General features: G+C 44.9%; 26 protein-coding genes and 2 non-coding genes across 65 annotated transcripts in view; 15 read left to right on the forward strand and 13 right to left on the reverse strand.

The window, feature by feature from the left end:
- LOC117893424 (actin, larval muscle) overlaps positions 1 to 16 on the reverse strand; it is a 1,863-nt gene extending 1,847 nt beyond the window's left edge. Inside the window, exon 1 of the mRNA XM_034800041.1 lies at positions 1 to 16. This exon is cut by the window's left edge and continues 111 nt beyond it. The gene's annotated coding sequence lies outside the window, so the exon portion shown is untranslated.
- Positions 17 to 2,464: 2,448 nt separating this feature from the next.
- Positions 2,465 to 12,083, reverse strand: LOC117893668 (delta-1-pyrroline-5-carboxylate synthase). The gene is made up of 11 exons (XM_034800358.1): positions 11,833 to 12,083; positions 8,557 to 8,721; positions 8,354 to 8,494; positions 8,179 to 8,286; positions 7,920 to 8,087; positions 7,657 to 7,845; positions 7,391 to 7,589; positions 6,619 to 6,860; positions 4,026 to 4,509; positions 3,688 to 3,966; positions 2,465 to 2,815 (listed from the first exon to the last, which is right to left on the reverse strand). The coding sequence occupies exons 1-11, from the start codon at positions 11,926 to 11,928 to the stop codon at positions 2,550 to 2,552; spliced, it is 2,337 nt and encodes a 778-aa protein (XP_034656249.1). The 5' UTR covers positions 11,929 to 12,083; the 3' UTR covers positions 2,465 to 2,549.
- A 2,755-nt stretch (positions 12,084 to 14,838) lies between these two features.
- LOC117894305 (chitin synthase chs-2) lies at positions 14,839 to 20,842 on the reverse strand. The gene is made up of 10 exons (XM_034801272.1): positions 20,757 to 20,842; positions 20,404 to 20,657; positions 20,139 to 20,308; positions 19,940 to 20,066; positions 19,661 to 19,867; positions 19,422 to 19,597; positions 18,737 to 19,345; positions 17,726 to 17,975; positions 16,151 to 17,380; positions 14,839 to 16,092 (listed from the first exon to the last, which is right to left on the reverse strand). Exons 1-10 carry the CDS (start codon positions 20,795 to 20,797, stop codon positions 14,939 to 14,941), a joined length of 4,218 nt encoding a protein of 1,405 aa, XP_034657163.1. The 5' UTR covers positions 20,798 to 20,842; the 3' UTR covers positions 14,839 to 14,938.
- Positions 20,843 to 22,345: 1,503 nt separating this feature from the next.
- On the reverse strand, positions 22,346 to 24,916 carry LOC117894475 (organic cation transporter protein). Its single transcript, XM_034801576.1, has 6 exons — positions 24,339 to 24,916; positions 24,035 to 24,284; positions 23,870 to 23,973; positions 23,044 to 23,813; positions 22,801 to 22,982; positions 22,346 to 22,736 (listed from the first exon to the last, which is right to left on the reverse strand). The coding sequence occupies exons 1-6, from the start codon at positions 24,566 to 24,568 to the stop codon at positions 22,530 to 22,532; spliced, it is 1,743 nt and encodes a 580-aa protein (XP_034657467.1). The 5' UTR covers positions 24,569 to 24,916; the 3' UTR covers positions 22,346 to 22,529.
- Positions 24,917 to 25,770: 854 nt separating this feature from the next.
- Positions 25,771 to 28,006, reverse strand: LOC117893454 (solute carrier family 22 member 3-like). The gene is made up of 6 exons (XM_034800072.1): positions 27,553 to 28,006; positions 27,260 to 27,497; positions 27,087 to 27,190; positions 26,252 to 27,027; positions 26,009 to 26,190; positions 25,771 to 25,950 (listed from the first exon to the last, which is right to left on the reverse strand). Exons 1-6 carry the CDS (start codon positions 27,762 to 27,764, stop codon positions 25,774 to 25,776), a joined length of 1,689 nt encoding a protein of 562 aa, XP_034655963.1. The 5' UTR covers positions 27,765 to 28,006; the 3' UTR covers positions 25,771 to 25,773.
- A 134-nt stretch (positions 28,007 to 28,140) lies between these two features.
- Positions 28,141 to 35,380, reverse strand: LOC117893453. The gene is made up of 7 exons (XM_034800071.1): positions 35,210 to 35,380; positions 33,534 to 33,852; positions 31,453 to 33,463; positions 30,978 to 31,382; positions 29,464 to 30,919; positions 29,314 to 29,407; positions 28,141 to 29,250 (listed from the first exon to the last, which is right to left on the reverse strand). The coding sequence occupies exons 2-7, from the start codon at positions 33,829 to 33,831 to the stop codon at positions 28,910 to 28,912; spliced, it is 4,605 nt and encodes a 1,534-aa protein (XP_034655962.1). The 5' UTR covers positions 33,832 to 33,852; positions 35,210 to 35,380; the 3' UTR covers positions 28,141 to 28,909.
- Positions 35,381 to 35,528: 148 nt separating this feature from the next.
- Positions 35,529 to 38,460, forward strand: LOC117894418 (DNA polymerase eta). The gene is made up of 3 exons (XM_034801429.1): positions 35,529 to 36,036; positions 36,100 to 36,596; positions 36,663 to 38,460. Exons 1-3 carry the CDS (start codon positions 35,605 to 35,607, stop codon positions 38,416 to 38,418), a joined length of 2,685 nt encoding a protein of 894 aa, XP_034657320.1. The 5' UTR covers positions 35,529 to 35,604; the 3' UTR covers positions 38,419 to 38,460.
- Positions 38,461 to 38,701: 241 nt separating this feature from the next.
- Positions 38,702 to 41,968, reverse strand: LOC117894422 (solute carrier family 22 member 3). Its single transcript, XM_034801465.1, has 5 exons — positions 41,469 to 41,968; positions 41,144 to 41,387; positions 40,117 to 40,220; positions 39,104 to 40,054; positions 38,702 to 39,045 (listed from the first exon to the last, which is right to left on the reverse strand). The coding sequence occupies exons 1-5, from the start codon at positions 41,696 to 41,698 to the stop codon at positions 38,991 to 38,993; spliced, it is 1,584 nt and encodes a 527-aa protein (XP_034657356.1). The 5' UTR covers positions 41,699 to 41,968; the 3' UTR covers positions 38,702 to 38,990.
- An 8,493-nt stretch (positions 41,969 to 50,461) lies between these two features.
- LOC117894419 (poly(rC)-binding protein 3) lies at positions 50,462 to 136,066 on the reverse strand. 33 transcript variants are annotated; one of them, XM_034801460.1, is made up of 12 exons: positions 101,644 to 101,997; positions 93,040 to 93,084; positions 72,327 to 72,996; positions 63,109 to 63,165; positions 62,925 to 63,041; positions 62,735 to 62,828; positions 62,503 to 62,666; positions 62,306 to 62,425; positions 59,120 to 59,260; positions 56,595 to 56,679; positions 56,255 to 56,540; positions 50,462 to 52,103 (listed from the first exon to the last, which is right to left on the reverse strand). In XM_034801460.1, exons 3-12 carry the CDS (start codon positions 72,423 to 72,425, stop codon positions 52,019 to 52,021), a joined length of 1,248 nt encoding a protein of 415 aa, XP_034657351.1. In that variant the 5' UTR covers positions 72,426 to 72,996; positions 93,040 to 93,084; positions 101,644 to 101,997; the 3' UTR covers positions 50,462 to 52,018. The 33 variants fall into 33 exon arrangements, with proteins under 33 accessions (XP_034657351.1, XP_034657348.1, XP_034657349.1 ...); XM_034801444.1 differs by lacking the exon at positions 50,462 to 52,103 and adding an exon at positions 54,168 to 54,960 and having other exon boundaries at positions 56,255 to 56,489; positions 101,644 to 102,002; XM_034801441.1 differs by lacking the exon at positions 50,462 to 52,103 and adding an exon at positions 54,168 to 54,960 and having other exon boundaries at positions 56,255 to 56,525; positions 101,644 to 102,002.
- A 3,151-nt stretch (positions 136,067 to 139,217) lies between these two features.
- LOC117894250 (prisilkin-39) lies at positions 139,218 to 139,774 on the forward strand. The gene is made up of 2 exons (XM_034801203.1): positions 139,218 to 139,575; positions 139,666 to 139,774. Exons 1-2 carry the CDS (start codon positions 139,248 to 139,250, stop codon positions 139,734 to 139,736), a joined length of 399 nt encoding a protein of 132 aa, XP_034657094.1. The 5' UTR covers positions 139,218 to 139,247; the 3' UTR covers positions 139,737 to 139,774.
- A 613-nt stretch (positions 139,775 to 140,387) lies between these two features.
- Positions 140,388 to 144,612, forward strand: LOC117893094 (delta-1-pyrroline-5-carboxylate dehydrogenase, mitochondrial). The gene is made up of 8 exons (XM_034799524.1): positions 140,388 to 140,514; positions 141,901 to 142,069; positions 142,134 to 142,607; positions 142,663 to 142,834; positions 142,903 to 143,090; positions 143,149 to 143,371; positions 143,443 to 143,810; positions 143,868 to 144,612. Exons 2-8 carry the CDS (start codon positions 142,005 to 142,007, stop codon positions 144,100 to 144,102), a joined length of 1,725 nt encoding a protein of 574 aa, XP_034655415.1. The 5' UTR covers positions 140,388 to 140,514; positions 141,901 to 142,004; the 3' UTR covers positions 144,103 to 144,612.
- Positions 144,613 to 145,591: 979 nt separating this feature from the next.
- On the reverse strand, positions 145,592 to 148,969 carry LOC117893093 (nucleolar protein dao-5). Of its 3 annotated transcripts, none has more exons than XM_034799521.1 (4): positions 148,787 to 148,966; positions 147,186 to 148,562; positions 146,911 to 147,087; positions 145,592 to 146,010 (listed from the first exon to the last, which is right to left on the reverse strand). In XM_034799521.1, exons 1-4 carry the CDS (start codon positions 148,883 to 148,885, stop codon positions 145,858 to 145,860), a joined length of 1,806 nt encoding a protein of 601 aa, XP_034655412.1. In that variant the 5' UTR covers positions 148,886 to 148,966; the 3' UTR covers positions 145,592 to 145,857. The 3 variants fall into 3 exon arrangements, with proteins under 3 accessions (XP_034655412.1, XP_034655413.1, XP_034655411.1); XM_034799522.1 differs by having other exon boundaries at positions 145,875 to 146,636; positions 148,787 to 148,969; XM_034799520.1 differs by lacking the exon at positions 146,911 to 147,087 and having other exon boundaries at positions 145,875 to 146,636; positions 148,787 to 148,965.
- A 911-nt stretch (positions 148,970 to 149,880) lies between these two features.
- On the forward strand, positions 149,881 to 151,605 carry LOC117894560. The gene is made up of 4 exons (XM_034801684.1): positions 149,881 to 150,208; positions 150,277 to 150,642; positions 150,704 to 151,397; positions 151,465 to 151,605. Exons 1-4 carry the CDS (start codon positions 149,994 to 149,996, stop codon positions 151,579 to 151,581), a joined length of 1,392 nt encoding a protein of 463 aa, XP_034657575.1. The 5' UTR covers positions 149,881 to 149,993; the 3' UTR covers positions 151,582 to 151,605.
- A 430-nt stretch (positions 151,606 to 152,035) lies between these two features.
- LOC117893732 (small integral membrane protein 8) lies at positions 152,036 to 152,550 on the forward strand. Its single transcript, XM_034800456.1, has 2 exons — positions 152,036 to 152,247; positions 152,316 to 152,550. Exons 1-2 carry the CDS (start codon positions 152,149 to 152,151, stop codon positions 152,472 to 152,474), a joined length of 258 nt encoding a protein of 85 aa, XP_034656347.1. The 5' UTR covers positions 152,036 to 152,148; the 3' UTR covers positions 152,475 to 152,550.
- Positions 152,480 to 157,465, reverse strand: LOC117893731 (eukaryotic translation initiation factor 2A). Of its 4 annotated transcripts, XM_034800454.1 has the most exons (5): positions 157,214 to 157,465; positions 155,324 to 155,355; positions 153,956 to 155,120; positions 153,623 to 153,891; positions 152,480 to 153,285 (listed from the first exon to the last, which is right to left on the reverse strand). In XM_034800454.1, the coding sequence occupies exons 1-5, from the start codon at positions 157,219 to 157,221 to the stop codon at positions 152,813 to 152,815; spliced, it is 1,947 nt and encodes a 648-aa protein (XP_034656345.1). In that variant the 5' UTR covers positions 157,222 to 157,465; the 3' UTR covers positions 152,480 to 152,812. The 4 variants fall into 4 exon arrangements, 3 of the variants coding, with proteins under 3 accessions (XP_034656345.1, XP_034656346.1, XP_034656343.1); XM_034800455.1 differs by lacking the exon at positions 155,324 to 155,355 and having other exon boundaries at positions 157,185 to 157,465; XM_034800452.1 differs by lacking the exon at positions 157,214 to 157,465 and having other exon boundaries at positions 155,324 to 155,381.
- A 1,855-nt stretch (positions 157,466 to 159,320) lies between these two features.
- On the forward strand, positions 159,321 to 166,607 carry LOC117894857. The gene is made up of 5 exons (XM_034802114.1): positions 159,321 to 159,697; positions 165,165 to 165,355; positions 165,495 to 165,652; positions 165,776 to 165,959; positions 166,032 to 166,607. The coding sequence occupies exons 1-5, from the start codon at positions 159,662 to 159,664 to the stop codon at positions 166,213 to 166,215; spliced, it is 753 nt and encodes a 250-aa protein (XP_034658005.1). The 5' UTR covers positions 159,321 to 159,661; the 3' UTR covers positions 166,216 to 166,607.
- A 710-nt stretch (positions 166,608 to 167,317) lies between these two features.
- LOC117893786 (serine/arginine repetitive matrix protein 1) lies at positions 167,318 to 171,326 on the forward strand. The gene is made up of 4 exons (XM_034800530.1): positions 167,318 to 167,730; positions 167,810 to 169,080; positions 169,193 to 169,848; positions 169,915 to 171,326. The coding sequence occupies exons 1-4, from the start codon at positions 167,719 to 167,721 to the stop codon at positions 170,958 to 170,960; spliced, it is 2,985 nt and encodes a 994-aa protein (XP_034656421.1). The 5' UTR covers positions 167,318 to 167,718; the 3' UTR covers positions 170,961 to 171,326.
- Positions 171,327 to 171,859: 533 nt separating this feature from the next.
- Positions 171,860 to 173,758, forward strand: LOC117893369 (40S ribosomal protein S4). The gene is made up of 6 exons (XM_034799962.1): positions 171,860 to 171,942; positions 172,176 to 172,209; positions 172,338 to 172,596; positions 172,658 to 172,755; positions 172,987 to 173,158; positions 173,398 to 173,758. The coding sequence occupies exons 2-6, from the start codon at positions 172,207 to 172,209 to the stop codon at positions 173,649 to 173,651; spliced, it is 786 nt and encodes a 261-aa protein (XP_034655853.1). The 5' UTR covers positions 171,860 to 171,942; positions 172,176 to 172,206; the 3' UTR covers positions 173,652 to 173,758.
- Positions 172,780 to 172,923, forward strand: LOC117895909. Its single transcript, XR_004648982.1, has one exon. It is a non-coding gene; the product is annotated as a small nucleolar RNA psi28S-3327 (small nucleolar RNA).
- Positions 173,188 to 173,331, forward strand: LOC117895910. The gene has a single exon (XR_004648983.1). It is a non-coding gene; the product is annotated as a small nucleolar RNA psi28S-3327 (small nucleolar RNA).
- A 1,213-nt stretch (positions 173,759 to 174,971) lies between the features above and the next one.
- LOC117893368 (syntaxin-12) lies at positions 174,972 to 176,767 on the forward strand. Its single transcript, XM_034799961.1, has 3 exons — positions 174,972 to 175,115; positions 175,393 to 176,137; positions 176,223 to 176,767. The coding sequence occupies exons 2-3, from the start codon at positions 175,474 to 175,476 to the stop codon at positions 176,399 to 176,401; spliced, it is 843 nt and encodes a 280-aa protein (XP_034655852.1). The 5' UTR covers positions 174,972 to 175,115; positions 175,393 to 175,473; the 3' UTR covers positions 176,402 to 176,767.
- Positions 176,768 to 177,142: 375 nt separating this feature from the next.
- LOC117893372 lies at positions 177,143 to 177,656 on the forward strand. Its single transcript, XM_034799965.1, has 2 exons — positions 177,143 to 177,327; positions 177,392 to 177,656. Exons 1-2 carry the CDS (start codon positions 177,240 to 177,242, stop codon positions 177,619 to 177,621), a joined length of 318 nt encoding a protein of 105 aa, XP_034655856.1. The 5' UTR covers positions 177,143 to 177,239; the 3' UTR covers positions 177,622 to 177,656.
- Positions 177,657 to 188,619: 10,963 nt separating this feature from the next.
- LOC117893371 lies at positions 188,620 to 189,687 on the reverse strand. Its single transcript, XM_034799964.1, has 4 exons — positions 189,543 to 189,687; positions 189,363 to 189,482; positions 189,026 to 189,306; positions 188,620 to 188,947 (listed from the first exon to the last, which is right to left on the reverse strand). Exons 1-4 carry the CDS (start codon positions 189,642 to 189,644, stop codon positions 188,800 to 188,802), a joined length of 651 nt encoding a protein of 216 aa, XP_034655855.1. The 5' UTR covers positions 189,645 to 189,687; the 3' UTR covers positions 188,620 to 188,799.
- Positions 189,688 to 189,972: 285 nt separating this feature from the next.
- LOC117893370 lies at positions 189,973 to 191,030 on the forward strand. The gene is made up of 3 exons (XM_034799963.1): positions 189,973 to 190,264; positions 190,328 to 190,752; positions 190,815 to 191,030. The coding sequence occupies exons 1-3, from the start codon at positions 190,106 to 190,108 to the stop codon at positions 190,984 to 190,986; spliced, it is 756 nt and encodes a 251-aa protein (XP_034655854.1). The 5' UTR covers positions 189,973 to 190,105; the 3' UTR covers positions 190,987 to 191,030.
- A 287-nt stretch (positions 191,031 to 191,317) lies between these two features.
- LOC117893373 lies at positions 191,318 to 192,220 on the forward strand. Its single transcript, XM_034799967.1, has 3 exons — positions 191,318 to 191,513; positions 191,570 to 191,973; positions 192,040 to 192,220. Exons 1-3 carry the CDS (start codon positions 191,346 to 191,348, stop codon positions 192,218 to 192,220), a joined length of 753 nt encoding a protein of 250 aa, XP_034655858.1. The 5' UTR covers positions 191,318 to 191,345.
- A 23,767-nt stretch (positions 192,221 to 215,987) lies between these two features.
- LOC117893529 (fumarylacetoacetate hydrolase domain-containing protein 2A) lies at positions 215,988 to 217,083 on the reverse strand. Its single transcript, XM_034800172.1, has one exon. It carries the CDS (start codon positions 217,066 to 217,068, stop codon positions 216,016 to 216,018), a length of 1,053 nt encoding a protein of 350 aa, XP_034656063.1. The 5' UTR covers positions 217,069 to 217,083; the 3' UTR covers positions 215,988 to 216,015.
- A 9,258-nt stretch (positions 217,084 to 226,341) lies between these two features.
- Positions 226,342 to 227,388, reverse strand: LOC117894607 (serine/threonine-protein phosphatase PP1-2-like). Its single transcript, XM_034801758.1, is given in 3 exon segments — positions 226,342 to 226,436; positions 226,439 to 227,061; positions 227,113 to 227,388. Coding segments are annotated over 3 exon segments (918 nt in total). The 5' UTR covers positions 227,340 to 227,388; the 3' UTR covers positions 226,342 to 226,368.
- Positions 227,389 to 243,617: 16,229 nt separating this feature from the next.
- LOC117894308 (leucine-rich repeat-containing protein 15) lies at positions 243,618 to 247,119 on the forward strand. Its single transcript, XM_034801275.1, has 2 exons — positions 243,618 to 244,080; positions 244,498 to 247,119. Exon 2 carries the CDS (start codon positions 244,627 to 244,629, stop codon positions 246,886 to 246,888), a length of 2,262 nt encoding a protein of 753 aa, XP_034657166.1. The 5' UTR covers positions 243,618 to 244,080; positions 244,498 to 244,626; the 3' UTR covers positions 246,889 to 247,119.
- Positions 247,120 to 278,772: the final 31,653 nt, after the last annotated feature.

Below are 278,772 nucleotides of genomic sequence, written 5' to 3' on the forward strand. Positions count from 1 at the left end.
CAATTGTTCATCTAGTAACATGTTGATGAATTTCGCGTTATGCTACGCTTGAGGGGATCAGGCATTCACAGCGAGGGGGGTGCGGGCGCCGGCACGGATACACATCATTTGGATTGTATGCGAGTGTTGGTCATTTTGGGGTATTTTGATTTTCTGTCTGCATTTGATGAGCAATTGATGGGATTACATGTACACATGCTAAGTAATCTTTGCGTTTGTTATTACAGTTTTAAACTGCTCTTTGGAATTTTCTAGCACACTGCAGGCACACTCCGTTATACGCCTGTACTCTGGCTACCCACCACCTTTCGGTTAGTTACGCTATCTCGCTTTGCCCTTTACTCTTTACGCTCAAGCCGCTCTCTGAGAGAGCTCCGAAATTACTCTCTGAGCTTTGCTGAGGGTCAGGTCTTGCCCTGCGCTACCTGCTACCTGCGCCTAACGGGAAAAAGAGCATGCAAATAAATCGTTTTGCGCTTTATCCAGTCACAAATTGAATGTTTATGAACTCTTTATTGATATGGTAGCTTATACTCTCCTCTAAATCTTTGAGGCAATTACTCCCACATGCATTAGGGTATCCATTTGTCTCCATTCGTCAAAAGTGTTCATCATTTAGTTTCTTTTCGTTTTAGCTAAATTATGTCGGCTGCTGTGTTTTTGCCAGCAACGTCGCGGACTTCCACACAGAGAGGCGGGCATGGGTACCGCAACACACAGAAGAGGGAAATATGCGCCAGGACTTGTATAGTCATCTGTTGTTGTTATATTTTTAAGTTTTTATATAAATAAACCCCCGCAAAACTACAAAGAGAAAACAAACCAACAAAAAGAAAGGCAGCTGCAATATGAACAATGTAGGCATTTTCCCTCAGATGCAGTTTTGACGTCGCTGCATAGGAAAATTGTGCCAATGAAGAAGAGAAGACATCTCGATGCTCGCGGGCTCGGTCTCCGTACCACTCAGTCCCTAGATGGCGTGGCCCCAAAGTTGTCGCCCAAAAATGCAGCCAAAGCATTTACACATGATAGAAAATGTTGACGGCGTCGTGTGGATTTCATTGGATCCATACATTTAAAATAAAATAAAATTTGTTTCGCAAATATATTTGTGCTCTCAGCAACCCTGCTGCGAAACCCAGAGGGATGGTGCAGAGATGCGGCGATGCAGCGGTGCGGCGAGTGGTTTTGGCTCACGGCAATTTCTCGCCTGTCTTCTGATATCGCTCGATCTTAACGTGGTATTAGCCACAAGATTAATGCCTGCTATTCTAATTAAGTGGGCCCCAGCGAGGACTGCAGTGCTGGGAGAGAGCACACCCATTCTCATTCCGCTTCCGATTCCCATTCGCAGTCGCTGTCGCTAGTCCCTGCCCATAAATGGGTAAACTTCTCCCCGGTTAAGTTGCTCAAGTGCTTCGCAACTACGGCGGAGAACTACGTGCTACGTGCACAGATCAGGTACCGAGAAACTTTCACGTATCATTGTCTGTACGCGCGTCGAGCAGTTGAAAGAGGTAAAAATTATGCTCGCCCTGCACTGCCCTGCCCTGTACACGTTAAAAGAACGAGTTGCAGTTGCCCCCGAGGGGGAAGAAGTAGATAAACAAACAGGGTTGCTCGAGCAGTTCTAAGGAGAGCATCGTAATTGCTGCCGCTTATGTTCAATCCGCCCTGGCCGAAGCTGACCCCGTCTTCAATTTGGGATAGAAGTTTAGGATAGAAGTGGAAAAGCCCGAAAAAAAGTTTGGCGCGTTGACAGCTCCACAGCTCCACCTCTAACCTTTCAGCACGCTCAATGCAGCGCCAGAAACTTGAGGCAAAGCGAAAGAGAAAGCGCTAAGAGCTGCAGTTGGGAAACGGACAACGGGTAACGGGTAACGGGCAACGGGAAACTTGCCCCAGTGAACATAAAAATTAAAATACCTGCCACGCGGTTGCATACCAAGTGGGGAGGAGCTGCAGCGTGCAGTTCACTTTTCTTGGCTAATTTATGATTTGCAATAGGAATACACATATATACTCACAGGGCTTGCGGAAGATTCCAACTTTAAGCGTAATTCTTGGGTGCGAGTACTTTTCGGTTTATTTTATTTTCATTTTCCGTTCCATCTCCTTCTTCGAGAAGGTGCGGAGGAAGTGGAGCTGAACTCGCGCTGAGAAAACTTTCGGAGCCCAAGACAAGGGCTGACAGTTTTAACTACCCCTGGCAGCGCCTTGCACACCCTTGCCCGCCAGCCAGCCAGCAACTTCCTTTACTTTATTAATTACACAAGTTGTCTGGGCAAATATTTTTCACTCAAATTAATTTCTCCCATGTGGCCACGACGGCAGCTGTCATCAAGGAAAAACGGGGACATGGCTCAACTCCACCTCCATCCGTACTTGCACCCCCATGCCCATCCACACCTGCAGCTGCACCACCGCCAAGTAATTACCCTTCACTCAAAATGCACTCCCAAAATCATGAGGCATACTCGTACATTCTTCATCAAAACACGAATCCGAGCACTTAAAACTATATACAATTTAGATTAGATTGGTGAGCCCTAGTCGTCCAGGGGCAGGCTCTCGTGCAGCCACGTGCGCTCGCCGCCCTCTGCAAAGTCCGCCGCGGCATGATCCTGGCCATTCAGTATCCACTTGGTGGTCAGCAGCCCCTCCACGCCCACGGGGCCGCGGGCATGGATGCGTGCCGTCGAGATGCCCACCTCGGCGCCAAGGCCGAAACGGAAACCGTCCGCGAACCGGGAGCTGGCATTGTGGAACACACAGGCGCTGTCCACGCTGCCGAGGAAGTGCTTGGCTGCGGCATCTGCAGTGGGGAAATGGAAATAGAAATTGTAGAAATGGCAGAAGTGTGTAGAAATGTGTGGAAATGCAAACACGAGAGGGAAAGTGTTGAATAAAATTAATTTCCCAAATGATTTAAATTTGTTGTGGCAAGCAAAGCAAAGACCGGGGGCGTTATGGTGACGGGGAAAGGTGGAAGTATGTGGTGCATGCATGCAAAAGTTCGCATGCAAATGCTTACGTAACTTGAATTGGGACTGGGTTTTGGGTGTTTGTGTTTTAGTTTGTTTTTTTGGCAAAGGGTTTTCACTGACGAACTGCAAATGTAATTACTGAAGTCTGCAGTCTTCCTTAAAGATTTCCCCTCTTTCATTCAAAAGTAATGGGAACATTCATATTGGGAACATTCTAATTGAGTTGCATATTTAAGAGTCGTTTTTCGAGTGAGTAAAGGAGGGTTTACCTTCACCATTTAACATTAAGCTAAAGTGTAAGTTTGTACTCCTAAGTACCATTTCCTCCAGCGACAATAACCATTATGCAAGTCTCACCCATTGTGTTCCCAATTGAATTACGGTCGCAGTTTGGAGACCACCTGCCGCGTCGCATATAAATCGCATATTTAAAGGTTCCCCTAATTCAGCTTATGGCTCATGCTCCAACCAACTCTAAAACCAACTCATCTGCAGCAATAACCATTATGAGTGCTCGCTCTGCCTCCAACTGGCAGTGGAAAATACTCATTACCTCCGAACACACAAATCAAATGTGAATGAAAGGGGGGGCCAGGCCATAATGGGAGGGCGGAGGTCACGGACTTGGGCTAAACAATTTTTCTGCTTCGATTGAAAGCAATAGAAATTAATTTTCAATTTGTCGAGCGTTTCGTTTTACCGTTTTCCGTAACAATGACATCGGTGTGGCCGCTGCCATATGTATGGATGTGATTAATGGCCTCCTCCAGGCTGGGCACAATCTCGATGCAGCACTCGAGGGCACCGTACTCGTGCCTGAGGCTCTTGGCCGCTGGCGGGCCGAAGGTCAGCTGCTGGTTTAGACGTGGGCCGGCATTGATTTTGACGCCCTCACGCTTCAGCATGTTGCAGACATCCGTGAAGATGTCGCCACTCATCAAATCCTCGTGTATGAGTAGAGTTTCCATCGCATTGCAGGCTACAGACATGATATAGGTTAAAGTGTGCAACAATTGGACAGCCGGAGAGCTCGCTTACCCGCTGGATAGTCGCACTTGGCATCGCGTGCAATGTGCAGGGCCTTCCGTAGATCCGCGTCCCGGTCGATGTACACATGGCAGACACCTTCCGCATGGCCCAGGACGGGAATGTGCAGAGACTGCTCCTGGATGCTACGCACCAGCTCGGAGGAGCCGCGTGGAATAATCAGATCGATGTGCTTCTCCATTGACAGCAGATCGCTGATCTCCTCGCGCGTGGAGACCAAGGAGACGGCATGCTCGGCTCCAACTGTGGCCAGTGCCTCCGTGACCAGGTCCATGAGCGCCCTGTTGCTGTGGGCCGCCTCCTTGCCGCCCTTGAGCAGCAGCCCGTTGCCGGAGGCCATGGCCAATGCGGCGACTTGGGGCAGAGAGTCGGGGCGCGATTCGAAGATGACCAGGAGGACGCCAATGGGAACGGTGACCTGTTTCAGCTCCAGTCCATCGGCCAGTCGAGTACGGCGCAGGACTCGACCCACATTCTGGAATGATAGCAAAACGGAATAAGAGAGTGAGAGAGAGAAGGGCAAAGGCAAAGCCAATCGGCAATTCAGCATAAATCGCATAACGTATACGCCATGTGGGACCGTTGGTCATAAAATAACTCGATTTCTTTTGCGACACTCCCACAGACAGGGAGGCGCCCCATCCACCCACTTGATTCACTGGGCCTGCCCCGCATTCGGATTCCCCGGCGTCCATTTTGAGGCGTTACATAAATCAAGACGCTCATCGCGTCGTAATCTTTATTTATTTTTAATGGCCTGCTGTCCAACGCCCCCCGCACCAAGGAGGTCCTTCGCTCCAGGTCCCTCTCTCACCCATGCCATGAGAAATCTCTAGAAAATTGGCTGCAGATAACATAAAGAGATTGCGGAATGGGTCTGGTCTGCTCTGGCCTGGGATCCGTGTCTGGGTTCGGGCATGGGTTGCTCCTGACAGCAGTTGACTGGCCTTGTTTGCATAGAATGGACCTCATATCCTTACAGGCCACACGCCTTCTCTGCTATTGCTCCTCCGTCCCGTGTTTAACCATTAAACTCAACTTGGGCGCTGAGTAAATTTGGTTATATGGTCATTATTATTGACTTTGGCATTGTAGGGCGCAAAAACTTTAAATTATATTTGCAAAGGACAATTGGATAAGTCATGGCTGAGCTGGGCTGAAGTGGAGAAAGTCCGGGCCATGGACAAGTTTATTATGGCCCAAGAAATGTGTAAGAATCAGAGAACTTTATGATGGCCAAAAAGGAGGAAATTGAAGAAATTGCTCTTGTTGTTGTATTATTAGAAGTTGTTGTAGGATCTCGGAAACTGTTCAGCATTTTGGTGGGGGGATTGGGGGTACTCTATACCAAATCTGTTGGCACCTCCCGAACCATTCTGCCATTCTATACATTTTTATATTGGGCCTCCTTTTCGTTCAGTACTTATTTTGCAATAAAAACTTTTTATATGAACTGTAAGTAGTCTGGGTAATTGAAATCTGAAGGAGTGCCGAGCCTGCCCCTGCCCCCCTGTTTCTGCCCCGATTCCATCATCCCACACTCAACTTTCGAACGGTTCAGCCCAGAGGCCAAACAATGTCCGCGGCGGCATTTGGTAAATGTGGGTACAGGCGGAAAAACAGAAACACTTTCCGCGCCATCCGAGCGACATTTATTGAGTGCGTTATGGATTTTCTGTATGCCCAGCCAGCCAGCTCGCTACGGGAAATGCGGGGAATACGGGGTACTGGGTACGAGTGTGTTTTTGGGGTCGAGTTCGCCTTTTTTATGATTTTTCACGCTGCCGCCATTTTGTGTCACAATTTCGCTTGCCATTTTTACAATAAACTCATGTCCTGCCCCATCCCGCCAGCCCTCCCACTTCCCCTGCCCACCCGCCTCAATGGAAAAAGTTTTGCCAAAGCAAAAAAAAGCAAGCGAAGAAAAACTTTTTGCGTTTCCGCACAATCACATCCAATAAAACGGTTGGCTGAGAGGCGGTGGTGTGCTCCCTAGTCATGGGTCCCCCGTTATTCCTACCCCAACAATATTCGATCAACTTTGTCTGGGAATGTGCGGGGGTCTTTGGCAGCGAGCTAATGTCATCGGCAAGACACCCAACGAGAGGGCATACAAGGAAGCTGTCTTTTATCTTCCACTTGCTTAGCTTCTCGTACACTTACAGGACCCGTTCCCGGGGCTGGACCAGCACCAGCACCGGCAGCTCGTCCCCCGTCGAACACTTTAGCTGCTGCTTGCCTCGTCCTGGGGTGTCAATTTTTGTTCAAGTGTAAAATTGCTTAGAGATTTCATAATGTTGTTAAAGCGCTGCAAACTACAAAAACTGCATATGGCTCTGGGAGTGCTGCAGTCCTGGCGGAGTCCTCGCTCTTTGTTGCAGTCCATAAAATGTCCATTTTGCCCGGGGGAGACAAATCCACTGCAGGAGCAGCTAACTCAATTTCCGAGTCTGGCTGATTTTTCGACATCGCAACAAATGCAATTTGCTCGAACTCTGCGAGGGGTCAGCTCTGTGTGCCGTTTGCTCTTTGACCTGCCCCACAAAGTGGCTGCCAAAACGGACTGTAATTAAGTTGGTCTTACCTTGTGACTGTCCTCGGCGATTTGCTTGAGGCCAATGGCCAGGTTCTTCAGCTTGGCCGCGTTCAGGGAGAGGCGCGAGAGCAGCGGCTTGGCCAGGCCGTTCTTCTGCGCCTCGGCCAGGTCCTTGGCATTGGCCTCCAGGATGAACTTTTCGCGGCTTACCAGCAGATCGGCCAGGGTGTCGACGGCGCTGGCTCTCTGTGCGGGTGTCAGGGCCTGCATCTGACGGCTTCCGGTGCGAGCTGAGCGGCAGAGAGAGGTGAAATTAACAACAGCCAAAACAAGTTGCAGCTGTCTAATTAACAGCCACTTTGGCAGCCAACTGCTGCAGCAAGCTCTAATAACAATTAAATTACATTTTACGCAACTAAAAATAGCAACAGCAGCCCAGTCCCTGACCCTAGAATGACCCACTTTACCACCCACCCTCCTGCGTCTGCCTGTCTCGGCTTGTTTTGACCGTCTGAGGGTGTAAGCCGTAATGGCCATTAGCCCGGGCCCCAGCCACTTGTCATTCGTTGTTAGAGCGATGCTGGTAACCTGCTGCTGCCACGTTGAAAGTTTCCAGCCAACCCGCTTAAAGCCTTCCTCCAGTTGATTGGCAATCAATGTGGTCGGATGGTCGGATGGTCGGAGGATGAGCAAAACCGCTAATTATAGCCGGAGATTCCGTATTTTGCTAGAGTAAAGCCCTCGTCCATTGTCTAGCCACATCATTGTCTGAGCAACGTAGTTGTCATGACCGTAAGCCGGATTGAGTCTCCCCACTTACCATTCTCGGCCATCACCTCGACGGGCACAGCGTTGGTGCTGTGCTCCGTGGCCTCCGTGAAGAAGGTGCCCACCTTCCTGCCGCCAATAATGGTCTTGATGGCCTTCTCCTGCATGCCATTGCATATGACTACGCTGACGCCACGATCCAGAGCCCAAGTCGCGGCCTTCACTTTCGAGTCCATGCCGCCAGTTCCCACCTGAAGCGGAGAGGGAGAGTTGGATTGGATACTGGATAATTTAGTTGGCAAGGATCTGCTGGCACACCTTTGACTTCTTGCCGAACTCGATGCTGTTGCTGTCGTCGCTGCTGTAGGTGTGCATCAGCTTGGCGCCATCCTCCCACGGGGGCTTGTTGTAAATTCCATCGACGTCCGACATGAGGATTAGCAGATCCGCCTGCACCTCGGCGGCCAGCATGGCCGACAAGCTATCGTTGTCCTTAATGGGAATTCCCTACAAACACACAAACAGAGAATGTACTTGGTAACGTGTTCTGCTCTGGCAGATAGGAAGGACAAGCCACTCACCCGCCGTGCTCCGCCTGCTGGCTCATCGTCACGTATAAACATTGGCGGCGACACGGCATCATTCGTATTTATGATGGGCACAATATTCAGGCTAATTAATTCGGAGAGTGTGCAGAAGAGATTGTTGCGTGTCTCCTCGTTGTAGAAGTCCGGCTTGGTCACCAGCACCTGCCGAACGGAACAGAACAGAACAGAACAGAACAACAGCTCATGGTAGTCGTAATCCCCTACCCTAATTACGGGTGCACTGTCCACGTACCTGTGCTATCTTGACGCCATACTGGGCAAACATTGCATCGTAGAGGGACATCAGACCCGATTGGCCAACGGCAGCCGCTGCACGCGGCTCCAGGGTGGCGCCATCGAACTAAACCAGTCCGATGAGTGGATTAGGTGAAAAGTGACTGGTCAATGGGGATGGGGAATATGCTCACCTCCTTGCCCTCCTTGGGGTTGAGTGTTTCGCGCATTGACAGTGACATGAGCAGCTCCTGTGCAAGCTTCTGCTTGCCAAAGGCCACCGCTCCACTGGTGACCATCATCACCTCGCGACCCTCCAAATGACATTCGGCCACCTAAACAAGGCACCAGGTGTTGGTAATGCGGGATCATCTCTGATTCTCCACTCCACACTCACCTGCTCCACAATGGAGGCGAGTCGTCCGAGGGCCAGTCCGTGGTTGTCCTCCCGCGTGATGACCGCGCTGCCCAGCTTCACCACCAGACGGCGGGCATACTTCAGTTGGCTGCGCTCCGTGAATGTGGGATGGGCCTTCTCCAGGCGCCGCTCGGGTGACACCAGCTGCAAAAATCGTAAATCGTTGGCTCTGGTTCTGGTTCTGGTTCTGGTTCCGTACTATCGCTGACAATCAGCTGACAAATACACGAGTAAGGTCGTAAATTACGACAGCAATGGCACCGGCTTTGGCCATAAAAACAACAAATCGAAATAAATGGCAATCCAATTAATGAAACACTTCCCCCTCGAACGCGTCTGTAATCAGTTTCTATAATCAGCCAAACTACGACTGTAAAACGGGACCCCCATAATGCGAGGTTCTCGGTGGGGGGGTGGAGATGGAGGTATTCGAATTTCTAATTATTATGCGTGTTAATTGCTTTTTTAGCCAGCGGCGCGTGGCCGAAAAGTCAGTTTAGGCTGCACATCCCCATAACTGCATAATCAAATGAAAATTATGCCTAATTGAATTGCACAACTCTGACATGAAAGTCGGCTCTCGTGGCGCTAATTAAAGCGATTATCTCACCGGACTTTAAAGACTCATCAATTCAAGTGTTTATTGTCGACATTTGATGGGCATTTGCACTTCCAGGAAACGGAAACTTCCCGGAACACTTCCCGGAAAAAGGCGGAGGTCAAGGATTGTGTTTTCCTCACTGAGGTGTAATTTCGAGCGTAATCGGATTACATTGCCAATTTGAAAACAAATGCCAGACTGATAAACAGAGTGAAGAGATAAGATTAGGTGGGCGGTAGAAAATGGTAACAGCAGGGCCATCATTATCAACTTTTGGCTGACTCGCCCAGCCATCCATCCATCAGTCCATCAATCAAACAGTTTCCACAGGGCTGCAGTTTTTTGTGTGTCAGTGGTCCGTTTCATTTTGATTGCCCTTCCGTCGCAATAACATCAAATCAGCTTTGTCTATTCACATAACTCGGCGTCGTCTGTGTCGTTGTCGTGTCAATTATGTCGAAAAAATCAACTCTAAATTGAGGCGTAAATACTGTGATTCTGTTACATCCAGCTCGGACTGACACTCGCGATGAGTGGTGACAGGTGCAGGAGCGTAAACCCTGCTCTGACACTGTCAGAAACTGGGAAATGTTCCGTTTGTTTGCTTTAGTCAATTGTTTGGCCATTTACAGTCTGTTATCGCAAAGAGGCACGCTTGGCCGTTGTTTTTTATCAACCGAGTGCGAGTATCGCAAAGCAAAGACCTGCCCAACAAACACGAATCAGAATCAGCCAAATGTTTTACGAGCAATGGACAATGTCTGACACACACCCAACACAATAATATTATGTCTGTCTCATGGCTCATGCGTGATACCAAAATGCAATGAGTCGAAGGTCAAGTTTCGTAGTACGAAATGGATGGATTGTGCTCTTATCTGGTGTCTGCTGGTTGCCTGAAAACGCGATGGCATTTGAATTCGAATTATCGAGCAATTAATGCGAACATCCCACACATCTTTCCGAATTCCACTCCAAATCTAGATGTTGGCAGGGGTAGCGTCCCGGACACATTGTCGCCTGTCCGCCTGCCGCTGGCTCTGCCTTTTGCGCTCTGCTTTTTGTGGGTTTCCCTCTCTGTTCCCTTGCTGTTGCTCTTTTTTTATGATGTGCCCGGTACACGCACAGCGACGAGTGAGAGTCCGGACCGAAGGCGCCATAACTGCCAACACGTGTCAAAATGAAGGGACTCAATGGTGGGGCAGTCGGCCAGCTCGGAAAGTGTGGTGGAAGGGCACACGAACGACCCTGACCTAGGCAAATCGTTTCGAGTGTCAAAGGCTGGGCCTGATGTCGGACATATGCAAATGTGTGGCAGGCAGAGAGAGAGAGAGACAGAGAGAGGAAGCCACCGAGTATGGCCGAGCCGAGTCGAGTCGTGTCCTTGCCTGAGGGGCATCAGCAGCACAAATGTTGCTGCATATTTAAAAGGGGTTTTTAAGTTTATTGTACAGTTCCCCCTCTACCACTCCCTCCCTCTCTCTCTTTGCCTGCTCTGCTCATTCTGTGGAAATACAATATTTGCACTTTTAGAATTTATTTGAACACGTTCTTCCATTTGCCTGACCTCTGAACCCATCCCAATCGAGAGTCCGAATCTGGTCCGGCAGCTGTCATGCTGTGACAACATTTTATCAGCTTGTCGGGACAATCTGTACCCCTCTGTACCCCTCTGTACTCTCCCTCTCCTCTCTCCGACGATGCCTGTTTTGCATGTTTAGGAAAATCAAACCGAAACTGTAAATGATTTACAGCCCATAGCTCAGAGCCCCCAACTCTAACCCTGAACACCACCCCGATCGATGGCCATTCAATTAGCTCCGGCCCCGAATTTTTGATGGCCCATTTTGGCCCAGTTTATGGCTGGGGTTAGCTCCGTTAGAACGAGAATGAGAACCCTTTCAAGCTGTTGTCGGCGGTCGGTCGTAAAGACCATAAAGGGAGCTCTTTATACCAGCGCTGGCTGATGGGGTTTTGTTGTTTTGATTGGCCTCTGATTAGATTTAAGTGCGAGGCAAAATTTTCCAATGGCACTAAGAAGAGTCCGCCTTATCCCTCTCCACCCTCTCCCCTTAGTAGTAGCAGCTGCTAATAAGTAGCTTACGTAATCAAAACAAAGCACTAGGCGGGCCTCAACTGGGGAGTCTCTGCTTAGGGCAACGGAAAAGGAGACCAGACCCCAACCAGGTTCACGCCCAGACGTCATGCCTCGGGCCTGCTGTAATTTTCCCCCTCATTTGGAATCAATTTGAATCTCTGCTTATCGGTCAACTGTCTGGCTGGCAATTTCTTAATACACGTAAAAAAGAAGATCGAATACATTCATAAATGTACATTCTGTGGTCTGGGGAGGTGTTCTTTGTCGCTGCCAAAGTCCAAGAGGCTTAGAGCCGAAGAGCTGCAGGGGCTCTATGTATGTGCACTGCGGGTACAATAATCTCTATAAGCAGAACAGCCAGACAGGCAGGTATGAGTATCACAGCGGGTTCCCACAGCGGTTCGAACCGCTTCATCTAAGCACAAAGCACTGATAAAGTCGGCGAGTCGAAGGTTCATTTGCACTCTTAAAATTCCGAGACGGACTTTGCATTATTGGCAATTTTTCCATCTGAGTTTCACTCGTAGATCTTTTCGGTTATATAAATCACACTCACTGGCTGCCGGGGTCCATGGGAGCTGGCAGCTCGCCACACATTGCTGGAGAAGCTGTTGCGCAGGGCATGTGCCACATTGAAGCTGTTGCGCAGCATTTTGTGCTCGAGTAAAGGATGTATTCAGTCGGGGGAATGGAATATGTTGAGTATATCACAGATTGAAACAAGAGGGAAAACACGCTCGAACGGAACCGCACCGCAACGCCGGACAAGTTCTACTGAATTGAACGGAGGCTAGTTCGAAATTGGATTGAGGGACTGACTTCTGACTTCTGTGGTGTGGCGTTGTCGCTTGTGGCTCCTGATAATAGGCTGCGAACATGTGTAATTGTAAGTGTTCATTGCGATTGCGATTATAGCAGCAGTTCACTCCCGCACTCTCAGCCCACACCTCCTATCTCTCATTCATTCACGCTCTCCAGCGCTCACTCTTTGCAAGTGTTATCAATCAGAGCTCTCTCGCTCTCTGTTTGCCGAAGATAATGTGTACCGTTTGACCATGCTCAAGTCGAAGAGGGAGAGAGAAGTAGTGGGACACTTATCAAGTGGGGCAAGTGGCGCGAAGAAGCTCGTATCTGAATGTTGTTCAGTGTTTTGGCATCGCTTTGGGGGCATCGAAAATCAATTTTTAATTGAAAGTACTGCCATTCCTGATAATACACTCAACACTCTCCTCAACTAGATAATCACTTGACGCTTCATTTGGCATTGTTGAACACTGAATTGCACATCAAACATCGCCATGGAAATCACCTGCCTGCCACTCAGCTGTAATTGCAAATCATTATAAATACAGACTGACAGACAGAAAGACAGACAGACAGACAGAGCAGGAAAAATATTAATTAACTCTGCTGAAATGCGAAGTTGTTTATTTGAATGAGAAGCTCCCGAGGAAAGGGCAGTGGCATAATCAGTGCATATTGTGCTCCAATGTCCTGCAGCCTTTCATTTAATTATTTTCACAAAGCAAGCAGCGGCAACTACAGCAAAACAGTGGAGGAAACGACTAGCCGTTGCCCTGTAAAGAATGTTTCCCCACCAATGACATGGCATACTCTTGCTCGAATCCTGACAAAAAGCTGCTGCTGCCAGCACACCCGGACACGGCATTATTTTCATAATTAAATGACATTAAAAACTTTTGTTTTGTTGCCACTTTGTTGCTGCTCAGCGGTGGCCCCCGAGCATAGTTGCAACAACTGAAGCAGCACCCAATCCCCGTTCCCCCATACCCCTCTATTCTCTTCTCTGCTCTGCTCTACTGTCCTCATCCAGTCCTGTTCTGTGCTGTCGTGTCGTGTGTATTGTCCTCGATTGCAATTGCAATGCATAGAAAAGCCATAAAATACAAAAGCAAATGGCAAAAGGCCCCCGGGGAAGGTGGTTCTGGTGATGGTGCTGCTGCTGCTGCTTCTGCGGCTCGACTGCAGCTGGGTTGAGTCTCGGTGGAGTCTCGCTCTGCCCGGGGTCAGATAAGTGCAAAATTATGTTCCCAGGCGTTGGCTCCGGCCTCTCTGGCCTCTCCCTGGCAAGCTGGCAAAAAACTGGCAGAAACTGGCACAAGTTTTTCAATCGAATTTTGCTGTTGTTTATGGGTCGTCGGGCTTTCCAGTTTCCGTGGCGCTTTGTTTTGCTGCAGGTCGAGGCACGAGCAGGAGTAGAAGCAGTGGCACTCTATGAATGTCTATGAATGGGAAATTTATATGCCTCGTGGCCAGCACGAAGAAGCCACATTACGCATACGCCAAGTAGGCCAGGGGCAGAAATAGTTGTCAAAGTTTTTGGTTTCTTCAGCAAGAGCAATCGGATCCCTTCGGCTAAGGCTGGCAATTGAAAATTGTCATAAATTGCAATAAATTGTCATAAATTGCGTAATGCCTTGCAGTTCTTGTGCGGATTCTGTTTGCTGCTGGTTTTTCCACTCCGCAAGCCACAAAGGGAAAAACGCATTCAAGTCTGAAATTGTTTGCACTTTGGGCATGGCATACAAATGGCTGGTTTTTGGTTATTGTTTCATCTGCCTGAATGAGCTTCTGGGCTGACTCTGGCTCTGCCTGGCTGCCTCTTCGTCAAAGAGTTTCCCAATTAATTGATACCGGGATTACATGCTCTTCTTTGTGACTACGGACAAAGGGTGAGCAGGGACCACCAAAGTTGTGGTGCATTTCCATAACTCTTCTACTATCTATGGGCTATCGTCTAATCGATATTCCCTGGGCACCCTCTTCCATTTGACCAACTGAATTCATTACTTAGTCCTGTTCTTACATGCCTCCGTCTCGTCTTCCTTCCAGTCTGCACCGCGCCAGCACTTGGGGCTTGGGGGAAACCAAAGACAATCCACATCCTGCGGCCATAAGTTCGTCCTTGCCGTAGCTCCTGCTTGTCCTGCTTCTCCCTCTTTTAATATATGCGCATTTCCTAAGTAAGTCCTGCCTGTCCTCGCCGTCTTCGAAGGAGTCCGCTTGCCACCCGCCTGTCAACTGGTTTTCTTTTTTTCTTTGCCAAGGCAGTGAAAAATTCACTTACAAAACACTTACGCCGACACCTTGCCACGCCCACGCACACACGCCCACACACCGCACACCGGACTGGAGCAAGTTGTTGGTAGGAGGGAAGGAAGACGGGAGAATGGCAAAACTTGTGCATTGCTGCAGAAACTTCATCAAATCCGAGCTAATCACACTTTGATTTGCATTTTGTAACGAAGCGGAGCGGAGCGGAACGGAGCAGACTTGCCAAGCAAAAAGCGCATTGCCACCACGAGGAGGAGCACTTAGCTCTAAGCGTTGCCTCCGACATTGATGGATGAAGGGCAGGGCATCCCCACTGCACCCTCGGTATAGTGGTGCATCTGGTAATTATGCTAATGAGACGTCTTCAGCTCTCCAAAGTATAAGCCGGGGAAGTGGAACTGGAAGTGAACTTGGCTGCGTCTGCCACTTGAGTTAAATGCAATTAATTATATTTTTATGCCACCAAGACACCAAGTTGAGGCACTCTCAAGCAGATACATAAAACTATACGAGTATGTAGGATAAAGATACGAGTAGATATTGTAGATAGTTGGAAGATTCTCTGGGTAATACTTGTGTGTTGCAAGCTAGAACTCGGTGTGCTCGTAGCCGCCATTGTCATAGAGCTGCATGCTACTCCGATTGCCGAAGCTCACCTTCTTGGCCAGGGGCAGGGGGGGTGGACGTGTGCCCGTCTTGGGTGTGGGTGTGCCCCCCGGCGTGGCAGCTGCATTGAACTTGGCCACAGAGCGACGCTCCTGGAGCAGCTTCACGGACTTTCGATTGAGCGCCAGGTTCTTGAGGTTGAGATCGTCTTCGCCGAAGAAGCGACGCTCAAAGTTGAACACCAGATTGATGTAGTCGCTCTGCTGCTTGTTGCGTGTCTCGTGCAGCCGGAAGATGGTCTGCCGCCGCACCATGCTCTCCCTGTGCTCTCCATCGGGGTCCAGCAGCAGCTCGTCGTAGTGGTGCTCCTCCTCGTCGTCGTCGAAGAGTCTCTTGGGGCGCTGCAGGCGCCTGGCTATGTTGACGGCGCTGCCCTTCAGCTCCAGGGCGGCATCTGCGTCAGTGAACTGCCCGCCGGAACGGAACCAGTCCACCTGGGTGGTGGCCAGCAGCTGGGACATGGTGGCAAAGCGGTGGAAGAACATGGCAATGAACTGGATGATCAAAATCAAGCCAAAGAAGATCACGAAGCACAGGCCAATGGGGTCCAGCTCCTTGTACTGTCGGTAGATGCCAACCTGCAGGTTATCCCGATCGAAGGACACAAAGTCCGTGGGGTCAATGGGCCACTTGAGGTGGAGGAACTCCTTCTTCAGCTGCAGCAGAAACACGATCAGCACAAAGATGGCGTTCACCATCACAAAGGCAAAGGCGATCATGTTCCTCAGCTCCCGCAGGCCGTCGGCCATGGACTGCTTCTGCTCGCGGCTCAGCTCGAGGGGCTTGAGGTACTGCTTGATCACATCCTTCCAGAATCTCTGCTCCATGAGCGATATTTCCCCCAGCTCGGAGTTGATCAGCAGCGGATCATTTAGCCAGCCCGGCAGATGGATCTCCGCATCTTTCTGCGCCTCCTTGTCATCGTCCTTGAGCACAGGAGCCTCGCGCGTGCCCCACGAGACATCGTTCATGTTGAACACCGAGTAGATCATGAGCAGCATGTACATTGAGGGAATGGTGATGTAATAGATGACGCCGCAGAGCAGCGCCCAGAACTCCTGGGGATGCATAAAGCCTTCAAGAGAAATTCAAACTGATTAAGAATCCTTTTTACGCAAAATTGTGGTCCGCACCTGCAATTGTGATTTGCACTGCCACCAGCAGGAAGAAGAGCGAGGCAGGAGCCAAAGGACCATCCTCGAGGATCTGCACAATGATGCCAATGAGGACAGCCATCATGACCAGGCAGTAGAGGGCACTGATCACGAAGGCAATCAGCAGCTGGAACTTTTGCTTGAGATACACGCAGGACAGAATGAAGAAGAGGATGGGGAAGAAGTTCCACAGGAAGGCGGTCCAGATGTTGATGGTGAAGACAGCCACCAGAGCGCCGACCATCATGAGGAAGATGGTGCCGGGCCCGAGGACAGTGCCGATCATCAGCATGCCCTGATACCACACGTACATCGTGGATATCGAGTTGTTCTTCTGCACCACGGTGTCCGCATCGGCCAGGATGTCAAAGATATTCGCTATCGTTGAGGGTACCCAGCGACGGCGCTGATTGTAGAACTCGTTGAAGCTCTCCGGGGCGTGGGTGTAGGCGTCGGAGGCGGCGCAGTACTCCACACGGGAGCCGGCCTTCAGCAGCAGCGTGCAGAGCCAACGGTCCTCGCCCTGGTCGTACTGCACCATCTTCATGGGCTCCGATGTGACCAGCGTGTAGCGCTTCATCACGCTGTTCTCCATGAGGGCGCTGGCCCGGAAGAGGCTGAAGCAGCCGGGGCTGCACAGCACGCAGCCGATCACGTGCTCCGTGGCCTTCTGCAGCCAGTGGCCGATGGCGTACTCGAAGCGCTGGTACCACACCATCGGACCCCTGCCCACGGGATGGATGCGCCCACAGGCGGCGCCCAGTTCGTCCACGGCCTTCATGCGGTCAATGAGCAGCTGCACGGCGCGCGGCTGGAAGTCAATGTCTCCGTCCAGGGCCAGGATGAATGTGTTCTCCGCAATCACAGCCTTGCGACGCGGCGACAGCTGCTCCGTCTCCATGATGCGGTAGCCCAGCAGGTAGTACATGTACATGACCTGCGACCAGCGCTTCTTGTGCCGGATCTTGTCCTTGTTCTTGAGGTGGGCCACCATCTTGGTGCGTCCTGGCAGTGTCCACACCAGACGGCCCCCGTACGGGGTCTCTATCTTCAGTGGCGGCCTCAGCCGGACGTTCACGCCGTACACCTCAAAGGCGGCCTTGTCTATGGTCCGGGTGAGTGTCTTTACGTACTCGTTGACTGGCGGGTTTCGTTTGTTCTGGCACTGACGCGGGTCCAGCACAAAGGCGTCGTCAAAGAAAATGTTTGCTGCGAGGAAACGAAAAGAGAAGAGGGAAATTGGAGGCGGAATTAGACAGATCGTAAAGTTGTCGCAGACACTTGCAAATGCCGTTCTGGCTTTGGCTTAATGCCATTTTGGCAAGCGCGGAAATGAAGTCGCCAAATGCTATAAATAGGAGGAGAGCCACGGAGTGCCGAGAGCCCGACTACAACTTATTCCATGCAATTCCTTGCATAAATTTCCGCTTTGACACATTTAATGTATGCAGGATGCAAATGCGGAGTGGTCGATGGAGCATCTGGAGGGATTCGCTGTTGGTTGCTGCTGCTGGTTACTGGTTGCTGCTGCACTTGACTCGCACATTTACATACTTTCCAGTTCGTAGTATTCATCGTCCGCCTTGCCGCCGTTTAGGTGTGTCTTTGCCATGCGGCGTGCACATTGATCCTCATCCAGGCGGACAATTGATTTGAGGAACTCCATCATCTCCTCCTCCGTCTCGTGCCACATTGTTGCGCAAACAATCAGTTGCGGTATCTTGTCCTCCTCCAGAATGTCCCTGCTAGCATTCAGCTCTGATGCCAGAGCCATCACCGGCTCCCTGGGTGTGGTTAGGTCGCTCTGTTGGGAAGAGAGAGAAAGAGGTTTAAGGGTTTAGTTTAAGCTCTGAACGATTGCAGTTTGATTTCAAGTGGTTTTGCCCATCAAAGGGGTATTTGTGCAGGGAAATTGTTCGCAGCTTTGATGGGGCATCCACCCCTCTCGATGTTCGCTTCTTTAAAGGAGTGGATCCGACATCTCGTTTGCTTGTCCTTGATGACAGAGAGGACGCATTACGAATGCACATAATTCGCTGGCATTCTAATTTATGCCCTCGAAAACTCTCAACTCTCGTGCCCTGATTTTAATTACTTTAATGTCTTTATGCTGGCCCTTTTCGCTATGGAGTGGAGGCCCGAAAACATACAGCCAAGCTGAAGCACTTTTAATTAAGTTTACACCCACCGAAAATCCCCTACAACACACACACACCCACACACGCACACGCATGAAGGGGTGGAGTGGGGAGTGGGAGAAAGGGAAGCCCGGGAAACGCAAACATTTCCTGAACTTTGCAGTTTCCCCGTCATTTAACTTAATTACATTGCCTGGCATTTGAAGAGCAAAGCGCACATCTCTCCTCCCTCCCTCCCGATGAGTAGTGCCATCAGTCCACGTGTATCTACCAGAATAGTCAAAAAGTCCTCGAAATAGTTAGATGTAGCGCGGAGGGGATGCCGTCCCAGTGCAAGTCAGGAGAGCCTCCGCCTGATTACAATAATTCATACATGCAGCCCGTTCCTTGGGCACAATCTGATTGGCAAAGAGTGGCAAGAACCCACCTTGATGGCTAGATATTCCTCGCTCCAGTCAACAATCCTTCGGTTCATCATGCCGCACTGATCCACCAGCAGGCCGCTGTACCAGGGACAAACGAAAAGCTTCTCTGTCTGGGCGTTCTTGTCTTGGCGAGGCTGCCAGATGTGCAGGCACGTCCACACCTGGGCCAGCCACCACAGCGGCCACATCCACAGGACGTAGTCCAGGCAGCTCTGGCCCAGCTCCTCCAGGCTGCCAGCCAGCGACTGCAGCGTGAGGTAGTCCGGGATGAGTCCGTGCAGCGAGCAAGGATTTGCCGCACGAAGGTAGGCGAGGAGGGTGGCCAGAGCTACGGTCGCCGGCATGGCCAGGGTGAGGGGCAGGGCGTAGCTGAACTCCTGGATCTTGATTTTGCAGGCAAACTTGCCAAAAACGTGGCACAGGTACGCGGCCGCCACCTGCACCATCAAAGCGTACACCACCGCATTCGGATTGGATTGCATCGTGTACTGTGAGGCTCTCGACTCTGTCCTGATAAACGAGCTGCCGTTGCCGTTCTCCTGCGACGCGGAGGATTCTGTTAAATGTAGTGCATCGAGGTCGTCGCTTCTGCCACTGCCGCTGCTGCTCTGCTGCAAGTGCAAGTGCATCGAAAGTTGACTCGCGATGTACTGTAATGAGCATCAGGATTCAGTGGTCTGCACTCACCACCAGGGTTATGAGATGGGTTCGCCAGGCGTCCAAGAACAGGCTGAAGTACTCCAGGAAGTTGTGGCCGTGCAGGAGGAAGGCCGTTGTGGCAAACACCAGGACTTTGAGCGGTGCCAGGTAGAGGTACGTGTGGTAGCGAGAGCGGGTGCAGCGGATGGTGCGAATGATGTAGGCTGATGGATGATACAAGGATGAGAATCAATGGAAATCGGAAGGAGGGGAGAGCGAGCACTCACCAATAGCCTCGTGCGTGTTGGAAAAGTTCTCCCACCAGCGGAATGAGACGAGCAGCAGGGGAATGGCCAGAAGCTGCACCTCCAGCTGAGAGCTCATCGATGGCCAGAGCAGGAAGACACTGCCCAGCGCCATCACGGCCAGAATGGAGAGGGCCAAGACCAGACTGTCCACCGACTTCCAGTGGATACGGGTGCCCGTCAGCAGATCTGAAGTGTGGCAGCAATCAATTTAATTGTCATCGGTCCCAAGACCACAAGATAAGATTCGCCGTGACTCACTGAGCAGGGCGGGCACAAAGCAGACACAGCAGCCCAGCATCGCTCCACGCGTCAGATCCAATGCTGGCAGCACGGTGAAGGTGAGCAGGGCCAGGCCGACGACGTGCAGCAGTTCAAAGAGGGTGACCTGAATAGAACCACAGCAGGAGCTTATCAATCACCGTCCGTGCGGGTTCCTTGCCCCCCAACCAACACTCACCAGAGCCACTTCCAGTCCGCTGGGCCGGTGCTCGCGCTTGAACATGCAGATGCGGAGGGCGCGCAGGAAGGTGAGCACTTCGGGGGCGGCAAAGGCAAAGATCAGGGCCCACACCCAGGCGATTTGTTCCAGTTTGTTGGGCACGGCCACCACCTCGCCGTGCAGCAGAACTTTGGATAGAGAGAAAGTTTCGCCATCAGAACACAAAACACGGAATCGATGGCAGTGGATGGCAGTGTAGGGTGGTGGAGGGGCCTTGACTCACGGTATTTGCTGCAAACATGCACCTTGGTAGCGGCGCTGCTTCCGCTGCCACTGGTATTGCCAGCCATATAGAGATAAAGCAGCTTGGCCACCACACTCGAGGCCAGAACAACGGCGAAGACCAGGAGGAAAACGAGCAGCTTGAAGAGCTTCAAGAAGAACTGCAACGTCTTCCAGTCCGCATCGGAGCCGCTCGTCTTTTTGGCGGGGGGGTCCTGGAAAGAGTCCCAGAGTGGCTGCTTATCGCGCTGCTTCCTGGAATCAATCGATTGTGTGATTGTAATGGGTGCTAGTGTACTCTCACGCGTATCTTATATATATGTTTATTAATATTTATATAAATTGGTGTCCTACCTGGCACGCATAATGTAGTCGCTTTCATAGTCACCGCTCATGTCTCTCTGCGACCATCGACAAATCGGAACTGAGCGAAAGACAACACCTCTCTGGAGAAGCACTCACCCAAAGCGATCGATCGATCGGCCATCCGATCGGGCCATCGATCGTCAGATAAGGTTTCATCGTCGTGGACGTAGTCGTGGTCGTGATGATAGCATCGAGAACTGATGCGCGTAAGTAGTCAGCAATTAACTAGCAATTTCTACCAAGATAAGAGCACCTCTGAGACCCGATACCCGATACCTGAGGCCAATCTCCTCCCTATTATTCAATTGCAATTTCCATTACTCATAAACAAAATCACATTTGCCATTCATAAAGTGAGACACAGGCACAGTATCTACATACATACATATGTACCACGGGTAGTGTCAAATGCTTTTAATTGTTCCCTTCAATGTGCCGTCTATTTTTGGGGCGTTGGTCTTTTGTTTGTTTATTGCACCAATGGGCCAAGATGTTTATTGTCATTGTTTATTGTATGGCATTACCTTCACCCCGCCACGAGCTCTGCATTGCTAACAAATGCTTCGAGTACTCGTTTGCTCGTTTGGAAGGGGAAAGGAAACCACTTGAAGTGCAAAGCGGTTCTATCATATACTCGGAAACAATTGTGAGCTGTCAATGCGGAACTGCATTTTATTGTCAATTGACTGGTTCCCAGGGAAATCAGGTACTTCGCAGATCATGCCTTGGCCCCATGGTGATGTTAAGGACAGATGGGGGACCTGCCCAGGCACCATCCATCTAGAACTGCTCTTCTGAACCACACAAAACTTTGGCAATTGTGTGAGGTGCAAAATGAAGAAGACTTGGTGTCGTTTTAGGGTTTCGGGCCATAATTCTGAACTAAAAATAATTTGGTCACCCCCACAGAGATAGAAAGGGACAGAGAAAATTATAGTGAGAAAGAGTGAGCAAGTCTAGACATCTCTCTAAATTTTAGAACGTATCTACATGGGTTTTCAAAATAGGAGTAGTTTAATTTGTCACTTTTCTAGTCGTACCCCATGCGAAAATAAATTCACACAAATTCTACCTATTTCAATTCCCAACTGATTACCAAAGAGTGAGAGAGAGAAAAAGAGCCCTTGACCTGCTTCCTTGTTATCAACAAATCTGGCTCGTAGACCTACTTCGATCACGTTCTTACATTTGTCCCTAGTTAGCCAGATTCCAAATGGCCAATTTCCGCCGACTTTTTTGGGATCACTTTTGAGGAACAAATATTTTTATCCGATAAACTTATTAGATTGGACATGGATATGGAATGGATATTTAAAAAAAAAGCAATTTGTTTATATTAAATATATTATACATATATGATGTATATTATATTAAACAATAAAAGTTATAAAATTCAAAAACTATTCAAATGCATGGAACTACACTGAGATGTAATAAACAGTGTGCATCTTTGTATATTGAGATTTTACATTTTACACTGGCGCCCCCACCCGGAGAGTAGCGTAAGTTTAAAAGTTGGTGGATTTCCTTGCTATGAACAATCCACACATGTAGAATGTATGTAGAAAACTTGAATATAAAATGTAATTTTTATTTGTTGTTAAAATGCTGTTGTCTGTGAAATAAAATCGACAATTACCTACAAAACCTAACTAAAACATAACGAAATTAACAAATGCATCATTGGCTTTCCTAAACTTAGGCTACGAAATCTTTGGCGCTTTCTCGGACAGCATGGAACAAACACCGGACGGACGTAGATCAACACATCTTACGCGCTCGAGGACCTTCTTCTTCATCACCCACAACAGCCGGGCCCCTGCGTTTTGCCAGATTAAGGTCTCGCGCCTCCTCCATGGTGGTGGGCAGCACCTTGTCTGCCGTCTCCGGAAATGCCAGGGTAAGAACTCCGCTCATCAGAGCAAAGCTGGCAAAAAGAATTTGCGGTGCGTAAACGTAATACTTGGCCTAGATAGAGTGAGGAATATGTCAGACTGGTTAGATGGTGGATTCAACTCCTACAGGTACTCACCAGAAGAGGAGTTTGGGGAGCCAGCATGGAGCCAATGCGACCCACCATGGAGCAAAGGGAAAGCAGACTGTTGCGCACATTGGTGGGGAAGATCTCGGAGGTAAAGAAGTACAAAATCTGGAAGCTGCAGGTGATGGCTAGCTTTCCAATAAGAAACAATGTGAGAGCACCAGCGTAGTTATCTGTGCAGAAGGAAGCGATGTTTAACTGTCACATTTGTACCTGAATTTATCGGTAGCTTACCTTCTGCAATGCCTGCGGAGGCGCCCATGCAGATCGCACAGAGGAGCATCGAGGCACAAAGCGAGTATCGTCGGCCGATTCGATCCATTATGATCAATGGGAGAAGGAGACCGGGGATCTGGATGAAGCCGTTCAGCATGAAGTTCGTGTACTTGTTGCCACCCAAGTTGACCGAGTTGAGGCTGAGTCCCAGGGCGATCAGAGTGTGGGTGAACCAGCAGAGGCAGCAGTTGAGAATGCGGAGCGAGAAGAATCGTACGGCTTTCATTATGGGGTACTGGCTCTCGTTGGCCTGACTTAGCTTCTGGCGATTGGTGGCCAGCAGCTCGTCCAGCTGCTCATCCGGCAGGGGCCGTTTGTTGATGCGCGCCGCACGTCGCAGCACAGCAGCTGCTCGCTCCTCCGACCCCTGGCTGAGCAGCCAGCGCACGCTCTCTGGCAGTACCCACAGGAACAGTATCTGCAGCACAGCAGGGGCATAGAGTACACGAAGTAGCCAGCGCCAGTGCTGGACCTGCGAGGCCAGGAAGCCGAGGAAAGCCTCACCCAGGGAGTAGAAAATTGTGATGATTGTGGCCGCAGCCACGCGACGCTTGGGGCCAACCAACTCAATGGCCAACAGGAAGGCCGTGGGAAAGAGTGTGCTGCCCACGGCCATGTCGAGGAACTCGAAGGACAGGAACATGTAGTAGTTGGTCGACAGGGAGCGAATAACACCCATGAGTGCACTCAGTGCGCCAGCAATGGCCAACATTGTTCGGCGTCCATATCTGAAAAGGCAAATGGAAAGTTCCACAGTAATCTGAAAGGATCTCATTAAACTTACCGATCTGCAAAGAACCCGCCAATTGGTATGCCCACAAACTGTCCAACATTGTTGATGGTGCCCACCATCGAGAGCATCCATTCATCCTTGCAAAATATGCCAAACTAAGGGAGGGGGAAGTACAATTAAGTAACGAAACTCTTATCCAACATAAAACATGCAGACCTCCGTGGAAATGGTCTTCTCTTCATCCCTGAACTTGAAGTCGTGGCCACAAGTCTCCGTCTCTCCGTTGAAGTACTTCGCATCACAGTACTCCCCCGATGGATCCGTGAAGGGAGCGTAAACCTCCTGCGTTACATTCGCCACATAGCGATGGCAGTCGTCCCAGGCGGAGCTTTTGTAGGGAACTGTAAAGTTCAGCCAGCTCTCCTCGTAGACGCTAGCGGGGCTATCGCATTGAGTGATGTTGCACCTAAAAAGAAGGCTCAAATTATACAGGTTTTGTTTTCAGTTTGAGTTCACGCACCTGTGCACCACTGTGCTCGCGGTAAACACATATGAGATCGAAAAGAAGGCGTTGAAGAGCATGGGAACGCACAAGAGCACATAGTTGATGATTTGATAGCGTCCAAACTGGCCAATACGCACGAGAATGGCATCCAGTGAGTTATCTCCGTCGCTCGGTTTCGGCTCTGCCTCCGCATTTCCGTTGCTCGCAGCCGGAGAGGCGCCGTTTCCCTCCTTTTGATTTGGCATTGTATTTCAATTGAAAGTTTTTCACGGCACGTGGTTGAATGCACTTTTAAGTGTGGGTCTCCGTGCGACGCGTGTTTTATAACTTTCGGTCTGGCTATTGGAGACTTTAGCCACTTTACCAGCAATATATTTTATTTATAGACATCGACACTCTGGAGCGTCTCGCTGCCACACACTGACTGATACTCGTATCGCTGTGCGCGCACCACATCAACCGATTGAGTTTGCTCTCCGTTGTGCCCCTCGGAGGTGCTCTCTCGGTATGGGTAGCTTGCTCTGTTTTGATTCGCCTCCAACTATAGCTACACCGCATGGCAGAGAGTCGTACTTTCTACTCTCCCTCTGGAATTGCTCTCACATTTATTACTTGTAATCTGTCTGCTCTCCTCCACTGGCCTGGCGCTATCGCCGCTTGATCTGCTCCTATCTGGGTCTAATCGGTCCCACTCCGAAACTATTTGCTCTTCACAACTTTGTGTGAATAAAAAATTACACCCTAATCGTAGCACACGTTTAATTCTGAATGGGTTTAGCTGGACATTATCATCCAACTGTTGATATCAATCGGGCATTGTTTGTTCCATCAGACGGCTAGACATTCTGTCTGAGTGACGGGGGAAACAGCTGTTCCCGTCCGCTGGCCGATGGCTCGACTGGGTCAACAAGTTGTCTGGCTGCATGCGATGACTGTGTCCTGTCCTCAGGGAGCGACAGTGTTTGGCTTCACACTTGATTTGTGCAACCCTAAGATGATTAGATGAGGAAATTGAATACACAAATGACTGGAATGACTGACAGTCAATTTGTTCACTTCCATTGCCCAGCGGAGACTGATAAATCAATGATAGCTGGCGATATCAACCCATTGAAAGCGCAATCAATGGGAAGGCTCGTGAATTATTGACGGTTTGTAATTGAAAATATGAGTACTCGTATTTGATAGAAGGAAGCGAGCCATAAATCGGTGATAAGTCGTGGAAACAACAGTCACTGCTGATAAGCTCCGTTGAGGCGCACTCAAATTTAATTCAGCAAATTCCCAAATTATTCTATTGGCAATTCGATCGTTAAGTCTCACCATAAAAAATGTCTAAAAACTGTCTGGCTTCTTGTTATATTTATAAATGTTTTATTGCCTTTGATGATCGATCAGATCAGATTTCTCGTCTCACTGATTCGCCGAAAATTCATTTGTGGATTTACGATTAAACGGCACTTTTTGTTGCCGGGGGCTTTGGCATGTTTCTGTCGAGGGAGCGTGCCTCCTCCAGCGTAGTGGGCAGTGCCTTGTTTGTGGTTTCCGGAAAGTACAGCGTGAGGCAGGCGCAGACAAAGCCAAAAATGGCAAAGAGAAAGTGGGGAGAGTACTTGTAGTAGGGAATCTGCAAGAAGAAAGGGTCTTTAGCAGGAACAGACTTGCGGGAGCGGGAAACCACTCACCAGCAGAGGAGTTTGGGGAGCCAGCATGGATCCAAAGCGACCAACCATCGAGCAGAAGGAGAGCAGACTGTTCCGGCAGCTCGTGGGGAAGATCTCAGAGGTGAAGAAGTACAAAATCACAAAGCTGCCCGTTGAAGTCATCTTGGCCATGAAATATAGCACTGAGGAGGTAACCGGGTAAACTGGAAAAAAGATTCAAAGCTTAGACAGTAGTTAAAGTGAACAATTCGGGGAAGAACTTACCTTCCTGCAGGGCAGGCACAGCCAGTAGAAAGATTGTGCAACAGGCCATGCATGAGGTCAGAGCCCAGCGACGGCCAATGCGATGCATTATCATTGTGCCCAGAAGGGAGCCGGGCAGCTGTATGAACCCCATCATGCTGAAGTTCTCGAACTTGCTGCCCGAAAGCTCGCTGGAGTTCAGGCTCAAGCCGAGGGCAATAAAGGTGTGGGTGAACCACACGAAGCAGCACTGGGCAATGCGCCAGCCCAGAGCATTAACAATCTGCCGCATGCTGTAGTGGCCTCCTGCGGCCGTGGACTGAGCCACGAGCTTGCGGTTGGAGCGCATCAACTCACTCAGCTGCTGCTCCGACACGGCTTTTCGATTTACCCGGGCCACTTTGCGCAGAATGTTCATGGCGTCCAGTTCCTTGGACTGGCTAAGCAGCCAGCGCACACTCTCCGGCAGCAGGCAGATAAAGATCAAGTGCAGCAGTGCCGGGGTGTAAAGCACGCGAAGCAGTACCCGCCAATCCCTGATGTAGTCGGCCAGGTAGCCCAGGGCAGCCTCGGCCAAACCATAGGTGAGGGTGATTGAAGTGGCAGCCAGCACGCGGTGCTTCGGGCCAACCAGCTCGAGGGCCATTAGGAAGGCGGTGGGAAAGAGAGTGCTGCCCACGGCCATGTCCAGGAACTCGAAGCCAAGGAAAATGTAATAGTTTGGGGCATGGGAGCGTGCCAGTCCGGCGAAAGCGCTGAGAATTCCACTTATGACGAGGAGGGTTTTGCGACCATATCTAGAAGGGGGAGTATCTTCATGTTAGAAGGTTTCTTCAATCGACTCGAAGTCACTTACCGATCTGCTAAATATCCTCCAAGGGGTATACCCACAAACTGTCCTATGTTATTGACTGTGCCCACCATCGAGAGCTTCCACTGATCGGCGCAAAAGATTCCAAACTGTCAAGGAAGAGAAAATATTGTTGGTTTGGTTGCGATTTAAGATCCCATCACCATCCCAATACCCACCTCGCTTGCTATGGTATGTTCGTCTTCTGCCAGCTTGATGCCTGCCTCACAGCTGATCAGGCGACTCTGATTAAAATTGCTTTCATTGCACGCTGCAGCTGCAGTTACAGTGTCAATGTCAGAGCTGAATGCAAAGTGCTCACACTGAGCCCATGCGCCATGGCTGTTTGGGGTCGTGAAGTCTAAAAATGAAGCAGAGTAGCTGCTGTCCAGGCTGTCGCACTGGGTAATATTGCATCTGCGGATGATTTGTGTGGGTTGGCGGCTACTGACAGACTGTTCCTTTCACTCACCTGTGGTCCATAATACCGGCGGTGAATATGTACGAGATTGAGTAGAAGGCATTGCAAATGATGGGCAGGCAGAGTAGCAGATAGTTGGTGATCTGGAAGCGACCAAACTGTCCAATCTGAACGATAATCGTATCCAGTTGGCTGTCCTCCGTGTTGGATGTCGACTCTGGCTTTTCCCGGACCACGTCCAGCTCGGGCTGCAACTTAAGCATGCTGCTGATAGCACCGTCTCGGAGTGACTGACTCGGCCACCCAGCCTCCACTTGGAATGCCGCACGCTCAACTCTCTTAATTGGCAAAATTATTCACGCCACCCGGGGGGCGTGGATCTTCCCCCAATGGTTTCCCTGTGCGTTTTTTCTCACGTTTCAATTACCTAGGCGTCGGGTCGGACAGGCAAAGCACGCTTGCAAAGAGCGCTGAAAACGGCGGGCAGAGCTTAATTGCTGGATTAAATAATACTTAGGACTAGCTGTAACCTGAGAGGCGTCTGCGATTTACTAGTAATCTGCGACTGCTGCGGCTGCGGCTGCAGCTATGGGTAGGTGATTAACCTTGCCGCCTTATCAAGACTTCAATGGAGCCATTGTAATGTAATTATGTTTTTATTGTTCAGATTCAATGCAAGAATTAAAAATATCACTTGATTTTGTTTTTGTTGTTGTTGGTGTGTGTGTGTTCGAATGTGCTTCTGTGTGTGTGGGTAAATAGAGAGTGAGTGAGATAGCTAATATGTGTATAAATAGAGTAAAAATACCGACGTACATATGTACATATGTATGTATGTATGTACCAATTAGAGTATTAAAGCTTCGTTCAAAGGAAACTCGGGCCATAACATTACGTACAAATACAAATTCAAATACAAATACAAGTGGACTTCCTTCCAAGTTAATCATTACTCTCTAACCCTAACTGGTTTACTATGGCCAATAACCCGCATCAAAGCGGACTCCAGCGGAGTTTTCTGTACAACCTACAGGAGATACTTCAATCGTCCGCCCTGCTCCGTAAATCATTGCTACAATAATTATCAAATGTTGCGTTTGTGTCAAACAGAATGTGTCAATAAATAATGCGATCGTTATGGTGGTTTACGAGTCCTACAACTACAAATTACATATTAAACATACATGTGGTATGAATGGGATGCATATATATATCTATAAATGGTGCCCTCTATACGTTCAATACATGAGATACAAACAACAACGTTTTTGTGTTGTTCTACCGCCTGCCCTGCTACATTAATATCAATCAATCTTATCATTTGCAATGTGATAATTCCGTTTGTAACTAGTTAAAATGGGACTACCGACTGTGACAAGCTGCTATTCCCTGGTGTTCAGCATACAGATTACAGATTGTACATGGGATTGCTGGTAGCATCGAACAACTGTGTCCCCGTCGACTCGATCATGGACCTTAGGGCAATGCTTCGTTGTTTGGCCACTGCCTTGCGCAGTGTGAGTTCGAACACATTATCCTCGTCGATGTTGTCCATGGGCAGATGGTCCCTGCCCTCGGCAGACTCCTCCGGACCCTTGAAGACGAGCTCCTCGTGCTCATAGAGAACGCAGGTTTCAGCAAATTCCTTGGCAAAGTATTGCGCTGTATTCCGATTTTGAATAACCTCGCTGGGAAAGCACTGAAGCAGCTCCTCAAAGCTCAGCTCAGCCACCAGATTGTTAAGGATCTCTGCAAGTCAGGATGGTTAGAATGCGTTTCCTTAAACAAAGACTATATATATGACATGTGTACCTGTTATGTGGACTTTCCAGTTGGGCAAAGCATCTTGCTTGCTGAGAATTTTGCGCAATAGACTCTCCCAGTGTTTGGGTGTAAAGCCGCAAGACTAAAAGTAAATGTATTTTAAAATCTACTTTGGCCAGAAACCTCACCTTTACACACCTTTCCATACTGCCATAGATAGGCGGGACAGAAGCTCAGCATGTAGTTAATGGCCAAGTTCTTTGGCAATATGATCACCAAAAAGCTATCTATGCCCATCAAGTGTGGCGTCTTTTGAATGAAGGCCAAAAACTCCGATATAATCTCTCGATCCACTTTGCTGGAGGCCAGCAGACTTTGAATCTTCAGGGTCAGGGTCAGCAGCTCGTTGTGCCAGCTAACAAAGCGGACCTTGAACTCGCCCTCGTCCTTGCTGGGATAGCTGAAGTCGCTGCGTTCAAAGGGCGGCAAGCGGTTCAGATACTGAGGACGCTCCAGCAGACAAGGAATGGGTCGTATATAGGATTTGATGTGGCGGTCGTATTCCTCGCCCTCAGGCAGTTTGTAGTCGGGTATGAATGGAACGTAGATCAACTTGCCGGCCAGGGGATCGTTGGGATTCCTCACCATTGGCTTGGGACAGTAGTTCGGAGCCATGCCCACCATATAGGAGATGCACTCCATGCGCAGGTTGAGGAAATCTTCACGACTCGACTGCTGCTCCACATCCGCGGATTGAAGATCCGTAATGAGATCACTGAGTGACTTTAGTCGGCCCATGTACATGCGGAAGAGGATCTTAAGGCCCTTGAGATTGGTAATGGCCAGATCGTCGTCCGGCTGGGGTTGCGAAAGCGAGGCATTTGAGTTACGCTTCTGGAATGGCGACGACTGCTGTTCCTGCAGCTGATCGTAGACTATACGCTGCTGCCTGCCATTGATCGATAGGCTCGCCGATCTCTCTTCTTGCGCCGAGCTGGCACACGAGCTGGACAGCGACTGGGCATCCGCCTCGCTGTGCAGCGATGGAGCCCGAGAGCTGCTGCACTCTTCGTCATAATCGTCATCCAGCTGGGGCGGCGTCTGCGACCGAATCTCTTGAGGCTGCAGCGACGAACTCACATCGTAGAGATCATAATAATACACTTGCAGAATACTGACAAAAACCTTTTGAGAGGTCTGATAGCCCTTCTGACCAATGTGCGAGGCAATGTAGTTGAGGAAGAGTTGAAGCAGCACATCCAAAGTCAGGCTGTGTTCGATGCAAAGTGCGTGAATGAAGGCATCGCTGATGGCCTCAATGAGGGCGGGCTGCTCGTTGGCCAGCAGAATGGTTTCACAAAAGTCCGAAAAGGATACGATGGCATTTTGCGTGGGCGTGGAGACACTTGGGGGCTTGCATTTCCCACCGCCTCGACGGGTTTTCTTCCTGGAGTTTGATGTCTGCTGCTGGTCAGCCTGCTGCTGCTGCCGTCGCTGATAGATCACAGTGCTGTCGTCAAAGAGCACATTCTTGTGCTTGATCAAAGCCATGGCCAAGGTTCGCCTGGTCGACTTTGCTATGACTTCCTGGGCCAGCAGATAATTGGACATGCGGCAAGCAGTCACAGCCAGCAGTAGGTTTTCATCGGGTGAACTGCAAGATATATAGTTATAGTTGAAATACATTTAGATTATGTAATTGGCAGCCTTACAGCGTGTTCAAGTATTTGAGATAGTTGATGAGCTCTCCGCTCATGGTGTCCGCCACTACGGGGGAGCACAGCATGATCTGTGGTATATCCACCGGGGCGTGCTTGATGAACATATTGAGAAACTCCAGCGAAATAGGCACCTGCTTGTACCCCTGCTGTAACACTCGGGCCGGGGTGAAGTAGGGCCGCACAGTCTGGTTCAGGAAAGCGGACCTCAAGCGATCTGTTCCCAGGCTAAGTAGGAACAGTTTCACAGTGTAGATGAGGCCCGCCAATTCGGCTGTTTCCACATCTTCCTCGTTGTCCATGAACTGCTGAATGTAGTTGTTGTAAATGTCCACCAGTTGTATCTGGCACATCTTGTAGAAACCCGTTGCCTGCAGATAGACCTCTTGCCTACTGGAACTGCAAGGGGAAAGAGGTGGGAATCAAACCGATGGAGGAACACTCATTGAATGGCACCACTACTACTTACCGTATTGAGAAGTCGGCCAATTTTCTACAGTTTGCTGTAAACATTTTCCTCAGCAGCTGCTCGCGCTCCGTGCCCACCCGCTCGCCCTGCAATGTGAGGCTCAGGCGCAACATGACATGAGCCTCCTCCATGAGATCATAGAAATTCGAGCTGCTCGCACTGCGATACGAATCGGCAATGCCCTCGAGATCCTCGATAACGTGCTCCACTCGGGGCACCTCCAGGTTGTAGAGGGTCCACTCATTGGTGACCGTTGAGGACTGAGCAGCGCTGCTGCTCCTCAGAAGGCTGCTGTGCTTGGCCTTTGCTTCGGCCAGCAGTCTGGCAGCAATATTCCGCTTGACCGCAACCGTTGTTGTGGCCACTTCTCCCGTGCTGCGACGCTTGTGCAGCTCCAGTGCGGCGTTGGTGATGAGCACCAGCTGGTCCCGATTCACGCAGACAAACTGAACGTGCATGAAGGCAGCGAGACCCACGACAGCGATGGGCGTGGTAATGTCTGGTGCCGACTCCTCGGGGAAGATGCCACCAATCGAGGGATACTCGAAGCGATTGTGGAAGAGCTTGTGGCCTATGCGCGAGGTGTGCGTCTCCACAGACTCCGAGGTGACCGCAAAGACCACATAATCGTTGATGTGCACCTGGATGACGGGAGCTGTGAAGCTATAGCTGGCCACGGGCTTCTCGTTCTCACTGTACCATTTCCCCTGAGCGGAGAACTGATACAGGTAGCCGTCCACGCTGCTGGCCACCAGGAGAGCATGGCCTATGCACCGTTGATGCTGCGAAGACTTGAGGGTCCTGCGATTGACGTGCTTGAAGGTCGTGACGGCACTGGGCACCTGCTGGTTGCCCATATCGTACTCATCGTCCTCCAGGTCTGTCCCCTGGCCACTCCTCTGGTAGATTGCCTTCAGATCCAAGCAGCGCAAAATGTCCAGAATTCTGGGCTGATGCTCGGATGTTTTCATGCAGATCTGCAGCAGCTTTCTCACATCATATTGCACCGAGGCGTCCTCCAGATGATTGCCCCCTGCGATGCCACGCACATTCATGGCCTTGGCTTCGTTGACGAGTTTGATTTTGATATCCCCGGCTCGCTGGGGTGTGATAGTGATGTCCTGGTTGTCCTCTGACGCACCATTCTTTCCACAGCTGCCACCATTATCGCTCTGATCCCACTGTGAACGAAGCTCCGGCTCAAACTCGCGCCCATACGCGTTGTTCACCAGCTTGGCGACGTTAAAGTCCAACGGAGATCGTCCGGGCAGGGCTCCATTCATTGCCAAGGGAGCTTTGCCACTGCTTGTCGACTGCATGGAGTCGCTCTCACAACTCTGCTGACTGTGGGTGGAGCTAACCACTCCTCCGCTGGCACTCGCCTTGCTGCCCAAGCTCAAGGACTCCGAGAGCGGCTCGTCTCCACCGGCACCTCCGCCATAGTCATTGTCCAAACAGCTCAGCTCCTGCCCGGCGGTTGTCTTGCTGTTTGCCAGAGCGTCAATCACCTTGAAAGCCACACAGTATCGGTGACTGAGGCATGCGATGACATTCTCCGCCAGGCACAGGCGCATTGGCACAAAGTTCAGCTGCACAAAGAACTTGAAGGGCAGAAAATCGATGAATGCGAATCGGGGCTGAGTGTTCTCGTGGACACACTGCGTGTACTCGTACAGATAGATCCTGTCCCTGCTGCTCACTATGATGTTGCCAGAGGTCTGACAGCACTGAACCAGCTCGGGGGGACTGCGCAACGGCAGCTCAATCACATCGATGCTCTCGATCAGCGGCGTCTTCGGCGTTGTCATCGAGGCTATCCTGATGGTGATGGGCAGCTCGTTGAGCTTGCTATCGGGGAACTTCCAGAAGTTGGCGTAGATTCGGACAAACATCTTGGTGTCATCCTCGGAGCAAACCGTATTGCTGTTGCTGCTCGAAGTGCAGCTAATGGTCGAGGATGAGTGCACTGGGCTGCCAGCCTGCTCCTTTTCCAGCGTCAGCAGATACTTGCCTAAGCGGGAACAATCATTCAAATTCAATTTAAATTTGTATTCAGAGCAGCCACAGGAATCCTCACTCACCCGATTCGCAATAGATCAACTGCACCACCTCGCCAACGGTGGCTAGCGTGTTTCTTACCGGCAGGCGCTCATCTCCTCCTCCAGCAGCATCTCCACTGATTGCCTGCCCGTCATCTCCATCGCCAGTTACATCCTCCTGCTGCTGCTGCTTCCCGGCAATGTCATAGATCTCTATGAACTGCTCCGCGCTGCTGATGGCAATCCGATTGTTGCCAATCAGACTAGCTGCCAGGATCTCGCCATTGAGGGCATACGTCTGCTGCCTGGCAAAGTTGTAGGCCTGCAGGATCTTCACCATGGCTGCTGGAACTGCTGGTCACTGCAAGAATCAGGAAATACCTTGGGTCAGGCTCTAATTCGAAATTCCACAATCGCGACTACAACGCCCTGGGCAGAGTGACTTCATCGCCGGACGCACACAGACTGTCTGCTGACGGTGAATCAGTCCATTCTCCACTACATCAGCGATAGCTAGAGCGAGTGCGAACGCTCAACTCAGACTGGGGAGTGGGAGTGGGTAAGCAGACCGCTTAGCGGGGGCTCGCTAAAGTGGTTGTTGATGGTGTACGGTGTACGATGTTTGTGTGTGTCGGTATGTGAGCATGTAAGCCATTAGCATAATTGTGCGTTTATGCTGGAGAGAGAGAAAAAGACACAGAGGGAGAGCTGGGAACACGGAGAGAGCGCTAGGCTACCGGATGTGAGGGAAGAACATTGATGATGATGATGATGATGATGATGATGATGATGATGATGATGATGATCATTGGGTATGCAAGTCACAAAACAGAAGCCCGATTAGTTCAGAATAACAATGATTATTAAATGTATTCCCATTGATTCGTATTTAGTCAAGTTTCAAGGTAGAATATTACAACAGGTCAGTGCTGCACCTTTCACTTCCGCAGGAATTCACGCCGTATCCTTTTCAACCTCCTCCTTCCCCCCACCAAGAAAAAACAGACAGGAAAATAGGTCACAGCAATATACACAGCACGCCCTGCCTCCCCAACTTGACTAAGGTTGGGCCCTGCGACCATTTCGATTCGGATTCCGACGCTTCTACTACGTGCGTTCCCCTAATTAAGCCATAGAGAACCGAACACACATACCGACTGCTCTGCATACCCTCGGTGGCATCAATCAAAACGCCGGCAAGGAGGTCAAAAGGTGCGAGCCTAAACACGGAGAGAAGGAATACCGGAAGTAGAGCAAGGCACGCCATAATAGAAGTTATTTCTGGCTGCTTGACCAAATCAATAAATCCTACGATAATAATCCGTGCATTAACCCAAATGAACCTGGGAAGTGATCAAATGAGGAGGAGGAGAAAGAGGAGGGAGGTCGAGGTATGCCAATACGAAGGCACACACAACAAATGCAAATGAAGCCGGCAAGGGGCAAGGGCAGTTCTCTCCGACTGCTTTGCCATTTATTAGTATACCCTAGGAGCAGGAGGGTGGGGGTGTGGGCGTGCGTGTGTGTATGTATGTAAATTGCATTTTGGCAGCGGCATTCAGTAAAAATCAATAATTTTGCGGCTTGCCAGGGATTTATATAAGAAACGACAACACACTGCACTGCTAAACCGTTCATTAACTTCTTTTAAACATTATAAACAATCTAAAAGCATGTAAAAAACAAACAAAAATGCTGAAAATATTGTAAACACGCACATTATTTTACCGCTTCCTTGTTGTCGCGGTTTTCGAAGTTTTTTGTCCGTTTTCGAGCATCGGTTTTCAGACCGCATTGCTCAAATTTAAAACTCTCCGCCCGCACATATTCTATTTATTTAATTAACGAGATTTGTTTAAAAACATTTGCCAATGCCATTAGGGATGTGTTAATTGTTGCCGTTTTTACTGTGAGTATATTTGTGAGGGTCAGAAATCGAAAGCGGTCACACTCGTTCTCAACTGTTCGGTATATTTCGGTATATTTCCACAATTGGCCCAAAATAACTAAGAACAAATCCGCGAGGTCACACTGGATGGGATGCCAGATGCAAAAAAAAATTGCGGGAACTTGTTGAGTGCAGAATATTTACGAATTTTCACGAAATGAAAATATGAGCACAACTCGCAGCCATGTTAGCATGCAAAACAAATACGACCGGGTGGTCCTGCTGGTGGACATGGACTGCTTCTTCTGCCAGGTGGAGGAGAAGCAGCAGCCCGAGTACCGCAACAGGCCCCTGGCCGTCGTGCAGTACAACAAATGGCGTGGAGGCGGCATCATTGCCGTCAATTACGCAGCTCGGGCCAAAGGAGTGACGCGCCACATGCGTGGGGACGAGGCGAAAGAGCTGTGCACCGAAATCGTGCTCTGCGAAGTGCCGAACATCCGGGAAAAGGCGGACACGGGCAAATATCGCGATGCTGGCAAGGAAGTAGCCAATGTTCTGCAGCGCTTCACGCAGCTCCTCGAGCGTGCTTCTGTGGATGAGGCGTACCTGGACATCACGGACACAGTGAATCTCCGCATGAAGCAGTTGCAGAGTGTAAGCATAATATTCCTGCCGCATAACATATTCTTTCACTTTCACTTGCATCTTTCTATGTAGGGAGCCTTTGCGTTGAAGCCCCAGGAACTGGTCAACACCTTTGCCGTTGGCTATACGAACATTGGGGACTATGTCAACAAGATAACGAATCGGTTTGCCAATCCCTACATTGACGATGAACGTTTTCAACTCGCCTACGACCAAAACGACTTGCCCGCCGTCCGCCAGAGCGATATTCGTCTCCTGATCGGAGCCTCCATAGCTGGAGAGGTGCGTGCAGCAGTCAAAAAGGATACTGGCTATGATTGCTCTGCGGGCATAGCTCACAACAAGATCCTAGCTAAGCTGGCGGCAGGCTTGAACAAGCCCAACAAACAGACCATTCTACCGCTGGCGGAGATCCCGGGGCTGTTCGATTCGTTGCCAGTGGGAAAGATCAAGGGTTTGGGCGGAAAGTTTGGCGAGGTGCTCTGCGAGACTCTGGGCATCACATTTCTAGGGCAATTGGTTAAATACACCGAGGCAGAGCTTCAGCGAAAGTTTGATGAAAAGAATGGGTGAGACCCTCCCCTCCCTCGCAGTGAAAGTCCTGAAGGAACTTATTTATTTTTTTGTCATTTCAGCTCTTGGTTGTTCTACATCTGTCGCGGAATCGATCTGGAGGCGGTGACTCCACGCTTCTACTCCAAGAGCATTGGCTGCTGCAAGAAGTTTCCCGGACGGAACAACATCACTGGCTTAAAGTCGCTGCAGCACTGGCTGGGGGAGCTGTCCACCGAAATCAATGATAGGCTGGATAAGGATTTCATGGAAAACAACCGAAAGGCCAAGCAGATGGTGGTCCAGTACGTCCAGGACATTAATGGAGAGGAGGTGGCCAGTTCTAGGTCCACCTCCATAAATAACTACGATCAGGAAACGTTGGCCAAGCTGGCTCTGGATCTGATTAAGTCGAATACGAAAACGTTCCTTAAACCTGGAAGCGATGCAGCTCTAAATAATTCGGTCAAGTTCCTTGGAATGAGCGTGGGAAAGTTTGAGACCATTTCCAAATCTCAAAATAGCCTGCAGAATATGTTCGCCAATCAGGCGGCGAAAAACAGGCGAGTGAGTGGCGAGGAGGCTGTGCAGCAGCCGAAAGTCCAGGTGGAAGTCAAGCCCAAGCCTACGGAAGACTCCAAAATGAAGAGTTTTTTTGCCAACTATTTGCAAGGAGCCAAGAAAGAAGAGAAGAAGCCCGCTGACCCTGCTCCTGTGGAAGATACCCCTAAAGTATCAGCAGGAGCGCCGCCCAAAAAGAGTTTTTTCGAAGAGTACAAAGAAAAACTGAAAGCCGTTTCCACGACTGAAGGAGCTGCTGAAGGGTCCTCGTCCACGCAGACATCCACGCCGCCAGAGTTGAAGGGAAGCTTTTTTGCCAACTACCTAAAGCAACAAAATGCGTCCAAGGAACAGCACATTGAGGCGGCTGCCGAAGGTCAAGGGGATAAGGAACAGACTAAGACACAGGAGCTCGAGGCTGCAGCCGATAATAGTTCAGACATGCAGGGACTGGCCGAAGAACTGGACGCAATTGAGGCTAGCCATTCCCAGGACTTCGATGAAGATACCATCGAAGATGAAACCCTCACATCAAAGGCAAACACCAGTGTGCCACCAGAGGAACCAACCTCAACGTATCAGCCACTCACGGAAGAAGAGCTCAAGCCATCCACATCCAAGCGTAAATTTGATCACCTCAACAGCTCCTCGACAAGCAGCTATAAGGAGTGCTATGCCGAGTACGCCGTGCCCGAGATACGACACGATCTCCTGCCCATGGTCAAGTGCGATCAGTGCGGAGCCAAAATTCCCGACGATGTGAAGGCCCTGCAGACACATCGCGATCATCACTTTGCCCAGGAATTGAGTCGCCAATTGAGAACCGAGCAGCGTGAGAAGAGACAACTCAGCCCCATGAAGACTTCGCCCAAGCCGACGCCGCCCAAAAAGCAAAAGAAGTCTGTTGGCTCGGCCAGTGGAGGCTCCTCGTCCTCCTCCACTGCTCCCGCCAACAGCATAGCCAAGTTCTTCAGTGCGAAGCCACCTGTAGAGCCGCCTTCGAGCAACATTCCCACTCAACAATGCCCCGAATGCAAGGCCTACATCAAGATCGAATGTATGCCCGAGCACTTGGACTATCACGTGGCCAGGAGTCTCCAGCGAGAACTCAACCAGCAGGATCTGCGCACTCGAGCAGCAGCACTCGGCAAGCAGAACAGCTCTCCGGGCCAGGCCAAGAAGCACCAGAAGCAAAAGCAGCTGAATGCCACCATAGCCAACACCTCCGGCAGGGGCGGCAGCAAGCCGATTACCCAGTTCTTTACACAAACCAATTAATTGTTCAATTTAACATTAAGAATTAAGAATTCCAAATCAAAACATCAGTATACGATTGTATCTAGGCCTAAGATAAATGGATAGCCTAAGGACGGACCAACTTCAGTTTCAATACATATTTTTTTTTTGTTACATCAAGTATTACTGCCATATTGAGGATCTATTTTGAACTATGAATTTTTTGTTAATTGTATTTTTTTTTATGTTCTAGCCTTAGCCTTAGCTTTAAGATTGAACTCCAGTGTTGACCATTAATCACTCTGCAATACATAAATCGATTGCGTTACCGCCCAGCAAAACTCTTGCTTGTTTATTGCTATATTATACGAGTAGTTAGTATGAATTATTCTTATGGATATTATAACAGTTTAGACTTTAAAGATAAATGTCTTTGTATTTGCAGGCTGCCCTAGTGTCTATGCTTATTACTATGATTTACGGAACAACTTGGCCTGGCTGCTCGGACTGTGTCTTTGCGGGTTTCTTCTTCACGCCAATGGCATCCGCCTCCTGCACTGTGGTGGGCAGGACCAAGTTAGTGGTTTCGGGGAAGAACAGGGTAAGACAGCCACTCAGTATGGCTGCGCCCGCAAAGAGCATGGCTGGAGCACTGGCATAATACTTGGCCTACGAGAGCAAAGGGTAAGAATTGGGAAATTGAATGAAGAGATGACTAAATACTCACCAGAAGCGGCGTTTGGGGGCCAGCATAGAGCCGAATCTGCCCATCATGGAGCAGAAGCTGAGCAGACTGTTTCTCAGATTCGTTGGATAGATCTCCGAGGCGAAGAAGTAGAGCACCTGGAAACTGGCCGTGATGGTCAGCTTGCCGACCAGGAAGAGCACCAGCTGCAGCACGGGCTGATCTGCGCCAGCGAAAATGGTGCCGATGCAGCAGACGCCACTGAATATCATAAGACCGCAGAGGGAGAAGCGCCTGCCAAAGCGGTCCATGATGAGCAGCGGCAGGAAGAAGCCGGGAATCTCCACGAGCGCAATGTAGGCAAAATTGTTGTACTTGTTGCCATCGAGCAACACCACATTCAGACTGAGTCCATAGTAGACCAGCACATGGACGATCCAGCAGAAGGAGCAGTTGGCTATGCGCCACTTGAAGTTCTTGAAGGCCTCGCGAATCGGGAATCTGCTCTCCGCCGACTGCTCCAGCTTGTCCCGATTGGCCAGGATGAGCTTGTCCAGCAAGCTATCCGAGAGCTTCCGCTTGTTTACCTTGGCCGCTCGACGCAGGATGCCCTTGGCCCGGTCCTCCTTGCCCTGGCTGAGCAGCCAACGGACGCTCTCCGGCAGGATCCAGAAGTAGGCCAGCAGTATCAGAGAGGGCATGTAGGTGATGCGCAGGAGAATACGCCAGTCGGGGAAGGCCTTGGCAAACATGGCCAACGCCACCTCTCCCACCGCATAGAAGACGGTGATGACACTGCAGGCCAGCACCCGGCGCTTGGGTCCCACCAGCTCGATGCCGATTACGAAACAGGTGGAGTACAAAGTGCTGCTCGTCATGTTGTCCAGAAACTCAAAGATCAGGAACCAAATGTAGCTGGGCGAGTAGGAGCGAACGATGCCCAGCACGGCGCCCATAATGCCGCCCAGGGCGATGGAAAAGCTGCGTCCATAGCTGCAAGAGAAACACAAAAACTCAGAGGAGGTAGATCAGAGCTGGGGATTTTCCATTCTCACCGATCTGCCACATATCCGCCAATCGGAATGCCAAAGAACTGTCCCACGTTGTTGATGGTGCCGACCAGCGACAATTTCCATTCTTCATCGCAGTAAATGCCAAACTGCGAAAAGATTCCATTCGAAAGTCAGTCCTCCTATTCGTTACATTGAATTGTAGCCCTAATTTGCTTATGAATACTCGTATGAGTATCTTGAAAATAATTCGCTGTTCCCATGCTGGTGGGGTGGCCGGGTGGCAGTCGCCGTGGCCTGACTTGAGGGGTACTTATCTGTCAGCTACTTTTCTGCCATCCCATCCCATCCAATCCCATCCCATTCACATACGTGTCCAATTGGGTGATAAAGAATGTCAGCACATCAGGCCACTTGAGCAACCCGCTGCCCACTTTCTACAAGTGCGACTATGTATGATTATGATTACGATGACGATAAGGGAGATCAACCTTCACACAAGAAGAGACCCATTAAAACTGACCGTGAAAACTCTCCTATGTTTATCTTGTGCGTATGTTGTTTGGGGAAATTCTGTTTAACTTTGGATCTGTACAATGGAATCTCTCTCGCGCTCTCTCTCTCTCTCTTTGTTGACTCAGCTGACTGTGCGTATACTCAATAATAAATATATTGCTTTGCTTCAATACCTCAAGCACTTTACAACCACTTAAAGCAATCCCATGTAGACTGCGGTAAACCCATTCGGGCCCCGACTGAGTGCCCACTATTTGATTAAGATTGTAAAAGACTCAAAGCGGCCATGTAGGCAAGTGTTTAAGTCATAGTTTAGTCATTGAACCCGTTCTGATTGTCTGTTCTTAGGTATGCGAGGAGAGCGCCACTTCGATGCGCTTCTGGCTTCCCCTTTTCCCGGCTGTTGGTACAGACCGGGAGACATGTGTGCCGTGCAATCGTCTGACTTATTATCAAAGTCCAAGTCAGCCAGCGTCTGGCATACGTTTGTCGTAGCACCTGATAAGGCATGCGGAATGCACACCCCCCTCATTGCCGGAGGCACTTTGATACTCACGTCATTGGAAATGGTTAGCTCCTTATCGCGGAATACGAATTTATTGTCGGGACAAGATTCTGTTTGTGCGCCATAATGCTCGGCTTGGCATATGTCCTCCCCCGCGGACTGGTTCCACTGGGGCAGCTGGTCGTTGTTGTAGCGGTTGCACTGGTCCAGATCCTTGCCGTTCCGGGGAATGCTGAACTCAGTCCAAGGCTCGATGTAGGCGCTCTCGGGCGAATCGCACTCTGTAATGTGACATCTGTTGGTGGTTGCGGAGAGTTCTATTTTCGGTAGCACACAACTAACCCACAACAAGGTCGCGGCATGGCATTAACTTCACCTGTGCGTCACAGTGCTGGCGGTGAAGACATACGTCACTGAGAACATGGCGTGGAACATCATGGGCAGGCAGATCAGCATAAAGATCATCAGCTGGAAGCGTCCAAACTGACCCAAGTGCTTCAGTATGGCATCCAGGGTCACTTCTTCCGGATCCTTTGGTGGCGGTGGCTGCGCCGGTGGTTGCACCTCCACAACCGCCTCTGCCGGTGGCGCTTCACTGGCTGCCATTTCCTGATTGTTGCTTATTTATTGACTTAGGTGATTGGGGGGCACAATTACACGCGTTTTGGTTTATTTCTGCACCCGCGTTGCTTCTATTTCGGGTATTTTCATTTACGAAACATATATGTAAGTAGATTTATTTTTATATCCGAAGCCAAAAACTTTAACGATGTGCACGGGACAGAATCGCGCAACGAACTGCCATCAGCGAACACCGATCGGAGATCCCGTAACGATCCAAAAGCCAAACAACGAACGAAGCGATCGCGATCGCAGCTCGCAAACGAATGAAAAGCTCGCTCCACCGTCCAACTGTTGAGAGCTTCGACATACAGCCGAATACACGACTACGAAAACAGCCTTGATAAGGCCTTTTCAACGATTATATGGACCCTATATAGGCTCGTTCGTTGGCGCTCCGGGCGGTGTGTCGGTGCTGGATTGGTTGCGGTGAAAGTGGATTACCGGAGTGGAGTTTTGTATAGGGTGACGGGTAGACAAAGTCCAAAAGAAGCGGTCTTCCAGCCAACTTCCTCTCCACATTCTGCTTTTCCTCTACTGGCTTAGTGGGTCAGCTATTGGAAACATTTCCACTGGTCACGTGTCGCCAACGTGATAGTTCCATAATTCTTATTTAATGCCAATTCTTTTGCCAGACCTGCTGAGTAGATGTAGATCACTTTGGCCGAGAGCCAAGCAGTCAGGCGAACGAACTTGTCGCACGACTATCGCAATCTATGTATATTTATATCCATTCATTATCATAATCATGACCAGGGGTAAGTATTTTTGAATTAATGCAACTATTTTCCAGAAATAAGGGTATTTTGTTCTCCCCAACTTAAATCGAGTGTTCCCCAATCGAAAGCATTGAGCCCAAACCGGTTACAAGTCAGTATAGTACATGTCGGGAGAAACCATATAAATAATAACTTTAACTGCTTTCTGAGATCTAATTGCTATGCAAAAAAACTGAAACAGAGACACACAAAATTGGTTTTGCTTGAGATTTTAAATGGGTTTTTTTTTCAGATCGTGCTGCGGCTTTTAAACGTAACGGCAGCGCTCGGAGATTCCTAGTCAGGTGTGTTAAGCTGTCAAAATACAATTAAGCGAAATTCCGTTTTGGCTCACAGATTCCACTTATCGGAGGCAATTAACAGCTAGCAAAGCGTTGCCTGACAAAACTGAAACCAAATTTGTTTACTTTGTTTCACTTTGTTTATACATTTTTATACGTTTTGTTAATTTACGAGCATGGCTAATTTGTTGGAATTTTATGAATGAAGTGCGGTGGCCTTTTCGGCAGCCATTGTTGCCCCGCACATGTGTTTGCTTTGATTAAATCGAAACCCGGTGACAACGTGTCGTATGCTCATTATGATTATTATCGGTGTTTTATGACATTGTCATTGTTATTCTTTTTCAGACCTTCACTGAGTTGTGAATTGTTTATTAATTTAATCAATACATCAGAGAGGCTCTGTCTAAAACTAGGCCAAAAACCAGCTGAAAAGGGAAATGCATCTCCATTGTACGAGTATCCTCCCATGCAGAATTTAAACAACAGTTCGTCCTTTATTTTTGAATATATCTAAACACATACCTTTATTTAATGAATTCAAAAATTGTGTTAAATTCTCGTTTTGTTTTTCTGTTTTCTTCTTCGCTTTTACACTGTCCATGCTTCTTGTGGTACATTTTCACACATTCAAATTTCTGCAAATTTTCATGACTCTCACACAGATACCCTGTAAGAGGGTATCTCTAATTATCCCAAACGCTTCTGTTTATTCATCTGTGTGTGTTTTTCTTTGCTATTAATTTTATTTATTTTTATGTGACGTTTTTTTATTGGTTTTGTTTTGCTTTTGAAGTAAAAATTCGACTCAAAAACATTTATTCAAAAGAACGCAAACACATTTATGTATGTAGCCTTCAAAAACCTTTCTTCACTTTTACATTTCTCTTTTGTTTGTTGGGTAAATTTGCAAAGTGTTTTCTCCGTGTGTACTCTCTCTTGATGTATTTCTTTCATCATCGTTTTTTGTTTGTTTTTTCTTTTTATGTTTGAGATATGATGGATGATGATGTTGTTTGGTATATGGCAACTAAATTTATTTGCTTACATGGTTTTTTTTATCAACGAAAATATTCTTTAGCGATATATATGCTTTGTATATATATATATAGATGTATATTTATATATATGGGTGTGTATATGAGTTGTGAATAAATACATATGCACTGTTAATAATAACCATAATCAGTAATCAGTTTAAATGATTTCACTTAATAGATCCATTTAATTCTATAAATTCAATTATAATGCACTTAACTTTGCGTGTGAGAGTGTGTGAGTGTGTCGTTATTGCACATGTTTGTATCAGTGTGTGTCTGAGTGTGGGTGTCGGGGTCACCCCCGAGGGATGCGATGCCTACGTTTGCCTGTGTTTGGGTGTGGATAGTGTCTGTTCTGTTCTGTTCTGTTATGATCTTGAATCGTGTCCTGTTTTTCGGGGATTCTTTTGCACTCTATGTTGGATCGCACGTACATACATACACATTGAGTTTGTCCTCCATTTATATGTAAATACTTTTTTAAATATAATTTATATAGAATTGTAAATATGTTGTAAATAATGTTTGCTTTTCGAGTTGTATTTCAGTATTTTGTTTTTTCTTGCTTTGTTTATCTCTCAACTCGTTTTCTTGTACATTTTGCCATTATTTAAGAATTCTTTAATACCTTTTTGTGTTGCTTATTGTATGCTGATTTTTGTTTTTGTTCAATAAATGTTCAATATGTTATGAGTGAGTGTGTATGTTGTGTTGGTTTGTTGGTTGATTGGTTGGATATAATGTATCTATGTAACTTATGAAGAGGCTCGTCCATAGAGCTGTGATTTGTCTGACTGAGAGCTGTGGTCTATGTGTAGCCTGATTAGATCTGCCTCTGCCTCTGCCTCTGCCTCAGCCCTGGACAGTCCGTCCTATTCACTTCTACTCGTAGTGTATTTTAATGGGGTTTATCTTTGAGTTTTTGTTCTTTACGTTTTTTGTATAGAGTCGTAATACACATTTAAGAATTATTTAAATATTATTGTTGTACACAGATAAACAAGATTAATTTCACTTACGGCTTAACTTTACGTTTACTTTGCATTTGCATTTGCCTTTCTAACTCTCTGTCGCTTCTTTAGTGTGTGTGTGTCTTGTGTGTGTGTTTTCCATTGATACTCGTAGGATGCAATCTAAATGTTCCTGTTCTCAGTGCTGCTTTCATAGTCTACCATCAATCTCTGAACATCCTGTGATTCATTCCTGTTCGGGTTCATCTGCTGTTTGTTTTGCTGTGCGAAATAATCGTGGATCTTGGCCTGATCTACATTTACGTGGGTTTACCTAGCCTCTACACTACACTACACACTTTGCTTCACATCAATAACTAAGCGGTGCTGAGTGCTACTCGTACTATCTGTCTGTCTCCATCTCCATATCCAACCTCTGTCTTTGCCTCTTCAAGATCTCATCGTGTCCATTTTGAAAGTTTCCCAAAAATTGGTGGTTCTGAAACCAACAGTTTGTTTGCTTTTGGTTGCTGTTAATGTTTTTGTTTTGTTTTTTGTTGGTGTACTTTTTATAACGTTGAAATGAAAACGATTACGCAAAAATTTGCACTAAAAATTGGCACTAACTTTTGGTTTTGTCCTTTTCCCCTTTTTGGTTTTTGTGTGTTTTGTTTGTTTGTTTGTTTTGTGTTTTGTTTTACTTTTACTTTACTTTAACCACAATAATAACGCAAATACATTTGATTCATTTTGTGAATATGGCTTAAATATATATTTATCCAAAAACGTTTCTAGGCATTTTCAACTTGTATTTTTATAGCCATAGCCCCTCTCTCACTATTATGCGGACATTTGTCGTGTTTGTTTGTTTTTTGTTATTTATTGAAGCTCTAGTTATATGATTGCCTTGCAGTTTTCTTCAACTTGTAAATATGTTTAGTTTTCCTTAGGTTTTCTTTCATTTTCATTTTAACTTTCATTTCTCAATTATTCATTAATTTATTTTCCGCTTACTTATGTGCCTCTGTGGTGCCATCAATCGCAATCCAATTCTAGCAAGGTACCCGCAGCTTTGCGCAAGCAACGCGTTGCACTCTAAAATGCACCAACAAAGTAGACATGAACGGGAGATACTTTTTTAGTTATAAAATATCCATGGCACACCTACAGGTTGCCACTTCATTGCATTCTAGTTTGAAAAGTGATATTTTTGTGTGCTTCAAATCATTATACATAAGTACTTTCGCTGCTGGTTCTACATGGTAGCTACATACATGAATTCTATACAAATTTATTTGCCTGAAAGCTTGCAACGAATTCTGCGGGAAAATCAATGTGGGAAAATGGGCTGGGTGCTTGGGTGTTGTTCTCAAATCCAAATTCGACTTGAATCTGCGCGCATCGCATCGTTTTGGCACTCTTTTGGCAATTAAACTGCGAATACAGCCAGATTGAATTGAGTTATTATTCTTCGGAAATGATACATAAGTCATTGCCTACACACATCTAAATGGTTTAGTACTGATTTGTATTTGTATTTATCTTTTTTTGGTATTTTGGTTTGTTTAGTTTTGTTTAAATAAGCTCCTTTAAGTGCTTTGCCTTGAGCAAATGTAAATGTGAACATTTAAATACTTGTGTGAGTAGCTGTCAACTGTCAACTGTGAATCCATTGAAATTCGTATAATTCCTATGTGTTGTTCCCCCAAAAAAAGCAAAAAGAATTTACTTTGTGTGCTTCACGCGCTGTGATTTTGGCCATTTTCCATTGCTGTTTTTGGTAATCTTCTTCATAGTCTTCTTCATTCGAAATTACCATCAGCTTTTGCTTTTTCTTTTACCCATTGTTTGGCACAGTTTTCATGGTTTGTTTTTCTTTTTTTTGTATTTTGTTAGTTGTTGTGTTAGAGTTAAGTAGCCGTCTACAAACTTCGGGACTTAATTAAAATGTTTGCTTTGGTTTTTGGTTTTTACAATTTAATCTTATATTTAAAATATAAGTTGATCCCAATTGTTCAGTTTTATCAATTTTACGCTGCATATTCATTCTTTTCGTCTTCTTCAAAGATGAGAGTAAGAGAGATTCTTCCTACATTATAGATGCAAGGCAACTATTTTGCCCTATCCACACACATTTCATTATCATTTTCATTTCTGACTTGTGTAAGTAGAATACATACCAGGAAATATCCTTAGTTTTTCCCCATTGGGTTTGTTTTTGCTTTGAGAGATCATCTTCAACTTGATTAATACACATAAACAAACACACACACATATACATAAAAATTACGATTAAATGTAATGCGCCGATTCCATATTCATATCCATATTCATATTCATCCGGTCCATCCACTGGAATACCTCATACCCGATTATACTCAGAGATACATGCATACATTTAGTATTGGTATTGTCTGTCCGAACTATGAGACCCTGTTTTCTGTTGTAGTTTCTGTATATATGTATACATGCATGTGTGTATGTGGTAGTTAAGTTGATTGCTCTATATAGTTAATAAGTTAATATGCTCGATACTTGCTTCATTTTGTATTTTGCTTTTTGTTTTGTTATGCTGAGAAACCTTAGATGTTTCGTATATTTCTAGTGGCAAGTGCCGGGCCTTGTGGAGCCCTGGCCTTGCCTAGGTGTTCTATTTTTCCTCAATTTCTTCAATTGCTTTGATGAATTGGAATACACGTAGTTATATTTCCATCCGCCCTTCCGGGTATACGGCTTTCAAGATAATGTGGCAACAAAAAGGAATATGTAAGTATACTGGGTAACGGGATTGTTTGCACTGTCCAGAGGAAGGATCCTTATAAAATCACTCACTCCTCTTCCTCCTCCTCCTCCTCTGTTTTCTGATCCTGTCTTGCCTTGCGCAGATTACACGAGTTTGCTGACTTTTTGGTTGGCTTAACAATTTCTAACACCGATATTTAGTTAGTTACAATATATGTACACATACATACATACATGTAGTTAATATTTGCATTACTTAGACCCGATCTTCCCATTTCTCTCTCCCTAGCTCTGCTTCTAAATTAAAACTCTTCTCGTATAATTTCTTGTCTTGTTTTCTGGATATTAAATAAGAATATCTAAAATACCTTAAGAATTAGTTTCATTTTTATTTTATATATTTATATAAATATGATTTTGTTTTTTTTTTTTTTTTTCTTGTTGTGGTTTTCTTCTACATATACTTTTTCCCATAATCTTTTCCTACAGTTGCAGTTGCCTTAACAATGATCTTGCATCCAACCAACGGTTCCATCGATAGACCGATCAGTCCATCGATCGTTTCAAGTGCCTTAAATGCTTTTACTTTTGTTGCTTATTGTGTAGAGTTCTTCGACATGTATGTACATATTGTACATGTATGTAAAAATGTGAGCAAATACATTCAAGTGATTTGTAATTACACTGAGAGAAACATTTATATGTGTGTGTTGGATTGCTGTATGTGTATATAATTATAGCAATATGTTGGTTGTGTTTTTGCTTGTTGTATGGCTAATTGTTGATACTTATACTTCTGGGTCTCAGTGTAGGTAGGCATCCACTACGCGTACTGCAGCTAAGTAATCAAATTCAAATTCAAATTCAAATACAGATTCTAATTCAAATTCAATTTGAAGTGTAACGAAACGGGCACACACACTCGGACAGCTTTGAGCAATCGTGGGTCACCGTGTGTCGCTAAAAGGGATAAGTTCTTCTTGTGTCGGAATAGGTAGCGCATTTATAACTAAATTTATTATACAATAACTGTGTGCTCTCTCATCTTGTCCAATTCAATTGAATCCGATCCGACCAGATCAGATCAGATCGGAATCGATACGACCCGATCCGATCCGATCCAATCCAATCGAGCACATGTCGGGAAGTGTTCGTGAAGAGTAGGAGAATGGAGTAGAACAGTCACATGCCGCCCAGTGGCAGGCACAGTGGTGTGTATTGTGTGCCACTGGGTTCGCTCTGAGGGGGGGCAGGCAAGGCAGGCAAGAAGAAATTTGCTTGGTTTGGTTTTTAAGGCACCATTAAAATTGCTTTTCTTACACGTATTTTTCCTTTGCAAATTTACAAGTTGTCAACAAAATGTCGTTAATAATTACATTAATTACACGCATATTAGTAAAAATGTTTGTGAAATCAGTTTGAGCTATTTCTCTTATACACACACATACACATTATTTATTTATCCCTTTCGTTATTATCATATCGTACAACTAATCCCAGTTACCCGCTGTTTACCCTTCTGTACTTCTGTAGCCCATAGCTCTCGTCTTTCTTTCTTTTTTTTTAGTGTTTTTCTTGGTTTTTTTTCTTTGTAACTTGCGCAAAAAATTTACTAAATATTTCAAATACAATTAAATACAAGTGTACATAATAATAATAATATATTTAATTTATGTATATTTATATATAGATATATAATTTATTTATATATAGATATACGGCTTCTGTTCTGATTTCGCATTTCCGTTTCTCTTTCTCTTCACTCCATTCACTTCTCACCCAGTTCCAAGCCGCACCGTTTCCGATTGGGGAACCGAAGTGTTTTGGTTTCAAAAATGATTGCTTCAAATTGTTTGTCCTCAGCGAAATATATTTGTCACTAAAATCACGAAACTGTTTCGCTTGATATCGTCTGTCTATCGCCGCCATTGCCGCCCGCCTGCTTGTTGCTCCATTTCTGATCGTCGAGTGGTTTATAATCTTCGCGGAGTGGAGCTAGCAGTTGGAGGACTTGCTTTGCCCCATTATTGTTTACAAGTGGCATGGTTTTATATTTAATACTCTTTATGCTATTAACAATTTCCTGTAATCAAGTTTTTCTCATAAGTTTTCCTCTTTTGTTTTTCTCTTTTGGGTCAGCGAGTGGAAAAAGTCAAAGAAAAGGATACAAATTTAGAGTGTGTTGACAAGGGAAATCACTTTCTAATCAATTCCTCAAGTCAAAATATAGTCCTTGATATAAGATATACATATTTACTGGGGTGTTAGAGGGAAATCAAATGGGTGTGTATATAGATTGTTGATCTGGGATATGTTTGCCTCTATATGTATGCATTGTTTGATTGAGTATTTGTTTCTGTTTGCTGGTTAATATAATTATGTTGCGGTTAAATTGGTTTTCTTTGCAGTGGATATGTTTTCTTTTATGCTTTGTTAATTTCTCTTACTAAATAATTAATTTGTAGAATAAAATTTGACACATTTTGCCATTGCGCAAACTGATTCGCTCGATTTATCGCTTTCACCTGCCGCTTTTGACACCTTTGTCACTTAATCTCTTATGTTTGTGTATGTTTAAGAGTGTGGATGTGGGTGTAGTATGTTATGTGTGGGTTAGTACAAGTAACTGAATATGGGGTGGCTTAAAACTAGTTACCACACATGTGTGTCTTGATGATCTTTTGGTTTTCACTGCCCAGCCTATTAACTAAATTCGAATAAAATTAGTTTAATTTGTAATTTTAACATTGAAAATCAGTTTATTTTTGTATGTTTTCTTTTGTTGTTTTGCAATCGCTTTTGAATTTGCTTTTGCTTTTGTTTTTGCCTTTGTTTTGTGGTTGTTGTTTTTTAGTTTTGTTTTGCGTATAAATTTAACAGCTAATAAATTAAAATTATACTTTAATTTAAGCATAATTGTAATATATAATATGTAAATCCATTGCTCGTTTTTTCCGCGCTCCAGAAAAAAGTCTTTTTAATCGCCGCAAAAGTGCTTAAAAGTTATTATTGTAATTCGAATTGTTCTTTTTCGCTAATTTTTAGGTCTTGTAAATGTGGTATTAGCATTAAGCATTTTCACTAGAAACCGAACGAAAGAAACCATAACAATTTTGGATACAGACTCGTACGAGAGAAGGTCTGGGTATCTCCAATTTCAGAGATCCCATCCTTGGCTAGTTCGCATTTTTTTAAACTAATTTCGAATATGGGATATAGATAGATTGATAGATAGATATAGATAGAACGGAACGGAACGAAAGAGAAGGGATGGGATGGGTGGGGGTGTGAAAACTAGTTAATTAGTCCATAATCATTAAAGTGTAGTTTTAGTCGTAATCAATAAACAGAATCAATTTTGCACATCAGTCTAAACATATTCAAAAATCACAAATACAATTTCGATAACAATTACCATAATAGAAATAATAAAATAATGAATTATCGTATCAATATATCGCCGTCTCTATATATAATATATATGCATATGTATGTATACACATCTGAACAAACACAAACACAACTAACAAACGCATCGCTGCTGCTCAATTGTAGCGTATAAAACATACATACATATAATGTCTATTCAATCTGAATCATCTTTATTTTTTTGTGTCTTTCGAGTCGATTGTTTGTTGGTCTGCTTGTCTCTTTCCTTTCCTTTCCTATCCCTTCACTTTATGCTTAAATCTCTCTCTCTTCTTTCTCTCTCACTGTGTGTGTCTCTCTCTCTTGTGTTTCCGCTTGTTTGCTGTCCCGTTTTTTGGTCATGCTAATGCACAATTACTTGTAAATGGCTTAAAATTAACTGCATTCGAAATTGTTGCCTTCCATACTTTGCTTTGCCTTTCTTTACTTTACTTTCTTACATTTGCTTTCTTCTTGTATTTGTTGTATGCTTTTTGTATGCATTGTGGTTAATTATTTTATTTTGTATTCTTGTTTTTTCTTGGTTTTTTTTTGTTGTTTTTAGTTTATTTTGTCTTCATTTTGACTAAGCTTAGAATTAATTGCTGTTCTGTTCTTACTTGTGCGGGGTCGTCGCCCAAACCAAGGATGGTGAGGGGGGCTTCCCCGTTTGAAAACGGTTCAACATAAAAGTTCTTGTGTTTGATTTGCCTTTGCATTTAAAACTTAATCAAAAATATCATAATTAATAAGAATCAATGAATAAATATAACGCGTATGTATGGGTCGGTCTTCCTATGAGTGTGGTCCGTCTGTTGGTGTGGGTGTGGGTGTAAGTGTGTGAGTGTGTGTTTAATGTATGATTTTTCCAGACAGTATTCATATGAGAACTGTTCCTTTGTTTTTTCTGATTCATTCTTGATATATTGCTTATGATTTAAGATTTGACGTTTCCTTTTCGATTGCGGCTGCTGCTCCTCTACGTCCTCCTCCTGCGATTTCCAATGGGTTTGCTTGCGGCTGTTTGTGTTGTTGTTGTTGCTGCTTGATTGCTGGGTTGATTGTTGGTTGGTTGGTTTGCTGTGGTTGGTGTTGATTGTTTCACTTAGTGAATGGGTGTTTTAACAATTGCACTGGGCGCAATATAGTGATATCCGGGTATGGGCACACCAGCAGTCTCCATTGATATCCTAGAACGCATAAAGAGATGCATTAGTAAGACTTTAATTCAAAGAAATTCACGTTAAGGACACTTCCACCTCCCACCATATTATATCTGAGAAGAACCCCCATCTGAACGGACACGTACAGTATTTATGTATAGTTTTAGTATTCATTTTTCACTTTATTACAAACTCATGTATTTTCCATCATTGTTTTCTTTTTGCATATAAATAGAGTTTACTGGGGCTGCTCTCTTTCTGGTTGATCTCCCTGCATTGCGAGGAGGAGGAGCTACAGGTAAAGCTTTCTATATATGTAGCAGCTATAGAGCTGTGTGTCTATGTATGTATGTTTGTATGTTTATGTTTTCGTAGTAGAAGTCAAGAATTATTATTATTACATTCAAATATAAGAGGAGTTTTCGTGTTCGTTTCCTGTTCGTGTTTCAATGTCTCTGAACAAACTCTGTTTAAATATTTCATATATGTAAGTAGGGGATTGTATGTATGTATGTACGATGTATATGTATGTATAATTATGTTTTGCTTTATATATGTAATTTGGTTATAAAATCGTAAGCCCGCTGCTTAAGGTGTTACATATGGTGTGTCCTTTGTGTCTTAAATCTACTAGTAATAATAGTAATAATAATAATAATAATCATATGAAAATCATACAATTAATGGTTTACGCTTAGAAACTACAGTTATGTCGTGTACATTAAGGGTAGAGAAATTTCAATTTCCAAATACTTTTCAACATCAGTTTCGACCAAATTCAAAAACAGTTTTTTGTGTCTACAAATAATAACAATCGCATAAATACATAATAAATCAGGGGGGTAGAATAAAAATAGTGGGGTAAAACAATTGAAGACTTCAAGTCTAATACATAATAACGTTTTTCTTCTCCTGATTTCACCATCATCTTTATCTTTATCTTTATCTTCAACTCAATTCTTCTCTGCTGGCTCTTCTCTGTTCTCTCTGTGTGATTTGTTCTCTATTCAAATAGTTTGGTTTTTGTACGCTCATTGCGTGGATTGTGTCAATTAGAGCGAATTGGTCCATAAAGGTCGTTGGCATCCACACCCCCCGTGCCGAGGTTTGACACCGGAGGGCAGTGGCTCAACGCATTGGAATTTTTTGTTTTGTTGACTTCTTATAGAAGGTTCTTTTCATTTCATTTTGAGTTCACTTCATTTTTCATATGCTTTCGGCTGCTGCTTCTTGACAAATGGCTTTTGGGGTCTTTATGCTTACAATCTAGATATAAGTATAGGTATGCATGGATAGGTTATAGGAGTATACATAGGTATAGGGAATTGGTTTTTAGGGGAAAAATACATTGTGCTTAATAGCTAAAAAGAGTAAATGGATTATAAGATATTGGAGCGTGTGTTATATGTTACAATGAATGGCTTTGGGAAAAGGTTGTGGTGGCTAAACTATACTCTCGTTTCTCCTGCTCTCTATCGATATTCGACTTAGACTCCGATGTGATCTACTCGGTACTAACTATAAGTATAAGTATTTGCTTCGAAGAACTCTACTTGAGATGCGCTAAAATTTGGCAAATTCTATAATGTACGATATTAGTATGTTGTATGTATGTATATCCTCGTATATATTAGTTTGGATCTATAAAAAGGTTTTTGGGGGAGGGTGTGAAAATCTATAACTCCCCATACAAAGGGTCAACTAGGGTCCTTGGTCACTTGGTCAGTAAATCTTGATTGGGCCACTCACAGATGATGACTCTGTCGTCCTCCTATATATTCGATTCGCGTAATATTGTTCAAGTGCTTGCTTTCCTCTCCTTTCCGATCGATTAATAAGGTGTACGATAAATAGATACTATATAGCTGCCCTAGCTGGCGTTTCTATCCTTTGTTTAGTTAAGTGTTTCGAAAACATTGATAAATATTGCATAAGTCTATCAACTACTCGGATACTGTGGCTTCAACTATATGTAAAAATTGTCTTGAAATTTCGAATACGAATACGAATGCGAATATGAATACGAATGGGGGTGTACCCTATCAATGGGTACGAATAACTAAAGCGAATTTATACATTTGTTTGTTTTTTGTTTCTTCTTGTTCAAGAACCTAAACCCTAAAGCTTTCGCAACGCTATGCATAAATCATGCAAAAATCCTACAAAACTAAGCGACTATCAATCGTTGATCGGCCTCTCCCCTCCGATCCCTATCCAGGCCTGATCTGGCGGCACCTCGGGGCAGGCATCCGCCTGCTCCTAGTACGGATTAAATTTGTTGCGCTGCTTCTCCGACTCGACCCCGGTCTCGGCCTGATGCTGCCGGAAGCGCGCGTAGTGTCCCTTGCCGCGATTCACGCCGGTCGTCTGCACTGGCGGTCCGCCCGGCGAGCCCCCGTTGTCGTTTCCCAGCGAGGTGAGGCTCAGCAGATCGAGGGCGCTGAGGTTGGACAGAGCGCTTAGGGCGCCCGGCTTGGTCAGCAGCTGCAGGGCCGAGGCAAGGGGACTGTTGAGGGCAGCAGCAGCAGCCACCGGATTGATTCCGGAAGCGGTGCCATTCGGGGTGCCGGCGCTGCTCTGGCTGCCATTGACGCTGGCATATGAGGCGGAGACGCTGCCATTGCTGCTGATCGAGCTGCTGCTGCCATTTGCGGCGCCTGTGGGGCTACCGTTGCTGCCTCCTCCGGCTCCTGCTCCTGCAGCTCCTGCTGCTGCTGCTCCTGCGGCGAGGGCCACTGTGGTCAGGGCTCCGTTGGTGGCCGCGGCGGATGTGCCGACGGAGGTCCCAGCTCCGGGTACAGCTCCAGCACCCCCCACCGCAGCCGCTCCTCCGTTCTGCTGGGCCTGGGCCTGCTCCAGGAGATTGGCCTTCTGCAGCTCAACGCTGTGGATGAGGTTCGGTTAAGGTAGATAGAAAGAGAGAGAGAAAGAAAGGAACAAATTGGGATATTGTTGGTATTTGTTTTGGTTTTTGGGTGAGAGGTATTTTCAAAACATTTGGTTTATTTTTTCTTTTTCTTTTTTTTCGATTTTGTGGAATTGAGTTGGTTTTTTTAAATTCTTTTTTCTTTCTTTTTTTTAGTGTTTATGCAAAAGGTTAAGGAGGTTTTGTGTGGAGGAACGGTTCGGAGTTTACGGAGAGAGTAAAAGAGAGCTGTTTTTTAAGCTTTTTTTTGAGTTGGGGGTGTTTTTGGTTTTGGTGGGAGAGCGGCGTTCAAATTTTGGATGGTAGGATTAGAAGAACATAAGTATGGTTTTTTTAAGTGGGAGACTTGGACCGAAAGAGTTGGTATTTTTGAGGTTTTTGGAGGATGAACTGTGGTTGGGGGGATTGACGGTTCGGTTTTTGATTTTTGAGGGGGGAGAGAGGTTTTTGGAGGATAATTTTGGAGTTGAACTGCAGTTTGAAGTACCAATTGGATCAGGTCGGTCCAGCATTACGAGAACGAGAGAGCATGTATCTTTTTATTTGTCTTTTTTTCTGTTGTGTAAAAAGAGTGTGCTGCGATGCGTAGATTGATTCGAGCTGATGCTGAGATGCTGGCTGGGCCTCATCACACTTCGACCTTGATCATCCTCCTCCTCGGCTCTGGCTCTGGCTGGGGGCCTGCTGAACTGTTATATTATACATGGTTTTTTGTTTGTTTGTTTGGTTGGTAATACTATATATATATTGTACGAGTATCAGTTATACAGTTTGTTATACAAATCGTTATGCTAGAGTTCTGTGGAGATCTATGATCTAGGGTGGCAAGTGCTGGACATGAGGCTTCGCAGGGCTTACGACTTATAGACTACGACATGTGTGTTGTGGCTTAAGCTATGGTTATGCTAACCTTTGACCTCCCCCCTCCCCCACCCAAGCCTCGACGTCTGTTGAAACCCCACAGATTTGAACGAGCCGCCACTCCACTCCACTTCACGACCGATAGAGAGAGAGAGAGCTACCATGGACCGGTTACCGGTTACCGATGACCGACGACCTCCTTACACCTTACATACTTTTTTGGTCAATTAGCAAATCAATTCGACAAAATTGATATTGACACACAGACACACACGCATAAAAATAAACATAAAGACAAACAAAGACATACACACAGACGGTACAGAACAGTACAGTACAGTACAGTACAGTACATAAGGATATGACAGCACAGGGGCTCATTGAGACTCACCTCATATTGATTAAGTATTGGGCCAGGGCCACCGAATCCGGATTGCCACTAATGGTTATGGTGCGATCGGTATTGCCGCCCTCGCGCTCCTCACAATTGGAGATCCTGATCATGGCGCCGGATATCTGGCGGATTTCGGCAATCTTGGTGCCACCCTTGCCGATGATGCAACCGATCAGATCATTGGATACGGTCATCTCGTGCTGCTGCTGTTGGGCGCGGTTGGCGGCGTTGGCTGTACGCAGTTGCGACCCGGCCAGTGCAGCCAGGGCTGCTGGGGCAGAGCCTAGATTAGATTGGAAATCTGCCTGGCCTCTGATCGATGAAGCGCTCAACTCACCTGTGTGGTTGATGCCCCCAGTGCTGGCTGGGTTCATGCCAGCCAGGCCCAGGGCAGCCAGACTGGCCAACGGGTTCTTGGCCACCTGCTTAAAATAAATAGCAAAAAAAAGAACGGGGAGGAAAAGGAACATAGACGAAGAGCATCGATTAATGTGGATTCCATAATTCGTTTTAGGGTTAAATCTTAAATTCAGGGGCTTCATTGGTTATAATGTGTGTGTGTGTGTGTGTGTGGGTTGAAGTGTGGGTGTATAATATATATTCTTGAGGGGGGCTGTGGGTTCTGTTTCCTGGGTAGATCGGTTGGAAGGGAGAGAGAGATCACAACACAACGCGCGTACAACTTTCAATAACAGTTAACGAAAGGGAACAAAGGAAAATGAAACTGAAACTGAAAATAGAAGCGGAAACGGTTTGGGAACGGAACGGAAAAAGCATTTAACAAAAACAACATCAACAACAGAATGCAATAAGCAAAAGCAAAACGGAATAATCATTTTTTACTCTTTTTACATTTTTACACATTATTTTGTGTGTGTGTGATAGGCGTGTGGAATATGTTCTCGTATATATGTATGTACTATGTAGTAAGTTTCATGGAATAATGTTTCTCTGGTACATGGACTCTACGCAAGAATTTACAAGAGTTTATCTTACAAAATTTAAGTATACATACAGAGAGCGAAACGGAGAGAAAGAAATGGTTGGAAAAGCAACTATGTTCAGACATTTATTGGATATACAATGGATATACACCTCATTCATATGTACATATGTATAGTAAATGTAAATGGGAAGGGGGATGCTGTTTCGCCTTGAGACCTATAAATATTCTTCACAATCTGTTTTTGTGAACATTTCCCCTGGATCTGGAGCATCCTCAAGTTCTCCTATGCATGGCAATGGGTATGTGGGTTCTACTCATATTTTTCTCGTTTTTTTCCACCACTGACACCTACAGCAAATAACATATACATACATATGTAACTTGCAAACAACAAACAAACTCAGAGAGAGAGAGACAGAGGGACCCGCCGCGTGCATGATAAATAGTTATACAAATGCATATAAAGCTTTTCACACGACACACATGTGGCAGGAAGGGTGCGAGAACGAATGTAGCAGGGTGGACTCTAGGGCTGGGAGGGTACTGGGATATGCACGCGCTTTATAAATTAATCAAATCAAATGCGAACACTTGCGAATAAGTTTCGAATAAATGCATCCACAAGCAGCTCTCAAATCGAGTAGAGCGACAGTTGGGGGGACTGGGTCTGGTGCTGGGAAAACTAGAACTAAGAGAAAATCTCATATAAATCATACAATATTGAAATTGCTTTGTGCAGGAATGGTGCATGGCTGTCTGTGTCAGTGGCTGTGTGAGTGTGTGTGTGTTTGTGTTTGTGTGCTGTGTGTCAGAGCTTAGAAAACTTAAACTGAAATATTTATCAAAATGCAATTCGAAATTCCCCAAATGCAACAAATAAAACATGCGCCATGGAAATATTTTATGACCCAAAAATGAATTGCAACTCAATAAAAAAAGTTGAGTGCGAGACACATGACGGGGTATGGGTAACGGGGGGCAGGATGTGGAAGGGTCTACCAACAATGGATTACATCTGGCAGAAAACTGTCATAAAAACTTCTTCGACTGTGTGTGTTGTGGGTGTGAGTGTGTGTGTTGGAATATTAACAAACATTTGCGACTTTACACACTCAGTACAACAGCTAGACAGGAAAACAAGTTGAAACATTTCACGAAAACTACAAGAAACTAGAAAGGACAGTTCGGAGCAGGAGAGCGCTGGAGGAGTGGAGGAGTTGTAGTGGAAAAGGGGTTTACGACAGTAAAAATGCATTTGTTGATGACTTTTGTGGAGGGGGATGACGATTCTGTGTACTGTACGGCTTTCCATGTCCCTCTGTTGCCTGATTTTTAGTGTCGCTGCTGGCCAGTGGCAACTTTGTGGCCGAGCCAACGGCGGCGGCGGCGAGACACGGGACATGGGACACGGGACACTCGTGTGCTGGCCCCAATGCTAATGTTATTGAAATAACGTCGCAACGCTATGCTACTGGCGGGAGTGGGGGATCATAAAAGAAGTGCCAAAGGTAGTAAAGATGGTACACAACACACAAACTACTGAAACTTTAACGGTTGGGGGGGTTTGACTAGGGGAACGGGACAACAGCAATTGCTTACAGCTATGTACAACTATCTAGGGATTCATACAGAGAGGTTTCTCATACAGGCAGGGCAGGGTGTATATGGGGGTACAGAAAGATACAGGAGGGTACAGGTACAGCGGTACAGCAACATCATGCTCTGTCTGGGCGGGGTGGATTTGATTACAAGGGTGTTCAAGGGGGGATTTCGATTATATAGCAGTTTGTTTCTTTGATAGAGATTTTTTTTGGTGGAGTTGTTTGGAGATTCATTTTTTGTTGTTGTTGGTTTGGTTCGGCAGTTCTTTAACCATTGCGGAATTCGGAGGAGGAGGATGATATCTAAAAACTCACATCGGGCATTTGCTGTAGGTGATGGTGGTGTGCTGGTACCGCTCCTTGTAAATGTGCCCCCTTTAATAAAGGATCCGCTAAGCCTGAAATACCAGCATGTAGGCCGCCGGTAGCCAGGGCAAGTGGAAATACTGGACAGGTCTACGTTTTTATTTTTTTTTTTATTTGTATTCGAATTCATTCGATTGTGTGTTTGCGTGTGTGTGTTGTGTGTGCGGAGTAACAGTAATTTATTTTTTATTTTTTGGTTTCGTATTCGTTCGGTTGAAAATATTTTGCCAAAGAAGAAAGAAAAGTAGAAGAACGAAAGTTGTATACCACAAATAAATGCATTGCAACAATTTGATTAAATCTTAACGCTTGTAATTTGCTATTATGGAGAGATTTTTAAGCTTATCAAATACATAGAAATATCGCTAGAGAAACTCGGAAAAAGCTTTCGAAACGTATGTGTGTGTGTGTGTGTTTGTGTGTGCAAAGGGAGGGCTGGCGGTCAGATCGTGGGGCAGGCTTCGAGGGGGAACGCTCAACAGAATAAATGATAGTCGGGAGCGGAATAATAACAATTACAAATGAATACTAAGAGAGAGAGGAGAGAGTAACGGAGAGCGAGAGAGGGCAACTAGTGGCCCAGGGGAACTCCAAGGGTAGAGATATTAGAGAACAACTGTGCGACTAATGCCAAAAAGGTTAGCGGAGATGAAAATAAAAGGATCCAATCATTTCGGGTACAGATTAATCATTTTTTGGTGGTGCCCAACACTTATTCTGTGCATTTTTGCAACACTGAACCAATTTTCAAACTGTACCCAAATGGCCACCAATGGGACGTGTTGTCAGGGATTTTTACACACTGCACGCCGCCGCTTTAGGCCAACAAAATGGTAAACCAACACCAACAATAAGACCAGGAAGAGACACAGATTGAGGGAGGGAGAGAGAGAGCGAGAGGGGTTAAAGGGGAAAGAGATGGGTTCTACATAGAACTTGTTGTTGTTGATTTATTACATTCCTGGACATTAATTGAATTTGATGTGACAACAACAAAACTTTTTAGGTTTGTTTTTAGTTGTGAGGAAAAGTTTTTCATATTTGCTGTTGTTTTACTGGGCTGTCGAGTGGTGCACTGAAGGGACAATGGACAGAGGACGACTGTACTGCACGGAACGTAATGGAATGACACAGAACTATACTGTGAACTGGCACTGGACGCAAGGGGACTCTGTTGTTGTTTTTGTTGTAGCGCAAAATTGAATTTTGCGGGAATTTTAACAGAGTTTTAAACAATACTTATTGATACGGAAAGAGAGAGAGAGAGAGAGAATAGATAGAGAGAGAATAGATAGTGAGACAGTGAGAGATGTGTGAGGAGGGCTCGGGCAGGACGAATATTTGAACAGTATGTTGTTGCCGTAGTTGTAGTTGTAGTTGCTAATGGCATTGTTGTATGCATAGACACGAGTGTACTCTATGTAGTATTCGATGATTTGTTGTTTTTTGGCTGGACAAAATGTATCTAAATGAAGGCTGGGCTGGACTGGACTGGGCTGCTTCTGTTGTGTTTTTTTGGTTTGCGAAACTTTTGGCAAAAGGAAACTAAATAATTGCAAAATGTCTGTACTACACAGAAAATCAAGAGATCGATAAAACGCAGGATATATATATAGGTGTATATATACGGACAAAAAGAGAGACGGAGTTTGTTTTTGCGGGGGTTATAAAATAATTAGATTCGGTTTTTCTATTATTTATTGAAAAATGTATCTCGTTAGAGCGAAATCTGATATTTGTTGTCGTTTGTTGTTGTTGTGTGGTATAATTGGATAATTATGATAGATATGGTTCTTGAGTGGTTGATTGATAGATAGATAGAGGTGGTTGGTTGGTTGGTTGTTTGGTTGGTTGGTGTTGGACTAGTGTAGTTTTTGAACATACTTCTCCACACACGCTGCCAGCGAGCCCTCGTCAGAACAGAACTTAGAGACACACACAGAGATACAGATACAGAGAGAGAGAGAGAGTTGGAGGAGAGAGCCGAGACAGAGATGATACAGAGATTCAGAGAGAGAGAGAGAGTTCAAGCCCCCGCTCCCCGAGAGCCTTTTCTTTCTTTCTTTCACACAAAACTCACTCGCGCCTCCACTCGACTCGCCTCGCCTTGGACAAAGCCTCCTCCCCCGATTTTCTTTTTTCTCAGATTTTCGGGGATTTCTTTACTATTTCCCACACGACGACGACCGACTGTCGAAGTGAGACAGAGACAGATGCTGGCAGAGAGAGCCACAGAGGAGGCTCACTTGCTCGCTCTTTTAACCTGAGAGAAGAGAGTGCAAAAGAAACTAAAAACAAAACAAAAAAGAAATACATATTTTAAAGTTTATTTCATAAAATTGTTTCGTTAAGTTTAGTTTTTCGTTGAGTTTTGATGGCTGTAAAATCGGTTAACACATTAGTTCATTTGATCGTGGTGGGGTGTCGGCGGGGGTGTCAAAGGGTCACCACTTGGACTGGACTTGGACTTGGATATAAAGTAGATGAATAATCTCTTGGGTACGATGTGGGGGGATGAGCTTTGAACGGGATAAACAACTATGGCTGGGGTTAAGAGGGGCGATCAAAATAGGGGCACACAAGTCAGAGGTTCGGTTCGATTTGGGGAGGTTCTTCTCCCAAGAGATACAGATAGAAAGAGAGCTTCTTCAAGTAAAGACAGACAGAGAAAGAGAGAAGGTCGGGGTTTGCAAATCATAAAAGGGTTCAGTGGGATTCAGTTGGGTTCTACAGAGTGACGAGCATTGGGGGATAGTGAGAAAAAGTAAGAGAGACAGAGAGAAAACTAAAGAGTTATTAAAAGGCAAATAGAACAAAAAGATTTTGTGTATGTGTGTGTGCGTGTGTGTGTGTACAACGCGCAGAAACCAAATAAATAGAGAGAGAAAGAGAGACAGGTCTGGGGGGGTCTAGGGCTAATAGACACAACATTTGTTTAGCTGGTTTTTTATGTGAGGGTCAAGGGTCTGGGGGTCGGTTATAATAGAGAGAGATACACAGACAGATATAGCGAGACAGAGAGAGAGATAGAGAGAGAGATAGATAGCTGGCGATAGAGTGTGAGTTTACACAACACTGTTCATAGTCTAACAACACTGTTTTGTTGCGGAGTTGCCTAGTGCCATGAAGACATACCTCTTGTGTGGGCACTGCATAGTTGCCTTGAATAGTAAAGGCCTGTCCATTGGCCAATATAACAGGGCCAGTTACTTGCGGTTTTGGTCGATACGGTATGGTGGCACCGCGTGGCGGGGACTGTAAATAATTAAATGTTGGGAGGGGAACGAGTAATTAGTTTATGAGTTTCTTTAGATACTCCAGATGGCACTCACCTCCAACATGACAAGACATATCTGATAGATGCACTGGGTGATCTGCTCGGCACTGCCGCTCAAGGTAACCGCTCGCTCTGTGGAGTTGGGCAGCATTTCACTGGCCACCTGTATGGAGCAGCCCGTGGTCTGGCGTATTTCCTTGATCTTTGAGCCACTCTTGCCTGTCGCCGAATGAAACATTGATGAGATTTATCCACTGGTTAGATGTATCTGTCGCCTGCCCACTTACCAATTAACGATCCACATTGACTGGCGGGCACAATCAATCGTATGGGTATTTGAGTTTTGCCAATTTTGCCTGCATCATTGAACTGCGAGCACCACTAAAACGGGTCAGAAGTTAGTAATGTGAAGGGACTCAATGTTGGGTCTATCTGTCTCTGTTTCTGCTCGCTTTTGCAGTTTTAGCGCACACATACCTCTTCGAATTTCTTCGTGATGAGCGTAAATGCCGAAAAGATTGCATTAGTTGTACCAGACACAGTCACAATACGTTCCGGGCATGACCCATCCGATATATTAATTTTGGCACCAGACTGTGAATAAAAATACAAATAGATTTAGCCATCGGATTTTTACCTTTTATATTGATGGCAGACTTACCTCTTCACGAAATCTGTTGACAATTTCACCCTTTTTACCAATAATACTACCAACTTCCTGCAAATAAACAAAAGCCAAAGCATATGTAGTAGAATATCTTAAAAAATAAAATGAATCCCCATTCCCCACCCCATTCTCTTTTTCAGTTACAGATACATTCAAAAGCACTTTATTGTCTCTCGTTTTTTTTCTGTTTCTTTCACTGTCAGCCACTGTCAGCGACGATGCTCAAATTTGATTAAATATTAAGTGATATTATGCTGGAGCATACACAAAGGAAGGGAAGGCCCCCACACACACACACACTCACTCGCATCCATCCATGTGAGTGTGTAACTACTTTTGCATATTTAATTGCCACAAAAAGCAATCCCCACCCACTACCCAAGCCTACCCACTGTGGGCCACCAGAAAAAAGCCCAGTCAGTCAGTCGGTCGCCCATTCATCGTCTGTCCCATCTGTCCGTCAGTCTGTCTGTCTGCGGGAGATCATGAGAGTGGCAGTGGAAGTGGCAGTGTGCGGACTGGACTGTCGTACAGCACGTAATGAAATTTGCGGCCAGCGCATTTTACGCGTTTTAATTGATTGTAAATATCTGCACTGCCACACACACACAGCTCTCTCGTAACTGAGTTTGCAGCGTGCCAGAAACCAGAGTATCACAGCGGAAAATGGGAGTGCCCGTTGGTTTTGTCCAACAATTGAAACCTCCGATGCCCCTCCCCTCTTTTGGGGCTCAATAAATCAATCATTTTTAATAAGCACTATTATTGTACATCAATCGTAATATGGTGTGGTCCATTTCGCATGGCAGTTGACAGATTTCAAAAGTGGTTTCCACTTGCATAAAAGCGTGAAAGAGATTTACTAACGGGGGGACAGCTCCAACATCCATCTGCACTTCATGTTGTAAACCTAAATGGACATGTCCTTGGTGCTCCGAGATTTATTTTTCGACAACTTGGACCAGGCACATGCCAAAGTGCCCGAGAATGCAAAAAACAAAATACATAAAGTGGGTGGCCAAAGAGTCCACGAAATAGTGCTGATAAAATGTCTTCGCGATCGAACAAAATACACATAATAAGTAAACGGCCGAGACTCGAGCCAGAGATTGTTTAAACAGGCACACAAACCGTGACTCTGATGAGGCTCGAGACTGAGAATGAACTGAGCTAACAGTGTCATATAGGACACACTAGTGAATTGAGGAATAGAGGAATACAATCATTTTTTGGCTAAAAAACTGAAATGAAGACTTTAACCTTTGACTAAACCAGATTTAAGGTAAACTTTAACCGACTCCCCGTGAGTTTTTACTTTTAATTTCTTCTTTTTTGTTATCGTCTAAACATTTCAACATCTCTGGGACTATGGGTAATATTGATTGCCACGCTAAAATGCTTCTCTAGCCATAAACCATCGCAGCGGCAACCCTCACAGAAACACCCAAAAGTGCAGCAATCCATTCTGCTAGTATGTACAATGTACAATGTAAAATGTATTATGTATTTTTTGGTTCAGCTATGGGCAGTTTGCCAGATAAAATGCACAACTATGCTCTGGTATACTGGGGAAGACATTGAGCGAGGGAAGTCAGTTGCATCCTCCTTCCTCCCTTAACCTGGCATTATCCCAATTCCTCTGCGCCTTTTCGACAAAAATATTTATGCCTATGCCATGGATATTTATTGTACACAAATGTCAGAGCGAATTGGCATAATTATTGCCGCAATTAACGTTGAAAGCAAAACGAACGAGATTCCGAGTCTCAGTCGCCGATGAGTTTTTACGCCTGTCTGCACTCTCAGACAAATTTCGATGCTCTCTGGGTAATTTATAGTACAATTTTGCTACTGCCCATCTGTATCTGTATCTGTTTCTGTAACGGTATGAAGTGTATGAGTGTGGCCTAGAGACGACGCACAATACACCGCCAATTCCCATTTGCATTCCCCTTCAGGTTCATCTTTAGCTTGATGGCCCCATCATCAGCGCCTTGGACGCGGGTCGCGGTTTGCCTCATCATCATTAATAATGTGGCCAAAGTCGGTGCACCTTACCCTCTCCACATATCCATTCAATTATCCCCATTCCACGGCCAGAGCCAGTTCCGTTCTGAAGTTTTCGCAATTTGCATAAATCGGATCCGCCTGACATCGTTTGGCCTCTCCCCCACCGCGCTCTCTCTCTGCTATCTTCAATCATTACATTGAATAGGGGAAAATTTCGGTGACTTTCACTTGATTGATTCACTTGATGCACACACCCGACCCGAAAACTCCACTCACCGGACCCACCCACCCTTGCTAGCCATTTTCCGGACCAACAATTAAATGCTTCTCATTCTCCAGCAACAATGAACAAACGCATTTTGCATTCTCCGATTTCCAAAAATCACTCTGTGGTCAGAGAGTCGGAGAGGCTGTGAAGCATTTTAACCAGCCTTTTGCTAAATGTTTTTGGCTTTTGCTTACAGTAGGGATTCGGATTCGAATACCGATTGCGAATCGATTTGGCTGGAGGGTGGGAGGAGCTTTTTGTGCTTAAAATATGCATAGGAAAAGTTGACATTCCGCCCAAACACACAGCCACACAGCAGAGCGCAGTAGAGCTCAACAGGGAAGGCAAAAACTGTTTGAAAATGCAGGTTGGCATTGGACATTCCATGTGGTCCATAGTCCGTTGCGGTACGGCAGGGAATAAGTTTTTCGATTGTCCATTTTGCGTTTTCCATTTTCCCCCATTTTTATTGATTTTGTCAGGGGATTCTGAGATTAGGGGCCAAGCGTTTGGGTTCCCTCAGCTAACACTGATGTCAATTTTTGGGAGAATTGTTGTGGTCTTACGCCATGACTAAATGGGGTTTACAGGTTGTAGAGGAAATAAAAGAGAGCTCACAGGTACAGAGTAGTCCAACTAGAAGCTCTCTCCTACGATGCGTTCAGTGTAAAAGATGCCCATAAGCAAGAGAAATTAATACTGATTGAATAGATGGAAGATCAGGCAGGGGTAATATTTGAACATCTTGCAACTACTGGAACTACTTTTTCTCGGGTTGTAGATCCAATTAGATCTTTAAAATCTAGAATCATATCATTAGCCAATCATTATAAATACATGGGCATCACCATCATCTTTTCTCATAATAATCCACAGAATTCCCTGTGTTTTTTTTTTCGTTTTCCCACACAATTTGCAATCAAGCGCAAGATTTTGGATAGCTCCATTTATCACTCTGGTGGGGCACAGCGGAGGGGTTTTTGACAAACAATAACAGAAAAGGCATTACACCTAAGGCCCACCAGAATGGACAACGAACGCTAATTGTGGAGGCCACAAAAGAGACACCGGGAGTAAGAACAGAGAACCAGCGGGGGGAGGCCAAAGAGACAGAGGAAAGATACGAGTAGTTTTTGGTGTTAGTAGAGCAGACATTAAAGAAGAAAAAGAATATAAAGAAAGGGGGAAATACACAGAGAAAGAATGGAGAAAACAAATGACAAGCAAACGGCTTTCGAGCTGTACACCACCCCAGACGAAATACAGCTCCGTGGAGCATGACTCGTTTTTCACAGCTTTTTGTTGATTTTTGTTGATTTTTGTTGTAATGTTTTTAATGTGTGGCGGCGTTGAAAATTGTACAAAACCAAATAAATTGCACCAACAATGAACAAACACCAACAACAAGTTGCAACAACAACATCGACCACAGCAATCTCTGACGTGGATTGCAAAACCGTGAGAACCATTTATGGGAGCTGCCGCATGTTGCAAAGGAAAAATGCAAGAAAAACTTGCAACAAATGTTGGAAAATGCAATGTGACAAAAGGGGGAGTTGTTGGGGGGGAGCCAACGCGGACACATATGGCCTGATGTGGCACACATGTGCAGCCCCGTGCACCTCCCCCCCAACTCCATCCGATAAATCATGCAGCGCATTTTGTCGCCCTGCACATTTTTTGCTGCCACTGCCACTGCAGTTTCTGCTCCTGGCAGGCGAAACACACAACGAAAACAAAAAATCGTACAATTAAATAATTTAAAATTTTCCAGGGCCAAATGCAGGAGCGGGAACAGAAGATAGGACAGGTCAGGAGAGGACACACGCAGCTAGTGGCAAATTTTTAATTAAATTAAATAACAACAGAAACAGAAACAAGAAGAGGTGAGCCAGACAGGCAGCACTTTCAGCAACATGAAAGGGAAACTGCTGCAGTGACATCCATCAACAGGCAGTGGAGAGGAATTTTGCAATTCCAGTGGGAAAATTGGGAGACACAATTCTACACTGAATAATGATGGGTAATTCGTATTTCTGAATATAATCTACACTTATGAGATCATTGCTCTAGCATTAAAAGTGTTTCAGAGTCAGGTGTTCAAATAGCCAAAAGTCTTAGTCGCAGTTGCTGCCTGCGAAATTATTAATGTGCCTCCAAATATGTACATTTAAAACTTAATAGAATCCAGGGGATTAGCTACAGGCACTACTTAAATATCCCTAAATGAAATCCATTCCCCTCGTCCAAGCGTTTGCGTTACAAAACTTACACAGCCTTGCTCTCCATTTGAAAAATAGTTAAATTAGTCAAAAATTAGACAAGTGCTTGGGAAATGTGGCAGACTGTGCTGAAAATTCGCATAAAGGTGACTTCGTTCCCTTCTCTCCTCTCCTCTCCTCCCTGTCGCATGTCCCTTGTCTCTTCTGCTGCTGCTGCTGCTGCTGCTGTTGCTGTTGTCGACGTCGCGCAATTTCACTAATTAAAAATGCATGATTCAAAAATACAGCACCAACAATTGCAAATGCAATTGCAACTGCAACAAATACAAATATCTGTGTGTCTGCCACGGACAATTCTGGGCGAGAGAGCAACCCACATTTTCGGTTTCGTTTCTTTTCAATGCAATTTGCGGATGGCTGCCAAGAAAAACAAACGGAACAAACGGAGCAAAAAGGTAGAAAAAAGACAACAACAAAAAGGTGTTTTTTCCACTATTTCGCTGCACTCCAATGCATGACTGCAAAAATGTTTTTTTCTTCTATTTCTATTTCATTTTTATTGTTTTTTTTTTATATATATATATATTTTTCCATAAATTAATTAACTGCATCACGACTTTGGTCGCGTCTGAGTCTACGTCTACGACTGTGCCTCTGCCGCTGACTCAGGCTCCAGCGCTCTGTGCCTCCATCTCCATCTCCGTCTCCGTCTCCGATTTCGATTCCAAGTGACTGTGACTTTCACAGAGCACTGCAACAATTGCACTCGGGGCCCTAATGAGCCAAAGTTAATTAGAGAGACGCAGAAATATCAAAAAATACTTGAAAAACAATGGAAAATCTGGCATAGAGTGCCCTTGACATGCACCCCGTATGAGAGGGATCCAATCCCAGCCACTCCTCTGTCTGGTTCTTTGTCTCTTCTGCAGCTCGTTGTTATATTTGTATCTGTATCTTTATCTGGCTTGTAGATTTATTTGGTTATTCCTTCTCTTTCAATAAATAATTGCAACATTGATTGGATTGAGAATTTATGAGTACAGATGAGTGCAGGAGGGGGCGGCGGCCTCTGATCCACGATTCTTTTGGCAGATACTAGGAGTAAGGCAATCATGGCTCAAAGGTTTCTTCAATAATTAAATATTGCGAAATAACTCAACATAATTGAAAGGAAATTCGTTGAAATGTGTTTAGCTTCCAAGAGTTTTCTAGTTCTGTAAATCTCTGCGGAAATTGCATACTCGAAAATGGCTCTAAAAATACACTATTATATATATCTTTCCTATTAATTATTTTCGTTAAAAACCTATAATTTTTTTAAATATTTTCTAATTGCCAATAAATCTGTACAGATCCCAGCGTTACTTTCATTATTACCTAGCCCCAAACCTATCCCAACTATCAGATAAGCCTCTCTCTCTATGACTCCGTAATTATCCAAACACCCGAACCTACCGCAAAAGCTAGTCTCACAATTCCAAGTTCCACAATTAAAGACAATCGCAACGCGGATATATGTATACCCACAACGAGTCTCCCATCTCTCATTCAATTCCTGTATAATGCCAAATCGGTTGACATTATTTCGCTGCTGCTGCTGTTGGTTTATTTTCCTGTTTTGTCACTTGATTTGCATTGCCCTCAAATTTATTCACATCTAAATACGACGAACCGAACACACAGTGGGGGGTGTCGGTTCGCCAAAGCCGCATAAATCATGCTAATCTATAACTATCGATCAAAAATGAAGGGGATGGAGAATTTATTGCCCGAATCCTTGAGTGGTGCAGCACAAGGGGCACGAAGAAAAATGAAAATGAAGAAAATCTCAGAGAAAATGTGCAGAATTTACATTTACAAAATGTAAATACATATAGAGATACATATGTATGTATATTAATATCGAACATACATACATACATACATACATATACATATACATATATATTTATTTCTTGTGCGCAATTATTCATGGGGTTGGGGGGTCTGTCTCCTCTCTACGATCGGTAGTGTAGTGCAAAAGAGGGATTTACCAGGTAAAGCTGATTTCTGATGTTGGATTTTTTCTTTGTCTACTGTTTTGGCCCGCGGGCTGTCTGCCTTCTATTTTCGCCATAAATTGTCGCGTCTGGGGAGCATATTTCTCTGCCTTTTTGCCAATTTTCGGCTACACATCATGTAAAGTGTTCCCCCTCCCACCCTTTGGATGCGATGGATGCATTGGTCTGTCGCCTTATCTTCTGCACCTGTCGCCTGCCTTTCACACACACCACACCACAGCAGCACCAGCAGCAGCAGAACCAGAATAAAAATAAAAATCAAGCCAAAAATGTATAATTAAATCGATGCCTGCTGCCTGCCTGGGCATCGAAATCTGGCTGGGAATCAGCTTTACAGCATTTCAGCTTTTCGGATTTCGGCTTTAGCTGTAAACGGAGAATAAGGCTAAAAGATAAATGACAGCTCCAACACGTGCCCAGCCTGAGCGCCAGAGGCAGAGCCAGAGTGTTCTCTTCGTCCCCCTTCTCCCTCTCTCTCTTTAATGTATCTCAAGTGGCAAGCCTCTCCATCTTTTCATCTCATCTCTCAACTAACAACGACCACAACGATACGACGACTATCCGCTTTGAATTTGCGTGACAGCTTTTTTTTCTGAACTGTTTTTGTTGGTGGTGCTGGTGCTGCTGCTGCTGCTGCTGCTGCTTCTGCTGTTGGTGGTGGCTAACGTTGTTGAATAATAGTTTTTAATGGTTGTTGACTGTTATTAAATAAATAAGCAGCTATTTAGTGTCGGTTTTTGTTCCCCCTCCACTCCTCTGGCTTTTGTTTAACGCAGCTTTTAGCTTGAATGCTTTTGTGTTTATGAATCAGTGAAACCCAAGCAGGTAAGAGCCATGTGGCGGCAGAAGCTGCAGTTTAATGTGAAACGATACGATAACTACGGTCCGGAGATATCATTAATATTAACATTAAGCTGTACTGGACAACCGGTGACATCTATAGGGGTATCGCCCCTCCACTTAATAGGTTTTAAACCCGATGCAAGTTAATCATGGCAAGAATTTGCTATTTAATCGGTAGGTTTTTACCATTTAATTCTTGGAAAGGCGCAATGTTTTGTGAGTGTACTTAATATATATTTTTCTCTTAGGAAAATATTACGTATTGCCGTCGGAAAAAAAGATGTTCGTTTAGATTTTCATATTCTACATTTCATATCCTAACACTTTTATCAGTGTATTTTGTGTGCATGAATCAACTACGAAATTATTTTTGTAACGAGAGACAGCAATGGAAGAGAGCGGATCGGGCGTGAGAGGAGTAAATCTCGCAGGCAAAACGAAGATCAAGAGATAAGACAATTACTCGCTAAACTCAGCTCTAGGCGAATTGCTAAAAATAAAATAATGCAAAAACTAAAGGTTGAGTGTAGTGTGAATAAAATGGATCAATTTTTCTAGCTATCTCACTTTGATAATAATCATAACATCTTGATTCTTTCATCTGTTGCGATGACGCTTTCCTTTTGAGTACCAGAGTAAGTACTCTAGGGATTGTCCTGAACCACACAAGCCACAATTATCGCAATGTTTTGATTGAATCAGAATTAACAACAAAAACATTTGTTTGTGGGGGCTGGTTGGGAATTTAATCGAGATGTAAGTTATTTTTGGTTTCGTGTTTAAAAACGATTTTTGCCTTTGGGTTGTTTTTGTCGATGTTTGCATTGGGTGAAAATTGCTGGGGAAAAACAACATTTCACTTGATTGAAGTGCGCACACACACATACATAGCTCCTGGCTATGATTTGTGGTTAATTTTAACGAACAGGCAAACATTTTAATATTTAATTTTTAATATTAAGTATTTTTTCGACTGGTTTAACCCGTTGTGTGCCGCAGGCCTCCGTTTTTTTTGTATTCAAGGAGATCCCTCAATACACATTTTATTATTTATATTTCATTTTTTGTGCAATACTTTTGTTGTCATGGCAACAATTTGTACATTGATGCATTTTATTTGTTGCGTATTTTTTTATCACTCATATCTGGGGGAGCCGTAACGATTGTTTAATAGCCCGATGCCTTGCTTCGTCTCCTGTTTGGTTGTTTATGGCCTTTATATTTGTACCTATATATAGTACGTCTGATGGTATACATAAGTGTGTATGTATATTTGTACATATTACTTCATTGGGTCTCTGGGTCTCCCTCACTTTTAATTTCTTTTAAATGCAATGCCATAATGCGTGACGTGGCGCGTAGTTAATTTAAATTTGCATACAAAATGCACGCCGCGCCGTAATTTGCAAGTATTTTTACCATTGTTTGCTCTCTCTCTCTCCTCTGTGTGTGTTGCTGCCAGGTTTGCTCACGGCCTCTCTTCCCCACATATTGATTTCTGCTCAAAAAAAAAAAAAAAAAAAATGAGGGAAAAAGCGAAGCCCATAAATATTTAAGATGTGACACAGAACCCAATGGTGTGCACAAAAGCGTTTATATTTTAATAGGTATACACCAATCCGAAGGGGAGAGAATGTTGCTGAAGGGAAAGATAATGCGAAATGCCAGTTGTCAAGACTATTCCTCCCCTTCCGTGTCAGGGAATGATTTTCCCTATTTGGTATGCAAATTTAATGAAAGCATCATCTCGCATTTCAGCTTGATCTAAGAGTATCTCTGTATCTTATATCTTGTGTACGTTTTTCTTACCTTTCCTTGCATAATCAGCCTTATTGTGAGTGTCACCGATGGGTCCTCGTGCTTGATGGACGTACCGCCCGCACTGCTGCTTGTGTTATTGTCCTCCATGGTATCTATCTTGAAGCCTTTCTGTGTCTCCTCTTGCGTTCAAATATCTGTATGTGATTATCGGACCACCGATCTTTTAGCGGTCTCTTAGCTGTTAGTTGTTTGTCTTTTCTAGAGAAGAGGCGGCCTTGGTGTTGTTGTTGTTGCTTTGTTGTTGTAAATATATGTATAACTATATGCTATATACTGTTCATATATGATGATCAATATATACACTAAACATATAGAGGTTTTGGCTAATTTCTTGTGGTATTATCTTTATCTTTACTTCAAAATTAGATTGGTGGTGTCTTTTGCTAGTCGTACTACGTTTTGGTTGTTGTTTTTATTTTGTTGTTATTTTGTTCTTGTTCTTTTTTGTTGTTTCCTGGCTTAAGCTCGCTATCTCGTTTCCTCCGTTTGTCCAAAAAATGCAACAAATAATCACGGCTAAGATTTCTGTATTTGTATCTCTGAAGTGTGAAGAGTGCAGGGTATACCTCTTCTATATCTTTATGCTTTATGTTTTATATTTATTTTAGTGTTGAGCAAAAATACTGTCGCTTAGCTGCACGCATTTAGAATTCCGTCCCTGTAAATAAAAGAAAACAACAATTAGTAGGCGATAAATCATTTTCCATATTCGTTTCGAAATGCTAATTTTGCACTTAAGAATTTGGCAATTTGACATTTTTCCCCAGATAAATCGTGAAATTAGCCAAAGCTATTTCCGTGCACTCATTTAATCAAATTTTCGGTGTGCAGAGGAGAGCTTACTGCATCCGCGCACTGGTGCAACCAGAAGGCAGCAAGAGGAACCCCCAAAATAGTTTAAACGCAAAAGCCCGACAAGGGGAAGGCCCCAGCTAGCAGAGATCTCTAAGCAAAGGCTATCGCTCAACTAGCATCAAAGAGGTGACCCACTCAAAGGAATATGCAGCCAAAAGGTGACCACGATGAGAAACAGGACATCTGAGCCACAAGATCTCGAAAACCAGACGTAATTCCTGCCAAGGGAAACCCAAAGCAATAAAAGAATCCAGCAAAGGGAAGACGAACCTCAACCAAAATAACGAAAAGAACGTAAAAAACCACGTGGATGGGACTTTGCATCTTTCTCTGCCCAGTCCCTGTCCCTCCCCCTCGGTCGTTCTGTCCCTGCTTGTAATTTTGATATGAAATTCTTCCATTTCATCTTTTTTTGCGAGTGAATTTTTTGTTGAAACTGCGCCAAGTTTTTGTGCATGTTCCAAACGCGAAGCTGCGACGCAGATGTACCGTACATACATATTTACATATATACACTCATATGTTTACATATTTACATGTAATATTGATGTACTGTACTCTGGGTGCTGTGGTTGTTGCTGTTGTGAGGCATTTCTTACGCTTGAAATCACTTCATGTGCAATTTGGTACAGCACACACACGCAAGCAGAGCACACTCAGAGTCTTTCCCTCTCCATTTCTTTATTCGCCAGCCTACACCTCTCCTTATTTCCCTTCCCTCTTTTTTTTAGAGCGTACAAATTCCCAGCATAACTTGATATATGTACTGTATACGAGTATATGCAGATGTATGTACATATGTATGTACATACATACATACATAAATATGTACAAATGTTGTGCCAGCAGAAGCAGCAGCAGCAAAAAATCATTCCCGGGGGATACCAAAAATATTTGCGCAGACCAACGCAATGACTGCCAAAAGCTTCCTCCTCGCTGTCGCAGCATCCCCTTCCTAGGCAGCGGAGTGGTATTTTTTTGTATTTTTTATGAAATTATGCACACTAATTCCCCATGTAACGGTGTCTCGAGAGTCCACCTCAGACGGAGAGAGATAGCAAGAGCAAGAGTAAAAGCCGTACAGATACCCTGAGTCTGGAACTAACAAAATGCGCATAATTTTTGGGTAGATCTTCTGCACTTAACATTTGACAGGACACTAGCCACAGAGCACTAACCACAAAAAGCTCCCGACATTGTTAGGACCAATTTGAATTTCCCTCCAGGAGCAGCGAGTTCTGTCCAGCAGAACGGAGAACGGAGCACAGAATCGTCTCTCCTGCTGGCAAAAGGTGATTAAGGCACTCGGCAGGGCACTCCCTCCGCCCAACTATGATATTTATAAATGCAAATTGCTGGAATGGTGGATAGAACAGACTTTTAAGTGAGAGAGACCTGCACTACATAAAAAGGAATATTTTCATAGTTTTGCGGCGGTGTAAGTTCTACTGCAAGTTTTTGCAGGTTCTTGTCCGAAATGTTTTGCATTTTAGATGCTCCAAATAGGAATATGACATAATGTTCCTATTACTCTGAAAATCCTTTAAATGCACCCGCAATAACAGATTTCGTAGGAAAATCTTTTTTAAGAGTAAAGCAAATCTTTGATGTTATTTAAATTCTAGCCGATATCCATTACCATTAACCCGTCAAAAGGTTCAATCAACTGTCCATATGCCCGCATCAGAGATAGCACAAATTAGAAATTACAAATACCGCCTCTCTGTGTCCCCTCTGTGTCCACTCCGTGTCCTCTCCGTGGCACTTGGGCACCTCTTTGGGCTCCTTCGTTGTCGCTGGCAATATGCAAATTGCTCCACAGGTATGACAATGGAACCACCATTGAAAGCCAGTCACAGCTGCGAGTCCTGCCGTGCCCTGCCCGTCGGGGTCCTGTCGGGGACACCCGCAGCGATAACCCGCAAAAGGTTGCACACAATCACGGACCGCAAGGAAAGCGAAGCCGGAGGAGCAGGGCAACAGCTGGGACAACAATGACAGCTCCTTCGGTCGCACAATGGATACGCAGGAGACTCAGACTCCGACTCGGAGAAGGGGAGTTACGCCGAGAAGAAGTGTCCGAGAGTGCAATGAAATAATAGCTTCCCGTTACAAGAAAACGGCATTCTTAGGGTGCATTTGCAGACACAAAAAAATGGAAAATATCTGCCATCATCTCGCTCTCTTCTCTCTCTACCTCTTTCTGTGTGTTTTCTCTGTCTAGTAGGATGTCAGCTATCATTTCATTTCATTTCATTTCATTTCAACTCTCAACTCATTATCAATCATACGCACTGTCGTCTGTCGACTCCTTCTTTACTTTTTAATGACTTTTCTCTCGATGGGGAGACGGGGAAAAGCAGCAAAAGGAGGCGGAAGAAGAACGACGGAGGCAGCAGCATAACTAGTTTTCTTTTAATTAACTCCGACATATAAATGCCAATGTCTGGGATCTGGGAAAACCGGTTTGCTTTCTAATTTTCCTTTAGTTTTCCATTGGAGAAGACTGTCGTGAATCCATCTGTGTGTGTGTGAGAGAGAAAGATTTCTTTCTAATTTCCTGCCACACGACAAAACGATGACAAAAACAATGCCACAAATCACAAAAGATTATCCATCTCATTTGCCATTCATCTTTACTCCCTTTTTCTATCCATCTTAACTCCTTTTTTGTCTCTATCAAAGCTGCTGTTCATTTGAAATTTTAAACACATTTCCATTCTCAATTTCAATCAAATATTCTATCAGAAGTTTCAGTTCTGTTCAGGCACAGCTTGGGGCTGGCTGGAGGCGTAAGTTATGATTTAATCAAAAATATAAAACTGTTGCCTACTTTTCCTACTATTTTTCTCATAACTTGAAAAAGTTCCTCAATCTCCAGCAGAAGAAAGATGAGCCGCCGCCGTGTGCCACAGCTTTTGTCAACGATTTCTCTATCCTCCATTCAATAGCAGGAGAGTCTTTTCCTTTCTCGTTTCGGGGACAACTTTTTCAATTGAATTTTTTGTGTGGGCCTCTCCTGGAGACAATAAATGCTAAATGCTGTACGTGACACGTACACAGAGCCACCACATGAGGCAGTACAGAGGCTGAGACACCTTTTGGCCTTAAAAATGCTGTCATGCGTGGAGAGGAAAAACAGAGGCAGCAGGCAGAAGGCAAGAGGCAGGAGCCACAGCAACGGAGACTTTGTTGATGCCGCTGACTTCTTTATACGTCAATTTCATTGCGATGAGTTTTCCTTCCATTTATGGTTGGAAAATGAGGTGGGTCTCCCCAAGAACAAACATCAACAGCAGTAGACAGGAGGCTAGCACAGAGGCTCCTCTTGCCACAGCCACAGTCTCTCCTCTTGCCAACTCGTGTCAAGTTGTGGCAAAGTCAACCGCATCATCATCATCATCATCATCACCATCATTGTTCTCCTCCAGTTCGTCCAGCCCCACCTCCGTTCATTGTCGTCAGCAAACATTTTTGCAACAGTGTTCCTCCCACCTGGCTCCTGTCTCTCTCTCTTTCCCTCCCTTTCATGGATATGTATCCTTCGTATCCCCCTATCAGAAATTACTTTAAAAACAGGGCTTAATTTTCAAAATGAATTATGCACATGTGCAGCAGCCAGCAGCATCCAGCAGCAGCTGCTGTCCAGAGGGATATGCTGACCCCCGCCACAGGAAGGGATGTGACAGCAAAGAGAACGAGACAGAAAACTCATTAAATTGCATAATTATGTGTACACACTCACACACACACGTAAATACAAATGTATGTATGTCCCTGCCCTGCCCTTACTTCTGCCCACATATTCTGCCACAAATATTAATATTAATAACATAAAAACACTCTCAAACGAAACTTTCAAAGCTCGAAAATGGTCAAGGGTTACGACGGTGGCCCCTGCCTTTTGGGCCTATTCGTGGCTGTCCCTTGACTGCACTTGATAGCACTTCCTGGCTTCTTCTATTTTCTCCTTGGGTCATCATAATTTGATTTATGATGCGGTACCCAGCCCAGCCCACAGTCGCACATCCCTGGGGTGGAACTTTATAAGTATTTTTGAAATGCTTTCTCTGGCTTTCTTTTGCTTCCATTTCAAGTTGTGCTGCTGCGAAATGTGGCAGAAATATTTAATTGGCTCGCAAAAGAGCCAGGCGCAGCCCGAAATTATAGCATACTTCTGTGGTTTGGGAGGAGCAGAAAGCCAGAGGCTGTGGAGCAGATCTCTGTTGGTGGGCTGGGTTGCCATTGGCGAGGCGAGTGCCATATTAATTTGTGTCAAATAAGTGAAACGCAATTAAACGCACATGTCAGCGCATGGCAAATGGCCAATAGCCAGAAGGAGGCTGGAGGCTGAAGGCAGTAGGCAGTAGGAGGAGTGCCAAAAACAGCATATCCTTGGCCCCAACGCAACAATCGATACACAAACAAAGCTCCAGCTGCCTGCCTGCCTGCCAGCCAGCCTCCTGCCACAACAATAACCGGAAAGCATATGAGCATGGCCCAGTGGAATCCCTTAATATGATGACCTATTAAAATGACTCCATGCCACAATAATACTCGGAGGGGCATGGGGAATTCAACAATACCCAATATTTCCTTATAGTTCTCGTTATAGTTGGGTGGAGAGGGGGCTCTGAGCATCTTCTGCCCTGCCCCCTGCTAGCTATTGAATGGTAAAATGATATTCCCCTCTCTTGAGAGGCCGCCATGATAAAGCAATTATTCGGCATCAAGAGGAGGCAACCACCACAGAGAGGGGTGGGGCTATATATATACCTATAGGTGCGTGTGTGCGTGTCAGGGAAAACTCCGTCTAGAAATTGGTTTTGATTTCCTTTTGATTGTGTCACACAACACACACACAACAGCAACAGCAGCAGAATTTCTGGGTTACCCTCACACAGCATAGAAATAGTTGGAGGGAAATCCCCCAATTTAATTTCCAATTACTTTGGCTTATGCCTCTCCCACAGCTGCGTTCCCCTCTCTAGTGTAGATGGTACCTTCATTTGTGTGGCAGAGGATTTACATATCTGTGAGATACGAGATATGATTCCATTTAATAACTAAAACTAAACTCCGGGATTAATAAATAAATGATGGTGAGAGTAAATTATAAATAGAAATATAAATGGTTGTCAGAAAAAGGCCATTTTGATTTGATAAGCTGGGAAACGTATCTGCTCCTTTGCAGATACAAGTAGATTTTATCTGTGTATCTGGATCTCTAGCTTTACAAATATTCTGTGGTTCGGCTGCTGCTGCTTTTGATTCTGTTTTCTGACCCAGTCATCAGTTTTGGGACACTCTAATTAAATGTCACTTCTCCTGGCATTCTCTACTCTGACAGCCAACTATCCAAATACTCGGTCTGCATACTTATGCCACTGACTGTGTGTTTTGTGTGTATTTCTGGCCGTGTCACATATATCATCATCGTTTTGTCCTTCTCTTTGACAAAACACATGTCATCATCTCGTGGGGCATGCAATGATAAAGGATGCTGCTGGCTGCCACACAAAAAACAGAACAAAACAGAAAGGCAGGCAAAAAACCTGAGCCAACATTTTTTTTTTTTTTTTTTGTCACTCTTCTGTCATTGTTTGTTGCATTGTCTCATTCACTGTATATCTGCCCCCCTTCACCCCTACGCCCCTTTCTATGTGTGTTTGTGTGTGTGTGTGCTTCTGGCATAATCCTGAATCCTTAATCCTTCTACTTTATTGTGCATTTTACATTCCCTGCCATTCTCTGGCAGTCGTTTGGTCTACCAATATCTTTCTTTTTCTCCTTTCTTCCGTTTTTGTTGGCACTATAATTCGCTCTTTTTCAGCTTCTGTGGCTGGGTGTGCACAGTGTCAGCAGAAAGTTTGCCCCCCCACAACCCACAATTTAGGGGCTTGATAATAACTTTCATGGGAGTCCAGTGTTTCATTTGAATTCATGTTTATAATTCGACTTTTACTGTTGTGGGGTATTCAGTGAGCGGGGTCCATAACGTTTTTGTTGAAATTAAAGATAAATAAATTAAAAACAAAAATCATTAAAAGCAAAAGTATTATGTAACTATTCTCAGCGTATTTGGACCATTTTTCTGTGAATAAATCTATTCTTATTATTATTATTCTCAGCGATTTATGGTCAATCTTTTGTTGTTTCGTTTTCTTACTCTTCGGTTCTAACCCTACTTCAGTTACCGTTAACTTGCTGCCGCGTGAGTTTTTCATTTGCTTAATCGTCGAGTAGGCGCTGTACTTTTGTTGATGAGAGAGGATAATAGATATGAGGCGATTAGCGAAGTGGAAGTATCAGCCAATGATTTGCATTGTGTAAACTTGGACCAACATGAAGGTTGAGATTGTTGACATATTCGTACAGAATAAACAATTATAAAATCTATCAAATTATTCACGAGTTTTTCCTTAATGTTTCTGCTGCAGTAAACGTTCTCTCGGGATTGATCATATTTAAATAACTCTTATTTCCAAAACGCTTCCTTCCGAAAAAGTTCTTTGAAAATAGTTAAGTAATCTCTTCATTTTTCTTATTCTGAAACTCAGTTCATCCATCCAGTGTCTACCCAATTTTCTGCAAATTGATTTCTTGATAAGTGTCTTCATTATCCGTCGGCCAACCCATTAAAATTCTTTCCCATTTTGTTCGCAAATGGTCTGTGTTTTCCCCAGTTCTTTTCCATCCATCAGTTCTTTATGCATTATACTTCACCTATTTATACAGATATTTGCCAACTCTTTTCTTCATTTCTCGCGTTTTGCTTTTCTGTGTGTACGTGTGCGTTCGAGAAGAAATCTTGTTTAAGAAATTACCGCCGCCTTTGATGCTAGATCCCTCATGTCTCAGAAAGATGATGATTATGATGATTGCTGTGTCTATGAAGATGATGATGATGATGCCACACGGCAAATCGCATTTCATGCTTTGGCATAATCATCATGCTTTTGGTGCTAAAAAGGCGAATGCCCCCTGTGGAGTGTAGTACATAGTGGGGAAAATGGGTTGGCAGGGGGGCACAGTTGCAGGCTGTGTAATTTATGCGACTTGCAACGGTGCCTTTCCGCTACTGCAACAAACATGCAGCAGCAGCAGCGGCTCTGGGCCGCCTCCCGTATTTTCACTCAGTTGCTTGTTGTTTTTTCCCCATCTTGTATGTTTCTGTGTGTGTTTTTCTCCGCTTTTGCTGTTAATAAGATTTCTTCAAGCAGACGATGACGATGTCTCAAGACAGGTGTAGTATCTGCCACACAAACACTCACCTACAGGAGTATCTGTGCTGCATTTCTATCTGTCTGTCTGCCTGGCTGTGTATCTGTGGGTGTCTGTACTTCTTTATTTTTTTGCGTGGCAACATTTGTAATGTTTCGCCCCGTTGACGTCGGCGTTAATAAAGATGCGCCTCCGTCTTGGACCCTAACCCGCTGGGTGGAGCGGAGCTGTGGGAGAACGGACGGCGGTGTTGGAGGCAATGTGGCGCAGGGTGGCAATATGGTAAGGTGGCGTCTGCATTTTGCTGTGTCTATGGGTGGCCTACTTAATTTATGAGACGCGAGAATTCGTTGCAGCAAAGGTGAACAGAAGTGAGAGAGAGGAGAAAACCTAGGCAGATACGGATGAGGCAGCAACTGCTGATGCCACTGCTGCTTCTGCTTCTGCTTCTGCTGCTGCTGCTACATGCTGCAATTTGTAATTAGTGTACAAAGCGTAAATCTGCAGCTAAGGAAAATGTATCTGGCAGATACTTAGTGCCTCTGAGGCGACAACAAACGACAACACGAAACGGAACACAGCAGAACAGAACATCACAGACAATTTTATAGGGAGCATGGGGGGAACGACAACGACAACGTCATGTGATTGACCGCATGAGAGGCAGAACAGAGGCAGGGGTACTGTGGGTAAGGGTGCATGACATATCAGGGAGGAGACTTTTCTTAAGGGAAATTCTGATGTAGTTTTTGGAAGCGAGAAAATAAGGTTCAAACTGGTAATAATGTTATTTAAGCTTCCTATCGCTTCAGATACAGATCCATTGTAATAAGTACACATATTCACTCACATGTACATATTATTCGTATTTTATGCATCCAACTATACCTATATATGGATATATGTATCTATTATATCTATTTATCCACTTCTTTATTCTATCATTCGTTATTTCTTCATATTAAAAAAATTGAATATTCAACATTATTTCGATCCCCTAAAAGTATATTTTCACTAGAGGTCATATCTCCGGATTTTACCCAATTTTTAGTTATTAAAAAAATCGACTTTCTTTCTCTCTCTATTTCGCAGAGGAACACTTTAATGGGTGCAAAATGTTGCTCTCTAATTATGGGTTTCGCTCTGTGTATGATTATGATTTACCCGAAATTAGAGTAGTTAATTCCTCAACTCTCATCTCTCTCAGCCCATAGCCTTTGTAATTAACCCGTCAACGATTGTCAATCCGTTGGATGCATCCAATTTTCAAGAATGCCCGTGGGCACTGCCTCTCAGAAGTCGCACGCCAAGGACTCCATCAACTGGAATGGGGGCGGATGTGAGCCTCTAGCCATTAATTAGCTAATTGCTCTTGTAACTGACCGATCCGTTCGGATCCCCGTTTATCCACGCTTCTAATTTGATGAGAACTTTTTACCGGAGTATAATGTGCTCCTGTTCCCGTTTTGCTGCAGCTGGAATCTCATATCAACTCCCTCTCTCTATGCAGCAGCCGAATGTGTTGCAACATCAAAAGTATTTGTGGCAGCTTCACCTGCATCAAAAGTTCCCTACCTCTTCCCTCTCCCCTGTCTCTCTCTGTCTATGGGTCGACTGTGTGGTGTGGTCATATTTGTAGTTTTTGGGTGGTATTAGCTTACATAGCAACTGACGCAAAAACGGGTGTTGCGGTGGGTGGTTGGGCATGGAAATGGGTTGAACGAGAGCTTTTCATTCTCGGCTTTTATGCAACAGTGCACTTTGAAAAGTATCTGGCAGATACACAGACAAACAGGTAGAAAGTATCTGTCACTAGTAGGGTTTCCGACAATCAGCTACAACGAGAAGCAGAAGGCAGAAGCAGAAGGCAGAACCTGAGCCCAGGCACCCAGAGCCCACAGTCACCATATGAAAGTCGCTTTAAAGGGCATTAAAATTCATTTAGGTTGCCTCCTCCACCTCCACCTCTACCTATGTACATACAAACTCGCAAAACACCCATGGGGCATGCGGCAAGGGTTCCACATCGATATTGAAATTTATGCTACAGATTTAACTAATAATGCAGTTAAATCCTGTCAGAGCAGACCAACTTCTCGGCAGAAAGAGCGACAGAGAGCTGGCTGTAAGTAAAGCAATCACACGCTTCATAAGCCCAGGCAGACGCGACTCTTGTGTGCCCCCCACCCCGTGCCCGAGGGCTCGGTTAGGCGACGGGGCATGCCACGATGACTGGTTTAGTGGGTGGCAGAAAGAGAGTGGTGGGGGGCTGGTTTTACTGCAAACACAATTGAATAAGCGAGGCAATCAATCAAAATACAAAATCTATTAAGGAGCAGGAAAGACGCAGACATTTGCCCGAAGGAACTTTTCTCATGGGTGGGCCAGCGCAGTGATCGTACAGTGGGCAAAACATTGGAATTCTCAAACAAATAAAAGTAACAAAGTAACAAATAGAAACCTTATTGGTTGTGTGGAAATTAGAGCCATTAGATACGATAGATTATAGACTTTCACGATATCTAAAAGTCGATGCATTTATTTGTATCAGAGCTGACAACAGAATCAATTTATTATTCATTTATTTATTTATTTCTCAGCTGTGAATATTTTATCCTTTCGATACGAAAGGTTCCTTTCCATCCCACTGTACACGGAGCAGCAGGAGCAGACTTCAAGCTCAAAACTCTAAGCCATAATGAGGACGACAGAGACACCACTCTATTCCAATTATGGAGCCTTTGGAAATCTGGTTCGTTCATTTTCATCGAACGCGAAAGCGAAGCTAATTTAAAAATATTTCGAACCAAAGTAAATGACATAAATTAATAATTTCATCGCTTTTGTTGCTCCCAGACCTACCGCGCTCCCTCCGCATGACCCTGTCTCTCTGTGGCACTATCTGGGAGTCTGAAACAAAGTGCTTTCCATTTTAATTTATTAATTTAATGATGGGGGGCGACAGGAGAGCCGGTGCTGCTGCTGCTGCTGCTGCTGCTGCTGCCGACTGCCTGCTGTCGAGGATGCGAAAGAAATCGCCTGGCGAAAGCAAATTTTGAATTTTTAATTTAATAAAGCGACAAAAATGTTTGCCTATTGAAGAGAAAGAGCCCCCCAGAGAAAAGATGAAGCGGGAGTGCGAGAGCAATAGAGAGAAAGAGAGAGCTAAGAACCAAGAGGAAAGGATATTTAGCGCGACAGTCGTCGAGGCCATAAAATTTAAGGGAGACCCCAAAAAAGTTTCTCTTTTTGGCCCTAGCTATTTTTAGACACAAAAATATATATTACGGCAGTACATTAAACTCTCCCATGAAATGGGGGATAAGAGGATGAAGCAGGAGGCGAAGGAGGAGGAGGAGGAGGAGGAGGAGGATATGTGTGTTTGTGTGTGTGCGGCTTGGGGGCAAAACGACAAACGATGTCTTGGGGGCAAGTCATAATGCTTATTGGATTTGTGCTGCCCAGAAATATAATTATGGCTTAAAAAAGGCAGAGGACGCAGAACGCAACGAAAAAGAGGAATTAGGAATTTCAATTAAAGTGGCAACACAAAAAAGGAAACCAAAATCTACCAACAATTCCGGTTCGGGGGGATAAATAAATGTTTTAAAATTTAATTAAAACGCAGCGCATAAATAAGAAATTTGATTTTAATAAAGCGCACTTCTAGGCACTCTCCCAGGCACCACCACACTCTCGGGTAATGAAAATCCTGCTGCTGCTGCTGCTTCTGTTACTACCCACAGGTTTTCCCTTTTCCCCAAGCCTTTTGTTACTGTTTCGCTACCTTTTTCGCAACCTTTATGCTCGCATATATTTTCCCTCTGCTAAAAGTTTACTTTGCTTAATGAAACTTGAGCGAAACGCTTAAGGAAATGCTTGAAAAAAATGCTTTTGTTCAAAGTTTACTCTCTCGCTTTTGAAGAGAGGTCTCCAGGCCTCCAAATACATCTTACGGACTGGACAAAAGATACACCTTGTGTTTTGGTTGTGTGATTGATGGTTCTGTTTCTGGATTTTCTCGGTTCAGCAAATAGCATTGGACGAAGTGCCCCGTTCCGACCGTCTCTTTTCATAGATATGCCGTAAAACGTGAACTTAATTTTGGGCCTAAGCACCCTGAAGAAATGACAAAAATTCCAAAATGAATTTAAGACTCGCAAAACGAACGAAAAACCCCACTCAGAAAATACTCCACTGGAGAGAAGAGCGTTTCCAGGCAATTTATACAATTTTCCCAAAAAGAGGGCAATTGGGAAGAGGAAATTCAAATTTAAACAAATACCACAAAAAGTTTGATTTCAGGCCATCAGGGGGATGGGATGCCCAACCGCCATCCAAACCAAAAAACTCCTATCCACAGCAGCAGCAGTTATGCAATATTTTTGTATAACGAAAAATCACTTTTTGAAATAATTGACAGAGCAAAAATGCTGGTCCAACCTCCATATATGTACATACATATGTACATACATACATGCGAGTGGTAAAGACTCTACTCTCTCTCAAGAGAGCTGCCTGAAAAACTGCAAAACAAAAATATGGAGAGGAAGCAAGAGAGAGAGAACGGACACGAGAGGGAGAGTTGCAGATAAATGCAGGTAGAGGTTTAGCTGGTTAGCAGGAGGAACATCTACACTGGCTCTGGTTGGAGTTCCCTCAGGCGCTCTCCGATCTCCCGATACCCTTTAAGAAATGTTTCTCATTCTACGACAACTTTTAGTGTCGTTATTGTATTATTATAAGATTTCGGAAGTGTTCTTTTAGCTCCCGTGTTCTAAGGTTTTGTGTTCAATTATCTTACAAATCTTTTTAATCAAGGCAAGATTATAACCTTCTGGCAAAGTATTAAATCGGTTCAAAACCTGCAAATCCATGGGGTAATAAATCGCTAAAAACTATTTAACCCTGAATCGAATTCAAGAGTATGTTCGATTCGTTTCTCGTTTTCTAGGGAGGAAGCCTCCCAGGAATCTTATGGTGCTTCACTATAATGCAAGCACAGACACATAGACACACAGATGCACGCACACACACATACATTCGAAATAAATAGCATTTAGTGCATATTTAGTACAAGCAACGACAACATGAAAAGCCATGCCAAAAAAAATCAAGCAGAGAGAAGAAAGCAAACCAAACCAGACCACTGTGCCCCCTCCGTACACCGTCTCGACCCGACCGACCCGACCAGACCGGGGGCCAACATACATACCTGCCATAGCTCCGCCCACCCCCTCTGGCCAACTACCGGCTGTTGTGCATCGAAAAACGAAGCCAAAGCAACATAAAATGCATAGAAAAATGGAAACAAGAGATGGAGGAGCAGACAGAGACAGTGAGTGAGAGAGACGTAGAGAAAGAGAGCCAGCAGAAAAATGGCCAAACATGTTCTATGAATACAGAGGAAGAGGGGTGGTGGAGGGAAGGAGGAGTTGGATTGGGGCTAGGACCAGGAAAACTTGGCGTGCCTGTTTGCCATCAGAGGAGTTTTTGGAGTCAAAGTTGTGGAACCTGCGGGTTTTTCTTTCAGTCTTTCCATTTTTCATTGCCACAGTGGTGGAGGGGTGGATGGGAGGAGAGGAGGAGGAGGGAGCAAGATCGTGTGGTGGAATTGAAACTGGAAACATGTTTTCCTGGTTCAAGTTTAGATGCAATTTCTACTACCTGGCCGACCAAGCTGGAAAATATATCCGCTTCAGCAGCTGGTTGGAGATGTAGAGGCGGAGTTGGACCACATTTCAGTCAGACTCTTTCAGCGTTTTATTCAGTCAGTCAATCTTCCAGCCAGATACACATTCAATCAGACCATCAGTCGGTCATTCATTTCCAGCTACTTTTCGGAAGTTTCCAAGTTTTCTGCAGAAAACCCTTCAAGTGTTGTAGGTGGAGAAAGAGTACGAGAAACCAGAGAACATACAGCAATTAGAAAGAGCCAAGAGAAGTGGCGAGTGGGGAGTGGAATCAGGGAGGAGGCTGCCACAGAAAATGCCAAACATTTCAAGATGAACTTTAAGTTGTGGTTGTGCCAAACTTTTGGAGTAGACAGTGTTCCGTGTTTCTCAGTACTCAGCAGGAGTTGAGTGTGTGGAGGCACCACAAACTTTGACGGAGGCACATTTTGGGGGGAAATATGATATAATGAACTTTCAATCAAACAGTGAAAGGGCCATGCGGGCTGCACAGCTCTATCTTCTGCCCCGGGATAATCTCCTATTACCAATTTTAAGAGAGAGTATCTCTTTTTGCTACCCGCACTCCATGCTCTCTCTCGGAGAGCCAAAAACTTTGCCTTGCACTTTTAAGCAGCAACAACACTGGCACCCGTCCCACCCCCTCTGAATGTATGCATGAAGAACCGCCGCGCGAAACTTTAAAGAAGAATTTAATTATAGCCAAAGCTCTTCTCTCGGTGTTCCTCTCTGCTCCTGCTTCTTCTTCTTCCTCTTCTCCTGTGCTCCAAAGGGGGAATGAAATAAAAATTAAAATCATCAGCGGAGGAGCCCACAGCACAGCAGCTGAGGCTATAGCTGTCTACGGTTCTTCTGCTCTCTCTCTCTCACTCGCTCAATCTCCTCTTCAGCTGCTGCTGCTGTCGGTTGCCGCTGTCGGTTGGCTGCTTTTCGCTGTCGGGTTTAATGAACGGAAATCTCTGGCAAATATTCAATTGCTATACAATTCTGAAGCGCAGCCAGACGCAAATATATACATACATTCGCATAACACACATATACAGCATACAGTCATATAAACAGCAGCGAGTGGAAGTCAACAGACAAAGCGAGGAGCAGAGGAACAGCACTGCAGCGTAGGCCCCATGTGCAATGAATGTGCGTTCGGTGCCAAGTTGATAATGAAGTTTTGATAATGATAATGATGTTGCCCTACGGCTTGCCAGACGCTCTTCCACTCTCTTTCTCTCTTGTCTGCATTTGAAATTATTTCAAGTAGTCAACGGCTCTCCCAGAAAACAACCAAATAAAGTTGTTAAACGATGCGCCCACAGAGTACCCTTTAACTCTACTCAGCCAAAATGTGCTCAAAATGTATCCATAAGCTGCGCATAAAATTGTGTAACCCAACACAAATGTCAAACATATGAACATACATATATTTCAACTGTCGAATCCACCCGTAGCCTACCCCTTTCAGAAGTTGGTTAAACTCTAGTCCTAAAGCCAAAACATATTTATAGGCCGAGATGCTCGTACTTCTCCTCCTATCTCCTACTATCCCGCTCTCATTCACACTATGACGTTCCTGCTATCTCCACTCTTCGCACACATTTGCAATATTAATAATCTGCTTGCCATTGAAAGCCATACAAGGCGCGACTTGCTCGTACGTGTCAACATTCGACGCTGGCAGCGACGCGAACTGCAGCTGCAGCTGCAGACTGCAACTGCAGGCTAAAGCTAAAGCTGAAGCTAAAGCAGCGACGCGTCGCCTGGTGCGCTTGGTGCTGCATGCGCGACGGCGCATATAAATTTTGTGTTCTTTTTCGAGTGGTCTAGGAACTTTTACGCCGCTTTCCGAGTGGCATGCAACCCAACAATGGTGCACATGGTTAAGCGGCGGGAACTGCGGGGGTTCGGTGAGAGCACAAAGAAGAGACCTAGACATGCGACACAGTGGAGCCAATAAAATATAAAGTGTGGGAAAACGTTATATGTTTGAACCTACAAGTGAAATTTTAACAGTTAGAAATTTGTTGTCTTCATTCCGATTTGTGTCACGCCAGCAAACTGCTTAAAATGTTAAATTTTATTGTTATTCAGCTATTTTTGTTAAGAATTTCCCAGGTATAGTCCCACTGTACGTAGTGGTAGCCACAGAAATGCCTAGGCTTCTGTCTACAGTTGTGTTCCTATCTTTGCTCTCCCTGCCTGGGGCCTGTACCCTCCCATTCTCTCTCTCCCTCTGTAAATGCCAGGAATACCGGACTGCCCCTGTTCCTCCCAGTCTCTCTTCACTGCGTTTCTTCCCCTCTAGGCTGGGGGCTTTTGTGTCGAGTGCACAACAAATATTGTCGCCGGATAGGTCGGGAAATCAACGCACTAAGCACACTGCGCCCTGCCCCCCTTCTCAATGCATCATGCCACACTATTCCTGTATAGCAGACGCCGGCGGGGACAGCGTGCGAGCAAGACAACAACACAAAGTAAATAGTAAACCGAAATAGTTTGCAGGCCAAAGTAAAAATGCAAAAAAAAGCAGCAGCAAAAGCAAAGGCTAAAGCAAATCAAAACGCAATAAAAATAGAATGCAAAAAAACAGCTCTTTATCTCTCTCTCTCACACACACACACGCTCTCTCCTACTTTGGCTCTCTTTTGTGGTTACTTTTCGCTAAAGTTAAATTAAAGCTGCAAATTAAATGCAACAGAAAAGACAGAAGACAAAGCAGCAGAAGAGCGCACCAGAAAGAGTAAAAGAAAAGTCAGTCAGTCCTCCCTCTTCGCACATGGTTACCGGGGCTCTATAAATACACTCAAATGCACACATTTACACACAGAGATACAATGGCAACGTGTATGCGGCTATATAGCATTTATAAACTGATTAAATGAGTCAAAGAACCGGCAGAATACGACTAGGACCATAAATTGATAAGCAATCGCTACAAAGAGATTAATCAGCGTTCTGTGGAAGGGGTGAATGGTGGGGGGTTAAAAATATATGGTAATAGTGCACGATAATTACACTGCTCAACCGAAACAAAATGCCATTAGGGAAAGTGATTTATTCTGCCAAAACCAAAGAGAAAGATACATATAAATAAAGCGAGCAAGTGATAAGCTTTGGAAAAAGTGAATTCGATCCACAGATAGTCAGATATTTATCTATTGATCGATAAGAAATCAGCACAAATTAGAAACACATCGATATCGACTTATTCATACTACAAAATTCATAGTTCAAAACCTACCAAGAAATTTCTCAAGCATGACCAAAACGCTTTCATTATGCAATACAGGAAGGTCAAACCCCAGTGACCTTGAGATGAGCGCATCGCTCCACAAGGAGTTCACAGGTCAATCGTTAACCTCTCTTTCTTTCTTGCTCTCACTCATTTCAAATACAAATGCAAAATTATTCCAAACAACAGTCAGGGAGCGAATGGAGAAGAAAAAAAAGACAGATTAACAAATTGGGTATGTTAAAAATAAATAAAATGAACAAAAATTAATTCAAAATGCAGCAGAAAAAACAAACACAGCAGCAACAACAACAAAGCCATCACTTGGAAGGAAAGAGCAGAGACAGCAAAACGCGGGCAATGAACGCTTGATATACGCAAAAAAAAGAGCCCCAAGAAAAAACAAGAAGAGAAGAAGCAAGCGAAGATGAACCAACGGAACGTACACACACATGGACAGTGACTCGCTGCACATGTGGAAAGAAAGAGGAAGGAAGATGAAGATAGAGATGTTGCTGGTGGGGCGGAGAGGAAGCTTAGCATTTGATTGAGTTCGCAGTAGAATGAGAGGAGTGAATAATAAACAAGAGAAACATTGAATATTCGAATATGGTACCCGATCTGTTCTTCGGACTATAAACATTCGTCGGGTTAAGAGCATAAGGTATTAATATTTTCAGTTCTTAGAAGGTCGTACAGTGCTTCAATTATATCCAAAAACCCTGCCCACCGCTACTCGATACAATGCATAGAAAAATCAACTTTTCCTCTGGACTTAGGACATATCCACCATGTGAAATGCATATAAATATGTAATTTTTGGGCAAGAACAAGTCTGTTGGCATAGGTGCTCATGTTCCACTTGACGTATGAGTAATAGCAATTTTAAGAGAGGGAAAGAGATAAAGGGGGAAAACCCCAACTGGTTTTCTGTGAAAAGTTCAATGCGGCAATGAAGGAAAATATCATAGTTCAAAGCACTGGTATTTTTCGGTCGGATCTCTTTATCGCTCTCGCTCTCTCTCCTTCTACCGAGATGAAGGTCTTTTTCTTAACACGGCTCACCCTCTAGTTGCTCCATTTTCGGATTTGCTATCCAATTACCTTGTCACGGATACAGAAACAACAACAACAGTAAGAAAATCCCTTAAATAATTCACATTTCACTTTCCCTCTTCCTCTTTATATCGTATTTGCTCCTCCTTCTCTGTGTAAAAGTCAAACTATCAATTACAATTATGTGCACAAACGAGACAACAATGCAATTGCAAATAGATACTCGATGCTCGCAGATACAGATACCACTAACTCGGACAGATACATAGATACTCGTCGTACAAGCAGGCAATAGCAGCAGCAGCAGCAGCAGAAGCAAACAATTAGCCAGAAGTCAGCAGAGCACAAAAGCCTTAAGCAACTAAATCGAAAATAAAACGAAAGAGAGAGAGAAACTGTATGAGACTCACGGCCCAGAGGGGGGCAGAAAGATAGACGGACGGACGGACAGACAGACAGACACATGTGCCAATTTTGAAAAACGAGATACACTCACACACAAACCCAGGCGGAACATTGATACAAACAGTGGGGAGTAGGGAGGAAAGTGGCTGTAGGTTCAATATGGGGCTTGACCCAAGAGCCACAAAATCTCGCCACAGCCAAAAGAGAGAATTGGAGGCACCCAAGAACATGACTAAGCAGAGTAAATGAGAGGAAGAACATTTTGTACATCTTACAGAAACATCAAGCGTCGCTTTATGGCTACATTTTAGATGCCCCTAATTATTGGAATGTTTTACAACTATATTTATAATGATCCAAGGTAGAAGAATGCCTTTAATAATCCAAAGAGCATTGCCCTTTGTCTGATCCTATATCTGTGTGCCTATACATAACCTTCGATGCACTCGATAAAGCCAACAGTTTTGCTTGTTTTTCCCTCAATATTATTAACAAGATTCTAAAGAGACAGAGCGAGAGAGAGGATAGATAAAGAGTGGGAAAACAACAAAAGATACACAGAGCCAAGAAAGAGAGACAGTGAGAGAGAGGGGGAACGAGAACAAGACCTGTGGATAGGTAACAACATTTACGCTTCAATGCATCTATAAGATATTGTATCTGTACAGAATGCATGTGCTGCCTGTGGGCTGTATCTCTCTCTCCCTCTCTCTCTCACTCTGTGGCGCTTTTGTGTGCGCTTCTTCCCACTCCCCTCGCCCTTCCCCCTATTTATATAGCTTTTTGCTTGTTGAAGAAACTTGTACACGAGCAGCGGCTGTAGATGTACATAGCTGTATCTGAGTATCTGCAACCGGACAAAACGAAACGCAACTCAGAGCAGTTGCATCCTCCCTCCCGCCCTCCTTTCCTTCCCACTCACTCCTCACTGTCTATGCAAAAAGACATCCCCCCTTTGGGGTGGGGTAGGCGACTGATAAGATAAGAATGGCTGACACTTCCTCTTTCCCACTCTGCTCCCCGCCCCTTGTTGAGTAGGAAAAACATTGACAACTTTTCTATTAACGGTCCGTGCAATGCAAAAAGAAGCAGCAAAGGCAAAGGCAACCAGCAAGTATCTCTCAGTACGTTTTGTATCTACACAAAGAAAGCCTCCACACAAGCGAGGAATATGATTGGGGACAGGGCAGAAGGGGCTCTGTCTCGCTCTCCCTCTCTTTCTCTCTGTGTGTAAGATGCAATGAGGCGGCACAACGCAGCTACAAAAAAAGTCTGCAATTGATTGCAGCAAAAGTTAAGTAGATTATGATGGAAAACTTTTTGGGATGCGACGAGGAGGGGGGGAGTGGCCCAAGAGGCAGGACACAGGAGAGGAGGCTCTGCCGCTGCCGGATAACCACGAGCTGCTGCTGCCACTGTTGCAGAGAAAACTTTTTCCGAAACCAAAAAGAGAGAGAAAAACACACACGTACACACAGGAAAAACTAGTTTTTCCTTCGGCAGAGAAAAATGAATTTTCTTTCGCTTCAACCACTTTTCTTAGATATTTATTTGTGAGCCATCATCAAAGCTGGATGCCATCTCTTAAATGCCAAATAGATTCAAGACCACAAAGAGGGCAGCAAAATTGGCAGCTTCCTCTCGCTGGCTGTAAAGTCTGGCCGCAACGGAAATGGTTAACCGACTAAACTCCCGTCTGGAACCACTGTTATCTATGTTAAGTTGATTGCTGTAATATCGATTCCACTTCTAGTTTCTAGCCAAGAATAATGAAAAACTAATTGAGTTTTGGGCGTAAAGTTCACTGAACCAGAGGAAACAAAAGGCAGCGGAAGAGAACTCTGGGGAGATGAATTTGAACAATTTAGTCCCAAAAAGTCTCTTTCTCTATATACCAAATATAAACACAAACTTATGTGAAACAATTATTTTCCTATTCTCGCACATTCCAATCGCGTTACAAAATTGCGTGTTTCCCCCCAGCAAAAAAAAGAAGAGTCCCAATCCCAGCCTGAGTAATCGTTGATCTTGGGTGTTCGTTGGGGGTTCCATTGTTCTTCCGAGATCGTTCTATGCCCCGCTGCCCATCCGTTATGGGTTGCCCGCCAACGATTGGAAGATTGATTCCGTAATTACGAAAAACATCTGCTGCCGTCGAAAAAAAAGCATTTCATTTGTACGCCCCCAAATCTATTCCACGGTCAGCACAGCACTTTTATGACCCACAAAGAGAAAAACTTACACGAAAATTCTTTAGAGAGGGGAAAATCAATGCCCAGACACGTACCTGCAAGATAGAGAGAAATGAGAATAAATACAAGATTTACATGGAATTTAAATAAATAAATAGATGCACTGCTGTCTGGGAAACACTCCCACTAATTACCTACTAAATGCTAAATGCAGTCAATAATTTGTTCAAGTAAATGGGAAATAAAGTCTTCTTCTTCGGTGCTCGTATCTCAAAGATAAACAAACTCTGTGGACCGCCAAAAGATGAATTTATTGGGTATTTCTTTTCAAACAGCTGTTGGGAAAACCATTTTCAATGTTTAGTTTCTTTTCGACAGGAAATGGAAATGGAAAATTACTCCATAATGGAATCTAGAAGGCAGGAGGTTCGATGGGGGCAGGGCAACACCAGGAAGCTGCTCAGACATTCCTCTCACTCTCAGATTCCTATGCAGATTTTATGGAACCGGTAGAACCGACCTCAGGATGGGAGGAGGATACCCTTGAACGGGTACGTATCAACAGGGTATATGCATTTCCTTAATCATTTTATTGCACAAGTCAGCTGTTTGCCGTCTCTGATATAGAGCTACAACTGTATCTGGTATCTGTATCTGGTTTAGCAAGCCGCCGCGCCCGTTCTTTGACGTCACTTGGGGCCTCCAAAAAAAATAAAACGGAACTGGTAGCCAGACCCCTCTCAAAAAAACAAAAGACAGATGATGATGAACAGTAAAGTAAACCAGCACAGCAGGTAGCCATTTAGTCATTCATTCAGTCACTCATTCATTCACTCCATCTCCAAATGGTCAAGTGGGGCAGCAGCAGCAGACAACTCCAAAAATACGAAAAAATATAAACCGGACACAACTTCGTCTCTGCCTTAATTGCTTGAGCAAACTTTTATTGAGTAGCTCTGCTCTGCTCTCTGCTCTTCAGTGCGCGTCTCGCATGTCAAACATAAATAGAAAACACGAATGAAAACAGCTATCAAATGGGAAGACCGCAGAAAGAAGTACACTTCTTCCAGACAATCAAATGCTTTAGAAAGATTTTAAAGCACAAACTGTAAAGTTTCATGGGTTTATCTTAGGCACAACTCAAACTAGAATGAGCCTTAAAGGTGAGACAAGAGATCTTTGCATTGCCGAAAGCTTGAGACAAAATTAGTCGATTTTGTTCCTTCAGAATAAAATTCCTTAACTTTTGATACTTCTAACCATGACCCCCGTTAATATCCCCTCTTGTTAATAGTCGAAATACCCGCTTTCTTCTATGCCTTTTGAAACTTAAAATCAAATCATTAGAGAGGGTATATAATTATAAAGAAGAAATCAAAATCATGCTCAATGCCCCACCACCATGTGGGTCACAGAGAGAAACAATAAAATATGATTGTACATAATGTTGTATATAAAATAATAATTAAAAAATCGCATGTCTGACAGAATTTTTGACAAATTGTTGCCCCCGCGCAAAAATCTCGGAAAGTTAATGAACTTTTGGAGACGGACCGACGCATGAGCGCGCTAGAGATAAAGCGAGAGGGGGTACCCCCCAATCCACAAAGCTAATGATAATGCCACAGAACACACAGATACGCACACAGATACAGTTACAGTTACGCAGCAGCAGCAGATAGACATCTGTATCTGTGACTGTTTATAAAAAGCGCGTGCTGCCCCTCGCATAAAAAGATTTATCATCTAAAACTGTTCCGTCCAACCGTCCGACCAACTTTGTCTATGAATGAAAATGCCGACAAATAAACAAAATGAAAAGCAAAAGCAACAAACACAAATTTTAGTTTACTTCATCAAAAGCGAAAAAGAAAAACATTTAAAACGAAATAAACGGCAAACAGAAGGCGTTTTTAGAGAGCGGAGAGCAGCGCGGCACATCCACATCATAATTGTTTATCAAATAAAAAATAAAGCTGCAGAGAGTAAAACGCCATGTCTCTCTTTCTTTCTTTCCCTCTCTTTGGGTGATGCGTCAGACCCGTGTTTAGATAATTAATGGAATGGACTGAACGGTAGGGAAGGGCCGGCAAAAAGTGTTTACATTAAAACAATGGAAACATCATCGGAAAATAATTGCAGCAACAACAAGTTCGCGCGAAAAGGTTAAGAATGCCATCAAAAAAGTGACGCGAAAATAAAAGTGTGATGCGAGGGAGAAATGGAGGGAAAAGACGACGATAAAACGATGAGAAATGGAGGGATAAAAGGAGTGGACATGGAAGTGGAAATAGAAGGATAAATCTAAGAGGGAATGTAAAGAGATTAAAAAAATACTTGAAGGTAAATATAATCGAAAAATATTCCGCGCAAAATTTAATCAAAATCCTGCCTTTGAACAGCTAACAATTTCTTTTAATATTTAATCAATCAAAATTCCATGAATATATTCCGTGTCAAGATTCTGCCCCAAATTTGTGTTTATCTTTTCAACGTAAGCTGCCGTTTAAATTTCGGTAAAAATCGTTTTCCCACATGTTTTCAATAAAAAAAATCTGGTTGCGCCTTCAGAGAGAATATAAAATAATTATCAAGACTTAAGATTCATTTTTTCAGAAGACAAAGTAAGAAGGTCGCAGTAGAAGTTCCCTTGAGCCGATTGACTTTTAAAATACATTTCGCCAGTGAAAAGTTCTGTCTTTGTCAACAAAAAAATAATTATTAAAGAATCTCTAGCAAAAACTCTTAATTTAAAACTTTTCAAAGATAATTTTGTACACCTTCATTCAACTAATTATACAAAATGTGCCTCAAATGCTGAACAAAATTATTCTTCCATTGGAATAATTCAAATAAATAATCTGATAATTCCTGTGAATAAACTCTAAAATGTCAATTTAAAAATTAAAATAAATGAAGTAAGAAGTGCAGCATATCCCATCAATAATAATAGTGAGTTATCTTATTTCATTCGAAAAAAACAACTAAATGCCAGCTCAAGTTAATCCTGAACAATCACCAGTGATCTATTTCCATTACGCTATAATGAACGATTAATCATCAGATTGCCTTTATAATAATACCCAACGCCCAGCAATTGAAATGTTCTCATCTGCCCTGCCCCGCGGGCAGCTCGTTCCACCTCAACGCTGCTCATTTGCTCCGTCGAGAACAGCGGCGGCAAGCAGCAAGCTGCCAGCCCACACATTCGTTGCAGGGGCAGTTTAACTTAATAAAATTGTTGCTACGATTGAGTATATTTTGTTGCCGCTTTTGTATACTATTTTGATCGGGGGGAATCTCGGGCGAACATGAGATATTCCCTCCACTCGACGATCGTTCGGCAGTCGGTGTGCGATTTGCATAAACAGGTCGGGCGTTGATTTCGACCCGTTTAGAATTTGTTTAATTTGCTGACGTGCCAAAAGTTCTGCTTCCATATCGATGTATCTGTGAGATACATCGTGTATTTTTGGAGCAGCAACAGCAGCAGCAAAAGTGCGAACGCGATTGATACGTTGACATTTCGAATGAGACGGCGGCCGCGTATCTCTCTCTTGCCTTAATGCAGCGAAAATAAGTATCCAAGTATCTCTGAATTTTGTGTATCTGTATCTGAGCAATGCAACTAGCGACAAATTTGAAATATCTCTTGCGCAGGAAAAACTCTTGGGCATTTTGCTGCGACCGGAGTCTGTGTGTTTTCGGGCCAAATAAGGCTCCCACAACGATCCACCGAAATGGTCATAGCCGCTTTGCCTCTTTTCTCTCTATGGAAAAATCAATGATGGCAGTTGGCTTCGATGCCTTTTTGCGGTTGCCTCGACGCGCTGTTGGGTTGCACATCCATCGAGGTTTTGTTGTTGCTGTGTGGTAATTAGCAAAAAAGCAACAACAGCCTACAAAATTCCTAGAAATGGTCATGCCACTGGATGGATTGTCTGCAAGTATGTATCTCTGCAGCTGGATAGATGCTGCTGGATGGATAGATGCATTTTGCAGATGCGTTTTTGATTAGCAACAAATGATGTCCGCACATTCCATGGATGCATTCAACCAAGTCGGAGGCATCAGACTTTTCCTTTGAGAATATATGTATGTACATTTGTATGTATTTGCGGCTATCTGTCGGAATTGATGAAATTTCACATGTTTTTTTCGGTCGCATAGTAGAACTGGTTACCCACACATTGCAGATACAATTTGAGATGCAAATCAAACTGGTTGAACGATCCAACGCGTTCAGATTGCGCATATTTTGTGGATTGCGGATTGCGGATTGACTAGATACTTGAATCAGTTTTTGAATTGATAAATACTTCCTTGGTTCAAGTGACAGATGACAGATACAGATTTTACGGTGCAAAAGTATCTGCATTTGGATACGGTTTCCAGCTATCAACTGTAAACAGTTCTAAAGAGTAAAAGATATTTTTATATCTATTGCAGAAGGCATTCACGTGAGTTCTGGGACACCTTTGAGCAGTGATTGAGCAAAGTTCACCATCAGTTCATTAATTTAACATACAAAAGATAAAAGATACATTCTCATCAGCCTCAAAAGATAATTATTCAGCGTTCATTTAAATATACATCAGTCTTTTTAAAATGTCTCTTACAGATACTCCTTCCGTGCATTAAATACCCTTTTACCCACGGAAGATACATGTGTATGTAGCTCTCTTTTTTCCATTTCAACCTTCATACTTCAACCTCACAGACACATGTATTCACCGTCAATCCAGATACGTTTTACTCTCAACCACACGCCATTCTTCTTCACGTCCCCTGCCGTCGCTTCCCAGTCAAAAGTAACTTCCTGCCACACACAAGAGCTGCCCCAAGAGTCGACCGAGGAGTCCTTCACTCCTTTGACAAATCCGACAGCTGGCCCGAAACTGGGGAAAAAAGCAACGAGGAGTCGCAAAAGAATACACGAAAGAGTATCTCCAACCCCCAAAAAACGTAGCTCGACAACATAAAGCTTATGCTGCCACAGCCAAAAGGGGGTGGCAAAGGTGGCGGAGAGCGCGACAGAGAGAGAGAAAGAACGCGCAGTCATTATCAAAGCCCTTCAAGGTCTCAGAGATTTTTATGTTCAGGACACGCACACACACCACTCAACGGGAGCGCAAGGAGTGGGAGTGTGTGACGGGGAGGCAAGGGGTCTCCATATATTTTATGAAAATTAGGAGAACCAGCCAGGCAGGCACTGGGAGACGACACAGAATGTGGCCATAAATAAATGGTCTCGTTTACGACTTTGGACATTAACCTGTTAAATTTCTAATGTGTGTGTGTGTGCCTCCTTGCAACAATCGCCCGACCCCCTAAAAGGTTCTGCCTGCTGACTCCTGCCTGCCTGCTGGTTTCTCCCACAAGGATTCGCCAGCGCTTTTGCATATTTAAGCAGCCTCAGCAGAAGGAAAAGCCTTGGATAATCTAACATACTAATGTGTGCGAGAGGGTTTGCCCAGCACACAGACCTCGCCAGAATAGGCCCACAGACCAGAGACTCGGCTCGGGGATCCATTTCTCACTCGCCCGAGTTCCAGCCAGAGGCCCCAAACAAAATCAATAATGATTACATTTCCCTTGCATACAATATTTCAGCCAGAACACAGTAGCCAGCCAGACCCACCCGAGCCCTGTTGGGTGGTGAGGTGTGGGTTAAATGACATTTGGTGGCATACGCCAATTGGTTGGCAGGTCAGGTGGTTGCCTCCACCCCAATGCCCCTATGCTCCAACATATACCCCCTTCTGCCCGCAAGGAGAGTGTGAAATGACAAAAGACGGAAAAGCGGTTAAGTGGCAAGGCAGTCAGCAGCAGTACCAGTACCAGTACCACCAGAAGCCAAAAGCCAGCAGAACCATAGCCAAAAGCTCTACAGAAAAGCCTATGACCACTTCTGCAACTACAGTAGAGACCTGAACAGAAGTCTAACCAAGCGAAACAGAGACTTGAACACCCTTTTGGTAGGATGGCTGCTACTTTCTGTGTGATTTACTATTACCTCAGAAAAAGTATCTCAAGTAAAGAACTGTTGGTGCTGCTAGTCCTCTCTGCTATATCCTCTCTCTCTCAGGCCTCCATAATTCCAATCACTGCTAAGCGTGTGTGCACTGTACTGTCTCCCCCTTTCTCTTGCCAAAACGGGTTGAGTGCTTTTGGCTCTGGTGGGGCTTCGAAGCAAAAGAAATGCAGTGCATGGACTGCACCACCGGCAACAACAACAACAGCACCAGCAGCAGTGGCGGCGTGGCAGAAGCAGAAGATGGTGGTGAAGAAGAGAATTGCAATAAGTGGCGCGCAGGGTCAACGATAAGAGGAGAGCGGGACAGACGACGACGACGCCACTCAATGCAGTCAACGGCCTACAGACGACGCTGACGCTGGCGACGACGACTTAGCGACGCTGGAATCCTAGTCCAACCAGTTAGAAAATGCAACCAAAGGCAGAGTCAGAGGCAGACAGAGGCAAGAAAGTGCAACAAAGTACAGACCTCAATCTTCACATACAAACAACACACACACACACAGATAGACACCCCCTTTGGCACCCACCCACCTCTCTCTCTCATGACAGGTTGAAATCCAACGCAGCAGAACGAACGGAACGAACGAAACGAAGCGGTGGGGCATAGGCAGAGGAATGAGCGAAGCGACAGAGCAAAGTAAATGAGAAATAGCAAAGAAAATGCACACAGAAAGCACAAAAGCAGCAACAGCAACAACAACAACAACAAAGCAGGAGGCAGGGCAAACCGTTGATGACGTTGACGGGCTGAAGAGACGGCAACGGCGACGTCGCTGGCGACAAAGCACATGAACAAAATAGGCAGAGTGCGAAAAATGTACATGGAAAGGAAATGCAACATAAAGCAAAGGCACAGCCAAAGCCCAAACATGAAATGAGAAAAGGGGGCTGACAGAGAAGAGCGAGCCGAGATTGAGCGAGACCACTAGAGAGGTTTCATTCACAGAATAAAGATCATTCTAAGTGAGGAGGAAGAGAAGAACACTCGGAGAGTTTGAGCGATAAATCAGTCGGATATCATTTACAGAAAGTAACCGCAAAAGTTAGATGAGTTTCTTACAAATAGCAGCTCAAAACGAGGAAATACTATTTGGATGGAGTTCACAGTTGTGTAATGGATTCTAATTGGCTTTCCAGTACCTGATGAACAATAAATACGTGAATGAAACTAACTGCACTTCCATCCTCCTCCCACACGTTCTCTGGCCAACCATGAATGATATGCCGTAACAATAACAAAGCGAACGAGAGAGCGGCAATCGCGGACGTGGGACGTGTCCCACAAAGAGAGCGAAAAATTAAAATCTGTCGTCTTCCAGCGCCGCTGCTGCTCAAGTGCAACGAAGCAGCGACAGAGCCAGCGGCAGAGACGTCGGTTTTTGCGCCTTGAAAAGTAATCACAATTGAATTTCTTACTGGGATGAAAGCTGAATCTGCCTTGCCAGACTTCGATAAGAACCGTTTGTACATATATGTACGAACGCTTTTAAAAGGAGCACCCAAGAGCCCTTTCCACACCCTTGTCAACGCCCTTTCTTAGGACCCAAATGAAAAAATGTGCTTGCCAAAAATTGATTCGGGAATGCAAACAACAAAAAAGGGGATCAAGAGCATGGGAAGAGGAAAAGGAAAATCGCGCGCCACGCCAATTAGAAATTATAAATCCAACTGGGCGTCGCTTTACAACACTAAACGACGCCACACACAAACACACACACTCATGCATTCAGAGCCAGTTTGTCTGGCCGCAGCGCAATTGAACAATTGAGCATAAAGAGCGACTTGCGCTCAATTCTATAGAGCAAGAGAGAGAGAAAGAGAGAGAGTAGCGGCCGCAAAGACGCGCGTAAAACGAGACGCGGTTTGGTAGGGTATACACAGAGCATTTTGGCACTACTTAAGATTACTATCTAGGTTTATGTTCCCATTCAGAAAAATACCAAATCGTATGTCTGATAAGAGTAGTACACCAGGCAGTTAACAACAAATGGTTATCAGTAATTTAGATTTTAACACGGCTAATGATTCACACGGTATCCGACCATCGCATCTTTTCACTGTGCCCTTTCATTGTATTCTCGCTCTCTCGCACAGAACCCAAATGCAAGGCACAAAAGGAATTAACAATAACAACAGGCAAAAAACGTGAGAAGGCAAGTAAGAAAATAAAAGAAAAAAATAACGACAGAGCTGCCGCCAGCATACAAAAATCAATTTGGAGCGGCGTGGGGTTTGGAGGCGGCCGCCCTTGTGGATGGTGTTGGATCTTGTGGATGCTGTGCTCTGCTGCTGCTGCTTCCTTTATTTCTTTTTGCACAAAATGTAAAAAAACTGTATACACACACATACACTTACATTAAGAAACACACACACTCAGGCAGGCAGACAGACGACAGCAACACGCGACGGCTTTTGCCGGTTTGGGTAAGAATGCAAGGAATAAGAGAAGAGACGAAGAAAGAGACAGAGCGAGGGAGGAAGGGCGAGCTGAGACTAAAGAACGCTGCTTAATTTGTTGTTAATCAAACACAAAAGGCACACACACAGTAACCGTTTGAAGAAAAACGCACGCGGCAAAGTGATTAAAGGAAAAGTAATCAAAGTTTGAGCTCACGTTTTCTTTTGTGTTGTTTTTTTGCCGCTGCTTGGAGAACGCTACGTTTTTTAGTAACAATTTCGTTTTGTTTGTGGCTCTCTTTGAACTCTTTGTGTGAACTAGTGTGTTTGTGTGTGTGAGTGATTTGCCGCCTCTCCTTTGCACACTCTTTCTCGCTTGCTTTGGCTTTCCTGCTCGTTCGCACACTTTAAATTTGCATTTGCCGTTTCTTACTCGGATATTACTTTTAATTGCTATTACGAAACTTGCTCACTTTTCACTTGGCTCTTTAGATTTTACAAATATGCTTTCCTTCACGCTGGACACGAAACGAACCGGAGGCGCAGCAACCGTTCAATTCAAAAAGTTTTTTCAATTTGTGAGTGTATTCAAAATTCAAATGATTCCCTGATGATGGTTTACAAAAGCACATTCGAGAGCTTTCGCCAGGTGAGGGAAGCGTGAGGGCTTAAAAAAAAGCTCGTCGTATTTTGCATGGTGTGCTTACCTTGCCAAGGCCTGTTAAAACGAGTCAAATTGTCTCAAATGCAAGTGCTCATACCTGCAACGCAAAAACGAGTCGGTATTTTAGGTCCCTACATTTGTCTCTCTTGCTCTCTTATTTTGGGTGACAATTGGATTTTTAAAATTCAAGTACCGTTTGAGCACAATTGGGGTTCACGATTTGCTGAATTATCGGCTCTCAGAAATATACACTGCAGCTCATTTTTGCGTTACATGTATGAGCACAAAAATATTATTTATAATATTACCAGCAAACAAAGGCCATCAGCCCCTAAAACTTTAACAAAGTCAATTGATGAATGCATTTTTTACAAGATTGGCTACTTTTCGGGTCTGCTTTTTATGCATTGCTTACAAACGAAAAAAGTCTGACAAAAAACATGCATAAAACTTAAGTGGGAATGAAATGTTACGTGCTTTGATCACTTGTGGCTTGTCAAACATCCGGCATTTGTTTTCCCTATTTCCATTATTTAATGATATTAGTCCGTTATCCCAGCTGCTTTGAAAAATGAATAATGGCTTGACATGTTCTTGTCTATTCATGTTAATATTCTATATCTCGATCTGGTTACATTCTCGGTATCTAAAATGTTTCGTTGAGATAGCGCTACAACAGAGACTGAATAGTTTTAGTATAGATAGCCTGAGGTATGAAACATTGCCTCAATTCTTTAATATCCTTGTCCGTAAAGGTAGCGGAATGCTGCTCATTCCTCTCCCATGTTGGGGAACTGTGCCGCACTTCTCGCTTTATGTTGCTGGACGATACAAGTTTATGTTGCCAACGGTAAAACGTGGGGGAAATATGGGAAAGAAATGTAAATGTAAATATGTAATTGTATATCTGTATTTACATATTAGGATGGACTAAGTGCAGCTGTGTTGCTGGGAACCTAAAAGAGAGCGGCCGAGAGAGTAAAGAAAGTCGCCTCATGTTAGGTATTTAACAGTGCTCACTCGCTTGAGTGCGATTTTTCACTCACAAAATCTAGCTATTGGAAAACTCTGAGTGCGGTGCTGCTCTTTTGGAGGGGCAGACTATGGTTGTCTCGCTTGCACCGCCACATGCGCATGGTTGTCTTATTGAGCAAAGAGCAATAACATCGGAGTGTGAGTGTTCCTCCTGTTTTGCGTTTTGAGTGAGATAGGATTTTGTAGTTTGATTCTGAGTTCTTTTGCACACAACATTTCTGCTGTCTAGCCAGGATATTTGAGTGCACCCTAACATATCTGAGTCGAGTCGTTCCAAATTTTATGACTACAAATTTATCCGATCTTTAAGTAGACCTTAAGATTTGGATTAACTAATTCCTGTTTAAATATTCGACTTAAATATTTCTCCCAAATTGTTCGCTGTTAATAAATCTGTGGACATCTTTCATTCAGTTTTGACGATTATTGAATAATCTTTCAGATCTGTCCAACTCATGTTCTCCGTGTTTTTCTCAATTATGAAACAATTTCCTGATAATTTATGGAGTATTGTTATTCCTCTCTGGGGAGTGTAGTGCTATTCCCAGGAAAAGCTACAGCAGCCCACGATATTTCTTTGTATTCGCATTGCAAGGGCTTTAAAGGTTAACGGGAATTGCATTACGCGCACGTACTCGTCCCTCTCTCTCTCTCTCTCTCCGTCCCGCAGCCCACGTACGCGTGCAATTCAAATTAATGAGTGGGATTAAAACATAACGGTAAATTGGCTTCAAATTAAATTATGTAATTAATATTACGACAAATAGCAGGAAAAACAGCAACAACGTAAGGATTACACGCAAATATTTGCAGTTCATTAAAATAGAACCAACAGAAAAACCAAATAAAAGTATAAAAACTAATTTCCAATTAGAATCCAACTGCAGTTGCACTTTTCCCCGTCTCCCGTCTCGTCATCCGACACTCTGAAGGTCATTCGGGGGCAAATTAGTTGAAAATTGCAGCAAACACCGAAAGCAAAAGGTTTTCCTTGGAACAAATCAAATATGAACAAATAATAGTGATGGGGTAGAAGGGCGAGGAAATGGCAGGTCGAAGGGAAGAGCTCTTTCGGGGAAAGCTCAAATGAAAACGGGAACGAAAATTCAACAGAATGTGAAAATGGAGAAAAATAAATGCAATTATAGCTAGGATTTGGAAGCAATTTTACACACAATCTTCCTCATTCGTATAATCAGAGTAATTTCATGAATTTTTCCAAGTACGAGGGTGAACGATCGAACTATGACTGTAGCTGATGAAAAGGAAACATTTCGAAATTACTTAAAAGTAAAAATTGTACAATTAAAGATCAGAAGTTGGGAACATCAAGGTAAGGAATGGTATGAAATAAACCATGAGCACATTCGGCTCTACATATTTGTTCTCCTATAGAGGGTTCCGTGGCTACCAAGACAGAGGCTACCGTGACAGAGGTTTCCATAGAGAATTGGTTTTATGGGTCGCCACACTTTCGGATATAATCAAAATCCAGATGAGATTAAAAAATTAAGTCGTAGAAAAAACCAGAGTGTAGAAGACATATTCAGACTTGAAATGGCCACGAAAAGTGCTCTTTGCTTTCGCCTCTGAAATATTTTATTAAAATTGTTTTCTCTGTCAAGAAGGAGTTTATTTTACTTGCTTTTTGGTCTACAAAACCTGAGGAAATCTACGACTTAGTTGGCATTTATTCAAGCACAAACAAAATGTAAAACAAAGAACTACAATTATTCAAATTATATAACAGAGAAAGAGAGAGAGAGAGAGAGAAGCTGAGAAAAGCTGAAGCAAGTGGAAGGAATTTTCCACACATAAGCAGAATGCATAAATCCGATTAAAATAGTGCAAAAAATGCTAAACAATGTACAAAGTCTTGCCTCGGAACAGAATAGACTTTCTCTGCCATAAACCCCACAGGCATACATACATAAATACATACAAGGATGTACACGTATTTATTTGTACATAAATGTTTGTATCTGTGTGTTGGCAGAAATAACAAACACAAAAGTCAATTAATTGAATGAATATAAAGCAGGCTAAAGGTACAAAAGTTGTTGCATGCAAAAACTGCTGGCAAAAATCTGCAAAAATACTGTGTAAAAATACTTTAGTAAAAACTACTATAAAAGGCAGGGCGGACATTGGTCAATGGTGGGCGTGGCATTCGGAGAGAGCGGGAGAAAGGGTCGTGTGGCTCTCAGCCTTTGTTCGCTGAGTGTATGTGTGTGTGTGTGTTTGAGTGTGTGTTTGTAAAAACGATAAGTGCAAAACTTAATTAAATTTCATTTCAGGTGGAAAAAAATACAGAAACAAAAAAATGTACGCCACTCCTGGATAAGATGAACCTGATGCTCAGGACTGCCATCGCAGGAGCATCCGCATCCCGTTACAAGCGAAATGCATTAAGCCCCAGAGTTTTAATTATATTATTGTTAATCTCATTTGACTGCGTGTGTGCATGTTATCCCTTTCATTCCCACCTGAAACCTGAACACCGAACACCGAACACTGAGCCCTGAACCGCCCTGACCCCCTGACCCCCTGACCCACTCTGGCACTCTGTCGCCTGATAAAAAAATAATTGCATTTCCATAAATAACTGAAAGCCGAATACAACAACAAATAAAGTTAACGTGGAAAAACTTTGACACAAACCCACAAAATACAAAAACGTTTCTATGCCAAAAAGCTGAAAATCGTAGGAGGTGTGTGGGGGGAGGGGGGGCCTTACAGCTGAAAAGCGGGAAATTAGGTCGCTTTTGAATTTTGAATAAACTCTAATTGTCATGAAATGTGGCTAAAATTTTCAATAAAACCATCGATTGCCATCGATTTGGAGTCCTTTCCTGCCCCGTACCCCTACCCCATGCTGCCAGTGGAAGCGAGTCCCTAAATCAACTACGTAATCCACTCATTATCCATTTGGGATTATGCAAATCGCGCTGTCTATCGGATTCCATAATCAATTTAAATTTTCAATTCATAAACATTATTGGAGATTGCTATTTCTGGGTGGGAGAACCAATGGAGAGTGGATGGATGGACGTGAATGGAAGCAAAGTGCATAATCAGTGGAAATAATTCTTAAATTTTGCACAAACTATAGTTTTGCTTTCCAGCTTTTGTTCTTGCATTTGATTTTAATTATTTACCACACCGCATCCTTGTGTCCCTACTCCAGGAATGCTGTTCACCTTTCATAAGCTTTAAGTTCTCGGGTTCTTAGCATTTAAATGTAAATCTATTCGAGTGAGCCTCTTTCAGTGGCTTAGTGGTTGCTAACTGAAATGGCCAAAGCCGTGCTCAGTGGCAGGACCAAGAAAGCGGCAAGTTCATTTAACTAATAGCCAACAATTTATAACTAGCTTGAGCTGCAGCTCTCGCTCCCTTCGCAGGAGCCTGCCTCGGACGACACACAACTAATGGTCTCTGAACCACCTGAACTTGGGTCTACTGCGTCTTTGCCAAGCTGCTTTTCCCTTGCTTTTGCTTTTGCTTTTGCCTCAATGCGAATGTAGAGGCCAGACGAAGCAGGAAAACTAATCCGCTTAATGTTTTGCCTATCTCTTAAAATATATTATGAGCAGGTCTGGCCAGGGGACAGGACTTGGCTCGGACGGGACAGCTTCCTTATGTCGGCTGTGTGTGCTGGAACTTAGTCAAAGTATTGATAAGACTAAAAAGAAGTCCAAAAGCCAAGAAAGACCTCAACTTTTGGCCCTGACAACCAAAAAGGCAACGCATACGCACGCAAAATAAAGGAATGGAAATAAAAGTGTTGAATAGTGCGTGAACAAAAGTTTCCAGGGAGGGAGAAACTTAAGAACAGTTAAATAGTCCCCACAGACAGGGACAGAGAATGATGATAATGCGATCAGGACCGGGTGCAGGAGTAGGAGCAGGTCCTGGTACATGTGTGACTACATGCGAGCCTGTTAATTAACTAAATTGAAGGCAAAACTTTTGTGTCTGTCAAAGTGGAGAACGCCGCAAATTCAGAGAAAGATGAACAAGCGGTAGCTGGAGCAGACAAATTCCCCTAATAGATTATACAGATTCAGATTCAGCAGGAAAGCACAGACTTTGGGATACACTCATTGGCTTCAAATTAAAATTTATGGAAATATTCAGGCATTGATTTCACTTACTTTCTTAGCAAAATGTTTTCAATTGATTGTGGGTCTGTGGAAAGGAAAGAGAAAAAGAACGTTTGCAATTATTAAAAATCCCTTAAGATACAATTTAAGAATAGGATTATAGGATTATTATAGCTTCAAACTCAACCAAAATATATTTACATATTTGCTCTGCGATTTTTTGAATCTCCGTTTTAATTCAAATTTAAATACGAATCTTCGTGTATCCTTAAATCCTAGAGATCAGTGGAAATGTAAATAACTCGTCTAGAAATATCCATTAATCACAACCCCGTCTCCACTCCTTCTTACAGGTCGTTCAACATTTCCTTGATTGACTGCTCAGACCATAATTCGCTAAAATGTTTCACCACATGTTCACAGCAACTTCTAAGCACCCGAACCCCCCATTAATTTCCACCCAGATTTTCCACACACGCACCTCGCATTAAAGCAACGATTCCTCCTCCCACCTCCTCCTTGTCCACCTCCCTCCTTCAGTGATGGGCTTTAAATGTGCCACACGCAAAGCGCCATTTGTGTTGCATACTTTGCTGCGCTCGGGATTCGCATGGAAAATATGTATGTGAGTGCTGGAGTGTGCGGTGTGTGTGTGCATGTGTGTGTGTCTGGCACGCTTCGTTTGTGTATTTAATTTGCCACAAAATTGTATACACACAGCCGAAAAAATAAACTTCGGCGAGCAGCAAGTTGAAAATGTTGTTAAAGGCCAACTAAAAAGTTTTTAACCCCAAAAAGCAGAAAAGTCAAAATACAAAAAACAAGAAAAAGGATGAGAGAAACCCCTAAAGAGGGATAATATCCGTTGTGGTTTTCATCGGAGTTTCTACGAGTAAATATATTTGCAACATTCGCATTTTGCTGTATGGTTTATGCAAATTTGTTTGACTTGTCTTCACGCCCCAGTGGCCTCGGACAGATTAACAGTTCAATTAAATGCAAATATTTGAGCATTTTATTTGATATATCAATTTGTATAAATTTGAATGCAAAAAATAAAAATACAATTTATAAATGACAGAGAGAATACCCCTGAAAACTGTGAAAGAAAGTCGCAAATGCTCAGTCTTTTAATTAACTTTGAATATCTGGAAACAAATGAACAATAAATTCAAATTGAAATACAGTTGTTTTTAATTGAAATAAAGCAAAATATAATTTAAGAGAGAGCAAGGCTTCGATTTTGGGGAGGAAGCCGATAGCTACAAGTACCAATAGAAAATTCTATGGATTTGATATGGGGCCAAATACATCACAGAAATCATCCTTTGGCTATAAAGAAGCTTAATTCCGAACCAATTGAAATGCACCTGGTCTGTGCCGATACTTAATCTACTTATTTTCCGAACAATTCATCGAATTTTGGCATGCCTTAGGCTTGCTCTACGCATGTTTGTAGGCTCCTCCATTCAATCCCTTTCACTTTAGTCAATCGTATTCAAAACTCTTTCATGAGAAGACAATTCTGTGTCGAATTTTTAGTGTCTCCTTTTGCGGCAATCAGTTGTGAGGTCAGTTCATGAATATTTATAAATCAGTTTTATATGTGGCAAAAAGCAGCCCCCCAAACCCTTGGACCGTACCTCCCTGCCTTCTGCTGGTTATCCCCTGATGGAAAGGAACCTCAAAAGCAAATTCAATTAACCCTACAGACCGTAGAGAGCATCAGCAAATACACTCAACCAATACAAATACCAGGACGAGACAGACAGAAACCAAATGCTGCCACACCTCCTCCCTCTTTGCCGCTGTACTCTTAACCCTGCTTCGCCCTCCTCCAACTCCGTTCTGGGCCTCGACTGGACTAAGGCACGCGCCGAGAACTACAAATCCGCTTCAACAGACAAAAATTGAGATAGAAGTGGAGCAGGAGCAGGAGCTGGAGCTGGAGAAATGGCCGATGGGAGACGAGTAGAGCAAAGGATAGGAAAGGACAGGCCGAGAGACGAGACGAGATCCACAGTAACCACAAGGACACAAAGTAACTAATTATCTCGCCTTAACCCCTTGCCGACAGCTTCCTGCTGTGTTTGCTAAACCCTTCTCGTCTCAGCCACCGTTTTGTAGTGGAAAGTTCTCATGGAGCGTCGCACGTGGCTGGGAAATCGACCCAAAACAAAAAAAAGAAGCTAGGAAATTGAATGCAAACTCGATAGGTTTTTCACATTTGAGTGGACAATGGGCAGGGACCGCGGGTAGCAAGGGGTAGCAAGGAGGGGCAGGAACAAAGGAGAAAAAACTTTAAATGAAATGTGTCAAACGCCGACACATGCCGCGCGGAAAAGCGTTTTCCGAGGGGTTGTACGTAGGTGTTAGACGGTTGCTCCTGGACATGTCAGATCTTTGTTTTTAGGGGGGACAGCGGGTGGCTGTGTGCTTTTTCCAACAATCGATGGATAAATGAATATTTATCGATAACAAACAAAGAACTTTCCACCCTGGAAATTTCGACACAAAGTCAAACAAGTCCCCCAAAAAATTGGGGAAAGCTTCCATCGGGTCTGCACCAACTTCCTGCCGGGCTCTACTCGTACTCAAACATAAGCCAGACTTCCATCTGCAATCTCAAACGATGGATGGCTGGATGGGCTGCCAGCCATTATTTGGACAGCACTCGGAACACTCGGAGCGGAGCGGCGCACACACGAAATGAACATGGCCAACTACTGTTAAGGCGGGGGATTTGTGTGTCTATGTGTGTGTGGGTGTCTTTGAGGGGGATTCCCAGGATAGCAAATGGCACGAGCCATTGAGCTAACGATCAGAATTGTATCTCGCACGCATTTATTTGTATCTAAAGCTTACACACTAAGGACACTGAGAGAAGCGATGATAATAGGAAGACGAAGGAGATACAATTGAGGTCTTTCTTTGATGAAGAAACAAATAAAAAGACAGTGTTGAAAAACAAGTAGCATCGAGGAGTTTAACAGTGAATTATGAGGAACAAATACCAGGATCAAAATTCATTTGAATGTTTGGTATTATAATAATACCAATAACAAATTACCCAGTCTTTGGCAAGAAAGAAACAAAAACAATATATAATGCTTGGGCATGACAACGTCCATTCTGTCTCCGGGGCATCACGAAAAACCCTTTATGGCACAACTTTTTGCTGCAGAAGAAATCACCTACAAAAATTTTTTCTTGCTGCATTTCTCGCTGTGTACACTTCCGTGCACACTTGGACAATCGAAGCTTGAAATCGTCCCGAACGTTTAACGTCAAATAAAAACCAAGTAAATAATTTAGCAGCAGTGCCAAGGAGCAGTAGTGCCAAGGGAAGTGCTCCGAGTGGAACAACTTTAGCGTATTTATTTGCAATTTTCGCATTTTAAGCCGATAAAAGGGGAACGGACGAGACGACACTCTATACCCTGAGAGTGAGCGGGGCACTGTACAGTCTGAGTATAGATTGTAGCAGGAGGTGTGGGTCTGGTGGGGGTGTGACAGAATAAAATGACAAGCGTTTGACACAAGCACCGGAATATCCGTCAGTGTGGCGACGATGCGGACGACGCGGTGTCCGGACCAAAAGCACAAGTACGAGAATGGGACTGAGCAGCCAAGAGGGAGTGCAAGGCAGAGCCAGGACTACGGTGATGATGATGATGATGGACAAGTGCGAGTAGTATGAGAGGTGGTGCAGGGGAACTGTGTGTCCTGCGTGTGCAGTGTTTGCTGTCGTGTTACAGTGACATCCATAATACAAAAGGATGCTCCAAACCAGGCGAGCATCATTTCCCGATGCCATTTTTAGTTGTGTCTCTGTCGCTGTCCCTGCCGCAGTCTACGTCTCCGGAATCTGTCTCTCTCTCTGTGTCAACTATTCTAATAGTTCTCGCTCGAGTGTCCTGTCTGTGTGTGTGTGTGTGTGATTTACGCTGTTACGCTGATTGCAAGGATAATGCCAAAGAACTCTCTTCTCTCGCTCACAGGAAGCCTCCGCTCTTCTCTCTCTCTCTCTCTCTCTCTCTCTCTCTCTCTGTGCACCGCAGGATGTCTTCTCGGTGGAGAAAGAAGGTCCCTGCCAAAGCGGATGTTAACTTAAAGGTATTAAGAAATTGAATCAAAGTGGAAATATTATAAGAAAAAATACTTACGTATAGAGCAGATAGCAAGCAGGGAGGACGAGCAGGATATAGAGGAAGAAATGGCAGGATGACAGGAAGTGCATGTGGGCTTGCAGGAGTGGCGGATGCTGCAGTTGCATTTGCCGTTGACTAAGTGCCGCTCGACTCGACTCCACTCTCCTCTCTGACCTATGACGTTGGCTTTTAGTGTATTAAGAAAATGTCAAAGGAGCTGGCAGCTCAAGCCAGAGTCGAAGTCGAAGTCGTAGTCGATGTCGGAGCAGGTGCCAGCAGAGAGATGGCGCTGCCGAGTGCTGGCGGACTGGCTGGGGAGCACTAATACTCGTATATAATAATGCAATTTCATCCAGGGACGACAACGACAATGAACAAGTCGGATTCATTTGGCTTATGCCGAATGCCAGAGCAAAATTGAAAGTCTCTCACACAAAAAAATCAGCAGGAATGGTACAGCGAACGAAATGTTCTAAGCAAAAGTCAGGACCTCCCATATGAGAGGGGAATCTGCCTTTTAAGGCCATTATAATTTCCAGTAATTATGTATGTATATTCCAGCCACTCTGGCACTCCATAAACGGAATAAACAAGAGGGAGGGAATCGACCCAGGACAGTTCCATAAACCCAGCATAACAATTACGGCCATGTTTGTGCACACATAAATGTTGTATAAGCCAGGAATCCCTTGGAGTCCATCCAGGACTCTCATTGTGCATGTTCATACCTACATACATACATATGTATGTACATAAATATGTACATACCTGACAGCCCACCTGGCAGTCCCAAGTGCCTGGCTGGCCTGCACTTAATCTCCATTTGATGCCTATTTTTATTATAGATTTTCATATGCATTTTTATTCTGGCCATTTATTACAGCCTCCCCCCGGTTCCGGCCCGCCCTGTGTCCCCTATCCGGTCTCCCGTTTCCATTCGCCATTCTCCATAATCGTATATGCCATAAGCGTATTAACGCAATTCAATTTCGGGTCCTGGGTCCTGGGTCCTGTGTGCGGCGCCCAAAAACAACGACAAGGAACAAACACAGCGGCAGGCGGCAGGCGCTAGGGTGAAACAATGTAGATGGTGGCGCCACCTGCACAGCACTAGACAGAGATGGCAATAGCAAAGACGTGGCATGTGATTGATGGACTGATTGATGCTCTCTTACTGATCGTTCTGCGCATGATTGTTGCCTACTCAAGGGAGTAGCTGTTACATTTTGGAACAAATACGTTTTAGTATTAATGATTGTTTTAAGATATCAGAAACACTCTCACAAATGAAGAAAACTATCTGGTATTATTCATTGAAAAGTTGTCTGAAACCAACCGCTTTTTGCGGTAGAGTAGCACCTTATAAATTTTGCATTTACTTAAGGGAACGTGTTCTTCGCCTTCAAATGAACACAAAGGAACCAATGGATACTTTTATTCGATTCTTCAGTTGAAACTTTCGCTGGATGTTTTGATCTTTTAGTGTATTTATCCTGCATAATATTCTGTTAAAATTAATTTGGGAGTTCCTGTATGATTTTGAAAAGCAAATGCAAAGAATTTTTTAGAAATAAACTAAAATCAAAGGGAAGGACCTGAGTTATACAAAAGATCGAAAAGAAGGCCCCGAGTAAAACTAATCAAGAAGAAATTGAACGGTGTTTTGTATCCTACTTTTTAAACTTTCTTACAAAAACTATTGCAATAATCGATTATCCTTTGTGTTTGCCTTTGCCTTTAATTGTTGGCTCGATTTTAATCTTAATTGTGTTTAAATAAAGGGGAGACCAAAAAAGCAATAAAAGTGCCAGATTGACTGATTGGAGTGCAAACTTACAAGTAATCTGCTATTATAACAGATTATGATGCAGCAGCAGGAAATCTGAGAGGTCTAAAACCGAAGTGAGAAGCATTTACTGAGGAATTATTCGATGCATTGTCCGTCACACCCTGACTGCTGAAGGGTAAAAGCAAACGGTAAACGTATTAACTTCCGTTCACTTTTATAGGCACAAGCAAACATACCTATGCACACACCCCACACAACACACACACACAGGGACAAACGGGTCGCATGGAAAACTCTCTCGATGATGACCATGGCACATGCACACAGGGGAGAGGAGGAGACGAGCAGAAGGCGAGTGGTATGCCAGGTCAGGCGGCGGTGGCCTGGACATGCACAGAGACTACATTTGCGTGTTTGCCTAGCCAAGCCCACAGCAAAGGCTCATGCATATGCAGAAAGACGACGAGGAGAGAGGACGAGAGGAGGCAGAAAGGGGATGGAGAACAATGCTCGGGCTGCTGTGTGTTGGGAATGTTCGGTCCACGCCTTCAGGTAGCTGCAACTGACAGCCAGGAGCCAGTGCCCAGCGAGAGAGCCTGTTCAATTTTGCATGGATACCTTCTTGGTCAACAGATGGATGCGGACCTCTCGGGCGTGTAGGGTACTCCACTTTTGGGCTGCCGTTTTTTATGGGTCACCAGAGCGAACGCTCGGGAACAAAAACGAAATGAAAATATTGTGTCTGCCGTGCGTTAGACGTGTTCGATTGTGTAAGGCCTGGGCTGGGATTGGGATTGGGATTGGGCGATTTCCAATGATTGTTTGTGGGATTTGGGCCCACTCAGAGCAACGGGTTAAAAGTGGGAATAGTTTTCGGGTTGTGAGAGGATAAGCCTCGGCCTGGGTCTATTAATATTTCATCAAACTTTGGCCATAGTTTGGTTTATTGAATCAAGCGCACACAAAGCGAGCGACAGACAGCTTTGTGAAGAAGTTAAGATTTATATCAACTTGCGAAAGCTTTCATCTGGTTAAACTTGTGATGTTGTCAGGAAGCGGGGGAGAGTGGGGCAGAGTGGGCTCCATGTCAACTAAACTTATCAGTCGACTTCCGGTGTGTGCCACAACAAGACAAGACAACAGACCAACGCCATTACCAACAGCAGTACACGTCCACCCACATCGACATAAGAGTACGAGTACGAGTACGAGGACGAGTAGGAGTAGGAGTATGTGTTTGTATGGTGTGTACGTCCCCTTCCTTATACACAAGCAGAGAGAGAATGTCAGCCAATATCCTGCACAACATGACGATACAATGCAAACAATCCCCATCTACAGCAACACCTCCCTACCCTCCCTGCACGACCATGTAAACCAACTAATGAAACTGTCAACTGGCCGCAGCAGCAGGCATTGGAGACAGCGTGCGAGTAGAAGCCGGGGAAGAAGGTGGATTGAGCTGCAAACTGCTGCTGCTGCTGCTGCCTTTCACTTTTTCTACTCTTCCCTCTCTCTTGATGCCTTTCTTGCTGCTGCATAGCTGGGGGACAAGCAACAGGCCGGACCCATCAAAAAGGAAAGAAAAAGCTTCATTAAACGAGAACTGGGACTCTTAATTGATTGCCCAGTCAGCTTTTGATTAGCACTCGAAGGCTTAAAACTTATCAGCATCGTCACCACACGTCATCATCCCATATGCCACATGCCAAAGACAGAGCAGATCGACTTTTGTCCAAATTGAAAATTCAATTTCCATCGCACAATGGCCTACCGATTGGCCAGTGCACTGGGCCTGATTGAACATTTCCATATTCTCGCGGTATTTTTAGCATTGTCATAATCGGCGTCGAAGCTCCGAGTCGGGTTATGGAAATGGATTTTCCAGCCTTTCATGCCATACTCTCGTACTCGTGCTCGTGCTCGTACCCTTATGTACACACACTAGAGAGTGAAGAGTACATATGTATGTATGTCTATTATGCATAACCTCTCGTCTGACTCTGACTCTCACTCTGTCTGAGTGTAGGTGAAGGTGTGTGTGTGTTTGTGTGGGGAACAGCTGCTTTTATGCGATACTCGTTTGTATTGCCTATCCAAAATGTTCCAGTCATTGCCTTTACCCAGGTGAGGTTTCCCCAGCTCAGCCATTTAATTTGACAGGCGGATGAAGCAGCATTTCATGGAGGAAAAGGCAGGAATTGCTTATCGAGAGTGATCGATTTTCAGCGATAACTTATCGATAGCCCAATCTCTTGCAATTTCAACAGAAAAAACGCATTTTTTACAGCATTTAAAGGGTATTTCATCAACGACTCAAATTCATTTAAAGAAAATATGTTTTATGAGGCTCAACCTTTTGCGCGCATGCAAATTTATGACAGGTGGCAATGGGCTGGAGGCTGATGCTGTGCTCCGAAACAAAAGGTGGATGTGGGGGAGTGGGGGCGTGGTTATAGCGGATGTGTGCGGATATGTTTTGCCGCTTGAGTGAGTGTGTGTTTGTATGGGACCGGTTTTTTTCCCTGCTGCTTCTTCTATAAAATAAAAGAGTGGCTTTGTATGTTAGGGGCGATGCTGGCATCGGGGGTGGGGGTGTGGGTATGGAGCGAAGGCTTTTTTGTTTGGGTGGTTGAATCTGTCAACACGGTGTCCTGACACACACACACACAGAGTGAACACAGTCATACAGGCATATGCACACGGAAAGGCATTTGTTTGCTCATGTTTGTTGCATGTGTTTGACGTTAACGCGACACAATTAAGTCGCTGAAGTGCGCCTACACACACACACACGGACACGGATAAACACAAATACACTCACAGACATGCACACACACTCGCACACAAGTCAGCCATTACACATTTCAATTTTGAAGTGACACGAAGGCTGCCTGCCGTCAGAGAGCACTGGAGAGAGCACTCTGAGCTGCTGGAAATGCTTCATAAACTCGTGTGCCATCTCTCCCTGTAACATAACTTTCTTAATGAAATTTCAATTTATCTTCATCTGTGAGTGTGAGAGCAGAGGGACAGCAGAAAGTGAGAGAGAGAGAGAGAGAGAGAGAGAGAGAGACATGTAAATAACATTTCCTATGCCCCCATCCCATAGCATCCCAATGCCCATTTAGGACTCCCATTCGCATTCTCTCGCTTTCCACTCCGCATTCATAATTGAAAGCATTATATGCACACATTTTAATTACACGATTTGAAAGGATTATAATTATGATTATGATACGATTATGCAGCATACTCGCACTCGCACTCGTACGCGGTAGAAAAATCTTCAGGGCGGGTGCGGCAGCAAAAAATGAAAAGCTTTAAATGGCATTGGGGCTTAGGGCTGATGGGTAGGTAGGGCTTTCACTTGGCTTAGTTTTGGACCTGCCAGCAGCCTGTGGTTAAGTGAAAGTTGCCTTGAGACAAGGACAGTCGGATCGAGAGAGGGAGAGGGAGAGGGAGAGGGGGAGAGCAGTGCTGCACTTGATGGGAAATCAAGCATTGGCCTGATAATCAAGTGGCTTTGCATTGAGTGGTCATCGTAGCCAGAATCAGAACCAGCACCAGAACCAGAACCAATGACGACGTTGATGATGCTTTCAAGTGCCAAACTGAATTCCAAACTAATTGCTGAAGCACCTTTAAAGCGTACAGCTGTGAGGTTTGAGCCAAGACACGGCCATGACTCATCAACTGCTGGATGCTGCAGGGTGGAGCAGAGTCGCACGTCATCTAATTGCAACTCGAATCGGCCATCAGGCAACACGCTGTCATTTAAAGCCACTTTTAAGCACACACCCACACACACAGACAGACACACACAAGTCTAATTAGCAACTCATTAGCCAGCCAGACGATGCAACACAATGTGCCCCAGTGGCGGGGGCGGCACGTGGAATCAACGCTTATCAGAAAAGTGCAGCAGCCACAGCCAAAGCTCCAGCTGAGGGGCGGGATCCTCCCCTCCCTTCCCCTCCCCTCACGAGTTGATTGTCACGAGTGAGGAATTGTTGCAAACTGTCTCCTCGTTCCTTCCTTCCTTCCTTCCTTTCATCCTTGCTTGCGAAATAATGACATTTTCAGACTCGCATTGTTGGGTCCACTGAATCAGAGAGTATCAAACCGGACCACCGTCCGAGTGGCCGTAGAGACGGGCAGAGGGCACCCATTGACAAGGAACAGGGGCCAGAAGCTATCCGATAATGTGGTCAATGAGTGCCATATGCAAATCCTCTCACTCTGACTCTCTCGCTCTCCCTCTGTCTCTTTTAGCCACCGTTATTGTTGGCTGGCGGGGTGACAGGGTTGCCGCAGTTTCCAATTATCGATAAATAAGTGAAGTGAAGAGTTGGCAAAATTGTTGCCATAAAAAATGGCATGTAAATTCATCAGCTCCTGGGCACATCCCATTCCATCCCATTCTCGATGCTGATGCAAATTACAAAGGGAACAAGGAAACTTGTAACCACAGAGAGGGAGAGAGAAAAAATAGTCGAATAAAGAGTGACCTTTTAGAGATTTATATTAACTTTATTGGCTAGAAATTGGCAATCTATTGAAAGTGAATAAAATGGAAGAAGAACGAGCGTCCCTTTGGGTTCCCATGGAAGATCTTTTAGATCATTTTGAGTCCCATTCCGAGATAGAAACTGTACCCCTATGACAATGCCTAAGAACTCCTTCCAGCATATGTGCATGAGGTCATCCACTGCCGTTTCAGAACTGTAACGTACCCCAAGCGAATGAGCAACCCAAGTGAGCTGAAAAGGAAGTGGAGCGAAGGACGTGGTGTGGCAGGACATAACCAAGTCGATAAACAAAGGAGCAAACTTTGGTCCGGGCGGCATCCGTCCACATGAGCAGACGTTTTAATTTTATCGAACGGATGACAGGCGGGCGGCTGGACAACTAACGGAGTCCGGCAGAGTCCGGACCCTGGACCGGAGGACAATCGGGGGGCCTCTCGCAATTGAGCACGCTTGGCAGCGCAAATAAGTCCAGTCCAGTGCTGTTCGGAGGCGTTGCCCATTGGACAATGACAAAACCCCTATTGGAAAATGGTAAAAGCCAGCCAGCAACGGAGGAAAAACTCTGCATCTGCTCCTGCTCCTGCCCCCTGCCCTGCTCTGTTCTGCTCATGTGGGTGCACGGTCGTGTGTGGGGGGGCGCATTTTACAAGCCGCTGCTCCTTAATTTAAATATGTTTCAATGCACAAAGCTAAATTAAAATGTATTTATAAAAGCACAAAGGTTGTCAGTGCAGGCCAGTGGAAGGAGGGGGCGTGGCACGCGCGGGAACAGGAACAACAACCCATTTTAATGACTATTTTTATCAATATGCTGCTTGTCGCTGCTTATTTCACCTTTGGATGCGATGTGCTCTGCTCCGCTCTGCTCAACATGGCGTTAAGTACAAAATCCTTAAATATCCGTGTCACCGCGTGCCACAGCCACTGTACGCCCCCGACCTGCCCCTGGGCTTTGTGTGCACTTGCTTCATTTAACGGTGAGCACGGTTGCGGATCCCCTGAATCTACACCGTCTAAACAGTGTCAACCGCGAAGCCAAACCACAATTCCCCCGCTCCCGTCCACAGTCCCCACCCTTTGGTTCCAAAGCGGCCGCAGATTTTTGGACACTCTCCCGAGGTAATTAGGGGGCGGATGAAGAGACACAGCCCACAACCGCTTTGTGGCGGAAATGTGTGTCAAAGTGAAATGAGGGGATGCACAGGTCCACAGGGGACCAAGATGGACGAAATATTAATAGATGGATGTGCCAATGCAACATTCACTACGCAAAAGGCCATCAGAATTAAACGACATTCATAGCTGCACTTTAAGAGTGACTGAGAATGGGTACCGTTAATTACGGTAAATCGGCAAAGAGTGTGCCCTAGCCGAGCAGGTAGCGGAGCGACCGCGACCAGGGCGAAGGCTAGCACAAAAGAGAATTGAAGTGCCAGCTGCAGCGAACGTAAATGTAATTTGTTCCTGTTTCATTTCTTGTTCCCTTTTACCGCTATCCCGTGAATATGTGTAAAGACATTCGCGAAGCAGCAAAACCCCTTTGGCATCAATCGCAGCATAAAGCGCTGTCGATTCCAAGCAATCACATCACCACACAGATGTGTGTGGCAATCGCAAATCTCCAAAATGTTCGCCTCAATAAACACCTTTCAGGGGTATGCAGAGGCTGGGCTGACTAGCAAGAGTAGTTCAATTAGCGCAGTTAAACCAAGCCGAAGAGGGCCACAATTAGCAACCGAATCAACGGCGATCCATGGCTCTACCGCACCCCTTGGAGTTGGACAAACTACAGCCAGAGGCAGGGCAAGGAGGCAGGCGGACGGACGGGGCTGGCAGGAAGGAAGGAAGGAAGACTTTTCACAGCAGTTTGCAGTTTCAGAAAAGCAACTGAACCTCATAATCAGCAAGAATGCGGGTTAGCAGTGGTTCAGTCTGTGGTCGTTGGACGTGTAAAGCCGCCGCAGAGTCAGAGGCAGCCTCAGAGTCAGAGCCAGAGCCCTGGCCTGGCCAGAACCAGAGCTGGAGCCTGAGCTGGAGCCAGTGGCAGTGGCAGTGGCAGTGCCAGCTTCATGGCCGTTTAGGTTAATTTCCCTTTGATGATGATGATGATGATGGCATGTTTTGCGCGACCATTGAAGCATGCAACGTACTGGCTCAGCTCACTCCAGCAAACAGTAAAAGCAGCAGGGAGACCCCAGCCCCCAGACGGGGTGAGAAGGGAAGGCAAATGAATGCGCGCTTGAATAGTTCTCACCTCACGGCCCCCATCTGCCGTCGGAAAACTCCATTCCTTCCTCATTCCATTTGGCCTGCAATAAAATTAACTTTCAGTGGCTTCATAATAATCATGCTTACGTTTTCCTTCAACTCAAATAAATTTCCTTTATTTTGATATTTTTCCCGACCAGCCTAGACAGAGCAGAAACACGGGAGAGAAAATTGGACAGAGAAAAAAGGCCAACTCAGCGGCAAAAGAAATTGAATTAGAGTTGAAATTTAAATGGCAAAAGGCAGCCCAAAGAAGTGGATGCAGAAGCAGAACAAGAACCAAAGAAAAACCTGGAAAAAAACTGAAGAGGCAGGGGCACGTTGCAGCAGCAGGTTGGCGGTACGGTCCTGCCTTGTTTGTATATTATTTATTTTAATGATTGTGATTACCCGAAAAGGAGCGGAGCCCACAGAACCTACCAACAAACCAACAGCAACAACCAAAAAGCCCAACTAGGCGGAACACATTTTATTTTCTTCTTTTTTACCCCAAAAGGGCTCAGCCCAAAAGCGTGCTAGCAAATCATTTGTAGGGGCAGTGAGACAGAGTGGCAGTGGCAGCGACCGGCAGGATAATCAGTTTGGGGCATGCCAACTTGAAGTTTGATGCCAGCTCATGTGTTGGTGATGTGTAGGCTATATGATGGGGTAATTTGTCAAGTAAGAGGCAAAGGAGAGACAGGTGGGCTTTGAGTGGGAAAAGCGAATAACAATTGTAGATTGATATGCAATCGCTTAGCGAGGGAAATCTAATGGGAGCGAGACCGGGAGAGAGAAAATAAAGGAAAAAGCGAATAAAGGAGAGCAATTCTAAGACCATAGATAATGCTACGAAAATGTGTGAAAAATATCTGAAGTACAAGAGATTACTTACTAGATTTATCCTTAAGCATCCTTACTATCTGCGTTCTAAATCCTAATCATACAAACGCATAACATTTCTTTATTTCCTTCTTTAATTGCGTTTCTAAATTGCTCTTTATTTTTTTCCTGTCAGTAAATACAATTTGAAACATTTCTCCAATATTTACTTTTGCTCATCATTAAAATCTATATATAAAATATAGATATATTCATTTTATATTCATCATTCATAGCTTCCTCTTCTATAATAATCGTTTTATATCCCATAGGAAAATGTGCCTTAAGAGATATTTCGAGGAAAAATAATTTGCCTCTCGGTTTTCGGGGGACATTCAACAAATGTTTGATACTTGCCCCAAAGCATTTTATGATTACAGACACATCATAAAAACCCAATTTAGACCAGTCACGCCTCTCCACAACGCCCACGCCCACGCCCACACAGCAAACAAGTGCCCTCCCCCGCACACCGCCTGGCATCCCCCAAGATATTGACTGAAATCTCAGCTGCGGAAATATTGAAATCTAAAAAGCAAATAATTTAATTCGCTTAAACTTTCAGCCAGAGTCAGGATCAGGATAGCAGCGGCACGCTCTCTATGGCAGCAGGGGGCAGGCGGAAATGGAGGCATAAAGGGACGACATAGACAAGCCCCACATCCTGCCACAGCGGGAAGAGAAGGAGCGGAGGAAGCCACAGCCGCCATCAAATTTGAATTCGCAAAATGGGAAGCAGGTGGCAGGTGGGTTGTTGCCCGCTTGTGGGGGGTGTTTCTGTCACGCATTACCTAACCAGGAGGGAAAACGAAAACTCACTTCTCCTCCTCCTCCAAGACACTCAACGTTTTTAGCGCAAGCTGTCAAGAAGGAGAGACAGGGAGAGCGAGCGAGCTCGACACTCGCTGGCATACATGAGGACGGCAAGGCAGGTTCTGGTTCCTGGCTTCCTGGAAGGACCGACGGCGTGTCCATGTCTGTCTCTGCTGTCTCATTTGCTTTCAATTTTTATTTGCCGTGTTACAAGAAGAGAATAAAGAACAGCGAACAGAGAGCAGAGCAGAGTAGAGCAGAAAGAGCGACTCGAGAACAACGACAATGTTGCCCGCGAGGCATTTGACGCGTCGCAGAGTTTGCCTCTAAATGCTGTTGGGCCAGCACTTTAATGGCAGGGGACGGGGGTTGAGCGGAGGCTGGGGAGGGTGGGAACTTGGTCAGGTCCATCAGCCACCGCACCGCACCCCCCACGGGGCGCATCTCCACTTGAGAAGATAATTTTCACGGTTGTGTTTTGATAATGATGATGTGAAAATTTTCGTTGGTTTTCTTTATGACTAGGTGAAGGGATGAGAGCGGTAGTGGGGGAGGGAGAGCGGCGGCTTTGTTGTGACACTTTTTGGTCACAAAATTTAAATAGTTTGTCAGTTTTGAGCAGAGCAGCCAAAGCAGGAGGAGCAGGACTTGGGGGCTTTCACTTTAAGAAATGTCCAATTAAAAATCATTAAAAAATTGAGTAAAATTGCAGGAAAAAGGAAGACCTTGAGGGAGGTTTACTTCCTCGGTTGTCTACTCTGCATACCAAGCGCATTCCTTGCGAAAGTTGCCCAGCCACCAGCCACCACTCAAGACTGAGTGTCCTGCCTTGGCCCCGAGTCCTGGCTAACTTCTCCGTTTACATGCCATCAGGTTCTCGTTCAAATTTTATAGTCGCTCTCGCTATCCTGGCGATGGGATGGAGGTGGAGACGGAGACGGAGAAGGAGCTTTGATTACCGTTTGAGGAGCTGCATTTGAAATCAGTTTTAGTTTGCATGTCCTTTGGGCGCATAAAACGGAATTGAAATTGAATTTTTCGGACACTTTGATGTTTGCGTTGTTTGTTGTTGCTGTTGATATTCAAGGATAAACAACAGGACACTTAACGCTTTTCGGAGCATTTAAGGCCTGGGGAGTCGAGTGTCCTTCCATAACTGACATTCCGATTTGATTTCATTTGATTGACTGTCCGACTGACTGACTGACTGACTGACTGACTGCTCGACTAAGAGAGTGAGTGAGTGACTTGCTGACTGAGTGATTGACTGATTGCCTTGGTCCTGCCGATGGTCTGGCTATGGCTCTTCCTGCTCCTTGTCAAGTTTCTCCTCCGCCCACTGCCACTTTCCACCAACTGTCGTCTGTCATCTGCCTGGGGCCGCTCTTAGTGGGTCGGACTCAAAAAGCTTTTCTCTGATTATCACCATTAAGTGTCAATTCTAATCTAAGGGAATCCGGCTAAATGTTTAGCCCAAGGCAGTGGCCAGGGCTTTGGTTTTGACTTTGACTTGAATTTGTTGAGCTCAGTGATTAAAGTGTGGAAAATGGTGGAAGAAAATGCCCGGAAATTGCATATAAATCTGTGGTTATTTGTGGAAGCTTTAAGTGAGATTTAGTTGAATTTAATTTATATGAAAATGTTACATGTTTTGGTCTAAAACTCACTCCATTTATAAAAATACTATAATATAATAATATAAAATATTTGTGGTCGGAGCAATAGTAACGCACAGAAGGAAACGTTTCCGACCCCATAGAGTATACATATGTACATATGTATGTATACTATGTATATTCGTGATCAGCATCAATAGCCGAGTTGATATAGCCATGTCTCTCTGTCCGTCCGTCCGTCCGTCCGTCCGCCCGTTCGTTCGTCTTAATTAGCGCCTGGATATCAGAGACTAGAAAAGCTACAGCCAGCAAATTTCCCCCCGCCCCCTTTGAGTACCGGGTATAAAAGTTGTGACGCGTACGAAGCGTCTCGCACTTTTCTACTCATTTTTTATTTACTGTTGTTTTAAAGCCCTGCTAGTTTTTATTGTGTATTCTATTCAATGTTAGATCAATTCTATTATAAATTTGTATAATTTTTGTGTGGATTAATGTTAGATTTTTTGTATTTTAAACTCACCTTTTATTTGCACACGAATTCTTCAATTAAATTGCCAAATTTTCAATGATTTTTCATGCATTCATCTACATATTTTCACCTAACTCTATCTCTCTCTCTCTCTCTCTCTCTCTCTCTCTCTCTCTCTCTCTCTCTCTCTCTCTCTCTCTCTCTCTCTCTCTCTCTCTATAACCTTCTCTGCATCTCTTTCTGTCTTCTGTTTAATATGCAAATTACTTCGTTTCTAATTAAAATAACTGTGCTCTGCTTTTGGGGGTTTTCTCTACTTTTGTGCTACCTTTTTTTTGGTTGGTTTCAAAAACACATTTTGGCCATCCCAAAGTGTAGGATAGGGGAGTGTAGTGCCCGTCCTGGCAGCTTGGGGGATCTATTAGCGCTGGAATTGCAACAGCAGCAGCAGCGGCAGCATAGGAGGAGAGCAACAGCAGCCGCCCCAGAGGAGAAACGTTTGCGTTCTGTCTTTAGGATTGGGTTTTTCCCTCGTGCGTCTCTCGCTTCGTTCTGCGCTTTGAATTACAGCGAAATATTTTCCGCCAGAGTTTCCACAGTGCTTTTTACACGGCAATTATAAAGTGCTGCTGCACCACTCTCCTGCGACTGGGGTTGTGAAATTTAAAATAATTTATTTAAGTGCGAAGTGTGTGGAGCTTTAATGGGCTCGGACTGAGCTCTTTTGATGAAGTGGTAAATAGGAAATGGAAGGCAATAGCATCCCCTAGAACTTTGCAACTTCTTCTGGGAAAGTTTTAAAACCACAGCAAGAATGCCACACCAAATCCAATTCCAATTACTTTCGACCTCCAACTATTTAGCTTTAATTAAATGTACAATTTCCACGGCTATCCGCCAACACAGAACTTTCCATTTAATCTAAGTAATTAAAGCAAAATACCAATAGAAAACAAAGCCGGAAAACAAGTGAAAGAATCAGCGTGGCGGAGATGAGAGGAAATTCGATTTGGCAAATGGCTCTGGCCAGGCGCAGACAAAGCCAACAAAACCCTAAAAACATCTGCAACAAATCAATTATTGCAAACAACTTTCCAACTCCACATTGCCACCTCATATACCCGCTCGCATCCACACCATGTATTCGCTTCTTTTGTGCACTTTTACTTGCAGCTATTTTTATTGGATTTGGTTTCTGGTTTTTCGGCAAAGTCCGAAGAGTTTATCGATTAACTTTTCGATAAATTGTGAGAGTTGAGGGGAACAGGCAGGCAGACCACATGAAATTGAAATGAACCCATCCTGTGCTTCTTTCTGTTGGCATTCTGCTGGCCTCGTCTAAGTGATTTTCACTTTGCTCCCGAACACATATCAAAGGACTTTAAATCACAATTCAATTACTCTGCTGCCTGCCACACTTTGAAGCTCTTAAGAATTGTGGCAGCAGCAGCAGCAGCAGCAGCAACACTTGGGAGGGCGTGGCCAGGGCCTCCCACCTGAAAACCAACAGGAGAACGAGGGAGGGAGAGGAGCACCGCCTGGCACTGACAGAGTTCAGATGCTTTCCCAGGCTCTTTGAAGTGTTTGATTGTGGATGGAGCCCGAGCACACCTGAAAGTGGAGCAGCCTTCCACAAACAAAAGCCCAAAATCAATCCATGCAACATTTTGCATATTTAAATTAGCATCCCATCCACGACAGAAAATCAAGTTAAGTTTTCGAAACCAGCTCCAGCTTCAGCTTCACTCTTTTTTTGGAGGGGGGAGAGAGTCGCAGCCAGGGAAAATATTCAATTTTCAATTTACACATGGCATTTACCAGAGGTACGCAGTGGGGGAGAGGAGGGGGAAATGGGTTGACTCTCTGCCATGGCGAGCACTTACAACAACTTATAAATAGCCTCAGTCTGTGCAAATTTTCACATTAATTAAATTTCAGCAACGACGACGACAACGCAACCAGAACAGAGCAGAACAGAACCGAACAGACCCGCATGTGATGGTGTTGGTTATGGGGATGTGGGGATAGGGAAAGGGTACGGGTACGGGTACGGGTAAACACCACGACAACGTTGACATATTGAAGGAAAACGACAGATTTAGTACATAATATATAGACAACATATATGCTTTCGTTCAGCCACACAGACACAACAGAGCGGCAGGCAGGGAGGGAGGATGAGCGCATACGGCTAGGGCTGCATCTTAAGACCAGAAACCAGAAAGGAAATTTCGAGAATATGTTGGCCAAGAAAATTGTTAAGTCAGGAGAATGCTTAGAGAACAATGAGACATTGTAGAACGCGTAGAACAAAAGCCCTGGGAATGAAGCCCTGAAACTCAAATATTTACTTTTAAATTGATTTGTGGTTTAGATATTCAGACTCAGCACTCTCCAGCTCCCCGGAGGCTAAAATATATTTAATATCTATATAAAAAATTGTCCAACCAATTTAATAATTTATTGTAAAGTGTTATCTATTTAGATTATAGCTGACACGTAATTAAAATCCTTATTGCTGTTTAAACAAAGTGAATTATATTTGATTTTATGTATTTATGTGTCCAAATATTAAATCTACTTATGGCAGTGTTTCTATTTGAGAGAGTCCATAAATTCTGCAGCCGTTTGAATGTCAATCAAAGAACGCTTTGAATAAAAGTAGAAAAATGAAAAATCAAACTGCAGTAAAACGCATAATTGCCTCTCATTTAACAAACTGTGACTGTCAGTCAGGGCTACCTATTTAGTTTTTCCATACCAATCAGAGTCCCCCAGATCGCGAGATGCCTGGCTGAAGCCCCTCCCCCTTTTGGGTGGCACGGTGCTCGTATTTCTTTTTCCAGTTCTTGAGACATTTCCCACGGACATTTCACATTTTCCACAACTATGCTCCCAGCACCAGCCCCAGCACCAGCCCCAGCACCAGCCCCAGTCCCAGACCCCTACCTACCAATGAAGCTGAAAATGTTGCCATTGCCGTGGCATCATAAACCACTTCGCGTGGACCGAGCTGCATAAACATTCTCCAGCGAGAGTGGAGGCCACTCCAAGACAGGGTCGAGCAGGATGAGAATAGGGAGAATGTGACGCAAGAAGAGCCAGCAGAGATCCATCCAAGTTCTTGCCCCCAGCCCTGTGACAACTCGAGTGACGTGGAGGCAGGCAGTCAGGCCACTGCATTTGGCATAGAGAAGAGAATCCGCTGCGGTCCTCAGTCCTCAGTCCTCAGCCCCCCTCGCCAGTCTATCCGATCCGTCCCCGTCTCAACGGGAAGGGTTGGTTGAGGGGGACGGGTAGGGGCAGGGCTGTGGATTGTAAGGCTGGGAGGTAGGCACTTAGGAGTGCCATCGCTGTTGCCGTTGTCGCCATTCGCTGACGTCGTTTATTTATAGCTGCGATTTTTCTTTTATTTTTCGCTGATTTTCTTTCTCTTCGGCAGTTTTTCCTTTTGCCATTTACAATGCTACGCAAAAATATTCGAAATTTGCAAGTGCAGCACAAAAGCAGCAACAACAACAACAGCAAAAGCAGCAAAATAAAAATAAATAGCAAATTTATTTGGTTTAATTATTTGTGATTTTTCGGAAATGAACTACATGCGAAAATTATTGTTAAATTAATTGAAAGCCACCCAGCAGAAAAATGCACAAATTGAAATTATAAAACATGAAATCGCCATAAAAAAACCCACTAATTGGGCTATGAGAAACATGGCCCGATATGTGACATGGCTATGACAGAGCTATGTTAACGATGGCGATGTTGCTGAAAGATGTTGCGTTTTGGGGTGGAGGGGATGGGTAAAATACATAAATGAGTATTATTTGAGTATATGAGTATATTTACGCATAGAATATTTATAAGTTTATTACTTTTTAATTTATACGAAATTAAGGGAAGAGCAAAGTGGGCTCATGAGCAAGAGGTTCTGTTTAGAGCAGCAGCATATTTCCGCTTCTTAACATTCTGTTACCCTGCGGTATGAGCGCTCGCTGTTACCGATCGATGTAACTGCTTGCAGTTACCGCTTGCTGTTACGGACCGGAATAACCGCTTGCTGTTACCGCTCGCTGTTATAGCTCGCTGTCACCGCTAGCTGTTATTTGTCGCTGTTACTGCCCACTGTTACCGCTCGCTGGATTCTCAAAGTGCTGGTAGATCGGAATTATCGAGCCTCTCCGCGCAGCTCTTGTACCGTTTACCAAGTAAGCCCTCGTTCACGTGTATTTTCTCCTAATTGCCCAAACTGTTTATAAAGCAAACGCAAGAAATCCCCAGCAGGATTTCCATCAAACAACACTCGGAATTTAAAGTTAAATCATTTTGCAATTTAGTCCCAAGTGCATATGCTTGTGCTGCTCAAATCCGTTTACCCATGAGCATACATATATCACACACCCGCAAATCCCACATAAAAATGATGCAGAATCAAGCATGAAATGTTATTTTTTCTTGGCTGTTGTTCCTTGAGATCTGCATGATATATCTAATGGCACCGTAAAGACCATGCTTGGAACTGCTTGCCTCCAGCAGGAGCTCAGCCAGCCATCGTTGGCCGCATCAATCATGTGCCGTGTCCTTGCCCAAGTGCACCAAAAAGTGGTATACGTCTCACTCTCTCTCTCTCTCTCTGTCTCTCCATGTAACGCAAAGTAACCGCAAAAATATGCTGCCATCTCCCTCTCTACTTGTTCAGCCAAGATTTGTCAAGGAAACCACAGCAGAAGGAAAAGCAGCGGCAGGAGGAGCACCACCACCGAAAAGGTGGAATGGCTAATGTTTCCACTCACTCGCACTGCCTCATTAAAATTTTAAATAAATATTATGTCGAGGGGTGGCAAATAATTAATGAAAAGTAATATCAGCAACACCATCAGACCCAAAGGCAAGCCTTCGTCAAACTTTGGTTGACCGCAAAGGAGTAGCATGCCTCATAATTTCCCACAACCAGAGACAGAGTGAGAGATGGGGAGGGAGACGTTAGGGGGCCATGAGCCAAAGCTTTGGCATTCTAATTTGATTAGCATTGGGGCCAGAGCAAAGCCATTTACCACAGCTTTTGGATTGAAGTGCTGCTGTAGGTGCTGAAGCTGCTCCTGCTCCTGCTCCTGCTGCTGTTGTTGCCTCCATTTCCCGATTCCCGATTGCCATTCGTCAAGCAGCAATGTTGCAGGGCCCCTAGTTCGTGGCATGCCACCTGCTAGAGAGCGGCGGTGGCTTCATTAAAACTTTGGCTGTGCAGCATCGTTTTGTGGCGCGGCAATTGGTTGCGGTTCACGCTCTCGTGCGAAAAAGGATAACCGCAACTTTCCATTAAAACTCAGGCTCCAAACCAAGACGCTTGCCACATCATTTGTTATTAGAAATTGCATTTTCCAATGAAGATTCGCTCCTGCCAGAGGATATGCTGCATTTAGGTGCCTCCATTCCCTGAATTCTTCGGCAAGTCCAACAGTTTTATAATGCCAATATTCATTCGAAATTTGTGCCAAAATGCATATCCTTGGAGAGCGAACAGCAGAGCGGCCGCTAAGCGGCTGTCAGGCAAATGGCAAATAATATGCACAGGCTGATAGGAAGGAGCAGCAGGAGCTCAGAGCAGCACCAGCGGCAGATGCAGATGCTGATGCTGAGAGGCCAAGATAAATCAACAAAAGTGCGCGCCAGCTACAAATCAAAAGGAGAGAGAACCCGAAAAGAAAAGGATTTCTGCTTTCCTTTCCATTCTATTTTTTTTGTTTTATTTTCCTCTGTTCGTGGCAGAAGTAGCTGCCAGAGATGGAAGCGGAGGGGTGGAGGGGGAGGGGAGGGTAGAGGAGTGGAGTCAGTGCAAAATTGGCCAATTTACATGCGTTTGTGTTTTTGTGTTGGTGTTGGTGTTGCCACTGTGCAACGAAAAAAGGGGCAAGATTGAAGTTCAATTTGGAGTCTGTCTGTGTGTCTGTGCATCTGTGTGTGGGTGTGTGAGGGAACGCAAAGTGGCAGTTGCCGAGGCGGGATGGGGGGGGTGTTGAAAAGAAATGGCAGCAGAAATTGCAGACTGCTGCAGCGTTGAAATGCCAGCAAAAGAGTTTAAGCCCAGCCAAGCGGAGCACTCAAGAGGCATTAAGACAGAGACAGGAATAAGATGAAGATGAAAGACAGAGAGAGGGAGAGAGAGAGATAGCCAGGAATAGGAAATAAAACAAAGACGAAAGCGAAACGAAAATCGCTTTCAAAGCGTCTACAATGGCATGGAAAGGGCTTTAATAAGCCCTCCAGGTGGAGCTGTGGAGCTGAGGAGCTGAGGAGCTGTGGAGCTCGCTCCCCCACAGGCAAACTTTGGTTTCGTTTCCATGGTTTACTTACAATTTAAGCTCCGTGGTTGTAGCCTTAAATTTGCAGCAACCGCTGCACCACAATGTATCTCCCCGGAGCGCATACACAGAGCATACGCGATTGCTCTCTGGCCAACAACATTGTTACTTGCACTATGCTAATGAGCTTATCGGGGACCCAGAATGTAACTAATGAAGGGACTCGACTGCAGATGTGCTTACATTTATCTGAAGTTGCGGTTCAAGTGCCATGGCAACGGAAGCGAACCGGGAGGATATTTGAAGAGTTTTCAAAGAGTTTTGCCAGCAAAAAATTGATTAAATGGAAGGCACTTTACATCTAAGCAAATCCAATTAAAATCCCAAAGATTCTGTGCCTTTAAATGGAATTTCATCCTGCAAAATTTGAGCAGTTGGAAACCAATGAAATGGTGAAGCTCCTCCCAACCACAACTAAAGCTTAATCCACACAACAAACTATTTTCCATGATGAACCAACAAAATATAGTCCCCTCATAGATAACTAAGTCCTTCCTCCGGCTCACCTTTGGACAGAGCACTTCCTGATCCACAATCTAATCCGGATTACCCAGCACATCATCCCTGGCTGCCCTTTCACACATTAGCTCTGAGCGCCGTGGGGGAAAACTTTTGCTGCACATTGCTCTAATTACTTGGCCCCTGCGTATGCATAGCAAAACAATTTGAAAGTCAGACGGATGAGAGATAGAGGGAAACCGCACAAATTTCAGGCACACAATCGTTGGACGTTGGCAGGAGGAAAACAGGAAACATCAGAGAGTGACAGAGAGGATCCTAGGACGAACATTTAACAATTTTGCAGGAACAATATTCAATTTCCGACTGTCTAATAAGTTTTTGGCCAGCACACCACACACACAAGCCCCTCCCATACCAGAGGAGTTGGGCCATGTAATAAGCCAACTCGAAACGTCTGAGCTGTCTATCCATTCGTCGCCCCCAGACTCAGACTCAGACCCAGACCCAGACTCAGCCCATAGCCCATAGCCCACATCCCATTCCAATCCGACAAAAGTTCCATTACTCAAACCAGGAGAGCAGAGAGCGACGCAACATTTTCCTTTAATTTCCTTTTTAGTTTTTTCCCCGACGCCAAAAACTAACTTGCCCCGCCCTGCCCAGACCTTGGCTCCAGCCAGAATATTGTCAGTCAGCTTAAAGTCTGGCATGCCTTACGTACAATATCTATGCATATACGAGCGAGTACGACTATATCTATATGATGTGTGTGTATGAATGGAGCCCTCAACTTTAATGAATACCCGCGGGCCAATGCAAACACAAATGTAACGGCTAACGGGCCATATAAAATGCATTTCGAGTAACAAACTTTAAGCACTGCGAACGCGTTCATTTGGGAACGACACGGATGCTCCCCAATGCGGATGGGGATCTGGATGGGAATGGCTATGGCTCTGGCTCTGCCGATGGGGTTCGGGGAGGCACGACAGTTGTGGGCGAATAGTTGAGGGCCCTGCCAGCCCCTTCCCACGGGGTTTTGGCTGTGAGTCGACTACGCCACTAAAAGAGTAAGTTTATGCGCGAGAAATCATGAATTGTGTGGCAGTAAAAGTTATGATAACCATGAATACTTATCAGCAAGTGAAGCACCTATTTGTAGGAGAAAGAAAATTCGAAAATTAAATATTTATGCTCAGTGTGAAGTGGCATAGTAAAATGAAACACAGAACACATCTTTAAACACAATTTTGAAATACGAAAAGAGTGAGTCTAAATGGAATTTACTTTGGTTTAGACATGTAAAATTCAATAAAGAAATTAAATATATTTAATGTAAGCATAAAAAAGTGATTTTAGTTAAGAAAAATAAATTAATTTTAAGTCTAAAACGTCTGAAACAATTTCCAATCTCGGTGCCCAACAACTTATCGCGTTAACTCAGCCGCATGAACCGAACATTTTTTTTCTATATGCAAGGCCTAAAGTAAATACGTTATGATGCCGGGCCTCCGTCGAAGTCTGCTCTATAATGCTCCCCAGCCACCCCCAGTCTTGCAAATAGGAGCAGAATGGATATTGGAAGGAGGCAGACGACGGAGAGCTTTTTCTCTGTGGGGCTGGGAGCAAACCTGCTGCGGTTTACACTGTCGCTGCCACCGAATGCCATGGAAATGACAGACGACGTAAAAGAGTTCATTAATATTGCAAGGTATGCTGACGATGACGAGGACGATGACGAGGTCTGCAGCTGAAGAGGATGAGAGGCTGTGTATGGAGGTGTACGGAAGCAGAAGGAGAGCATAGAACAGAATCAGTAGGAGAGCAACAGGGACACGACAACAAAACGAGGACAACATTTTGACTGTGCGCACAATTATTTTGTAATTTGTCATATTTTTTTCTAGGCCTCGGCCTGCGACGAAGCGTAGTACCCTACAAGACCTGTGTATGGGAGGTGCAGAAATGTGGATCTGGAGTGGGCTGGAGGTAGACGCTGCTTTTGTCCAAAATTTCAAGCAGCAAAGTCTCAGACTCAAGTGGCTTGACGGCCTACTAAATAGGAAATGATGGAAAGACGCGGCGAGAGTGGGCTGGGAAAAGAGAGGCTCTTGGAGCAGTGCCTCGGTAAGGAGGGGGCTGGATCTCTGCCTACCAACCCAACTGCATAATTGTTTGTATTTTACGCTTTACATGAAAGCTAAGCAAATCTTTTGTTACACTGTCTAACAGAGCAACAAGCCTCCTTGGACCCTTAGCCCCCCTCTCTGCCTCAGCAGCCACCCCTGTCTCTTCTCATTCTGCACCGCCCCTTTTGTTGGCCTTATGCTTTGTGTGCATATTCTAAACATGGCGGCGCCTGTCGGGGGCTACCTCAACCTACTTTCGCTAAGACTTTAATAGTGCCTTTCCCCCCCTCCCCGCAAAACATCCCTCTGTCCCTCTGTCCCTCTGGCAGTCAGTCAACAGTGGGGAACATTCAGGCAGTTCGTCAGGCAGTCTTCTTACTGTTATGTTCTGCCTGTTTGCCTAGCCTTCGCTCCTCAGATCACCCCTTTGGGCTCGTCCGTGCCACCCTCATAATTATACACTACCAAAACGGAAAGGGTATGGGAAAATGTGCCCAATTATAGCATGATCTCCAAAGTTTTCTTTATTAGAATCCATCTAGGTGCAGGAATTAAAACTATAATTTAAATTCAATGATGATGTCAACTAAATGTATAAAAATATGCAAAAATTTAAATATTACAATGCCTTATATCTTATTTATTTTTATATCTCTCTATATTTTGTGCAATTTCTTATTTATTTTGTTCAACTTTCTCCCATTTCATATTAAAGCTGCACAATCCTCTTGTTTATTAGACCTGCCTTAAATATTCCTAGAGTATTCCTCTCTTTGAACATTGTTACTTTTTGTTACTTTTTACTTTTGTTTTGTGTTTTTCCTTTTTATATTTTTGTTGCCTCTCATCGTGCATTTTTATATGCAGTAGTTTCTGGGCAGTTTCCCACCTCTCCACGGACCGACCGACCGACCGACCCTTGTCCATTTCTTTGGTTCTTCCGCTGCTGCTGCTGCTGCTGCTTCTTCCATCATTTCGTGCACAATTTTTGTTTGTTTTTATGCAGTTGTTTTTGTTAAATTACATGCACACACAGACACACACACACACACACAGCCATGCACATGCACATGCACAGAGACAAATATTTATTTAAAACTTATGCCCGAGGCCTTTCATTACAGTGCACGTTAAAAATATATTTCTCTCTGCCTCGGTACACGGTGCTCTGTGCTCGGTTCTCGGTTCTCGGTTCTCATTTCTCAGTTTTCTGTTCTGGTTTTGTTTCTTTTCATTTCACTCTCGCAACTCTCCTTTTAGTTATTTCCCTCTTATTCGTATGCCTCTTTTATGTTTTATTATACCCGGTACTCGAAGAGTAAATAGGGTATATTGTATTTGTGCGGATAACGGTTGTATGTAACGCACAGAAGGAAACGTTTCCGACCCCATAAAGTATATATATTCTTGATCAGCATCAATAGCCGAGTCTATGTCTGTCTGTCTGTCTGTCCGTCTGTCCGTCTGTCCGTCTGTCCGTCTGTCCGTCCGTCCGTCTGTCCGTCTTGTTTGTCGGCTAGTTCTCAGAGACTATAAGAGCTAGAGCCACCAAATTTTGGCACCAGACTGCTGTATGCTCACACTGAAACCAGTGTATTTCAAAAATGAGCCCCGCCCCCTTCCGCCCCCGCAAAAGGGCGAAAACCTCCCAAATCTACAATTTTGAAGATAACAGAAAACTAAAAACGCCATTCCGTAGGGAATGACCATATCTATCAGATCACCAAAATGGGATCCGATTGGATCATTATTATAGCCACAATGAAGAAATTAATTTTCAGTGGCCAAACCCACCCTGTCCCGCAGCTTATAGCAAAACACTGGCCGTCTGCCGCTGGCTCTGCCTCTGCCGCTGGCTCTGCCGCTGTCTCTGCCTCTGCCGCTGGCTCTGCCTCTGCCGTGAGTCTGCAGTGTGTGTCTATAGGGGAGGGTGGCGAGCTAAAGGAGCGTGTTGGCGTGAGTAGTGTTGTTGATGTAGATGGAAGATGAAGAAAAAATGTAAAATTTGACAAAACACCGCTAAGTTGCAGATGTAGTACTGAGTGCCGGGTATAAAAGTTGTGACGCGTAAGATTCGTCTCACACTTTTATGTTTTATTTTTACTTCTTTCTTTCAGGATTTTTGGTCCATGGCTCCATTAAATGGAAATTTTGTATATACTTCCAGTGCAGCCGTGGGGAGGGGGGAGAGCAGAAGACGACGTAACTATAGCGGCAGGCAGCAGGCCTCACAAAGCCTTCGCCTAGTTAATTTACTCACCCAACACCTACCCCTCCAGCACGCCCTCCAATTATGGCGTCTACCGGAGTTTTAATTAGTCCTCTTACTCCACTACTACCACCCCCACTCCCTGCCCCTCCTTTGTATTGTATTTTTGTGTGTGTGTGCTTGTGTGTGTCCTTGCGTCTGGGCCTTTGTCTTTGCCCCCAACGAAGCATTATGACGTGGCAACAAATAGCCAAAGTTGTTGAAATTTTTATGCGATTTACTCGCTGAATTATTTTAAATTGCAGCGCTCGAGTATCCCTCTAGACTCTAGACTCTAGAGGAGCATCATGAAGCAAGAGACAAACAGGAAAAGAAAATGGGAACGGGTCAAAGATGTTTCTTTGGAAAGTATAAATGACAAAAATGGGGAATCGAGAAAGGCAGGAACTGAAGGGAACAAAAGATATAAAAATCTGTTTATTATTATGATTTACTTGAGCTCTTGTCGATCGTTAAGACTTTACACTCGTACAATTACTTCCTATAAATCCATTCACGAGTCACAGCATTGATTGAACTAATGATTGCATTGCGGCAACTATAAATATAATCGAAACCCTCACAGTATGGCATATTTGTAAGTTGATAGCGTACGATAATATTCATTGAAAATTCTTGATACCATCTCGTAAAATGCTAGATCGTGAATTGGTTTCTTGGTTCTTCCCCGTATACGTTTCTCGTAATATACATATAATGATATACATATAAGCAATTAGTTTCATATTTCCATCACTGATCTATAAACCCTCATGCGAGTATTATTATCTGTGGCGTTTATTCTACGGCCAGAACACTCACCTGTCAATGCATTAAATTTCACTTTGCTGCAATGTTGTTAATTAGTTTGAATGTTTTTGATGTCTGTCCGATTGTTTGTTTGTTTATTTGCAGCTTGTTTGCTTGTTCTTGCTTTGCTGATTCGCGCGAATGTTATTTGGGCGCCAAAAAGTACAGTCACTCACACAGGAATAAAACACGCGGCAAAACACGCACGCACACACAACCACACACAAACAGGCACACGCACAGAGAAAGCAAAATGCTATTAGCTTTCGAAACTGTTGTTTCCCCTCTGCACTCTCTCTCACTCTATCTCTCTCTTTGTCACTCTATCTCTCTCTCGGTCTGCCGCTCTTTCTCTCTGGCTCCGTGTGGATTGTTGTCTGGGATGTTGATTGCGGTTGGCGGCCTTTTGGATAATGCACTTGATCCGCTGTTTGCTGCTGTGGGCTCTGGCGGGGGGTGGGCGGAGCCTGTTAATTTTTGGCGTAAATCTCTGCTGGTTATCTGTGTTCGGAAATGGTCGATTTCGGGTCTGCTGACTGATTGAGAATGCTGAAAGCGCACACGGGCCCAAGGAGCACACAACTTGTCTGAGCGGAATTGCACAAATAACTGAATTGAAATATCCCCCCGCGAAACGTGTAGCGAGCAAGGGCGACAGAGAAAGAGCGTGAGAGACCCAACAGCAGCAGCAAGGGCGAGAGCGAGAGAGCATGCATTTGCTTATTTTCGTTCAAAAATGTCTTACAAAAATATCCTAAAAACCCAACATTCCCATCCCCATCCCCGCAGAGGAGGTGTGCAGTTGTACAACCCCACTCGAGTGCATTTTAATTGATTTTTTCTTTACTTTTTTGTTCGTCCCCCAGCCGCCGTGCTGCACTCAGAGCGAGACGGACTCAGCGTGCTCATCTCTCTCTCGGGCCCATGCGGCGTATGCGTAACATTTTCAGTTGCACTTTTGCATCCGTCGTTGCCCCTCGTTGCAACAAACAAGTTTGAGTGAGTTTTCCCTGTACCCGTGAACCCGCGTACCCGTGCGCGGGGTGGATTCTCTGCGGGGTGATCTCTTCTAGGTCACGGCATTTGTTGCAGGCTCTCATCTTCATATTTTGCAAGTTTTAATTAGCTTTTCCATTTTTTAGTGCATTTCTGACAGCAAACAAAAGTTGCTGCTGCATCAAATTTTTAATTAATTACATGTAAAACTGTTTGGCAAATTGGAAAAGTATCCAAAAAGGGGGAATGGCTCGGACATTTTCGGACAAACAATTAGCATTTTACTGTCCCAAAATTATCACAAACACAAAAAAAAAAAAAAAAAGGAAAATGAAAATGAAAATGAATAAAAACGAAGCGAAAGGAACGAAAAGTTTAATGAAGTTTTGTGAAGGATAGCTTTCATTTTTCCGTCCAGGGGATGGGGAGAAGGTGCAGAGGTATAGACAAACTTTTAATGTGAAAATTGCTCGTTTGGGGCAAGTAAATTAAGTGGTGGGGATTGGGGCCAGGGGAAATGCGTCCTTTTCCGATTGATTCCTACCCCTGAGATAAGGCTAAATGGGGGTATAATATAGGACATTAAAGGGTTACTCTTATGGAATTTTGATGGTATGCTTGGAGCATGAATTACTATGAATGAACAAATGATTAAATTTGACCGCAATAATCTCGCATATGAAGAAATTTTGCGTGTATTTGGAGGAATCTCTCAACAAATTTCTTTCAATTCTCTTTTACTTTAATGTACTGTAGAACAACCTTCATGCTCGAATGCTTTAAGGGCAAAATAAGGGGACTCGTGGCTAGTGGATCCAGATAAAGGAACACCAAGCGTTCACCACTCATGTCACAGTCCCAGTCCATGGGATGGCTGCGTGAGCTTCGAGAAAAATCTTAAAACAATCTTTTTATAATTATTCGTTGAATGTTTAGAGATAAATATTTCGAATGTTTATTCATGTTCTTCTTTTTATTTGTATTCCTCGTACACTGAAAATATTCCCATAAGATCTTGAGAAGTTAATGGAATACTCTACCTTCAAAACAGAGCATCTTCTAGAACTAAACAATATTTATAAATATTTTATTATTACTAACATTAACGGGTTTGGACACAGTGTGGGCGTTACTTTTACTATTTATATTGGATTTTGTCAAATAAACGATTGAGTTACGCTAAGAACCAACTGCAGCAAAAACCGTTTGACTCATAAAGACTTTTGGTACACTCATAACTATAACTCAGACTCAATCGGAGAACCAAATGCTGGTACAGGGTGCTTCGAAATCAGAGCTTGAGCAGGCTGGGGCATGCGCAAACAAGTTCAAGCTCGATGCAGATGCAACTCACTCGACTGGAGAGCAGCAACAATGCAACACCTACGCGGCACAAAAGCACACCTGGAGAACCGAAAGTAGAGAAAGAGAGAGGGAAGCCAAAAGATAGAGATGGCGAGAGAGAGGCAGAGAGAGAAATGCCAGCTGCATGGAAACCCAAAGGCTCGACAAGAAGAAGAAATGAAGCGATGGCAATTCTATGATATTTGTTATTGTTGGCCAGTGTAATCACACACACCAACACAAATGAGTACCACGGTATGGGAAAAAGGATTTAAAAATTTATGAATGAATTTTCGTATACTTTTTTGTACCCAACTTTGGCAAGTTTTCTCTTCCCCCTCTCTGTCACTCTCTCTCTCTCGAAGTGTGGGCTTTGGAAAATTGCATAAAATATTGTGACTTGTAATTTGTCAATGTACAAGGGCGAAGAGACAGAAAGAAATTTGCAAGTTGATAGATGTAATAATCCATGGCAGATTGTGTGGAAATTCCCAAGCATGCCCCCATGCATGACGGTGGAGGTAGAAGTCCTTCAGACTGAACTCTCGGTCAATGCTTAAACTAAATGGACAAACGCCAAAAGAATTATAATTATTGACCTCATTTGAAGGGCGTTGATGAGCATTGACCACCGCCGCCGTCAGGCAATGAACCTCAAAGAGTGGAAACCACCCGAACAACAGCCACATGACTAAGCGGACCATCAAACAATTTTAAGGCTAATGACTATGTTTATGCGGAAAACTGGTGAACCCCGCGCCACAAAAACCCTCAAACCCAGCCTAACTAATTGAAACTGAGAGCAAAACGGTTATCAGAATTACTCGTTTGTGGGGTAAACAACTTGTAAACAAATGTTGCCAAAAAAACGAATATGTTGTTTTGTTTATGCTCATGGAAGTATTTACGGTTTACACAATATATTGTAAAATAACGTATACGCCGCTGGGGTCATGCACGAATGAGCAAACAGCCAGCGATGAGCAATGCTTGATGGGTGGGCGATTAAGCGCCATTAAAAAAGCGTTTTATGGTTTGGTAAAAATCGCGAAATATACCAACGGGGGCAAACTCTATAAAATCAGTTGGTGCCAGAGGTTTTGCATTCAGTCTGCGTTCGAGGATTACACACAAGCCAACCAACCAACCAACCAACCAACCAACCAACCATAATGTCTGCAAAAAACACAAGAAGTTGCCTGCTCTGGCTGGGACTGCTGCTGTCTGCCACATTTCTGCAGATGGTTCAGTGTCAGTATTATGGATATCCGTACTACGGTGGTACGGGGGCAGGTGCAGGCGCAGGAGCGGGAGGTGGCTATGGAAATGGCTATGGCAATGCCTATGGTTATGGTTATCCCAGCTACGGCGGATATCCCTACTACTCATATCCGAGCTACAATCCCTATTCGATCTACGGCCAATATGGGCAATACGGTCAATCGCAATTTGGTTATCCCAGCTACGGCGGCTACCCTTACGGCGGAGGCAACGGAATGAGTAAGTAGAAATCCATGCTAATCAACCTGAAACTCTCTTAATCTTGACGACTGCAATCTACAAGTGTTTTGGGCATGTTTTTTCTTATAGACACGGCCTATGCCAGCAGCAGTGGCGGCTTTGCCTCAGCCAGTGCGGGGAGCGGCGGCTACTACGGCTGATCCTAGAGTGATATTATCATCCTAAGCTAACTAGACTGTACATATTGGTTAAGTGTTTTCCTATTATACATAGATGTGTTTAAGCACGAATAAATGTGTAAATAACATTCCCAAAGCTTCTGCAATTTCAAATTTTCGCGCCCCAGCCGATACCTAGGCCAAGGGTTGTAAAGTGTGCCGTGGCAGGGTTGCAAAGGTCGATAGCAGGGTAAGTTTCGCTGGTTATAAAGGAAAGTAATGTTTTATAATATAAGAGAAGAAGGAAAGAAATTATTTAAAATAAAGGCGCGTATATCTGTGCTCATATTTGAAACGCAATAATGAGACGGAAGAGCTTTCAATTTATCGATATATCGTCTGACAGGAGAGAATTTCCCTGACCATCAACAGTGCGCGCAGCTAACTATAATTTGAATTGAACGCTTGCGAAGCTTTTTTATTACCCAAAGTTGTCAAACGCCGGTGTAATTTACCTTGCAGCGCTAGATTTTTTGTGAAGTTTGTGCTTCGACACCTTAATTTTTCTCACCAACTTCGTACCAATTTTGAAAAGTTCAAATAAATATTTGTTAAATATTAGGCCATAAGGTATACAATGAGTATTTATAATAAGCCACATTGAATCTTCAATCGGCCTAAATTATTATTTCAGTGTTAAAAGTCTTTGCAAGCTGGTAATATCGAATAGAACATCAATATCGAAACAGCCAAACAAAAGCACAGTCGACAGTCGCGTTTTTGACCAAATCTGCCGCCGTCGCCAGAAAATTAAAGCAAAGTAAGCGAAAAAATCAATGCAAAATTTGTGCATAGTGTTATATTGGTAAATATAGTGAAAGTAAGGGTCGCAAAACGGTCAACCAGCCAACAATAAGAGGGAGGCAAAGAGGCAAACATTACATTGCATAATGGGTCACAATAGCAACAACAACAACAAGAGCAAAACAGGCAAAAACAAAGTGATTCTGTGTGTGTGCATGTGTGTGTATCTACAGCTGAGTAACGAATTTGTGTTGTACGTTTTACTTGGCCTCAAAAACCAACTTGTGACTTGTTCTTGTTTTGTTGGCCATTTTATTATTATTCTACCGATAAATATACAACATACAAAATACACATGAACACATGAGTATGTCGTCTGTAGTCACGTACAGATGGTATGTATTGGTAAAAATCAATCGGCTTCAGCTTTAATTGCATTTTATTAAAAACACTTGACAATCTGACGAGCAATGCAAAAATGCTTGCTCCATATTTTGTTCTACCCTTCTCTTTCTCTTGCTGCTCACGCGCAAGTACAGCTACTGTTGCCGCTCTCCCCGCTGGTCCAGGTTGCTTAATTTCATAAATCAAGGCAGCGCCAGTTAAAAAACAACAAGAACTACGTACATACCTTTGGCATAAGCTCCAATGCTGACGTTGCCCTCCTTTTATGTTCGTACATACTGTACATTCATACATATGTATGTACATATATCGGTATGTTTCGACAATAGGAAATTTCCGTGGCTAGCGCACAGTGGTCAAACCATTCAAAGCGAGCAGCCGATAATGATGTGAAATCTCGCTAGTTCTTCCCTATTTCAATAAAACGCCGGCTGATTCATTCTGGTTTATGGCATTACAATGGTGGTGAATGAAAGCTAACAATTTTGTGTCTATAGCCGAATGTTTATAGTTTACATCAGTGTTGGCAAGCATCCGCTCCACTGTGCAGCGCAGACAGAACAGCTGATGCTTGTCAAATTTTGCTCTTGTATGTATGCAAGCAAGTTCTTGTGCGTGTGTGCGTGCATGTGTGCGCGAGCAAGAGACAATTTAGATACCGAGAAAAAAAATTGCAGAGTTTATTCAGTGTTAATTCGCGCTACAAAATCGACTCAACTGGTTCATATTAAATGCAAGTACATAAAATTACTTGATCAAGTGTAGCCTTATCTTGGTTTAGGCCCGGGGGTGTGTCGGTTCTCTTCACGTTTGGCTGCTTATCAAAATCACGCGACGGTGACGCTGCCGCTGCCTCCGCTGCTGCTCGCGCGACTCAGCCGAGCAAAGTAGACCCCCAATGAAATTTCAAGGCTGCGCTGATAAATGAAAACTAATCAAATGTATTTCGTTTCGTTTCGTTTTCTACCTTTCGCCTGCCGCTTTGCTTATCTCACAGATAGCAAAATTCTAGTTGAAACGAACTGCCGCGGACACCGACGACGACACCAAAGCTTATATAACAAGGCAGAAACCGAGACAGGCCCCTCAAACCAGTAAAAGATGTTGCGATTGCTGCGCAATACGCCCGCCAGGTGCTCCGGCCAACAGCAGAGCGTAATCCAGAGGTAAGATGCTGTGTATTTTCAAGTTGAAAGAGAGCTCCATATAACGCCACTTATCTCCCGGTAGCCATGTGCGAAGTCTGGGCTCTGCGATTCCGGAGCTCAAGCTGAAGGACTTTAGTGTCGAGAATGAGCCGATTCTGAGCTACCGCAAGGATTCACCGGAGCGCAAGGCCCTACAGCAGGCCCTGAAGGCAACGGCCTCCCACTGCGAGGAGATTCCCATTGTGATAGGCGGCAAGGAGTTCAAGACGTCCGATGTGCGGCATCAGGTGATGCCACACGATCATGCACACAAGCTGGCCCGATTCTACTACGCCGATAAGAAGCTCCTGCAGCAGGCCATCAAGACTGCTGTGGAAACGCAGCCCAAGTGGGATCGGGTTCCGGTGGCCGAACGCCTGAATATCTGGGAGAAGGCCGCTGATCTGATGGCCACAAAGTACCGACAGGACCTGAATGCAGCCACCATGTTGGGACAGTCCAAGACGGTAATTCAAGCCGAAATCGATGCGGCGGCAGAGCTGATTGACTTTATACGGTAAGTGGAGGAAGTGAACACTCAAAGGAATCGAAATCTAATCATTTCTGTGCAGATTGAATGCCTACTTTCTGAAGGAAGTCTGCAAATATCAGCCCATTAGCGAGGACATCAAGGTCACCAAGAACTCCCTGCGTTACCGTGGCATTGACGGCTTTATTGCCGCAGTCAGCCCCTTCAACTTCACGGCCATTGGCGGCAACTTATCCTACACTCCCGCTCTGATGGTGGGACGAACCTAGCCCTAAAATTTTAATCAATTAAACTAACAGCTGTGCCCTTTCCCACTATCCAGGGCAATGCTGTGCTGTGGAAGCCCTCTGACACGGCCATGCTTTCCAATTGGCGCATTTTCAATATCATGCGAGAGGCGGGAGTGCCCGATGGCGTTGTTAACTTTGTGCCAGCCGATGGGCCTGTGTTCGGAGACACGATTACTGCCAGCCCCCACCTGGCAGGCATCAATTTCACCGGCTCTGTGCCGTAAGTAACAATCGGATTATTGATTTCTCTTCTATATGTATATTTTTCCATCTGGCAGAACATTCAACCGCTTGTGGAAGCAGGTGGGCAACAACATTGACAACTACATAAACTTTCCCCGCTTGACTGGTGAGTGCGGTGGCAAGAACTTCCACTTTGTGCACAAATCGGCGGACGTCGAGTCGGTGGTCACATCGACTATCCGCTCGGCCTTCGAGTACTGCGGACAGAAGTGCTCGGCATGCTCGCGCATGTATGTGCCCGAGTCTCTGTGGCCACAGGTTGGTCGAGCACCATTGAGCACACTGATTGCCCCCTACTAATCTGTTTGACCTTCCACCTCTCTCCGCAGATCAAGGCTGGCCTGCAGTGCGAGGCGGAGAAACTAAAAATAGGCGATGTCCAAGACATCAGCAGCTTCTCATCGGCTGTCATCGATGACAAAGCATTTAAACGCATTACCAGCTACATAGAGCATGCCAAGAAGTCCCCGAACCTGGAGATCATCGCCGGCGGCACGTACTCGGACAGCAAGGGCTACTTTGTGAATCCCACCATCGTGGTTAGCAAAGATCCCAAAGATCGCATTATGGTTGAGGAGATCTTTGGGCCCGTGCTGAGCATTTATGTGTACAAGGAGGCGGACTTGGCGGAGACCATGAAACTGGTTCACACCTCCACAAAGTTTGCCTTAACCGGAGCAATATTCGGACAAGATGAGTAAGCGAAATCATCTGAAAAATGGGAAATTTGTTATATAATTTCTCCTTATTATAGGAATTGGGTACAAACTGCATTGGAGGAGTTCAAAATGGCTGCTGGAAACTTTTATATCAATGACAAGTCGACCGGATCTGTTGTGGGCCAACAGCCATTCGGTGGCGGACGGATGTCCGGTACCAACGACAAGGCTGGCGGACCCCATTACATTCTACGCTGGACTTCCCCGCAGTCCATCAAGGAGACGTTTGTGCCACTGCGTGACGTCAACTATCCCTACATGAGCGAATAAGCTGATGGATGGATGTAGGAGGAGCCGAGAAGCAGAAGCTAAAACCGACAGGAATCTCATATAAACTACTAACTATATAAATATATATAAATGTATATGTATTTTGTTGAACTATTTTTAAACAACGCCCAAACGCCCCCACCCCGTAACACCTACCCCTAGTTCAGATAGTTGAATGTTGTGCACACACACACGAATCTCGGATAAGAGCGAAAACCCATGAGAATGCGCCTCCAAAACTGTTGTAAATTGATATGCTGATTACCCTTTTAAACCGTCACACACATACACACAACCACATGATTATATGCCACGAATACTAATATAATATCTCGATAAAAAAGAACCTAAAGTTTTAAACGTATTGTGATTACTTAATTATATGATTTTTAATTATGTTTTGTCCGCCTTTTGTTATTATCCTTGCGATATATTCTCTTTTTGTTTTCAGTTGTGATCTGTATTATATGATAATATGCCTCTATATACACCACACAAACGTATGTAAAAGCAAACAAACACTTGACAATACATTTCGATTACTAAATGTGAAAGATCATAAAAGAGATAAATGGAAACTTAGTAACATACAATAAAACATTTAAATTTCAAAACTAATCAGAATTTGTACGAAATTGTGTTTAAAACTTTGTAAATGAAGGCAGCAACGGGTGGGAGGATCGTTCTGAGTGACCGATATACAGACGAAGATTCTTCAAACTAGTTCAGTCGGCAATTGGAATTCTGTGTAGAGAAATCTTGGATAAAGAGCTTCCTATTGATGATTCAAGGACAAGGAAATACTGCTACAGAAAGCAGAAAGTGCACACCGATTTTACTGGTAATACTGGGGTCTTTACCGCTCAGATGGTTTGGAATACCACTTACATTATTTTCTAATAAAAACTTCTTGAAATTATACAAAAACCTCAAAAATTTCTTTTGACGTATTGGACCAATCAACAGATCTATCCTAAGCTAAATATTTTTACATTTGATACAGAATTATAAAGTCCTCTATGTCTACATACTTAAATCCGGAAATATACTTACAATCAATTGTATAAGAACACAAAAAATGCATCACACAATTGTAATCATAATAATTCTTTCGATTTATAATTGTAAACTTATTACCTGAAGCATAAATAATGGATCAGCCAGCCTGGCAAGGAACTCTAGACTTCAAGGTAATAAAGTTGAAAATGTTGCACGTAGACTGTTGCCCCGTTGCTGAATAATTACACTGTGTTGAGGTTTTGTGCCATTTTGTACTTTCCTTTAACTTAGGATGTTTTTGTTACAATCTGTGGAAAATCACTGTTTCTTTTCCTTTCAAAGTACAAATTTAGCGCATATTTAATTCGGCTTCACTTACCGAACATTTATAAATTAATACAATGCCGCTAAATATATGAATGTATCTGTATCTGCATTGATGTTTTCATTAGAAATCAGTTTGTATTGCAAATTGAGTTTTAAACAATACTTTTTTAGTGTGGTTACGGTTTTATTGACCGCCAGTTCTCATTTTGGATTATTTCAATTAAAAACTTAGGTTTTATATTATAAGGCGTACCGAATCGAAAGAGGGAAATGATTTTACAGAGTGGCAATAGTATTATTGCATCGGCCTCAATGGAACTGCTGTGTATATCGGTATAATAATGTAGAGACTATTCTACAAAAGTTTCCTTATCTGTTACAATATAGAATATTATATATAGAGTGTGTGGGTGTGTTTGTGTCGTAAATCTAGTCAAATTTTATAGAATTGACGCCCATGTCAATTGCGCCGCCCCGATAGCTGCCGCGCTTCTTCTTGGTCTTCTCGTGCTTGAAGGACTTGCCACGGGTATGCTTCAGGTCGATGTTGGCCCGTTCGCCCCAGGAGCCGGCAGCGTTTTTCTATACAGGGCAGGGGGGGTTCGCGTAAGTATAAAATTGTTTAAACTGATTTAATTCTAAATACATAACAAATCTGCAATCATCTGCGCATCTGTGTGTGTGTGTGCTTGTGGGTGGGGAGGGGGAGGACTAAACTAGATCTAATTGTCGAAAGTGATTTTCTTGTTCTGCTTGGGCGCTGAGGAGTCGAAGGATTTGTTGCCGAAACCACCGCCGCCGCCGCGTCCACCTCCGCCACGACCACCAAATCCACGTCCGCCGCGGTCGCCTCCGCGACCACCGCCGAAACCACCACCTCCACGGCCACCTCCGAAGCCTCCGCCGCCACCTCCACGACCACCTCCGAAGCCGCCACCCCCACGTCCGCCACCACCGCGGCCACGTCCATCTCCACGGCCACCGCCAAAGCCACCTCCGCCGCGTCCACCGCCACGTCCCTCGAATGGCTTCTTGTCAAAGCCTCCAAAGCTGCGGCGATCGCCAATCTTCTTGAAGCCACCGCCTTCGCCGCCTTCCTCGCCTCCGTTTTGATTGTTGCTCTCCCAGGTGCTGCGATCAGGACGACCGGCAAACCCGGAGCCTCCCCGGCCACCGCGTCCGTTCTGCTTCTTGAAGCCACCGCCATCCTGCAAGGGAGAAAGGCCAAAGAGGGCAAACCACAAATTAGCAAAGATTTGCAGATGTAAAAATGCAGATGGAATGAGTGGGGAAACGTAGGATGGCCGGCAAGTGCCACAAATGATTTGAGTTTTGTCGGGCGTATTTTCTTGCTAATTTGTGTGTTTTGCCCCCCCTGGCTGCATAATCCTGCAGAGAGTCCTAAGTTCTAATCATGCCCTGCTGCTGCACACACACACAAACACACATCTGACGCGACTCAAATGCATTTGCGGCACTCACCTTCGCCTCAAAGGACATGTCTTGGACTCGGGCATCGACCAGTACCTCCTCGGTCCGAACACGTCGGAAGGGAGAACGTCGTCGGCCACTCCCACTTCCACCACCGCCGCTGCTGTTCAGCTGCCGGCTGTTGTGGTGATTGTTGTTGTTGTTGGGAGTGGAGGCGAAACTGTTCCGCTGCGGTTTTCCAAACAAATTAATCTCTCAATTTCATGACAAAGGATAATCATGGGGAAATGGGCAAAGGGGAATGGCGAATGGGTTCCACAACTCACCTTCTGGTCTCCCGATTTGACAAAGTTGTTGTACTTCTTGTTGGGCGTGGCCTCCTCCTCATCGCCACCGCTGAACTTGCGCTTCTGGCCAGCCTTGGGGCCACCGTTGGCCACAGCCTTTGGCTTGGCTTCTTCGGAATCATCGCTGTCATCGTCGCTGCTTTCGGCCTTCTTGGCCGCTGGCTTCTTGGCAGCTGGCTCATCATCGGAAGAGTCATCCGAGGACGAGTCGTCCTTCTTGGCCGGTGCCGCAGTCTTCTTCACTGCAGGCTTGACAGCTGCAGGAGCTTCATCGTCACTCGACGATCCTTCGCTGCTCGTTTCCTTGGCCGCCTTGGCTGGAGCCTTGGCAGCAGGCTTGGCCTTAGGCTTGGGCTTTTCGTCTTCAGAGCTCTCGCTATCATCCGAAGAGTCCTCGGACTCACCTGCCTTCTTAGCCGGAGCAGCTGCGGGTTTGGATGCCGCCTTGGCAGCAGGCTTCTTGGCTGGCTCTTCCTCATCGGAATCGCTGTCCTCGCTGGAGGAGTTGGCCTTCTTTGCCGGAGTGGCCTTCGCAGCTGGTTTGGCTGGAGCAGCCACCTTCTTGGGAGGCTCCTCATCGGAATCGCTATCCTCACTTGACGATGCTGCTTTCTTGGCTGGCGCAGCCTTGGCTGGGCTTGCCTTTACTGGGGCCGCCTTCTTAGGTGCTTCATCCTCTAAAGAACTATCCTCACTGGAGGACTCTTTCTTTGGCGCAGCCTTGGCTGGAGCCTTTGCAGCTGGCTTCTTTTCCTCCTCGGAGTCGCTCTCTTCACTCGAAGAGGCAGCAGGCTTGGCCGCAGCTTTCTTGGCTGGTACAGGCGCAGGCTTCTTGGCCGGCTCGTCATCAGAATCGCTCTCCTCACTTGAGGATTCGGCTTTCTTGGCAGGCGCAGACTTGGCAGGTGCCTTGGCCGCTGGTTTTGCTGTTTCCTCTTCGGAACTGCTGTCTTCGCTACTGGATGCAGCCTTTTTGGCTGCAGTCGGCTTGACTGGTGCCTTGGCCACAGCAGCCGGTTTCTTATTCTCCTCAGAGTCGTCACTGTCCTCACTGGAGGAAGCAGCCGCCTTCTTTGCCGGAGCGGCCTTTACTGGAGATGCTGCGGCTGCCTTCTTTGGTGGCTCTTCCTCTGACGAACTATCCTCACTGCTGGAGGCCTTGCCTGCCTTAGCGGCTTTGCCATTTGTCACTGGAGTAGCGGCTGGCTTCTTCGCTGGCGCTGGAGCCTCATCAGAGTCCGAATCACTGTCACTATCAGCGGCTGTCGCTTTAATGGCTGGGATTTTTGTCGTGCTCTTGGTCTGGTAAAATTGTACAATCTCGATCAGCTTTGGCGTGTTCTTGCCCACTGTGGCCTGTGGAGGAAAAGTATGGAATTCTTGGTTAGCAATTAGCACGTGGTCGCAGACAGACGAGCCGGAGCTCCAAGTCAGGGAGACCGGCAGAACCACGGATCTGCAAAAACATCCAGATGCATCCAACCTGCTCTGTTAAATGCACACAAAAACACTGGGCGGCTGCATGTTTTTTAAGTGCAGTAGATATTGCATTTGCCGCATACTAAAATAAATACACTTACCGCCTTCGTCTTTTGCTGGAACACTTTGGCCAGGTTCTTGTCCTTAGATTGTATATGCTGTAGTACAATAGCGTCAACTAAATTCTGAAAGTCCGCCATATTTATTTCAATTATTTCACTATTTTATTTCAAAATCCAAATCCAGCCACACGCTATGTTCACAATAAAAAGAAATGCACACACACGTGTTTTGTGACAGACGGCCCTCAGAAATATACCGAAACAGGCCTGCTCTTTTCAGTTTCAAAAATACTGATGAAGAAAACTAGCTTAACCCACTTAACCCCACAATATTTAAACTGTTTAAAACAGTGAGCTAAATTACAGAAATTTTACTGTTTGCAGGTCTCCTCCTAGCCCCTGTATTCCTCTTTACTCAAATATTTCCATGATATTGAATCCCCTTTTTCCTATTATTTATAAAAAAAATGCTAAAACAAAAACGACCAAATCATACAAGTATAATAAATGGAATAAAACGGTTTTAGCTATACGTAAGTGCATTTGCAGCTGTGTTTAGCAGCTGTTAAACTAACACAATCAAGGTATTCAATCCAGACCCTATTAAATTTGAATTTTAGCTGTAAATTAAAGAACATAAGGATCGAGCTCCCAGCCGTTACATTTTATTCTGATTTAGGTTTTTTGCACGGATTGAGCAGCATCCTGTTACCCTTGGGACAAGGGAAATTATGGAATTGAGGAAATGCTCCAATCAATTGAAAAACTATCCCGGCTGAAAAGCGATCTCATCAAAATTTTGCAAGTTTATGATACCAAGAATATATCGAGATCGAGATATGCATATATGCATAGAATGCAAATGAACAGGTTAAAGACATGATGTTTAAAGATAAAGCTATTATCAATGTTTCAAAGCAGCTGGGAAATTGAATATTAACATAATTAAATGGAACAATTAAAAATCAGTCAAATGACGAAACATTTCATTCACACCTTCCATGCTTATTTTGTTGACCTTACTAGTTTATCACTCACTTTTTACTCATTGATCCGATATTATTTATAGTTTCAGGGCTGAGAGTCCATATATTAAATAGAATTGGATTTTTCGGTATATTTCTGAGTGCCAGGCGATATATAATATCGATAGTTCCGTGGTCCCACTGGAGGACACTGGAAAATTCTATAAACAATACAATACCCGTATATAAATCGTGCAACACAATATCAATTTCCCACGGCCATGGCGTCCGACAATGAGGATTCACCGTCGTCGCCGACTGGCGAAATCGCAGAGATACTTAAGTTGAATGACGATTGCCTGGAAGAGATTTTCAAGCGGTTGCCGGACTTGCAAACAGAAATTTACTTCTCCCAAGTCTGCCAGCGGTTTCAAAACATTTCCCTGGGAAAGTGGAGAATCAGCCATACCTATGACACAATGGATCTTGAAAAATGGTAAATGTGTTTAGTTGCAATTGAAACATTTATTGACTATAATCAGGAATATGTACATCCTTTACCAGGCGAGAGCTGCTACCCAACTTTGAGGATTTATATTACTTCATTCATCTGCTGCAGCCGTACATAAAGGAGATGTATGTCAGTAGCTGTCTGTGCACATTGCTCAAAGATTTGGACGAGATACACATTACGGAGCTGCCCCAGGTGACCAGCTTCTACTACGATCCCGAGGACGTGGACTGCTATCCATCGAATCGAAGCATACGCAAGTTGACACTCATTGTGCCGGGGCTGCGCAGACTTCGCCTAACCACTCCTACTGATGGGCGCTATCTCTCGCACTTTAAGCACCTAGAAGAACTTCACCTGTATGAGGATCAGCACAAGGCCTACGAGCTGCGCCAGCAGTATCTGGATGAGGTTTGCCAGTAAGTACAGATTTGTGGAATCGCCGCCAGTTTGTCTCCTAATTCGCCACCTGTTCCTCAGTCGGTGCGACCTCAAAGTGCTGGATATACGAACATTCGATGGGGTCAGCAAGCTGCGCCTAAACAACTGCGTTAAATCTCTCCAGAGTCTCACCACCCTCAAGCTCAATCTGGCGACGATCAAGTCAGTCCTGCCCGAAATCATGAAGCTGCCGGCGCTCAAGCAACTGGTAGTTCTCCTGTGTTCCGAATGGCATATTCCCGCAGAAGTCAGCCCGGACGGGTACGATCCCAAAATACGAGAAGTCGAGGAGTTCTATGCGATAATGGAGCAGAAGGCAAAGGAAATTATATGCGTTGCCGTGGATGGCTACTACATGCCACTGGAGCCGGGTTGGGATAAGAACTTACCAATTTGGCCGCACAAGAATCTGCAGCGCCTGGCCATTTGCAGTTGGGATCATTCTACCGACTATCTTGAGCGGTACACCTGCATGAAGGATCTGCAACTGCTTTGCCTGCGAAATTGTACACACCTGAACGATGATGTACTTCTCAAATTCGTTGATCTATGCCCCCGTCTGCAGCAGCTGGACGTGTCCTACTGTCGAGAGGTAACACCCAGTTTTCTCTCTCGAGCTTTGAAGATTCTCAAGCAAAAAGACCCGCACAGACAAAAGTCGGGATATTGCAAGACCCCGCCGTTGTTTATCTTCTATGTCCTCAGTGGGTTCGAAGAATATGTCGATAAAGAGGTGAGTAAATTAACCTCTATTATTGATCTTCTATGAATCGCTATACTTTTGTCATTCTTCCTTGCAGAATCTAAAGACCTCTCCAGACTACAAGGATTATATTGTCTTTAAACCTGACTTTCCAGTCCGATCGGAGCGGGGGCTTAGCTTTGTCGATCGCGGCTATCAGTTCGAATTTATCTAAGGTCGAGTAAATACATATATATATATATAAATAATTAATTATTACAAAATTCTGTTGCATAAAAAAACCAAAAACAAGACTATGTTAAATTAATACTATCGATTGGTATTCAATGTTTTTCAGTAATTTTCACCAAAACGGTGATACTTTACACAATCCTGTATTATTTTTTTTTTTTTTTTTTTTAATCGCTACAGCGAAATTGGTTGGTCGCAGAGATGAGTCCGCATTGACCAAAGTTTTGTGTTGAATATTATAAAAAGTTACTGAAAATTTTGAACTCAAAAAAGAGTTGTTTGCCGAACGAACACTAGAATAGAATGTGAATTATTTTTACAATACAATAAAATAAACAATTTTTTTTAATTTAAATTATTTAGTTCTCCAGATAAGTAAATATTTGTAGCAGTTTTAATGTATCGATATATGGTTGAAATCATATGGAATGACTATCGATAGTATACATCCAATTCTTCACGTTTTTGTTTTGAAACGGAATTGTGCAATATTTTGGCTATAAATTTACGTATTTGCATTCAAAATTACATAAATAAAGTCCACAAAGAAATGAGTGAAGGCAAGGAACAAAAGCCTGGCGATGGCATTCGCTCCATGCGCAGCACGGGCGTCTTCCGTTTGATCAACTTTGAGCTGTACACAAAGCCGGTGGGGATTAAAGATTGTGGATTGCGACACCAACATTCAAAGCTCTAACAGGTTTATTTTCCTTACAGAATATGATAGTCATGGGCCTAGGCCTGACGGCCATAACCGGAGTCTTTGGATACATTGCCTACATGCGGTACAAGTACCAAAGTCTGGGCTACTATGTGGCCGTCAAGGAGGACGGACGGGAGGAGTTCATCAAGAAGAAATCAAATTGGGAACTGTAGTAATGTATCTTTGTGGAAACTTCTTTATTCGCTTGATAGCACAATTTGGTACATAAATTTAGTTGTTTTTGTGTAACTGTTTGTTTGCCAAAAATGTTTAGAAATCACAATAGTAGAAAAATGTTTTTAACTAGAAACTTTTTGCGACACATCTCATCTCATTCGCAAAATGAGCGTAAAACAGCAGGGAAGGGAACAAGAACAAACAGTATATGAGGAAGGAGGAGGAGAGAAGGCAACTTTTGGTGTCATCTGGTGGGTGTTATCACACAAATCAATGGCATTGTATTGTATTGTCCTTTTCCTCTAGCTTCTCTTCTCTCGCTCGTCGTCTCCATTTAGTCGGACAGCTTGAGCGCCTTGAGCTCGTCCAAGTAAGATGCTTCCATTTTAATCTTATTCAATTGATTCAGCTCGAGGCTTTCGCCTTGGCCCTGGCGAGACTTTAGCTTCTTGATATCCGAGAGCTTCTTGGCAACGGTCCGAATTTTGCGCTCCTTCTCGCTCGAATTCTGGCCATTGGCCTGGGGATGAGGTTGCTGCTGCTGCTGCTGCTGTTGTTGTTGATGCGGCTGCTGATGATGGCGTTGTTGGTCGGCGGCATTCTGCTGTTGATATCTGGGTGCCTGAGGTCGTGTTCTAGGCGTGTGCTGTTGCTGGGTCTGTGATATCTGCTGTTCCTCTCCCGTCACCGTCACTGTCTCTGCCGCCGGAGCCGTAGCCGTGGCTGGATCGCCACCATTCACAGCATTCACATCCCTCCTGGGGCCCTTTGGCTTATTCTTGTTGTTCTTCTTGTTGTTGGCACCACCTTGAAGGCAACAAAAGAAATGCAAACAGCAATTAGCAAACACATTGCCCGTCCCTACTTACGGCCATCATAATCAGTCCCTAATCCTAATTTGCATGTTTTACGAAATGTTAAAGGGAGTGAAGGAGGAGGATGAATCGCTAATTCTAGTATCGCTTATACTGATAGGGCCGATAGCGCCTGTTGGATCGATTTGAGACGGTGGCGGCAGCGTTCGCTGTTGATGCATCACGACTGTCACGAACGCTCGCCATTTGGCTTTGACCCTGTTCGGTCCGTCGCATGATCGGATTGTCCACGTCATATTGTCGGTGCCAAAACTTGCGCATTCCATTACCTGCTGATGCTGGTGCCAGTCCGGGTATGCTTGGCAAGTACTTCTCCGGATTCTTGCCTTCCTTCAGCAGGCGCAGATGGGGCGGTGTGTAGGCCTTTTTGCTGGCTTCTGGCTGACTGGATTTGATGCCCTCATGCTTCGCCTTGGTGATTTTCGGCTCAGTGAAGGTTTGATCTGCATACTGCTGCCACTCAATGCCGAGCAACTCCTGCCCCTTCGGCCACATGGTCTCGTGCAGCAAGGCTCCCGAGTAGTGGTACACTTTGAAACTACAATTCGAACAATCAATAATAAAAATCTACTGAAATGCAATCATTGTATGGGGTCACTCACCCGTTGCTGATCCTGAGCCTTGGAGCGGTGGTGGCTGTGACAAACCATTCACCATTGGGATGCCACTCGAAGACAGTGGTGTCCGCTAGCTTTAGGCTGGCCAGCTTCTCTCGCTTGGGCACATCCCACACCTCGACGGCTCCGGGTAGATTGCCAAACCCGGCGAGTACAATGATGTTTCCGAAAGGATTGAAATAGGCACAGTTGCGCGGACCCTCTCCAAAGTCAAAGATCACGTCGCACTTGAGATTGTAGAGCGCTGCCTTGGAGGGCATGAAGCCATAAACAACCACAAACTCTGTGGCCTTGGGACTCCACTTGACACAGTGAACTGGACCCTCCTTCGACAGCGGCACGGAGCAAGTGTCGCCCTTGGTGGCCATAAAGTGGACAGCCTGGTTGCCGTAGTAGGAGGCCCCGCTCTTGTCCACCTCGGTGCTGGTGAGCAGGAGCAGACCAGTGCCTCTCTTGTTCCACAACATTTCCACGCGGTCCGCTTGGAAGAAGCTCTTGCAGGCCACCGTTTGGTTCTGGGCAAGGGCGGGATACTTGTACAGCTTACACATGGACGGAGCTCCCTTGGCGCCGGGATTGTAGAAGGCCAAAAACGGCGGACAGTGGCCGGGTCCGAGCGATAACAAGGCCCCCCGACTGCCGCCTATTTTCCTTGAGGTAGTTTCGAATCCTTTAGCCGCTCCCTCGGGCAGGTCGTAGAACAGAGCCTCGCCCCCAACGACGAGAGCAAAGATCGACTCGTCCGACGACCACGATGGCTCCCAGTCCGCTTGGTTCTTCTGGACAATGGCAAACACTTCGGTGCCCGTGTTGACATCGTAGACCAGCAGGTTGGGCGATCCCTCTGGGCGGTCCTTGGTGATGGCATAGTGCTCCCAGGTGCAGAGATAGTTGCCACGTGGCGAGAACTTGAGGTAGAATGCCTTGGGGCGCGGCAGCGAGCACTGCACTGGCCATGTCCCGGCACCATCCTTGCACGCCTCGAGCACCTTGACGTCCAGGCCGTTGGAATATGCGAAATATCGGCCATCTGGACTGAAGCAGATCGAACGAGAACTCTTCGTCTCCTCTCGCGGCAAGTTGGACTTGTGTTCAAACGGCAACTTAGGTCCCGCCGATGACCACAATTCAACCGCCACGCTAGAGCGAACTGTAAGCAAAGATACGATAGATTAGTGACAAGAGAAACACACGAGGTCGGCCCCCCGCCTCACGACCCGACCGAGAGTGACTCTTCAGTTTGTACAGTCTGCCATGCGGCGGGGGCTGCTCCAGCTGGTTCCACCAATTGTCTGGCATCGGGGGCAGTGTTTGGGGACTAGTTTTAATTCGAATTTGTTGGATTATATTTACGTGCAAGGGTAGGAACAACACCGTCCGCAGCTGCAGCCATTGTCTCAGTGTGACCGCGGAATTATCGATCAAATATACCGACAGACCTTCGGAAATATACCGAAATATACCCTTTCATTTTCAAAATATACTGTAAATGTACCGTAAATTTGAAAATCATTTTCCTCGACTTTGCTGTTCTATTTAATATAACCAGCTAGTTTGGATTCTCAGCGCTATAACTATAATTTTATCAGAATCATCAATCAATATTTTACAAGATTGGCTAATTCAAATGACTTAAATTTGTTGGATTGATTGTAAAAGAGGGTGCAAAATACCTTAACAAATAGAATTTAAGAAACGGATGATATTCATTAAACATATCATTATATACCGATATACCATATGTATACAGTGAGTTCTTTTTCGTAGGTAAAATATCCCCAAACGTATGAATTTTAATTAGTTGTTATGTATTTATGTGCAAGGGTAGGAACGTCTTCGACTGCAGCCATTGGGACCACTGAACTATCGATAAAATATATCGTGAGGGCTACTAACCAAATAGTATAGTATAGTATATACTATTTGGTTAGTGTCAGGGCCTCGTAATTATAACAAAATATACCATCTCATTAAAAAAATATACCGTAAAATACCGTAGTCTTAAATCATATTCCTCGATGTTGAAGTTTTATTTGATATTACTAGCTTGCAAAGACTGTTAACACTGAAACAATGATTTAGTCCGATTGAAGAATCTATTTGGCTTATTATAAATACTACTTTTTATTGGATTTTATACCTTATGACCTAATGTTTTACAAGTTTCTATTTGAATTTTCCATTCAAATCACCCCTTTCTGGAAGCAAGTGAGCTTTGTGTTCAGTATGTAAATGTATGTAACATGTAAAGACACATGTATGTTAACTGATATCATGAAAGAGAAAATTAATTCTATTGTATTTTAGAACAGGAAAGGGATCCGGAACATATGTAAATATTATAATACGCTCGGAGGGGTTTGGGGGACAGTTTTTCTTTCTTCGCAAAATAATGGAGGCAAAACTCCGATATATCCGCACGATATTGGAGTATTGTTCTGGTGTGTGGAGTCCACAATACAAGGAGCAACAAATTCTTATTGAATTCGTTCAAAAACAATTTTTAATATTCGCCTTAGAAATCTGAACTGGGACTCTGACAGACTCCTTCTACCATACCTATCGAGGCTAAAGCTAGTGGAAGTTGCTAGTGCCTTAGCAACTTTTTAAATTTTATCTTTCCCTCCTTCTTAGTCTAATTCTTAAGTCTCCCATATTGGACCGTTCAATGATTACTGCTACGCTCCAAAAACAAAAGTACCGATATATTCAACCATTCCTTTCATCAAAAGTTTCAATATACATATATAATTTCCAACATTTCCTTAATTAGAGGATACCCTTATCCCAAGTGTATCATAATGTTGCTCATTCCGTAGCCATGTTGGGGAAGAGTGCTGACCACTTTTCGCAGCATGTTGCTGGCCCATACAAATTATGTTGCCAACGGTAAAATACGTAAGTTTGGATGGAATTCAATTTATGAGGGAATTGAATACAGACTCATTGCTGCGATGAAAGTTCGCATGTTGCGAGAGCGAAATATCCCTAAGGAGAAGAGAGAAAGTCCTCAAGGCACTTTTGAAACACAACCGTATGGGTGTTTCGATACCCTTTATTATTGAATATACCTTAAAAATGGGAATTTATGAGACGGGTGAAATTCAATAAATATACCATTATATACCGATACACCATCTATATACAGTGGACTCTTTTTCGTATGTAAAATATCCCCAAAAGTATAGATTTAAGTCAGTTGGATTATATTTACGTGCAAGGGTAGGAACAACGTCCTCAGCTGCAGCCATTGTCTTCCAATCGCACACGTACAAACACACACAGGAACACGAACGTTGTTGTTGTTGCAGCCGGTGTTGGTTAACAGATGATTGGTTGTGCACTCACACGGTTGTTGTGTACTGTGTATATCGATAGGCGCGTAAATGCATTGGCGCGATGACAAACACTTTGAACATGTAAATGTAAACCCAAACCAAATATTTAGAACTGCAACAAAACTTCAGCTCTACGTAAATTTAAAAACATTTTAGTACTAACTATTTTTTGTGTGTGTTTTTAGAAGGCAAATTCAAACGCATCTAGATGCCTACTATATTCCCCAAAACTCTTACTTTCACCCCCCGCACCCAGGCTTGTACATTGTATGTGTCATATGTGTACTTTCCGAAGGTAGGCTTGAGTTTACATTTCTTTTGGCAACTATTACGCCAGTTAATTGTGAGGCTCGAATAAAAGCACTTAGAGCGGCGGCGGCGATGCACAATTGGAACTCGTTCAGTCACTTTCGCTGAAAAATGTCGTGGCGTCTGTCGATGACACTTTGCGCATGCGTGTCAGAGTCAGCACAGCCAGTGCCCCCAGATCCCTCCCCCTGGCAAAGACAGTGTAACGGCGTCTCTCTCATGTTTCAGTGCGGACAATGTCCGAACTTTTATTGTTGCCCTGCCTGGTCGGTTGGTCCGTCACAACGCTTGTTTCAATTGTTGCTATTATTTTAATTTTATTTATACCACAGCAGTGCAGTACTTTTTCTGCACGCCTCGACGCGACGACAATTGACTTCAAATGTCTCGCATTTGGCCGAAAAGAAAAGTTACAACAACTATGAAAGTTACTGTGGGCTTTTTCTTCAGTTTTTTTTCGATAATAACCATCACAAATTGAAACTAATATAGCTTGACTTGATAACTTTCCCAAAAGAAAATAACGTAAAGCGGCATTTAATACACACAGTTAGACAGAGAAAGGCATAGAATATGGACAATTATGTAATATTATTAATCGGCAATCAATTAACAGCAGACCATGATACAGACCGTGATGCACCCAGCTAAGCCATTTCGCGATGCTTTCGGTTTTCATGAAGGTGAAACCGCATTCATCATAATCTGCCATAGAGTAAAAAGTGGTCTGAAAATCAAACATCGATAAGTAATTCTAGATCGATAATCGATAATCGAGCTTCCGAAATTAACCGAAATTCAAAAGAATTTCGCTTCACACCCAACTAGCAGCCAGGAAAATTTCGAATCTAAGCAGCTAATCAATCAAATTTCAAACTAAATCCAAATCAAACATAGTTTCAATATAAGAACAATGGATTTGAAGAGTCATATGCTGCACGATGATATATTTGAGGATATAGGACCCCTGGAAACATTGGGTGGCTTCTTCATATTATTGTTTTTTTTGTTCAGCTTCTTCTTCTGCGTCGGCTACTGCTGCTGCTTCACCTGCGACGGTCAAGAGTCGTACTGAAGGGACATTTCTGTCATAAATTGTCAGAAAAGTAACAGAGCTCAATAAATTATTGGTAAAGTCATCAATCATCAATTATCAATCCAATGGATCATTAGTCTTATTGGTAAGGCTGTACGATTGCTCTCTGCACAGGCTTCATTTCCACATGCAGTCGGCTGTAACGACCATCTGCAAATCCCCTTTAGCCTCCGGTGGATTATCTGATTGCTTTTCAGCAATTGTCAATCTTTATTTGAATGAACAGAAACCCAAAATCTGGCATAATGTGTGTAATTGTAAGCATAATCCTTGCAGTTGTGGTCGTAATTGTATTGTTTGTGTGCCTCTGCTGCTGTTGCGTATTCAGCGCTTGCGTGTGCTGCTGCGACTGCGTTCTACGCGGCCCAACTCCAGTGCCAACCCCACTGCCACCGCTTCCACCAACGCCGATACCACGAATAGAGGCAGAAGCAGCACCTGGTGGCGGTGGTACGAAGGCAACAGGTTACGACGAGCCAATGCGCTGCGATGCCACAGCTAGCAGAGCAGAGGCAGAGGCCAGGCCTGCTGCGCCGGCGCAGTCGTCGCTGCTGCTGCTGCTGCTGCCGTTGCCGTCGAAGAGACGACACCTTAAGGAATGGTAAACGTTACCTGGTCCGTCAGTTCAAGTTGAGCGTTCGAGTTGGCCGGTTGTCAGAGACGCGTGTTCCCAAAAAGATACCCCAGGCGGCAGTAGCAAGGCTTACACCACTCAGAGTCTGAGTATTTTGGGATTTCGTTTTATCGTTTTACTTGTGGCCGAGCGATACGTTCTGTGTAGTTGCCAATCGTTCGCGTAAAGTGTTTTGTGTGCCAAAGAGCCAACCCAATAAAGTCGCAAAGAGACCGAGTCACAAGTGCCCCTAAAGTACAGCCAATAACCCAGCAACAACCCAGCCAGCCAGCCAGCCAGCCAGCATCTCAAATATATATACACACAGCTACAAAATGGAATACCGGTGCTTTAGTAGAAGTTCTGTCAAAGTAAGTGACCCCAATAAGCACTAAAAAATAAAAGAAATACCTCAAGAGGCTCAAGAAGCTAAAGAAGCGCCCACCACACCACACCACACCACACCACACAACACCAAAGAACACCAAACAAAACGACCAGGAGAAGCAGCTGCAAGATCTCTTACACTTCTCTCTTACACTTTTTGTTGCTGTTGTATTTTGCTTGAACTTGGCATTGTTCTCTGGAGTCGTCGCCGTCTCCGTTGCCGCTGATGTTGCTGCTGGTCGTCTGTGGGTTCCTTTTGGAAACCAGTATGGCATTAAAACTTATATAGCTGTGTGCACATCCCATATGTGTTTCTATATATCGTATGTACTCTCTCGCACCAGAGTGCACTCGGCGGCGTGCCCAACCCAACCCACAGCCAGGCAACACCTTCGGTGGTCCACTAAGTGCCTGGAATGGCATGGGATGGGTTTGACTTCAGCTTTGGGTTGGGCCTGGCCGGGTTCTCCTCAGGAATTTATTCTCGACTCCATGCGATTCGCCCATTTCGACCTATTTCCTCGGCCAGTGGAGTGGAGAGCCCCCAATCACTCGATGGAATTAGCACCTTTCTTTGACTTTCTTTTTGCAGTCGGTGTTGCGTTGGTCTTCTGCTGCTTCTGGCCTTAACGAATTTTTAATGAATTTGCTTTGGCCAAATAACTTTTACTAGGCTTCTTGCTGGCCGCATACGAGTGGTATGTCTGGGTATCCCCATTCCCATTCCTCCCTCCTCCCTCCCTGTTTTGTCAGTCGGCTCACGTTTCAGTCAGGCACTGGAAATTGGCCAGAAAACCGTGTGGGCTGGTCATGTGCAGCCCTGCTGATATATGGCATTACTTTGTGGGCTCCGGCTCCGGCTTGAAAGCTGCAAAGGAATGTTTGGGAGGAGATTGGGAACGTGAGAGGATCGTGGGCGAGATCATAGAAATGGAACATTCAATTTCCTACTCCAAAGAGCTGTTAATAATCCGCATACCAGCATCAAGAATTTCCAAATCTCTCATCTTGTTTCTCTGTGAACTTGACCCACAAAAATGCTAATCAAGGAAGCAAACGTAGAAAGCAAAAACACGGCCTCCGCCTCCGCTTCGCTTTGCTTAATCTTTTTCCACTGGTTGGGTATCGGTTCGAGTTATGTTGATTTCTTTGCACCGATTTGATGTGGTGAGTGCCCCCGATTAATGAGTGTCTGTTTGTCTGGTCAAGATACAGCCTTCTTGGCCCAGAGAGAATCTCATTTGTGCGCTTGGCTCATGCACGAGTCTGTCGGAAATTTAATCATCTTGTCCGGTAGCCCCCGACCAGACGATGATTCAAAACGAATTCCCAGAGCGAACCCTAACCGTTGAGCGATGCCGCTGCCCCGCGGGCAAAAGTAAAATAAAGAAGAAAAAAAACTTTATAAAAAGTAGGCTAAATATATTCATACTTTGATTTTTTATGGGTTGCTGGTGCTGTTGCTGTTGCTGGTGCTGTTTTGTCTCTGGCTGAGAGCCGGTCCCAGCTCGCTCGCACACACAGGTAGAAAGATTCTCATTCATGCGTGTCACCTCTTGGTTGCTGGCATGGCATGGCATGGAAGAACAGAAGAACAACCCAACCCTAAAGAGACCCAACCAGAGGCAGTAATACGTCTACGGGCATGCGAATGCGTAGATAACTATTTGCAAAACGGAATTGTAAACTGTAAAACAAAAGAGTTCTGGGTCAAATATTTCCCCCCCTCACGCCGCAGTCAGCATTCCCTTTTTGATTGGCAGATAGCACTGAGGGGAAGGGACCAAAAATTGTCATAAATTTGCGTTAATTGCCTGCTTAATGTAGCGCCAAAAACTAACAGTACTTCCCGTGTCGCCTCAAGATATAATGATGCAAATTATCCAGTGAAACTTGCAACCCATCAAAAATACAAAAACAAAACATAATAAGAACAAAATTGAGGGCGTAATGAGTAAAAGTGTTAAGGGGGAGAGAGAAAAACAGAGAGATGCTTCAGTTCGGTTCTAGTTTTGATCAGCGAAATTTTTGTAGCCCCGTTTCCACGCGCCATCCCACGCTCTCTGGACAATGGCCGCCGCCGACGACGCTGCCGCGCATGCGAAGTGGCAAGCAGCCCAAAAATGAAAGCGCCGCTGTCATCGCATTGGGGGAGGGATTGAGACGAAGCCAGAGGCATTAGAGTCCATGCACTTGCCTCTTGTCTCTTGCTTAGCGGTGGCCCCCCAGGCCCACAATGCTCGGCTGTGGCCGTGCCGTGTTGTTGCTGTGGTCTGGGGTCTGGGAAAACGTGATCTGCATAGCGGCTACGGGACCAAGAGACCAGAAAAAACCCATTGAAAGTTTTGTAGCTTCGGGGTTATCACGGCCCGAGAGCTTTGTTGTTTGTCGCGGAACGGAAAAAAGCAATAACGAACGGGACGGACGGGTCTAATGCGCAACGGGTCTAGTGCTGAGAACCCCGACATTAGCAGAGATCACAATCGATCTCGATCGCTAACATGTTCCACAGGGAGGGATTCCAATGCCAATGCCCGGCACACGCTGTGGTGTGGTGTGGTGTGGTCCTGTTTTGTGTCCGATTGGATTGGCCAAGCTTTTCATCAACTTTTCCTGACCAACTGCTCCACAATCACAAACAAAGGCCTTTGGGAAATTGTGTCAGTCAAGCAAAGCCAACAATTCTCTCTCAATTCGTTTCAATCACAATACATTATCACTGACATCCATTGAGAGAATGTGGAACTCGCCAGACGACAACCACCAGAGCAGGAGGGGGCAGTGCACACGAGAGGGGAGACCCGACAACACCCGACACCCGAGGCTGTAGGCTACGCTTATCAATAAACCAGTTCCAAGTCGCCTCATTGCGTGCAACGATCTCACAGTCACAGTCACAGTCAAAGTCGCAGTTTGTCTTTCTGTCTTCTGGCTATTTGTAAAGCTGTCAATAAATCTGTCGACATTGCCTTGCCGGTGGTGGTGTGTGCTTTCCCAAAAAACCAAACCAAACCAAACCAATTTTCACTTGTGGTGTAGTGGTCCAATAATATTGTAGAGTTTAATTTTCATTTATTACCAAAGTCCAATGTTTGTTTATGCGCCTCGAAACATGCTCCATGGCTGCTTGGGTGTGTGTTAGAGAGGGAGAGCCAGAACCGCCTCAGAGAGAGACTTAAGACACGCCAGAGACGAAGAGAGAGAGATGGAGATGTGGGTCGTTAACCTCGTTATAACGGCACCTGTGATACACGAACAGCGGAGCGGAGCGGCGCTGCTCTTGACAGTTTTGCTCGCCGTCGCTTTGTCTCTCTTTTTTTGCCATGCCTCTCGGGCTGGAATCTGATTCTTTCTAGCCTTCGACAATAGCCGCACATTTAGTGCAAGTCTCTTTCCTCCACTTGTCCTCCTGCTTCTCCTCCTCCTCCTCCCTGCCTGCCTGCCTGACTGCCGTGCATGAGCGTTATGTAAGCAGCCGCCTAATGACGGGGCACACATTCAAATTGTCGCCGAAGCATCGTCAATGGTCTATGGGTTTTTGATTAATGAATGATTTGCTAATTTTTAAAAGCAGCCCAGCTCGGCTCTTATTTTATTTGCATTTATTTGTGATTATATTTGGTTTGGTACAGTCACGCGGCCGGCAATCACTTGAACGAACCCCCGAAGACAGTGGCTACTTAAGAAAGTTGCCTCATTAGGAGGAGAGGGCTCGTCGAGAGCGACCAGACCCAATCAAGATGGCAATTACCAAGTAAAAATACTTCGTACATTCATCTTGTGACAGGTTCAAATGGCAATGGCTTGGTCTTGGTCTTGGTCTTGCTACCCGGTGGTACATTTGCTTTAATGTCGAATTAAGAGAGGGGACGGGACCCTCGCAAGCATTTATTAAACGAAATTGTTGGTCGGGTCCCATCAAAACGGAAAGTCAGACAGACCGACCGACCGATCGTCCGACCAAATGACAATGGGCAAGAAAAGCGCGTTTAATGAGCCAACGACAACTACGGCACAACAGAATTTGGACAAAAGACCAAATGCAGACAGACACGACATTCGGCTCGGGTTCAGGTCTACAGGCGGTGAGAGTGGAGAGCAGATTCTCTTCTCCCACTGTGTCTCTCCCTCTCTATCTCTTCCTGTCCCACGATCTCCCTGTCTGCTCCTCCTCTCCGAGCGGCAGCACGAAGCAAGTTCATTATTTTCTTGTAATGAATGTGAAAAGAATTAAATAATAGAATTTCGCTTTCATTTTATTTTCCCACCAGCAAACCAACCAACACGCAATGACCATTATGGCCCCACAAACATTTCGTTTTTTATTTTTTTGTCAAATGTTTTTGTGAACTGAAAAGAAAGTTTGGTTACAAAATGTGCGAACAAACCATCCGATCCCACACCAGTCCACCAGCAAAACAAAACAATTCACTACAATACGTTAGTCATAACTGAAAGGAAAATAAATAAATGTTTATATCAATTAAAATGGCAACGAGTATTTACGGTATTTTCCATCATCGACAATCGGACAAAGGCCTGATGTCCCGTCCGATTATTTCTGCGCATCATGAGCATGTCGTACGTGCAGCGATTTTCTCAGCACGAGAGAGAGAAAGAGAGAGAGAGAAAAATGGCATGGCAAATTTTTGTGCTGCAATTTTAATTCAATCGAAACTGGTTTTCGGCTCTACTCTGGCTGGGCTGCTGCCTGCCTGCCACTTGATCAGCGAAAAAAATCTGCACAGAGAAAGTGAAAGAAAACACAGCGAGCGGGCATATAAAAATAATAAAAATACTATACTGCAAGAAGAGGCGGCAAGAGGCAATAAAAAGTTCAGACCATATTAGAAGTCAGCTTTACATGCGGTTGAAAAATGTATTAACATTTCTTCTTGTCTTGTCTTGTCTTGCCTTGCCCTCCCTTGCCCTCCCTCGTGGCAGCTGTCCGATTTGAATTTCTTCTTTTGTTTTTACTTTCACGTACGGACGTACGGGTACGGACGGGGGCGATGGCTGGTTGTGGTTGCGGATGGGATGGTTATTTATGAGCTTAATTAATTTGTTTATGGATTTCGAGTCTAAGCGGGTCAAGTATGTGAAAATAGAAACTTTTCATCAGGGCTCAGAGCAGTCAAGAAACTCCTATAACTGGCTTTCGGTCTGGAGTACGCCACTCCACGTTCCTGGAACTCTGAAAAAGTTCCCCCCAAGAGTCAGAAGCTAGCCATGGTCAGGGTCGGGGGTTCAACGACAAAAACATAAAACATGTTACAACACCTCCACTCCAGGAAAGTTGTACAACAAACCAGAGACCACAGACCGGAGAACCCCAGAACCCGGTTGGGCTGTGCTTTTGCATGACACAGCAATGCCAATGCCAATGCCATTGGCATGCCGTTATGCGCAGAGGTCTAATGTCTAACCTATCGATAACTTATGTATTTGCAGCAGCTAACGGCACTCTGCGTCATCAGTATTGCACTTACATGCACCAATGCGGCGTTATGGCCCAGCTACAGCAGCAGCGACGATGCGCCCACAAACAGATGTGCCGGAGGGCGTGGACTGAAATATTTATCCGGCGATGCGCTCACGGACTCGCTGGACTGTCTGGGCCCAAACAATGCGCCATATCCCAGGTGAGTGAGTCACTTAACGGTGATCAAATTGGCCCGATCACAGCATTGGACAACGAAAACTTTCTTTTCTAACGCCTTATCGACTGCCCGACTGCCATGACTGTTCCCCCCATTTACCATTTATCATTTGCATTTGCAGTGCGGCCGTTGCGCGCACATTCTCCAACTGGAACGGAAATTCGCGTCGTGGACGCCAGAGCAAATTGCCCGCCACTCTGGATCCCGCAGTGACCACGAGTGCACTCTTGAGGGCCTACGATGAGGTAAACAATGAGGCTATCGGAAGCAATCGTTATGGTAAGTCGGTCAAGCTAATGACAGTGCGGTGCGGTGTGGCCGCAATTGATTGACCGCACAACTGAAGTGATTGATTGAGCGACTGATTGTCGGATTGTCGGATTGTCTTTTGTCTTTACGCAGGTCGTTCCCTGAAGAATGCCTCGCCGGCGCATCAGTGCAAGAGCGATACACCGGCTCGTCTGTGCAAGACGCGCTACAACACCACGGCACCCATGTATGGCGTCAGTTTGACTTCTGGCCAGCCGGTCACCATAGTTCAGAAGTTCCCCGATCTCCTGCAGCAAGTCGTCTTCGAAGTGTGCGAGTGAGTAGCACTATTCCCAGCCATCTGGACCACCGATATCTAGCTCTAACCTCCCTCCCATATCAAATGCAGATCCTCTGAATGTGATGTGGTTCGCGGCGAGTGTACGCAAACCTATGTGCCCTACCTGTTCCTGGTCATCCCCCTGGGTCCTGTGACGCTAACCGGCCAGGACTATGTGCTCGTGGAGAGCGGATGCGTCTGCAAGCCCAAGTACTCGACGGGCGCCGCCCAGGAGCCCAACATGATACCGTAGGCGAGCACTCGGCGAGCACTACCCCACCCACACCCACACCCACTAGGAACACAAACAGCAACCAAAAGAACTGAGCGAGTTTTGGGTCGAAGCTGAGCAGCGGCTGGCTGACTAAATTAAAATGTACTTAAACGAGGAATTATTTTTTGTAGCGAAATCAATTTTGCAAATGTTATTTAATGTTTTTCCAATCTCCTGTATCCTATCCATCTATGTCTTCTCAACACTCTCAGCTGTATAAAATTGAAATGCAAATTTTGCTCGAAAAATAATCAAATGCTAATATTAAGTTTACATTTAAACAACATTAAATTAATGCACTCGTGCGTTTATAGTTTGTATTTATTAGAGCCCCTAAATAAAAAGCATTCGTTTCGAAATGTGAATATAAATATGGATATTTTTAATCAATTATAGTTCTGATATAATCAAATTTAAATTTTCGATGACGCGACTCAAAATGTGAGAATGCTTTATAACATCCTACATACATACATACATACATATGTATATCGAGAATTTCGTGGAAAAAATCCGATACATTCAATGTTTCCCATTTTGATCCATTGTCAAATCTTAAATTTTTTTCTTTTGTTTTTGGCCACAAAAATCATTAAATCGCTTGCTTTCAGCTCTTTAATCCAAAGAACGATATGTAACCGCCGGGATCTACTCTCGTCTATCGGAGACTAATATTGATACTGCCAGTTACGATTAATTGATACATTGCAGACAATCGCAGTTTGCCGACTCTGCCACCACTGGCGCAGACCGTTTAGACGCAGGAAAGAATTTCCCTGACCTTTTATGCACGTTAGATAATTTCCCTGACCATACAAATTCAAATACAAATTTATAAAATATAAGGTCATAAGGTATACAATCCAATAAAAAGGAGTATTTATAATAAGCCAAATTGATTCTTTAATGAAACTAAACTATTGTTTCAGCGTTAAAAGTCTTTGCAAAATTGTAATATCAAATAGAACTCCAACATCGAGGAATATGATTTAAGTCTACGGTATTTTACGGTATATTTTTTAAATGAGGTGGTTTATTTTGGTATATTTACGAGGCCCTGACGATATATTTTATCGATAATTTCGCGGAGTGCACGCATATATTTTATTTCGCGAAAAAAAAATACACGAAAAAAACAAGTAAAACTTATTTATAAGTAATCGCGAGGTGTGTAATTGGCCAATAACGAAGAGCACAGGTTTTTCGACGCTTTAGTTTTGCATCAAAAGCAATTAAGCGCAAGGCATCCCCCGGCCATCCTTAAACGCACACACACACAGTTGCGCGCACACAGCACACCGAAAACGACGCTGCATGTGTGCGTGTGTATAGACAATTGTCTTGCGTGGTGCCGGGTTACATATTTTTATTGAATTTTTCTCGTGGGCCTGCCAAAACAAATGTGCACGCAGTAGAAGGGCCACAAATTGGCGGTAGTTTAAATAAAACCCCGAAAACACAGAGCAGAAACACAGCCTAGGAATGATGTTCACGGTAAGTGTGATGGTGTGAGTGCGACGCTCCGAGCGCAATCGATAAGAGCCTTTTTTGGAACGCCCTTTACCTCGTTTAGGGCACCAACCAGCAGCAGGACACTCGGTTCAGCGACAAGGAGAAGAAGCTGATGAAACAAATGAAGTTCGGCGACTGCCTGAGCAAGCGGGTGGACATGTCCAAAGTGAAGTTGGACGTGCTGCGGCCGTGGATTAGCAAGAAAATCACCGATATCCTCAACATCGAGGACGATGTTGTGGTGGAGTTTGTGTACAACCAGCTGGAGGAGGAGAAGTATCCGTGTCCCAAGAAAATGCAAATAAATATGACCGGCTTCCTCAACGGGAAGAATGCCCGCCAGTTCATGGGCGAGCTGTGGGCGCTGCTGCTCTCGGCCCAGGACAGCGACTCTGGCATCCCCGCCGAGTTCATACAGCAAAAGAAGGATGAGATACTCAAGCGCGAGGAGGAGCTACAGCAGCGGCAGCGCGACCGATCCCGCTCACGTTCCCGCTCCTCGCGCGGCAATTCTCGGCGTGACCGTCAGCGGGATCGATCTCCAAATGGTGGCAAATCCAAGTCCCGCTCCCGTTCGCGCTCTGCGAAGCCAGCCAACAATGGCTCGGTGCCCAGTGCAGCCCGTGAGGCGGCAGCCAATGCAGCGGCTCGGATTCGCAAACGCGGCGGCTCCCCCTCTGCCGCCCGTCCTGCCTCGAGGGAGCGACGAACCAGCCGCCGGCCGCGTTCTCGCTCTCGCCAGAAGTCGCGCTCTGGCTCTCGAGCGTCTGCTAAAAAGGCAGCCTCCTCTGACCCACCACCAGCCAAGGCCGTCAATGGTCGTCACTCGGCGGGGGACAAGTCCCCCGTGAAGCCCAAGGGCAAAAAGTCCCGCTCACGCTCCAGATCCCGTTCCCATCGCAGCCGCTCTAGATCCAGCGGCAAGCGTACCCGCTCCCGTAGCTCCTCGCCACGAAGCCGACGACGTGGGCGTTCCAGCAGCATTTCCCTGTCCCCCGAGCGCAATCAGGATCAGTTCGAGCATCGTCGCAACAAGAACAGTGTCCAGAACAAACGTCAGTATCGCAATAATCGCGGCGACTCGGCCAGCTCCATGGAGCGCGGCAATGATCGGGGACGTCAGTTTGGTGGTGGTGGCGGCGGAGGTGGAGGAGGAGGCGGCCGTCGGGGCAGGCGCTTTTCGCCACGCGGCGGTAATCGCAGTCCCATGCGTCAGGATAACGGTGGAGGCGGTGGCGGCGGTGGACGTTTCCAGCGCTCCAATTCGAGGCGTCGCTCACGTTCCCGTCGACTCTCCCGCTCCCCCATGCGATACTCTCGGTCCCCCAGAAGGTAAGTGTCAAAACAGCAACTAAAAGTCAGTTGAAAATCAGACAGTATCTGGAAACGTATAATTAATGTAATCAAAAATGGTTTCCGTTTCTTTCTCGTTCTGTCCTCGCAGGTTTAACAATCGCCGTCGTTCGCCCATGATGCACTATCGGGGGGGAGGCGGAGGAGGAGGAGGAGGTCGTGGTGGTGGTGGACGCGGCGGAGGAGGTGCTGGTGGTGGTGGTCATCGCCAGATGTGGCAGCATCGCGGCGGTTCACCCAACATGCGTGGAGGCGGAGGCAATCGCATCCACTGGCAGGCGAGGTACAGCCCAGGTGGAGGCGGTGGTGGACGAGGGGGCGGCGGCATGGGACGTTTCGATCGTCGCCCGTCACCGCACCAGAATCGCTATGCCCGCGATCATCGCCCATCGGACTCACAGGGACAGCCGTTCAGGAAGTTTTCACCCCATTCTGGGCCAGGGCGACGCTTTTCCTCGCCGCAGCGCCGCAACTCGCGCGATCGTCGCCCGAATTCTCGGGAACGCCGCAGCTCACCGGGGGGCCATGTCAATCGATGGGACAATCCGCCGCCGGCCAGGCATCGACGATCCACGTCGGAGAGCTCTGCCGAGCCGGCCGGAAGGCAGCCGCGACAGCGCAGTGCCAGTCCCGCTGAGAGGCGAGGCCGCAGTCGTAGTCGCAGCCATGAGAGGAGTCGCAGTCATGTGAGAAGCCGCAGCCGCTCCAGTCCGCGACCGAGCCGCAAGCGAGACAGTCCTGTTGCTGGTAAGTTCCTCGATAAGTTTGCTTCATTTGGGAATGGTATAAAACATAGTCATGGGTTCTCCACAGAGCGTTCTTCGGTTGAGTTTAGCGGCCCGGCCGTCAACACTATCGATCTCTGTCGCGAAGAGCAGCAGCACCAGCAACGCAAAACCAATCCGGAGACGATCAAGGTCGTCGAGCAGCCAGCAGCAGCAGCGGCAGCACCAGCAACAGCACGTCGCAGCAGTTATGCCAGCCTGTCCCGCACTCCATCACCGTTCCTTAAACCGCACGAGCGTTCGGCCGCCGCTGCATCAGCCGCTGGCGCCTCCGTCTCCGTATCCAAGGCTGTTCCAAAGAAATCCCGCAAGAGTCAAAGCAGCAGCTCCGACAGTAGCGCCGACAGCGATGACAGTGACGATCAGCCAGCGCGCCGAAAGGCCCAGCAAAAGAAGCTGCCAGCTGCCTTGGAGGTGGCCAAGTCACAGTCAAAGTCGAAGTCGCAACGCAGCTCGGACAGCTCCAGCAGCAGCGACCAGAGCGATGATGACAACTCGAGCGCCGACGATAAGTTAAAGAAGAAGAAGCACCAGCAGCAGCAACAGAAAGCGGCGGCCGTCAAGGTGGACAAACGTCGCTCGGACAAGAAGCTCAAGCGCCCCACCTCCAGTGCAGAGGAATCCACAGGCGTCGAGGTGGAGGCGGCAAGACCAGGAAGCAGCCGCAAGCGTAGTCATAAGAAACCACGGCGAGAGGAGGGCGGCGATGTCAGCGATTCTGAGGAGGAGAATGTGCCCAAGAAGAAGCGCAAGAAGTCCAAGAAGGCGGCGGACACATCAGACAGCGACTCTGAGGACTCGTCCAAGAAAAAGAAGCATAAGAAACACAAAAAACACAGCAAGAAGAGCAAAAAACACAAGAAGCATAAGAGGAAGAGCAGCGGCGGAAAGAATCGCCCGGACAGCAGCTCCCAGGGCAGCAGCGACGAGGAGGAGCAGTCGGGACTGGCGCCAAAGCGCAATGGGAAGCTGCCGCTGCTGCTCGCCGGCGGCACCGGCCCGGGGGGCATCAACGAAGATCTGGAGAAGCAATTGCGGGAGCGCGCATTGAAGTCTATGAAAAAGTTGGACTGAACACACAGACTAAACGAAAATGATTGCCCATACCCATACCCAGAGACATACAGACACCAGACTCCTGGATGCACCCAATGCACACGCGCACTCACACAGTTGAAAAACTCCTTAGCCCCCACACACACTCACACACTGAACAGACAGACGTACGTAGCCATTAAAATTATATAAAAAAAACTACATTTACATTTACACCAACTAAACATTCATTGATTGTATACATTGTATTTCTTAAAATGTATTTCATACCTTTAAGTTCTTTGCCTAAAAAAAAAAAAACAAAACAAAAAACAGAATTGCTACTATAAATCCACGCGAACATTAAGCAAATGAATACAATTTGTATTATGTACAAACAAAACAAAAAACAAGAAAATAATAACCTATAATTGATATATAGCCCCCAAGTGGTTTTATAAAAGAAAGAAAAGAAAAAAGATCCATTCGGCAATTTTTAATGTTGCCTCAGTTTAATTTATAAGTAGGTTTTACAAAATGTAATTACTAATGCCTGAAACAAGAAAAGTCTGTTTGAGAGAGCATTAACTATTGAGAAATAAACACAATTGTAAAATGAGTACAGGAACTTTGCTGAAATTTCGAATAAATATATTCTCGAATAAGATTAAAGCAACCCTGTTACCCCGATAAGTCATGCTTATCGCACGAAAGTACCGATATTTGTAGGGCTACCCTGTGCATCGATAAGAGGAGTACAAAATCGCTGCCATATAAGATATTTATGATTAAACGTCTAGAAACAACAGAAAAATAGTTTAAATGTGTTTCGAATACTGAAAATAACTTCCGCTGATAATCACGATGCATACAAATGTACCCATATCCATATTTTCGACAAGAAACAACAAATATATCAGCTGCAAATATATTGTCAACAAAAACTATATATCGATAGATTGATATATTAGCATCTCTCACATCCCTAACTTCCTTTTCCTGTTGTATTGCAAGACGGACGGTACGTGTAAAAATTAATTCGCTTATAATTCGGCCATCACTGTTTATTATTGTACAATGACAAATAATCTGGGCAGCCAACGGGCCACCCCAATTGAAAGTGATAGTATGCAGAAATATAAGCCGAGTGAATCGTGTGTGCTGAGGCGGCTTTTAGCGGCTCAACATTCAAGCCGACATTTAAAGTGTACACACAGAGATCTGTAACTAAAAGTTTCATTCATCTAATTTCAGTGACCGCCCGTACTGAATTTGATCATAAAACATGGTAAGCACCGCTGGCAGCTGATGTGCAAGCAAAACAATTGCAGTGGGAGAAATCTTGTTTGGGTTGCCCACCGCAGAAGCCCATGGAACTGAGTGTCACTGTATTAACTTGTGGGAATTGTTTTACAGGCGCGTGGCCCTAAGAAGCATTTGAAGCGTTTAGCCGCACCCAAGGCATGGATGTTGGACAAACTGGGGGGAGCCTTCGCCCCACGTCCCTCGACCGGCCCACACAAGCTGCGCGAGTCGCTGCCCCTGCTGATCTTCTTGAGAAATCGTCTCAAGTACGCCCTGAACGGTGCTGAGGTGACCAAGATCGTCATGCAGCGTCTGGTCAAGGTTGACGGAAAGGTTCGCACCGATCCCACCTACCCAGCTGGCTTCATGGGTAAGTTCCACCGGAGATTTCCGCAAACTAATTACTAAAAGTCTCTTCTCTACTTTCGTAGATGTCATCACCCTCGAGAAGACCGGTGAGTTCTTCCGTCTGGTCTACGACGTGAAGGGACGTTTCACCATTCACCGCATCTCCGCCGAGGAGGCCAAGGTGAGTTGTCAACTTGTGGGAAGATGTTTGGCTTTATCGAAGACCGATTTATGTCGTTTGCCATACGTTTATTGGTTCAAAATGAAGCCCAAAGCAATTTTTGTTACGACGGTCACTGACCTGTGCATCCCACAGCCATTTCAGTAACTTTTACGTGCAATTACATTCCAATTGAAATCCATCCACGAGTGAAAGTAACTAAGTGTTCGTTGTCATGTTCTTCTTTTGCAGTACAAGCTGTGCAAGGTCAAGAAGAATCAGTTGGGAGCCAAGGGTGTTCCATTCCTGGTCACGCACGACGGTCGCACCATCCGCTACCCCGATCCCCTGATCCATGCCAACGACACCGTGCAGGTTGACATTGCCTCTGGCAAGATCACCGACTACATCAAGTTCGATTCGGGTAAGACGCCTTTCTTGAGCAACAATTATCTCTTGGCTGGTTCGAAGACCACAAAGCGCTCAAATTTCCAAGCTGCGTGGTTCAAATACTAAGCCAAAAGCAATTTTTGTTTCGACGGTCACTGATCTGGGCATTCCACAGCCGTTTCAGTAACTTTTCGTGCAATTACATTTCGATCAAGCATTGCGTATATGCGTTGAAAACTAATCTGATAAATTTCCTGTCCATTCGATCAACAGGCAACCTGTGCATGATCACCGGAGGCAGGAATTTGGGACGTGTTGGCACCGTTGTCAACCGTGAGCGTCATCCCGGATCCTTCGATATTGTGCACATCAAGGACTCGCAGGGTCATGTGTTTGCCACCCGTTTGACCAACGTTTTCATCATTGGCAAGGGTAGCAAGCCCTACATCTCCCTGCCAAAGGGCAAGGGTGTCAAGCTGAGCATTTCGGAGGAGCGCGACAAGCGTCTGGCCGCCAAGACCCACTAAAAAAATAAGAGCGATTGCTGGATAGGGACAGAAGTAATTGAGGATTTTTACCTTTTAGCAGAACTCTGTACGTTAAGCTACGGAATTACAAACCAAGAACGTATAAAGCATGTGTTTTTTTAAGCTAACAGAATCCAGAGTGGTTCCTAATTGAATATCTTTAAATTTTCCATAATTATTCCGTGTATTCCACAAGACGAGAGTTGGCGCCCATTTATTCGATAGGTTTTACGCCCACGGCAGCGTTACATCAAATGCTTTGGTCACACTGCATTAGAACTTTCGCTGTTCCATAGTTCTGTGTCACTGTTTCAACTTTCATTGTTCATTTATGAACGACCCAGCATTGCGGTCAGATTAAGCGAAGCAGAAATTGAGCGGAACCATTCGTCCGACAGACCCGTGTGGATTTTTCGAGCTCGAATGGGTGCTTGTGCCGACTGTGGCTGAACTATTCCTTTTTCGACACCGTGGAGCTGGAGGATGAGGCTCGTATGCGTCTCTTGGAGCTCTTCGATATTTTTGAATCGGTATAGTGTCCCAACATTGATCTTAATTAATTGGAGGCCCAGCGCCAGCACCATTCTTTTCGAAAAGATAGACGGAGGCTGCTAAGTTGTTGTTCCGGGCAAAAATGACTATACCTTCGATCCGGAGTACAAGTTCTCCATCGAAGTGGCCGATTTCCCACCAGAGAGTGAGACCAACTTTTGTTAAACTTAAAAAGTGAAGCATACTTTCAGGCTCTTTTGGGGGATATTTTAATTCCATCTAATTCCTGAACTTATACGGAATTAATTTGCAAGAAGGTATACTTTCGTATATTTCTGGGTTATTTTTGTGCTCATACTTGAATCGCAAAATATCCCCGGACTGACAAAAAGGAAATTGACAAATTGACCGTTTACGATGTATTAAATACCTTTCGAAATATTTCGCATTCGAACTTTAGTTCAGGATATATTTACGGTATACCGTTATATACAAAAGTACTTTTTAAATATTGAAAAATTCAAGTATTGTTGGGTTCGTTTTTAATTCTATTACCCTTTTTGGGTTGTTGCATTGTTTTGTAGACATTTTTATTTCCAGCATTTGTGTAAGTAATGCAATGAAATGAAATCCGGAAAACTAGACATTCTTGTGGAACATTGATTACTCAATGGGCTAAAATTGCATGTTTAGCGCTAAGGGTCTCAATTGATTTGTAATATAAAACAGAATATCAAAATCACGGAATATGATTTTCAACGGTATATTTACGGTATATAATGAAAATGTAAAGGTATTATTTTGATTATTTCTGGGGGTCAGGCGGTATTTCTTATCGATAAAACCGCGGTCGCAGAGAAAAGAAGAAAACTCGCTTTGAAGTAAATAAATCCTAGGTAACTAAATCTTGCTGCCAGGCGGAAACCATAGGAAAGCTGTTGCTATTACCCTCCACCTGCCGCCCCCACAAGCGTAAGTATGTGCTGTGTGTGTGCCTGCAAGTACCCCCACTGATACACACACTCAGTCACACACACACATGCCTGCACATCATATGTTGATAAGTTCGTGTGTGGAAAGAACAACAAAAGCAACCGAGCACTTCTTCATATGTGAATCATTTGTAGGGATTTGTCTGTCTGTTTGTTTGTTTGTTTGTGTAATGCAGAGCGAGGCAACGTGAAGTGAACGCGAACCGTCTGCGGGTTTATTTGTCGCCCCATTTTCAACTATCTAATACTCTACATAGCCGCACAGACGCGTCATCGAGCCAGCCCAGCGAACACAAAACAACAGCAGCAGAGCAGCAGCAGAAGCAGTAGCAGCAGACATGTCCCAGGCCTTGAACAATCCAACGGGCGGAGCCCCGCACCGCGATTACGGTGCCACTGGTGAGAGTATCACGCCCGAAGTGAGCTTCGCTGCGCCCGGTGGCTCCTCCGGCTTCAGTCCCACAGAGTTCATGTCCCTCAGCGAGGACATCGGACACAACATCACGGCTGTCCTCTTCAGCACCAAGCAGCTGGAGAAGCAGCTGAAGCTGATTGGCACGCCCAAAGATCTGCCGTCGCTGCGGGACAAAGTGCACAGCATCAACACAAAGACCAATGGCAGAATTCAGACCATCACCGTGGACCTGCAGCGCCTGCAAGCCGTCGTTCGGAACGGCGATCGCCAGCAGAAACTCCAGCTGGAGAAGCTGACGCGCGAGTTCCACAATGTGGTCGAGAAATACTCCAACTTGCAGCGCAGCATCTCGGCCGCTATGCGACAGAGCTATCAGCAGGCCCTGGGCTCCGAGCACGAGTCGGAGGTGTCTGCGCGGGCCGAGCTGCTGCAGCAGCAGCGCCAGGAGCAGGCTGGCCTGCAGCAGGAGCACGACTTGCTGGTGGAGCGCCAGCGTCAGGTGGAGCAAATCGAGTCTGATATCATCGACGTGAACCAGATATTCACCAAGCTGAGTGGACTGGTGCACGAGCAGGGAGAACAGATGGGTGAGTACCCACAGAGAGTGGATTTCCACTCTGATTTTAAAGTCCAAACTGATGTAATCCGCCCTGCCCTTTGTTTTTGCGATAGATTTCATTGAGAACAGTATTGAGCAGACCGCCACCAATGTGGAGGATGGACATTCGGAGTTGGCCAAGGCGGCTAGAAGTCGCCAGAGCTATCGTCGCAAGATTCTGATCCTCTTAGTGATTGCTGTGATAATAGGTTTAATCGTAACTGGCATTATTGTTGCCAAATTGAACAGTTAATTGTTTTATTTATATCGTACACAAACAAACACACACCCAAAAAACACACACACACACACGCATACGAATGCATATATGAGTATAATTAATGATTTTTGTAAAACAATTTATATAAAAACACAAAACAAAAACAAAAATTGAAACGTTAAAAACTCTGTTTAATCACCAAGTGAGCAAAGACAACAAAATAACAAGAAAACAAACGAGAGAACTAAACGGAAATACAATATTTATAAATATAATATACACACATACACAAACAAACAAACAAACACACACATGGATAATGAAAATCCCATTTAACTGGCATATGTAAACCAATTATTCAGCGCTTTTAAATGTTACTCATTTCTTGTTGAACAAAAACAAAACGAAACGAAAAGATTATTGCGAACAACTTAAGTTTGGCATTGAATGTAACCAACCCCCTTGTATTTAGTTTATTAGTTTAAACTTTAAAGCAAGCAGTATGCAAACAAAATATATGTTAAATAATTCAAGTTATAATTAAGCGAGCCTGCAATCGAAAATAAACAAACAACTATGGCCCGAAATACATCAAATATAAGTGTATCTTGAAATGAATACTAGTATCATTACGAGATATTATCACTGAACAAATTGTTTTGGCCATAATTTCATTTTTTTAAATGTGCGCGCCTTTGTGCTGCGAACAGCTGTTCCAATGGTAGGTGAAGTTGGCAGCTCAAAAAAAGCAATCGATATATCTGTTTCGATAGCAGCCATCAGCGTACGGCCACACTCACAACCAACCAAAACAACGTGCTGCGATTTTCGTTTTATAAATTATAAATATACAAAAAACTACTTATTCAAGATGCCACAAGGGAAATTCAAGAAAGCCAAGATGCCGGCTGCCATGCAAAAGAAGAAGCAAAAGCAAGCAGCATTCACACGCCGTTCCAGTGAGTAGCAACAAGTTGCCTGCTGTCCAGCACATTGTTTATCATTATTTTTGGTGTTTTCCAGATGCACCCATTCAGGCTAAGAAGGGCAAATTCAATGAGACACAGAAGATCAAGGCAGTAATTTCAAAGTCTGTGAACAAGAGCGTAGAGAGTGAGCTGCGGTCCCGGGCCCACGAAGGCTACATTCAACTGAGCAAAGCCCAGGAGGCTGTGGCCAAGCATCACGCCTCACAGGCGGCAGCGGCAGCAGCAACCAGCACAAGCACGAGCGCAAGCAAACCTGTAGTATAATTTAGTTTATAGTTAAATAATCTTTGTATTTAGCACTCAATTAAAGCCTTGTATATGTATGTACATATGTATGCCAGTGACTGTACAGAAGTTTTTGAGTGTGTCAAAGGCAAACTGGCGGTCTCAAGGCCTTGGGCCTTCAAAAAAATGTTTGAGAACTTTGACGTTTTTCTAATTTATGCTCAGATCTTGCAGTGCCCCATTGAAATAAGTTTTGCAGTCAGCTTCCCACTTATCACAATCAGTTTGTTTAATTATAAAAATAGTTTGCGAACAAAGTTTGTTCCGCTGACATTTATTGGGCGATCTGTCCCTGTCGCCTGTTCCTCGCCCGAACCCACGACAACGACAGTCGGCTATTCATGACAAAGTTTTTATGTATTTTTTTTTGGCATTGGCAGCAGCTTTGAGGAAACGAAACGTAAAGGGAAAAAGTGCAACTAACTATTTCTATTTAATTTTCGCGTTTCGTTTCGTTTGCTATGCAAATTCTGTGCGCTTTTGATGTGCTTTTAATTAGCCAGAATCCCGCACTCACACACCTAACTAACTCTTCTACCTGCATAATGTGGGAGTATTAGTTTTACCAGAAAGCAAGTCTAAACTTAATGAAATTAAATTAGATTCCGAGTGAGACACATTTATCGAGAGGACATCAAAATGCATTTCATAAATCATTGAGTAGGGTATCCAACAGTCTCTACTCTGCATAGAGCTACATCCTAACCGCTTGTCTATGCTTTTAACGTAACGTCTCAGTTGATCAACTGTCATAACGTAAGCGCTTTCAGAAATGGCAACAAATTGCTGGGCATATCCAGAAACACTTGGCATTTTGTGCCATCGGAAAAGCTTTTAAAAATGCACTTCAACCTTAAACCAAGCCTGGAATTCGCATTTCCCCACTACAAAGAAATTGTTTCTGTTTTTTTGTGTTTGTTTGTCTGGTATTTCACATTTCGGCATTCCGTTTTATGGCTTATTTAATGGAGTATTGCATTTTGAACGCATTTGCCTGGAATTGATTGATTTGCCATTGCGCTGCAGCGGTTCAGCTCTCTCTCTCGCTCAGATCGCATCTCTCTGCCTGCCCACACGGCTTAGCTCAGGCCATTTAATTAAAATATTTTCAACAAAGGGAACGGACACCTTTCACGCACTTTCGCACTCACAAAGGATAAAGTAATGTCCAAAGCGGAAATCACACCACCGGACAACATCCAATATCCAAACATCCCTTTACATTTTTCCATCGTTTAAATGATGTACACACAGCCAGATATGTATGTATGTATTTGTGTGTATTTGCTGGGATGCCTTCAGCTGGTCGGGGACACTATTTGAATATCGACGTGTGTCCCAGTGTCGGACACTCCACATATAGTAGCGCTCTGCCGCTGAATGCTGTACGATGCGGTGCAGTGCCACCGGCTACCTGCAGTCGCCCCATCCTGGCCATGGCCATGGCCCTGGCCTGGCCCGGTTGGTCAGCCGCCGTCTCATTGTGTGCGAGGCGCGCATGTAAATTTGTCCAACTGCAAAGGCAAACACTTGAAAAGCGAACGAGCGACGACTACAAACGGGACAGAGAGGCCAGGCCGACTGTTTGCGGCCACCTGCGGCATTTCACTCCATTCGAAATTCGAATCCATTTTCATTATTGTTTTGCTGTATTTTTTTGCATACAATCGAATGCTTTGGTTCCTGGTTCATGGTTCAGGTGGAGCGAGGCTGTGCCCATGCCCATGTCCTGTCTCGGTGTGAATTTTGATTTATATGATGAATGACAATGAGCTAGGACTTAGACTGCATTGGAATGTATTCGGTTATTCAGTGATCCGCTGTTGGTTTTTTACACTTTTGTCTGGGGGATTATATTTGAAGGATAAATAGCGAGAACTGTACCGCTTCGCTTTGGGAAATGTTTTCATTTACTCTTTCTATATTTCTCACTTAAAACCCGGTCTCTCGAAATCCCCAGCGACCCGTCCCTTCATTACCAATAATATATATTAAATTTCCACCTTGGCTACCCTGGGAGAATGTGTGGAAAAAGGGAAGGCAGCGAAAGATTCACCTGTCCACACGGATTTCTAACTTTTAATACATAAATTAATGCTTAAAACCAAAAAAAAATACAAGCAGGGGAAAAAGAAACACAAAGCAATCCACAACATTAAAAAGATAAAGACCTGCCCGGCCATTGAGAGATTCCACCTGCAGCCGCAGTCCACAGTCCCCAGTCACAGTCCCCAGTCGCTCGCTCGCTCGCTCGCTCGCTCGAGATCAACAACATGTAATAATCCCATCAACATTTTTGGATACGCTTTGCAAATGAATTGTAGAGCGGTCCGCGTAGTCGGCAGTCCCAAACCGAACCCGAACCGGACTCAGCGCGGCTCAAAGCGTGGATAATAATAATGTGGAACCGAAAATGAGCTCTCGGATCGCTGACGACTGGCGACTGGCGCTGGTCAGAAGGAAGGAAGGTTCTGCATTTGCACCTGCAACAGTCGCTGCAGAAACTTTGATGAGCCTTGCGTGGCTTATAATTAAATTGGACTTGTAGATACAATTTGATATCCTCCACGTTGTGCTCCATAAAACATACAACGTATATGAATGTCTCAAGATTACATAATGGTATTCGGCACTAAATGACTTACATTTACATTTCCAGAGGTGTGAGAGCGCGCATCGGGCAGTTCTCAATGTGAGAACTATTGTGAGAACTTCTGTGTAAAGATAATAGATGTTTCGGCGTAATATACCATAACGAATGATGACGAGCAGAGCCTTAACTATCTGAAATGTCTTTTAGCGGAAAAGGTACACCGGTCAGGTGTTATTGTACTATTAATACCCGAACTCATCTAACTTTACGAGCAATTTCCCCATCATTCAGGTAGTGCTATCTATTCGCTATCCGGACTTTATTTGCCAAACTAAAATATTAAAGCACGGGGAAAAGTATTTCACTTCCGCCTGTTGCAAATAAAAAACTGAACACGAATATTCTCTGGTTCCACAAGAGAAAAACAAAGACGGGGAGAGGCAGAGGCAGAGAGGCAGAGAGACAAGAGAAGAGCGAAAAAATCTGTTGTTAAAAAGAGCGGGGCACACACAGCAAGCGGATGTAAATGTGTCCAGCTGCATGCCAAAAACTGCAATTGTCATCAATACAAGCAGCGGGGGAGCACGCAGGACGAAGGACGAAGCGACTACAAAGCCAATTCATAAAACAAAAGCAGACCGAGCGAAAAGTGAATTTCCATAACGGATGTAAATAAACCACACGAGATCGATTACCTCCCCAGTGTGCTGGTGCTGGTGCTGGTGCGGGTGTGGGTGCGGGTGAGTCCTGCTGTCAGGATAACAGATGCAGGAATACACATGGGCATCGGTACAGGTACTGCACCAACACACTGCACACTGCACACTGCACACAGCAATAATAAAGCATCCATAATATCAGTTAACTCAGTCAGCACGAGTGCCAGAGTGAGAGGAGGAAGAGGAAGAAGGCAACACATAAAAAACGAGGCATAAAGCTCGCAGAAAAAAGCAGAACTGAAACATCTGTCCCCCCTCTTTCGAAGGAGTAAGCCGAAATCCGGCAGGTTTTAAATTTATTTAAGGCAGGCCAGGCCGAAGAAGTGAGAGACAGATACAGATAGGTGGAAGCGCTGGCCGCAGGCCTGAATGTCAGAAACAAAAGCTCATTAAGGTATAGCACCTGGAGTTCGTGCTGGACCAAGACCAAGGACCAGGATGAGGATAAGGACCGAAGTGTAATGCGCCTGCGCCCTCGAGGGAGAGTCGGAGTGGGGATCGGCCCCATAAATGTGTCGATATTATTACGGTAAACAGTCTGATGCATTTTAAATTCAATTTTAAACTCATCTTGCACTCTCTAATTGGGCTCTTTGCGAAAGCGGATTCTCATTCAGAGTCCCCCGAATCCGAGTCCGCCCATAATGAGCCTTGATGGACTGTGTCATCAACTGAAGTGATTCTCGGATGAATGGAGAGAAGAGCTTATTGAAAATCCATCAAAATGTTAAGTCTTCGGGGACTAAGTGCCCCACTAAGTGCTCGAACAGATGCTTATTACAGGGTACACCTGATTGACCCCAAAAAAGGGATAATGGAAAACAAATAAGTTGCGGTTTGGGGCTCATGGATTTAAGGCTAAACGATGGAAATTCATTAAGAAAATGAAAGTTATAAAACAAAGTTTGTTAAAGCTTATGTGGGGGAAAAAAAACATTTATAAACTCCAGCAATATAAAAACCGAAATAAGAAGTTCCCTGGAATCACTTTCAGCTGCCAGCTCCCAACAGAATAATTCCAAAGTCATCCATCGGTCATTGTAAAAGAATTAAAGAAACCCAAAGAATCCGCCGCCTTTACACGAATGGTGTAAAGAAAAGGTGCTCTTTGGCCCAAGGACAAAAGGATCAGCTGAAAGGGGACCAACGCCTACAGACGCACAATGCCGCAATAGAAACAGAGTTTGGCAGAAATTGTTCTCTAGACAGAGAGGAGGTGGAGTCGGACAATGCATTAATCATCAAGGACCAATTGCAGAGCCAATCAGTAAACCAAACAAGAAGAATGAACATTTTGTTAGATCAATGCCATAAATGTCGCTGCAGTTTTAATATAGTAAGCTGATTTTTACGAGTCTCCGTCTTCACACTTGCCTAGGGGCCGCAGCTGGAAAATGCCTCAAGCCGAGGTCGAGGACGAAACCGAAACGGAAACCCAAAGTGCGAGCCACAGGAGTCCACGGGAGATGCGGTCAACAATGGCCCGGAGAGGACAAAAGGGTCGGAAAGTCATTTGAGATTCGTTAAAGAAAAATTACAAGAAGTTTTTGCGGAGCAATTACCAGGTGTAAGAACAGCTCTCGAGGGCGTGGACTAATTGTTCGACTCCTGGCCTGTACTCCTCCTGGCTTGGAGTCCGGTCTGCTGCTCCGCCTGCCGTCCATTGGCCCGTGTAGTTGCAAAATGCTCTTGACAAATGCAATTGCCAGGAGCAGGAGCCAGAGCAGGACTCTCTCCTCTGCATTCGGCAATCAAATGTGCGCTGTAATTGTGCCCTTCTTTTGTTGGGCCAATTGTTCTGTTGGCCACTCCTCATCCTTTGTCGGCATCGATTTGGGAAATTTTTATTGAAAAGCATTTGCTGCTGGTACAGCTATGGGTATGGCTATGGGTATGGCTATGGGCCCTGGTCCTAGTCCTAGTCCATTGTCGGCTCTGCTCTACTGAAGCGTTATTAATGTGGACTGTCCAGAAAGCGATGCGGCCACAAGCGGAGTTTGATTTGTGAGTTTGATTCTCCCTCTTTTGGGAAATTCCAATACTCGGAAGAACTCTGAAGTACATCCATTTGAGGTTGGATTGTGCACCCGGGAGATCAATCTACTTCTGAGCTGCTTTGTACACTAAATGTACCTTTTGCCTTTGGCAAAATCGTATAATCTGCAGTTTAAACCGTATCGTAAATCGCATTCAAAATCAATAGCAAGGAAGAGACTTATTTCCTATCTATCACTTCGACTTCGATCGAAGGCAGCGAGCAGCCGGCAGCAGGCCGCATTTCCTCTCAGCCAAGTGTTTTTTTTTTTTTTTTGGCCGGTTCCTGTTCGGGCCGCAACTTCCTTGGCATTGTGGTTGAGTGTTCGTCCCCGTCCCTGCTTACATTTTTTTGTACATTTTGGCAAACTTCTCGGGTGTCAATTGAGTGCAGAGGAAGTAGGTGTTTATGTTGTGGTTGATTCAGAGGATACCTGCCAGAGGCTGCGGGGATGCTGCCGCCTGCCTCCTGAAAGCTGATATGTTCGCTCTGGCATTTGTCTAAAATGTGGTTTTCCCCGGCATTTAATTTCTATTTCAACATTGCATTTGTAATTCGAGCTCTTCCCACAGGTGTGGACAGAGGGACAGAGCGGGGGAAACCTGGAACTGGAGCAGGTACCGTTCTGCTCCCCTGCCAATCTCTCTGATGTGTATTTAACGCTCGAGTCCATCGGTTATATATTCATGTTACCTTGGAGAATATTTCCCTGTTCTGTGTTTGCCTTTCCCTCAAATTGTGCGTGCTAAAAACAGTTGACATATCCATGGGCGAGGCTCTCTCTCTCTCTCTCTCTTGCTGTCTGTATGGGGGCTTTTACCTTTACATTTTACCTGCGATCCTGCCAACTCACTTGGCGCTCCTTAAAATGTCAAATGTTCTTGGGGACCATCCGCACACACACACACACATCCCACATGTGACGATGGTTCTTCCTAGGCTGCTAATGGAAATTGCGGCTGCGGTTAAGGGCGGCGTTTGCCGGCGACTTCCTGTCGTGCTTGACTGAAGAAATTTATGCTAAAAGGTTGTAAGTTTGACGGAGGTGAGACCTCTCCGCACACTCTCTCTCGCTCGCTCTGAGATATGCCTTTTCTTGGGTTATCTATTAGAACCTCAAGTATTCTCAACTAAACAAAATGAGCTGTGTATGTGAATGCCCGAGCAATTTGCCTAGACAAAATGCCACACGTCAGAGTCCAGGACCCTCACTCGGACTCGGACCGGGCCTAGCCCATCTTTCTGTCTGAATACTGAGCCCCCTCCAAAGACTCCTTCTCCCTGGGTGCGTGAGGCGCCTGGAAAAGCATTTTGTGTAAATGCGGCGCAAACAAGCTCGAGACTAATTACGACAGGGAGATAACAACGAGCGAGCAAGCAAGCAAAGCAGGGCTGACCACACAACAGGATCCAGGATGATAATCTAAGCAAATTTATCAACACACACATGGTAAAAAATATGGTATCCCCCAGCAAAGGAGACGCCACAAACAAGCGAGTGAAAAATTATGCGCTGCGGACTACAATAGACACATGGAAAAAAAGGAAAAAGGGAATCCACCCAAAACAGAAGTGGGAGTGGAGGGAGCAGAGGGTCCTCTCTGATGTCTGCTGTCTGCCGAGTGTGAACTTGAGGCAAGCAAAAGAAAAAGCAGGACACGTGCCAGAGGCCAAATAAAAACGGACAAATGCAGAGCCACCGAGATAAGAGTTGAAGAAGGGAACCCACAAACAGGAAAACAGACAGGAAGGACAAAAGGATATTTTCTTCCACTCTCTGTCTGTCAGTTTAGTTTCCCAGGAACTAGAAAATCTGATTTCCTTTTTGGGCACAAAGATCATTAGGGGAACACCGCCTACAAACAGAAACCCTCTGGGCCAAATATTTGCCACCGCATAACAACTAAATCTTCGGCGGAAAAGATGTTGCAACATGGCCTAATCCCAGATCTTACAAGGTCCTAAGCCGGTTTGGGATTAAATTGGCTTAAATAGGAGCATTAGCCGCAGCAACCACGGCAGGAGAATAAAGGCGAAATGTATACATTTCATCAAGGATTGATCCTGGTTTTTGTGTTGTCCGCATAATTTTGCGCATTCTGTGCGGCAAATGGGAGAACCCTCTCAAACCCGCTCATCCGCCCAGGAACTTCCTTCCTTCGCCTTCGCCCTGGCGTCTGAGACGAGCGACCATCAATCATCGTCAGGCTGCGGGGCACATTAGCATTTATGAACTTTGGATGAGTAGATTTTTACAGGGGAAACCCGAAAGGTAGGGGACGGAGTTTGGGCTACGGCTTGGGGCCGTGATGGGTTGACTTTAATAAGATTTTCCATAATTTCATGCGCTTGTGCATATTCGGCAGTCAATTAATGTCAAAGTAGTTTCAGCTTTTGGCCTGCAATCGATCAAAACATAAATGCAGCCAGCCAGAGCTGCCTTCGGGGTTAACCTTGGACCTGATGCAATGAAATTGTTTGACATTATTCATATTACCGACAATGAATATGACTGATGACGCTGACAGGGATGTCTGTACTCATATAAAAAGAGGGAAAATTAAGGTGTTGATGTTGCCCGATAAAGAACTTGTGGGACGGCGGTTAATGATTCTGTTTTTTCGTTTGACTTCTTCCCATCAATTTGAAATGGTTATTAGGATGCGGTGCTGTTAAGTCGCTTGAAACTAATCACAAAATTCATGGGAGAACACAGCAAGTTCTTCATTAAGATTTCGGTTCGATAAGAGCTGGGAAATTGTAATTTTCCACCTTAAGAAACGCTCATATGCATTCAGTTACTAACGAAGAAAGTTGAGGCAATCCTGGCCTCAATAATAAACAGCAATAGAACGCCATTTAATGCGATTACACATCCCCTACATAATCCATTAGTTGCTGCCCACAATTATTCCTGTCACATGTAGATTCGCATAAACCTCATAAAACTCATTCGATTAAGTTAATTAAAACAAACCGAAAATCCCCAACGCTGTCAAACGCTGAAACACTTTTTTGATTTTTTTTGTTGCTGGTATTATTAAATGCGGCATTTTAACTGCCAGTTTGCATTATGAAATTTAATCCAATTGTTGAAAGCCGCCAGAGGAGTGAAGTGCAACAAAAACAGCACAACAATCGAATGATACGGTAATTAGTTAATTTATAAATATCATATAAACTGCTCATTTATGAATTCAATTAATGTGCACAGAGCCGTGTCCGAACTGGATTAAACTCTAATTTAATAACTGCTCTAAAAGAGCATGAAAAAAAAGAGGAGCCACAGACGGACACGCAAAAAGTATTCATTAAATGGAAACCGCAAAATGGTTGACAAATCCCATTCAATGATTTACACCACAAAAACCGAAACCGAATCCGAGCCCGAACGACTGTCAGCGGCTGTGAATGGGATATCGCAGAGCGGCCACAGTTGCTGACACATGGCAGAGGATCGGCTGTCCACAGGATCCCTGGCCACAGATGCGTTTACAACTCTCAGTGCCCTCCCCTACATCCTTGTCCATATGTACATGGACATGTACATGTGTCATGGATAGATGACTACTTAAGGGAGCTGTCAATTGCCCGGGCTAATGTTTAGCCTTGGATATAATTTATGCACACGACCGAGCCTCAAGTGGATGCGCTTCTTGAGATGAGATGAGGTCTGGGCCACGCCTGCGCACATCTGTGTAACCTTAGACCGCACTCCGCCCCCAGCTGCCGCTGCTCCACCTTCTGTTCCAGCTACAGCTCCACCTCCGGCTACTCTTGTGGTGGAGGCCCATGCCAAATGCCGAGATAATCACATTGTTGACTGCAACTGCAACTAATTACAAATCAATTTGAACCAGCCCCCAAAGGCAAAGGGACAGAAACCAGAGCTGCCAATTCCCCCTAGACTGCGGCTGGAGCTAACCGCAACAGGAAGCGAGAGAGAGCGAAGAATCTCCTTAGCACCTGCCAGCACCCTATTAAAATGTTATGGAGCCAATGTCAATGCCAAGTTTGAAAACAGAGAAAAACACACTCAGAAATGAACTGACAACTCTCCCTGGCCGTAAATCAGTGGCGACAACTTTGCCATCCTCCCTCCCATTGCCATGTCGAAGTGACGAAAAGAGCAGACGAAAAACCCCATAAAAATTGTAGGAATCTCGATCTGAGATGGATCACATTTGATGGTTGTGCGTGAGGTTTATGAGCCCCAAGCAATTGAGATATAGACAAGATGAGACACAGCATAGATATGAAATATATACATGGCTGGGATGGCATCCTGTGGTAATATAGATACGAGAGGGAGATTTATGAAGGAAGAGATGGATCACTTTTGATGGATATGCGTTTGAGAGTTGTTAAGGATCTATGGATGGATATGGTAAGATGGATCACATGATTAAATGTACTCGTAAAGAATGGAACATATGTATATTCTATATTCTCTGTGCATGGATCACGGGCAGCGCAGTCGCCAAACGCACAGCGTAAAAGCTTCGTGCGGATTCGGCTTATGCACAGTGAACAGCCGCAGCGGCCCATGCACAAATTCTCAGCTGCCGCCGCGGCAGAGAAGCAAGAAACGTTTTGGACTTCGTGTCTGTTGTGTGCGCAGTGTCGACCCTAGTTCGAGAAGAACAGCGTTGTTACCAAAGCAGGTTAACAGAATGCTAACGCTCTTCGTTAACAGCGCACTGTTAGCGACTTTGCACAATGCACTGGCGCTCTAGCCTTAGCTTGTAAGCAGTGTAAATATAGAGTGAAGTTTGAATAAAAAGTACGTATTTTTCTGCAAACAGGCACAAATATGTGTGTTAGGGGTACTCTGATATTTCCATCTCAACTCCACAAATATCTTCCACCCCTGTGCCTTCGCCTAAGCTTATTAGTGATCAAGTTTCATTGTGATATTCCTTAAACCTTTCTCAAACTCTGGCGTACATAAGCACTTCAGCTTCGATGCCTCGCCATTGTTTGAGGAGTGGAAGCGAAAGGAGGAATCATTTGTCTTCTAATTATGATTTCAATGGATTGCCAAAATCAAAGAAGGCGTAATTCGCTCTCACCATCTCTGCGGACGGATGAGGCTCCCTAAAGGCGGCAAATCGAATCAAAGAAATAACAAACAAACAAATAAACAACAAAAAAACAGAAAACAGAAAAACAAAAATAAAAGAGACTCCACTCACCACTCACCATTGTTGATAGACAGGCTCAGGCTCCTGAGGAGACGCAAAAGGAGACCGCAAAACACACTCAGACAAAGGCTGGAGGCAGCGGGAATACAATTTGCACAAAAGAAGCGGAAAAAGCGATCAAAGAGGCACAAGAAAGGAGCGGAAAGAAGAGAATCGGCATCTCAAAAATATAAAGCAGGGTCTCTCAACACACATGTCCAATATTAAGCAAAAAACCTCAAAAGCCGAAACCCCTAACCCGAAACCATGCGGCCAGCTTAGGACTCCTTTTTCTTTGCCCTGAGCTCGTCATCTGCTTTGTTGCCGGGGCCACTGCGTCGTCGTCTTTAAGCGCTTTAAGCGAAAATTAAAACATTTCACGCCGCAGGAGGCAACATCAGACCCCAGCCAGGACAACTGCTTGGGGAGCGTCTTTGTACGGGTGTCTGTTGTACGGGTGAACATCTTAGAAACTTTATTGCTTATACGGCAGCTCTTTAATTCCGAATAAAGTTCTGTATCTCATAGCGGGGCACTTGGAATTTCTCTTTTGTGCCAAATTTCCCACTAGCTGCACTTAAAGTTTTCAGTTTTTTGTTAGTTCTAGTGTGTGTGGTGGGTAATTATTCAAAACACAATGCTTATCAGGTCCAGCAAACTGTGTCCACAGTTGGACACGTATTTGGAGCAGCCAGAGCCGCGCGTGCCCGCATCGGAGGCCTCATAGAGCTCGTCCACGTGCTGCAGTTGACGCTCTGCGGCACTCGTCGTTGGCCTAGCGCGAAGAGACGAAGAGGTAGAGAGGATGAACCCAAAGGTGATTAGCAGTGACCCCTGGACGACGGACACTCACATGAATAGAATTTGGAATATGCTGCCCAGTACCCCATTGTGGGCATCCAGGGGCGATTCGTTGACCTCGCAAATGGTTCGCAGCAGGCAGGAGGAGCCATTGTACCCATAGTGGGTCAGGTAGTTGATAATGCTGCGATAGAAGTCGTGGCGCCTGAACGGTATCGGGGATCTCATCGAGCGGCGTCTCACTTCGTTTTCTTCATCGGAGGCGCCGCCGTCACGTGCATTGATGGGTGTATAATTGCCAGGAACACCCATGAAGGGATCGTCAAGATCCCACTGAAAGAAATAGTATAGATTATATTGATCTATATTACCTTTTGGGAGGCACTCACCCTATCGATCCACTGATTGTAGGAGTCATTTGAGGGCAGCGCATAGTTGGACTCAAAGTTGAAGGCCATGTACACATTTTTGGGTGAAAGATCCAGCGGGATGGCCACAGCAGCCAGCAACTGAAAGCAAGTCAACATTTAGTTTAATTTAAATTTTGTTTTGGACCCAACTGTACCTACCCCAAACGATCCCTGGCGTGGAAAGAACAGAAAACCCTGCGAGAGCTCCAAACAGAGGATCATTAGGAGACCCAAACAAATTTGAAAGCGCGACGAACCCATCTTAAGGAGAGTTTTCAGCGAACTAAGTTGCAGTTGCAAATTGCACGTTGCACAATCAGTTAGAAGACAGCAAAAAATGGGCGTCAGAAATGGCAGCTTGGACGAGACTGCTCTCTAATGAGCGAGTGAGAAATGGCTTACGGTATCACACGGCAGCTAAAACAAAACCGGAATATGCAAGATTTACACAGTTACCACATGACCCCTCTCTGGGCGTCTCTTGGAGCGTCTTTGAGCGCCACAAACGGAGAGGCGAGAGGTGCTAATTGCTAGAATGTGTAACATTCTTCCACTCGCGAGAAAGTAGATGGCTTCTGGCTGTTTTTATTGAGAAATCAAAAAGAAAATTCGTGAGTTAGAAAAAGAACATTAAGAATACTTTTTAGTATCCACCTGCCAGAGCTGGCATTAACAACGCGCTGGGGAATCGCTCAGCAAAAATCATAAAAATAAGAACACAAATGAAATCCAGAATAGCAACCATTACGGTGGGCTGCCTCCTCTGCCAGATGCTGCACATGGCCATGGCCACTCTGGGCAGCCCATCCAAGCACGAGCGCAGCAAGAGAACGCCCATCCCCTGGCTGATCTTTCCCACAACCTCACCCACACGTGTCATGGTGAGCAGAGACCACAATCCGACCACAACCCTGATCCACTAACTCTTTCGATTGCTCCCGCAGTTCATTGGCGGCATTGGTTTACCCTTGGAGGATCTCAACTTTGAGGCCGTGACCACGGGCTATGTCCTCAAAGTGGAGTACTGGCTGCCCATCACGCCAGACGACTTGAGGACACCCACAGCCCTGCCCATTACACAGGTGGCCACGCCAGGCATCACCGGTGCCCGCAGGCAGCGGAAGCCCATGTTCGAGAACTTTCTGGTCGGCGTGGACGAGCTGGGCAAGAACACCAGGAAGATGCTGACGAGAACGAACAAAGTGCTGAGCAGCTATCGCTGGACCGTCTACAAGGGACTGGAGGGTCTGGCCGATCGCCTCGGCTACCAGGGCAGGATCTGTGTCCTGAAGAGCATTTGCGAGGCTGCCGAGGAACCCTTTCACTTTGCCAATGGCCTCTTGGCGGATCTCTTTCACATTCTGCTGTCGTAAGTAGAGGACAAAGATCAACCAGAACTCATCCTTATTCAGTTTTTCCCCTCCCTTACAGTCCCTCCTCTTCGGTGGACAAATTGTCGGAGCATGCGGACAATGAGTACTACTATGCCGAGAAGATGGGCCAGTCCGGTGCCGGCTGCGATCGGGTGTTCAAGGAGTGCCGCCTGAGTCTCCTGCAGCACTTCAGCGAGCTGCACCACAACTTGGATAAGGTCTTGTTTTGAGCTAATAAACCAAAAGTCCAACCAAAAACTTTCGCTCAGTGTTCTTCTTGGAAACGGCGATTAGAAACAAAGCAAGCCAAATGTGGAGCCCAGTCCGGGTGCTAATTGGGAGAACGTGAAGTTCTCTCTGAGGCCACAGTGACGTCCCACATATTGGTCAGACCTTTGGAGTCTAGATCGTGACTCAAGTGTGCCACATTGTCCAGTGTCTAATGGCACTTTCGGTTTTCTAATCAAAGAAAGTAAGAAGTTTTATTCGTTTGGTTGTTAAAGTGAAAACATTTTGATGGTCCCGCATCTAGTCATAATTTGCCTTTGAAGCTGTGTGGTCCATGTCTTAGTCCGTCAAGGATCTCAAAATGAATGCAAAACTGAATGTATTTCTTGTGATTATTGGTTTCCTCAATCTGGTTGATGGTTCTGTCTTCAATGACAGCCACAACCATCACAGTGAGAGTGAACTGCTGGTGCGTAAAGCCCGTTGGCTGCCGCTGATCTTTCCACGAGCGAATCCCACCAGAATGCAAGTAAGGAACTCCCCAATCGATCGAAGGAATGATCTCTTACGCTCCCTTCTTGACAGATGATCATTGGCTTTGGTATACCCGTGGAGGATCTCAAGATTGAATCCGTGCTCACGGGCTATGTGTTCAAGGCGCATTACTATTTGCCTTATTCCGCCAAACAATTGAGGATCAAGGATGTCCATGACATCACGGCCCGTAAGCTACCAGCGAATGCCACCATCTTCCAGAAGGTAATGCAGAAAACAGACGAAGAACTCGGTGTGTCCTCGTGGGATTTGGAAGAGAATGTTCAGGCGCTGGCCACCTATCGCTGGTCGGTGTACGAGGCCTTCCAGGCTCTGGCCATTCGCATGAACCTCCACGGACGAGATTGCATCCTTAAGAGCATCTGTGAGAGTGCGGCAGCTCCGTTCGATGACAGGAATGGCCTGCTGGGCGAACTACTCCACATCCTGCTCACGTAAGTTTTACCCCAACTAAACAGGGTTAGAGAGAGCTCTCTGCTAATACTCTTGTTTCTTCGTAGACCCTCCACTTCTGTGGATACTTTGTCAGAGCATTCGGACAACGATTATCTGCAGGCTGAACGCTTGGGCGCAGCTGGCACCGACTGCGATCAGGTATTCCAGAGGTGCCCCAAATCATTGCTGCAACACTTTAGCGATGTTCATCATTTGGGCAGCGAGTTCCTCCGAATGTTGGGCTGATCCTAAGTGTAGAATAGCTATAATATTGTGATAATTATTTTTAGATACCATCTAGAACACACACATCGCCCGGTGGAAGCTGCTTCCCAAACAATCTGAGAATGCGCTGACTTCCTCTGTGGATCATTTCATTTGTTGGGGCGTGAAATTTATGCAAATATCCGAAGATAATAACTCTTTTTGTTCGGCCTGTCCTGGTGTGGCATCAACCTACCCATCAAGCAACCATCTTTGGGTATTTTCTTAACGCTCGGGTGGTCTTTAGCTCCCGACTATCAAACCGTACGCATCTCCAGCGCTGCCTCTTTAGGGCCTATTGTCTTCTAATTCAATAATTACAGCTCGAGCTTTGGCTACCGGGCTGAAGGCGCGCCAGTGTTAGACAGCGTCTGTCTGGGGGGACCCACCACCATCTTTTGGGTCTGTGTCTTTCCCGTGTACCTGCGTACAAATAGGCGTTTAAATGCAAATGTCTGCGCTGTAATTAATACGCATATAATACGCGTATTATGCTAATGCCAATGTCATAATGACTCGAGGAAACCAACCAACAAAAAACACACACACAAAATATGCTTTTCACACTCAAAATGCAGCTCTTGGGGGTTTGGGTGTTCGGTTTTCGGGTTCAGTCATATATTCATCACTGTGCTGGACTGCATTGTTAATGGCCTTTACGTACTAATTAGCTTTGACAAAATACACACACACAAAAGACAAAGCTACTAAAAATTAGTCAGCTCAGTCTCTCGGGGGACTTTCTCTAATGAAGTTCCCCAGTTCCCAGGCACTTGTGCGTCGTCATAGACCTCTCTGTCTCTGTCTCTGTCTCTGCCTGTGTCTTTGTCTTTGTCTCAGTTTTTTGATGACAAGACTCTGATAAGCGTGCAGTGAGTGGAATATATTTTGACAGGAGCCACAGACGACGGACATTGGAATGAATGTGTCTGGGGAGCAGTGGAGCAAGATCGTAGGGATCCAAAACATAAACTAGACTCCCGAGATGCACCTTTCACAACTTTCATGTTGTGTTGTTGTGACTACCTTTGACCCCTTGCAGTCAGAGATCCGTTTTCGGGAGGGGAGGCTGGGCAATCATTTTTATTTTCATTGCCTTTCTTTGGAAACAATTTGTAGGAACATGCAACTTAACGAAGTAATCAGAGGCCAACTCCGAAAAGCGGGGGGGCCAGATGCTTATCCGATGCCAGGCCAGGCCAGCGACAACTATTTTATGGCCTGATGTGAGCAGGAGGAGCATGAGGAGCATGAGGAGCATGAGGAGCATGAGGATGAGGATGCTCCCTCTCTCTACTCGTATATGGCAAGTCTTGCTATTTTTGGTAACCCTTTTTGTTGCCTCGGGGGACTGGGAAGGAGAGTGGGTTGCTGCCTGGAATTTATGCTCTGTAATAATTCTTGGTGCACACAACTAAGTTGGTACGCAAAAAACAATGTAACAAATTGTTGTACCTGGGAGCACTCTGCGTATGCAAATTCACAGACTGCCAGAGAGTCAAGCGACACACAGAGGAGGGGTTAAAGTTCACTCTACACTAGACTCCACTCTACTCTGTAAAAGTCAATCCATTTCAGCTCATTTAATTCCCATCAACATAATCATCCGCATCCTCAGTCGATTGGTAGTTTTATCTCTCAATTCCAAATGAGTTTTGATGGCATTTCGCCCGTTTGATCTATATCGCTACTTGACTTTAACGGTTCATCTCTCTCTCTCTCTCTCAGTCTCTTTGGAGCCATAAAATTACAAAGATCTTATCTCGGAGTTCGTATATTTCATGCTAATTAAAAGATATTTGTTTAGCGATAAACAATAATTAATTGTGCTTATTTTTTCCCGAGCCTCCATCCACCTGTGCTCCGATTCTCAATTCATTCTCTCCCCCCTTTGGCGTTTCCCTGATTGAGTTGTACGTGTATCCCCATCCATCTATCTATATGTGGAATCAGTTTCAGGTGGTTTTGGTTGAAATAAACCAAATCAAAACCGTGGGATGGCTCTGCTCCTCTTCCCCTGAGACCATGACGTATGCACATTGTCATCATAACTCTGGCCATTGTCTCTGATTGTGGCTCTCAGACACTGTATCTTTTGCCTCTGCTTTTTGCATAATTCCATCTCTGGGTGCGTGGGTGAGTGTGTGTGTGAACTGCAGTTTATTATTTAAACAACGTGACTAAATTTACGTAGTGCAAAAGGAGCGCACAAGACACAGGGAAAAACACCCGCAGGTGGTAAAACAATAATAGTAAACGTTTGCACAGTGGCACAACAATAAACAAACACAATTTGGGGGAGAGCAGTGGAGTGTGCAAATGTATCTGGAAGCACTGTGCACTGTGCACTGTGTTCTGGCATATGCAAAGTGAGCGTGGCTTTGGCCCCAGACAATTTTCGCATGATAAATCGTTAAAGGAATATGAAAAACTCGCGAATTGTAACTGAAATAACATACAAAAAGATGGAGATGGCGATGGCGATGGTGATGTAGAGGGGTAGATAGCAAGGGCAACCCCTCCAACCCCCTCCCCACCATGGATACCTTTTGTTTATGCAAAAAGCTTCGCGGAATTGGCGCTACGTACGTGCCAAAGCATTTCATGGTCTGGCAACTTAATTCAGGAGGATGGCAGTCCAACCCAGCCCATCCTCCCATCCTCCTCCTGCCTGCCATATGTTTCCTTCGCTCCCTCCCATGTGCTGCCTCATGCGGGTTTCATTTCCATTCATCTTCTGTTTGCTGGCGTCTGTGCTAGTGTTTGTTTTTACCTCCCCCCTTCTCCTTTTCCCCCCTGCGCTCACGTGTAAATTTTCTCAAATAAATCATTAAAAGCTGCGCAGCGTAGGAGCTTCGCGGAGGCACATTGACATTGTCGGAAGCTTTTCAGCCCTGCCTCCTGCCAGACTAGAATCCCCTTGTCATAAGGCCGCCTCTTTTAATAGTAATCAACGTGGGAGTGCACATTGTATGCCCTGAGTCAGGGTGCATCTCTATTCATAGACGCCTCTCCGGCTGCCCATTCATAAAGTCCACATCCAGGCGCCGTGCCATTGCACTCAACTCAGCTCAAGGGAACTGCACGTATGTCAGAGTGTCCTTTCCCCCTGTGTCTCTGTGTGTGTGAAGAGGTTAGTTAGTGGCACTTTAGCGCTAAAGTTTATACATAAATTTGTCATTGGCATTCAGTTTGCCTTCCGTCTTCCGTCATCTCCTTGGGCTTTGGGGCAAACATTTGTCTGGGCTTTTTCTTTGGCCCGGCTTTCAGGGCTCTGGCATTCAAACGAGGTTTCCCTTTGACACTCATCCTCGTGCTCGCAGGTCTTTGGTCCGAGGGGGTTCAGGTGCTATTTTAATTAAATCCAGAGATTTCCTTAGAATTTCGGGGGGATGTACGACTCTAAAGTTGTTTCCTCCCTTCACACCTTATTTTTACGATTAACAACTCATTTTTCATGTGCAGTTCCACCCTCGGAGGCAGCATAATTTACAAGAAATCTGTTATTGTCTTGTTAGGGCATTAGCCTTGGCGCCAGCTGGCGTCAGATGCTTGGCAAATTGAGCGATCGTCGATGACTTGGCACCTTCCCCAGTCCCAAGTCCTTGCCAAGACCGCAACGCTACGCGACAGAACATGCACATGCCCCATGGAAACACAAATAAATAATCGAAAATGAAAAGCGCATCGAATGCGGCCACAGCTGTGTGGCATTCAAGCAATTTGCAATGCCCTTGCCGCGTTTTTATTGCACAATCACAAGCGAGAGAGAGAGAGGGCGCCTGGCACGCCCACTTCACGCATCGGGCCCACACACCTTTGAAGGGAACTCAATGTGCCGCACTTCACACCCAGATATCCAGAGATCCCCAGATATTCCGAACCATAGAGAATGATCCACAAACAGACAGAGTCCGACAGAGAGCATGATTCGGGGAATGGCTGGACATGGATGGGCGGGAAATGGGAATGATGGAAGGGATAGGATGGGATGGTGGGACAGTGGGAATGACTGTGCCTAATGCGCCGCTGCACTTGAGCCCACTGTTTGCTCAAGTTCATCTCTGACTGAAAATAAATTAAGAATTTTAATGCGGAAAACACAAAGGGAAAGAGAGTGGCAGTGGCAGAGGGAGAGGCCCATAGAGCTAGGAACCGACTCGACTTCATGCTTAATCAATATGTGTTGCAGGGGCTGCGCCTCTCCTTCCTTCTCTCACGCTCTCGCCTTGCCGGCGGATCCTTTGAACTGCCGCCAGCAGCCACTGTAATATTTAAACCAGATCAGATGAGATCAGTTCCATGCGCCGCCGCCGCTCTCTCTCTCTCTCTCTCTTACTCTCATTCTTAGAGCATCTTCGGGCTGCTCGTCTTCGGGTTCTGTTCTGGGTAAAATTATCACAGCTTTGCTAATGAAAGGGCAAACGAATGAAATTTTAACGAGCCCACAGAGTCGGTATCGCAGTCCTGCAGGACCTCCTGGGTTGTGTTTTGTCCCTAAAAGGTGATAACGCCGCCGCCGTCGATCCTGCCTATGCGCATCGAATTGAATTTAGGATTTTATGAATGTCCCTCGATTATTAACGTCTTTTTAGCGATTGAGCCTGCCTTTGGCATGGAAAAGTATTAGAGAAACAAGAGATTTATCCTTCCCGGCTGCAAATGGCTTTTGACATGTTTCCTACAGGTAATCCAGACCCCACTCATGGCTCATTCAAGACAGGTTTCATTCCACCCATTAGTTGAAACCAAACTTTGACTAACGCGCAGCAGGAAGCAGGCCACACCTTACCCAGCATTAGATGCGGTAACATCTACTGCTCATTATCATAGACATGGCTGGCATGGGATCGGGGGGAGGCTTAAGTTTCCCTTCGACATCCATCAGCCTCAGTGTAATCATTGGCAACATATGTTACCCGAAACTTATCCACCGACACACACGCACACACTGCTTCTCGTACAATGTCAATGTCACACACAGAAAATTATCACACTTGGGATTAGCTGGAAGAACACTCTGAACCTCAACCTCAACACTTAACACACACGCCGCCAGTCATCAGCCATGAGGCTTCAGGCATCAGGCATCAGCCACCAGAAAGAAAACTTCCGCTCCGTCTCCGTAAATCTTCGTCAAACATTTGTCCAACACCTACGCACCAAACACCCACGAATCCAAGAATCCGAGAAACCAAGAATCCAAGAACCCCATACCCTACCCATCTGTATGCAGATGTCTCTGCATATACGCGTACGCGTAGTATTTGGATTGTGATAAGAGACTTCCTTCAATCTCCTGCGATGCTGTTGGTCCTGAGATCCCGGCAATTTGTTTTTATCACCCCAGAGATAAGAGGAGAGCGAGAGATGCGCGGCTCGGCGAGGTGTTAGCCGCATTGCGGCAGGCGGCGGCTCTTCTGCTCTTCTTCTGCTCGCTTGGTGTGATATTTGACAGTCCAAAATGATAAGAATTATTTGCATTTTTGTGTCTCGTTGTGTGAGCGGCAACGACAACACAAACCACAGCTCGTTCTTCACGCGGTAATTTTTCTCATTAAAAGTTGTGGCCGCCAGTGAAAATTGTTGTCATTTAAAGTATTTTTTCCCCCCTGTTTTTCCCGCTCTGTACTCGTGTGTGTGTGAGATGGGGCTGCTGGCAAATAATTACCAGGACGTTTAAGCCACTCAGGCGAGCGTTGTGAAAATTCATAATATCCAACACCCAGGCCCTGGGTTTGGGTATGGCATTTTTTTTTTGTTCTTTCGGTTGCTGAATGGCTGTTCCGGGCACTTGCGGGTGGCATTTTCCGCATAAATCCTTTCATTCCGTTGGGTTCGCTCTGAACAGAACACAAAAAAAGAGAAGAACGAACACAAACTGCTGTGGCATATGAACGAACGAGTACACAATGAAAGAAAGGATGTGTTTGCTCTTGGGTTATTGTTCCCTCAGACACACAGACAGCGAGAGAGAGATATATGTACATATAAATGGGATGCATATAGGAGCGTACATAATTAAGCTGTCGAGGATTATTTTGATGTGTCACAGGGCGACATCAGGCAGCTGATGATAGCCGGAGGTCCTCCAGCTCGGTGTCCCCAGCTCATTTAAGCCAACTTTTGTTTTGCATTCAGTCATTGCGGTGAGAAATCCAACAGATGAGAACATTAAAGCGAAATGAAATTCTGTCCCCCGAGAATTTCAATTTTGATTCTCCCGTCAAAGGTCTCTTCTCGGTCTCCCTCGAAAGGTGTTAGTTTTCTTAAGCTACTTAATGAAAGTTCCTAAGGCCATTACACGAAACGATCATAAAGATCTCGAAGCTCAGACCCTCTCCCAATCAATAACAATTTTTCACAACTTTTCTTTCAAGGCATAAACAACAAATTTCCCCCCTTTGTATTAACAAACAAAGGAGCTCCCCAAAGGCAGAAAAAAATGATATTTATGTTGTCATTTATGTAAAAGAAACCACAAGAAATGCCATCAAATGGAAAAAGACGAGCGCCTAACATGCGTGTAAATTATAATGCGAATCAAGTAAAGTGACTGAGAAGGGCTCCCAGCATAGCACAACCCAAGCCCAGCCCAAGCCTTTCCTAAATTAAATAATTCCTTTGTTCGCTCCTCTCTAGCGACATTTGCATAAGACCATAAAACGACGAATTCTGTCAGCGGGGGGGCTACCCGCTACAAAGCAAAACCCCAGACAATCTGACGACCTATTGAACCCGGAGAACCCAAAGCAGGAGAAAGAGTTGAGCCACGGCTCAGAGCTGTTTAAATTTCATTAGCTTCGATATGAGATACAGAGAGAGAGAGAGAGAGTCAGGGACTACTGTCCCAAAGGCGAACCCATTGGAAATGCTAATGAATGACTGTCTTTGGAGACTGTGGCTCTAGCTCCCCGGCTCTCTGGCTACTACCTGGTCACCTGCCAACGCCTGCAACTGCCAGGCACAACTTCTGTCACCTTCCGCTATGCCGACAAAGGCCAGACCTGGGTCGTACTCCGACCAGGACACACAATGCACATGCATTCGTAATGAGTTTGACTTGGGGCCGTGCCAGGCCAGAGCTGCTCGTACTTTGATTTCGAATTAAATGTTAATAAGTTCAACTCTTTGGCACTCTTCGAACTGCACTCGAAGACTGTGTACCCACTATTTCGAGACTATTTCAATCACTCTGTCGCTGACGCTTTCCCCTCCCTCTGGAGAGCGACCTTTGAGGGCGGAAATGTGACCACCATTTAAATGCTAAACAGCCATCAGGCACCTCTCGGTCTCTCGCTTCTCCATTGTCTTGGAATGTTTTATCAAATCGCATAAATTATTCGTTTAGGTGAAATGTGCACTCTACAATTTCCGGCTTTCGATTGCGGGGAGAAGACTTAAATAAACTCAAACCGATAACAGCTATGAAACATAAAAGATTTCTTTCTCGTGTGGTCTAAATATTTGTGCCACAGCTAAGGTTTCCTTCCCCTTTAATACTCAATAGAATGATCATTAAATTGTAAGCCAATAAGCAATAAATTGAAAGAAAGTTCAGTTCCAAGGAAGTTCGAATCTGTTCGTAAAGAAACAATCATGGAATTTTCTTGGAAATACTAAAGATCTCTAAAGAGTTCTAAAGAGTTCTGCGTAAATTCGGACAAACTTAAAGTCTGACTCACTGAATCCTTAGCTCAACGTTCATGGGAATAGTCACACATGTTTGTGGCTTTCTCTCCCATCTAATCGATTGCTTAACCATGACCTACGCCCGGAGAGTGACTAACCTTGAACCCATCATCTAACTGTTTGTTCTGCATACCCATCTAAATGGTCTGCAATTTTTTTGACGGAAGCAACCCACATATGTATGTATATGAATGCTCCAAGTTCGGAGTCCCCAGTCTAATCAAAGTTCTTGTCGCTCGAATCAAACTCCAATTACGTTTAAATGCCATGAAATGCTATTTGATTTGGTTTTATTTCTTCTTGTTTGTGCACAACCCGTAATTACCAACAATTTTCAGTTGGCCGTGTACTTCTCACCGCCGATTATGAGGAGAGAGAGGGAGAGAGAGCGAGAGCGGACTGGATGCGTGCTGGAAAATTATATACCCCTGCCTGCCCGTCGCCCATTAGGGAGCACCGAAATTCAAAGTTTAGACTTGACTTGGTGGCATTTAAGGGGAACTCAAAGTCAAATGACATTTGTCACGCAACCATTCAACTGGGTATTTTTTTTGTTACCGAGTCAAATGCAGACGAGGCCGATTAACTTTGATTTCGTATTGAACTTCTTGTGAGGAGAGCTTAATTATACGTCAAAGGACCTTCCTTACCTCCAAATGCAGACAACGCTTCGTTGGTTTTAATAACTTTCAGCAGGGGCAAAAAAAGTTCCAAGTTTCTGCTCTGCACTTTATGCTCTGAGTCAAGGTAAACTTTATTCTTTTTCGGCGGTCTTAGCTCATTAATCACAAGCCACAAAGGCATCCAGCGAGTCCGAGCTTAAGCTGGAAGTTTCGGAGCTCAAGAAGAAGGCAAATATCAGAGCTCCGAGGGGTAGGTCCTTGCCTGCATTGAAGTCTAACAAATCAACGTGCAATTTGCTCATTGAACTATGATCGGTTTGGTTCCCGCAGCTCCTTCCTGCTGCTCCATGAAATAAAAAATTAAAGTGGAAAGTTTGGGTGGTGGGACGCAGAGGGGCAGGGAGTTTTGCAGGATGTGTGTGTGGGCGTGGACTGCCAAACTTGATGACATAAAACTTCTGCTGGGGCTGCGTAAAGTAAAGTTCGCTCTTTCTGAGAAACTTTTGCGTGATTTATAACGCATGCAAGACGACGCGAGAAGAGACGAGTGGAGAGTGGAAAGTGGAGTGGAGGTTGTGGCGTGGTAGGGCAGGAGGCTACATGGGGGTAAGGAAGACACGTTTTCAATAAACTTTTTGCCTAGACATATTCATATTTTATGCATAAATTCACACAAATGACATTCGAAATGGCCAAAGAAAGCTGCAATTGAAATGCAAACTTCAGTTCGTTGAGTGTCCTCACAATTAGCGATCAAAATGGTCTGGCTATGAATAACTGAAGAACTTCTTGGCATGGCATTGAGCTGGTTTAATGGATCGGAAGCAAAAGTTAAGGCAAGTAATCTGAGGCTCCGAGTTGGTTGAATTGATCACTGGAACATGGCTGGCAGTCCAAGCCTAGATATGTGGGATCTATGAACGATTAGCTAGGTTCAGCTGGGGTCAGTACTTGTACCACTTCTGATAGGGGTTCTGCACATAAGAAGATCGATATTCCTGGTTTGATATCAGAGCTGGCGGCGCCCTTAATACGCAGCCACACACACGCCTTGTACAAACAAAAGTCCCTTCCTTCCCTTTGGGTTTTTGTGTTCCCTCTCGAAAATCAGTTTCCACCTGCATCCTTTTCGGGGGAACCAACCAGCAACTGTATCTTCAGCCCTTTGCGATGGAGCAGCAGGTATAAAACGCGTGCCCAGACTTGGGTTCGTTGTGTGTCTCCTTCGATTAGCATTTGAAATCATTAGCCGGGCTATTCGGGCCTGGTCGAACTGGTTTTGGTTCTGGGCCCTGACCTGCAAGGTGCATTCTGGAACCGCATTCGTGGTCGACCGACCAACATCATCATCGTTCACATCGTGGCATTTATCTGGCTTTGTGCATCTTCTTTTGCCTCTCCGTGTTCTCCCTCTCTTTGTGTGTGTTTTGTTTTCATTCTTCTCACTCGGCCCGTTTTTGGTTTTACAGAATGCCCAGCGGCGTCAAATTTGTAAATGCACCTGGATTTCCACGTTGTTCTTGCCTTTTGTCTGTCTGGTTTGGCTTTCTTCTCTGTGTCTGCTGGGACTTCAAACACAGGCTGAGACAGACACTCCGATGTTTGCTTTTTTGAAATATGTACGAATGTTTTTGTGGGCATTACTCTGAGGCTCGTTGGGTTATCCTTTGACATTGCAGCCGTTCGGGAATCATCATCCATCAAAAATGATTGCCGAAAGATGTTTCTTGTGATTTGAATTTCAAATGCCAGGCCATTCAATTAGTTTAATTGCAACTCAGCAGGTGAAACTCTATTTAGCAATCGTTTTTAGGGGTTTTCTTTTTGCGATTCCCGCACAAAGCTGTGGGTGTAGGCAGAGCACTAAAGGATACCTAAAAGTAATTAGCAGACGCTGGATATTGCATGGAAATGGAGAATAAAGATTCACTTAGGTAAGGTAAACCCTCAAGGGAACAATAATCTTTCCATTCCGCAACTACTGATGATCGTGTATGAGTTTCACCATTATTTAATGATATTTCCCCAAATTATTCATTGATAAAACTTTATTCTCTGATAACTCTCAGCTCTCCCACAACACCTCAAAACTTTCTTTGTCTATCGCAGCTCTAAATAGCCTAAAACTAATAACTGCACATGTTTTCACCCGTCAGCAGTTAGTTGCCTTCTAATCTGATGGAATTCCCACTTCAAGCTGGCCGCCGAAAACATACATTTAATATGGGAATATGGGAAAGCTCATGTTTAGGGCTCGGACAACCTGTTTTCGTGGCTGTTGCTGCTATCAAGAACCACATTAATAATGTCTTTGGCCGGTGGAAATTAAATTTGTGGATCAAATCACTGGCCGTATTTCAATGATAAAGTTTATTAAATATTCCCCACCGACAACGAGAGAACCTCAAGCGACTGGCGGACTCGACTGAATGTCGATAATGTCAATCGCGGGGCACTCTGCTTCGTTTTTTGGGGTGCCTGCCTATCTAGTCGGGCTTATCTAAACTGAAGTTTCTTTTAATTAAAAGCAAAGCAAACCCAAAACAAAGCCCAGAGCCAGCACAACGTAGGTCTGGCCTCTGTGCCAATGACCCGCATATGTCTTGGCCCGGCTCCAACGGACAGAGCTCTACGCTCCGCTCTCCACTTCTTCGCTGCTGTTGGCAAAGACAAATGCAGTAATGCACCGACACATTATTCATGCCGTTATCAGCTGAACGGTCGCTGTCTTGGACTTGGAATCGGAATCGGAATCCCGAGCTGTGGACCAAAGAGCCAGCACATGGGAGTTGAAGGTGAAATATATGCGTGCCACGTTTCAAGCCGAATTCGATTCCCGCTTGGCAATTGGCCAGCTACTGGTCTGGCCTGCTCTGTCCTGGCTATCAGTGAATCAGTTCCTATGCTGCTCAGGGAAATAGTTTTCAGCTGGAAATCGTGGCAACTATTTTGGCAATTTTAATTGTATATAATCTTGGGCAGCAAGGCGGGAACACAGTACAGGGTACAGGGCACACACACTGAGAGGAAAACACTTTCCCATTCAGGCAGGAATGCACCTGCAAACGTCAAGGCTAAAAGTGGATAAGGATCTCGGGCTGAAGCTGAAGCTGGAACTGTAGGAAATACCTTCACGCATTGTCCTGGGACCTGACCCCATAATTTCTTTAATCGCTTGCGTGTGCTCTTCGACGGACATTGAAACAGGTTCTCATTACCTTTTTTTGAGTGTTTTCTTTTTCGTTTTTAATAACGGACATCAAGTTTGGATTTCGAGGCGGGTCTTATCCTTAAAGGTAGCCCCGGCTAAGGCCCAGGTTCGGGTATCTTTCGCTTACCTGTCGTCCACTCATCATCATCATCTCGAGATATTGTCTCTGATGGATTTCTCTCCCCTCACCCTTCCGAGAAATGTATTAATTAAAGCAAACTACTGGCTCCCAGACAGGTTCTGCTCTACTTCTGCTCGCTGATGGCTCGTTGTAATTGCAGTGATTTTTCCTCTCATTGTTACAATTTTGCTGATTTTGATGAGTGGCTGTCAATGGTGGAACACGGACCCAGACCCCTCGCCGAGTTGATTGTCGAGTTGTTAAGTGTGTGCCTTTAGAGAGGTCTATCAGGCGAAGGTCTAAAGATTGTGGTTAGCTCTAAGCTATGTATAATAAAATTAAGAGCTGATTATCGAAGCGAAATGGTAAAAAAGGAGGTACTGTCAATTAAAGTAACTAAAATGTGTATTAAAAATGATATTCGATGAGAGTTAAACGAATTTCGTGGACAATTTTAATAGGAAAATTTATGAAAAGTCTAAGCCTAATTTATGTGGCTATAAATCAAAATCGGAACCGGTCTTAGAACCCATTCCTTTCTTGCATTTCTAACAATTTGTCTCAGCCAACTTCCTGTGTCATCTTCTGGCCACAAAAGTCTTCCGCAAAACATTATCCACGCTTATTAGGCCGTGACATAATGCTACCGGATATGTATGTATCTTTACCAAACTACTACCTGCCCCGGAGGGTACTCCCTTGTTGGCAATGGAAATCGAAACCCGATCGAATGCCACATTGAATGCAATCGCCGGATGACAGGGCATTCGTTGCTCATTGTTGGCCAATTTCATGACAATTTTTCAGCAGCAGCAGCAGCCATGTCTGCAGGGGATCTACCAGTCTCCCAGTCATGAGAACACCTTCCCAGACAAACATTCTCAAAAGTCAAAGATTGTACATTTGTTTCATATTTACTTGGCTGAGGCAGCTGTGCAATTGGATTTGTTGCCCAAGAATCAAGGGAGAGGGAACGAGGGAGGGAGCAGAGTGGTGGACCATCAATGTCATGCATACAATTGTGAATGACACATAAAGATTGGAACCGACAGCAAGGATAGGAGGGATAGGGACCTCCTCCCTCTGCTCTGGCCATTGTTGTCCTGGCCATTGGCAAATCTTGCGACACATCCGCTTCCTTTGGGCCAAAGGCAATATTTGTCTTTCGAGTGAGTGACACTTTGGCCAGGACTCGGGCGAGGACTGTCGGTGGAAAAGAAAGCAAAACTCCATTGGCTAATCCTCATGTTTACGAGACTATTTACAGCAGCGCGCCCATGACAATTTTTCTCCAATAACCCAAAAAGCGAACAAGGAAAATATTGAATAGGGAATAGAGGCACAGGGACACACTGTTCCCTGTTCCCTGTTTGCTTATCTTGCAGCCAAAAGGAAAACTATTTTGGCAAATTGCTTTAGAATAAAATTTAATTGGGGATTACCGGGTGGTATAGGAGCCAGGGAATGCAAGCAGCAAACTCCTTTGCCCACACGATTCCTCCTGGTAACTGTTTCTGTGTGTGTGTGTTTGTGTGTGTCGCCTGTAATGCCAGTGTTATCCCCTGCCTTAAGGCTACTTAGGGGCCTGTCTCACATATTACCCATATTACATTAAATGGCTTCTCCAGCAGCCTGCCAGAGAGCCATCCAGCCAACCAGGCAGGACAGTCTGCCAGCCAGAGAGCCAGCCAGCTGGTCGCTTTGGTACATGTGTAATCATCGTACGTGTTGGCAATTGACAATTATTATTACGTAGTTTGTTGCCATTAACAGGATGTGCCACTCCTCCCTCGTCTCCTGCTGCTCCGCTGCTCCAGCTCTGCTGCCGTTCAGCTGGCCGGCAGGAATTTATGGGCCAGTTCGGCTCAGTGGATACTTGATTGGCCTGACGTAGGTTGCATCAACAATTATCCGAGTCGATTGGGGGTAGCCCTTTGGATTGAATACATTTTTAAAAGGTATCTATGTAGACCATATACATATGTACGTATGTACATAAATACATATACAAATGTATTCTAGTGGAAGTTTCACTTCTCTTAAACAATCCAAAAGTATAAATTTCTTTACAGAATGAAATCATACAGAAATCATCTACAAACACTAAGAACATTCCCCCCACAATTGCTTTTCGATCTCAAGTCTTGTAACATAAAATTGACAATTCGATACCTGAATATTCTAAATAACACCCTTCACGATATTTAAAACAGCCCATGAACTACATTTATATATGTAAACATTGCAATAAATTTCTGCTTTAAAATATAATATTCTATAAGAAGTTATAAGCAATATTAGCTCAAGGTCTCGTAGGTATAGCACATTTAAATATAAATAAATAAACTTCTTTCCATTCCGTATGTCCTCCAATCAATCTCTTCAATGAATATTCCAATATTCTCCTCTATAATGCAAATGCCTGGAAAGTCTTAAAGTTGTTTCGGAATCCTCTTCCTTCCTTCCATTCCTTTCTCATTTTTCGGGGCCCTGAGCAACCCTTTAAAATTTGCCGCTCCAACCAATGCAATTTCCTTCCCATGGTTATCCGCCAGGATGCCAATTAATCATTGCATAAGATTTTGTGCGCAAGTACTTCCGACTAACTGCGATTGATTTTTGCCAGCCAATTGTCCGAGGAGGAGGAGGAGGAGGAGGAGCAGAAGAATCGGTTCCCACACCTAAGCCTGGACACACATATCCTGGACAGCAGCTGGAGCTGCGAGTATCGTCCTGTTCTTGGGCGCAAGTCTGTGAAAAATTTGCCAAAGAAATGAAATTTCTGCATCGACAAGAAGGCAACAAAAAGAGAGAGAATAAAGAGAGGGAGAGGGAGGAACAAACAAACACCAGAGAGAATGAAAAGGGTGCGAGACGCTGCAGTAAACTTCCGGTTGGCCAAAAATGCAACAGGACCTGGTCCAGGACTCTGCTCAGGACTGGACAGCGTAGAGAGAGAGAACAGGTCCAAGGTCCGAGATGCGATGGCAGGAACATCGTTCGTTCGTTCGTTCGTTCATTCGTTCCTTCTTTCGTTCGTCCTTTTGTTTGTTTATTGCCACGCCATGGCATGCCATACAATGTCCTTCCGGTCATTTATTAACGTCAATGAAATGCTACCGCCCCGTTGCAGGACTCTACTCCCCCAATCTCTAGCTCTGTGTTGCTCCAACTGCAAACCAGTTCAGATTTTACTGCTGTGATTTGGATTTTTGGTGGAACGCTCGACTTGGCAGCGATTTGTCGCCGAGTCAACACAACTCAGTCGAAGGTTGTGTCGTCCTTCCTTCCTTCATCCTTCTCTGCCGTATCCTTGATGCTCTCATAAAGCGAAAATATTGCCAAATAGTAAATCTTCCGAATGGTTTCGAAGGCACACCCGTTTCAAGTTCGTTTACACAGTTGAATGGGCAAAGATGGTCACAAGAATTGGGGAAAAGGGTTTGTCCAGTTGGGAGCTGCAGTTGTACCTCCATAAAGGTTTTGGCTCCCCAACTGCTTAGCATAATTCTGATTGATTTCCCTCTGCAGTTGTCCAAGCCCCAGAGCTACCGGCTACTGGTTACTGGTCACTGGTCTCCGGCAGGTTAAATCCAGCTCAAGACCCTCATAATTTATATTTAATGATCCAGCTGGGAGTCCGTTGGGTTCTAGCCGCTCCTCTAATTGACATTTAAACTGTCTTCTCAGTCAGTCTGTGATATGATAAGCTGATTGATGTGCCTCCTCTAAAGAGAAGAATTAGAGGAATTTTATTAATTGATGATGGAACTGCCATTGGTCTCCGTGTCTTCGTCTTCGTCTCCGTCTGGGCTTGGGTTTGGGTCTTCCTCCGATGACAACATTTGCTGCAGGTCAGGCACATAAACCGAAAAATTCTAATCCCAGAATGCTTTTAATTTTGTTGTTGTTGAAATCATAAATCAAAAAACGGAGATCAGGTTCTGCCCCAGCTCCAGCTCCAGCTCCAGCTTCAGGTGGAGGCTGGAGGCTGTGGAGAGTCAAGTGCCGCTCGGCTCTGCATATCTGAGATAGCCAAACATTTTGTATCTGACGGATCGCTTGGCTAATCGAACGCACACTCAGATACGCATCTTGTTGCATTCGTTGGGCATCGGCATAAATTACACAAATTGCATTTCCATGTCCAGAGTTCTGATGGATCATCGCCCGCGTCGCTGGCATCGGTGGACGCGTCGGCTCGGCTCGACTCGATGCTCCACCATCATCGTCGATGCTCATCAGCATAATCGTTAAAATAACAGCGCAATGCACTTCGATATGGCGATACTCGTGAGTGGCTACCGTGTTTGGAGTGGCCACCAGTGCCAGTCCCATTCTCTGTCCCCCTCCAGCTCCGACAGCGCCCCAGCTCGAGGGCTACTCTCCATCCATCGCTGTCGCTGTCGCTGTCGCGGCCTCGGTCCTCGTGGTCGTCAGCGACGTCTATGCCCAAGAGGGTCCAGCAAATGGAATAAAACAAAAAAGAAGTAAAACACAGCAAGGTTGGGGCGCCTCGTATCGCATCGCATCGAGTCGCATCGCATGCACAGTGCGTTGTTGTTTATTGTGTCGGGGGGGCGGAATTCGGAGGCATGTTTAAACAGCGAAATGAACTTGTGGATAAACACCATTATGGTTATTTGGCATCCACTTTAGGCGGCAACTGCCACCAACTCGATGCCACCAATGTTTGTCGCCCTTTTCGTTCGGATCTGCTCCCTCTTGCTCACATCTGCTGCATCTTTTGGGCCAGATCTCTCTACTACCTCTCGTTGGGCCTGTTTGTGCTTGATTTAGTGATTTAATGCAAAATTGACCCAAGTTCAACACTCCATATGGAGACATTGCTCTGACATGTGGCCACGTGGGTGAGGCGACTTTTGATTGGGATTGAAAGATTAGATGGGAGGAAGTTCAAATTTGTTGGAAACTTTTCTTATGGATTGCCTATTGCTTATTAGGAACACGCTTCGCTTTGAGTATGTTTCCCATCCATTCAGAGTATCACAGGATCGTAAATGGGTTCCACGCAGTCTGTTCTGAGAACATTTAATGTTTATAATAAACCAAATTATCTCTCTGGGGTTTTCTCTCAATGAAATGTTCTATGCAATTCTGGGAAACATTTATCGCGTGGCCTCTAGCTATAATAATGCTACAATAAAATAAAATGCACTCATTCCAATATCTATAGTACCATCATCTATGCCAGATGACCTTCCACTTATAGTCACTCAATGTATCTATCCATCCTCGAGATACTCGCACGATATATTTTTTAATGGGTTCCTCCAAACTTTACTTCGAACTCTGCGGGCATTTAGTCTCTTGGACCGAAGACCATTACGACTCAATTTGTGAGTAACGTCAGGAGCATCTATCGTTCAAAATATTCAAGGACCTGCCACGAGGTTCTTCGGCTGACCTTGAGGAGTGGCTAAATGAGTTTATTATCAGCGCACGCCTTGCCCTCGCCCTCGTCCTCGTCCACGTCCTTTTTGGAAGCGTTTCTGCGCGCATGCGCGGCGCGTGTTGAATGCAACGCGAGCAAAAGTCATTCCGAGTGCAGCGCACATCATTGTCCTGCAGGACCTCAATTATGACTCAAGGTTGCTCCGCTCTGTGCTCGTGCATTGTGCAATTAGACCTTGACTTGGCCCATAACCCATCCGGAGTGCGGAGTCCCGGCTAATTATGCACAAGGTCCTTGCGACTTGGCTCCCTGCTATCCTGACTAATGGTCTGCGCATCCTTGGCCCTGCGTCCGTGCGTGCAGAGTGTGTGAGTCCAGAGCTGACAAAAGTCGCCATTGTTTGACATTACTTGCACTTTTCCAGCTGAGTGCGTGTCCTTGCTGCTGTCTTTAAGTCAAATTAATGTTCCATCGAAGGACATTGGATAGAAATTATACGAGCGAGAAGTGGCTGCTGTTGTTGCTGTTGTCGCAGAATCCCCCTGGGAATTGGTGTGAAAAGTGACAACGTGTGTGTGCGTGGTCGTTTCCTGGAATGTCCTTGAGCTACACATCGTCGTTTCAGTGTGCAAAAAAGAGATGGAAACTATCAAGCAAAAAGGGACCAGGGACCAGTACAAGGACGAGGAGTGCCTGCTGCGAGTTTATATTAGATAAAAATTTAATTTCGCCTCTCCTTTTGTGTACGGCTGGGCCGATGTTTGCAGCTCAGGACTCTCGGGACACTGGCTCATGCATGTCCTTGGTGTGAACTGTCAATAGTTCCCCCCTCCCCGCACCCCTGGTTGTTGTAAAAATGCAATTATGATTGTATTATGGTCGCTTTTGTGTTTAGACTAAACATTCATCCTTTGTCCGCCCGTTTCGCATCATCCTGTCCCCTTCGGTCCCTACCCGCATCCTTTGCAGCGCAGATATCTGGCCAATCTCCTTGTGCTGCTGGGCAGCCTTAACTGCAGTTTTGCAGTTGTCATCCAAAGCATTCAAGGGATACTCGATACCCGATAGGAGTATTCACTGCCCGATGCAATACGATGCTGGTCGATGGCCAATAAATTATCCATGCATTATCCAGTTGCTCTGGGTCCTGTGTCCTTTGTCCTTGGTCCTCTGGCTTTGTGTGTGGCTTGTTATCTGGGCTCAACCTGCATGTCCTGACTTTGACTCTGTACTCTTGGGAGCCCAGGTGCGAAAATCACCTTTGCTGCATAAATTATCGAAATGGATTGTTAGAGACAGTCCCTGGATTGAAAGGAACTAAAGGTGCGAAAGCTTCAAAATGAACAGGAAATAGCTGTAGTACTGTGAAAACACCTTTACAATCTACAGGATACAATCTACAAGCACATTCCTATCACTCTTGTATCATATTTTCAGATTTATTTCAATTAACTTGACTTCATATTGGAATCAGAGCTGCTTGGGCAGACATCCTGCTTATGTTTTGCGGGACACACTAACTACCCCTTTGGTTAACCGAGAGAGCTCTGGGGTTAGGGTAACCACAATTCCCCGGGAAACACCTACTAACTGACCCACCCAAACAATGCATTGGTGGGACGATGACAGTTTCGTATCGGATCAACCCTTCGGGCAAACAGCGGAACCCGGACACATCGTTGGCGATACTAAGCAAATAAACAGGGAAATACTCGTACTATATTGTGTGTCTCGTTCTGGTCAGGTCACCCCTGCGTAAAAAACTGCCCCCCTCAATGCTGAACCCCTCAATGCTGCACCCCTCAATGCTGCACTTGAACTGCGTGCAATATATGCAGTTGATGTTTTTTACCAGACTGCAACATTTCGCCTTTTGTTCGCTTTTTTTGCCTTTGCTGCCTGCTTCAACCCCTCAGCTCGGCGACGAAAAAATATCTAAATTATGAACTATGACAAATATTATATTACCAGAGGCGGTAACACGCCTCTTCCTCTCCCTCTCTCAATGGGTGATTAATCATTGTGGTGAAAAGCAAAGAAACCAAAGAGAAATGATAAAAAAAACATTGCATTTTGTTGGCCATTTTGTCAACTTTGTTGCTCCAAAGCAGCGCTCCCTGCTGGAGAGTGCAGCCAGGGCCATGAACAATTTATTGCCGTAAGCCGATTACTGAGCAGTCCTCTTCCTATCAGTTCCACTGTTCCACGTTCCACGTTCCCCATCCCCTTTACACGTTCCCTCTGTCCGCTAAGTAGGCAACTCTGGCTCTGGCTTCGTGTCGACACCGCTCAAAGTGGTCACATTAAGTAAGCTTAGGTCTTAGCAGTTCTTTTTGCCTCTCAGCTCTGTTTGCTGATAGCCCCTACTAGTGTCCGGCCAGGAGTAGTTCCATGGTAGAAGGGTTGAGGCAATTAAAATTGAAATCGCACTGAAGCTTTGCTTTGATTTGTTGACCTGAGCTAATTACCGCTTAAATGGATTTAGCAACACTCCACAGAATGGAGGAGCAGCGCTACTTGTGTGCTTCTAATGGTTATATCATGTGGAAGGTAATCAGAAATGTTTTCAGTTGGAGCTGCTGTGCCTTTGGCTCTGCTGCCATGCCATCACTTTTCATTCTAACTGTAATCTTTGGCACATCTAATGGGACAGATCTGACCCAATTTATGGACAGGAAATGCTGGACAAATCGAGCTGGATCATTGAGCGCAACTGTTGTTCGGACCCTGCAGCACACTTCACCCTCATAAGGTAGCTGCTTAACGATCTGTTGTCCCGAATCGCCTGGTCAGAATAATTGCAAATGCTTCCAACATTTGACAGGGGGCCGGCCAATAATGCACTTGAAAATACGAGTACGAGTCAGAGTACTCGAACTCGTAATAAAAACGAAAACTGACTCGAAATTTGTACTGTTTCTCGATGCGGGACATTAATGGGATCGTATCGACCCATCGATGGAGAGTGAAATTATGAAAGTGCATCCGTGTATCCGTAAATCTAAAGTGACGCATGCGTTGCGGGAAAATGGATTTCCAGAACTGCGCAACAGCAGCAGGAAAAGCAGGAAAGGCAGGAAAAGCAGCTGCCACTGTTTGGCACACCCTAAAAAGGGAGTGGAAGAGGGTAAGGGGAAATGGAAAGGAAAACCACCCCGATGATCCGAAGCTAAGGGTTTGCTAAGCCATCAGCCCAGCATCATTATTATCCTGATCGAACGCAAATGTGTTAATTCCGCATACTCGTAGTACGCTCTGCCCTTCTGGGATGCTTCTCCCTTCTTTTATCAATCTGCCACTCGACTCTGGGCGCTGCATGCCACATGCATGTGCACCACATGCCAGTAGGACAAGAGCAGGAGAACTTGTAATTTATGCCCAGAAAGCATCCATTATGAAAACATCAACAGACATTGTGCAAATCAAGCAATTATCGTTGGAAATATTCCAACATAATTATCAGGCGTTAGAGGATTGTGCTGGATCAGGCTTCCTCCATCCTTCGTCCCTCGTCCTCTGGGGTTGGGTTAAAGCAAAAAAGGCACGCGATGTGCTTCGGTCTTTGGCCTTTGAGTGTGTGTGAAAAAGTGTTGCCTAATGGCTGTCAAAGAGGCGCTGCCGCTGTTGCTGGTCCAAAATCCATTAGAGATCATTTAGGCATTTCAAAAAGTTATTTCATATCAAGATTGAATGGAGCCGAACGGACTGTTAGTAGCATTTAAAGTAAATATTTGAATTCCCCATATTTAAAGAATTTTTCATATTTTTTACCATTTATTTATTGGCCATTTTCAAGTCAATTTTCCATACCCACAGGCGCTGACTTTACTCATTAATAATTTCTTGGAAAAATGCTTGGACTTTGTCCAGCTCAAAAATTCCAATTTGGCCATTTGAATGGCCCCAAAAGTTGTGCCTCCACCCTCTAATCCGCATACAGAAGGTGTGATTAATGCCACCTAAAAGAGGGAATGAAAATAAATGAAATTTCCTTTTGATCTTTTGCAGACGGCGGCGGTCAAATGTCACAGCAACTACGCCACACAGGACTGGTAAGGAGCTCTGTGTCGGGCATTCAAGGCCCTGAGTCGGTGTTCGGTGTTCGTGGGGGCTTTGTGTATGCAAAATACATGACAGTTAAATGAAAAGAAAATAAAATGTTTCCAAAACGCAAAACCCAAACACACACTCGCTCGCAAACAAAGAGGATTTTTTGTGTGCTGATTTTGACAACTTAAGTGCGGAGGAGTCCTGCCGTGGAGGAGTCCTCGCCACACAGAGGCAGATCTCGAGTGTGCCGTCGTGCCACACGGTTAGATATGGCCACATGCATATTTCGTTTGTCGTTCTGTTTGGGTTTATTTAGATTTCGTGCCTGGCAATTGGCTTGCCACACCCCAGGGTTATCCTTTAAGGATCAAAGTTGAAATTTATACATACAAATGTCACACCTCTCAAGGATTATGTATAACAAAGCAAAAATAAAGGAGCTGCAAAACGAGACACAACAAAACAAAACAAATTTCTGCATACTTCGGCATTGACTTTGGCTCTGGATATGTGTCATATCCATACACAGACACACACACACACACCCATCCCCCCACACACACACACACATTCCCTACAAATGGTTAAAAAGATTATGTTGTGGGAGCGCAAAAGGAGAGGAAAATTTGTTTTTCTTTCTTTTTTTTCCCATACATTCATTGTGCGTCCGCCTCTTCCTGGTTGTTCCCTCGGTGTTTTCCTTTTTTTTTCTTTGGCAACAGCTTTCAATGCCATGTTCTCTGGCATGTTGTGACTTTGGCCTGTTTGTTGTAGTTATTCTCTTGGTTTTTGCTGTTGTTGTTTGTGGTTAATATTACGACATGTAACATTTTATGTGTTTGTTCCAACCACTCGTAAATATTGAAGATTTCTATCTAGATTCTACACACTTTAGATATGTGCCGGACACAAAGTTGCAGGACACATTGCCAGAGAATGGAATGTGCGATTGAAGCCCTTATAGGACTAGCCACATTTCTGTAGCTCCAATCCTTTGGCGACTATCTGAACGTTGCTCCTTTGAAGTCTTTCATGTTTGGAGTATTTTTGGACTTTGAATTTCCAGGGATACATCTGCATTATGCTCACATAATGCACACTCCCCATTTAATCTTCTATCTTGGTCCATTGAGATCACAATTAATATTTTCATTTAATTAGCCGAGGCCGTTGTCAGCGTCGCTTTCTCTATGCCCAAACTAAACACAGAAACTTTCGGCAAGGGAAACTGGCCTAGTTTTTCCTCCAGAGAGAAGGAAAAAAGAAGGAAAACGCGGGAGCGGCACTAAGCCCAAAAGATATCCCAAAGACACACAAAACCATGGCCATGGAGTGCCTAAAATTCTGTCCTCTAGAACTGCGACTAGCGACTAGCGACTACCAGAAAGTACTTGTACTATGGCTAATTATGTGTATTTTAACTTTTTGGCCGATGAAAGAGGAGTGGGGGAGGGGTTGAAGCCTGAAGCTCATACAATGCGACAGCGTCATCGCTGGAGTTGCATAATTAAAAACTTTACATTCCGCTATTTGAGTTGCTGTGCGCAAAGAAAAGATACAAAATGATGCTTCCCCACTGCCACTTGTTCTGCCCCGTTCCTTGGCTCTCCTTTCATTCTTTCCTTTACTTATTTTTTTGTACTTTCTTTGCAGAGCAAATAATTGAGGAAAAGGAAGAGAGGGAGCAGGAGACAGGAGCAGTGTGGGTGTGGGTGTGGAGCGGGGGGCATGGACAAGTTGTGCTCTCAGAGGGAAAACATCTTTCAGTTGGCCAAGGCAAATACTAGCGAGCCGAGGCCACAAAGGACCTTTTAACGCTGCAGAACACAAATGCAGGAAACAGGATATTGGATCATTTAGCATTAAGGCGGCGTCGTCGTTGTCCTCGTCGCCAGCCAGAAAAGCTCAAACCACCTCCCCCCTCACACCCGCTCAATGTGAAACAAGTTAAGCGCAGCGCGAACAATAAAAGGGGGAAGATGCTGGAGCGGCAGCAGAAGGAGTGGAGCCACCAGGAACGCCAGCGAACGACTCTGACAAAAGGACAAGAACGAAACGCGTTACGCTTTAATAACCTGCCGCAGGATTAAGTCCTGTGCAATGAGATGATAATGCGGCGGAGCTTTCTCTGCGGGGAATCCCTCCCAGCCAGCCAGCCTGCTCCTCCACGTTTGTCCTGTGTACGGCCTCTGTGAGACTCTGAGGATAATGTTGATTATGCTGGGGCGTATCATAAAAGTGTAGCCCAGGAGGCCATCGAGCAAAACAAATTATATTACAAAATGATTCGGCAATGCCTCTACCTCCCTCTCCTCCCTCAATCACTCCCGCATTGCACATTTGCCTCCTCGCGGCCTGAAGCCGTGTCTTTTTGGTTGGTTAGGCACCAGGAAATTTCCTCAGAAGATTATGTGCTACAAGCTGGATGCTGGATGCTGGATGTGTGGGTTCTATCAAAGACAATATAAGAGTTAGATGAGTATGGCAATAAGGGAGCAAGCGACGAGAGTTTAAACATCTAAAAATAGAATGCGCTTGCATGTGTGTGAACACGCACGAGGCTGTGCAAAGCAAATGGTTTTACTCATATTATTATTATTATTATGTCTTTGGTTGAACGATTTTGTCAAAGAAACTTTGAATAATGGGTTCCATAATTCTTGTTTAGCTCAAATCATTCACAACTTTGTTGCTCATTTTGCCCAAAATTTGAATCTCACTGTCAATGCGATCTCCGGGCTGCAGGAAGCTTGTTGGCCGCCTATACGCCCCGCCACCGGCTGGGGTGCCAGTCAGAATCAAGTCGCCGGGAAAGAGGGTCAGGAACTGGGACAGGCGATGGACGAGATAGTCAATTTTGAAGATCATATCGCGCGTGTGTCCCGACTGCCGCTGCTCCCCGTTGACGAGCGTCTTGATCCACAGATCATTGACGTCGGGCACATGAGTCTTGTGGACGATGGTGGGGCCCAGGGGGCAGAAGGTGTCCAGCGACTTGCCGCCGAGCAGGGCGGTCCAGTCCCGTGCGGTGATGTCCTGGGCCAGCGTGTACCCAAAGACGTAGTTCATGGCTGCGTTGCGGTTTACCTTGCGGCACTTTCGCCCTATGACCACGACCAGCTGGCAGCCGTAGTCAATGTGTTTGGCCTGGCTGTGGGCCCGTATATTGTCCAGCGATCCGGTAATGGAGCTACTGAACTTGACGCAAAACGACGGCTCACGTGGTATGGGTATGTGCTGTTCGTCGCAGTTGTCGACGTAGTTGTTCTGCACCACCAGAATCTTGCACGGGTCATCGATGGGGGGCAGCAGGCGCAGATCCTTGTACACGTCCCGCACCTGCATGAATTGCAGTCTGTCCAGCAGGCTGTCCATGCAGTAGCGCTGCCGAATAAACGTCACCATGTCGTTGGCGGCACACGTGCTGGTCGACAGCTCCACCATCTTGCTGCCATCATCGGAGACTAGGCCCAGTCGCTTCACCGGATCATGCGGCCGCTCATACTGCATGAAGCGGAGACGCGGCTGCTCCCACCTCTGTGGCTCCGTCTGCTGTTGGGGCACCACCAGCAAGGCCGCCTTTTTCCACAGCGTTCTGCGCGGCTGCTGGGGCAGAATGCCCGCCAGTGTCCTGCGATGCTGCTGCTGATTCTGCTGATCGCCGATGGCACACCATCGAGTAAGCTTCGAGCGAGAGTCAAACAAAACAGATTTCATATTCGTTCTCGTACTTAATTTAATTTTGTGTATCGTTGCGTCTCGTTGTGTTGGGTTTTTTACTAAAAGTTTTAACTGATTTTATTGGGGAGCTGGAAAAGCATTTAGAGCGCAGAGTACTTGATGAGTGGAGAATTACTCGTAACTACGGAAAATGTGCGATATTATTTATTCTTATTCCCCTTCATGGCTCAATCGATAGACAGTCATTGTGCTTAAGGTTAGTTAATCGGAGTTAATCTAAGTGTAAATAGTTTTCGGGGTAAAAAATAAGCAATGAAAAGAGACACATGCACAGTTGAAGTGCAAAAGTACCGCAGGGAGGAGGTGAACCCAATCGCTCCCTTAAAGCGAGTTGCCATCATGGGAATGGTTGGGCAGGGCAGTAACTGCGCCCCCATGTACGCACATATAAACATCATCAACGCATAGTGAAAATAATAAACATATACTCGTTTTCCTGGCCATTGTCTTTGGATCTCTGTGGCAGCTTATTATTTCTTTTATTTACATAATGTGGCCCATACAGGCTCGCTGCTGGCCCTCCTTCGCGCTCCTTGCTCAATCTGTCCCTCTTGGAGGCCTGTGTGCAATTTACATAACACGCTAACAAATTTCCCTTTGTTGATCATCTGGGGAATACGCGCTGGTTGGTGTCTGATGGCATGGTGGGGGCGTGGTTTATGTGTGCTTTGTCTTATTTGTTTTTAGACACAAACATTTGGCGGCTTTTATGCGACGGGGAGGGCGGGGAGCGAGGAGGTCGTGAGGTTTGATTGGCCTACTGTGCTGTGTACTCGTAGTTCAGTTCATGGATTTGCTTGATGGGTGGACCATAAAATTAGTGGAGACCGAAAGGGAAGCTGCGGGGGTGGTGGGATGTCTTTATTAATAGCTTAAGGGCTCTGAGGATTAATGGTTGATGTGGCAGCAGATAAAGCAAGGAGCCCCCGCCCAAAGGTGGAAGAGTTTCGCTTCGGGATACATTTTAGAAAAACACAAAATCCCAAACCGAAATACAAAAATATCCTTTGTACATCTCTCTCTCTCTTGTTTGTATTTTCTTTTCTCGGTTTTAGCAGTGTGACCAGAGTGAGGGGCTAAGCGAAAACAAAAACAGGATTTGCCCATTGTGCCGCAAATTGGATTAGGTCAGGGCTGCCTCTGCCTCTGTCTCTGCCTCGGCCTCTGCCTGGGGTGGCTTACACACGCTCCACTGATTGCAGCAGCCACTGCACTGCAACGGGGAATGCAACGAGATGTGGTTTGTGGTATCTGCTTCTGTATCGCTTACATGTCTACTTGACAAGGTCCTTGTTGGGCCGTTTGTTTGATTATTTGCCAGGATAACATCAACACACTCGATTGAGGTCTCCAGCTGCCAACTCTGAGAGACAGAGATTGGGACAATACTCGTACTCTGCTCCCGATTCTGCTCCTTTGCTGTGTTTTCATTGCGTTTTGATTGGATTTTTCTATGGGCCTGCTGTTGCCCCAATTAAGCCTCAACATTTCTGCCTCCCCCTGCCTCCTGCTTCGTGCCTCGTTTTGATATTTTATTGCTGTCGCAATGTTTGCTTATTTTTGACGCCGTCGTCAAACTGCAGTGCGGCATGGCAGCCGCAGAATCGTGCCACCTCCTCCTGTGGCCACCCCAATTTTTGGAAGGACCTTTGTCTGGCTGTCAATATGTCAATTTGATGCTGCTGCCGCTGCCGCTCTGGCTGCTCCTTTTCATGCTTTCTATGACAGAAATTAAGTTGGCATTGTCGTCATTCGTTCTGCGTTCGTTTGCTCTGCGCATTCATTTTCGGTCTCTCGAATTGATTCCACTTCGAATCCCATTCGTTTGCCATTTCTTTTTTTTCGGGGTTTTGATCGCTCGCTGCTCGTTGCTCGGTGGGGTGGTTCGTAGTGCCCTGCCCCTTCCGTATTGCCATTCGATTGCTATTGCGGGCAACATTATATTTTTATTATTAAATGCAATCAGCAATTTGGGCACTTTCCTGGCCCTTTTGTCCCGAACCAGAGCCGCGCAGCTTGATTAGAATTGTTTAGGCAATTAAATTCATATGCCCGATTTTGGTTTTGGATTGGAGAGTTTTCCTATAATTTTTGAGGGAATTTCTGGCAGTCTGCGGGTTTTTTAAGGCGTTGATTATGGTGGCTTAGCGGTGGTACAGCACAGTTGAGAGGGTTGAGAGGGTTGAAAGGGAGTAGAACGGGTTAGGATAGCATGTTATCGTGATCAAACAGGATCGCTTTGAATGATAAGCTAAATATATTTATCGATTGGGTATACACAAATGCTGGGAAAGCATGAAAGGTTGGATAATATCATTGCATAAACAAAAGCATATGTATTTTTGAAAATATGTTTAAAATTCAATTAAGTATCGGATAGCAGACAAACGGACCTAAGACTCGAGAACGTTTTCTATCATTGCAGAGGGTGTGTTCATCTCGAATATCATTCACATGTGACAGACTGCTTCGATGCAGAATCAATGCCAGAATTTAGACAAGCTCTCATTTATTTGTTGAGCTAATTTGTGGGGTCTGAAATGACTCTGTGGTTAGAGAGGTAAGAAATTTCTTCCATAAGAATAGCCTAAGCTTGAAGGCCAAATCCTATATAACAAAGACCTACCACAAAGAGTCACTTCTAAGGGGGCGTGACTGTTTAGCATTCAATTGCAACCGCAAATGAGGGGCAGCAGCTGCAGTTGTTGTTTTTGGTTGAATCGAAACTCAAAGCCAACGAATGTCGGGCTGACAATTTCTGGCAATTTGCAAATAGAAAACATTTAATTGCAAATTGTTAGACGGGCTCCAAAAGAAAACCCTCAAGATCCTACCAGTGTACATAAAGCGGGACAAAAACCGCGGCCCATGTTGGGGAGAGTGGGAGAAAGTGGGCTGCCAGTGTCGAAGGAGGAAAGAAACAGATTGGCCTGACTTAAACGGTGGCCAAGCATAAATCCTTGAGAGCACCATAGTGGCGGGGGTCATGTGGTTTGAGTGGAAGCGGGACGGCAGCAAGGGGGAGCTGGCCACAATTTCCGTTTTCCGGCAGCAGCAGCAGCAGCAGCAGCAACTGCAGCGAAGGCAGCGAAGGCAGCGCCTGCAGCTCAGATTCACTTTTTGCGTACAGTAAACAACTGCAACAACAATGAAACGCAAGTCGAAACATTTTGCGGTTTCTGGGTTGCAGTCACTAGCGCTCCCCCTGCCCCTGCCACTGCCCCTGCCCCAGCAACGCCACCACAACGCATGCATAAATTATTATTTCCTCGTCTCCGCTGGCTGCAACATTCCTCTCTCGATGCTGCTCTCGTTTCACGCTTTGCATACTAGCGCTTCAAGGAAATGGAGTACATGGAATAAGCGATCAGTTTGGCTAGATAAGGGGCAGGGCAGACGGGGAGTGGAGCTGGAGAGGTGCAGCTTGCCAGGGGAATATGATGTAGGATTTTCGAAGGAACCAATGCCGAAAACAGCAGCAGAGTTACTCAATCTATCCCTCCTCTTCGGGAGCTTCAAGTGTATCTCCAAGTTCGTCGTTGAATCAATTGGGCAACTCCTATCTTTGTCTCTGTCTATTACACGCCCTCCCTGCTGCTGCTGCTGCTGTTGCTGTTGCTGTTCTTCCTCTCATCGGTACGTCATGGTTTCGTATGCGAATGACACTTGGAAGTGGTTTGGTTTGGTCTGGTCTGGTAACCCCCCCCCCTGCACTACCATGCACTGCCCTAGCCTTCCCTTTGCTTTGCTGTCTTTTGGCTCTGCAAGTGCCACGCCCACGCTGGTCGCGAGTACATGCAACAACAACAACAACAACAAATGAACATATTTTTGAACGTTTTTGTTTTGCATTTTTATTACACGCACACACACACATAAACAAACACTCGAACACACATGAAGAAAAATTCGTTTTGCGGTTTTTATCACACGGAACAGCTTCTCCCACAAGCACTCCGCTCTCTCCCGCTCACTCTCTCTCTCTCTCTCTCTCTCTCTTTCCCTCTCTTTCTGTCTGCCGAAAACTGCTTTAATTGGAGTCGATGGCGTTATTTATATAAATGTTTGCCATTTCTCTTCGTTCGCCCCGTTTGCATTTCATTTTTTTGGCAGTTTAAATTGTAGGCGGCATGTGATATATTGGCCATTCGGCTGGGGTCCTTCGGATCGAGGGACTCTGTGCTCTGTCCGTTGGTTGGGGGGGGAGGGTATGGATACTGGGCTCCGAGTACGAGCTGCTGGTCTGCTGACCTTGTTCTGTACATAATTTTCAGACAGTTTGGTCAGTTGGTTGAAAGTGGTTTATGGCATGTTGAAAGTTAAAGAAACTTATTGGGGAGCACACACCAACAAAACAGATTCAAGAGCACCATGCGGGTGACCCATAAAGATGTGGCATAGGAACCCCTTCAGAAAGGGAAGATACCATACAATTTTGGGGACAGATTGTAGTATTTGAAGTAAGTAAAAATCACAAAATATATCAGCATGCATAGTATGATCCATTAGTTACAGCAACTAAAACACTCCACCACCTGGCAGAGCGTGGCCAATCCTCCCACATCCTGGCACATCCACCACTTGCGGCGGCTCTCAATGACCTCCAGGAATGCTTGGCCAATGTCAAGAGTACCTGGCAGAGTAGACGCTGTTCCATGTGCGCGTAGGAGGCCCATTAGCTCCTTTCAAAGCGGTGGGGAGGGGAAGGGAAGGCGAGCAAGTGAAGCCAGCCATAAAACGTGAAATCACATACAAAACGCATTTAACGCCCCACATCGAAAAAAAGAAGAGAGAAAAAACATTTTTGGTTTTAATTAAAGAGGAGCCGCAGAACAGGAACAGAAACAGAACGAAAGAATGAAGGAAGAAATGTATCCCGAAGATATTTTAATTTAATGTTAGCTGGAGAGACGCGGTAAGTACTTCCGTTTACAGCTAGACGTGCCCCTGCTGCACATGTGTGTGGAGAGCTCCAGCTCCAGCTCCAGCTCCAGCTTCGGCTCCAATGTCAATGCCACACGGAAACAACAGCCACAACAAATTCCCGACTCAATTTCAGAAAATGATTTAACGACTCCATTTGAGCATGAAATTGCAAGGAAGTACAGCGCGAACAGGGTGCCCGAGTGCCCGGGTGTCCTGGTGTCCCCTCTTTGGGCTTATTTTGAGTCGAGTGTTTTAAATGGGGAGCAACAAAAAGAATACAACAAAAAATACGCATATAAAACAAGAAGGGAAGGTTCTACGTCCTTGGTCCTAGGACAAAAGCCATTCCAGCGGCCGAAGCGGCTGAAGCGGCGACCGTGGCAACTTTATCACTAAGTGGGAAAATCTGTAGGATTTTTTAAGTGCTGCTGCTGCATATGGGGGAAAGGGCATGAGAGGAACAGAGGACAGAAAGACACAAGGAGACAGTTCCCTATTGTCCTGCGATAACTCCCCGTTTCAAGTTCGTGTCTAGCAAAAGGACCTCTGTACGTACCACGTACCCATGTCTGTACCCGTTCCCGCTCCAATTTGGTTTTGTTGTTTTCAAGGTGTGCTAAGGAGGCGTTTGTACCAAACAATTTTCATTTACTTTGCGTTTTTAATCATGGTTAAAGGATATGTCAGGCAAACGCTCGTTATTATATAGACAAGACAAAACGAGACGAGCTGTCTATCCGTCTGGCAGGATGTCAACGCAAATTCAAGTGAAATGATGCACAAGGCAGCAAAAGAGGAGGAAATAAGAGAGACAAGAAAAAGGATTGCTACCGGATGAATGCACTTCATTTGAAGTAGAAGTAGAAGTAGAAGTAGAATACAAGGAATGCAATGCTCATTGTTAGTCAGTGCCATTGGACAGGGGCATGAGCGTACACAGAAGGCAGCGCCCAAGTCAAGCCCAAAAGGATTACAGACGTCGACGGGGTGTGTACTTGTGCTGTCGATTTTCTCCATATCCATCATAACCATTGATGATCATGTTTTGGCATTTTTGTGGCTTACCCTAAAAGGGTTTCACTCCTGAGGGATTGAAGTTCTAGGGAAAAGGCTGAAAGAAACTTCAGCGGCAGCATTGAGGGAGGTTTTGGCACACCAACAAGGCAGAGACTTGAATATGTGGAAGATTTAAAATTTCTTTGAATGCAGAGAGAAGTCTTCGTCACCCACTCATAGTCCAAATAAATTCACCCATATTTTAGTTAAATAATTATAGTTTTAAATAAACAAATTCTTATGAAAATATACAAAATTTGATATGTTATTTGGTCGATGATTGATTTGCTTGACAAATGTTGGACAGTACATCAAGGACCTACCTTCCATGAAGGCAAGCCCATAAATACATCATCTCCTTGGCTGAATAAGACATCGAGAAATAATCTATGCATTCTCGGATGCACTATCTGCGATAGGGACACTGAGTGACACCCATTGTTGCCCCTCGATACTGATCGTTCAAGCGAAAAAGTAGCGGGAAAGGATTATGCGGCTTAGGGGTGTGCGCCCCTATGCCTGATTCCGATGATGTTTTGCCATACACTCCCAGATATGTTTTGTTTGGCATGCAGTCAAAGGTTAGTCAAACGCGGAACAATGGCTGGCAGAAAGATTCTGAGGAAAACCACAGATAGCGGTACATCATCACCAGAACACAGACCTCCAGCTGGTTTTCCCTGCCAACGATGATGAAGTTGTTAGCTCCAACTTTGAAGACGCCGCCAAAAGAGAGAGAGAAAGAGAGAGTCCGGGAGTCATTAATTTTGGGCTGGAAAGAGAACTTTCAACAAGTTGTTGTCGCCGTCGCCGTTGGTCAGGGTCGAGGTGGATGTTCTCACCTATGGCTCCCAGCTCTCCTCGTTTGCCTTTCCTCGTTCTCACAGAAGCGGAGCAAAGACAGAACAGAACTGAGGCTAGGTACACATGCATTTCTATCTAATTAAAACAGGTGTTTTAATTATTGCAGCCATTTAATTTTCCCTCGATGTATGCATGTTTTTCTCCGTGTTTCCTTTTGGCCCATAAATGCCGACAGTCGGTCTGGCCGCCGCCTGCCTGCCTGCCCACTTGGCACATTTTACGAGCCTCGAGCCGGCCTCAAAGACCATTAAAAAGTGTTGCACTTTCCGCACCCCAAGTTGCTCATTAGGTGAGAGGAGCTACACATACGATAGCTCATGCCGTGCTCTAGATATGATGAATTTTGTTTTCTGTTTATTAGACTCGTAAAAATGGCAAGCACTGGGGAGGGAGGAGGGTCGGTCCCCTGGTTCTTTATTACTTTGTTTAACCATTTTTTATTGCAATTAGATGGAGGGGAAATGGCTTTAGAACTTTTTGTTTTCCTATCTGCCACTGACACTGACATTGCCACTGCCACTGCCATTGTGTTAATTAGAAGCCAAATGTTTTCTGACAACATTTCCTGTGAGCTTTTGTGGCTCTAAAAGCCAAGGGTTTAAAGCGAATTTGAGGGACTTACTGTATGTGGATGGTGTATGTTTAGTTTGTTAATTAGAGGATTAAACATATAAAATATTTCTGAATAATGGCAATCTCTTTAAGCAATTTCTATGAGAATTCCAAGTAAAATTCGCTGATATTTTTTAGTTGTTTTGTTTTCGTGTAATTAACTACCATTATTATGGAAGTGCATTATCAGTCTTTAATTAAATTCAGTTCTCGTTCTTCCTCAACCTACAGCAATAATCAATTAAAGTTGAAGAAGAAGTTAAAGAAATTCCTCCTGCAATCGATTAGACAATCGATTGAACTCCATTTAATAACTACTTATGTACTTCTGTGCATTCCATTAACTCATCTTTCCTGTTGACATAACAATAGCCAACCCTCAACCCTTTCTCCAACTCATCATCATTCAATAATTATGGAAAATATACTTTTTATAGAGCAGAAAATTCCACACATTTCTGTAATTACACTGTCAGGGTGCAAGGGGGCAAGCTCAATCAGTTGTTATTTTTCCTGGTCCTAATCAATTTTTGAATTAAATAACACAACGAGAAGCAACACTTTGAAATACCATTACCATTTCATACTTAATCAGGTAATAATAACATAAATTAAATAAACAACAACAGCCAAATAGGAACGAGAAAGAGGGGGAAGAAGAGAGTTGTATTTTCTTAAAGGTGAAATGAAGGTGCAAGAGCATCGATGATGTGTGTTAAATTTCACGCGTTACATTTAAGTCATCTCCTCGTAAACAGCTGCTCCCAGGTCCCAGTCCCAATCCCAGTACCCGATTCCGATCCCCGATAAGCCAGAATATTGCAAGTTCATTATACAAACACCAATCAAACATCGAAGACATGGAGGAAAGAGAGCTGGGAGGGAAATATTGGTGGCGGAACAGGTATGAAAATCCAATTAAAGCCGTCAGCCAAATCGGCCGCAACAGTTGTTGGGCCGAAAGGGAAAAACTGCAACCTCACCGCACACTTCTTACTCAATTAGAACAGAAAATTCAAGGGAAATAGATGTCTGTGTGTGTGTGTGTGTGTGTGTGAGCAAACAAAAATATATTACAAGAAAGTATACGAGAATCGGTGGAAACGTAGGCAGGCAGACCACAACTCTGGCACTGGGGCTTGACTCCTGCCATGTCGATTTTTCCTCCTAAAAGGCTTGAGTTGATTTTCAAGTGGCCCGGCAACTGTGGCACTTGAAATGTGTGTTTCTTTCTTTCGCATTCTTCACCTGTCAAGGTACGGCAGTAGTCGGACGCTTCTCGGACTCCGACTTTGAGTAGAACTCCACAGAGCTGCGGAGCAACAGAGCTACAGAGCTCCAGGAAAGTGCAATAAGAACGTCTAAAACCTCACACTTCAAAACTTTAGCCGAAACATCAAAGTTGACGTACACAATGGCCATTGATGTGATACAACTCGAGTGCAAAGAAAACAAAACTCGAAACCCTAGCGGTGGTAGTAGTCAGTCTTGTGCCGGCAGCCTCCACATCTGTGTGGAGAGACGGAGGCGGGGGCGGAGGAACCTCACCACACAGATACACAGACTTCGGTCGTCTTCGTTGGCGGTGGCTTCAATGTTGTGTCGTCAGCCTCAACAAGCGTAAAATATTCTCAGAAATGCAACAACTTTGGCTACGGCTTCAGCAGCAGCGACAGCAGCAGCCTTTTGGCAACATTTCGACAGGGACAGGAGCGCTGGCGGCCCAACTGGGGGCACAGAAAAGTAAAGGAAAGGCACATCCTTAATTCGAGACAACATTTTAATGGATTGGCAATGATTTCCTCCTACAGGTTCCGATTAAGTCCGGTGGCCGACAATAACTTTCCTTGGGAGCCGCCTGGCTTTACGCTGTACGTGGGCCTGATAATGATAAAGGTAATCACCAGATTTTCATCCACGTTCATGATGGCCCCCGCATTGTCGAATTGCCCGGCGTAGTTCGGGGCCGAGAAGATGGTGATCAGCTGGCGGGAGAAGAAATCGTAGCCATCCTCCACCACCTGATGGGCTCGAACAATCAGGTCGACCTTCATGCGCTTGCAGAATAGATTCACAACGTCATGCCCGAAAGTGTAGCTCACACCGCGCTCATTCTCGCCCCAACCCCTGGTCTTTTCATCCGGATCGGACCACAAAAGGTCGCACACGAGTCCCACATCGGGCACCTCCAACGGCCGCTCCACTTCCGCTATGTCGTTCAGGCAGGTCATTCTCGGACTAATGCCTCCGTGCGCGCAGAATATCTTCTTCCCCACAACGGCCGCCAGGGGCATGCAGTCGTAGGCGGAGACAAAACTCCTGAAAAGATTGACGGAATATCGCCGCTTGCACTCGTCGAAGAACCCGTAGATGCGGTTCATTTTGGCGCACTCGTGATTGCCGCGGACCAGATACATGTTCTTCGGATACCGCACCTTGTAGGCCAACAGCAGGGTAAGGGTCTCCACGGACAGCTTGCCACGGTCCACATAGTCGCCCAGAAAGAGGTACCTATAGTAATGCTTAGAGATGATATTTGTGGAATTTAGGACTTGGACTTACGTTTCTTTTGGTACATGTCCGCCCAAGTGAAAGATCCTCAAGAGATCGGAGAACTGTCCATGGATGTCGCCGCAGATCTTTATCGGTGGCTTCAGCCGCAGTAGGCTCTCCTCCTCCAGGAGAGACCTACGGGCATAATAGCAGACGAATCGGATCTGATTCTCGGGCAATTGCAAGCCGTTTTGGGGATTGTCACATTTGATCAATCGATCGATTATGGAATCCATATTGCTATGTAATACTGCGTCCTCATTGTGGGCCCACACCCGAATTTGGATTGCTCATATTTGTGGCAAGAATTTTGAAATTTACACAAAATTAAAATGAAAATGTTCGGGCCTCTTCGTGTGACTTCTGTTGCTGTGGGCTCTGTGGCGACCTCATTCCCACATTAACCGCTACCGTTTCATTACCAAATTTCTTCTTCCTGCATTAGAACAACATTCGATGGACGACAACAAGATTGCCAACGACAGCACGATGCAGACTTTGTCCCCCAGACCACATCCACATCCACAGTCAGAGTCAGCCCAAGTCCGTTCTATTCCGTTTCTATCGCATCTATCGGAGGAGCACTTAACATTTTCGGCTCTGGTTGCATGTTTCGTCGTGTGCTGAATGTTGCATAAATAAAGCGCAGATCACACGCAAACAAAGCTGAAGCTGAAGCTACCAGCTACAGCAGCCGTAACTGAAGCAGCAGCAGCAGCAGCAGCCTCCACCACAACGGACTCTGACACGGACACGGACACGGACAACATCAAAGTGTTGACTTGACATTTTGAACGACATTTTAACCTGTTTAGCAAAAGCGTCCGAAAGCTGAATCGAAGCCTTTCTGGCCAGAACCCGAGCTGTAGTATCTGGAGCCGGAGCTGAAACAAACCAAATCAAACAAGCGTAGCCAAAGCCAAGTCAGCGTGCCATGGCAGTTGGTCGCATCATAGCCAGAGGTTTAGCCGGGCAATGGCCAGGGTTACGAGTGGGGAGGTGGGAACTGTATGGCTATGGGTATGGGTATGGGTATGGGATGGGATGGGGCAAATGAAACCAGCGAAGCAAACAACATGCTATGCTGCAATCCGAATGACTGCACGCTGTTTGTCAATGCCCTTTCCCTGGCGCAACACACACCGCAGAGCCATCAAGCCAGAGCCAGCACTGACCCATTCACTGACCATTAGACGGTGTCCAAGCAAGCTCTGTGGGTGCCAGGGAGCTGTAATAGGTGCTACTAGCAGGAGGTTAAAAAGGTTTCATCATCAAACTGAATTCAGACAAGTTTTCTTTACCAAAACCAAATTTCAGGGTGCAGAAATTAATTTATAATAATTATGACTGATATTTTTCAGCATATTTTATCGATTACTGTTTGAATATTTAGTTAGTGCTAGGAGTTTTACATTAAATGGAAATGGACAAAACTTAAATGAAATATCCCTGATAATCTTTAAGTTTTTTCTTAGTTCTGGCCCAAAACTTAGTTCAACCGATTAGGGTATTTCCAGTGTGCTTTATGTGTGAGTATGTGGCACCACCGTTTACCTTGTTCTCACTGCTGCCACTGCCACTGCCGCTGCCGCTGCTGTATTCTAGTGATGATGACGCCGATTCGTTTTGGGGCATGTTGTTGACTCGCCTGGCTGGATGGGGCTGTGCGGATGTTGGCCTGGTTGCTGGGCTGGCTGGCTGGTTGTGTTTGAGCTGTTGTTAATTTTCCTAAAATCAAAGCACAAAATTCACAGGAAATGTAAAGCCGTTTGGTGGTAATTCCAAACACGACGACACAACTGAAACTGGAACACAGTTTACAAGAAATTGCATTTGCCTTTGCCCTGTGCCCTGTACACCGTTTGGACAACTCAGCCGCAGATCGCACAGAGATGCGGGGCCTAGTGCCTCGTCTTGGCTTTATGTGTTCATCGTCTTAAGTCAAATTAAAATATTAAAATTTATGAACGAGCGGCAGACAAAAAATTGTATCTGTGCAAATGTTTGCCAGCGCTTGATTATAGCTCTGCTCTCCGCACAAAAAAAAGGTGGAGGAAAAAATAAACCCCAAAGAAGAGTGAATCTTGCAACGTGCATCTCGTTGCTGCGAGGGAGGAGCACCGCGAGGAAGAGGAGGAGGAGAGCTGAGGAGCAGAGGAACCTGCTTAAAACGAAACCTGGCCTCGTCCGCGTCCGCGTCTGCCTCCGATGGGGCGCAGATGATAAATAATCCACGCAAAGCCGGGCGTCCTCCTCCATGGCTCATCCGGCAGGTGCAAATCGCATGTGACAGGCAGACACTTAACTTTTGTACTCCGAGAGTGGCCCCATGTACTCGAGAGTCTGCTGCTGCTTCTGCTGCTGGACTTCCCTGCCAATGCAAACACGTTCATAAGTCCAGGCTGACCAACCAGGAGGCGACTCCACTCCACTCCGCTCCGCTCTGGCAGGAGAGCCTTCGCTCAGCCCGGTCATTTTTTATCGCATGTTAATCACAACCTTGTGGAACTTTGTTTGCCTTGGCTGGCAGCCCGGCAAGGCCCTGCTCTCCTGGTTAAGCTCTTGGCCTTTGCAAAACCCTTTTTTTGTTGTGCTGGAACTTCTTTTTTTTGTACATTTATGGTTACACTTTTGCAGCAGAGGGCTCCATAGACTCATTGGAGTTTTTCGTAATTTATTTTTGAGTTTTCGTTGAGTAAATCTTCTGGAAACTCCGTGGAAAAGTCAGTCATTCCGTGCTAATCCCATTCTGTGTTATGTTAGGGTATTCTATGACTCAACTCTATACCAGAGCCATTCTGTTTGATTTTCTTCTTCGTTTTTTGCTGTTGTTGCTTTTGTATGCATATTTCCAGATGCTTGCCGCCTGGTGCTGGTGCTGGGCTGTGTGTTGGCTTTGCTTCTCATAGACTTGAGCCTGGTCTAAGTGAATGCAATTAAAATTGACGTTAATCTGCTGGAATTCTGATGTTTTGTCATGTTTGCGCGCTAAAGATGTTATTTTGTTTTGACATGCTCTTGGCCGGGCCGGGCCAGGATAGACCAGAGACGAGACCAGGGACCTAGGACAACACACAGAGACAGAGACGGAGACAGAGCAAACATCCATGCAACAATGTCTGCAGAGGCAACAAGGAGTCATCCAGAGGCAGAGTCCACCAAAGTGGAAGTCTGTCTCGGACTCCAAGTCTCCTTCTCTGGCTCTGGCTTTAGCTCTGACTCTGACTCTGTGTTGTCGTGTACATGTAGATCAATCTATCTAACTAACGCGTTTGGTGTTTGCCTGGCTCTGCCACTGTCTCCGCTCCTCTCCCGACCTGTCCCGTCCTGTCCTATCCTCCCAGAGGAGTCCATGGCCATGGCTTGTTATTTAAATTGTTATATTATTTGTGGCTGGCTAAGCTTGGGAACCCGGCTCGTCGGCTTTGGCTTGTTATGGCTTAACTTTAATCGAATTCGTCTGGCGTCGCGTCGCTCTTTCAGTACAGCAGTTCCCTGCTGATGCTCTCTGCTGCTGCTGCTGCTGCTGCTGGTCTGTCTTGGCCTGGCCTGATCTGCTCTGGCCTGGTCTGCTTGCCCTTTTATGGCCTGTTTTGTAGTGTCTTAAAGACATGCAGTTAATGTTTATGATTGCTTACTTAAATCACTTATTAAATGGTTTTCCCCTCTATTTTTATTGTCTGGCTATAAATAAAGACCAGCCGATGGACACTGGCCATTAGAAGCATAGTCTTTGGGGGCCCCAAGGATACATTTTGGGGGTGGGGGCTATCGAATAACTCTTTTAATATTTCTAGGGACTACAATCAATACAGAACCATCAGCTTTAAGTATTTAAATTCAACTTTACAACTGTTTGGATCTTCTCAATGTAATAATAATAATAATTAATAATGTATAGCTATTTATAGCTTATTAAATTCTTTCCGGGAAATATTCTCAAAAATGTATTAAAATTGTATTTGATCTACTAGGCCCTAAATTAGGCAGCTAATTGTATCTGTAATAAGCTATGCCATCGAGCCTTATCAAAAATGCAATATATTCATAAATTTATGATCAATAATAAACCTAACGTTGTTTAAATAGATACACAGTGAAATTCATTTTCTTTGATTAAAACTAAAATGTATAAAAAAACCCCATTTTAAAAATTGAACCTTTTAAATAATTACAAATAAATATATTGTACTACATTTGTAGAATATGCAAACTGATTCACTTTAATTATGAAATACATTTAAATAATATATTAGCAAAATAAGCAAAGTCTTGGATTGTCTTGCAATCAGTCTTCCCATTCCACTGAAGCAGACTTAGATATTTTAAAATGTAACAAATGTAACACTATTCTTAGCCCCAGTAAAACCCCTTCAATAGTGAATCCAATCTGTCTCGTTATGATGGTTTCTGATAATTCAATTCGCTCTCCTCCATGGGATAAAAGTCTTTCAGAAAACATTCATAATTTTACTCCAGTTGGACTAACGTAAAAACTAATTGCCTATAACAAACATCCAAAGTTGCTCTGGAACATCCACTCATTTGCAATAGATTCAACAATAATTCATTGGCATTTCTCCTCCCCGTCTAAAAATTTTCTGCTTTATTTCGAATTTACCCTGACTATATTTGTATTGCCCTGGAGACGGCTCCTGGCAGACTTGGCCATTCTTGGACCACACATTACCCTCTCCTCTGAGGCCAGAAAAAAACGAGAGCAGAAGAAAAGAAAAGAAAGCATGGCTGAGGAGCTATAAATCTGGAGCGACTATCTCAGTGCACACACACTTTTAGCCATTATTACTGCAACATTAAGACACCCAAATGGCCAGGCTTTTGTTGCTGTTGGCAGATCCCAAAGCCAGATGCCAGCCAGGCCATAACTGCCATTAACATTGGCACTTAATTTACTCTTAGCCGGAGCCAAAGCCAAAACCGAAAACCGAAAACTCAAACCCAAAACCAGAACAAACGCAAACACGGGCGAGCTGGACAAACAGAAGCGAATACGCAACACAAAATGACGCACTGCTATCTTATTATGTTTGGCCAACAATAAGGAGAGCCACAAAAAAAATACAACAGAAAATAAAAACATATACAGGGGGGACGACGACGAACAACAATTAAAACCATTTTCAAGCAGCCAAACAAATGGAATGGAATCCGCTGGGAGGGAGGGAGAAAGTCACATTCCCATTGTCCGGCGAACCTCCTGTGCTTATTTATTGGCGTCCTACCCAGTCCTGGTCCAGTCTATACGGTCTACACAGTCCATCCAGCCACATTGTTTGCCCGGTGGAATGAGGCCAAGAAAAAGGAAAGTAAACCAGGCAAAAAGGCCACCAAATAAGATAGGAAGAAAGTAGCTCAATCTCTTTCACTCTAGCTGTGTGTTAGAGTGTGTGTTGTGTGTGTGTGCTTGGGGTATATTTTAACAATTTTCAATTTTAGCTTTTGTTCTCTAAAGCAAACAATAAGAGAAATACTGTGGTCAAGACAAGCTGGACCATGGAATTCCTCCGAGATAAATCGAAATCCAGAAGCGAACTCTTCCCAACTCCGTGATCCAGGACTCCCCACATCTTCAGAGACCTTTTGTAAATAGGGAACAACTAAATCTAAATGCTTTCATCCCTATACAAAGATTTTCGAGTGGATTTTGTAGGCACTATGTGGAGGGTCTTCCCATCTTGCCATCCTCTCCTGATCTTTTGTTACTTGCTGGGCTATAAATTGGATTTCATTTAATTTGATTGCATTGCCAAAACAATTCCAAATGCCACTTTAATTCCTATTTTGGAAGCCATACATAATTGTGCGTAGTGCGCAGGCGTCACCCCTTTGGGCTCTATAAATAATACTCATAATTTTGGTGAAAATACAAGCACTACGAGTAATTTTCTATATATAGTGGGGGGCATGTTAGTCTGGGTTGGGTTGGGGGTGGCTGCTTCCAAATTGATTTCCGGTGGAGTTCTGCTCGTTGCGCATCGGCGCGGCGTTGAGGCTCAGGCGTTAATGAGCTGCAGCATGCGCCGTTGAGTATCTGACAGATACTTTCTGCCATTGTCAAAGTTGTTGTTCTGCTTCAATGAGAAAAGAAATTTTCATAATTTCTCTTTTTGTCTAGATGGAAAGAACGAACCTTTTTTGGGGGAATTAAAATGTAATTTTAATTAAACTCACTTAAAATTTACTGTTCATTGAATCGCCTGTAGAACCATGAAATTGTCAAATTTCCTGTTTGAGAGACTACTGATTGAGACATTTCCTCTTCGGAGAATACCCCTAAAAATGTGGGTACTCCTACCCGTAATTGAGTTACTTTCCCCTCGGCAAAATTTGCATATAAAAAATGCGTTTGTCAGTTCCGTACACTCCGGCGATACATCAAGAACACAACTCTGACTGCAGTCTATCTATTTGTCAGCTCGTTAAGACAGCCAAGCCAGCCCGACTAACCATTCCATTCTGGCCCATCTATCCATTCTACAGTCCGTCCGTCCGTTCGCCTGTCTATTCCCAGGCATTCAAGCATAAAACTTGACAAAACAGAAACACACACAGGAAACAGGTCTGGAGCCCCCGAAAAGAAATGAAGAACGAAGAGAGCGATAATCGAACGATGCAGATGACAGATCGTTCAGGTATTTTTATCAACATTGATATAATTAATCGCGGGCGCTACAGTGAGTCCTCCGTCAGTCTGTTTGGGCTTAAGTCTTCGCAGGAACGCATTGCACGAGGAGCTTCAACTGTCAGCCAGGGATTGGTTCGCGCTGCTCATAAATTACAATTTATTATGACATCATCTTTTTCTCGCTGGGATTACCTTCAGTTTCGTTTCAGTTTCGCTGCATAAATATTACATGGCTGCAGTCAGATGTGGATCCAGCCAGCGAGATCTAGATATAGACACAGTGGAACAGCAGTAGAAGCAGCAGCAGCAGCGTTTCCTTGCATTGAATTGTCAGCGCCTGCTTGCCTAGTCATAATTTAGTGCATCGACGGGACGACTTTCCATCCCTCCACCGCACTGCTCTGTGCTTGCCCCTCCCCTTCTTTGTGACTTGCAACTGTGCCGCAGCTCCAGCTCCGGCTGTCAGCACTTCCGAGGGAGCTGCTAGTTTATACAGATATAGATACATGCGCACACATAGTCTCCTGCTTATATTACCTCATATCTATGCACATCCTGGCCCTGATTCTGGACTCGGCTGCGACTCTCTTTGAACTTTCTGGCCAGGCATATTTTTTTTGTCAGCTGTAGACAGACAGTCGGAATCCAGTGCCCATCCATTGGCTTATGATTTACTATGTTATTATGGGGGACTCCATCTTGACATTCCCCTGATTGGAGACCGCCGAATGCAGCGGATTGAGTTGTCAGTTAGTCGGGAGGTTTGTGTCATTGGCAATAGGATTCATGGCTATCCTCCGGGTTCTACGACCCCACTGGCATATCTTCCACTAAATCACCCTGAGTACTGGCCTCTAAGCAAATTGTTCCATCATGATCTTGGCACTTTGCTACCCATTAGCCTCTCGAAAGTGCGGCCCAGAAAAAGTCATTCTCAAAAATTAATTAAAACCTCGCTCTGCCTCGAGAACCGCGATGCCAGCTCTGAGATTGTCAGGCACCAGAGAGAGAAATGTGCCACACACCCAAAAAGAAACAAAGAGAGAGGAGAACTACTCTGGAATAACTCATTACGCAATGGCAGGCGAACAACTTTATTACACTTGAAAACATTTAAAAGTAATTTACAACAGGCATTAAGCAGCCAAAAAGAAGCGAGCCGAAAGAAACGAAAGCTAGATGGGAGACTGGGAGACCGAAACCCAACAAGATACAAGATACACTAAGTACTGGAAGTGCGCGGCAATTAACAAATTTTAAACGAGATAATCGTCGAATCAGTTTACTCGGGGCATCTCTGTAATGGTCAGTCCGAGCCCGAGTCCGAGTCCAGATCCAAGTTCAGTGCAGTTCTAACTTTATGGTGACGATTAAGTTGTGATGATAACATTTTAATTTACAAAAACCTACACACAGACCTACAGCAAGGATGGGCAGGACCAGAGTCGCAGGCGCAGTCGCTGCCTCAGTCCCGGAATCATACTCGTAAAATAGATTTTTATGGCTCCTGGCTGCAGTACCCCCACTCCCAGCTCTGGCTATGATTCTGCTTCGGAGTCTGGGTTCTAGAAGAAACCATCGAAGAAACCTGAACAAAAACTAGAGATTTGTGGTCATTGATTGTGCGTGGCACACACAGAGATTTTAATTTTCTAATGAAAGATAAATGCTCTCGAGATACTTTCTGGTTTTGCTCTCAGTTCTTGCCCCATAAATTTTCACTTGCCAGAGCCTGGGCCTGGGCCTGGGGAATGGATTGGTTTCTGGGTTTCGGGTTTGGTTTTGGTGGAGAAAAGATTCTAAGGAAACCCAACTGCGTGGCACCTTTCTGATTCTTTGATTCCATTCTGTTCTTTTTGTTCTCCATGTGCTTTGTCATTGATTATAATAAAAATCAAAATAAGTTGTAATTTATTTGGAGACATTTTTTGATGGGCAGGGAAGCGGGACGCCGGCGAACCCTTTCCAGGGAATTCTGTTGTGATTGAACAAATTTATTTTGAGATCATAAAAAGAATTTGCTGCTGAAGTGAATGATTTATTTATTGTTGAGCAACTGTGATGCGATTTTATTTATTATTATTTAATTAAGGCGTAAATGAGTTTGCGGTGAGGACTGCAGGCTGAATTTTAATGGCATTTTGATGCGAGTGAAATGAAAATGCCTGTGGATTGCTCTTTGGATTATTCATCAATTATAATTCCCCGAGCAATGCCCCCTGCCATTTCTTGAAATATCTCAGCAAACCCACTGAATCCATCTTCCTCCCAGTCCAAACAAAAAACAATTTTCCACCTAGACCAGCCCTCCCTAAAAGAAATATTAGCTTAAAGATACGTTTTAGGCAGCGCCAAAAGAGCCAACAGAGAGAGAGATGCAGATACAGATGGAGAGCCAGGCCATAATCACAGTCACTCAATGCCGCAGAGGGGCCCCCATTTGTATCCTGTTTAGACGATAGCACAGAGGCTACAATTAAAGACGCGAAATTGTGTGCGAAAAAGCCAAGGAAAACGCTTTCCAGATGCGTATTAAATGATAAGGCCACAAAGGTTGAGGAGAGGCCACAGACCGCCGACCGGCGACCGGCGACCGCAGACAAAGTTGCAGCTACTCCAACGAGCGAAATAATTGCAAGTTGCAAGCAATTGCTGCTACGATTTAAAACACAGAGCAGAGCTCGAACCGAGGGAGCCACAGCCCCCAAATTAATACCACGTGCAAATTTTTAGCGCTAGCACCCGTAATTATTTTCAATCTCTCTCTCTCTCGCTCTCTCGGTCTGCCTATCTCTCTCTCCCGCATTTGATTTATGCCATGAAATGTTGGACCAAGGAGCAGAGGAGTTAAATGGAGGGCTACGCATTTTCGAATCACTAGCAAAAGCTGAAGCAAACTTCTTTAGCCCTAGATGAAGCTGGGGAACTGCACTAGAGATGGGCCCGGGAAGCCACCGAGAATAATTGCTGGCTATGGATATAACATTATTCAATAAACCTCTTTGAAGCACTTGAAACTATCGTGAGTGAACAGGACATTCGCTTAGACTCGCTTCCAATCACGATTCCTTCACGGTCGCATCTCCAATTCGAAGTCAGCCAGCCGTATGTGTGGCGCTGGTCAAGAAGAGCCCAACAGCACAGAACGTGGAGCCAGCCACGGCTGGGGGGGAACAAAAAGGGAAAATACTGCCACACATTGCCACACTTCGAAACCGAAACCGAAAAACCTGGAGCTGGACCTGGCCTGGCCTGGACCTGGCACTCCGAGCGATGCCCGCCTGCCTGCCTGCCCCGCTTGGCTGCGTGAGAAACACACCTGCCTGGGTCCTCATCCTCATACTCTGCCTTTACTTTGTCTCTACCACCGACTGGTGGTATCTGTATCTTGAAGCTACGTTTATGCTGGTGTTGCTTTTGTTGCTGTTTCTGTTTCTGTTGCCGTTGCCGTTGCCCCCGGGGCACTGTGTGTTTACACACGCATCGCTGACGATGTTTGCTACTTCTGGCCTGGCGCTGAGGATGTTCAGGAGGGGACAGACCGACTACGAATCCAAATCCGAGTACGAGTGCAAGTCCGAGTCCGGTTTTGGCTTTGAATTTTTGCGCGCTGGCACGCAGCTGATTAACCAGAAGGGTTCTGGGACCTATGACTGGTCAACGCTTCACTTGACTAATGCCACTTGACACCCCATGCCCAGCTCCAGCCAAGGGTAGCAGAATGGGAGTCGACTCTGTAGGGGTAAATGTTTGCTGTCCGAAGTTAAACTTTAAATGAAGACTGAAAATGAAAGAAAGAAACTTTAGCTCCACTTCAAATTGGTTCAAAATACAAGTTTCGTATAACATTTAATCTATTTCCTGTATTTTATAGCCCTGCCCAGAAAATTATCCAAATTTGAAATTGAAACCGCATTGAAAATGAAGATAGACGATCTCTAATGGCCGCCACTTTGCATGCCGATCTAGATGCTTAACTCATGCTTTTGACAGGTTGAAGAACTCACTTTCATTCCACCAAAAGCATTCCGCCCATATCGAATCACTCCAAAAATATGTTCACTCGAGTGTGGCCCACACTTTTGGTTTCCCTTTTGGACTGTTTGGACTCACAAATATCAGAGACACAAAACATAAAATCGAGGGAAAAGAAGAGGAAACTTGCGCGTAGATTTACCAAAACGATTAAGCAAACTTGCTGGGGGTTCGGTTCGGGCTAAGAAAACCTTTTGGGGCAATTCCAGTGAAATGGAAAATTTAGGCGCCGCTTGGAAAAACAGTTTCGAATGAATTCTGTAACCGCAGGAGTGCGCTGCGGCCTGCCCCATATAATTACCCCAGGGAGAAGCAGAGAGAGGTCTTTCTTTCAATTAATAAATGACGTTAACATGCTGTCAAAATATGTGTATGTGAAATGGTTGATGATGCCCAGCCAGCCAGCCAGCCAGCCAGCATGTGTATCGAATGAATCACACAGATACACAGTTGCCAAGTGCAAGCCAAGTTCATAAATTATAATTTGCCTTGGCCTCAGAGCCACACGGAGATGGAAGAGACTCGAGTCCAGAGACTTAGCCATAAATAGCCGCCAGTCTGGACACCGATTCGGACTACCGATTATAATCAATCTTGGAGATAGATTTGCCCAACAGACAACACAACAGGCCACAAAGCAAAATGATAGACGCACAAAGCTTTGGGTAATTTAAAACGGGCTGCACTCGGGATCGCTCTCTGTCTCTGGCCCTGTCCACTGTCACCCTGTCGCCCTCTCTCCTGTCTGCTGGCTGTGTCTCTGGCTTTGGACAAGGAACGATCACGCAATGGCTGGCATGATCTTGTGGAGTCTCTGTCTTGGGCTAGTAGCTGTGAACTCGCCAGTAACATGTGTCCATGTCCATGTCCAGGTAGCTTTTGCTGTAGCTGCTGCTGCTGCTGCTGCTGGCGGCTGCTTCTGGGGGGAAGATGAATTTGCTTAGTGATCGATACACTGCGAAAAACTACAAAATAGCCAGTGCCTGAGCAGTGCCCGAGTCTGGTTGGACTTCTCACAGTGTGCCTGTGCTGGCATGCAAAATAGGCGCATGCAAACATGTGTCTCCGCGTTGTCTATGCCCAACTGCGACACACGCATTTATCAGCGGCATTTATCACGCATGAGCGAAAAAAACGAGCCTCTGCCACTGCCTCCTGGCCTCCTGGCCTCCTGGCCAGGCCCAAAGCCACTCGACAGTGGACACTGGACACTGAACACTGGACACTGGCTAGTGGATGTGTCTCTGAGATGGCAGCCATATCAAGTTTCTGGCTGCAAGATAAGTCAAATGCGATATGCGTATCTCATAGATTTGCCAGAAGACGTCACAGAGTTTTTCCGTCCTCTTCTTCCCGGTGGCTATTTTTGGCCTTGGCTGCAGCAATCTTGCATAAACAATTTGTGGCTTTTCCTGTTGTGGCACACGTTCGCCAAGGCTCTCTCTTTCCCTCTCTCTCTCTTGCATTGCTGTTTCTCTGTCTGCTTGCATTTTGTCTAAACAAATCTCGATTGATAAATCTGCATAAATTATGCGAGCGAAATGAAATGAGCAGAGAGGCAAATACGTACACACATACAAGTTGCAACGGATGCGGGCATTCCTTGCCACATCTTTATGTGACAGGATCTGAAAGGAAATAAAAACGAATCGCAAAGGAGGGAGGAACACATCCAACTGCCATTGATTTGCATTTTCCGGTTGAGCAGCAGGGGAAGCTCCGCAAATAGTTGATGGGAAATCTTTAAGATCTTTTGCCATTTCTCAAGGTATTTAACAGATATTTAAGCCGCAGTTGATGGCAGTTGTACAGTCCAGGGTTGTGGGTAACCTTTTTGACCAGGAGAAACCCTAACTCTATAGCTGAAGTCTATGACACATATCTGGCTTTACCACTTGCTAGAAATGACCTTCTGTAAGCAGAATATTTATTGTAATAGATTGCACATTGAGTAATGTTATTTTTGACTCTCTTTTGACTTTTCTTTAAGCACAAGAATCATCAAAAATTCATTCAAGGTTTGCTCTTCCCCTAAACTTAAATATTCTCATTTCTTATAAATAAAATCTTTCACCCATGAAAATCTATATGGTGATAGCTTTCTGATAGCTACACATATTCCCAGAGTATCTCCACAGCACTTTCTTGGTGAGTTTTTAAGATATTTACTTTTGATTAGGTGGCATCTGGGGTGAGGCAGATCCCACAGCCTCACTCAAAGTGTTCGTTCCCATACTGCAAATGCATTAGCAGCAAGGCAGAGCTTCAGCTACTTCCACACACACAGTAAGCTCCTCACACAAAGAAATCACAAGTCAGCAAAGCGTTCGAACAAAGCAAAGGAGACGGGAGAGAGAGAGGGAGAGAGGGAGGGAGCGGAGCAGCAGCAGAGGGCAGAGTGAGAAAGGGCCAGAGACCAGAGCTCTGCAGAGATGTGTTAAGGTATTTACTTACTGTGCCATTGCCATTCGATTTAAAGTTAACCTTTAGAGGGGGGAAGCGGTGCACCGGTGGAGGGTTCCCCTGTCCATTGTGCCCTACGTACTTCTCTCTCTCTCTCTCTCTCTCTCTCTCTCTCTCTCTCTCTTTGGGTCTTTAGTCTTCTGGTCCATTGTGCGCTGACTTCCGCTGCTGCTATTCTTCTTCCCAGTCAACGTCGTCATCATCGTTCTCATTGCATTTAACGCTCATTTCTTGATTCATTATTTATTGTGATTTCTCTAAAAACGAGTAGCAGACGGAGGAGCAGCAGCAGAAGCAGCAGTAGCATTACGTCCTCCCAGCGATGGTTGGAAAAACACAGGAAAAAAAGTGTGAACCGAAATGAATGAAGAAATCCTGAACAATGGGCCTTTCTTGGGGTACAATGAGAGTCTTTCCGGTTCGGATTCTGGTTCAATAGCCAAAGTATTCCTTGCCCATTTCGGAATATGATTAATTGCCGAAGTCAATTGATATTTTATTGGTACGAAGCGTAGTTCTGGCCCATTGCGGAAGTCGCATTTCGCACCGGAACTGTCCGATGAGGCTTTGGGCTCGGTTCCTCCCTAGATCTCGTTAAAATGTTTGCCTTAAATGCTGACAAATGGGTTGTGCCCGTCGCTTATGAGGCGGACAAACATCAATTGAAAGGGCAGCTGCCAACAGAACAGAAAAAACAACAGCAACAACTACAAAAAAGTGAGTAACAAAACGGGGCTGAGATTTAACAACACATGAAACGAGTAGCCGACGCGTCGCGACGGGCAAACACAACCGCCAGCAAAACAAAATACTTACAAGACTCGAAAATCTTTAACCCGTTGCAACTAACAAGTTTCTTGTTAAGACAACGCCAGGGCCAATAAACCAACAACAGAACACACAGAGGAAAAACGGCCAAGAAGCGGCGGCGCATGCTCGCACAGATTGAATGCTATATGGATGGTCGTATGGATGGATGGACGGATGGACGGATGGATGGATGGTTGGGCCAGCTCTGACTGTTCCCATAAGTCACTTCTCTCTCTGTCTCTCCTGCAGTCACTGGTCGCTGCCCTCTGATATTTTGTTTGACCAAAGTGCGTTTCGTTTGCCTTTCCCCTCCATGTGAGCTGGTACCCTAGCGACCCTCAGAGGGGTATACTCGCACTTGCGTTATTCACTGCAAGTGCAGAGCTTAAGCAGCCATAGATCCTTCTTTTGATGGTTAAAAATGTTTCCACCACTAAGTAATAGTCCTGCACTTAATAACCAAACTCTCTGCAGTTTAATTTTCTTAAATTATTTCATAATTTGTGTGCCTTCCTTTGGTTCCATGCCATCTTGTATCCATCCCCAGGGTATTCAAAACTTCTCCATACAAATATTATGATAACCAAAAACTCTGGCCAGCATATTTGCATTCATGCTTTGGTACATTGGGACAACGGTAGTCGGAGTCGTAGACCCTACACTCCCGACCCTGTTTTACCTAATTACACATGGAGCCTCTTGCCTCTGCCCTCCCGCTCCGTTGTTCCTCTTTCTCTCTAATTGTTTAAGTGCTTTTAGCATTTGACCAAACAATTTTCATATGCAATGCAGTCCAAACAACACAATCCCTTCTTTCCACTGCCAGTTGCCATAAACCATGGAAATGCTCGTACGAGTATTTAATGTACCTCGCCTTTATTTTAAGTTCCTCTCAAAAATGTGTTGTCGAAGTTTTTAGACTTTTTATTGCTGGGAAATTCTCACACATTGTCGCAAATTGAGAGAGGGCGGGCAGGGGGAGATCGAGGTTTTCCGATGTGTAACGTGAGAGTGGGCTAAGACAGAAAAGACAGAAAAACGCTTGTGGCACCTGTCTGCCTCAGTCGCAGCTTGTGGCACACATAAAACCCAAAAACTTCCGTTAGCTGCATGTGCAACAATTGCTGGATCTGGTCTGGTTTGGAGCTTATTTTTTGTTGTTTGAAAGGAAATTACCTAGTTTTTATGGCCACATTTGGCAGTTAGGTTGCCGCTGTGGATAGCTCTTTCAGTTGCTATTTTAGTGGCAATTTCTGTAGTTTATATTTAATTCTGAATTCTTTCTCCAGGAAGAGTATATCGAGAATATCTTGTTATGCTGCCATAAACAATTTCTGTTTTATTTTTGGTCAACAAATCAACTCTGTGAAATGCATTTTGGCCAAGTCAGGCTCTCAACGCATCCACAAAGCTGCCTCAAATTTCGGGTAATAAATAAATTTAACCAGATTTACTGGTCGAAAGACAGAGAGAGAGAGAGAGAGGGAGGGAGACAAGCCAAAAGATACAAAGTCCACAAAGATATTCATCTCTCTAAAAATGTCTGTGTGCAAATATTCTACTCCCAGAGAGACGGAAATATGCAAGTTATGAGAGAGAAAGAGACAGACCGACCGACCACATGCACCGAAATCCCCAGGAAATGTTTCCCCCCTCCTGCGCCCATAAGTTATGGCCATTTAGAGTTGATTTTCTTGTTGTCACATTTGTAATAGTTTTTAGTTATTCTTAACATGTAAATAGTTTTGGGTTTGTTGGGTAGGGAAATGTATCGAATGACAGAATATTATTCAGAATTATTCAGAGTGTGTGGCAAGGGTTTTCGAGTACAGTTTTCGGGAGATCCTTAACACTTTCTTGAAGTTGTTTTCGGTTTCAGTGCATCTTTAAGATACACAAATATCAATTTCAAGTGTGTGACATTGGGTTCTAAAACAACGCATCCCATGCCATCTTATCTGGTCTGTGGCATCCACTTAAACGAGGACATGCTCGAGGACTATAACTCTCGAGTGGGACCCTCTGTATGGCATCTTAATTATGCCACAGCACTTGACACTGACTTTGCTGGGGGATTGGCACTGAAATAGTTGCTGCTTTTTTGGCCAAAAGTACTTGGGCTTCAACGGTTTTATGTTTGGGCCAAATGGAAGCAGCAGAGACCAGAGACCGACCAGGCCGGCGAGTGTGTTGCAATTGCCAGCGGCAGAGGCAGAGCCAGAGAGAGAGATGAACAGAGAACGGGTGCGAGAGTGGGAGCGGAGAGTCGTGCCACATGTGGCCAGCATAGCCAGATAAATGAGTGGAAACAGTTGAGTGGAAACCAGGCGCACATTTCTCTGGTTATCTTGCTCTCCTAACGGCTCTCTCTCTCTTTTAGTGGGTTCTCTGCTACCTGCTTCGACTGTGAGCACTCGCTCTCCACTGTTTCTCCCTCGCTCGCAAGGCCGTCGTCGTTTGCAGCTGCCTACCTACCACCACCATCGGCCTCTCCGGCGACTGAAGTCGACTCAAACCGAGGCGATCCGAGGTATCGTTTGTGCAACGGCTGCTTCGGAAAATCAAAGTTGTTCGTTGCCTCGTCGTGAGCGGTTGTGTTGCCAGCGGAAAGCCAATCCCAAAACCGACTTGTGTCCAATTCAGACGCCAAAAATAACGTAAACCCCGAGATCCGGTCCAAACAACAACTTGAAGCGTGCAGCCAAAGCGAACCACTGGATTATCGCGCGCACGTTTCTCCAACAATCATCAAAAAAAGCAAACAAAAACACACACATCCAACAAAATTAATTTATAATATTATTATTATTATTATTTTGCCAAACACACACAACAAACAAGATTTTGTACAAATTGGCTAATTGTGACATACGAATTGGTTCTAAAAATCCACACCAACAAATAAGTGAAACAGTGAAAATTTCAAACACCACACAAACCAAACACCCACCAACTCTGAAATTTGAATACAAAAACACATCAGAAATTGTTACTCAACAAACTCCAACATAGGAAATAAAAAGGTAAGAATTTGGGAAGAGAAAATTTAGTGTTATGAAGAGATGTGAAATATTTCAACAAAGTTGTAAAAAAGATCAAAATGTTTTTAGAATGAAAAAAATAGAAGAATACTTTCAAATGAAACTCTTAGAAAATATTTATTTTAAATGTGCGCAGAGTAGAAGTTGTAGGAAAACACGTAAAATTATTTTGCTAATATAAATTGAAAACATTGATCAAAAATTAAAATGTATAAATGTGCTAGTATAAAAGTCCATTCAGTGCCCATCAATTGAACAATAGATTCAAATGTAACAAACCTCTAAAATACATAAAATAAAATAACGTTGAATATTGCTTATAAAAATATTAGAATGTAATAACAAACAATTTAGTTTCAACATAAACTAATTTCCCAACTTTAATTTTCGTACCCCCAGATCACTATGGAAAACTGAAAAGCACCAACAAAGACATCGAACGAATCGAGACACGAAGCGAAGGAAGCAAACAACTGAAAGAAAATAAACTAAGAGAATACGAAGTAAAGCGAACAAAAAGAGGCCAACATGCAGATGATCACGATCATTAGCATCTGGTGCATTCTGGCCAGCATCTTCAGTCCGAGCGAGGCCCTGGCCAATTGCCCGCCGGGCTGCCAGTGCGACGACAACACCCTGGTGGTGCAGTGCGGCGAGGGACAGCTGGACGTGCTGCCCATCGCCTTGAATCCCTCCATCCAGCGACTGGTGATCAAGAGCAACAAGATCAAGACGATCGACTCGTCCATCCAGTTCTATGCGGAGCTGACGTTCCTGGACCTCTCCTCGAACCACCTCATGACGATCCCACAGCGCACGTTTGCCTACCAGAAGAAGCTGCAGGAGGTGCATCTGAACCACAACAAGATCGGCCAGATCAGCAACAAGACCTTCATTGGTCTGTCGGCTGTGACCGTTCTGAATCTGCGTGGCAATCTGATCTCTGAGCTGCACCAGGGCACCTTCACGCCGCTGCTGAAGATTGTGGAGCTGAATCTGGGCGAGAATCGCATCGGCTTCCTCGACCCCAAGGCCTTCGATGGACTCACTCAGCTGCGGATCCTCTATCTGGACGACAATGCCCTGACTTCGGTGCCCGATCCCGTCATCTTCCAGGCCATGCCAAGTCTCGCCGAACTCTTCCTGAGCATGAACTCCCTGCTGACCATCCAGCCTGCCGCCTTCCAGGACCTGAAGGGCCTCACTCGACTCGAGCTGAAGGGCGCCAGTCTGCGTAATGTCTCCCACGACAGCTTCCTGGGCCTCGAGGAGCTGCGCATTCTCGATCTGTCGGACAATCGCCTGGCCCGCATTCCCTCCGTGGGCCTCAGCCAGCTGGTGCGCCTCGAGCAGCTCTCCCTCGGCCAGAACGACTTTGAGGTGATCAGCGAGGGCGCCTTCGTGGGCCTGAAGCAGCTGAAGCGTCTCGATGTGAATGGAGCCCTCAAGCTGAAGCGTGTCATGACCGGAGCCTTTGCTGCCAACGGAAATCTCGAGTACTTGAATCTCTCCTCCAACAAGATGCTGGTGGAGGTGCAGGAGGGCGCTCTGAGCGGTCTGCCCCATCTGCGTCATGTGGTAATGAAGGCCAATGCTCTGACCTCGCTCGCCGAAGGCCTCTTCCCCTGGAAGGATCTGACCACGCTGGACCTCTCCGAGAATCCCATCTCCTGCGACTGCCGAGTGATGTGGCTGCGCAACCTGCTGGTGGCCAAGAACGCCACTCAGGACGAGGTGTCGGAGCTGATGTGCGAGTTTCCCGAGCGACTACGCGGCGAGTCCCTGAAGCACCTGAACCCCACGCTGATGGGCTGCACCCACACGGACCCCCGAAAACAGGCACTGATTGGCGCTCTGCTGGTGGGCTCGGCTGCCACCATCACGGCCCTGGCTCTGGTTGTCTACCGCTGCCGCCACAAGATCCGCGAGTACCTCAAGGGAGGACTGTGGGGAAACTCTGCCTTGGGCCGCAAGGAGCGCGAGTACCAGAAGACCTTCTGCGACGAGGACTACATGTCGAGGCATCAGCACCATCCCTGCTCCCTGGGCATCCACTCCACCTTCCCCAACACCTACACGGCTCCCCATCACCCCACTGCCCCCGGCCATCACTACGGCATGTGCACCGGCATGCCCATCAATGACCTGAATGCCGGCAGCGATCCCCAGCACAAGTTCCAGCAGCTGCAGGTGCCCACGGGCAGCCTGATGAACGAGAAGAAGCTGAACAACAACAAGGCTCTGGTCAGCCAGGGCGCCATCGATGACAGCGCCTCCTTTGTGCTGCACATGAAGACGGCTACGTTGGCGCGGGACCACCAGCAGCAGCAGGCACAGCAGCAGCAGCAGCAGTCGGGAGTCCAGTCCAAGCTGAATCACTACACCAAGCCGCAATTCCTGTCGGCCACCGCAGCTGTGGGCGATTCCTGCTACTCGTACGCCGATGTCCCCATGGTCCACGGTGCCCCACTGGGACCCGCACCACAGCTGCAGCTGCATCCACAGCTGCGCCTCACCCATGAGCACTTCAAGCACCGTGTGGAAGGCGTCGAGCACTACGACAACGAGGTGAACAGCGAAATACTCGATCCCAACTACATATACAGCAACGCCCACTACTCGATGCCGCTGGAGCAGTTGGGACGCAGCAAGACCCCAACACCACCGCCCATGCCACCGGCACTGCCACTGCGCAACGGGCTGTGTGCCACCACTGGACGCAGGTCCTTCCAGCAGAAGTCCACCCAGTCCCAGCAGAACAACAATACCCTGCGGCAGTTCACCCACTGATCCACGGTCGACTATCGACGCAGGCAGCTGAGCATCTATGCTTAGTTCGGCGCTGCCCAACACTGTGATGCCAAAACCAATCCCCAACCACATCCCCCTCTCTCCTTGAGTAGTGCTTAAGAAAGATTTAAGAACGAATTGTAGTAGCTATAGATGAGAGTTTAGTCAGTAAGTCCGAGAAAATCTTGCCCTGTACATAACCAACACAAAAACACGTTTCTCTCGCCCTTTCGAACACTGAACGATCTCTTCCTCTATCAGCACTTTGCCACACTACCTACTACCTACTACTTACTACCTACCATAATTTCCCTAAGCCATAAGATTAAATTATAGACACTTAAGATAGACAAACTAAAGACAAACAAAAAACCAGCACTGAGAGTCATTTGTAAGTTTAATTTTAAATTATTTAAATTATTGTTAAATGCAAAATCGAACAAAACTATTTATGTATTAGTTAGTGAAAGAAACTTATGCAAATTTAAACAAAATCAACAACAACAAGTATCGACAAAGAACAAAATATATATGCGCAAAAGAAAACAAAACTAATTTTGAAAAACAAAACAAAATCGATTTATTTCATTTTATTCCCCCTGCAGGACTGAAACAGTTACCTCCAGAATTTCCACAGTTACACATGTGAAAATGTGGCTTTAATTAAACATTTTCTGTTTGCATTTGGCAACTTTTCCTCCTCTCCCGTTCAATTTGTCTCGACATTTTCACTTTTTTCTCTCCTGCGGCAGCTTTCAAAACTTTTGACTTTCAATTCAATTAAAAGTAAGCTGGAGCATGGAAAAAAACTCAAAATTAATATACTATTATTCAATAGTAACAAGCTTGGAAAAACTTTGGCAGACCTGGGCTCAAGCAGAGCGTGGCAACAGACACACTCACACACACACAAGTGCCACATGCAACCTGCTGCCTGCCTGCCTGCCTGCCCGCCACCTGGGGAGAAAATTGAGGTCTGTGCATGCATAATTATACCGCGCACCGTGTGGATTGGTAGGGTATAACCGTATGGGAATTGTGTACGCGATTGTACATAATTGACAGGCTGATTGAAGTAGTTTTGGATCTATAGATCAGTGGTAACAAAGGCACATGGAACACACAGAATTCTTTCAATATCACTCGTCTTTCATTTGACTAACTCTGCGGCAGAATTGAAGCTTTTCCGCACCATAACTTGAGTATTTTTATATTCGAATTGGGTATCTCATAGTCGTTATCCTCGATTGAACCTCGATAGAATGCGTTGCGAGGTTGCAAGCCAAAAACACACAGATAAAGGCTCACACACACATCAACTCGTAGCTAGTAGCTAGTAGCTACCCCTTCAGGGAATGGGGCTTGTGTCACCTGCACTGCAGCTGTCAGTTGCTAGACCAGAAAGTTGCCAACTCATGGCTCAAGTTCCCCTGCCACCACGACCGCCACTCCGGACACCCTTAACGATTGGGAGAATGCCGAGTGTATTTATCTAATAACTCAAATTTCACATCTCGTCTGGTTCTCGTTCTCTCTCTGACCAATTTCAAGCCAAATCATTGCGGCCAAAGCCAAACCTATTTAGACAATTACAAAAAATACAAAAACCAAAAAAAAAAAAGAATTCGTTTCAGAATCGTTTCGGCGGGCGAGCAATGTACTCTAATAACAATAAATAAATAACAAAGGCAAATAGCGGCAAGAAGCCCCAGACCCCAAATGGCCAACAATAAAAGCCAGAGGAGAGCAAGTAGAAGACTTTGAATGAGTCCCCCTCAGCCTGCCCCCGCCCCTGCCCCAGCTGGAGGAGAGAGAATCCATCATCAAATTTCGATTAAAAGGCGCGTGTACACTCCTCCAGAGACTCCAGATGGACTGTGGAGAGTCATTCGCACTATTCAAGCTTCATTAGGAGGCAAAGTAACGAAAACATTTTGATTTCGATCATTACAATTTCCTTTCATGGGTAGCTCCAGCTCCAGCTTCAGCGTGAGCTCCAGCGGAGTGAAAGAGCTACCGAAGGGGCCGGGGCCCCGCCAAGGGTTACTGGATCAAGCCAAAAGCGAATGTAATCATTAATTCTCCTCAACACACACACACACACACACACACACACACCACCGATACAGCGATGCAAAGATACAATGCGGAGATACAAAGATACCCGACATTCAAGATACATTTACAGATTGTGTGCTTTGGCTTATTCTGAAGCTGAGGCTGACTGCTGATGGCTGTTGCCTGATGCCGAAGTTCGAAGCAGAAGCAGAAGCGAAGCTCTGTTGCCGAGGGCAATAATTATCGAACCGAAAGCCGGAATGGTCCAAATATTGAAGAGTATTGTAAGCCGGTCCCTGCCTTGGCCCCTGCCCCTGCTGCTTGCTGGCAGCCTCCACATCTGGGACCAAACCACTCGACAGTTGGCCCCCTTTCGCGGCGGCAGCTCCACAGAGTCACAGAGCTCTGTGATTGTATGATGACCATGTTGAAAATGCTCATTAAAGGTACTTCAGAAATTAAAGCATTTCACAATTGTTTCTGAGCGCGGACTGAGGCGGGACTGAGCGAGTGCTGGCTGGAGTTAGAGTTCAGAGAGAGATTGAGATTTCGTTTTCGTTTTCGGTTTCGATTCGAGATGCCATTTATCAGATGTTGTTATCTATTCCTCAACTTGAAGCTCAATTAACTTGGTCTTTGGGGGTCACAGAACGAATGCTTTCTCTTTGAGGATCACCACAGAGTTCAGCAGAGATCCATGAAACTTAGTTGGGAACTCACTTATCACCTCATTTCGATGTGGTCGGCCATAAAACCGAGAGGCAGGTAACACATGTAACCCAAGACCGGGGCGTGAAGACTCCCAGCCGCATATCCTCATAAAACCCAACTCCAAGATGTCTCAAAGACAGTTTGCAGTTGACAAAAATTATGTGCATCTTTGGGTTTTTGGTTACACCTTACCTTAGGCGGATACTCCGTATAGGATGGCAATGGTTATGGCTATGGCTGTGGCTATGGCTATGGCTAGGGATGGACTTGAACTGGACCCATGCCGAGTGCTGTGAACATTTCCAACAATAACCTGGGCACAATTGTCCCGCTGGGTCCGGGGCATAGGCATAACCGTGACGGCTCGTCGCCACATGCTGTGAGAGGTATGCTCAGGGGCTTGGTTCTCTCCCCGGTTCTCTCTGTTCTCTCTGTTCTCTGGCTGTGCTCACATTAATTTCTCATCATTTTGAGGGCAGTGAGCAGAGACTACCAACAGCGTATTAATGGAAATGTTATAAGAGATTAGCAGGCCGCCTCGCACAGAGATACAAAGACACCCAAAGAACAGATACAATTGCAACCGTTTTATGTGTTTAATGCGAATTTGTATGCTTCGCTCATACAAATGCAGTTTCCAAGTTGCAAAAGGGCCCGAAGGGAAAGCAAAGGCTCGGCCCTTTGACTGGGACTGAGACTGAGGCGTGATCTACCTAAAAACTCGACTCATTATGGTCAATCATTGCAGTCGACCTTCGCCTCAGTTACCCACTCCCATTCCAGCTCCCGCTAGAGCTCTCCCTCTCCCTCTCCCTCGGAGATTGTGCAAGAAAAGAGACTTTCTCAACAACAATTCGGTAATCAATCTGACAAGCTACCGCTTTTTTTTTCTTTGGGCATTTGTTATTCGATTGTTTCCCTATATGAGGCAGAAAATGAGGTTACTGTGTGCAATCGGTGTTAGGGAGAATCGGTTTCGGATTCCCATAATGTTTGTTAAGATTAGTAAGGATATAAAGAGAGGATCATATTTCCACATACATATGTACATATGTATGTATGTATAAGATTTTTGATGATTTTTAAAAGATATAAAATCGAATATAAGATTGAGATAATTCTTGGCAAATGTTTTAAATGTTTCGAAGTACATTGAGTAATTAACCGCTTCAAATAAATAAGTGTATATATTTCTGTTTATATTATATTGATTTAATAGTTTAATAATTATTGTACAATAAATATCCATAGATTCTTCGGTAGCATCCTTTTTAGTTCTTGAACCTTTGTCCCTTTACTCGCTCTCTCCACAAATGAAACGGCGCACACTTCAAATAGATTAATTTTCCTCTCGAGTACATGCCACACCACACTCCCCTCTCCACTCATAAATGCAATTTCTGTTAAACAAAAATCGCGAAAAAGGGAAAAAATCAAGCAGAAACAGCAGTGCAGCAACATCCTCCACAGTGGCATCCACCGAAGCAGCAGCAGAAGCAGCAACTCGAGCGACAGAATTTTTAATTAAATAATTATTATAATTGTTGTTGTAGCTTAAGAAGATTTCCCCGATTTCAGTTTTTATATTTTGTTCGCACATTGCCAATGTGAGAACAGCGCATAAAAATTAAAACTATATACACATACACACATGCGTACATGTGTATACAAGTGTGTTCGAGTATAATTATGTCAAAATATAAGACCCATAAAGTAAAGGAAATTCCCCCACAACAGCACATGACTATGTGTGGGTGAGGGTCTGGGTGTGAGTTGGTGTGTGTGCAATTGCGTTGGAAGCTTTTTGCAAAAATATTTTAAATTAATACAAAAGTAACAAGAACGACAAATTGGGTCAATTGGGCAAGTCGACTGCCCGAGTGCTCTATAAATATATTTATGCTGTGGAGTACACACCTTCACATATTTTGCACATTTTAGTATAAAGAATAACGAATATTGCTACGTGTTGCTCACAGTGAACCTAACTATATTTTTCCTATGAAAATAATTGATACCACGCAATTCTTTACCAGCCATACACCTCAGTCGCGATCAGCTGCACCAGGCATCACAGCTGTGCACAGGTTCGGCCACTGCTCTTATCGATCCGTCGATCCTCTCATCAGAGATGATACTCCTCAATACGGAATAGGTTCAAAGTAATCTCCCAACAAAACACGAGTGAAATAAAGTAATGGAAAATTACAAAATAAAGTGATATACATACTTATGTATGTACATATGTGAGTGACTTTGACTTAAACATAAATGTATGAAAAGCTCTTTTGAATCAATAATTCATAAAATTGTAGCCTATGTTAATTTAAAAATGGAATGAGTTTATTTGATAAATGAAATATATTAACAAAAATATCTTCATATTATTTGGCATCAATCTAAATTTGAGCAATAAAATTTAAGTTGTTTTTCTTAGGGGGAAGAAATGAAAGTTCTTTAAAATAAATCTTTCAATAATTCCATAAAACAGATCTTCGATGTTATTCAACTTCAAACTGCTCAAGGAGTTGCCGCATGTACAAAACCCATCCACGAGTGTGCACTGCTCAGCCAAGACAACAAAGAGTATCAGCGAGGCCAGCGCCGAACAAGGACTAGCCCTCGTTCTGGGTCCGAGTTGGTAAATAAATGCGTGTAAATCTGCTGCAAAGGTCCGGACACCGCACCGAGGGGGGCAGTAGTAGCAGCACTGGCAACTTGCAACCTGCAAAAACAGTAAACAGAAACTGAAATCGGGGAAACAGCCGCAGACATGCCGAGGAACACGACGATCAGGTCTAGGCGACAGGGCAACCTGTGCTCAATAATGTTAAATTGTTTTTCAATTATTTTATAGGCTATGGTAATATTTATTTTAATTAAAAACAAATACGCGAGCAACTGCAGACACGGGCACAAGGCCCCCAGCCCCAGGCAGTATCCCAGCATCTCTCCGTTTTTTTCCCTCGCGGATTGGTTGCACAGTTGGAGAAGGCAAAAAAACCGGATACATTTGCATCATTTAAGGGCCACAAATAAATGTGTGCAAAAACAAAACATACCAGTACGAGTAAACTGTACATCAGTTGATGTTTTTTGCACGGTTTTAACGAACTTTTATCTGTTACATGCAGGTTTGGGTTTTGTTTGCGGGAAACTTTTTTGCGGGTGATGGAACTTCACTAGCAGAAGCGAAACTACGACTACCCGCCGTCAACTCAGTCAATTATATTAATCTAAATTGGAAAATATTCTCATATTCCTGACAAGACAATTTTGGGCTGCCAGAAGCTAGTTCTGCATTTCAGTAGCAACTTCATTGGAATAATTCCCACCATCAATGTGGGTAAAAATCAATGTTTGACTTCGGACAGAATCCATTTGGAGTCGAGAATTTGAGGGCTGGATTCGCGTAAATGTTCGCTAAGGTAAACACCAGCGAAATATTCATTTTTGTTGGCCGCACAATTTGCGGTCGTCTGTGGCCCCCCGTCGGTCTGTGCCTGTCGTTTACCAATCAACGCAACCAGCGCTGGGTCTAAGCACAACATTTCGAAATTTTGGAATAGAAAATCAAACAAGGGGCGCACTGGAGCATGCTGAGTTTTTGGGCGGGTTGGAAAAAGTGAACTCTAAAACCCGAACCCGCACTTACTCATACGAATTATCATAAAGAACATAATTTTCCACCATTTAGGAGGCAACGTGTGCTGAAATTTCGGAGCGAGTACAGCCCAGAAGCAGGGCCCAGACCAGGGCCAGACCCAGAGCCATGCAACATGCAACATGCAACATTCGGTGCTGTTATCCTCATCGTTTCGCTGCTTCTGGCGTGTGGTGCCCGCATTAGGAGAAGTTGCAATTAAAACTCATTTTCCGTTGAAAACGCAGTTTTCCCAGCGTAAATTCCATTTGAAACGAAAGTTTTTTCCCTCTAAACCTGATGATAAACGAAATTAATTTTAAGCAGTGTTCATTGGTGGAATGAAGGGGCTGGGCTGGCTCTCTGGTTAAGCAAAATTGGTAGTTTAAGAAAAGATTGCTGGATACATACTTTTTCCAGTATTTCCTGCTTTAGTTGAGCGGAGTTTCTGCTGAAAGATTCCATCTCTTAAGCTTTTAAAGTAGGGTATTCCTGATTCCTGCTCATCCATTCTATATAAACAATTTAGTGACGCATAATTTCGCGTCTTTTGTGCATCCTGTTTGCCGCCTGGCACCTGTCTATCTCTGGCCCATTCCTGACTCTCGCCTGCTGCATTTTCCAATTTGGAATGCATCAAAATGAATTTCAATATCAGCAAATAGTTGCCTCCAGACAGGCCGTTGACCCGATGTCCCTCCCCATTCCTCTGTTTGGGCAAATTCAATTATGAGTGTACCCCATTCACATTCAGTCTGATCCCGCTCCTTCCTCCTCCTGGGCACTCCTGATTGACGACTGCATTTTGGAAAATGCCGTGCGAATTGTTTGGCTGCTATCGCTGCTGCCATCGATGTGCAACATTGTTGCTGCACCCCCACCATGCGCCAGTGATGAGTTTTTAAATTTAGTTATTAAACGTTTTTGACCGATTTGAATTTAGATGGAAATGCTCTACACCACAGAGCTCCCTTCGTCTCGTTCTGTATCTGTTGGATTATATTTTTCCGCCTATGATTTTTCAATTGTTAAACGGGGGCACAAACAGAAGGGGGTGTGTGTGGATGTGTGGGCTTTTCTGCCGTTTGAAATTCTATAAATTTGGTATTTTGTTTGACCGTCGCACGCATATTGGCAAATTGAGTTTTGTTCTGCGGCTCCGAATGAACTACTGCCGTTTACCAATTTTCCAAACCGCTTCGCTCCCTCTCTGCATTTTCTCAATATTTGGAGGTTTTCCCGCTTTGGCCCATGGCAAATAACATTAAAATATTGTGGGAACAATTTTCAGTTGATTGTCGCGGTCGTTGTTGATTGAATTTTGGATATTTTGTCAGTTCCGCGTTGGTTCTGACGAGATATGAATGAAGTGCCTTTCTTTAAGGTATATCCATGATGTGTATGGGAAAGATAATCTAATCCATTAGGCCACCAGTTCACACAGTTCTATTCCTATCTGTTTATTTTAATATTACTGTAGAACCCATGGGTATAAATCTTTGAATTTAAGATTAAATATTAGAATATTTTTAGGTATTCAGACAGTGCGTGACTCTGTCATAATCCATGATATAATCCCTAACTTTCACTAGGAACCCGATCTCGATTGATCTGCCCTACTTAAGGCCTAATCCCACTGCTGGAGTAACGCATCAAAGCTTCTCTTTGTGTGGAACCCCAAGACCTCCAGAGAACTCAGAACAATCACCTGATAAACTTGCCTGCCACCTGCTAGCTGCCACCTTCCACCGCTTAATCATTCTACTAAACTCCGCCACATAGTCAAAGACCCTTTAATTATCTTTTCAAACTGGGCAACACTTTGAAAAATTAATTGGACATCGAACAAATTCCAGTGCCCTCGTGGCCAGAACCAACTTTGACAAAAGCCGACCAACAATTTTTTGAAAAGTATTTAAGAGTCAATAGAATCGAATCACATTTATTTAAGCCAAGAAAAACCCAATCGAGACTTCATTATGTTGCCAAAAAAGCGGAGAAAAAGGTAAAGAATATCAGAAAGAAGCAGCGTGACAGATTATGCAAACTAATTACCCAAAATTAGTCGAGATTTATGCCCCCAAAAAGGAGGGAGAAAGAGTTCCCAAAAAAAAGAGTTGCCCGAAAGAGCCACATTTATTAATCAATTCAATTTTTGCCGCTCGGCGTGAGTTTGTGGTTGGGTTTGGGTTTGGGTGCTGCGAGAGGTGGAAAGGTGGAAACCAGTTTGACAAATAGTGTGACATAATCAAAGGAGTGGTGCGGGGTGCGGGGCGCTGCAGGGTTAGGGTCTGCCTTTTTGGGGGCTTACAAATTTGTATGATGTAGAGCTTAATTGGTGATTAACCACCTGTAGATTGGAGTGCATTTCCAAAGTCGAGGGAAAGATCTCTGCAAAGAAAAGTCGTGCCCGGCCAGGCCCCAAATGAAGACGATGCCAAGCACCAAGCACCAAGCCTCAATGCCAACCCCAGTCATGAACTATGTGGAGAACCCAATACCCCGATTCCCCATTCCTCTTTCGAAAAGCAAATGTCACTTCTGGACTAGTTCTCCAGCAGAACAAGATTTATGGTATACAAGTCATGGCACTGGCGGTTGTTGCTGTCAGCAGCGACACAGAGAAGAGGGGAGAGAGGCGAAGAACGAGGGGAATGACAGTGTGGAAGAGTTTTCCATGGAAATTGCAGTGCCAGTGCCAGTGCCTGGTCTTGAGGAAAATAATTCATTTCGATTTGTCAATGAAACGCTTAGATTATCTCTCTATTAATTATCGTTTATGGTTTGTTTGTTCGTTAGTTCGTTTGCAGGGTAGGGCCTTATCTGTGAGTGGGGGCGTCGCAGAACACGCTCTGAAATGGTTCCCATGAAATGTTTCCGCTGCGATAACAGCCAAAGTCCACACAATTTCCACCTGGCTCTGCCCTTGGTAACCCAAAGTAAATTTGATCGACCAAACATGTTCTCTCAATTGAGATCCATCTGCAACATGCACTCCCTGCCCTGCCCTGTCCTGCCCTGCCCCTTCCCTAATGCCAATTGCCACTATTAGCATGCTAATATAAACATGAAAACTGAAACTTATTACAAAACCCATTAGTTCCTCTCGTTTCTGGGTCTGTGTTTTTTTTCCTCAATGGGTTTTGGTTGGTTGATTGCCTCCGAAACATTGGCAACATTCCCTCATTGGGAATACTCTGCAAGGCAATGCAAGGAATTATATTAAACTATATAAAAATACCCGAGGGAGTAGCTTTATATATTCAGTCCCTGTGCACAAATCATCTGCCTATCTGTCCATCCATATTCCATGTGGGGAGTACCTATCGATTGCCCCTTTTTCAGCTATAAATCAATCACCTGCACTGTATCCATCAGTTGCCTGAAATGTTCCCCTCCACTCACCACTCACCACTTTCCATTAGGGCATCCCTGGTGCTCCTTTATCCTTTCGTGTGTCCAACTTTTGCTAGATTTCTTTTTCTTTTGCGGTTGCATGTGAACTGATGCCCGTTGGCGCTTTTCCTGGGTTTATCCTCTGCGCTATCCCAACGACCAATCAATGCCAAACTGATGATGTTAATCTGGCTCCCTCTCCTCGCTCTCCTTTAGCCACTGCCACGCCCCCCAACTGACTGGCAGCTGGCAGCCCACCAGCCCACCAGCCCCCACCCCTTTGCGCCCATTTACCCTTAAGTTAAAATTCATTTGAATATACAACATCCTATTTCAATTTAAATTCAAATCCGCAAACATTTGCCACGAACATTGCCAAGTCCAGAGAAAACTGACATGAGCCACGCCCCCAAGCAGGAGGAGGAGAAGAGGAGTTGGGTGGGACATATCAAGAGTTTGCCATCGCCATCGCCATGACCATCCTCCTCCTCCTCCTCCTCCTCCTCCAGCTGCTGGTGCTCCTCTCCAGCGTTGTCGTCGTCGTCGTCGTGGACGCTGGCAAATGCCACTTACTCCAAAGTGCCGCAACGATTAACATCTACGACCCACTGGTGGCGGGGGGGGTAAGGGGCGCAGGAGCAGCAGCAGGAGCATGAGAATGTGGCAGGGCCAGGAACTGAAAGGTGCCACAGCCACATTGCTCCACATGACCAGGCCAGGCCACCTACCGTTATGTATCTCCGCTCTCCCTCAACATCTCCCTCCTCTCTGCTCTCTCCACGTCGTGTTTCAGCCACTTTGTAGTGTATCTTTTTGCATATCGCTTGGCCATGTATCTTCGCGTATGAGTATCTGAGCGCGACACCAAATTGCAAAACCAATTTAAAAAACGTTTCGCAAAACATTTCGTAGATAGTTATAGTCCAAAGTGGAATCTCGACAGAAGGATACATTTTATTTCCCATTTAATTAAATGATTTTTCACCCCGCTTCAACGTTAGATAACGAATTTAGAGAGAATTCTTACATGGCATTTGGTTAGCGAAAAAGTTTTCGATTTGATTGAGTTGTGGGACACGTGAATGTGGTGTCGGTTGGGGATTCCAGAGGTTAGAATTGCATCAACGAACAGTCAAAGCTGAGGTTAATCAGCAGAGAATGTGGCAGGAGGTAGAGCTCTTGCAGTCAGTGCTCTGAGCACAAAAATTCACTTCACCTGCTCTTCAAAGGCGATTCTCTTAGTGGACCTCAAGTCCCAAACAATCTCTTAATATTCGGGTTGACATTAATGCCAATATTTGGGTCTGACTTGACCATAAATCTTAAGGAGGCTGCAATAAATTAAATTAAATTACATTTTATATCGATTTTTTTTTGTGCCGTCCCCAAAGACAATGTGGCCAGAAAAGAAAAGGAAAAATGTAGAGGAATACAAATGTATATATGGAAGAGAGCTTATCACGATCGGGGGACAAAAGGCACAGAGATTTTGTCAGCTTTGGCTTTACTTATAAATTATTTAAATGGAAAAATAAAGCATCGACCTGGACTGGCATCGCGGCGGACTGGACGCGGTCTGCTTGCAAATGCGGTCGAGTAGGAAATGTCATGAAAATGCAGCCCCGAAATCCAAGGAAAGACTGCAAGGCTTCTGCCAGGCTGCAGCGATGCTGTGGATACTGTGGATACTCGGAGGTAGTAAAACACAAATTCACAAATCGAACATGAACAAAGCAAGAAATGATAAGATCACGATTGTTCCTCTGCTGTTGGAAAGTAGCAGGTTCCACTTTTCTGTGGCTGCACTGCATCTCTTGTCCAAACAAAACATTTAATTGCGAGCCACGTTCTGCACGAGTGAGGAAGTGAGGAAGTGGAGAGCGAGGCAATTGACCGACCGACCCAACGATCGACCATCGATCCAGGACCGATTCGATCCAAGCAACCAACAGAACGAACCACCGAACCACCGAACGACCGACTTGTGCCAGTTATGCTCACGTATGCAAAGGAAAAACTTTATCTGACAGATTTGCGTGATAAGCCAGATCCACACACAGCGAGAGAAAGAAAGAGAACGGGCCACAAGGCATGTGGATCGATCTGCTCCTCAAGTGAAATATTGCCTGGGGCATAGCTGTAGCGCCCTGCCCTCCCATCGCTCCGCTTCCATGCACCACAAATTGGCAGTCTGCCTTCTGGTGGTACACGCAAAGGGACGAACTTTGTTGGGATACCGTTTGGGATGTGCATGTGGCCAACAATTGTTTGGCCTGCAATTGCTTTTGGGCCATTTAATGAGCCAAGAACTGGCTTTGGCCCAGCAAAATTGGCCTCCGAGTGTGAGTTAATGTATGCATGGGGCACAGTCCAAGAGCACTCCAAGTTGCAGTAGAACGCATTTGGAGTTAGTTAGGCTGGAAGTCCGAGGCAGAAGCTCCCAGTGAGCTGTGATGGAGGATTGATACCTTTAATGAATCCACGAAATAATTCCAGATTAAAGTGTGTAGCCGAAAGAATAGAAACTGTGAGACAGCCAGGGCCATCATTGTGCAGAGATTTGCATTTGTTAGCAGAAAGAAAAGAGCAATTTCGAAAGACATAAAGCTACAGACTGAGGTGAGGTCTGGGCAGAGTAAGATTAGTCCTAAATCTTCGAAAATATATTTACGTATCCCTGCGAGTGATAAAATATATTCTAGTGATTCAATTATTATTTTTCAGGCAATAATACCTAAGATTCCTACTAAGAAGGGAATATTCTAATTTTTTGTATACCCAAACTCAAACTCAAAATCATTTTTAACTTCCCCTTTCAACTTTCAATTTCAACTGCTTTTCGCCTACACCGAATATTTCTCATGTTCAATTTCTTCGCCGCTCTAGGCCTTGGTTAACTGGAGGAAAAAACTTTGGCTGTTTCTGTTGTTCCTGCATTCGATTCGAAATGGAGCTCCATTACTTAATGCCAAAGCTCCTATCCCAAGCATTGACGATAAAAACAAAGTTTTCGGCTTGACTTGAAAATCTTCAAATCGTTCCCTGTGCTTTCCTCCTCGCTCTCCTTTGGCTGTGGCATACTTTCACCTAAAAGTTGACTAAAGTTCTGAGCAGTAACGAAATTGCAGCTAAAGGAGGGGAGAAAGGAGGCGGCAAAGTGTGACAAAGTATCCATGAGCGGAGGTGCGGAGTGTGTAAATGTCTATTCGAGTGTAGAATTTGATTGCAGTTGGAGATGTCTTTATGCGAGCGAGTCGATGATGAGCATCTTTGGATTTGAAGCGATTGTCTTTTATGGTTTGGAAAATCAACTTTTGCCCATAAACGCTTCGATGCACTTCGATGCAGACTTTGCAGAAAGAGAAGCCAAAGAGATGCGGAGAAAGTAAAGCTTAAAGTCTCAGAGGCGTAAATTCACTTAAATTATGCGTACAAGTCCAAGTTTTGCTCTTTTGCAACAAATTGCTGAGTCACACCCACATGGGGGAAACGCGGGATAGTCCCTTTCCCCCAATATGACCCACATTCATACGCTCGAATTGATTTCCTATGCCCGGCTTTGGCAATCAGCACAGGACCCAACACACGCGGCGTATACGCAACGAACAGCAGCTCGGGATGTATCCCCGGCTCTTCCACTGGCCGTATTTTTATTTGCTGTAAATCTGTAACGAAGGCACGCACTATTTTTCGGTATATTTATGCTGTGTTGGCTAGAACACTTCCCCGTCGCCGCCCCGCAGGGATCAATCCCCCTCCTGGGGGACCCTTTTGATAATTTAATGCCTGTTTGAGTTAAGACAGCGGAATCCCTTTTCTAGCCATGATTCCTCATGAGTTGTTTTCGGCTTTTTCCGGCCACACATAAACTACAGTATTTAATTGGTTCGAAGCCTTTTGCCGGGACACGTTTCTCGGCTTTTGGACTACTTCTGGGTTCCTCCATGTCTCCTCTGTCTTTTTTTTTGCATATTTAATGCAATTACCAAAAGGTTCTCCCATTGGAATTGGCTCCACCGAAACGGTGGGCGGAAAACGGTATAGAAATTGATTTAGCTGACAGCTTGGAGAGCATTTGAAATTGTGCAACGGTCAAACACCTTTGGCAAGGTTATCGATAGGCCATAAAACGTTTGCATTGAGCGAGAGTGAAAAGGTTAACCGCAAAACGGATAAATGGTGACCCCGACAGAGACATTAAAGTGGCAAGTACACTCAGAGAAAGATGGCTAGTAAATATTTATATGAAGACTTTTTAAATAAATTTAATATTATAAATTTGTGGAAAATATATTTAAATTAAAATGAAATATTTTAGTTTTTAATCAAAGTCAACTGCAGTTATTTTGTTTTTACAATTGCCATTCAGTGAGAAAGTATTTTGGTATATTAAAGTGTAATTATTGTAATTTTAAGTATTTTTCTTCGGGTGTAAAGAGTGGGAAACAATAAGTCCTTGACCTGTCTTAACCGTTCCTGACTTAACCTGAACTAATAAAATCTTCGAAATTATCGCAGTAAAGACAGTCAGACCATTCAACAACGGTCTACCCCCATGGTATGTTCCCTATCCGATGGGATACCTTAACATCGTAAATCCCCGTCTATCTCTAACACAAAAATAAAACTAAATTACAAGCGATCCAAGTTAAATGGATGTGCTGCAGAAACTAATTTCCAGCATTGGCGCTAATCTCAATTTAAACTTTTATTTTATTTAAATTTGATGCCTTATTCGAAATAATTATTTCTTTTTCGTTTTTTACTTTTACTGGCAATGACAATCAAAGCTGAGCTCCCCCGTGCTCTCCCGGTTGCATCTTCAAGCGTAAGTTTATGTGTTGCCGCGAAATCTCAAAACAATCAAAGCACGGGAGAGAGCGTTGTACGTTGGAAAAAAAGGGACCAGAACTCAAATAATATCCCAGTTTCTGCTCCTGTTTCACTTCGAGGGCGTTGATGTTTGCTCGGATAAAACAACAGCAACAACAGAAGAGAGAGATTGAGAGAGAGAGAGAGAGAGAGCGGCAACTTTAACTTTAGTGCGAAAACTTTTGCCACTTAACTTTTGTGGATGAATCAGCAGAGAGCGGATGGTGGCCAGGCACAGTACTGGAGGGAGGAAGTTGTTTGGTCGTTCCAGTCCCCAGATTCCTCTCCGTCTCTGATTCGGATACTGGCCCCTCCCACCCACTCGCAAAAGCAATTAAAATTATTGCCAGGCGCAAAAAAGTAATATTTTTCAAGTGCTAAATAAACACACTATAAAAATGCCAAAGTCGGCCGAACACCAACATCCTTTTGGTCCTTCTGCGAGCACATGCGAGCACAACTGGGAAAAAAGTTGATCCAATGATGTGCTCGAGATTTATTTACATATGCCAAAAGACGCGCTAAGATGAACTTTTTCTTCAGCGCCAAATAAAGAGGCGGCGGAAAACTCTGCCCCCAAATAGGGGAAAACTCTCTGGAAACCCTTGAGAAAGTTTTGTGGGAGATGGTTTGGCTACTTTCGATTGCTTGGTACGGGAATGCAGAGGAGGATGACGAGATGAAGCCGCAAAAGCGAAGGCACAAAAGAGTAATCAATGGAATCGTGGAATCTCTCTAATTTACCTTTAATCATATAAAGAGATGTTCACTCCAATTATTCTTTGAAGACTTCTTGTAGCATGAACAGCTTAAGATTTTTTGAACACCACACAGCCAATATAAATTCATCAACTTACACGCATGCCAAAGATGAGTTTAATAGAAAACCGTAAACCGAAATCGATTTGGTTCTAACCAAGTTTATGGGGTTCACTCTTCCCCCCAATCAGACGCATCACCCACTAGCCCTAGGCCCTGGCCAAGTTAACCATAAAATTGCACACAAATTGCATCAAATATTTAGTTGACCAGGCCCGGGCCTAGACAAATAACAGCAGAGAGCAGCAGCAGCAGCAGCAGCAGCAAGTGAATGCTCAGGTATACCTGAGCCAATAAATAAACAGCAAATATTTTATGCAAATTTTCAATTTAACACAACATTATATGCTCACACAGCCACACACACTCTGTGTCTCGTGTATCTCGGTATCACTTCCCTTAGTTCGATGTATGTAAATTCCATGCAGCACTTGTGTGGCTCCGAATGGCCATAAGCCGCATGCGAATCCACAGAACGTTGCAATATTTTGTGGTAATTTTCATAATTTACACAGATGCAGGGAAGAGTACAGCACACACACCTTAATGTTATTTGACTGCGGGGAATTACAGAGAAATAGACAGGGCCAAAACAATATTAAGTCGGAAATCATTGAACGTAATTTGTTTGTTTGCTTGGCAGCACTTGATAGGCGTGAAAATCAATGTATTGATAAGGTACTTTCACCCAAAATGCAATTATTTGACAAATTGCCAAGCTGATTACACATCTTTGAGTTTCAGATTTACTTCAATAAATCATCAAAGATCTGTTGTCGGGTTCAACTATGATATATCAAAGTGCAAAAGTGTTTGATTGCCTTTGAGCTAGAGAGAAACTTTTGCCTAGCTCCTAATATTCGTTTAATAAAATTTACTTATTTGCCAAAAGACCCTCAGACCCTGCGACGCCCACGCCTCAGCCTCAGCCTCATTAACTACAGTTAAAGGAACCCTCCCCCCAACTACCCAATGGCAAACTTTGCCCTGATTCTAATAAAGTTTGCCTACAAAGATGAGGCATCTTTAGCTCATTTTCCACTCATTTTGGCATATTTACGCTAGGTGACAGGCCCATGATTAATACGGCCAGGAATGGGGGCTTCGGGGCAAGCAGCCAAAAGGTGCCTGGTATGTCATTAACCTACCCCTGCACCCACGCCCAAACACACACAACCCGCACAAAGTTTCAAATGAAACTTTCGCCTTTACTTTCCGAAAATTGACATTGACCAGAGAGGGCTCCCCCACCTAAACCTAATTTTTCGGTAGATTGTAATTTAAGATTTGCGGAGCCAAACTAAAACTTCGGTTGACAATTGGAATGGGGATACTTAGAAGACTTTTTAATGCCCTGCAAATGAATGAAGGATATAGTTTAAAGTCTGGTATGTTATTGTTATTGATATTTTAGCTTAGCGGTTCAAGTATACATTTTTAGCTCAAGAGGTGGCTCCCATTTTTAACTTCTAAACTATATCTCCTTTATTCCATAATATTTCACTTAATGGTTAAAGAAATATTATCTAGACAATCTCTATGTAGTAATCAATCGTTATGTTAAATGAACTTCATTTTAAGGAGCATTTCCCAAACTCTGATGACCAAAGAAGTTTTGTCTTAAACCCTTTTCAGGCACATGTCCTGCCGATGGCCAACCTCAGAAGTAGGCTGATGCTGTGGTGGTGGTCACTTTGACGGAGGGGCAAAGAGCGGTAGTGAGAAAATGTTTTACTTTTCCCTCTATCGATTGACCGACTTAAGTAAATACCCTAATTTAAACCGCATGATTGATTGCTGTTCCACAAAGAAAGCGGAGTGGAGTGGGATATAGGGAGAGCTTTCAATATAAACAAAACCCGAATCCATCGCCCACACTTCACTTGAGTGTAGCCTCGATTCCGGCGTCAAAGTTGTCGCCTTGCTCCGGATGAAGACCTTTTGGTTGTGGGGGGAATGGGGATGTGGGAATGACTGGCAAGGCAAGTCATCACGGACATTGCACTTTGGCTTTGACCATCAAGATTTTCGGGGCATTCGAGATGGAGTCCTTTTTGGCAAAGGATTCTCGAAACGATTTGCTCGTTTCCTGCCCCGTAGGGTGGCGGGAGGGGCAGTGGCTGATGGGTTGATGGGTTGCTAGCAGCTCATTTATAAAATTTCCCATCTGGGTTGTTGCTGGCATTTTAAATTGAACAAAGCCTTCGGGGTCACATGCAGGATCTCCAGCAGGAAGCAGGATATACTCGTATATGAAAAATGAATGGCGCCTTGGCTGCGAGATAGATAATGGTATGGGAAGAGGGGCAGGAGGCAAGGGGTAGGGAAGTATCCTTTATGGTAATCCAAGATGATGCCCCTTTTTGCGGTTGACATGATTCACTTTAACGATAAACCAAAGATAGCAGAAAGTCAGTCAAAGCCCAAAGTAGTTTGTGGGCTCCGAGAAGAGTTGCGCGCCTGGAAAGGATTGTGGAGGGCCGAGCGAGAGGACAATGGAGGTCTTGGCGGCGACAACTTGGCAGCTCTTTTGGCATATCATTTTGGCCATTTCCCAGCCTGTCTTCTCTCTCTTTTTTAAAGCAATTTTCAACGTTTGAATAAACATTTCATTTAATTTGTGCGCAAACAAAAAATAATAAAATAAATAAGCAAAAACGAAACGAAAAGCGCAGGCAACCGTGCCACAACACAGTCGTGAGCGGGGCACTGGGTGCGGGGAGCTCCCAGCTAGGAGAGCGAAAACAATTTGCCCCATGGGCGCCGAACTTTACGTAAACACGTAATGCTCTTTACGTTGCCGTACTCGTACCACTGCACGCACTGCGGGCAAATTTGTGCAATAAGAAATTCAATTTTCAGCAACATTAGAGGCCAAAAGTTGACTCCCGGCTACGTGTGCAACAGACGGAGATACAAAGAGCGAACAGCCAGAGCGAGAGCGAGAGAAGAAGCCGCAGCAGAAATTACACAATTTTGCATTCCTCTCTCTGTCTCTTTGTTTTCGCTTTGTGCGTGTGTTTTCTATGGATAAATTGCACATTTTTTACGTTACTTTTTCACGATGAAATTAAAATGCAAAGTGAATTTATTGCAGCCTTGCAGGCGTGCCACACGGAGGTGCTGCTGCGTGCAGCACGCTCTCCATGTCTATGCAAATTTCGCAACACTGGCTGGCTGCTGTCAGCTGTTAACGATAAGGCTCACTGTACAGAAAACTCGCCTATCGCTGAACAGCACTGGTAAAGGGGTTTCCTAATTGTCAAAGCTTTCTATTTGCATATCAAATGTTCATAATCCTTTTATTATACGACCTGCCAAAATAATTTCGAATGCTTTTTATGGGATTTTAAATTTAAAATTCATCCTTGATTAATTTTTGAATGCTCTGTTTGTATTACAAGGTAATACTAGAGGCAGAGTCATTTTAGAACCATTAATTTGACATTCCTTCGTCTCCCTGGTTTCATTTTCACGCCATTCCGCGGTGATTAAATTCTTAGGAAATTGGAAATTTCAACAATTTCCTTGGAAAGTGACAAATATTTTAATTTATTATGCAACTAATCAAGTATTTATTAGAATGCCCCAAGGCTTGGCTGGATACCACCTATCCGGCGTGCTCGCACACACATTCTCCCCCGTGCTTATCCCCCTTAGAGGCTGTCTCTGCCCCGGCCCATCCCACCCTTTCACACACACTTTCACTTATTACAGTTTCCGGGTCTGCTCCCCCCTGGGAGGTGGCCAAATGGCAGCTCAGCACGTGACCCCCGCTCCATCCAATTGCTGGTCCCAGCTTTGGTCACATTATCCCCCAAGTGGTACCGTATCTTTTTCGGCTTATCTGCCGCTGCCGCTGCCCCTGCCCCTGCTCCAGGCCAACGCCTATGACGTGTCTCAGTGCCGTTAACTCGCGCGTGTCCCGCACGCAGAGAGTGTGAGTGTGTGTGTGCGAGAGAGAGTGTTTCACCTGTCAACAATATTTCATGCCCACTGTGCATTGTGCATTAGAATGCCGCCGCCGTCGACTACGACGGCAACGACGACGACAACAGCTGCCCGTTCTCACTCTCGTTCCCGTTCTTGCAGGCACAGCCCTTTCCCCTTTCCGCTGTTCCGTTTCGCTTCCTTCGTCTTGTCCTCCTGCTACTGCTGCTGCTGCTGCTCCTCCTTTCCCATCATCCCCCGTTGCAGCAGCGACGCCTAGAAAAGTCGTTCAGGTGGAACGGCAGACTGCAATATTTACGCTTTTAGCCTTCTATTGCAAAAACCTCTACTCAACCAAACTTGGCTCTCGCTCCCTCTGCCTCCATGTCCCGCTCTGGCTGTGCCTAATTTTGGGTTGCGTGCGACGTGTCGCCTTCGACTTGCGTGCCACGTATGTATATATGTACATATGTATGTAATAACTGTTTCTGTTTCGTGTTTGCAGCTCTACGGTTTGGTTGCTCCTGCTGCTGCCGCCTCTGCTTATCAGCCAAAAAGAGTGCCATGGCAACAACAAGTTGAAAACGCAATTTTCGGCTTTTGCATTACAGTTACCCCATCGAGGCAGGAGGCTGTCTCTCTCTCTTTCCTCCTTTTATTGTTATTGTGTGTCCCTGAATACAGGTACAATGCGAGTAATTTGAATGGGAACAGATGTGGAAAAGAGATAATGATTGGATAATTACCTACATTAATATTCGTATGTACATTCGGATGTACATACAGTTGTGTTCAATGAAATAGTAGTGCCGAGCCACTCAATTTTCACCACTATTTTTGAGACCCTTCCAGTCTTTCGAATTGAACAAGTGATACCTTTTTGGAAAGCCTCAAATGTACACATTATAACCCAGAAAGAATCCTGGAACATTTGCATTCCATCTTCTTGTTTTACATGACTTAAGAAAAATACCTATAAAAAATGCTGTTCAATAAAATAGTAGTGCTGGGTGCAAGTATTAAAAAAAAATTAAAAAACAAATTAAATCAATTCAAAAAAGTTACCATCAGTAAGCTTAGTTTATATATTGAATATTTTGATGAAAGAAATGTTTGAATATAGCGGTACTTTTGTTTTTGGAGCGTAGAAGTAATCAAAGAACGGTCCAATATGGGAGACTTTAGAATTCGACTAAAAACTAAAATCAGGAGGTATAATGAAATTCAAAACTAATTTGAATGTGCTTTTACTGTTATATTAAATAGTTTAAACTAAAAGAAGCACCCTGAAAAATGATTTTTTATGCGAAAAAATTGTCTTTAGTAGATAGTCGAAGATGGTTGAAGGCAAGACCAAGGTCTTCAATATCCTCAAAAGTTATGAAAAAAATTTTATATCGCTCTGAAAGTGTTTTGATAGTTAATACACGACTGATTACACATTATTTAGTTGCAAGAGGTCCCCGGAAGCTACGCGTTTGAGAATAAAAGCACATGGGTACACGACTCATGTTTTGAAAAATGAGGACATGAGGCATGTGGACTGGGCCGTGTCACAGTCCGAAAAATACTTTTGACAAATGAGTGTAAAGTTGCTTTATATGGTAAGGAAGACTCAAAAGAATATGTTTGGTGTTCACAGATATCTGATAACTGACAAAATTCTTGAAAAAAACAACATTGGGCATGTTGGGTTGACCCTTATGGGCTACAGCCCATATAAACTCTTACTTCCTAGCCTTATACTGACGTATTTCATAAAGTGGTGTGTGCCAACATACTTTTTAATACAATACAGTAATATTACTATTGAAAAATGCCTATCAAAAGGATCTGTCATCAAGATAATGATCTGAAATACGCAAGAAAGCTCGCTAGGAATAGAATTTTATCCGAAGAGGTCGACACTTTTCCATGTCTTGCTCAGTCTCTAGACCAAAATCCCAACGAAATCTTATTGTAAAATGTGAAATGTGTTATTACTATTACAAATTCGTCAACCAGAGCACAGTTTTGCCAAGGTGTTTAAGAATTATAGTCTCAGATCTTATTTAAGCTTGGGCAGTACCTTATTTACACATGACAGGTGGGCGTAAGGCCATAGTGAAAACAAATTTGATTAAAAACTACATATTAAACCTCAAGAAACATATAGAACATGAAACATATGCACTAATTCCAGTTTCGTTGTTTTTTTAAATTTTCTAAAAAAACACTACTATTTTATTGAACAGCATTTTTTATAGGTATTTTTCTTAAGTCATGTAAAACAAGAAGATGGAATGCAAATGTTCCAGGATTCTTTCTGGGTTATAATGTGTACATTTGAGGCTTTCCAAAAAGGTATCACTTGTTCAATTCGAAAGACTGGAAGGGTCTCAAAAATAGTTGTGAAAAATGTTTGGCGCGGCACTACTATTTCATTGAACACAACTGTACATATGTATGTACATACATAAATACATACCTACATACATGTATGTACACATACGATTCTTTGCATTCCTTTTTCGATTCTGTATATCAATCCGCATATTCCTGAATGCTTTAAAAGAGACAAATCGAACATGGAACGAATGCAAAAGTTTTGGTTTATATTTCTATTGAAAGAGTAGTATTCAGTCCTGATTCAATTAAACTTCAATTTTCACGTTAAGTGACAATTTCTGTAGGTACAAATGTGAATAATTTCAAATAATCTCGTTCTCCAGCTCAAATGCTCCCATATATGTATGTATGTACATATATCATATTTCATGATCCTTTCCTTCTTTCAGCTGCACTGCTGCACCCTTCACGCTGTTGATATGAATTTAGAAAGCTTTCCAGATGAAGATTCCCACCCCTCCAACCAAGTTCCGTTCAAACACCTCATATATCGATACCCACCTGATTCGCCATTACTATTCTCTCCCCCTATATCATGTCTAGCCATGGCAGGGCGAGTCTCAATTTAAAATTCATTGAAATTTCAAACAGTTTTGGCCCGCAGACATGCCAAACATGGAACACAAAAAGTCGCCTCGGGATGTTTATAGGATTTGTCATACACACAGACAAGGAGAACCTCAAAACATGGACCAAAAGCGAACAAAAAAAGGAGGAAGGAATCTCGTTGTCGCGTCATAGTCATCACCCTGACAAAATCCCGGAACACAAAAGAGAGACAGGACAGGGTTGATTGCCTTTTACAGTTTGCATTGGCGTGGTGTGGTGTGGTGTGGTGTCACTGGCTGTGTCTCTTTGTCGCATCGCATCAATTAAAGCATTACAATGTCATAATCAAAATGACAAATAGAATTACGCATGATGGGAAAGGCGACACCCGACAGTAGACAGCCGACAGCCACTCTGCTTGCGGTGGTTGATAGCTGGCAATCCCGTTCCATTTGATTCCATTTCGTTGTCGCTTTTTGTTTTTGGAAGCATTTCAGAATTCAGAATCGGACTGGAGTGCCAGACACCTATTCAAATTAATCCCCGGTAAGCCCAACAGCAGAAGCAGAAACGTCAGCAGCAGCAGCATCCATCCACCAAGGTGGACAAGTGCACCGCATAGTCAGAGAGGGTGACGGTGACGGTAAGGGTAACGGTGACGGTGACGGTGACAACCCTTGGCTTCCTTTGGTCCGTTTCCCTTTTTTTCTTTGTCATGTCAAATAACGGTTATTATGGCGCATTATGCCAATTGAGCGAGGACTTTAAAAAAGGGCTTCTCGGCGATTACCAAACCCCTGATGACAATGGAAAAATTACCAATTATTCCATTCCGCACATGCACTCGAAGCTCGAAGAAGGAGCGAAATTCCTCCCAGAAAAAGTTTTAATCACACTTTGGCACACGCTTCTCTCATTGAATTTTTGCCTCCATCCTGTATTTTCGTGTCCCTGTCCTGTCCCTGTCCTCGTTTCTGTTTTCTTAATTTGCGTACAAATTATTTGTCAGAGGGTACAGCTGTGCCCAAAAGTTAAGCAACCGAAAACTCACATCACAGGCTGAAAAAGTCTTTCCACTTTGACATTTCCTGGGGTTTATTCAATTATGTTTGTTTCGTATTTTTTCGGGTATCCCACTCAGGGATCCCACTCTTATGATTGAATGTTCGAGTGTAGAATATTGCTTGGAGTTTGAGGCAAAGGGCAATTTCTTTTTATATTTTGGGTCGCAAACTTTGTGTTAATGTTAAATTGAAAAAATTTCGAGGGATTATTGAAGTTATTATGGAAAGAATGAGATCCATATTTGCCCTAGAGGGACATACACACACATTGAGGTTCAGTGGGGACAATGCTGGAAGAAGTAGGATGAAATATTCCAAAACAAAACGGTGTAAGTGTTTTTTGATGCGTAAAACTATTCGTTGATGTATGCAAAGGTTGGGCCTGAAGTAATTATTCTCTATTATTTTGAACACTTTGTAGGAGCCTATTTAGGAGCCTCCTTTGAACCATCCTTAAGCTGTTTTATCAGGTTTGATTGACTAACCCTCCCAGCACTGAGAAGTCCTTAGCTGCCAAACCCACTCCGTAGACCACCTCATCGCAGTCAAATTATGTCAAAAATGAAACATTTTCCACACCCACAGAAGCAGGAAAAGCCGCAGCCGCTGCTCCGGGGTGACTGATGGATGGATGACCCATACACACACACACACACACAGATAAGTGTTTCGGCCTGGCACAGGTCTAAAGTGAGTGAAAAAAGTCGAATACAAACCCAAAAATTGTGTATAAATATTTAGCTGCAAGCTATTTGCACTTCATGCCTGACATGCCACAACAACGGCAGCAGCAAAGGCAACAGCAACAGCAACAGCAACAACAGCAATTTGCTTTTAAAATATGTTAATACCATTTTACCTAACAAAAGTGGCTGGGGGGTTGGGGGGCTTCCAAGTTTTTAGCTGGCCAACAAATACCTAAGCTCAAATATTTCTATGCTTGGCTTTATTTTTGTTTCATTTTGCACTGGAAATAGTTTGGGCAACAACACGGAAAAAAATTGTTTTCAGAAAATAAATCAAATTGCTTATCAAAGAGATGATTTAGTGGTTGCCAAATGGGGTCGAGGGAGGGTCGAAGGGTTGGGATGGCTAAGGATGGTGGGCGGTTGGATGGACATTGTTGGCTCAACTTGGCTCAACTTTAATAATTGCTCAAGTTGTGGCCTTTTATGGTCCAGAGCCATAAGTCAATATAAAATGGCAAGAAACTGAAGTTTGAGGGGCTCCCTCCCTTCCCCTCTACCGCTCTGCCGCTCCCCACCGTCTCAGGTGAAACGCATCGTATTATTATTATCTCTTGTGAAAATTTACGAGATCAAAAATTAAAATGCCCTGGGGCTGGCTCAAGGAAGATGAAGGACTCGGGGAGTGGGAGGAGCTGCTCAAGAAATTGTTGCAGAAAATAATTTTATGGTTAGCCAAGGGTTGGGTTCCTATTAGGGGCTGGAGAGGTTTGAATTTCTCTGGCCCCAAAAGTGATCTATAACCGCATCAGGGTGGGGGCAAAGACCGGGGTGTGGCATGGGTCCTACATCCTTGCGGGCTTTTGCACGCTTCAACTGGCAAATTGTCCATTTATTATGCGGCAACGCCTTTTGCACTCTCCACACTGAAATGAAGTGCCCCCGAAAAAAGAGTGGAAGGCATTAAGACAAGCTGTCTTGTGGGTGGTGGAGTGGTGGGTGTGTGCAGCACAGTTCCTAAGGCTGCTCCTAGGGTGCTGCATGCACTTAAGGTGCAGCATTAGCCGCACACTTTCGGCCAGAGGAGAGCGAGAGAGCTACGTAGAGTTTCGGCGGAAGTTGCACAATTAGAATAGCCAGTCAAAGTTTTTGGTCGGATCTGCCTTTACGGCTACTTGAACCCCCTTTCAATGCATATTAAAAAACAGTTTCTCCCCAACTAAGCTCGCCGGCCCTCCACCAGCTGTCTGTGAAATATCAGCGCAGGAGCTGCTCCAGCAGGCAGCTCCTCCACTGTCGATATGCATAAAAACGTTGCTGCCTGCCATTACACAAGATATTAGTTGAGACAGGTCAAGGATGAACAGAAACAGGTACAGGACCTCCGCTCCTGCTGGTGGAAAATCCTTCCTGGACATTGAAAAATTAGAAATATTCCACCTGACAGGTGGGTGTTGGCGTTGGCTCTGTGCGGTCAGCTGTTTTGCATTAAGTCGGAATTATGCTGGAAACAATTTTCTGCTGTTTTTCGATTTTTTTGTTCCTCCCGTTTTCCGGTTTCTTATTGAGCAGATGGTTTCGGGATAAATTACGGTGGCAGGAAATGAGGTCAAAGTGAAGCAGGATGCGAGCACAAAAATGAACCAAATTGAACGAAGGCAAAGCTTTAGAAAATAGAATCTCAAACTGAACTGGAGGGGGAGAATTGTATCTTCTAATGGATATTGTGAGCAAACCAAATTTTCCTATAAAAGTACATAAAACCTTTCAGATGATTTTTGATTTGTGAAGAAAAATGTTAATGTCTGCCACCTTTTTAGAGAGATTAAATAATAGATTAAGATCTTCCTGGAGTGCTAGAATAAACTAATCAGAGAGGAATTATTCCCGAACCTTTGCCTTTTGTGCCTTAGCTGATCCAATCAATGTCTTTTATCCTTCTTTATCATTATCTAAAGTTGGCATTCTCAGAAGTCATTTTTCGCAGCACTCGCTTTGAAATTCATTGAATGCACATTTAATTTAGTAAATAATGCCCGAAAAGGAGGATAAAGTCGAAATGTGAAGCCTGCTTAAAATGTATATATGCCCGGGCCGAGGCCGAGGACGAGGCCGAGGCCATTGCGATGGGATTCCAAATGCTGCTCGGCCGATGTCCAGTTAACGCTTCAATGGTGGCAAATGGCTAAATTCGAGGCGCATAAAGTGAATTGTTTTACGGGCAGGACGAAAGTCTTTCCCCATCGTTTCGTTTCTTTTTTGAAAAACGAGTTAAACACGTGTCGCAAATGGTTGGGTTGCCCCACCTCAATCCATTCACTCTGCTTTGGCTTTGGGCTGCTTTTTGGCAGTGAATGTTGAAGAGTGTGTGGGTTCTTCGTATGGTTGATGGCCCAGAGCCTTCATAGATTATGGATGAGTTTCATAATGAGCCAATTTATACAAGTGTTCCCTTCAAATGTGTGTGTGTGTGTATGAGTGTGCGTGTGCTGCCTCTGCAGTGGCCTTCATCAACGATTCCAACACGACTGCCCAAAGTACTTAATGCTGGCTCCCGACTCTCTTCTATTTATTTGTTCCTTCTTTTTTTTTTTTGTTTGGTAGTGATATATGAAACCCCCAAGAAGCTGCTGGCCAAAGTGCCATTTGTTTAAAGGAGAAGCAGCAGCAGGAGCTGGAGCTGGAGCAGCAGGAGCATAACCATTCTCCGCAACTTCACAGCTTCCATTTGAATGCGCACATGTCGAGGGCGAGTGAGCAACACATGGCCCCAAGGAGCTGTTGGGATTCGGGATTTGGCAACCGGCAGACTGGTGTGGACAGCAGCTGTTGCTTCGCTTGGTTATCCTGCTTGAGTGCACGCGCCAGGTGACAAACTCGAACTTTTCTGCTCTTTTTTTGTGCTGCTGCTGCTGCTGCTGTTATTCTCTCTCCGCCAACAAAAGCATCGCCAGCTGTCGCCTGATTTTTTGGGGCTCTGACATCGTTCGGCTGGGAGCAGTAAACAAGTCGAGTTTATTCGGGCTGAAACTGATATTGGCCTGGACAAAAACCGAACTTTGAGGCTGCTTCAAAGAAGAACAAAATCTGACATTCAACGGAGACTTTATTGCATGCATTTTATAAACAAATATGTTGTATATACGAGAAGCATTTTCTCTGCTTAAAATTTCTAAATTACGAAGAACGAAAAGTTACAAAAGAACAAAATCCTGCCGATAAGGGAGAAATAGTAGCGCTTGAAGAACCCACACACACTTCAACATTCACTGCCAAAAAGCAGCCCCTTAAAGCCGAAAGCAGGTGAGAATGTTTCAGTGCTAAAATAAATATATTTCTTCTTTAAATAAAGTAATTCATATTTTCCAATTATGATTTTCAATGTATTGAACTTTGAATGTTCAGATTGAATATAACTAAAAACCTATTTCCCTTTTATTATTATAATTATTATTATTATTGTCGGAGCAATGTTTCCGACCGCATAAAGTACAGACATTCTTGATCAGCATCAATAGCCGATTCGCTAAGAGCTAGAGACACATGTGATATAACAGTGTAACAATCGTCACTGCACGTTTCATTATTATTTTTAATTGAAGTTAACGCTCGCTGTGTCCTAGAAATCGCCAAGAACTTCTTTGTCTGAACTGCTAATTACTCAAAATTCAAAGACTAACAGCGACTTGCATGGCTAAAAACCTTTCTTTGGGCATTAAAGTTGCTTCTCAGATTGCGAAACAAAACGGTTGAAACCTAAAGCGAGCCGCCTCATTATCCATGAACTTTGTTTTGGGGGGCTGAGCCAGCTCAATGGCTGTTTCAGTATCGCTTCCCCTTTTTCCTGACCGGAAAAAAGTTGCGTTACGTTTCAGCTTTTTGCCAGCTAATTTTACGGTAATTTTCCAAAGCATAGAAGCCAATTATTCACCTGTGCCCTGCCGTGTGGGTTTCTCGGTGTTGGATCTGTTTAAATTGAAAGGATTACTTACGCTCCAATGGAGCTCAGACACAGACACAGAGGGAGAGAGAGAGAGAGAGAGAGAGTAAGAGTAAGAGCGAGAGGGGTGGGGCTTTTGTGTGTGTGCCGTGTCCTCTTTGTACTCATTTCATTTACACATTCATTTTGGTATTGGCATTTTTTCATTACGCTGACATTGAACGTTGAACTGCGAGCTGAAGGCGAGGCTGATGCTGATGCTGCTGCTGATGCCGATGCTGGGAGCCTGAAGTGCCCAGGTAACGGCGTCACTCAGAGAGCAATTGAAGCGATTTATTGGTGTCATATGACAAGCATCGGGGTCGCCATCCCCCCGCCAATCAGTGGGAGGTGGCGTGCCCTGCCCTGCTCGCCTTCTTGCGTAATAAAAAGTTCAAACATTAAAAGCTGACGATGCTGTGGCATCATCCCCTCCTCTGCTCTCCATCCTGCCTTTATCCATTCCTGCCGATATCCTCCTGCTTTTGCCATAACAAGTTTCAAGTGTCATCGCTGTAAAGTACGAGAAAAGTAGCAAGTGCCTTGAGCGAGGACCTTCTTCTCCTTCACGACTCCACTCGCTGCCTTCTTTGTGTGCCAATCAAACAAAATGGGAGGGCGAAGCAAGGGAAGAGCGGGGCTCTGCTGCTACAGCCTGTGGCCAACGTTTAAACATATTGAATTACTTAAAAATATGAGAAGAAAAAACGAGACCCAAACCTGCAAAGGATAGATCTCTCCACACCGCCCCGCACCACCCTCGCAATTTGTTAATTTCTTGTCAACACGAGCCGAAAGACTAATTGGCCAAGACCCCTCTCCCCCTCTTGCCACCATCTTCATTACCCTTTAAATCACTTGGCCATATTTAGCCTCTTGCCGCTTTTAATATTTTTTCCATTTAACGTCATTTACTTTTCCTTTTTTTATCATTCTTCATTAAACTTTGTGGTGACTCTTCCGCCTCTTCTTTTTGTTTGTGCATTGATTTATTGCTATCGCCGCCCAATCGACATTAATTTTTCATCGATATTTTTTCGCTTTTTCCTTGTATTTTTCCTTGGCTCTGTTTGGCTGCGGAATAATTAAATTTTCGCATAAATTCATCATCAACGATGTGCCTGGCTTCGCCTGTGGGTTGACGATTTTAATTTCCTTTGACATTGCCAAACACATGGGACCGGGGTATATTCACAGAGACTTCTGCCAAACGTACAAGAATTGTATCAAACTGATCAAGAAAACTTAACGAATTCTGTTCTGTATTTGAAATTTGTTCAAGAATTGTTTTTCTTCTGAAGGATATCAAAGGAATATAAAAGAGAAGAGAAGGGAAAAGATATCAACATATCGCCATAGCAATTAGTTATTTTAAAAAATAGTTATCTGATCCACTAGGCTATTTCTTGCCACTGCATTAACTCGAGCTCTTGACTTGAGCTTCCGAAAATCATTATCGGAAATTCATGCGAATTCTAAATTTAATTATGCACAGGTCAGAGCTCTTTGTGTTCCACTAACCAACAGTCAGACAGCAGAGTATCAATCATATTACTCGTGGTAGTAGAGCATCCATGAAATATTCAGGCTACTTGGAAGTGCTGCCACAGCAATTAGTTGGCCAATCAATGGGCCGCCATTCAAATCATCGGCAGCCTGAACATGGGAATTAAAAGTTAACTGTATAGCCCCCCCTTTAAAACACTGAATTAAAAACCAATCAAGATATGGGGGTAACTTAAACAACAGTAAACTTCGTGTTCCCACAGAATGGGGTTTATTTGGTTGCTGGCAATGTGGTTTACTTGCTCTAGACATCGCCGACGAGGCGACTTGTATTTCTTTGTGTTCTTCCTCCGCTTCAGGCCGGTGGTGGGCGAGAGAGACAAACTGGCAATTAGTTTAGTTTTGTTTCAACTTATGTTAGTGCCTCCTGATAAACAGAAGGGAAGGGAGTGAAAAGGAACGGAGGGAAAACACAGTCACACTCTCGTCATTGAAGTTTCCATGCAATAAACAAACGACAAATACATGTTTTCATCGTTCCCGGCCGTCCCCGAAGGCAGCAGAAAAACAGAAACAAGTCCATGGAGCAGCGCTTTGAAGGGTCTTACGACTACAAGATACCCACCAACCACTCCTTGTACTGTAGGCAATGTTTGTATCTTCTTGCTGAGCAGAGAGTATAGAGAGAGTTACCCTGTATAAAAAAACATAAGCCTTCCTTGTTGATTTTTATGTATTTATAATGAAACATTCAACTAGACTCGTGGAAAGGCAAAAGGGGAGCGTCGGAGCAGGGATTTCCACCAAGTGGGAACCAAAACATTTGTTACAAAGATTTTCACGTCACGCGGGGAGTTTCCCTGAAGCGAAAAGGGAAGTCAGAGCAGCGCTCAGGAAATGAACGAACAACTGTATATGGGAGGCATGAATGGATGGATGGATGGATGTTGGATGGGTGGGTGGGTGTACGAGTGGCAAGAGCAGTGTTCAAGGGGTCCGGGTACACTGCTTCGCATTCATATAATCATTAACAGTGTCACATGCAACATAATGAGGACGGGGCGTAGCGCATGTGCCTGTCTTAACCATGCCCCCAAGGCTCTCAGGGGCAGCAGACAGCTCCCCTCCACACATGCTGCCAGTCCGAGACGCTTAAGTAGTTTACATTTTGTGTATAAGATCCCACCATAAAAGGAAACATTCGCTCCATTAATGGAACATAATTTTCCATTTTTCGGCGGGGGATTTTGCGTCAAGTTTATGGAGATTGAAGCAGCAGCAGCAGCAGCGGCTAGACACGACTCGACTCGACTCCAACTTCTGCGGGTCCCTGTCCCTGCCAGCCATAAAAGAGTGCATCAAATGGGATTTTAAGTTGTCGCATTTAACAGGCTGCTCGAGGCAGGGTAGGTGGAGGAGGAGGGCCAAGAGTCGGTACATTTAGAGAACTACAAATAGATCTATCAAATTCGTTGCAGCAGCTGAAGCAAGAGCCAAGAGGGGAACGAGGAATGAGGGATTGGACTGAGGTTTGTCGAGGTTTTGTCATTAAAGCAACTTCTCTTCATCATCTTCAACTTCTCCCAGTTTTGTCGTTTTTTTGGCATCTCTCTCTCTCTCTCTCCGTAGGGGTCGGAGAGGCTGCAGTTTGTTTGTTAAACCTTTTTTTATGCCATAGCTCATTAGTTTGGGGGCTGTCTGCTGGTCTCCGACTTTTTAGAGCATCCATAAGCGTTAATAGCTCTCTGGCATAGCAGAATTTATGAAACATTTGTCGACTCTCGACCGTCGAGTGGGTTGAAGTAGACCCAGCAACGGATATGTTTGATGGAGCGCTTTCGAAGACAGGAAATCAATTAAGAATTTATAAGTGAAACTCATTTTGAGAGGCTTCAAATGATTAAGTACAACGGGATGTCAACGGATTTGGTTTGCATAGTACAAATATGTAAATACACCCATATAAATAAGTATAAATATATAAATATACTAGGGGTCAATATAAAGGGAGTTGATACATATATGTACATATGTACATACATAAGTGTACATATAATAATTTTCTATCTAGAAGTGGTTAAATATAAATTCACTTCACTTTCCGGCTGTTTATCTATTTAGAAAACAATTCCTCGACATGAACAATCATGCGTCTGCACTGGGAGCATAATTGACTTGGCGCTCTCTTTCCACGCAAAACGATTTGATAGTGAGCGAACTGAGTGCATCTAAGAGCGGCTTTGCTTTTGCATTTCGCTTGTGTGCGTGTTGTTGCTATTGCTA

This window comes from Drosophila subobscura, chromosome J, assembly GCF_008121235.1.
Source record: "Drosophila subobscura isolate 14011-0131.10 chromosome J, UCBerk_Dsub_1.0, whole genome shotgun sequence".
NCBI classification, from domain to species: Eukaryota; Metazoa; Arthropoda; class Insecta; order Diptera; family Drosophilidae; genus Drosophila; species Drosophila subobscura.

What these genes read in the sequence shown, in the direction of transcription:
- LOC117893668 (XM_034800358.1), bottom strand. Translation starts at nt 11,928, where the DNA reads ATGCTGCGCAACAGCTTCAATGTGGCACATGCCCTGCGCAACAGCTTC. An exon ending in CAGCAGGCGGAGCACGGCGG is followed by an intron (nt 7,846 to 7,919) that starts GTGAGTGGCTTG and finishes GTGTGTTTGTAG; the next exon opens with GGAATTCCCATTAAGGACAA. An exon ending in CGAGGTGATGGCCGAGAATG is followed by an intron (nt 6,861 to 7,390) that starts GTAAGTGGGGAG and finishes TCTGCCGCTCAG; the next exon opens with CTCGCACCGGAAGCCGTCAG.
- LOC117894305 (XM_034801272.1), bottom strand. Translation starts at nt 20,797, where the DNA reads ATGAGCGGTGACTATGAAAGCGACTACATTATGCGTGCCAG. An exon ending in GCATGTTTGCAGCAAATACC is followed by an intron (nt 20,309 to 20,403) that starts GTGAGTCAAGGC and finishes CTCTATCCAAAG; the next exon opens with TTCTGCTGCACGGCGAGGTG. An exon ending in CAACACGCACGAGGCTATTG is followed by an intron (nt 19,598 to 19,660) that starts GTGAGTGCTCGC and finishes ATCATCCATCAG; the next exon opens with CCTACATCATTCGCACCATC.
- LOC117894475 (XM_034801576.1), bottom strand. Translation starts at nt 24,568, where the DNA reads ATGCCAAATCAAAAGGAGGGAAACGGCGCCTCTCCGGCTGCGAGCAAC. An exon ending in GCGAGCACAGTGGTGCACAG is followed by an intron (nt 24,285 to 24,338) that starts GTGCGTGAACTC and finishes CCTTCTTTTTAG; the next exon opens with GTGCAACATCACTCAATGCG. An exon ending in CTCCCCAAACTCCTCTTCTG is followed by an intron (nt 22,737 to 22,800) that starts GTGAGTACCTGT and finishes CACTCTATCTAG; the next exon opens with GCCAAGTATTACGTTTACGC.
- LOC117893454 (XM_034800072.1), bottom strand. Translation starts at nt 27,764, where the DNA reads ATGCTTAAGTTGCAGCCCGAGCTGGACGTGGTCCGGGAAAAGCCAGAG. An exon ending in GGAGGATATTTAGCAGATCG is followed by an intron (nt 27,028 to 27,086) that starts GTAAGTGACTTC and finishes TCCCCCTTCTAG; the next exon opens with ATATGGTCGCAAAACCCTCC. An exon ending in CTCCCCAAACTCCTCTGCTG is followed by an intron (nt 25,951 to 26,008) that starts GTGAGTGGTTTC and finishes TTCTTCTTGCAG; the next exon opens with ATTCCCTACTACAAGTACTC.
- LOC117893453 (XM_034800071.1), bottom strand. Translation starts at nt 33,831, where the DNA reads ATGGTGAAGATCCTGCAGGCCTACAACTTTGCCAGGCAGCAGACGTAT. An exon ending in CTCAAATACTTGAACACGCT is followed by an intron (nt 30,920 to 30,977) that starts GTAAGGCTGCCA and finishes TATATCTTGCAG; the next exon opens with TTCACCCGATGAAAACCTAC. An exon ending in ATCTATGGCAGTATGGAAAG is followed by an intron (nt 29,408 to 29,463) that starts GTGTGTAAAGGT and finishes ATTTACTTTTAG; the next exon opens with TCTTGCGGCTTTACACCCAA.
- LOC117894418 (XM_034801429.1), top strand. Translation starts at nt 35,605, where the DNA reads ATGAGCACAACTCGCAGCCATGTTAGCATGCAAAACAAATACGACCGG. An exon ending in GCATGAAGCAGTTGCAGAGT is followed by an intron (nt 36,037 to 36,099) that starts GTAAGCATAATA and finishes CTTTCTATGTAG; the next exon opens with GGAGCCTTTGCGTTGAAGCC. An exon ending in AAGTTTGATGAAAAGAATGG is followed by an intron (nt 36,597 to 36,662) that starts GTGAGACCCTCC and finishes TTGTCATTTCAG; the next exon opens with CTCTTGGTTGTTCTACATCT.
- LOC117894422 (XM_034801465.1), bottom strand. Translation starts at nt 41,698, where the DNA reads ATGGCAGCCAGTGAAGCGCCACCGGCAGAGGCGGTTGTGGAGGTGCAA. An exon ending in AGCTAACCATTTCCAATGAC is followed by an intron (nt 40,221 to 41,143) that starts GTGAGTATCAAA and finishes ATCTTTTCGCAG; the next exon opens with TTTGGCATTTACTGCGATGA. An exon ending in GGCGGATATGTGGCAGATCG is followed by an intron (nt 40,055 to 40,116) that starts GTGAGAATGGAA and finishes TTTCTCTTGCAG; the next exon opens with CTATGGACGCAGCTTTTCCA.
- LOC117894419 (XM_034801433.1), bottom strand. Translation starts at nt 72,425, where the DNA reads ATGGAGGACAATAACACAAGCAGCAGTGCGGGCGGTACGTCCATCAAG. An exon ending in TATGTCTTGTCATGTTGGAG is followed by an intron (nt 62,426 to 62,502) that starts GTGAGTGCCATC and finishes AATTATTTACAG; the next exon opens with TCCCCGCCACGCGGTGCCAC. An exon ending in CAATACTTAATCAATATGAG is followed by an intron (nt 54,961 to 56,254) that starts GTGAGTCTCAAT and finishes CCTCATCCACAG; the next exon opens with CGTTGAGCTGCAGAAGGCCA.
- LOC117894250 (XM_034801203.1), top strand. Translation starts at nt 139,248, where the DNA reads ATGTCTGCAAAAAACACAAGAAGTTGCCTGCTCTGGCTGGGACTGCTG. An exon ending in CGGCGGAGGCAACGGAATGA is followed by an intron (nt 139,576 to 139,665) that starts GTAAGTAGAAAT and finishes TTTTTCTTATAG; the next exon opens with ACACGGCCTATGCCAGCAGC.
- LOC117893094 (XM_034799524.1), top strand. Translation starts at nt 142,005, where the DNA reads ATGTTGCGATTGCTGCGCAATACGCCCGCCAGGTGCTCCGGCCAACAG. An exon ending in GAGCTGATTGACTTTATACG is followed by an intron (nt 142,608 to 142,662) that starts GTAAGTGGAGGA and finishes ATTTCTGTGCAG; the next exon opens with ATTGAATGCCTACTTTCTGA. An exon ending in CCTACACTCCCGCTCTGATG is followed by an intron (nt 142,835 to 142,902) that starts GTGGGACGAACC and finishes CCCACTATCCAG; the next exon opens with GGCAATGCTGTGCTGTGGAA.
- LOC117893093 (XM_034799522.1), bottom strand. Translation starts at nt 148,885, where the DNA reads ATGGCGGACTTTCAGAATTTAGTTGACGCTATTGTACTACAGCATATA. An exon ending in TCCAGCAAAAGACGAAGGCG is followed by an intron (nt 148,563 to 148,786) that starts GTAAGTGTATTT and finishes TTTCCTCCACAG; the next exon opens with GCCACAGTGGGCAAGAACAC. An exon ending in ACATGTCCTTTGAGGCGAAG is followed by an intron (nt 146,637 to 146,910) that starts GTGAGTGCCGCA and finishes TCTCCCTTGCAG; the next exon opens with GATGGCGGTGGCTTCAAGAA.
- LOC117894560 (XM_034801684.1), top strand. Translation starts at nt 149,994, where the DNA reads ATGGCGTCCGACAATGAGGATTCACCGTCGTCGCCGACTGGCGAAATC. An exon ending in TATCTGGATGAGGTTTGCCA is followed by an intron (nt 150,643 to 150,703) that starts GTAAGTACAGAT and finishes CCTGTTCCTCAG; the next exon opens with TCGGTGCGACCTCAAAGTGC. An exon ending in AAGAATATGTCGATAAAGAG is followed by an intron (nt 151,398 to 151,464) that starts GTGAGTAAATTA and finishes TCTTCCTTGCAG; the next exon opens with AATCTAAAGACCTCTCCAGA.
- LOC117893732 (XM_034800456.1), top strand. Translation starts at nt 152,149, where the DNA reads ATGAGTGAAGGCAAGGAACAAAAGCCTGGCGATGGCATTCGCTCCATG. An exon ending in TTGAGCTGTACACAAAGCCG is followed by an intron (nt 152,248 to 152,315) that starts GTGGGGATTAAA and finishes TTTTCCTTACAG; the next exon opens with AATATGATAGTCATGGGCCT.
- LOC117893731 (XM_034800454.1), bottom strand. An exon ending in AGGCTCAGGATCAGCAACGG is followed by an intron (nt 153,892 to 153,955) that starts GTGAGTGACCCC and finishes TTCGAATTGTAG; the next exon opens with TTTCAAAGTGTACCACTACT. An exon ending in ACTGGCACCAGCATCAGCAG is followed by an intron (nt 153,286 to 153,622) that starts GTAATGGAATGC and finishes GTTGCCTTCAAG; the next exon opens with GTGGTGCCAACAACAAGAAG.
- LOC117894857 (XM_034802114.1), top strand. Translation starts at nt 159,662, where the DNA reads ATGGAATACCGGTGCTTTAGTAGAAGTTCTGTCAAA. An exon ending in TATCGGAAGCAATCGTTATG is followed by an intron (nt 165,653 to 165,775) that starts GTAAGTCGGTCA and finishes GTCTTTACGCAG; the next exon opens with GTCGTTCCCTGAAGAATGCC. An exon ending in GTCGTCTTCGAAGTGTGCGA is followed by an intron (nt 165,960 to 166,031) that starts GTGAGTAGCACT and finishes TATCAAATGCAG; the next exon opens with ATCCTCTGAATGTGATGTGG.
- LOC117893786 (XM_034800530.1), top strand. An exon ending in TACTCTCGGTCCCCCAGAAG is followed by an intron (nt 169,081 to 169,192) that starts GTAAGTGTCAAA and finishes CTGTCCTCGCAG; the next exon opens with GTTTAACAATCGCCGTCGTT. An exon ending in GCGAGACAGTCCTGTTGCTG is followed by an intron (nt 169,849 to 169,914) that starts GTAAGTTCCTCG and finishes GGTTCTCCACAG; the next exon opens with AGCGTTCTTCGGTTGAGTTT.
- LOC117893369 (XM_034799962.1), top strand. An exon ending in TCTCCGCCGAGGAGGCCAAG is followed by an intron (nt 172,756 to 172,986) that starts GTGAGTTGTCAA and finishes CTTCTTTTGCAG; the next exon opens with TACAAGCTGTGCAAGGTCAA. An exon ending in CTACATCAAGTTCGATTCGG is followed by an intron (nt 173,159 to 173,397) that starts GTAAGACGCCTT and finishes TTCGATCAACAG; the next exon opens with GCAACCTGTGCATGATCACC.
- LOC117893368 (XM_034799961.1), top strand. Translation starts at nt 175,474, where the DNA reads ATGTCCCAGGCCTTGAACAATCCAACGGGCGGAGCCCCGCACCGCGAT. An exon ending in CGAGCAGGGAGAACAGATGG is followed by an intron (nt 176,138 to 176,222) that starts GTGAGTACCCAC and finishes TTTTTGCGATAG; the next exon opens with ATTTCATTGAGAACAGTATT.
- LOC117893372 (XM_034799965.1), top strand. Translation starts at nt 177,240, where the DNA reads ATGCCACAAGGGAAATTCAAGAAAGCCAAGATGCCGGCTGCCATGCAA. An exon ending in AGCATTCACACGCCGTTCCA is followed by an intron (nt 177,328 to 177,391) that starts GTGAGTAGCAAC and finishes GGTGTTTTCCAG; the next exon opens with ATGCACCCATTCAGGCTAAG.
- LOC117893371 (XM_034799964.1), bottom strand. Translation starts at nt 189,644, where the DNA reads ATGGGTTCGTCGCGCTTTCAAATTTGTTTGGGTCTCCTAATGATCCTC. An exon ending in CACGCCAGGGATCGTTTGGG is followed by an intron (nt 189,483 to 189,542) that starts GTAGGTACAGTT and finishes ACTTGCTTTCAG; the next exon opens with TTGCTGGCTGCTGTGGCCAT. An exon ending in ACAATCAGTGGATCGATAGG is followed by an intron (nt 189,307 to 189,362) that starts GTGAGTGCCTCC and finishes TATTTCTTTCAG; the next exon opens with TGGGATCTTGACGATCCCTT.
- LOC117893370 (XM_034799963.1), top strand. Translation starts at nt 190,106, where the DNA reads ATGAAATCCAGAATAGCAACCATTACGGTGGGCTGCCTCCTCTGCCAG. An exon ending in CCTCACCCACACGTGTCATG is followed by an intron (nt 190,265 to 190,327) that starts GTGAGCAGAGAC and finishes TTGCTCCCGCAG; the next exon opens with TTCATTGGCGGCATTGGTTT. An exon ending in CTCTTTCACATTCTGCTGTC is followed by an intron (nt 190,753 to 190,814) that starts GTAAGTAGAGGA and finishes CCTCCCTTACAG; the next exon opens with TCCCTCCTCTTCGGTGGACA.
- LOC117893373 (XM_034799967.1), top strand. Translation starts at nt 191,346, where the DNA reads ATGAATGCAAAACTGAATGTATTTCTTGTGATTATTGGTTTCCTCAAT. An exon ending in CGAATCCCACCAGAATGCAA is followed by an intron (nt 191,514 to 191,569) that starts GTAAGGAACTCC and finishes CCTTCTTGACAG; the next exon opens with ATGATCATTGGCTTTGGTAT. An exon ending in CTACTCCACATCCTGCTCAC is followed by an intron (nt 191,974 to 192,039) that starts GTAAGTTTTACC and finishes GTTTCTTCGTAG; the next exon opens with ACCCTCCACTTCTGTGGATA.
- LOC117893529 (XM_034800172.1), bottom strand. Translation starts at nt 217,068, where the DNA reads ATGAAATCTGTTTTGTTTGACTCTCGCTCGAAGCTTACTCGATGGTGT.
- LOC117894308 (XM_034801275.1), top strand. Translation starts at nt 244,627, where the DNA reads ATGCAGATGATCACGATCATTAGCATCTGGTGCATTCTGGCCAGCATC.